This window comes from Podarcis bocagei (assembly GCF_964188305.1).
Source record: "Podarcis bocagei genome assembly, chromosome: W".
In the NCBI taxonomy this organism is placed as follows: Eukaryota; Metazoa; Chordata; class Lepidosauria; order Squamata; family Lacertidae; genus Podarcis; species Podarcis bocagei.
In genome coordinates this window covers 17,771,097-18,059,454 of record NC_138131.1, presented here as the reverse complement: position 1 = coordinate 18,059,454, position 288,358 = coordinate 17,771,097, and the positions used below count along the sequence as shown (strand labels likewise).

At 46.7% G+C, this 288,358-nt stretch overlaps 1 protein-coding gene and 1 pseudogene across 3 annotated transcripts; one reads left to right on the top strand and one right to left on the bottom strand.

The window, feature by feature from the left end:
• Nucleotides 1–92,170: 92,170 nt before the first annotated feature.
• LOC308577824 (UDP-N-acetylglucosamine--peptide N-acetylglucosaminyltransferase 110 kDa subunit-like) lies at nucleotides 92,171–243,056 on the top strand. 2 transcript variants are annotated; one of them, XM_081178207.1, is made up of 22 exons: nucleotides 92,171–92,278; nucleotides 97,307–97,457; nucleotides 120,617–120,860; nucleotides 123,955–124,023; nucleotides 128,000–128,116; nucleotides 158,327–158,406; nucleotides 170,797–170,992; nucleotides 175,124–175,264; nucleotides 176,637–176,737; nucleotides 182,783–182,936; nucleotides 200,208–200,309; nucleotides 201,264–201,443; nucleotides 201,779–201,937; nucleotides 204,932–205,021; nucleotides 213,179–213,304; nucleotides 217,540–217,710; nucleotides 217,830–217,946; nucleotides 226,064–226,225; nucleotides 228,946–229,098; nucleotides 231,453–231,705; nucleotides 232,367–232,490; nucleotides 240,975–243,056. In XM_081178207.1, the coding sequence occupies exons 1-22, from the start codon at nucleotides 92,242–92,244 to the stop codon at nucleotides 241,165–241,167; spliced, it is 3,120 nt and encodes a 1,039-aa protein (XP_081034333.1). In that variant the 5' UTR covers nucleotides 92,171–92,241; the 3' UTR covers nucleotides 241,168–243,056. The 2 variants fall into 2 exon arrangements, with proteins under 2 accessions (XP_081034333.1, XP_081034332.1); XM_081178206.1 differs by having other exon boundaries at nucleotides 92,193–92,278; nucleotides 97,277–97,457.
• Nucleotides 172,269–173,011, bottom strand: LOC308577851 (U6 snRNA-associated Sm-like protein LSm5 pseudogene; annotated as a pseudogene). The gene has a single exon. The product of its transcript is annotated as a U6 snRNA-associated Sm-like protein LSm5 pseudogene (transcript).
• Nucleotides 243,057–288,358: the final 45,302 nt, after the last annotated feature.

Sequence of the window (288,358 nt, the reverse complement as noted above, 5' to 3'; positions counted from 1 at the left end):
CGCTCGCTGTACTGGCTGCCGCTTGTGCGGCATCCGTGTGGGCTGCCGCTCTTGCGGCAACTGTACAGGCAGCCCCTCTCGCAGCGACTGTGTGGGCCATACGGGCAGCTGCTCTCGCGGCGACTGTACAGGCTGCTGCTCACGTAGCATCAGAACAGGCAGCTCCTCTCACGGTGGCCGTACAGGCTGTATGGGCAGCCGCTCCCCTGGCGACCATAAGGGCTGCCGCACACGCGGCATCCGTACAGTCTGCCATGCATGCACAGTCCGTACAGGACATTGTGTGCGCGCCCATCATCCAGGACTTGTTACCATATTATAGCTGCCACAAAATCTATCGGCATGCCACCAGAACCAGGGAAGCCTTGCCAGTTGCAGCTCACAGAGTTGAAGCGAAATAAAAGACAGCAGAGTAGATTGGGAAGAAAGTTCCCCAGACTGCAGGAAAAGGTAACAGTAGCTTCAGCATCTGATTCAGTGCAGGCTGCTGAGGGGTTGGACTCCTTAAGATCACCAGCTGACTATGAAACACCTGGAAAGCACTCAACCTCAGATGACCTCCACTCAAAAAAGTGGGAAAGAGGATTTGACAGTGACCAATATTGATTCTTTTGATAGCAGCCCCATATTCTCAACACGAAGTGAGAAGTGTTTGGACAAATCACTGATTTGTACATCAGTTCCCCCATGGCACAACTGTACATTCCCCACACTCAGTCTACAAACCATGGGACTTGTGGGTTCAGTTGGCAACATCTGTGTGTATGACTATGACATAAACACACTGAAAGGATCAAACTGGATAAATGACCGCATAATAAATGCCTTTCTTGCCTCCAGGGTGATCATGGCCAAAGAGCTAGGTCACGATGGAACAATTTTCCCACTTAATTGCCACTTCATGCAGATGTGTCAAAGATTGCCAGTGCAAGCTCTGAAGAACTGTTTGAGATTTGGAGTGCTAAAGAAAGATGTTTTGATTATTCCAGTAAATGACAGAGAAGTCCACTGGAAACTGATAGTAATCATTTTTAAAAGGAAGACCATGCTCTATCTAGATTCCGAACATGGATTGAACCACTCTGTGATTGATGCAATAACATCCTTCTTAGCATGTCTGTATGAGATGGATTCAAAATATCCCTATAGTTTTGCGGACTGGTCATTTTTTGCACCAACTGATATACCCAGGCAAGGTACCGTAATTCCAGTGACTACGGTCCTTTCACATGTACCATTGCCCATCTGATTGCTTCTGCTGCCCAATTACAGTTCATACAAAAGGATTTGGCTGCCATTAGACCCTGGATTGCAAAAGAAATAATACAGTACAGTGGGAAAACCTATTTTGAAGGACAAGACAAATATTTTCAAGTGGAAATTGATGCTGTTCCTCCCAAGAAGAGACAAATCTTGAACGAGAGTTACATTACTGTGTCTTGATCATGCCCAGAGGGATGGAAGGATACACTAACCTATTGCTCAGATATCCTTGTTTGAAGGCTGCTGGTCACTATGTTTCTTGAAGGAAGGGTGCAGGAGGCCCAGTGGTGACCTAACTATGGCTTACTGTGAAGGAAACTGCAAGGACTGGTACCACTGCTTTCGCATAGGCATTGATTCAAAAGATCTTCCAGAGGTTTTTGTGTGTCCAGACTGTCAATCCACTGTGGCCAAATAGATTTTGAAACTGCGAACTGTCATATTCCACAGGTTGGTATAATACAGCAAAATCCAAACATATAGTTTTCATCATCATGGCAGGGATGGTCCTTTTCCATAGAATTCTTATTTATGGAGTTAGTTTTTATATCCTGCTTTTCTCTACTTGAAGGAGTCTCAAAGTGGCTAAAAATCTCCTTTCCCTTCCACCCCCACAACAGACACCTTGTGAGGTAGGTGGGGCTGAGAGAGTTCAGAGAGAAGTGTGACTGGCCCAAGGTCACCCAGCAGCTGCAGGTGGAGGAGCGGGGAAGCGAACCCAGCTCACCAGATTAGAGTCCACCGCTCTTAACTACTACACCACAGAAACGTATCTCTTAAAACTCTGGAGCAAGCTGTTCAGTTCAGCCTCATAGTGATACTGATTTGTGGAGGGAAGGTTGGTGATGAGCAAGATCTGTTCCCATTTCCCAACACAGAGACCATAGAGCAGTTTCTTTTGGGGGCTGAACCTGCAGAGTGTTTCTGTTCAGAATTTCCGTGGCAGAAATTGGCTAAGTGCCTTTATAAACATTCAGCTTCTCAAATCGAACCCCATCATGAAACTTTCAGGTGTAGCTGTTGGAGGTGGAGGCAGAGAAGGTGCTAGTCCTTACCTCCCTCCTCCCAGCCTATCATTGCCCAATGGACTGAATTTCAGGGCTTTTGCATGTAAAGGGCAAGCTTGTTCTTTACTTGTTTAGACTCTTTAAACTTGGAAACAGATATTTGGCTCCATGACCAAAATGACCAAAAGGGTCAGCTTCTAGAGGACTGGAAAGATCATAATTGTACTTCCCCTACCCTCAGCCCTAACTCCGTTGAGTATTTTTTGTTATGAGACTGAGTGTTTGGGGCTGATGCTGTAGCATTCTTGTCTGGGGGCTTGATGGAAAAACAGAAAAGTGACCCTCACCTAACTCTCCAATGCCCTTCAACAAGAATGCTGTAGGAAATATTGCTAAGCCCAAAGGGAGGCAAGAATTTGCTTCAGCTCACCTTGTTAATGGCAGAGCAAAAGCTATGCGTGTGTCATTCTCAATCAGTCTACTTTCAGGACTGATTTTAGAACCCTCTTATATCAGGCCACATGGTCACTGGAGGTGGCCCCATCATGCAAACATGACTATCCACACAGGGACCATCTATTTTTGTTTTTTCCCCTGATACTGGATTTTAAGTTACAGTTACATCTTTTAAAACAGCTGTCAGTATATCACACTTTATTCCACTTGCCTTCCAAAGGAACACGTGGCTCTCCCCACATAGCGGGTTAGGTTGAGACTGCTGATCCAAAGTAATCAGTAATTTTTACGGTAATTACAATCCTGCTTTCCCTTGTACCAGCTTACCTTGACTTCAGTAAGGCCTTTGAAAAGGTCCCCCATGATATTATTGCAAAACAACTAGTAAAATGTGGGCTAGACAAAACTACTGTTAGGTGGATTTGTAATTGGTTGATGGGCCGAACCCAAAGAGTGCTCATCAGTGGCTCATCTTCATCCTGGAAAAAAATGACTATTGGGGTTCCACAAGGTTCTGTCCTGGGCCTGGTGCTATTCAATATTTTTATAAATGATTTGGATGATGGAATAGAGGGTGTGCTAATCAAATTTGCAAATGACTGCAAACTGGGAGGGGTTGCTAATACACCAGAGGACAGGGTCAGAATTCAAAATGACCTGAATAGGCTAGAGAGCTGGGCCAAACCAACAATATGAAGTTCAATAGGGAGAAATGTAAGGTACTACACTTGGGTAGAAAAAATGAAATGCACAGGTGGGGGACACTTGGCTTGACAACAGTACCAGTGAAAGGGATCTGGGAGTCTTAGTCGACCACAAGCTGAACATGAGTCAACAGTGTGATGTGGCAGCTAAGAACGCCAATGCGATTCTGGGCTGCATCAATAGGAGTATATTGTCTAGATCAAGCGAAGGAATGCTACCACACTATTCTGGTTGGTCAGACCACACCTGAAATACTGTGTCCAGTTCTGGGCACCACAGTTGAAGAAGGATATTGTCAAGCTGGAGCATGTCCAGAGGAGGGTGACCAAAATGTAAAAGGTCTGGAATCCAAGCCCTATGTGGCGAGATTTAGGGAGCTGGATTTGTTTAATCTAGAGAAGAGAAGATTAAGGGGTGACATGATAGGCATGTTTAAATATTTGAAGGGATATCATGTTGAAGAGGGAGCAAACTTGTTTTCTGCTGTTCTATTTTTTTTAAAAAAAATAATTTTTATTAGATTTTCCACAGTGATAACACAAACCGCAAAGCAAAATGATACACAAAAACAGAAAAAGAAAAAGAAGAAAGAGGGGAAAAGGGGGGGGGACAATAAACAGATAAACAATAACAACACACTTAATTATTCACAAATCCAACCTTTTAAACATCTTGGTTGACTTCCTCAAATCCCTCCCTTCTGAGTTTCCTTGTAATTAAAAGTAACAGCTTTCCAATATCATTATTAAACTAAAACAATTTCCAGTTATAGTCCATTTTATTCACTTTTCTTAACATTCTAAATTCCATTTATTTAATTATAACTTAACTTATCCTAGGCCTATTTGTTTCTTTCAAGTAATTTCTAATTTTTTATATTACAATATTTATTCAAATAGTCTTTGAATTTCCTCCAGTCCTCTTGAAACTCCTCTTCTTTCTGGTCGCGGATTCTTCCAGTCAGATCAGCTAGCTCCGAAAAGTCCATCATCTTCATCTGCCAATCTTCCACTGTTGGTAGTTCTTGTGTTTTCCAATTTTTAGCAAGTAATATTTTGGTGGCCGTTGTGGCATACAAAAATAATTTAACATCTTTCTTGGGCAATTCTAAACCTGTTATTCCAAGAAGAAAGGCCTCTGGTTTCTTAATAAATGTATATTTCAACATTTTTTTTTTCAGTTATGGGGTACCGCGTCGCTCTAGCGGTTTCCCCGACCATCAAAGCACCGGTGCTCTTTCAAGCAAAAGAGCTCCCTTCCAGCAGAACGGGCAGCCAATCCAGAAGTCTCTGTTTTCTGCTGTTCTAGAGAATAGGATGCAGAATAATGGATTCAAACTATGGGAAAAGAGATTCCACCTAAACATTAAGAAGAACTTCCTGACAGTAAGGGCTGTTGGACAGTGGAACATGTCACCTTGGAGAGTAGTGGAGTCTCCTCCTTTGGAGGTTTTTAAGTGGAGGCTGGCTGGCCATCTGTCAGGAGTGCTTTGCTTGTGTGTTTCAGCATGGCAGGGGCTTGGACTAGATGGCACTTGCAGTCTCTTCCAGCTCTATGATTTTATGATTCTATGACACTAGCTAGTACACTGCACTGTTCCATTAGATAGATATTGTTGCTATTTTTTAAGCTAAAGGTTATGTATAGCTGTCATCTATTATGGTAGTCTTTGAGCCAGTGTGGTGTAGTGGTTAAGAGTGGTGGACTCGTAATCTGGTGAGCTGGATTCGCTTCCCCACTCCTCCACATGCAGCTCCTCACAGGGTGTCTGTTGTGGGGAAGGAAGGGAAAGGAGATTGTTAGCTGCTTTGAGACTCCTTAAGGGGAGTGAAAGGCGGAATATCAAGTCCAAACTCTTCTTCCAAACTCTTTGTAATAGTGACATTTCCCATAAATATGCTGAGACACAACCGAATAATGTTATAGATTTCAATAGGATTCATGGAAGGGCCAAGTTTATTGAGCAGTTTAAATGAATGGGGCATGGAAGTGCTTAACTGGTTCTTGAGCAGGGCCAAAACCTGGGGGAAGGAATCTTCCGTCTCTGTAGCAAACAGCAGGCACAACAACATTTTGTATGGAATGCAGAGCCAGTTCTTCTCATAAGCAAGCAAGGGGAGCCCCTGAGGTGCTGGCGGCATGGTGTGAGTACCAAGGTTGGTTTTGCTCTCTGCATATTTCCTGAAGTTGTTGAGCTGTTAAAATCATGTCCACTGTCCCCCTAGAAGGCTGAAAACCATTTTGGGATTCAGGAAGGGTCACCTCGGATAATGTTAAGAGACGGTTTGCTAAGATCCTTGCAAGAATTTTGCCGGCCACAGCTAATAGAGAGATGCCTCAATAGTTTCCGCAATCAGTTCTGTCACCTTTTAAAAAAGAGATTGATAATTTTGGCATCCCTGAAGTCTGCTGGGATCGCTTCTCTCTCCCAGATTTTTTTGATGAGCTTGTGAAGTTGTTGTCTAAGTTCAATTCCACCCGCTTGGAAGATTTCAGCAGGTATCCCATCAGGTCCACTGGCTTTGTTGTTTTTCACTTGGTTAATAGCTGTACACAACTCTCCCAGATTTGGAGATACTGCAAGCTCATCTCTAATTTGTTTTTGCGGGATTTGTGAGAGGACTTCAGCAGCTTATGGGGGAGTTGTGGTTAAAGAGATGTTGGTAGTGTCCTTTCCAGCACAGTGCAATAGCTTCTTTATCTTTAGAAGTGTGGTACCATCTGCTGAGCTTAGGGGGCATATGCCATGATTTATTGGTCCATAGATGGTCTTTGTGGCTTTAAAGAAACTGTGCATCATGAATGTCGGCTAAGTGCTGGATCTCTTGAGCTTTTTTTTATCCACCAGGTGTTTTTTAGTTCTCTGGTTCTTAGCATTGGCATAGGGTTTTTTCTTAGTGGCACAGTTTCTATCTCTTTGCCAGATCTGAAATGCCTTCCTTTTCTTCTCAATCATGCATTCAATCTCACTGTCATTCTCATCAAACCAGTCCTGGTGTTTCCTGGTTTGGTATCCAATAGTTTGTTCACAGACTGCAATAATGGATGTTTTTAGCTTGGTCCAGTGTTCCTCGATGTTATCAGGGAATTCTGAAAGCAGATGGTCCTTAAGAGTCGTTTGGAAGCAATCCCGCTTAATGGGAACTTGAAGGGCTTGAGTGTTCATTTTGCGGCAAACTGATTGGCTTGCAGGAAAAGACCAATCAGGCTCCAGGAGGGAAGCAGAATCAGCCAATCAGACAGGACTCGTTGTGTAAATAGTGTATATAAAAGCCTGAGGTTTGGGGGGGAAATCAGTCACTGTTTTACAAGCTGCAATAAAGAGCATGAAATCACTACAGGACTCTGAGCATATTTCATTTTCTTTGACATTACTGCCTTGGGTGACCCTGCTGAGAGTACGAGATTCCTGATGGATTCGCTCACAAGGGTCATAGAAATGTGCAAGCCCACTCACCATGACAAGTGAGGGAACTGAAATAGAGTGCACTGAGCCCTGGTCTCATTAGACAAAGCATTCGACCAAAATGGCTCTGATTCTGGTTGAGGACAGCTGGATATGTTTTGGGCCAGGGAACACCAGTAGGTTGCTGTTAGATCAGTGTTTCCCAACCTTTTTTGGGCAACGGCACACCTGTTTAATGAAAAAAATCTCGCGGCACACCACCATTACAGCCCCGTGACGTCAGCGCGCAGCGTCACGCCGGGAGGGACGCACGAAAGTGAAAGTTTTTAATTTTTTTTCCTCCCCCTTGCCGGGGAACCTCCAAGCTTTGGGGGTGGGGGGGGAGGAGGCAGCAGAGCGAGGGACTGAGGGACGGCGGCAGCTGAGGCGGCGGCGGCTGTTGTGGTGGTGGCGGCGATAGCGGGCGGAGGAGGGGGCGGCGGCGGGAGTTGCTGCTGCTGTTGTTGCTGCTGCTGCCCGGACATGCCGGCCTCCTCCTCCTCCGCTGTCTCGCGCTCCTCCCTTTTGCACGCGCTGCCCCGCCGCTCGGCACCACCACCGCGGAGCCGCCCCTGGCTCGACGCGGATCCTCGCCGCCGCCGCCTCTCACCGCCCGACTCGCCCGCCTCCCTCCCACGGCACACCAGCCGACGTCTCACGGCACACTAGTGTGCCGCGGAACACCGGTTGGGAAACACTGTGTTAGATGAGCATCACACTCATGGGGGGGTGTATTGGAAGATAATTCCCACAGATAAGAAAGGTCACAGACTGTATAGGGCTTTAAAGATTAGCACCAAAACCTTGACTCTGATTCAATACTCCACCTGGAGCCAATCCAGCTGATGAGCAACCAACTGAATGTGGGCTCTCCACAAAGTCCAAGTAAGAACTCATGTATCTGCATTTTAGACCATTTGGAGTTTCTGGAGCAGTCTCAAGGGTAGCCCTGCATATCTCTCTCTCTCTATCACATTTATACCCTGCCCTCCCCGGCTCAGGTGTAGAGCAAGTTAAAGTAGTCTAGTCTGCAGGTGACTGCTGCATAGATCACCATGGCTAGGCTGGAAAGGGACAGGTACAGTACCAATCGCCTAACCTGACATAGATTTAAAAATGCCAGTTTGGCTACATTTGTGACCAGTGCCTCCATAGAGACAGAAGCATCCAGGATCACACCGGAACTCCTGTTGGCAGCTACAGCTTACTATTGTGCCCCATGAAGAGCTGGGAGCTGGCAAACAGAACCGAAATCATTCTGGCCCAGCCACTGGACCCCCATCTTTAATGGAAAGAGATTCAACCGTTTCCTCCATCCCAGACACCCACCTAAAAATTGGCCAATATATCCAGGGTAGCATCCGGCCAGGGCCACGAAGCAGGAGATCAATTATGTTTGTGGTCAAATCTGTGGTTATGTACAAGATAATTGAATAACGGGTGAATTTGGGGTTCCTCAATGCGAAAAGCGTGGGGATCCATGAGGATCCGTGCTTCAGAACCACGTTTTTGGGACATGAACTGGTCAGGAAGCCGTGGATCCGTGATTTTTGTGGTGCAGGCTGTGCCCCTGGACATGATGAGTGATTTGACGGTTAGTTAAGGGTGGCCCAATGCAAAGAGCATGAGGATCCATGCTTCAAAACCAGTTTTTTGGGCCATGGAGTTGCCAGGAATCCGTGGATCTGAGTTTTTGTGGTGCTGGCTGTGCCCATGGGCATGATGTGTGCTTTGACGATGGGTTTAGGGTAGCCCAATTCCAAAAGCGTGGGGATCCATGAGGATCCGTGCTTCAAAACCAGGTTTTTGGGCCATGGAGTGGCCAGGAAGCCGGTGATCCAAGTTTTTTTTGGTGCAGGCTGTGCCCATGGGCATGATGTGTGATTTGATGATGGGTTTAGGGTGGCCCAATTCCAAAAGCGTGGGGATCCATGAGGATCCATGCTTCAGAATCATTTTTCTGGGCCATGGTAGGGCCAGGAAGCCGTGGATCTGAGTTTTATGTGGTGCAGGCTGTGCCCATGGGCATTGTCAGGGGTTCAGGAGCAGAGGCACAGGAAAGGGAGGAAACAGAGAGCGAGGGGGAGGAATCCGAAGGTAATATGAGCGATGACAGCGGCCCGAGATCTCCGAGTCTTTCCAGTGAGTCGGAAGATTCACAGAAAGGGGCGCCAGTGGTCAGAGCAAGGGGGGCGCCTAAGGGGACACCCCAGGTAGAAGGGACCAGAAGGGACTCAGAGAGCAGCAGTTGAAAATCGGGACCAGCTTCCCCACCAGAGCGCAGTAGGGGGGAGGGGTCCCAGGTATCGGGATCTGGTGGCTCGCCGCAAGCGGGAGGGCAGGAATTAGGATTGGCCACACCTCCATCGGGGAGCGAGGAAACGGTCAAGAGGAAGGTTGAAGGCTGCGCGCGCGCGCCAAGTTCAAATGCACAGGAAGGCGGCACAGTAAGCAGCCCGGATAGGGAGCCAGGTCCTAAAGCCCGCCGCAAGGAGGGAGAAGAGTCGGGGGGGTCAGCGTCAGAAGAGTCCAGGAAGGAAGAGACCACGGGGGGTAGAGGGACCCAGAGGAGAAAGGAAAGACGGAAGAGGTGGAGTAAGGCTAGAGTATTAAGTTGGTGTACAGGAGGCGGAGACTCAGACGGAGCTTCGCCGGTCTAGCTTCTAAGACGTAGAGCTGCGCGCTGCGGCTTGAAAATGGAAACTGTAACTCAATAAAGAAGTTTGTACAATACTGCCGGCTAGCGTGGTCCTCTGTGAGCTGGGACCTGGAAGCGGCTCTGACAGTAAGCTCCGTCTGACAGATTTTGCACCAAAAGCCTCGCAGCGTGAGTGGGCGCAGCGAGGGGTGGAGATTGGTGCTTCGCAAGCTCACGAAAGTCAGGAGAGATGAATACTGAACAGCAGATAGCAGCCCTGCAAAATGCAGTGTCACATCTGAACACCGAGATACTAGCCTCCAGGAAGAGGGAGGAGGAAGCGGCTGCCGCCTACAAGGATCTCCAAGTCAGGTTGGAAGTGCTTACTAAGCAGGGGCAACCGGGACCCAAATCGGAGGGAATTGGGCTGGGGAGAAGAGGAGGCAGCCTTGTATCTCATTTCGATGGGAATTTACAGCAGTACCCCAACTTCCGAGCAGATGTGCAGTTTGCGCTGCAACTGCTGGATAAAGACTTTAGAGATGCGCAAGAGAAGGTGGGGTTTATTTTATCCCATCTGCATGGAGACGCTAAAGCGTGGCTGCGCAATCTATGGAGAGATAAGGATCCAGCGCTCCGAAGTGCGGATGCCTTCATTAAAGCGATGGATTCGTGTTTTCTATCAAATATAGACGTTGATATCGCCAGAAAAGAGATACATGGGCTGAAACAAGGGAGGGCCAGTGTGAGGCAGTATCATTCCCGCTTTTTTGCACTGGTCAGTGCCCTGGAATGGGACAAAGATTCAGCTCCAGTCAGAGACCTGTTCTGGGAAGGGTTGAACAGTGCGGTAAAAGACGAAATTGCGAGGGGGGAGAGGCCCCGGAGCACTCAGGAGATCGTTCAGAGGGCGCTGACGATTGGAGTGCGTCTAGAAGAACGTCCATGGAGCAGAGATGAAGGGCGTGGAGGACGCGAGTCGGCGAGAGCGCCTTCCTTCTTTCCCAGGGATGCAGCGCGTGCGCACTCCACGCCTCCGCCAGGAGGAGGAGGGGAACCTATGGAGGTTGGAGGTGCCAGGGCTCAGTCAGCAACCAGAGCCCTAGCACCGGGAGCAGTCAAGGCGAAGCCTCCTAGAGGGAACAGGAAGTGCTACCTCTGTGACAGTCCTCAGCACATGGCGAAAGAGTGTCCCCAGAGGCTCCACAAGCACACTGCAGCCTCCGCGACGGTAACAGAAGCAACTCAGCAGAGAGAACCACAGCAGGGAAACGACGGAGTCTGGCTGGAAACAGAGGCACTGGGGCCCAGCCAGACGAGTCAGTGAAGCAGTCCCCAGGGATGTTGCAGCCCACAGACCCCCTCCCGCCCAAACCAGTAGTGCAGCTCACCGCATCGCTCCAGCTACCCAACGGACTTACAATGGAAGTGCCAATTACCATTGACTCTGGTAGCAACGCGGATTTTATAGGGCAGGATTTCATCGAGCAGCACAAGATAACGCTACTGCCAGCCACGCTGCCCCTGAAGGTTGTCACGGTGGATGGCAGAGAATTGCTAGGGGGGCAAGTGGTGAAGCAAACGCCACCGATGGTGATGCAAATTGGAAATCACAGGGAAGTCATCAGCTTTAATGTCACCCAACTGTCGGACACGCCTGTAGTATTGGGCATGAGTTGGCTGGACAGGCACAGTCCGACGTTGGCTTGGTACCAGCGGCAACTAACTTTCGGCTCCTCTTACTGTGCAGAACACTGCATCCTACCCAGACTGGAGGGAGAAGAAGAGGAAGCACAGCTGCACTTAGGCACACTGCAAGCAGTGCCCCACAAGTACGCAGAATTTTTGGAGGTTTTCTGCGAGAAGGAAGCGGACAAGCTACCTCCACACAGGCCCTATGACTGCAAGATTGACCTTCTGCCAGGGGCGACGCTGCCGACAGGGAACCTGTATTCCATGTCTGAAGATGAACTACAGGAACTCAGGGAGTTCATAGATCATAATTTGAAGCGCGGGTTCATCCGGGAGTCCCAGGCAGTGGGGGGCAGTCCCGTATTCTTTGTGAAGAAGAAGGACACGCCCCAAAAAAGGCTGGTGGTGGACTATCGCATTTTGAACTCGAAAACCAAGCCCACGGCTTTCCCCATGCCCAAGATCGACGACCTCCTCGCGACGGTGCGCAAAGGACGCGTGTTCATCAAGTTGGATCTGCGAGGGGCGTACAATCTTATTCGCATACGGGAGGGCGACGAGTGGAAGACGGCCATGTTCACGCCCCTGGGCACCTACGAATACAGAGTTATGCCCTTTGGATTACAAAATGGCTCCCACTGTTTTCAAGCTTTCATGCATCACGTGTTAGCGGGGCTCCTCTATAAGAAGTGTGTCTGCTTCCTGGACGACATCCTGATATTTTCAGAATCGCAGGAGGTTCACGACAGAGACGTCAAGGAAGTTCTGCAAAGGCTACAGGAGCATAGACTGTACGCCAAGCTGGAGAAGTGCCAGTTCGACATGACGGAGGTGGATTTCCTGGGCTACAAATTGTCGGACAAGGGGCTCGCCATGGACAGCGCCAAGGTTCGCGCAGTGTTGGACTGGAAGAGCCCGCACAACCGGAAGGAGGTCCAGCGGTTTGTCGGCTTTGCTAACTTCTATCGAAAGTTCATCAAGGGGTTCGCGATGCAGACGGCGGCCATTACCGACACGCTCAGCTCCAAGAAGAAGAAGTTCATCTGGACGGAGCAGGCGGAGCAGTCCTTTCAGAAACTCAAGCGTCTCTTCTCGTCCGAAGAGCAGCTACTGCATGTAAATCCTAGCAAACCGATGAGGGTTGAGACAGACGCCTCAGACAGGGCCGTGGGAGCAGTCCTGTTGCAGCAAGACCCGCATGGGGATTGGAGGCCGTGCGCCTTCTACTCCAGGAAGCTCAGCAAGTCGGAGCAGAACTACACCATCTGGGACAGGGAGTTGCTTGCCATTCATGCAGCATTCAAGGCTTGGAGGCACTTCCTGATCGGAGCCAAACAGACGGTGCAGGTCCGCACGGACCATAAGAATCTGGAGTACTGGCGCACGGCGAGGTTCCTGAACCAGAGGCACTTACGTTGGGCGGAGTTCTTTGCGGACTTCAACTTCCGGATAGAGTACGTCCCAGGTGACACCAACATCATGGCGGATGCACTGTCCAGGAAGCCGCAATACCTCGAGGAGGCAACGCCAGCGGCGGCCAAGCACATTTTCGCACCAGAAGCGTGGGCGTGCGCTTCGGCAACCGTCGACCTGGATGCGGTACGTCGCGCGCTGCAGGACAACGCTTTCGCACGAGCGAAGATGGAGGAGGTGCACAGGGGCACGGCGAAGGGCGACGAGTTCCAGATACGCGAAGGGTTGCTCATGCGCAAAGGGGCCCTCTACGTGCCGGGAGACGAACTCCGCGCTAAGGTACTGCAGCAGTTGCACGACGCACCCACCGCCGGGCACTTTGGCACAGAGAAGACGATAGAATTAGTCGCCAGAGACTTCTGGTGGCCCAAGATGCGGGGGGAAGTCGCAGATTACGTCTCGAGGTGCGACACCTGCCAGAGGGCTAAGCCAGTGCACAAACCGCCGGCGCGACTGCTGGAACCGCTGCAAACTCCACTCGAACCGTGGGAGAGAGTGGCCCTGGACTTTGTCACGGATCTGCCCAGCTCGAGGGGCAAGACGGCAGTGCTAGTGGTGGTGGACTTGTTAACCAAAATGGCACATTTCATTCCATGTGCGAAGGTGGCCACGGCGGAACAGACAGCCAAACTGTTCATAGATCACGTGTTCAAGGTTCACGGTCTGCCACGGTCCATACTGTCCGACCGGGGGCGACAGTTCATCTCTAACTTCTGGCAGAAGCTGATGGGCATCCTGAACGTCAAGATCAACCTAGCGTCGGCGAGACACCCGCAGACCAACGGACAAGCGGAGCAGGTCAATGCCATCATGCAGCAGTACCTGAGATGTTACGCAAATCAGCAGCCTGCAAAGTGGGTGGACTACCTGCCGCTCGCCGAGTTCGCCTACAACAGCACGAAGCACGTGTCCACGGGGGTGACGCCGTTCTTTGCCAACAATGGGAGGCATCCCAGAACCTTCCCGGGATTAGAGAGAGTGGGGGAGGGGGAGCCACAGACAGCGGACGCCTTCGCGTCAGAGTTGCAGGAGGTCCACGAACAGCTTCGAAGGCAGTTAGAGCTAGCTAAGCACGCATACAAACTGCAGGCTGACAGACACAGGAGGGTTGGGGAAGAAATACAGGTGGGAGACTGGGTTTGGTTGGCAGCCCAGGCAGTGCCGGCCAGATCGTTAGCGAAAAAGAAGCTCGGCCATAAGCAGCTAGGGCCCTACCAAGTCGAGGCACAGGTCAACCTGGTGGCTTTCCGGCTGACACTTCCGGAGGGATCCAGGATGCATCCGGTTTTCCATAGATCAGTGCTCACTCCCTACAAGGCACCGCACAGATTTCAGGAGCCAGGGATGGCACCAAGCCCGCTCAGGGAAAGGACCACGCAGGGGGGGTCACCAGAGGGGGAGCCCATCAACGAGGTCACAGAGATTTTAGACTCAAGATGGGGGGAAGACGGAGTGGAATACCTTCTCGCCAGAGAAGGCACCCCAGTCAGTGCCAACAGCTGGGTGCCGGGCTACGCTTTGGAAGAACCTCTGCTAAAAGACGAGTTTCATGCCCTCTTCCCACACAGGCCCATGCCAGCCGAGTTTTTCGACGACTGGCTTTTCACACCCACGCTTTCAGACAGCACGTTCCAGGGGTTCGACTCGGACGAGGAACCGACACTGAACACACGTTCCCCGGAGGGGTCACCCTCGGGATCTGCCTCAGAACCCTCGTATTGGTGGGATGACCGACCAGAGGAGCAGTGGCGCAGGAAGTGGCTGGAGGGTCCCGGGCGAGCAACGTCCCCAGAAGGGACCGAGGGAGAGACGGACATGGATGTGTTCGGGGAGGACCTTGGGTTCGAGCACGGTGGCACAGAGATGGAAGCAGAGGAGATCGACATCGGCGAGTGCAAGGAGGAAGAGCCGGACTTATCCAGTTGGATGTACGCCACGGGGAATGAACTGTATCCGGCACTCACCCCCATATCAACGGAGCACCCAGCACCCACGCCTGAAGGAGGGGAGGGGGGAAGGGGGGGCTTCGAGGGGGGATGGATGTCAGGGGTTCAGGAGCAGAGGCACAGGAAAGGGAGGAAACAGAGAGCGAGGGGGAGGAATCCGAAGGTAATATGAGCGATGACAGCGGCCCGAGATCTCCGAGTCTTTCCAGTGAGTCGGAAGATTCACAGAAAGGGGCGCCAGTGGTCAGAGCAAGGGGGCGCCTAAGGGGACACCCCAGGTAGAAGGGACCAGAGGGGACTCAGAGAGCAGCAGTTGGAAATCGGGACCAGCTTCCCCACCAGAGCGCAGTAGGGGGGAGGGGTCCCAGGTATCGGGATCTGGTGGCTCGCCGCAAGCGGGAGGGCAGGAGTTAGGATTGGCCACACCTCCATCGGGGAGCGAGGAAACGGTCAAGAGGAAGGTTGAAGGCTGCGCGCGCGCGCCAAGTTCAAATGCACAGGAAGGCGGCACAGTAAGCAGCCCGGATAGGGAGCCAGGTCCTAAAGCCCGCCGCAAGGAGGGAGAAGAGTCGGGGGGGTCAGCGTCAGAAGAGTCCAGGAAGGAAGAGACCACGGGGGGTAGAGGAACCCAGAGGAGAAAGGAAAGACGGAAGAGGTGGAGTAAGGCTAGAGTTGGTGTACAGGAGGCGGAGACTCAGACGGAGCTTCGCCGGTCTAGCTTCTAAGACGTAGAGCTGCGCGCTGCGGCTTGAAAATGGAAACTGTAACTCAATAAAGAAGTTTGTACAATACTGCCGGCTAGCGTGGTCCTCTGTGAGCTGGGACCTGGAAGCGGCTCTGACAGGCATGATGTGTGATTTGATGGTGAGTTTGGGGTGGCCCAATGCAAAAAGCGTGGGGATCCATGAGGATCTGGGCTTCAGTACTGCATTTTTGGGCCACGGTATGGCCAGGAATCCTTGGATCTGAGTTTTTTGTGGTTCAGGCTGTGCCCATGGGCATGATGTGTGATTTGACGGTGAATTTGGGGTGGCCCAATGCAAAGAGCGTGAGGATCCATGAGGATCCGTGCTTCAAAACCAGTTTTTTGGGCCATGGAGTGGCCAGGAAGCCGTGGATGCGTTCTTTTTGCGGTGCAGGCTGTGCCCATGGGCATGATGTGTGTTCTGACAGTGAGTTTTAGGTGGTGGCCCAATGCAAAAAGCATGAGGATCCATGCTTCAGAACCACGTTTTTGGACCACGGTAGGGCCAGGAAGCCGTGGATGTGAGTTTTTGTGGTGCAGAGCACGAGGATCCATGAGGATCCGTGATTTTTATGGTGCAGGCTGTGCCCCGGGCTATGACGTGTGATTTGACAGTGAGTTTGGGTTGTTCCAATGCAAAGAGCATGAGGATCCACGAGGATCCGTGCTTCAAAACCAGGTTTTTGCGCCATGGAGTTGCCAGGAAGCCGTGGATCTGACTTTTTTGTGATGCAGGCTGTGCCCTTGGACATGATGTGTGATTTGATGGTGAGTTTGGGTGGCCCAATGCAAAAAGGATGAGGATCCATGAGGATCTGTGCTTCAGAACCACGTTTTTGGGCCACGTTACAGCCAGGAAGCCGTGGAACTGAGTTTTTTGTGGTGCAGGCTGTGCCCCTGGACTTGATGCGTGATTTGACGCTGAGTTTGGGGAGGCCCAAGGCGAAAAGCGTAGGATCCATGAGGATCCGTGCTTCAAAGCCACGATTTTGAGCCACGGTATGACGAGGAAGCCGTGGATCTGAGTTTTCTGTGGTGCACGCTGTGCCCATGGGCATGATGTGTGATTTGATAGTGAATTTCGGGTGGCCCAATGCAAAAAGCGTGGGGATCCGTGAGGATCCGTGCTTCAGAAGTACATTTTTGGGCCACGGTATGGCCAGGAATCCTTGGATCCGTAATTTTTGTGGTGCAGGCTGTGCCCCTGGCTCTGACGTGTGATTTGACAGTGAGTTTGGGTTGTTGCAATGCAAAGACCGTGAGGATCCATGAGGATCCGTGCTTCAAAACCAGGTTTTTGGGCCATGGAGCGACCAGCAAGCTGTGGATCTGTGGTTTTTGTGGTGCAGGCTGTGCCCCTGGACATGATGCATGATTTGATGATGTGTTTGGGGTGGCCCAATACAACATTTCTGAGCACATTGTCCTTCAAGGTCACCACTCAATTCCCACGGGTTATACTGTAGCGGCTGGAAATTCCCTAGTTACAGTTTCACTATCCCCCCCCTAGAGGGAAAACTTCTGTTGCAAATTACAAATCCAGCCCCAAAGTTTCTTTTACTTTTAGATACTTTGTCTATTGTTGTTATTTTTAAGTTGCAAAAAAAAGACAGTGGAATTCCAGTTTTTTCCCTTCTTTTAGTTATCTGTCAAACAGCTTCTGTCCTGGTCAATGAGCTTCAAACGTCAATCCTGACACCCCGCTCCCTGGGTCAAGACGGTGGAAAATTACTTTATTTTAAACTTACTTCTGCAGGTTAAAACAGTTCAAAGAAAGCACCCCCTTCTCCTCCTGCTGCCGAAGCTCAGCTATTTTAGGCAATGAAATCCGCTCCTTTAAAATGATTTTCAAGACTCCAGTTTACTTTGTCTTTGCTTTGTTCCGACTACAGAAAAACGGAAGGTTGACTTCCTGTTAGACCTTCCATTTCAGTGCCGAATTGTAATGAATTTTGAGCCCGATTCCTTTCTTTCCCAATTCCTTAAATTGTGAATCGATTTTCCAAGGTTTAGGTACTCACGATGGTTTGTTTTTTTTAGAATCCAAATTGTCCAGGAAGAAGGCAGCGCTCCCCGGCAGCGGCTGTGCGGCTTCGCTCCACGGAAATAGCGATAGACTCTCAGCACCACGCCACTTCCCCCTCTTCGCTTCGGAGCCCGTTATTGGGTTCCTTTGCGGGTTGGGGGGGCGCTAAGGGTGCCCGCCGAGTCCCAAGGTCACAGGCTTCATCCGCCTGTGATTTCTAAAGGGTCCCCGCTTCGCCGTAGCGGGAAAGACCCGTTTCTCGTGGAGCTTGTCCCTCCGTTTCAGAGGGAGTCCGCCATTGCCGGTGGCGCCACCCCGGAAGTCCGATTTGACAGTGAATTTGGTTTGTCCCAATGCAAAAAGCATGAGGATCCATGAGAATCCGTGCTTGAAAATCAGGTTTTTGGGCCATGGAGTGTCCAGGAAGCCGTGGATCTGTGATTTTTGTGGTGCGGGCTGTGCCCCTGGCTGTGACGTGTGATCTGACGGTGAGTGTGGGGTGGCCCAATGCAAAAAGCATGAGGATCCATGAGGATCCGTGCTTCAAAACCAGGTTTTTGCACCATGGAGTGGCCAGGAATCCTTGAATCTGAGTTTCTTGTGGCGCAGGCTGTGCCCTTGGACATGATGTATGATTTGACGGTGAGTTTGGGGTAGCCCAATGCGAAAAGCGTGAGGATTCATGAGGATCCGTGCTTCAAAGCCACGTTTTTGAGCCACGCTATGACCAGGAAGCCGTGGATTCGAATTTTCTGTGGTGCAGGCTGTGCCCCTGGACCTGGTGTGTCATTTGACGGTGAGTTTAGGGTAGTCCAATGCAATAAGCGTGAGGATCCATGAGGATCCGTGCTTCAAATCCAGGAATTTGGGCCATGGAGTGGCCAGGAAGCCGTGGATCCATCATTTTTGTGGTGCAGGCTGTGCCCCTGGCTCTGACATGTGATTTGACAGTGAGTTTGGGTTGTCCCAATGCAAACAGCATGAAGATTCATGAGGATCTGTGCTTCAAAACCATGTTTTTGCGCCATGGAGTGGCCAGGAAGCCGTGGATCCGTCATTTTTGTGGTGCAGGCTGTGCCCCTGGCTCTGACGTGCGATTTGACAGTGAATTTGGTTTGGCCCAATGCAAAAAGCATGAGGATCCATGAGGATCCGCGCTTCAGAACCACGTTTTTGGGCCATGGAGTGGCTAGGAATCCTTGAATCTGAGTTTTAGAGCCACGGTATGACAAGGTGGTGGTGCAGGCTGTTTGTGGTGCAGGCTGTGCCCATGGAGTGGCCAGGAAGCCGTTCATCAGTGATTTTTGTGGTGCAGGCTGTGTCCCTCGCTGTGACGTGTGATTTGACAGTGAGTTTGTGGTGGCCCAATGCAAAAAGCATGAGGATCCATGAGGATTCGTGCTTCAAAACCAGGTTTTTGGGCCATGGAGTGGCCAGGAAGCCGTGGATCCGTCATTTTTGTGGTGCAGGCTGTGCCCATGGGCATGATGTGTGATTTGACGGTGAGTTTGGGGTGGCCCAATGCAAAAAGCGTGAGGATCCATAAGGATCTGTGCTTCAAAACCATATTTTTGGGCCATGAAGTGGCCAGGCCCAATGCGAAAAGCGTGAGGATCCATGAGGATTCGTCCTTCAAAACTAGGTTTTTGGGACATGGAGTGACCAGGAAGCCATGGATTTGAATTTTCTGTGGTGCAGGCTGTGCCCCTGGACCTGATGCGTAATTTGACGGTAAATTTGGGGTAGCCCAATGCGAAAAGCGTGAGGATCCATGAGGATCCATGCTTCAAAGCCACGTTTTTGAGCCACGGTATGACCAGGAAGCCTTGGATCTGAGTTTTTTCTGGTGCAGGCTGTGTCCATGGGCATGATGTGTGATTTAACAGTGAGTTTGTGGTGGCCCAATTCAAAAAGCGTGAGGATCCATGAGGATCCGTGCTTCAGAACCATGTTTTTGGGTGATGGTAGGGCCAGGAAGCCGTGGATCTGAGTTTTTTGTGGTCCAGGCTGTGCCCCTGGACATGATGCATGATTTGACGGTGAGTTTGGGGTCGCCCAATGCAAAAAGCATGAGGATCCATGTGAATCCGTGTTTCAAAGCCACGTTTTTGAAACACGGTATTACCAGGACTTCCGATTTGGATCGCAAGCAGCGGGGAGCGCGGAGAAGCCGCTGAATTGCTTTTCCGAGCTACATGGGGGCTTGGGGGCTACGCAAAGGCACTGCGACCCCCAAAATCTCAAGGGGGACACCCTTGAGGGATAAGCTACCCAGCAGTGTTGGAGCGGTTCCAACGTTTTTTCGGGTTGTTTTTTTTAAAGGGACTTGAGAACGACGGGACGGAGAAACACGAACGGTAAGCACCGCTGACTCCGTTTTGCGATGCCTCTAGCTCCCACTGGAAAAGCGACAAACCTCCGTAACTTTAAGAACAGAACCCTTAGTGTTTACGGAATATTTTTTGGCTAAAAAATTGGATAATACACTAAGTGAGCTCTGGATGCAGAAGGATTTAAGTGAGGAGCCCGACCCAATTTTCGGAGTGATAATGGCACAGGATACAAAATTGCAAGAGCAAAGAAAGGAAGTGACCATTCACCCGCTGTAGGAACAGAAAAGTGAAAGTCCTCAGCAATTTTAGAGCGAGGCAAAGGAAACTAAATAAAACAAAAGTAACGAAAAAGACCTTTAGAGACTTTGTTTTCTTTCTGGGGAGAGTATTAAAAAAATAATAGAAAGAACTGAACAGAGTGGTCATAAAGAGAGAAATATTCTTTTATTCAAAATCCTTTATTAGGCATAGCACACCACACATTAACAAACAAACATCATATACAGACTGTATAAAATACGGGCTCAGCGAACACAAATTATCCCAGACCTATTCTTAACTCCAGGACATAAATCAATGTACATAGATAATATAATACAACACAGCAACATCACCTACCATTACAAACCACTAAGTCTCTTTATCATGGCCCATTCTCTCTTCATGGACAGCATTTAAAAATTCAGCCGCTATTAAAGTAATTTGGTCATCGCTGTCCGCCAGCAGGTCCTGAACAGTTGGTTGTGTAAAAATCTGTCTATTCAATTTTAGGGCCTCAAATAATTATTTTCTGGCATGACTGCCAAAATCACAGGAAAAGAATATATGCTCTAGAGTATCGGGTTCCTGTTTTCTGCATTTGTAGAGACGCTCTGATTCTGGGATAGCTAAGTTTCTTCCTCTCACTACCACCGAGGGAAACATGTTAAATCTGGCCAACATAAACAGCCTACGCGATTCATGTTTCTTCAGATTTGTCATGTATCCCTTTTGGAAATATCTACACAAAGGGAGATTTAAGTGGATAGGAGAGCAGGTGCTGTGCTTTGCAACCTCAAGCATGGCGAGAACACTTTTTTCTGTGAGAGTCTTCCTGATAATTTTCCATGTTTCTTTGGGATCAGAGATTTCAAAGTCAATTAGAGTGAGCCCTAGCGAATCCAGTTTTCTCCTACAAATCAATGATAGATTGTAGATTACACTATCACTTAATAGATTGTAAAGTAGAGAATTAGGGCATAGGGCTCTATAATGGAGGAAGATTCAATATTTCAAGGTCCTCAGCCATGCTCTTACTGATAAAGGCAATATTCCCAGCTCACAACATATTGTTTCATATTTTACAGAGTTTGCAAGTCCTAATAATGACCTCAGAAGGGATGCGTGAAATTTATCCAACCTCTTGAGGTCACCTGAAATCCACACTGGTGTGCCATATAGAAGTTGGGCACAAATTTTCATGTCAATCACTTGCAATACAGCTGGAATAAATCTGTTTCCTACTGGAGAAAAAAAATAGGATTTGATATGGTGGGCTATCACTTTGGCCTTAACTATTGCAGCACATATATGTGTATTCCAATTCATATTATTTTTGAATGTAATTCCCAGGTAATTGAAGTGCTTTACTTCCTGTATTAAATGTCCATTAATTATACAGCCTTTTGGGTTCCCTCTCTTTCTGAATTGCATAATCTTTGTCTTATCATAATTAATTTTAAGATTATTGAGAGAGCAGTAGTTTGAGAAACTCTTAAATAATTTTTTTTAAACCCAAAACAGAGAGTGAAATAATTACAGCATCATCTGCATAGAGTAATAAAAAGAGTGGGCTATTGTTTAAATAAGGAGTATGAGTGGTTGCGTTTTGAAGAAATAATGGTAGGTCAGACAAAAATAGATTAAATAGGGTAGGGGCCAAGATACAGCCTTGCCTAACTCCTCGATTATTCAGAATAGGACCTGCAAGTCTACCATCTTTTGATACTTTAACATATATTTGGTTATTTGAATGTAAACTTTGAATCAGTGTAAGTAGATATGGGTCGATACCAAGGTGTTCTAGTTTAGTCCATAGTTTGTTGCAGTCAACCGAATCAAAGGCACTTTTTAAATCCACAAATACCACAAAGAGTTTTCGTTTATTTCTCATGACATATTTATCCACAAGATGACTTAACACTAGACACTGGTCAAGAGTTGACGAGCCTGCCTTAAAACCAGCCTGCTCTTTACCAGGTAGACCTTTCGTCAGCATCCATTCTTCCAATTTAATAAGCAGAGATTTGGCATAGATTTTACTTATGCATGGTAACAAACTTATAGGCCTGTAATTCTCTTGGCAATTCCTATCACCTTTTTTAAAGATCGGTACCCCTATTGAGTTGTTCCACGACTTAGGTACAAGGGCTGATTGATAGATAGAATTAAAAAGCGGCACAAGTTTTATGGCCCAGCAATCTACATCTAATCTCAACAGGTCTATTGGGATGCCATCCATACCAGGTGATTTCCCTTGCTTAAACGAAATAATTATCTTTTTCATCTCCAGAGAGAAATATTTTGCATCCTTAAACTTTAAACTGGAATACAAGGAAGAAGGAGGGGAGAAGAGAAAAGATGAAATAATAACATAAAGGCTTTAGAACAACTACTAAACTACAATCTCTCCTCACCATCTTCTCTATTTAAATCCTGAACCTCTTATATTACAACTTAGGCAACCGAACAAGTAAGAATTTAAATTTGATTTTTTTTTTTTTTTTTAAACCAACCTTAACTTCAGACTTTAACTTCTCTGTTTTGAAGACTTTGGATTCTTAATTTCTTCTTCTCTCTTTTTTTTTTTTTTTTTAGTTATTTGGAATCCTATATGAACTGAGTTTACAGGGATATACATATATGTTTATTTGGACATTTAACCCTTCTCATCTGACCGATTGGATTTAATTTTGAATCTCCTAGATTTTGATATTTTTGGAGCTTTTTGGAATCATACATGAACTGAGTTATAGAGGTATACACTTATGATTACTGGGGTATCTATTCCCCTCCATTATATGGACTGGATTTAATTTTGGATCTCTGGATCTTCCCTCAACCCAACCCAATATTGGATTAAGCCAGCAAGTGGCTGAAGACCATAGAGTTTAAAATAAATAAATAAAAATTGGGACCCTCTTTTTTCCTTTTTTGGATCGTGGTGGACGTTGGAGGATTAGCTGTTTAGAATTTATCTGACTGTATATTAGAGACTGCGTTTACTTTTTTTTCCATTGACTGCCTTAGTGCTTTTTTGGACATAGAGGCAACTTAGATTTCTAAATATCTGTCACCTTATCCTGACGAAATATTTGAGTTGGATTAAGCTAACCAAGTGGCTGAAGATTGGACAGAAGGAAAAGAAAGAACGAACAGGGAGCTCCTATTTATAACAAAAGTTGGATATATGTTAAACTTATGATCTCTCTGATGGTTTTTTCAAACAAAGGCTTTCTTGTAAGGTCATTATTTCATTAACGGCCTTTTTATAAGGCCATTATCTTTACATAACTAACGATTTTCTCACAAGGCTATTATTGAATTAACTTGAACTAACTTGAGTTAATTGTAAATTAATTTCGGACTTTAATTTAATTCTGAGTTTATTGATTGCAAGTTTATTAATTGGGATTTTGAATTGGGAAATTAATTGATATTTGGGGTTTGGTTTTGGATTTGGAAACTCCTCAGGTTAAATTTGAATGAAGAACATTTTAGTGTCTCTGGAAGAACTTAAAGAGACTGGGAATAATTTGATTTGCTATATTCGTTACAAAAATACCCCATATGTGTTTTGATTTTATTTGGTGAGAAACATGGAATTAGATTGCACAAGAAAGGGAAAACTTAAGTACTGTTGAATATATTGATTGATAATTGATTAAAATTGGTCAAGATTGTGCACCCTATAGGGGAGAGAATAAATATTACAAGAGTTTAAATTTTTAAAAAAAGTGGAAAGGGAGAAAATGTCTGGGGGAAAATGGAAAAAAGATAGAAGGAACACCATCAGATAGGAAAGCATCCAGACAAGAAGAAATTAAGGACCTAGATATTTTACGGCTAAAAATAAAGGAGGAATTCAAACAGAGTGAAATACATATGGAGAAAAAGCTAGGAGAGATGCATGAGTCGATAGACAAGAAAATAGAGGGAGTAGTAGGAGAACTCTCTAATAAGACTAAAGATTTAACAGTTTGATCAAAGACTATGGAAGAAACAAACAAAAAGATACAGAAAGAAATGAAAGAACAAAGGAAGGAGACAGAAAAGATAAAAGATGAAATAGGAGAATTGAATAAAACTCAAGATCAAGTTTTGGACAATTTAGCAATGATTGAAATGAAACAGAAACAGCTAAACCTAAAGTTTAGAGGAGTAGGAGAAGAAGCAAATGAGAACATTAAAGAAAAAATGACTAAAGAATTAGCGAAATGGTTGGAATTGAAAGAAGAGGTCGCCTATACAATGGAAAATGCTTTTAGAATAAAAGTGAGGACTTAACAAGTAAAATAAAAAAAAGTTCCAGGAGACTGTTTAGTAATATTTAATTCGATAGAGATGAAAAATATAATATTAAAAACAAGCTATAAAAAAATTAATAATTGAAGGTAGGCCAATTATCATTTTAAAAGAAATACCAACCAGACTCCTACGCAAAAGAGAAGGCTATAAACAGATAGTAAGTGTTCTGAAAAGAAACGGCATACAACACAGATGGGAGTTCGCAGAAGGGATCTCCTTCTTTTATAAAGATAAAAGATTCAGGATTACCAAGACCCAAGAAGTGAAGAAATTTCTGCGGAGATATGAGAAAGATCTTGGAAAAGTAGAGGCGAGATATGGAGGAAGAAATGGAGATTTAGAGGTGAGAAGAAGAAGGAGAGAGAAAGAAAAAGAACAAGAAGATAAAAGAAGGAAAGATGAAGTAGAAGAAGAGGAAGAAGAAGAAGGAGCAGTGGGAGAAGAAGAAGAAGAAGAGGAAGAGGACACAGAAAACAAAACCACTCAAATGTAAATTATTAGTTGGTTGTAGATTGGAAAGAAGGCATAACAATGAATCTGAAAATTTTGTCATGGAATGTGAACGGTTTAAATGAAAAAACCAAAAGGAATAAAATTGAGAATGTTTTGAAAAGAAAGAATTTTGATTAAATCTGTATACAGGAGACACATGTGACCAAAAAGCATAAACATATTTTGACAAACAAAAAAATGGGGGTTGAGTTTATTAACTCTATCGCAAAAAAAAGAGGGGTAGTGATATATGTCAAAGAAAAATGGGAACCCAAATTAATTTGCAAAGACGATGAAGGAAGGATTTTGGGGGGTACAAATTAACTTCCAGGGTGAAAAATTTAATGTGATAAACATCTACGCCCCGAACTTGAATAAAATGGAATTTTTCAAGAAGTTGGAACAAATATTGTTAGAGTTAGAGTGTAACAAGACGATATTACTGGGAGACTTTAATGGAGTGCCGGCACCAGAAATAGACAGACAGTCAGAAAAGAAAAAACGTAACCAAGGGAAACTGCCAAGATCCTTTAACAACCTGGAAGAAAACTTAGATTTAATAGACATCTGGAGACATAAGCATCCAATAGAGAAACAATTCATCTTTTTTTCAAATCCACATAAAGAGTTGGGGCAGAATCGATCAAATCTGGGTCTCAAGAGAATTAACATTAAGAACCTCGAAATGTGAAATCTAACCTAGAACTCTCTCCGATCACAACTCAATAGTTTTAGAAATAAAAGGTGTATCACAAGGTGGGTTCAGGTGGACAATTAATGAATATTTACTGGATAATGAAGAGGTTATTGAAAAGGCTAAAGTTACCTTAAAAGACTATTTTAGTATGAATCTTCATAAAGAAACAAGTATAGATGTAGTCTGGGACGCCAGCAAGGCGGTTCTAAGAGGTTTTCTTATCCAACAAAACAGCTATAAGAGGAAAGTAAGAGAACAAAAGAAAGAGGAAATCCTCATGCAGTTAAGAGAATGTGAGAAAAAAATAATAGTAAATCCTAAAGACGAACAAAACACACAAGTAATAAAAATATTACAAACACAGTACTCAATGCTAACAAGTCAAGAAGTTGAATGGAAAATTAAGTCAATGAAACAAAAATACTTTGAATCAGCTAACAAAACAGGAAAATTATTAGCTTGGCAATTGCGAAGAAGGCAAAAACAAAATGTGATAAATAAGATAAAAATAGTGGAGCAATTGATAGAAGACCCAAAAGAAATAAAGGAAAACTTCCTCAAATTTTATGAAAAAATTATATAAAAAAAAGATGAAGAGATAATCAAAATAGAAAAATATTTAGAAGACTATAGTGGGAAAACTATAACAGAGGAAGAAAGAACTCAATTAAATAAACCCATAAAGATACAAGAGATCCAAGATGTGATAAAGAAGATGAAACCAGGAAAAGCCCCAGGACCGGATGGATTGTCAGCTAAATATTATAAAGTATTAGAAAACCAACTAACGCCAGTGCTATGTGATATCATGAATAACATCTTAAGAGGAGGAAAGTTACCAGAGACATGGAAGGAGGCCCACATTACGATGATACCTAAACCTGATACTGACAAATTAAACATAAAAAATTATAGGCCCATATCATTATTAAATAACGATTACAAAATCTTTGCAGAGGTGATGGCAAGTAGACTTTAAAAATGTCTAACAAATTTAATACACAAAGATCAAGCAGGATTCCTTCCGAATAGGTTACTCAAGGATAATGTAAGGCACATTATAAATATCATTGACTATCTGGAGTGTAAGAATGAAATAACTGTGGCGCTAATCTTTATCGCTGCTGAGAAGGCATTCGATAATGTCTCATGGCAGTTCCTACTAAAAAGTATGGAGAAAGTAGAGCTAGAGGGCAAATTCATGGAAGGAATAAGAGCGATTTATTCGAACCAATCTGCCAAACTGATTATTAATAACAATTTAACAAATTCATTTAAAATTGAAAATAGGAACAAGACAGGGATGCCATCTATCCCCTCTTTTATTCATTATGGTTTTGGAGGTAATCGCGAACAAAATAAGAGCAACACAAGAGATACGAGGGATTAAAGTAGGCACGAAGGAATACAAACTAAAAGCGTACGCAGACGATTTGATGTTATCCTTAGAAGAGCCGCAAGAAAGTGTTCGTAAGGCTTTGGAAATATTAGAAGAGTATGGTAAACTATCCGGTTTTAAGTTAAATAAATTAAATACAAAAATGTTGACCAAAAATTTGGAAAAAGATGTAAGAGAAAAATTAGAGATACAGAATGGAATTAAGGTGGCTAAAAAAATAAAATATTTGGGAATTTGGTTAACCATGAAAAATATAAATTTAATCCAGGACAACTACTCTACAACATGGAAGGAAATTAAAAAAGATTTAGAAACGTGGAATAGAGTAAAACGTTCGTGGTCGGGAAGGATGGCGGCAATAAAAATGAATATACGCCCAAAAATGTTATTTTTTTTCCAGAATATTCCAGTGATCAGAGGATCTTCAATGTTTAAAGATTGGCAAAAAAACTCTTTCGAAATTTATATGGCAGGGGAAAAGACTGAGAATCAGATTTAAATTACCGGTACTCACAGATCGGAAAGAAAGAGGGGGATTCTCGGTTCCAAACCTGAAACTATACTTCGAAGCCTCCTGTCTTTGCTGGATCAAGGATTGGATTAATTTGAAAAAGACAGACTTGTTAGACCTAGAAGGTTTCAACAACAGATTCGGATGGCACGCTTATTTGTGGCTAAATAAAGAAAAGGTGCATAAAGGTTTTTCTAACCATATTATCAGAGGGCCATTATATGAAGTTTGGGAGAAAAATAAAAAACTTTTGGAATGGAAAACACCCTGGTGGTTATCACCAATTGACATCCTAACAACCAAAAAAGCAAACATGGAAGGAGAAAGACTGACCTATGAAGACCTACTGATAAGAACGGAAAGTGGTTGGAAATTGAGAACATATGAAGAGTTGAAAGATAAATTAACAGGCTGGTTGCAATTTCATCAAATAAATGCAGTATGGAAGGAAGATAAAAAAATTGGGATAAATGAGAAAAAATCTAAATTTTAGATAGAAATAATAGAAGGTAAAACCAAGTTATTATCTAAAATGTATAGTATATTGTTAGAATGGGACACTAAAGATGAAGAAATAAAGGAGGTTATGATAAAATGGGCAATGGACTTGGGATACAACATAGAATACGATAATTGGGCGAAATTATGGAGCAGAGGAATGAAATTCACGGCCTGTGTTACGCTTAGAGAAAATTTGGAAAAAATTATGTATAGGTGGTACATTACACCGGCAAAATTAGGAAAAATGTACAAAACAGGAAATAAGGCTTGCTGGAAGTGTAAAATCAAAGAAGGCAATTTCTACCATATGTGGTGGACTTGCGAAAAAAAGGAAGAAGTTTTGGGAACTTGTTTATAATGAATTTAAAAAAATATTTAAATACACCTTTCCTAAAAAACCGGAAGCCTTCCTACTAGGAATAATTGGGGATGCAATTAAAAAAGAAGATCAGACACTATTCCAATATGCAACAGTAGCGGCTAGAATATTAATAGCACAAAATTGGAAAAACCCAAACATCCCAACTATTAGAGATTGGCAAACAAAATTATTTGAATATGTTGAATTAGCAAAAATGACGCAAAAAATTAGAAACCAAAAAGATACAAAGTTTATTAGTGATTGGAATAAATTTATAGTATACATTGAAGGAAATTATAGAAACTTAAAAACCACAGCACGTTTGACATAAAACTTATGATGCGCAAACCATTAACAATGAAGCTGCAGAAAAAAGAAAGAAGTTTTATTAAGAAGCCCGAAATCGGGAGGGAAGGAGGTCAATAAGTACGTAGAGGAAAGATTTAAAGAAAGAGACAAGGAATTGTAATGAAAATTTATTTTACTTTTATGTTGTGTATGGATGTTTTTTGATATTGTTGATTTGTTTTCTTTTGGTTATTTAAATGAAAATTAATAAAAAGAATTTAAAAAGAAAGAAAGAAACACAGTATTACCAGGAAGCCGTGGATGTGAATTTTCTGTGGCGCAGGCTGTGCCCCTGGACATGATGCATGATTTCACGATGAGTTTGGAGTTGCCCAATGCAAAAAGCGTGAGGATCCATGAGGTTCCGTGATTCAGAACCACGTTTTTGGGCCATGGAGTGGCCAGGAAGCCATATATCCGTGATTTTTGTGGTGCAGACTGTGCCCATGGGCATGATGTGTGATTTGACGGTGAGTTTGGGGTGGCCCAATTCAAAAAGCGTGAGGATCCATGAGGATACGTGATTCAAAACCAGGTTTTTGGACCATGGAGTGGCCAGGAAGCCATGGATCTGTGATTTTTGTGGTGCAGTCTGTGCCCCTGGCTCTGATGTGTGATTTGACAGCGGGTTTTGGTTGTTCCAATGCAAAGAGCATAAGGATACTGTGAGGAGAACCTGAGCTTACAGGGTTAAACAGCTCAGAGTGTACGCCCTGCCTACTATTTGGGAGGGGGGAGATTCTGTGTCATATCCGAGAGTCTAAACCCTTTGTCTTTCTCTACTTTCGCTTTTGAGGAGAGAGGACGTGTTTTCACGATGCTGTTTGCTGTGATAGATAATCAATCAATCAATCAATCATTTTTTATTTACGGCTATTAGCCCATAAACTGTGATAGATAATGGATAGTCTGCTGTAAATAAAAAACTGCTTCTAGCTGCTAATATCCTGAGTGGACTTTATTTAAGCACACTGAAGAAAGCACTGAAGTTTGCAGCTTTCTCTTACCGCTGCTGATCTCTGCTTTTGCACAGAGCATCGGAATGTGGACTTTGGAATGCAAAGGAAGGGGTGTTGTACTATAGGGGGGCCATGTATGTACCAGGGGGAGCTCTAAGAGAAAGGGTACTCAAACAACTCCACGACAACCCCACAGCGGGGCACTTTGGACAGCATAAAACGATGATGTTGGTCACCAGACAGTTCTGGTGGCCACAGGTGAGGGAGGATGTACGGGAATATGTACGAGGGTGCAACCGCTGCCAAAGGGCTAAAGGGGAGCGAACGGTACCAGCAGGTTTACTGGAACCCTTACCCACACCGAGCAAACCCTGGGAGGTGGTGTCCATTGATTTTATGACTGATTTGCCCAAATCACAGGGGAAAACCGCGGTCATGGTAGTAGTCGACTTACTGACCAAAATGTGCCATTTTATAGCCTGCTCACATGCGGTGATGGCGGAAGAGACAGCACGATTGTTCGTAGAGCACATTTTCAGGTTGCATGGCGCCCCCTTGAGGGTTATCTCCGACCGCGGAAAACAATTTACTTCCCGGTTCTGGCGGAAGCTCATGAGCTTGCTGCAAGTAGAGGTGGGGTTCTCGACAGCAAGGCACCCAGAGACCAATGGGCAAGCGGAAAGGGCAAACAGTATACTTCAACAATACTTACGCTGCTACGTCAGCGAGAGGCAGAATGATTGGGTAGAGAAACTAGCGCTGGCGGAATTTGCGTACAATAACACTGAACACGTGTCGACGGGAATGAGTCCGTTTATGGCCAATTATGGGTGCCATCCCAGAGCTTTCCCGGGGAGTGAGGAGCAAAGCTGGAGTGTACCCGCGGCGGAGCAGTTCATGGAAGAAATGGAGGCCCTACACCAGCAACTTAAGATGAACTTAGAGAGGGCTAAGGCGACTTACAAGAAGCAAGCAGACAAGCACCGCAGGGAAGGGGAAACCATACAGGTGGGGGACCGGGTGTGGCTGTCCACTCAAGGGTTACCTTTTAAGGGAGGGTCTAAGAAGTTGCAGCCCCGACGGCTGGGGCCATTTGAGGGAACACAACAGGTAAACCCCGTAGCATTCAAGCTCAAGTTGCCCGACAGTATGAAGATACACCCTGTGTTCCACAGGTCCTTGCTCTCACCACACAGGGAGGGGCGGGAATTCCCGGGGCGGGAGGTAGGAGTCATCCCACAACCGCCGGTAGAAGAAAGGGAACACCAGAGCTCGGCCACGGAAAAAATTGATTTGAGGTGGCGAGGTCGTCAGGTGGAGTACTTGGTGGCTTGGGAAGGGGAGCCCAGGTCAGAAAACACGTGGGTCCATCGTCGGTTCCCAGACAAGCCCAAACCCTTTGAGAGATTCTGGGAGGAACAATTTGGAACCACAGATGACGAAGAGAGTTTCGAGGGGTTTTCAGAATCCGAGGAAGAATCGGACTGGGAGGGTCACCCCGTGGGTGGGAACCAAAGCAGGTGGACAGAGGTTTTCGAATCCACTGAGGAGGGTGACGGTTCCTTCAGGGGTTTCCCCGTCTAGTCGGCCGAGGAAGAGAGAGAAATCGATTCCACAGGTCGAGCGGGGGTTGGGGGGGTCCTGGAGGGGAGGTGGATGTCAGGAAACTGACATCAGAGCAACAGGCGAAGGAGAGGCTCTCTGATTCTGCAGGGGAAGGAACAAGCACTCACTAGGGGGAGATGCAGCTTGATGGAGGGGGAAGGAAATCAGCGTAACACCAAGGAGCCAGGAGAGCAAATGGGAGAAGAGGTGGAAGGGCTCTGGGATTCTTCCTTGGAAGTCAGTGAGGAGAGCCCTGGTCCTCCACTACCCACGCCCTCCTTGCGCAGGAGACTGCCGCACAATGAGAGGCGGAGACGATTGGGAGTCAAACAACTCTTATGCTGGCAACGGTTTAAGAAACGCCCACAGACAGACTCTGCGAGCGACTGAGGCAGCCACGCTGAGATGGGCTGTGCAGTCAGGACGGTTTAACCCAGGCAGCCAAGCTCCAAAAGGGGACATTTTACACACGGGTAACTCCAAACCACTACACAAACAATAAAATATCTATTGGTCTTAACACTAAAGACCCAACCTCCCGTCAATTCCATACTTCAAATTCATATTACTTATTGCCAATACACATTTTTTTTCATAATTAAACTTATTCTCATTAAATCTAATTTCTTATATCTACCTTGCAACTATTACTGAAGTTCCTCGAATGCTGCAACAGAATTTAAACTACTATATTTATTTTTCAGATATTCTTTAAAAACCTCCCATTTAGAAACAAATTCCTGTTTTGATTTATTCTTTATTTTTTTCTGATAAACCATCTAATTCAGCATATTCTGTCAGCTTTTGGATCCAATCTTGAATAGAGGGGATTTCATTACTCTTACATTTTGCTGCGATCAAAACTCTTGCTGCCGCCATCGCATATAAAAAGATACCCTTCCTCTTTTGTGGAATATCCAAATCTGTTATTCCCAGGAGGTAGGTCTCTGGTTTTTTATTGAAAGAGATCTTTAGCATTTTTTGCAGTTCTGCATGTATACTCTCCCAGAATACCTGTATTTTCCTACATATCCACCACATATGGTAGAATGTTCCTGAGTCTCCACATCTCCAACAATTACTTGATACATTTTTATACATTTTTGAAAGCTTCCATGGTGTTAGATACCATCGATGTTGCATTTTTTGAAAGTTCTCTCTAATCGTGTAACAATTTGTGAATTTCCAATTGATCTTCCATAAATTTTCCCATTGGGCCATGGTTATTGAGTGGCCAAAATCCTGGGACCACCTCACCATTGCCACTGTTACCTCCTCCTCCTTGACTGTCCAGTCAAGGAGGAGTCGGTAAGTTTTGGAAAGAGTTTTTCTTTTAGAATTTACAAGATCAGATTCGAATCGGGAAATTTCTGTTGAGAACCCCTTTTGTTTGTCAGATTTAAATTTTTCAAATAACTGATGGTATTGGAACCATTCTGAAATGTGGTCTCTTATTTCCTCAAAGTTTTTTAATTTTATTTGGTTATCTTCATTTTTTAGAAGTATTTTATATGTTGGCCAGCTTTCCTGAGTATTTTTTCGTTTTACTGCTATGGCTTCTACTGGAGAAGTCCACCACGGGACTTTAGGCTCCATCAGGTCTTTATATTTTTCCCATACAGCAAAGAGTGACTTTCTTATTATATGGTTAGTTTTTATGAATTTTCGCTTTTCCATATATTAGGTAGGCGTGCCATCCCCAACGGTTGTCAAAACCTTCCAGGTCCAGGAGGTCCGAATCCTGCAACGTGCACCAATCTTTTAGCCAGGTGAAACAGGCTGCCTCGTAGTAAAGTTTTAGGTCGGGTAGGGAAAAGCCTCCTCTCTCTTTTATGTCTATTAAGATCAGGTGTTTAATCCTAGGTTTCTTCCCTTCCCACAGGAATTTGGAAATTTCTCTTTGCCATATCTTGAGACAACCTGCTTCGCCCAGTACTGGAATCATTTGAAATAAAAAGATTAATTTTGGAAGCACATTCATCTTTATAATGGAAATCTTACCCAGAAATGTTAATTTTAGTTTACTCCAGGTTACAGTTTTTTCTAATCTCTAACCAAGTTTTGGTGTAATTATCCTGAAATAAGTTTATGTTCTTGGGGGTGATCCAAATACCCAGGTATTTCGCTTTTGAGGAGATTTTCAGGCCCAATATTTTTTCTAAATCGTCCTTTTCTTCTGTGGTTACATTTTTAACAAGCATTTTTGTTTTTGTTATATTCAGCTTGAAGCCTGCCACTTCTCGAAATTCTTTAATCAATCCCAGCACTCTTTTCAGACTTTCTTTAAGGTTTTCAGTCATAACAAGTAAATCGTCCGCAAAAGCTTTAATTTTATATGTTTTGTTTCCCAGAGTGATGCCTTTAACAATCTGATCCTTATCTGATAGTTCAAGACTTCCATCACCAAGATAAATATCAGTGGTGACAGTGGGCAGCCCTGTCTGGTTCCCTTGTTTATTTTGCACTCCTCAGTAATTCTTCCGTTGATGATCAATTTTGCATATTGTTCCGAATAGATGGCATTTATTCCTTTACAAATATTTTCTCCCAGTCCGATTTCTCCCATTAATTTTTTCATGAACTTCCAGGATCTGAGTTTTTTGTGGTGCTGGCTGTGCCCATGGGCATTATGTGTGATTTGCCGGTGAGTATCGGGTGGCCCAATGCGAAAAGCGTGAGGATCCATGAGGATCCGTGCTTCAAAGCCACGTTTTTGAGCCACGGTATGACCAGGAAGCCGTGGATCTGATTTTTTTGTGGTGCAGGCTGTGCCCCTGGACATGATGCATGATTTGACGGTGAGTTTGGGGTCGCCCAAAGCAAAAAGCATGAGGATCCGTGCATCAAAGCCACGTTTTTGAGCCACGGTATGACCAGGAAGCCATGGATCTGAGTTTTTTGTGGTGCAGGCTGTGCCCCTGGACATGATGTGTGATTTGACGGTGAGTTTGGGGTCGCCCAATGCAAAAAGCGTGAGGATCCATGAGGATCCATGCTTCAAAGCCAAGTTTTTGAGCCACGGTGTCGCCAAGAGGCCGTGGATCCGTGATTTTTGTGGTGCAGGCTATGCCCATGGGCAGCATATGTGATTTGACATGAGTTTGGATTGGCCCAATGCAAAAAGTGTGAGGATCCATGAGGATCCGTGCTTCAAAACCAGGTTTTTGAACCATGGAATGGCCAGGAAGCCGTGGATCCGTGATTTTTGTGGTGCAGGCTGTGGCCATGGGCATGATGTGTGATTTGACAGTGAGTTTGGGGTGGCTCAATTCATAAAGCATGAAGATTCGTGCTTCAAAACCACATCTTTGGACCATGGAGTGGCCAGGAAGCCATGGATCCGTGCTTTCTGTGGTGCAGGCTGTGCCCCTGGCTCTGACATGTGATTTGACAGTGATTTTTGGTTGTTCCAATGCAAAGAGCATGGCGGATCCATGAGGATCCATGCTTCAAAACCAGGTTTTTGAACCATGGAATGGCCAGGAAGCCATGGATCCGTGATTTTTGTGGTGCAGGCTGTGGCCATGGGCATGATGTGTGATTTGACAGTGAGTTTGGGGTGGCCCAATTCATAAAGCATAGAATCATAGAATCATAGAGTTGGAAGAGACCACAAGGGCCATCGAGTCCAACCCCCTGCCAAGCAGGAAACACCATCAGAGCACTCCTGACATATGGTTGTCAAGCCTCTGCTTAAAGACCTCCAAAGAAGGAGACTCCACCACACTCCTTGGCAGCAAATTCCACTGTCGAACAGCTCTTACTGTCAGGAAGTTCTTCCTAATGTTTAGGTGGAATCTTCTTTCTTGTAGTTTGGATCCATTGCTCCATGTCCGCTTCTCTGGAGCAGCAGAAAACAACCTTTCTCCCTCCTCTATATGACATCCTTTTATATATTTGAACATGGCTATCATATCACCCCTTAACCTCCTCTTCTCCAGGCTAAACATGCCCAGCTCCCTTAGCCGTTCCTCATAAGGCATCGTTTCCAGGCCTTTGACCATTTTGGTTGCCCTCCTCTGGACACGTTCCAGTTTGTCAGTGTCCTTCTTGAACTGTGGTGCCCAGAACTGGACACAGTACTCCAGGTGAGGTCTGACCAGAGCAGAATACAGTGGCACTATTACTTCCCTTGATCTAGATGCTATACTCCTATTGATGCAGCCCAGAATTGCATTGGCTTTTTTAGCTGCCGCGTCACACTGTTGGCTCATGTCAAGTTTGTGGTCAACCAAGACTCCTAGATCATTTTCACATGTACTGCTCTCAAGCCAGGTGTCACCCATCTTGTATTTGTGCCTCTCATTTGTTTTGCCCAAGTGCAATACTTTACATTTCTCCCTGTTAAAGTTCATCTTGTTTGTTTTGGCCCAGTTCTCTAATCTGTCAAGGTTGTTTTGAAGTGTGATCCTGTCCTCTGGGGTGTTAGCCACCCCTCCCAGTTTGGTGTCATCTGCAAATTTGATCAGGATGCCCTTGAGTCCATCATCCAAGTCGTTGATAAAGATGTTGAATAAGACCGGGCCCAAGACAGAACCCTGTGGCACCCCACTAGTCACTCTTCTCCAGGATAAAGAGGAACCATTGATGAGCACCCTTTGGGTTCGGTCAGTCAGCCAGTTACAAATCCACTGAGTGGTAGCATAGTCAAGACCGCATTTTACCAGCTTCTTTACAAGAATATCATGGGGCACCTTGTCGAATGCCTTGCTGAAATCAAGGTAGGCTACATCCACTGCATTCCCTTCATCTACCAGGCTTGTAATTCTGTCAAAAAACGAGATCAGGTTAGTCTGACATGACTTATTTTTCAGAAATCCATGCTGAATATTGGTGATCACAGCATTCCTTTCTAGGTGCTCACAGACTGTTTGCTTAATGATCTGCTCCAGAATCTTCCCTGGTATTGATGTCAGACTGACTGGGCGATAATTATTTGGGTCCTCTCTTTTCCCCTTTTTGAAAATAGGGGCAACATTTGCCCTCCTCCAGTCTGCCGGGACATCACCTGTTCTCCAGGAATTCTCAAAGATGACTGCCCGTGGTTCGGACATCACATCTGCCAGTTCTTTTAATACTCTTGGATGCAGTTCATCTGGCCCTGGAGACTTGAATACAACTATACTAGCCAAGTATTCTTGTACTATATCCTTAGTTATTCTGGGCTGTGTTTCCTCTGCTGAATCATTTGCTCCAAATTTTTCAGGTCGGGCATTGTTTTCTTTATCGGAGAAGACTGAGGCAAAGAAGGCATTGAGGAGTTCAGCCCTTTCTGTGTCCCCTGTTTGCATTTCACCATCTTCTCCTCTGAGTGACCCCACTGTTTCTTTGTTCTTCCTTTTGCTACGGACATACCCATAAAAGCCTTTTTTGTTGCTTTTAACCTCTCTAGCAAGCCTGAGTTCATTCTGTGCTTTAGCTTTTCTGACTTTGTGTCTACACGTGCTGGCTATTTGTTTGAATTCCTCTTTGGTGGTTTCCCCCCTTTTCCATTTTTTGTACACATCCTTTTTTTAATCTTAACTCAGTTAAAAGTTCTTTAGATAGCCACCCTGGCTTCTTTAGGCACCTTCCATGTTTCCGTCTCATTGGTATTGCCTGACGTTGTGCTTTTACTATCTCCCTCTTAACAAACTCCCAGCCATCATGAACCCCCTTTCCTTTTAGTATTACTGTCCATGGGATCTCACCCAGCACTTCCCTAAGTTTTATGAAGTCGGCTTTCTTAAAGTCAAGAAATTGAGTCCTAGTATGCTTGGCTGCTCCTTCCCGCTGTATACTAAACTTCAGAAGAGCATGATCACTCGGGCCTAATGATCCTTCCACTTCTACCCCACTAACCAGGTCATCAACATTGGTTAGGACCAGATCTAAAATGGCTGTTCCTCTTGTTGCTTTTCCCACTTTCTGGACAATGAAGTTGTCTGCAAGGCCAGTGAGGAATCTGTTTGACCTTATGCTCTTGGCTGAGTTTGACGTCCAACAAATATCCGGGTAATTGAAGTCCCCCATTACTACTATCTCCCTTCCTTTTGCATGCTTGGCCATCTGTTCCAGGAAGGCATCATCTATGTCCTCCGTTTGGCTTGGGGATCTATAGTAAACTCCCAGAATGAGGTCTCTGTTATTCTTCTCTCCCTTAATTTTGACCCAAATGCTCTCACTTTGGCTTTGAGGTTCTAAATCTTGGATCTCTTCACAGGTATACACATCCCTGACATATAACGCCACTCCTCCTCCTTTCTTGTCTGGTCTGTTTCTCCGAAATAGATTGTATCCCTCCATTATTACATTCCAATTGTGGGACTTATTCACCAGGTTTCAGTGATGCCTATTATGTCATATTTAGTTTGCTGTACCAAGATCTCAAGCTCATCTTGTTTATTTCCCATGCTTTGCGCATTAGTGTACAGACATTGAAGTCCATTAATCATTAATCATTAAGCATGAAGATTCATGCTTCAAAATCACGTTTTTGGACCATGGAGTTGCCAGGAAGCCGTGGATCCGAATTTTCTGTGGTGCAGGCTGTGCCCCTGGCTGTGATGTGTAATCTGATGATGGGTTTGGGTTGGCCCAATGCAAAAAGCATGAGGAACCATGCTTGAAAACCACGTTTTGGGGCCATGGAGTGGCCAGGAAGCCATGGATCCTAGTTTTTGGTGGTGCAGGCTGTGCCCCTGGCTGTGACGTGTGATCTGACGGTGACTTTGGGCTGATCTAGTGTAAAAATCATGAGGATCAATGAGGATCCATGCTTCAGAACCACGTTTTTGGGCCATGGAGTCTCCAGGAAGCCGTGGATCCGTGATTTTTGTGGTGCAGGGCAGGCTGTGCCCCTGGCTCTGACGTGTGATTCGACAGTGAATTTGGTTTGGCCCAATGCGAAAAACGTGAGCATCCATGAGGATCTGTGCTTCAAAGCCACGTTTTTGAGCCATGGTATGACCAGGAAGCCATGGATCTGAGTTAATTGGGGTGCAGGCTGTGCCCCTGGCTCTGACGTGTGATTTGACAGTGAGTTTGGGTTGTTCCAATGCAAAGGGCATGAGGATCCATGAGGATTTGTGATTCAAAACCAGGTTTTTGGGCCATGGAGTGGCCAGGAAGCCGTGGATCCGTGAATTTTGTGGTGCAGGCTGTGCCCCTGGCTCTGACATGTGATTTGACAGTGAATTTGGTTTGGCTTAATGCGAAAAGCATGAGGATCCATGAGGATCCGTGCTTCAGAACCACGTTTTTGGGCCACGGTATGGCCAGGAAGCCGTGGATCTGAGTTTTTTGTGGTGCAGGAGGTGCCCTTGGACATGATGTGTGATTTGAGGATGAGTTTGGGGTGGCCCAATGCAAAAAGCGTGAGGATCCATGAGGATCCATGCTTCAAAGCCACGTTTTTGAGTCATGGTATGAGAAGGAAGCCGTGAATTCGAGTTTTTTGTGGTGCAAGCTGTGCCCATGGGCATGATGTATGATTTGACGGTGAGTTTTGGTTGTTCCAATGAAAAGAGCATGAGGATCCATGAGGATCCGTACTTCAAAAACAGGTTTTTGGGCCATGGAGTTGCCAGGAAGCCGTGGATGTGAATTTTCTGTGGTGCAGGCTGTGCCCCTGGACATGATGTGTGATTTGACGGTGAATTTGGGGTCGCCCAATGCAAAAAACATGAGGATCCATGAGAATCTGTGCTTCAAAGCTACGTTTTTGAGCCATGGTATGACCAGGAAGCCGTCGATCCATGGTTTTTGTGGTGCAGGCTGTGCCCCTGGACATGATGCGCGATTTGACGGTGAGCTTGGGGTCACCCAATGCAAAAAGCGTGATGATGCATGAGGATCCATGCTTCAAAGCCATGTTTTTGAGCCATGGTATGATCAAGAAGCCATGGATTCGAATTTTCTGTGGTGCAGGCTGTGCCCTTGGAAATGATGTGTGATTTTACGGTGAGTTTGGGGTGGCCCAATACGGAAAACGTGAGGATCCATGAGAATCCATGCTTTAAAACCATGTTTTTGGGCCACGGTGTTGCCCAGAAGCCGTGGATCCGTGATTTTTGTGGTGCAGGCTATGCCCATGGGCAACATATGTGATTTGACATGAGTTTGGATTGGCCCAATGCAAAAAGCGTGAGGATCCATGAGGATGTCGGATCTTTAGCCTCAGTCAGAGGTAACTGGCCACTCTCCAGGCACTCGACTTGAGATCCTGTTGACCTCCCCGTCTGCGTCTCCCGGCAGGATACAGGCTAGGTCACTATCGGCGATCCCACTCAGCGTGAGAGGGACACACCACTCCTCCCTCCTCCCTGCCTCCCCAGGGAAGGGGAAAGAGACAGACAGAATTCTATTTACATGTCTTTATTTCTGTCTTTCCAGCAGTACAGAGAAACGCGTCTGTACTCTCTAGTCTCCAACAGTAGAGAGAACAAACTCCACCCCTGTACTTCCAGTACAGGTCAGATGACACTCTGAGCTAACATCCGGTGCTCAGAACAGTGAATAGACTGCCCCTTCATTCCCATGGTACAGTCCCAAACATCAACATCCTGTTTTGCTTTCCAGACACCTGCAGCTCGCTCTTACATTGCTGCTTTTTCCTGACAGAGGATCCGTGCTTCAAAACCACGTTTTTGGGCCATGGAGTGGACAGGAAGCCATGGATCCGTGATTTTTTGTGTTGCAGGCTGTGCCCCTGGCTTTGACGTGAGATTTGACAGTGAATTTGGTTTGGCCCAATGCGAAAAGCGTGAGGATCCATGAGGATCCGTGCTTCAAAACCAGGTTTTGGGGCCATGGAGTGGCCAGGAAGCCATGGATTCGAATTTTCTGTGGTGCTGCCTGTGCCCATGGGCATTATGTGTGATTTTCCGGTGAGTATCGGGTGGCCCAATGCGAAAAGCGTGAGGATCCATGAGGATCCGTGCTTCAAAGCCAAGTTTTTGAGCCACGGTATGACCAGGAAGCCGTGGATTCGAATTTTCTGTGGTGCAGGCTGTGCCCCTAGACCTGATGCGTAATTTGATGGTGAGTTTGGGGTAGCCCAGTACAAAAAGCGTGAGGATTCATGAGGATCCGTGCTTCAGAACCACGTTTTTGAGCCACGGTATGACCAGGAAGCCGTGGATCTGAGTTTTTTGTGGTGCAGGCTGTGCCCCTGGACATGATGTGTGATTTGACGGTGAGTTTGGGGTCGCCCAATGCAAAAAGCGTGAGGATCCATGAGGATCCATGCTTCAAAGCCAAGTTTTTGAGCCACGGTGTCGCCAAGAGGCCGTGGATCCGTGATTTTTGTGGTGCAGGCTATGCCCATGGGCAGCATATGTGATTTGACATGAGTTTGGATTGGCCCAATGCAAAAAGTGTGAGGATCCATGAGGATCCGTGCTTCAAAACCAGGTTTTTGAACCATGGAATGGCCAGGAAGCCATGGATCCGTGATTTTTGTGGTGCAGGCTGTGCCCCTGCCTGTGACGTGCCATCTGACGGTGACTTTGGGCTGATCTAGTGCAAAAATCATGAGGATCAATGAGGATCTGTGCTTGAGAACCAGGTTTTTGGGCCATGGAGTCTCCAGAAAGCCGTGGATCCGTGAATTTTGTGTTGCAGGCTGTGCCCTTGGAAATGATGTGTGATTTGACGGTGAGTTTGGGGTGGCCCAGTGCAAAAAGCATGAGTGACACTAAGCACCACAAGATCAAACAACAAGAAAACAACGACAACCTTAGAAAAGAAAAAAGGTTACACAAGGGAACTTCGCAGTGTGCCATTCGACAGAAGAGATTTACGCTTCCTAATTACTAAAGTGCAAAATTTAGCCACCTCATATGATATTGAGCTTGAGGAATCTTCCGGGAGGTATTTTCGAAGAATTTCGGGGGAGGATTCCAAATAATGTTGAGGGGGTATAAATTTTGATAGAAGCGGTAAAATAAGTTGAACTCGTTCTTCGCTATAAAATTCGCAAAATAGAAGAATGTGTGTGACAGATTCTACCTTATTAGACATACAAGAGCAGAGACGCGCATGCATTGGAACCCACGTGAATTTGCCGTACAGCATTGCTGAGGGCATTGTCTCAAAGCGGGCTCTAGAGAAAGCCCATCTATAGGCTTCGTTAGTGATGTTAGTTAAGTAAGGGGCAGCTGCAAAATTAGGCCAAGCTTTTAAACATCTATACGTCTCTGAGAGTAGGGCGCCTTCTTGTTGTAATTTGATATCGTAAAGTCTCTGAGTGATAGTTGCTTTTGCCTTGCTCAGACATCTGGGACGAACTGGAAGACTGCATTCTCCTTGTCTCAAACAAGTTTCCCTCTGCCTCCTTAATTATTGGTGGGGATTTTAATGCAAGGCTAGGCCACTCAGATGAACAGTTAATCAACGAAAGTGGAATGGGTCCCCTAAATGCTAATGACGAACATTGGCCCCTATTCAGGTGCCACTCACTTGACCCAGTTACCAATTTTGCTGGTACATGTCTTTTTTTAATGGCACTTAGATTAAACCTTGTTATTCTAAACGGCCTTTCCTTGGGAGACTGCCCTGGCCAATTTACTTACTGGTCAGGCTTAAGGCATTCTGTTATTGACTACATCCTTGTCTCCCAATAACTCTTTGACGAACATATTGAATTTACTATAGATATAAGAACCGAAAGTGACCATTTACCCCATAATCTTAAAAGGACTGAATTTTGGGAATTTTTGGGAACCCTCTAGATGTGGGCTTGCCCCACAGACTCCTGATCCTAATGCTTTACAACAAATAGGCAGATCCAGAATAAAATGGTCCCCTTATGTTAATAACAATTTTAGTATTTGGACACATTCAATGGAAGGCCAACTCCTTTGGGCTGATCTGACTTCTAACGACACTGAAGAGACCTCCCCAATTGACCATTATAGTTTTCATAGACCTAAAGGCCGCCTTCGACAGTATCCCAATAAACTGTCTATGGAAGAAATTAGAGAGATGGGGCATAGATAGAAGGCTATTATGGCTTATAACTCAATTACACCACGGGTCGTCAGCTAGAGTGAGACTCACACCGGCGGGAAACCTATCCAACGAGGTCCCAATAAATAGAGGTGTGCGCCAAGGCTGCATTTTGGCCCCACTCCTCTTTAACTTGTTTATTAGCGATATGAGGCTGTTTCTGAATGAGTCTCAAGCCAACATCCATGCCCCCCGCCTAGCTGATTTTCACTGCCCTCTGCTTCTATATGCCGACAATGCAGCGCTCCTTTCTTACTCTAGAGTCGGTCTATGCAGAGCTCTAAAGATTTTTGCGGCTTACTGCAAACTTAACCATCTGACTATTAATCATGGGAAATCTAAAGTCCTGGTCTTTACCAGGTCTCGGAAAACTTACAGCTGGAAGTTAGATGGAGTCCAACTAGAACAGGTTTCAAATTTAAATACCTAGGAGTCTTATTTCACTACAACCTAAGCTGGAAGCCACAGATTGAGTATCTACTAAACAAAGGGAAAACAATACTCTATTCTCTGCTCCAATTTTTTGCGGCCGATGGAGCCTCCCACATCCCTTCTGCTTTGAAGGTATACCACACAAAAGTGGTTTCCACCCTCTGTTATGCTGCCCCGCTCTGGGCCCCAGGGTCCAATTTAACATCGCTTGGGACACTGCAGAATCAGTTTCTCCGTCGCCTCCTGAAACTCCCCATGTGTGTGAGCAACGCAGCCATACGTCTGGAGTTAAGGATTGCATCATTGGAGACCGTCATCTGGAAACGAGTCTTTGGCTACTGGCTGTCCAGCTGGCATAGGCTTCCCGACCATTACCTTTTTCAGTGCCTCTGGCGAGACGACTTTGTCAATCCGTGGGTAGGAAAAATCCATGCCAAACTCCTGAGCATCGGAATTTCCCCAGCGGACTCCCTAAAGATGAACTTATGCTCAGCCAAAAGCCTTATAGAGCAAAGATTAGCAGACATTGAAAATCAACACAACCTCGCTTGGGGTGGGGGTGTTTGCTCCCCCAGGTATCACGGAATAACCCCACCACTTGGCCTTCCATCATACATGTCATCTCTTTCATCTGTACCACACCGACTTGCATTTATTCGTGCAAGGTTCAATGTCCTTCCATCGAACCTGCTGAGCCACAGATTTTCTAAGGGTTTGGTGTCTCCGTTATGCGTGTGTGACGGGAAAACTGTTGAATCTCTTCCACATATAATGTTCAACTGCCCCCTACATAGCACAGCCAGGACTAAATTCCTAGGTCCTGCTTTACTGCGCTTGGTGGGCCGGCCTGTTGAGTCACACGCCGCACTACTTTTGCAGGATACAGATCCTTTGGTAACTCTGCAGGTGGCGAGATTCCTGAACACGGTTATCTCACACACAAAAACAACCAAAAAACAACAACAACACCAAAACTAATCGGACAGTTACGATGAGAGTGCATGTCGGACCTCGTCTTCAGCTTTTCTTTTTCTGTGATCCGTCCCTTGGAGCTCTCTGGGCCCCAAGCTGTTATTTGGCTGTGCTCATTGACCCACCCTAGTACCGTGATGTTCACCCTTTGGTGTCGAATATATCGGTCCTTATGCCTCTGTGCTTTTATGTTTGTACATATTTTATGGGCTAATAGCCGTAAATAAATAAATAAATAAATAAAATAAAGACCATTATAGCACATTAATTCGAAAACTCCAACCGTTATTGTCAAGGTCCAGGAGATCTAACCAAAATGAGTCCCCTACCAACAAAAAATGGTTTGACCACGAATGCACTCAGGCAAAACTTTCACTCAGGGAATGCTTTAAGGCCTTCCAGCAAAATCCTAACCCCATCACTAAATTAGAGTTACAACTAAAAAAAAAAGAACTACAAAGAGTTATTAAAAACCAAAAAAAGAACCGCAGACTCTCTCTCTCTTTTTTTTTTTTGAATTTTATAATTTTATTGAATTCCAACTCATTATACATTTTATCCATTATACAACAAATCATATCCATTTTAGACTTCCTTCAACGTCACTGACATTCTTTCGTAGTTATCCCTTTGGTACACATTCCATTCTTACATATTGCCATTTGTCCCTCCCTTCCCTCATTATTTCTACTAAACAATATTTATAAATTCTTTACAGAGCCTCTTTGAACCCCACTAGCGTTGTATTTACACCATAGTTATTTTCCAGATAACGCACAAATTTCTCCCAGTCCTTTATAAATTTTTGATCTTTAGTGTATCTGATTTTCCCTGTTAATTTATCCAATTCTGCATATTCTATCAGTTTTGCTCTCCACTCTTCTACCCTTGGGATTTCCTCCTGCTTCCACTTCTGAGCCAATACGATTCTGGCAGCTGTTACAGCATACTGGAAAAGTTTGCAGTCTTTTCTTCTGATATCCTTCCCTACAACACCTAATAGAAAAGCCTCTGGCCTTTTCACAAAGGTATATCTTAACATCTTTTTCATCTCATTATAAATCTCATCCCAAAAGCTTTTAACTTTCTTACACCCCCACCATTGATGGAAGAATGTCCCTTCTTTATGTTTGCATTTCCAGCATTTGTTATCTACCTTATACACCTTTGCCAATTTTACGGGTGACAAGTACCATCTGTAGAGCATTTTCATCATATTTTCCCTCAATAATGTGTAAGCCGTAAATTTTATATTCTCTTTCCACAACCTTTCCCAATCCTCGAGTTGGATATTGTATCCTAAGTCCCTTGCCCACTGTACCATCACCGACTTCACCTCCTCATCCTTCGTGTACCACTCCAACATTATTTTATACATCTTTGATAGATTTTTGAATTCATTATTTATTATCTCCTTTTGGAAGGTTGATTCTTTTTCTGCGTAACCCCTTTCCTTCAACTCTTTTTTAAACATTTCGTTTACCTGAAAGTAGTGCAGCCAATCATATGTTAATGCTTTAACTTGATCGTATGGTTTAATTTTCCACTTCCCTCCTTCGTTAATAACCATTTCTCCGTATGTTCCCCACTTTCCTCTCATGTTAATTGTCTTAACACACATTATTTCTAACGGGGATAACCAATGTGGGACTTTTGGTTCTAGTATGTTTTTATATCTGTCCCAAACCTCTATTAGTGCTCCTCTGAAGATGTGGTTTCCAAATCCCTTGTGTACCCTCTTTTTGTCACACCATAGGTACGCGTGCCACCCAAATTTGTTATTGAACCCTTCCAGATCTAATAATTCCTTATTTTCCAATTTTACCCATTCTTTTAACCAGCACAGGCATGCTGCCTCATAGTACAGTCTCATGTCTGGTAGGGCGAAGCCTCCTCTTTCTTTTGCGTCTGTTAATAACTTGAATTTAATTCTAGGCTTCTTCCCTTCCCAGACATATCTTGAAATCACCTTTTGCCATTCTTTAAAAAATTTTGTGCCTTTTAGTATGGGTATAGTTTGAAATAAAAATAACAACTTAGGAAGCACCATCATTTTTACCATTGATATTCTTCCCCAGAATGATAGTTTCAATCTATTCCAAACCTCTAAATCCCTCTTTATTTCTTTCCACATGGGGATATAATTGTATTGGTATAAATCTATATTCTTATCAGAGAGCCAAATTCCCAAATATTTAACCTTTTTTACTACCTCAATCTCCGTTCGTTGTTGTAATAAATCAATCTTATCTTGGTCCATATTTTTAACTATCATTTTGGTCTTTCTCTTATTCAATCTAAATCCTGCTAGTTTTCCAAATTGTTCCATCTCATCCAAAATTTCCTTTGTACTTTCTATAGGTTCTTCCACAGTCACAACCACATCGTCTGCGAAAGCTTTAACTTTATATTCATTTGCTCCTAATGTCACCCCTTTAATTTGCTTATTTTGTCTAATTGCATTTAGTAGAACTTCCAGGACCACTATAAACAGCAATGGCGAAAGCGGGCAACCCTGCCTTGTTCCTTTAGATATTTTTATATCTTCCGTGATGATGTTGTTTACAATCAGCCTTGCTTTCTGTTCTGTATAAATTGCCTCAATACCATTAAAGAATTCATGACCCACCTCCATAACCTCCAAATTTTTCAACATAAATTCCCAGATCACATTATCAAAAGCTTTCTCCGCATCTACGAATATTAAGCTTGCTGGTTTATCACACCTATCAGACAAGTATTCAATAACATTAACTATATTTCTTATATTGTTTCTTAGTTGTCTGCCCGGTAGGAAACCTTCTTGGTCTTTATGTATAATTTTTACTAATATCTTTTTTAGTCTCTTAGCTAAAATTCCTGCAAAGATCTTATAATCTGTGTTCAGTAGCGAGATAGGTCTATAGTTCTTAACTTGGGTCAGGTCCGAATCTTGTTTTGGTATTATTGTAATAAATGCCTCTTTCCATGTTCCTGGAATGTCCTTTTCTTTTAAGATGTTGTTCATTACTTTAATCAACGGGGCCATCAACGTATCTCTCATCTCTTTATAATAGCTAGATGTAAACCCATCCGGGCCCGGTGCTTTCCCCCTTTTTAGTTCTTTTATGACTTCTTCTACTTCCTCTTTACATATTGGGGCATTCAACTGTTCTTTTTGATCTATCGGGATCTTTCTCACCATCTTCTCTTTCAAGTATCTTTCTATTTTCTTCTTGTTATTCCTTTCTTTATTCCTATATAATTGCTTATAAAAATCTACAAATCCTTTCCTGATTTCTTTCGGGTCTGTTGTTTCTTCTCCATTTACCTCAATTTTACTGATTGTATTTTGTTCTTTCCTTTTCTTAACCTGCCATGCCAGCCATTTTCCTGATTTATTGGCAAACTCAAAATTTTTTTGTCTTAACCTTTTAATGTTCCATTCAACCTCTTTATTTATTAACATCGCAAATTGAGTTTGAAGAATCTTTATTTCCTGTATTATCTTCTCATTGTTGGGTTTTTTAAACCGCAGACTCTCTCATCTGGCAGGCCCTTATAAAAGCGTCAATAGAAAAAGATAATTCCAACTTCTGGAAAATTATCTCCAGTCAAACCAAAGCTTCTAATGAGGGCACAATAATCCCTGCAAACTCATGGGAAGAGCACTATAAAGTGCTGTTTAGGGAACATCGTCCTTCTGTGCTGCTTAACATCCCCTTAGATAATGATACACCATGGCCCCCAAAATCTGAAACTGAAATCACTTCGTTAATTCTACTACTACTACTACTACTACTAATAAATAATAATAATAATAATAATAATAATAATAATAATAATAATAATAATAATAATAATAATAATAATAATTTATTATTTATACCCTGCCCATCTGGCTGGGCCTCCCCAGCCACTCTGGGCGGCTTCCATAAAAACCAAAAATACAGTAAAATATCACATGTTAAAAACTTCCCTGAACAGGGCTGCCTTAAGATGTCTTCTGAATGTCAGGTAGTTGTTTATCGCTTTGACATCTGCTGGAAGGGCGTTCCAAAGGGCGGGCGCCACTACCGAGAAGGCCCTCTGCCTGGTTCCCTGTAGCTTTGCTTCTCGCAATGAGGGAACCGCCAGAAGGCCCTCGGCGCTGGACCTCAGCGTCCGGGCAGAATGATGGGGGTGGATGTGACATGTGATTGATTTATTGCTCAGATAAATCAGATAAATCTTGGCGTCCAGCCCGCTTCGGCTGCGCTCCTGGCCAGGCTTCGGACTTCAAAGGCCACATTCCGATGTTCTGAGCAAAACGCAGAGATCAGCAGCGGTAAGAGAAAGCCCCAAAAACTCAGTGCCTGCTTCAGTGTGCTCAAACAAAGTCCACTCAGGATCTTAGCAGCTAAAAGCAGTTTTATTTACAGCAGACTATCCATTGTCGAACAGCATCGTGAAAACACGTCCACTCTCCTCAAAAGCGAAAGTAGAGAGTCAGAACAAAGACTTGAGAGACTCGGAAATGACGTGGAGTCTCCCCCCTCCCAACAGTAGGCAGGGCGTACACTCTGAGCTGTTTAACCCTGTAAGCTCAGGTTCCCTTCACACCCCCTCTCGTCCTGCGCTACTGTGGGGAAAGTATGTACAGAACTTACCCCCAACTCCAAACCACCACAAAACTCCCCATGACGCTGGAAGCTTAAAGGTTTGGTAAAGCCATCGGCCAAGTTATTGTGACTGGCACAATACTTCAGCCGTATCAAACCTGACTGAACACTCTGACACACATTTTGGAAACGTATGTCCAGATGCTTGGTTCTGGCCTTAAATTGCGCAGATTCAGCCAATTTCAAACAAGGTTGATTGTCTTCCCAAACCGTGATGGGCAAGCTACAATCTCCATAGATCTCTTGCACCAAGCATCTATAGAACTCTAGTTCCCGGCACAAATCTGACAGTGCACTGAATTCAGCCTCAGTAGAAGACAGCGCAATGAGACTTTGCTTCCGGGACTTCCACCCAATTAGTGACTTCCCAAACTTTACCACCAACCCAGACACAGACTTGCGGTCCTGCAAATTCGCCCAGTCACTGTCCGCATAGCATGTGAGCTTCGCTTCACCTTCAGCTGGCAGCTTAAGACAGAAGTCTTTGGTATGCTGCAGGTAGCGCAGTACCCGCTTGATACCGTGCCAAGCACTCACACTGGGCTTTGACGCTTCCCTACTTAGCAGGTTGGTAGCAAAGGCAATGTCTGGTCTGCTCCATTGGGATAGATACAACAGACTACCTAGAGCTGACTGAAAGAGCTCAGCATTCTCGAACTCTGCACTTTCTGCTTGCTGGCTCTCTTTCACGAAGTTCGTCTCCATGGGTGTCCGAACTCCTGCACAATCGGACATTCTGAACTTCTCAAGCAACTGCTCAATCTTGCCTTTCTGACTGAGCAAGAAGCTACCATCCTCAGTTCTCGCTATCTGGACGCCTAGGTAGATCTTTACTGCACCCAGGTTCTTGAGCTGAAACTGTTTCCCAAGCTCTTTGGCAAACTTCTGCACCTGTTTGTCTGCCTTTCCAATATGGATGATGTCATCAACATAAAACAAGACCAGTTCCTGTGAGTCTCCTGATCCTCTTAGGAACAGGCAACTGTCAGCAAGACTCTTCCTGAAACCTAGCTTCTCCAAAGCTTCATTCAGGCACAAGTTCCAATTCCTGGCCGACTGCTTCAGGCCGTAAATTGACTTGTGAAGTTTCCACACAGTACCTTGCTCAATGCCCTCAAACCCTGGAGGAGGAAGCATGTACAGATCCTCCTGGAGGTCTGAGTTCAAGTAAGCAACGTCCACATCAAAGTGATGCACCAGCAACCCTCTTTGTGCAGCGATGGCCAAGAGCAAACGTAGAGATTCACTCCTACAGGTGGGAGCATAAACTTCCGTATAATGCAACCCCCTGCGCTGTGTGAATCCTCTCGCCACTAATCTGGCCTTATACTGCGGTTCTCCTGTCGCTGTGGGCTTAAGTCGGTAAACCCAGCGGCTACCCACGGCCTTTTTGCCCACCGGCAACTTCGTGAGAGAGAACACACCTAAAGACTCCATTGAGTTCATTTCCTTCTGCATCGCCTCATGCCATTTTCTGGCTTCTTCCTGAGGCAGTTTCTGAACATCCTCAAAACTCTCGGGTTCACACTGTGCCATTCCGACCCACACGCTAGTGACGGCAAACCTATCAGGAGGTTTCCCCTTGGTCGTCCGAGCTGATCGACGCAGCACTACTTCAGGAACCCCCTCTGACCCACTAGGGCCAGCCAGAACGTCCTTGGCATCAGAGAGCTCCCCCTCTGACTTACTGCGCCTTCTGGACTTCTCAGCCGAACCTGTGGGGGAAGATGGAGCACTGCGTTGCTCAATCTTCACAGCCTTGGGAGAAGTTCTCCCCTCTGCCTGCACTGGGTCTGGACTCTGAGCCACAGTAGCAGGTTCAACCTCTTCCTCTTCTTCATCAGCAGAGTCAAGCAGACTCTCTGACAGGATGTCAGGGTTCCCATGTATCCTTGCCCAGCCACTCACAGAAATCAGCACTGTTGCTGAGCAGAATCCTCGACTGATTCCCTGACGGATACGCAAACCTCCACCCCTTGGTCCCTGGCTCATACCCACAAAAAATCATCTTTTGGGACTTGGGTTCACCTTTCTTGCGTTTGGCTTTTGGTATCAAAACCCACGCTTCACAACCGAATACACGAAAGTAGTGTATTTTCGGTTTCTTTCCATGCAGCAAAAAGTACGGGGTGTCACCTACCACTGAATTGAACGACCTGTTCAGTATAAAGTTGGCCGTTCGCCAAGCCTCCCCCCAAAAGCGCTGTGGGAGCCCGGCATCAAACAAAAGAGCTGCGGACATCTCCCCTAGAGTCCTGTTCCGTCTTTCCGCAATCCCATTCTGTTGGGGACTGTGCGGAGAAGTCAACCTGTGTTGAATCCCCTTTTTGCGGAAGAAACTTTGCAGTGCAGACCCGGTGAACTCCCCACCGCGATCGCTCTGAAAGTTTTGCACTCGTGTGGAAAACTGCAGTTCCACAGCCGCAACCCAGTCTTTGATTAGCGGTGCAGCTTCACTTTTGTGTCGGATCGTGAAGGTCCAGGAGTTGCGCGTATGGTCATCAATCAGAACCAGCGCATATTTGGCTCCTCCCATACTGGTCACAGACATCGGCCCACACAAATCTGCATGAATTAACTGAAAAGCCCTAGTGGTCACCCTCTCAGACCTAGGGTATGTGCACGTTTTCACCTTTGCGGACTTGCAAGCTCTGCAATCTAGAAACTTAGCACATGATTTCATTTTGCACCCTTGCGTATACTCTGGGATCTTTTTCACTGACCCCCAGGACACGTGTGCCATGCGTCTGTGCCAGAGGTGAGCACACGCATCATGAACTGGAACGTTGGCACACTGTGCTTGAGCCTCCTCCGTGTCACCTGGACCTGCAAAAGAAGCATTCAATACAAACAACCTGTCTTTACATTCAACATTGACTAGGTGCTGTCCATTCTTAGAAATAGAGCACTTATTGTCTTCAAAACACACTCTGTAGTTCTCAGCAAGAAGTGCGCTGACAGACAGCAACGCGCAAGACAGTCCTGGAACAACATAAGCCTGGATTGAATCCTGTAAGAAAGAACAAAACAGTGAGCCAGTCTGTGTGAGTGGGTGTCTAGTCCCATCTGCTAAACAGACAGTCTTCCCAGAAGTTACAGAGGTGCAGTTCTCCAGAACTCCTGCAGATGGCACGAGATGATGGGAAGCTCCACTGTCTATGACAAAAGTCAGCACAGCATCCTGTTGACAACTCTTGACTGTAGCCATAGATGCTGCCAAATGTTTATGTTCAGTGTCTCTGCCAGCTGCCTTCGGCTTGCCTTTCCCACGCTTTGAAGAAGAGCCCTTTATCTGGTTGCTACGGGAGACGGCCTTCGGCTGTTCCTGTGCCTCCACTGGACATTCTCTCACCAGATGGGAGGGGGAGCCACAGCGATAACAGCGGCGACGCGTAGCAACAGCTCTCACAGCTCCCTCTTCAGCCATTTCTGCGTTCCCAGCACCCCCACCTTTGGGTGCACAGCCTGGGCCTGCACGCTCCCCAGCACTCTGGTTGCGGGCCACAACATCACACGGCCCCTCGGAGACAAAGCAGCTACTCCCAGCTGTAACGTCAGGAACATGGCCAGCAGCCCCCTCTGGGTTCTCAGCTTCCTCCCTGCTCTCGGCTTCCTCCCGGCCCTGGGCTCCTGCTGAGCTATCACACAGACTCCTCAGCACCTGCCAGGCGGCCTGAGCCGACTCAACGCCCTCCAGGTGGGGCAACAGCAAAGCGTCCACGCTGGCTTTCAACATGCAGAGCTCTCTTTGCATTCTCTGCTCTCTATCTTCCAGCAAAGCAGCCTCCAGGTCTGCTGCGCCATCTTCAGCAGCAACTGGCATGGGTGGGGCCGGCTCCGTCTGGGCTATACTCCAGAGCCCTGTGGCCAAAAACCACCCCCTTACTCTTCTAACCCAGATATCCCAGGACTGGGCTGTGAGCTTTTCAAATGGGACATCATAAAAGTCCTGGAGCTCAGCCATCTCCTCCCCCAGTACTCCCATTGGGGCTTTTGAAGTACTCACGCGTACCAGCCAGCTTCAGTGGAGAGGCTTCCAGTGGCTCCTTGCAGCACACAGCATTTCAGCCAGCCTCCTGCTTTCTCCCAGGCAGAGCCTCAAAGCAGGGCTTTTTCCTCCGGCAGCAAAAACACAGCTTCTCAGTTTCACAGCCTTTACACACAGCACTTCAAAGCTTTCTCTAATTGCGGTTACTAACGTCCATAACCTGTGACATGTGATTGATTTATTGCTCAGATAAATCAGATAAATCTTGGCGTCCAGCCCGCTTCGGCTGCGCTCCTGGCCAGGCTTCGGACTTCAAAGGCCACATTCCGATGTTCTGAGCAAAACGCAGAGATCAGCAGCGGTAAGAGAAAGCCCCAAAAACTCAGTGCCTGCTTCAGTGTGCTCAAACAAAGTCCACTCAGGATCTTAGCAGCTAAAAGCAGTTTTATTTACAGCAGACTATCCATTGTCGAACAGCATCGTGAAAACACGTCCACTCTCCTCAAAAGCGAAAGTAGAGAGTCAGAACAAAGACTTGAGAGACTCGGAAATGACGTGGAGTCTCCCCTCTCCCAACAGTAGGCAGGGCGTACACTCTGAGCTGTTTAACCCTGTAAGCTCAGGTTCCCTTCACAGTGGAGACGCTCCTTCAGGTATACTGGACCGAGGCCGTTTAGGGCTTTAAAGGTCAGCACCAACACTTTGAATTGTGCTAGGAAACGTACTGGGAGCCAATGTAGGTCTTTCAAGACGGGTGTTATATGTTCTCGGCGGCCGTCCCCAGTCACCAGTCTAGCTGCCGCATTCTGGATTAGTTGTAGTTTCTGAGTCACCTTCAAAGGTAGCCCCACGTAGAGTGCATTGCAGTAGTCCAAGCGGGAGATAAACAGAGCATGCACCACTCTGGCGAGACAGTCCGCAGGCAGGTAGGGTCTCAGCCTACGTACCAGATGGAGCTGGTAAACAGCTGCCCTGGACACAGATTTGACCTGTGCCTCCATGGACAGCTGTGAGTCCAAAATGAGTCCCAGGGCTGCGCACCTGGTCCTTCAGGGGCACAGTTACCCCATTCAGGACCAGGGAATCCTCCACACCTGCCCGCCTCCTGTCCCCCAAAAACAGTACTTCTGTCTTATCAGGATTCAACCTCAATCTGTTAGCCGCCATCCATCCTCCAACCGCCTCCAGGCACTCACACAGGACCTTCACCGCCTTCACTGAAATGAAATCTGGCAAAGCCCCAGGAAGTGATTTCATTGTCGCTGAACTTCTGAAAGCGCAAATAAACTGGTGGGCCCCGGTCCTTGCAAATCTATTCTAATATATAGATAAGACAACTGAAATCCCTAAAGATTGGGGACTAGCTATAATTGTTCCTATATTTAAAAAGGGCAACCCCTCTGATCCATCTAATTATAGACCAATTAGTCTCCTGAATGTGATCTGTAAACTTTATACAAAACATCTATGCCTAAAATTATGTGAATGGTTAGATCATAATAACTTGCTAGAAATTGAACAAGCAGGGTTTACATCTGGACGTTCCACCATTGATCACTGCTTAGTGTTAGATTACTTTGTCTATAAGTATGTGAAACATTGGAAAAAGTCATTGTATGCGGCCTTTGTGGACCTAAAGGCAGCATTTGATTCTGTATCCAGGAGTAGGATCTGGGCCAAATTGGCCAATATGGGTATTAACAGAAGGCTATTACTTCTGATGATTAAGCTTCATGAGAACAATACCCTCCAGATAAAACTTGCACAGGACGGCAGACTCTCTAGAGAAATCCCAGTCCAAAGAGGAGTTAGACAAGGATGCCTATTAGCCCCATTCCTATTTAACATCTATGTTAACTCCCTGGTCACATGCTGCCGTGAAATTGAAACCCACCCCCCTGTGTTCTCCAACGGCAGAAAAGTACCAGTTTTAATGTATGCGGATGACGCTGTTCTTCTCTCTCAAACCAGAGTGGGTCTGAAACGTGCCTTAGGAAAGTTTAATGACCAATGCAACACTGAACTGTTAACAATTAACTTTGCCAAAACTAAAATTGTACATTTTAACCGCTCCTTCAGGAAAGATAATTGGAGTGTAAACGGAAACGCCATTGAACAGACTAAGACCTTCCAATATTTAGGCATTACTTTCTCTTATAATGCCAAATTGTCCATACACTTGACCACATCAGCTATATCAGCAGGAAGAAGTGCAAATGCTATCCTTAGATTATTCAGGAGGAAAGGAGCTGGCTTCCTTCCGATGGCCCTAACAGCCTTTCAAGCAAAATCTTTAGCCCAACTCCTATATGGCTCGCAAATTAGCCCCACTGCCTGTTGGTTTCTGCTTTCTTCACTGTGCAGCGAAGTGCTTGTCACGAGACAATGTTTTGCATTCCACAGTCAGAGTACTGTTGGGTTTCCCACGGGAATGGGAGACTGGATGTGACGTACACTGGTTTCCTGTTTTTCACTCTCTCGGTGTTCTTTGTTCCGAGGAGAAGGACGGTTGCTTCTCTGCTCCCGCAGAGGCAAGATGCATGTTTGTAATCTCTCAACATTGAAGTGAAAGTAAGGCAAAGTTAAGCATGTGGCATGTACTGCTCATCCTTCCGCTGTGTACAGGACTCTGCAAATACAACATTTTTGGTTCCGGGCCCAGAAAAACGCAATCAAACTGAAGGATGGACTCCAGCAGCCGAGTCGGAATGCCGGCAGAGGAACAGAGAAATGGATCGGCGTTATCTGCTCTGCGCGTCGAGGTGATTGATGAGAGGTATGTGCTCATGCTCCGGGCAGCCTGCCAGCTTCTAGTTCATGGCTTTATGGCTGGACTTTGAACTTTTAAAGCTGTTTTGCCGCGGTACAGGCAAAGGCTCTGAGGCACAAGCTCACAGGCTTGGGAGGCTTGAAAACCGAAAGTACCTTTGAACGTGCTTTTGGAATGAGGTTTGAAGCAGCAGTGACGCAGCTTGAATAAACGCCGCGAAGATGGCAAATGCAAAGCTGGCTGATGCTTTTGGGATTCCTAAGCTCAATAAGAAAAACTATGCGGACTGGGTTCTCTATGCAGAGGCTATTCTGCGGAAAGAGGGTCTGTACAAAGTTATTACAGACAACCCCCCAGCTCCAATTACAGACAAATGGAAAGCTAAGGATTCCAAAGCGATGGGAACTCTTACATTGATATTATCCCCAGAAGAGCTCTGTCTGTTGCGTGATAAGACCACAGCCAGAGAAATTTGGGACACTTTAAGAGAGGCTCACTTGAGGACAGAAGCTGGTTCCTCAATGTACTACTATGCCAAGCTGCATGGTATGGCTCTTGCTGAAGGAGGAGATGTGCGTACACATCTGATGGAGATGCAGAATCTGAGACATGAGCTGCAACAGAGAGGACTCACCTTTCCCGAGGCTGTGTATTCCTTCATGATACTACATTCTTTGGGTCCAAGTTGGGAGTCCGTTGCCACTCAGATTGCTGTTCAGCCAACTGCTCAGCTCACAGTAGCCTATGTTACTGCCGTGATTCTGAATGAAGCAGACCGCCGGGGTGCTAGCTGCATGGGTAAGGGGGAGTCTTCACAGACGTCATCCCAGAATGCAGTGGAACCACCAGATGGCGCCAAAGCTTTGAAGGCAGTGAAATGCTACTCGTGTGGACGTCTAGGCCATATGAAGAGGGAATGCAGATATCCCAGGGCCAAGACAGAGCAGCGCAGCGGAAGCTCATCGCATGGAAAAGGCCAAAGCAAAGGCAAAGGTCCAGTGTCCAGGACAACGCAGCACAAGGCAATGGTCTCACGCTTCACTCCAAAGGTCGCAAAGGTCCAGAAGACGTCTAGATCTTTCTTCGTTGTTGATTCAGCAGCTACCCACCACATGTGCAACGATAAGCGACTGTTCGTGTCTTTTACACCACAGGAAGGTGCGATTCACCAGGCGGATGACCACACGATCTGTGCTGGTCCCGGGGGGGAAAGGTACTAATACCGTATCCGAAGTTCAGTCCAGAGTCCCTAGCAGGGTAGACGATCACTAGATGAGACGCGAGGTCCGAAACAGGGAGCCGGGCGTGGGAGCAGGAACGCTGGTAGGGCAGCAGCAGGAAGCCAGGCGGGTAACAGGAACACTGGTAGAGCAAAAGCAGGGAGCCAGGCGGGGAACAGGAACACTGGTGGGTCAGCAGCGGGCAGCCGGGCGAGGAACAGGAACACCGGACAGTCAGGAGCAGGAAGCCGGGCGAGGAACAGGCACACCAGGAGTGCAGATCTAGGTCTGGGTAAAGCAGGTACTCCACAACGACGTTGCTCCCGCAACCTGGGACCGGGCTGCCTGACCTTTATCTTCTTCTAAGGCTGGGGGCGGTCCCGGCCCCCAGGAGCCCCGCCTCTCCTGGCCTTAAGGCGAGCACACCTCCTGGGAGAGACCAGTTCCCTTCGCCTCTCTGCCCTAAGCCTCTGCAGTTCAGGAGAGGCCGAAGGGTTACTGGGCCCCGGGGGAGGCTCACCTGTAGCCACTGAGTCTTCCAGCACCTCTGGGGCCAGAATGGTCTCACCTGGTGCCTGCCCCTGAGGATCTGGTACAGGTGCAGGCTCCTCAGCATCTAGGCCTTGCCCCAGTTCAGCCGGCCCTGGAGGCGGGGACTCCTGTGCCGGCTGGGATTCCTCCGGTTCACTCTCAGACTCGGAATCCCAGGCCATCACACGATCCCCCCTCCCAGGCCCCCCCCCTCAACTGAGGGTCCGGGCCCGGTTTGTTGGGGTATGCCGCATGAAACTCTCGGAGGCAGGCAGGCGCGTGGACGTTGGCCGCTGGTTCCCAGGAACGGACCTCCGGCCCATACCCCTTCCAGTCTATGAGATACTGCAGCTTTCCCCTGCGGTATCGGGAGTCCAGAATGCGTTCCACCTCGTACTCAGGCTCTCCCTGAACCAAAACTGGCTGCGGTCGGGGACAGTTCGGGTGGAACTCGTCGGGTGGGGCCACCGGACTCAGAAGGGACCTGTGGAATACCGGGTGAACCTTCAGGGTTGCTGGCAACCGGAGACGGAATGCCACCGGCGAGACCTGGTACACGATGGGGAACGGGCCGGTGAAACGGGCGTCCAGCTTCCGCGAAGGTCAAGAAGGGTGGAGGTGGCGAGTGGAGAGCCATACCAGGTCACCGACATGGAGTTCTGGCCCCACCTGGCGGTGGCGGTCGGCCTGGACCTTGTACGCCTCCTTGGCCTGGCGCAGCTGCTCCATCAACAGCTGTTGCTGGGACTGGAGCTCCTGAAGCCACTCTGTCACCGCAGGGACCGCAGATGCCGGCAGCACATCCGGAAACAACCGTGGATGAAAACCGTAACTGGCCTGGAACGGGGTCTGCTGGGTGGACGCATTCACCGCGTTGTTATAAGCGAACTCCGCCAAGGCTAGGTGGTCGACCCAGTCATCCTGCTGGTAGCTGCAGTAACACCGGAGATACTGCTCCAGCACCGCGTTCGCCCGTTCCGTCTGGCCATCGGTCTGTGGGTGGTAGGCTGATGAGAGACAGACCTCTGTTCCGAGTGCCTGGTGCAAAGCTCGCCAAAACCGGGACGTGAACTGAACGCCCCGGTCGGACACCACACGCTCAGGTAGGCCATGCAGGCGGAAGACATGCTGAAGGTACAGCTGGGCGGTTTCCTTAGCTGAGGGTACGGATGGGCAGGGGGCACAGTGCACCATCTTCGTGAAATGGTCGGAGAAAACTAGGAGGCAGGTACAGCCCCGAGACGGGGGGAACTCCACTACAAAGTCCAGAGAAACTGTGTGCCAAGGACGTGGTGGAACTGGCAACGGCTGAAGAAGGCCGGGGGGTCGCCCGGTCGGCCCCTTGGCCCGCCTGCAGACATCACAACCAGCGACGTAGCGAGCCACGTCAGCCTTCAGACGGGGCCACCAAAACTCACGGCTTACCAGATGGGTGGTCCGATACCGCCCAAAGTGCCCCGCTGCTGGAGCATCATGGGTCATCCGGAGAACCTCAGCCCGCAGCGGCCCTGGTGGGATGTACAGACGCCCGTGGTGCAGCAGAAGACCCTGATGCAAGACCAGCCTTGGATACTGAGGGCATGACCCTTCGGCCAGTTCCCGGAGTCGTTCCTGGGCCCAAGCATCGACCCGCTGCTGTTCCCGCACCCGAGCCTGCAGTGGCTCAACCTCCTGGGTGGCCAGGAATGCAGCTGGTGGTAGAATCGTGGTGGGTACTGCTTGCTGTACCGTATCTGCGTTGTCTTCAGGTTTCTGGGACAGGGCATCCGCCTTCTGGTTTTGGAAGCTAGGGATGTAGCGGATCCGGAACTGGAACCGGGAAAAGAACAGCGCCCACCGGATCTGCCTTTGGTTCAGCTTGCGGGTGGTCTGGAGGTACTCCAGGTTCCGGTGGTCGGTTCTCACCTCCACCGGGTGTCGAGCCCCCTCAAGATGGTGGCGCCAAACCTCAAAGGCCACCTTGATGGCCAGTAGTTCCCGCTCCCACACGGTATAGTTACGCTCCGCTGGGAGGAGCTGGCGGGAATAGTAGGCGCAGGGTAAGAGTGGCGCTTCCGGTCCGCACTGCTGAGACAAGACGGCACCGAGAGCCGAACTGGAGGCGTCAGTCTCTACCACAAAGGGTCGAGAGGGATCCGGATGTTGCAAGATCGGCGCTCTCTGGAAACAGGGTTTCAACCCCTGAAATACCTCCTCTGCCTCTTTGTCCCAGGAAAACGGCGTCTTGGGGCGCAGTAGCCGGGTTAACGGGGTGGTGCGATGAGCATAATCTGCAATGAAGGTCCGGTAATAGTTGGCGAACCCCAGGAAACGCTGTAGGTCCTTGCGGTTCCGAGGTGCCGCCCATTCTCGAACCGCTGCCACCTTCCCAGGATCCATCTGCACCCCACCTGGTGAGAGTCGGTGACCCAGGAAGTCCACTGACCGCTGATGGAACTGGCACTTGCTGAGCTTTGCATACAGACGGTGCTCGCGCAGGCGCTGCAGCACGGTCCGGACATGACCCTCGTGGCGCGCCGGGTCACGGGAGTAAACCAGAATGTCATCCAAGTACACCACCACGTACTTGTATAGCAAGTCCTGGAACACGTGGTTGATGTACCGTTGGAACACAGCAGGCGCGTTGCACAAACCAAAGGGCATGACTAGGTATTCAAACTGCCCGTACCGGGTCCCGAGTGCTGTCTTCCACTCATCCCCGGCTCGGATCCGAACAAAATGTAGGCACCTCGGAGGTCTAGCTTGGTGAACACCTGCGCCCCTTGCACCCGCTCTAGTAACTCCGAAATAAGGGGCAAGGGGTGGTAATTTTATTCAGGGCCCGGTAATCATGGCAAAGGCGAAGCTCCCCACATTTCTTCTTAACGAAGAGTACTGGCGCAGCGGTGGGCGAGGTAGAAGGCCTAATGAACCCACGCTCCAGGTTCTTGCGCAAGAAGTCCTGCAAAGCCTCGCGCTCTGGCTCTGTTAAAGAGTATAAGCGACTCACCGGTAGGGGCGCTCCGGACTGGAGGTCTATGCCGCAGTCAAAGGACCGATGCGGCGGCAGCTGGTCTGCCCCCCGTTCCTCGAACACGTCGTGATAGTCCCGGAACTCAGCAGGGAGCGTTGCAACAGCCTCCTCAGTGGGCGCAGCTGCTAGCATCTCAGTCTCAGCAGAAGAACTTGGGTCTGGGAAGTGTACAGTCCGTTTGACCCAGTCAATCTGCACATTGTGAGCCTCCAGCCAGTCCATCCCAAGCACCAGGGGGAACCGGGGCATGGAGGCAATATCCAAAGTTCGCATCTCACGGTGCTGCTGGAGGCACAGGACCAGGGGCTGGGTCTCCTGAGTAACGGCACCCGAACGCAGGAGCCGTCCATCAATTGCCTCCACCTGTACCGGTTCTGGCTTGTTCTGAAGTGGCACCTGATGATGGGCAGCAAAAGTAGCGTCCATATAGGAGCGGGTTGCCCCCGAATCCACTAGAGCATGGGTAAGAATCCAGGGTCCACCTGGAGGGTATAGACGTATCGGAACCATAAGGTGTTGTAGTTCAATTGGTGCGGCCCCATTCTGTGCTGTTTGGGACCCCAGGTAGCCAGAGCCATCAGCTACTGGGGTTGGCGGTTTCCCCTGTGTCTGGCGTTTCTCAGGACAGGACCGGGCATAGTGTCCGCTTCCGCCACAATAGAGACATAGATTCCCCTCCCGACGCCGTGACTTCTCTGCGGGGGAGAGGCGTGGCCGCACTGCCCCAAGCTGCATAGGTTCCTCCAATGACTCAGCTGTGCCTGTGGGGCTGTTGGTAGAAACTGGTGCCGAGAACTGGAAGTGCCGGCGGCCCCCAGCCTGACGACGATCCTCTACCCGATCGTCTATCTGTAGACTCCGTTGAATGAGGGTGTCTAGTGTGGTGGGGCGTTCCATAGTGGCCAGCTGGTCCAGTATCTCGTCTGAAAGCCCCTCGAGATACTAGTCCCGAAGAGCAGAGTCATTCCAGGTCAAGTCCTGTGCCAGCAGCCGGAATTCCATGGTGTATGCGGCCACCGTGGACTTGCCCTGTTTCAACTGCCGAATCGCCCGGTTGGCTTGACTCCCCTTCTGGGGGTTGCCGAACGCGGCCTCCAACAGATTGCAAAACCCCACATAGTCCGCCAGCAAAGGGGAGTCCTGCCTGAGCAGCGGCAACGCCCACTTGGCCGCCTGGTCTTTTAACAAACTAATCAAAAAGTGCACCTTGGTGCGGTCGTCAGGGAAGTTCCGGGCGCGCCCCTGAATGTACAGCTTGGCCTGGGCAAGAAACATGGGAAAGCTGGCCGGGGCCCCATCAAATTTCTCAGGCAAGGCCACTGGGTACTTGCCAGGAGCCGGGCGTCGGCCCCAGGAGCCGGGAGGGCGTCCAACCGCTGCTGAAGTGCCGTAACCGCGTTACTGAGCTGCTGCACGGTGTGCGTCAAGGCCTGGTTCTCCTGGGCTATTGCCAACAGTCTAGCCGCTTGGTCGGCCATGGCCTCTGACTCTTCCCGAACGCACCCCAACAAAGGGGGAGTGCGGGTGTGGCGGGAGCAAACTGTGCTGGTCCCGGGGGGAAAGGTACTAATACCGTATCCGAAGTTCAGTCCAGAGTCCCTAGCAGGGTAGACGATCAATAGATGAGACGCGAGGTCTGAAACAGGGAGCCGGGCGGGGGAGCAGGAACGCTGGTAGGGCAGCAGCAGGAAGACAGGCGGGTAACAGGAACACTGGTAGAACAGAAGCAGGGAGCCAGGCGGGGAACAGGAACACTGGTGGGTCAGCAGCGGGCAGCCGGGCGAGGAACAGGAACACCGGAGAGTCAGGAGCAGGAAGCCGGGCGAGGAACAGGCACACCAGGAGTGCAGATCTAGGTCTGGGTAAAGCAGGTACTCCACAACGACGTTGCTCCCGCAACCTGGGACCGGGCTGCCTGACCTTTATCTTCTTCTAAGGCCGGGGGCGGTCCCGGCCCCCAGGAGCCCCGCCTCTCCTGGCCTTAAGGCGAGCACTCCTCCTGGGAGAGACCAGTTCCCTTCGCCTCTCTGCCCTAAGCCTCTGCAGTTCAGGAGAGGCCGAAGGGTTACTGGGCCCCGGGGGAGGCTCACCTGTAGCCACTGAGTCTTCCAGCACCTCTGGGGCCAGAATGGTCTCACCTGGTGCCTGCCCCTGAGGATCTGGTACAGGTGCAGGCTCCTCAGCATCTAGGCCTTGCCCCAGTTCAGCCGGCCCTGGAGGCGGGGACTCCTGTGCCGGCTGGGATTCCTCCGGTTCACTCTCAGACTCGGAATCCCAGGCCATCACACGATCCCCAGTAAAGGCTACGGAACTGTTGTTCTTCACAGTTTGGACTTATCGATACAAGATGTGCTTTACGTACCAGATGCCACACACAATCTACTCAGTGTTATGCAGCTGAATGAACGGAACATTGACATTTCCTTCAAGAAGAAGAAATGCACCATCACAAAGAAAAACGATTATGTATTGCATGCTGAATGTGTTGATCGTTTGTTTGTTTTGTATTATGATGATGTTGTGCAGAATGAAACTTGTTGCATTGCAGGTTCTAACAAATGTTTGCAGGCAGGATGTATTCACGATTTTCACAGGAAATTTGGTCATTTGCATTTTGAGGCAGTATCTAAAATGCCTGCCTTAGTTGAAAGTATGACTATTAAACCCTGCAGGTACCACATGAAGTGCATGGCATGCGCAGCAAACAAGGTGAAAATGGCTGCGAAAGGTAAGGTTTCTAGTAGGCAAGCTACAGAACCATACCAGGTTGTTCATGCTGATTTAGTTGGTCCACTATCACCCTCTTTGGGTGGAAATAGGTACTTCATGGTTCTCATTGATGCATTTTCCAGGTATATTTATGTGTACAATTTCAAGCAGAAATCAGAGGCTTTTCCAAGGTTCAAGGAATTCTGTGCTTGGTTGGAAAATGTGCATGGTAAGAAGATAAAGACTCTTTTCACTGATCGCGGGGGAGAATTCACTTCTCAGCAGTTTGAAGCTTTTCTGACTGAGAAAGGAATTCAACACGATTTGTCCAGTCCTCGCTCGCCATGGCAGAATGGACTTTGCGAAAGGGCAAATCAGACATTGCTTCAAGGGTTAAAAACCTTGCTGCATGATGCCAATCTTCCAGAGAGTTATTGGGCCGAATCTCTCTCGTGTTTTGTTTACAGTTACAATCGCAGGTTATCTTCAGCGATTGGTTGTACCCCGTATGAGAAGATGTTTGGCAAGAAACCGTACATCAAACACATGAGAATTTTTGGTTCTGACATGTGGGTTCACACACCACAAAGCTCCAAGTTAGGCAAGCGTGGATTGCATGGTATCTTTCTAGGTTATCAGAAAGGTTCTTACAGAATAATGATGACTGACTCTAAGACAATTAAGCTCACAAGAAGTGTTGAGTACAATGCCAAGTGGTGGGAGAATGTGGGAATTTTCCAATGTTATCCTGATGACAGTGATGAGACTGAGGATAAGCAACAGCAAAAGCAGCCGCAACAACCCACACCCACTAATGAAGGTTCTGATTCTGAGTCTGAAACGGAATCGGATGATTCAGAGGATTTCAAGAGTGTGAAAGCCTCTATGCGACCCTCTGAAAGCTCTGATCAAGAATTGGAAGAACCATTGTTCACAATAGGCCACTTTTCTCCTAAGAAGGAAGAGGAAAGTGTTGAGGACTTAAGGCTAATTCGCAGGTCACAAAGAGCCACAAAAGGCAGACCTCCAAAGAGATTTGCTGATGAATATGCTAAGACAGCAGTAGCAGCTGTTAAAAGCTCCAAGAAGGTATTTGAACCTTCAAGTTTCCAAGAAATCCAGGATTTGGATTCTAAGGAAGCTGAGCCATGGTTAAATGCCATGAAGGCTGAGCTTGATTCCTTAGAAAGGAACAAAACATGGGAGCTAGTTCCAGTAGTTCCAGGAATGAAACTGCTTGGAAGCAAATGGGTCTTCAAAGCGAAGACTGATCAAAATGGCAAGATAGTCAGACACAAAGCCAGATTGGTAGCCAGAGGTTTTGCACAGGTACCAGGTGAAGACTATCACGATACCTACTCACCCACCGTGAGATATGAGAGCATTAGGCTTATGCTCAAGCTAGCTGCAGAGGAGAAGCTAGACATTAGTCACCACGATGTGAATACAGCATTTTTGTACGCATCTCTAGGTGAATCACTTTATATGCTTCCACCTGATGGCGTACAGGTAAAACAGGGATTTGTTTGTGCTCTGAAGAAGTCCCTTTATGGTCTCAAACAAAGTGCACGGTGTTGGCACACAAAACTCACTGAAGCATTGTTTTCTCTAGGTTTTCAGCAAGGGAAAGCTGATCCATGTGTGTTTGTCAAAGAGGAGGGGCAAAAGAAGCTGTATTGCTTGTTTTATGTTGATGATATTTTATTCTTTTGGAAAGATGTCACAATGTACAATAACGCCCTAGCTCAACTGAAAGAGCACTTTGACATGAAAGATCTTGGTGAGGTAAACAACTACCTATCTGTGATGGCCTGGGATTCCGATTCTGAGAGTGAACCGGAGGAATCCCAGCCGGCACAGGAGTCCCCGCCTCCAGGGCCGGCTGAACTGGGGCAAGGCCTAGATTCTGAGGAGCCTGCACCTGTGCCAGATCCTCGGGAGCAGGCACCAGGTGAAACCATTCTGGCCCCAGAGGTGCTTGAGGACTCAGTGTCTACAGGTGAGCCTTCCCCGGGGCCCAATAACCCTTCGGCCTCTCCTGAACTGCAGAGGCTTAGGGCAGAGAGGCGAAGGGAACTGGTTTCTCCCAGGAGGAGTGCTCGCCTTAAGGCCAGGAGAGGCGGGACTTCTGGGGGCCGGGACCGCCCCTGGCCTTAGAGAAGATAAAGGTCAGTCAGTCCGGTCCCAGGTTGCGGGAGCAACGTCGTTGTGGAGTATCAGCTTTTACCCGGACCTAGACCTGTACTACCAGCGTTCCTGTTCCCGCCCGGCTCCCTGTTTCGGACCTTCCAGTGTTCCTATTTCCTGCCCGGCTTCCTGCTTCTGATCTTCGAGTGTTCCTGACCCCGTCCGGCTCCCTGTTTCGGACCTCGCGTCTCAGCTTGTGAGCTACTACCAGGCTAGTGACTCAGGACTGAACTTTGGCTACGGTAATAGTACCTTCCCCCCCCCCCGGGACCAGCACAGTTTGCTCCTGCCACACCCGCACTCCCTCTTTGTTGGGGTGCGTTCGGGAAGAGCCACAGGCCATGGCCGACCAAGCGGCTACGCTGTTGGCAATAGCCCAGGAGAACCAGGCCTTGACTCACACCGTGCAGCAGCTCAGCAACGCAGTTACGGCACTTCAGCAGCGGTTGGACGCCCTACCGGCTCCTGGGGCCGACGCCCCGGCTCCTGGCAACTACCCAGTGGCCTTGCCTGAGATTTTTTTTTTTAAAAAAAAAATATTTTTATTACATTTTTCAGATACAAAGTCAGATATATACAGAATATAAGAAATATAAGAAAGAAATAAAAGAAAAGAAAAAAGAAGAAAGAAGAAATCCAACTTTCCAAAGCATTTTTATACAACCAACTGGACTTCCCCACATCTCCCTCACCCTGCGTTCTTTACAATAAAAATATCAGCAAATTATTACCTTGTTTCATGCCTTACTTTGTACCTTTCAGATATTGTATTTCTGAATTTAAAATACCTTTTATCAATTACTTGTACCTTAAATTAGACATAATATTACTTTAAATTTCAACCTTTTCTTACTTATAACTTAATTTCCTGTTTCACCAAATCTAATTGCTGAAGCTAAAATTTCCAAATCGTGCAAATTCTTAACATTCATACAACTTATAGTATTTTTGTAAATAGTCCTTAAATTTTTTCCAGTCCTCTTCCATTGTTTCTTCTCCCAAATCTCGGATTCTGCCAGTCATTTCAGCCAGTTCCATGTAGTCCATCAATTGCGTCTGCCACTCTTCCAGTGTGGGTAAATCTTTTGTCTTCCAATATTTTGCGATGAGTATTCTTGCTGCTGTAGTTGCATACATAAAAAAAGTTCTATCCTTCTTTAACACTTTCTGGCCAACAATGCCCAAGAGGAAGGCCTCTGGTTTCTTGGAAAAGGTATACTTAAAGCCTTGCCTGAGAAATTTGATGGGGCTCCGGCCAGCTTTCCCATGTTTCTTGCCCAGGCCAAGCTGTACATTCAGGGGCGCGCCCGGAACTTCCCTGACGACCGCACCAAGGTGCACTTTTTGATTAGTTTGTTAAAGGACCAGGCAGCCAAGTGGGCGTTGCCGCTGCTCAGGCAAGACTCCCCCTTGCTGGCAGACTATATGGGGTTTTGCAATCTTTTGGAGGCCGCGTTCGGCAACCCCCAGAAGGGGAGTCAAGCCAACCGGGTGATTCGGCAGTTGAAACAGGGCAAGTCCACGGTGGCCGCATACACCATGGAATTCCGGCTGCTGGCACAGGACTTGACCTGGAATGACTCTGCTCTTCGGGACTAGTATCTCAAGGGGCTTTCAGACGAGATACTGGACCAGCTGGCCACAATGGAACGCCCCACCACGCTAGACACCCTCATTCAACAGAGTCTACAGATAGACGATCGGCTAGAGGACCGTCGTCAGGCTCGGGGTCGCCGGCACTTCCAGTTCTCGGCACCAGTTTCTACCAGCAGCTCCACGGGCACAGCCGAGTCATCGGAGGAACCTATGCAGCTTGGGGCAGTGCGGCCACACCTCTCACCCGCGGAGAAGTCGCGGCGTCGGGAGGGGAATCTATGTCTCTATTGTGGCGGAAGCGGACACTATGCCCGGTCCTGTCCTGAGAAGTGCCAGCCACAGGGGAAACCACCAACCCCAGTAGCTGATGGCCCTGGCTACCTGGGGTCCCAAACAGCACAGAATGGGGCCGCACCAGTTGAATTGCAACACCTTATGGTTCCGGTACGTTTATACCCTCCAGGTGGGCCCTGGATCCACACCCATGCTCTGGTGGATTCGGGGGCAACCCGCTCCTATATGGACGCTACTTTTGCTGCCCATCATCGGGTGCCACTTCGGAACAAGCCAGAACCGGTACAGGTGGAGGCAATCGACGGACGGCTCCTGCGTTCGGGTGCCGTCACTCAGGAGACCCAGCCCTTGGTCCTGTGCCTCCAGCAGCACCGTGAGATGCGAACTCTGGATATTGCCTCCATGCCCCGGTTCCCCCTGGTGCTTGGGATGGACTGGCTGGAGGCTCACAATGTGCAGATTGACTGGGTCAAACGGACTGTACACTTCCCAGACCCAAGTTCTTCTGCTGAGACTGAGATGCTAGCAGCTGCGCCCACTGAGGAGGCTGCTGCAACGCTCCCCGCTGAGTACCGGGACTATCACGACGTGTTCGAGGAACGGGGGGCAGACCAGCTGCCGCCGCATCGGTCTTTTGATTGTGGCATAGACCTTCAGCCCGGAGCGCCCCTACCAGTGAGTCGCTTATACTCTCTATCAGAGCCAGAGCGCGAGGCTTTGCAGGACTTCTTGTGCAAGAACCTGGAGCGTGGTTTCATTAGGCCTTCTACCTCGCCCACTGCTGCGCCAGTGCTCTTTGTTAAGAAGAAATGTGGGGAGCTCCGCCTGTGCCATGATTACAGGGCCCTGAACAAAATTACCACCCCAGACCGGTACCCCTTGCCCCTTATTTCGGAGTTGCTGGAGCGGGTGCAAGGGGCGCAGGTGTTCACCAAGCTAGACCTTCGGGGGGCCTACAATTTGATTCGGATTCGAGCCGGGGATGAGTGGAAGACAGCATTCAGGACCCGGTACGGGCAGTTCGAATACCTAGTCATGCCCTTCGGTTTGTGCAACGCGCCTGCTGTGTTCCAACGGTACATCAACCACGTGTTCCAGGACTTGCTAGACAAGTACGTGGTGGTGTACCTGAATGACATTCTGGTTTACTCCCGTGACCCGGCGCGCCACGAGGGTCATGTCCGGACCGTGCTGCAGCGCTTGCGCAAGCACCGTCTATATGCAAAGCTCAGCAAGTGCGAGTTCCATCAGCGGTCAATGGACTTCCTGGGTCACCGACTCTCACCAGGTGGGGTGCAGATGGATCCTGGGAAGCTGGCAGCGGTTCGAGAATGGGCGGCACCTCGGAACCGCAAGGAACTACAGCGTTTCCTGGGGTTCGCCAACTATTACCGGACCTTCAATGCAGATTATGCTCATCGCACCACCCCGTTGACCTGGCTATTGCGCCCCAAGACACCGTTTTCCTGGGACAAGGAGGCAGAGGAGGCATTTCAGGGATTGAAGGCCTGTTTCCAGAGAGCGCCAATCTTGCAACATCCGGATCCCTCTCGACCCTTTGTGGTAGAGACCGACGCCTCCGGTACGGCTCTCGGTACCGTTTTTTCTCAGCAGTGCGGACCGGAAGCGCCACTCTTACCCTGCGCCTACTATTCCCGCCAGCTCCTCCCAGCGGAGCGTAACTATACCGTGTGGGAGCGGGAACTACTGGCCATCAAGGTGGCCTTTGAGGTTTGGCGCCACCATCTTGAGGGGGCTCGACACCCGGTGGAGGTGAGAACCGACCACTGGAACCTGGAGTACCTCCAGACCACCCGCAAGCTGAACCAAAGGCAGATCCGGTGGGCGTTGTTCTTTTCCCGGTTCCAGTTCCGGATCCGCTACATCCCTAGCTCCCAAAACCAGAAGGCGGATGCCCTGTCCCGGAAACCTGAAGACAACGCAGACACGGTACAGCAAGCAGTACCCACCACAATTCTACCACCAGCTGCATTCCTGGCCACCCAGGAGGCGCAGCCACTGCAGGCTCGGGTGCGGGAACAGCAGCAGGTCGTCGCTTGGGCCCAGGAACGCCTCCGGGAACTGGCCGAAGGGTCATGCCCTCAGTATCCAGGGCTGGTCTTGCATCAGGGTCTTCTGCTGCACCACGGGCGTCTGTACATCCCACCAGGGCCGCTGCGGGCTGAGGTTCTCCGGATGACCCATGATGCTCCAGCAGCGGGGCACTTTGGGCGGTATTGGACCCCCCATCTGGTAAGCCGTGAGTTTTGGTGGCCCTGTCTGAAGGCTGACGTGGCTCGCTACGTCGCTGGTTGTGATGTCTGCAGGCGGGCCAAGGGGCCGACCGGGCGACCCCCCGGCCTTCTTCAGCCGTTGCCAGTTCCACCACGTCCTTGGCACACAGTTTCTCTGGACTTTGTAGTGGAGCTACCCCCGTCTCGTGGCTGCACCTGCCTTCTAGTTTTCTCCGACCATTTCACAAAGATGGTGCACTGTGCCCCCTGCCCATCCGTACCCTCAGCTAAGGAAACTGCTCAGCTGTACCTTCAGCATGTCTTCCGCCTGCATGGCCTACCTGAGCGTGTGGTGTCCGACCAGGGCGTTCAGTTCACGTCCCGGTTTTGGCGAGCTTTGCACCAGGCACTCGGAACAGAGGTCTGTCTCTCATCAGCCTACCACCCACAGACCGATGGCCAGACGGAACGGGCGAATGCGGTGCTGGAGCAGTATCTCCGGTATTACTGCAGCTACCAGCAGGATGACTGGGTCGACCACCTAGCATTGGCGGAGTTCGCTTACAACAACGCGGTGAATGCGTCCACCCAGCAGACCCCGTTCCAGGCCAGTTACGGTTTTCATCCACGGTTGTTTCCAGATGTGCTGCCGGCATCTGCGGTCCCTGCGGTGACAGAGTGGCTTCAGGAGCTCCAGTCCCAGCAACAGCTGTTGATGGAGCAGCTGCGCCAGGCCAATAATAATAATAATAATAATAATAATAATAATAATAATAATAATAAATTTTATTTATATCCCGCCCTCCCCAGCCGAAGCCGGGCTCAGGGCAGCTAACAACACTAAAATAGTGCAACATTATAAAAACATCAAAGAATTAATTAAAATCAAAATTGATGGCAACCATAAACTAAAGTATTGTAAAGATTGCCAAAGGAGGGAGTCAGGCTGCGCCCTGACCAAAGGCCTGGTGGAACAGCTCTGTCTTGCAGGGCCTGCGGAAAGATGTCAAGTCCTGGAGGGCCCTTGTCTCTTGTGACAGAGCGTTCCACCAGGTTGGAGCCGCAGCCGAAAAAGCCCTGGCTCTAGTTGAGGCCAACCTAACCTCTCTGAGGCCTGGGACCTTCAAGATGTTTTTATTTGAAGACCGTAAGTTCCTCTGTGGGGCATACCAGGAGAGGCGGTCCCGTACATACGAGGGTCCTAGGCCGTATAGGGCTTTGAAGGTTAAAACCAGCACCTTAAACCTGATCCTGTACTCCACCGGGAGCCAGTGCAGCTGGTATAGCACCGGATGAATGTGATCCCGCAGCGAAGACCCCGTAAGGAGTCTCACTGCGGCATTCTGCACCCGCTGGAGTTTCTGGGTCAATCTCGAGGGCAGCCCCACGTAGAGCGAGTTACAATGATCCAGTCTGGAGGTGACCGTCGCGTGGATCACAGTGGCTAGGTCAGGGCGAGAGAGGTAAGGAGCCAACTGCTTAGCTTGGCGGAGATGGAAAAATGTCGCCTTTGTTATAGCTGCAATCTGCTCCTCCATGGAGAGGGAGGTATCGAAGATTACACCCAAACTCTTCACGGACGGTGCTGGCACTAATTGCACCCCCGCAAGAGATGGGAGTTGCCCCCTCAATCCCATATCGTCCCGCCCCAGCCAGAGGACCTCTGTCTTCGAAGGATTTAACTTCAACCGGCTCCCACGTAACCATCCAGCCACAGCTTCCAAGCATCTGATCAGTGTGTCTGGGGCCGAGTCAGGATGGCCATCCATCAACAGATAGAGTTGGGTGTCATCAGCATACTGATGGCAACCCAGCCCAAAACTCCGGACAAGCTGGGCGAGGGGGCGCATAAAGATGTTAAAAAGCATCGGGGAGAGTATCGCACCCTGGGGCACTCCACACACCAAGGAGTGGCGGGATGACAGTTCCCCCCAAGCGCCACCCTCTGTCCCCAACCAGAGAGAAACGAGCGCAGCCATTGAAGGACTGTGCCCTGGATCCCCACGTCGGCAAGGCGGTGGTCCAGGAGTTCGTGATCAACCATGTCGAAGGCTGCTGACAGGTCTAGAAGAATCAGCAGCCCCAACCCGCCTCGATCCAGCTGCCTGCGGAGATCATCTGTTAGGGCGACCAGAGCCGTCTCGGTCCCATGACCAGCGCGGAAGCCGGACTGGAATGGATCCAGAGCCGATGTTTCATCCAGAAACCTACCAAGCTGTTCAGCAACCGCTCTCTCAATCACCTTACCCAGGAATGGAAGATTCGAAACTGGGCGGTAATTGGATAGATCTAAGGGGTCTAATGATGTTTTCTTTAAGAGCGGACGCACCACTGCCTCCTTCAGTTCCCCTGGGAATGTCCCGGTGCCAAGGGACAGATTGATGATATCCCCCAGGGGGGCCCGCACCTCGTCTGGACACTCTCTAATCAGCCATGACGGGCACGGGTCGAGAGGACAAGTGGTGGGCTTTCCAGCTCGGAGGAGTCTGTCCACATTGGCTGGGGATATCCAGTCAAAGTGGTCCAATACTGGACCCGAGGACAGTCGAGGGGCCTCCAGTTCCTTTATTGTATCCAAATTGGCAGGGAGGTCATGGCGGAGCGACAGGACCTTCTCCGCAAAAAAGCTCGCAAATGCCTCACAGCTGTGTGTCAAATTATTATTTAAATTTGGCTGTCCTTCGAGGGACGTTAAAGACCGAATTACACTAAATAATTGTGCCGGGCGAGAGCTAGCGGATGCAATGGAGGCCGAGAAGTAGGACTTCTTAGCGGCCTTCACTGCCATCTCGTAGGTTTTCATAAAAACCCTATAAGATGTTCTTGAGGCTCCGTCACGGGCACCCCGCCATACTCGCTCTAGCCGTCTGAGGTCCCGCTTCATTTTCCGGAGCTCCTCAGTAAACCAGGGAGCCGGGTTTCTGCGGGGTCGCAGAGGGCGCTTAGGTGCGATCTCATTGATGGCTGCCAGGAGCTGGGTATTCCAGCCCTCAACAAGCTCAGTCAATGAGTCGCCAGGGGGAGAAAGGTCCCGCAAGGCTTGACGGAACCTATCAGGGTCCATCAGCCTCCGCGGGCGAGCCCAAATCGGCTCGCCACCTAAGCAGGGTGGGGGTGGAACATCAATCCTGGCTTTCAGAGCATAGTGATCATACCATGGCACCTTGATCGAAGGAAACATGATCACATCTATACCGACACCAAAGATCAAATCCAGCGTGTAGCCTGCTTGATGTGTGGGGCCCGAAACAAACTGGGAGAGCCCTAGTGTCGCCATGGAAGACACCAGGTCCAGAGCCTGTGAGGAGGGAGTGGCATCGGCATGGATGTTGAAGTCCCCCAATACCAATAGGTTAGGGAACTCCAAGGCCCAGCCGGCCACCGCCTCCAGCAGGCCTGACAGGGTGGCTGCTGGTGCGCTAGGTGGCCGGTACACCAGCCAGACAGCCAAGCTCACCTCGGAGCCCCACACTAGGCCAACACATTCAATGCCCGGGAATCGATGGCGGTGGTAGAGCCCTGAAAGAACAATCTTCCCGGATTAATAATGCCACCCCTCCCCCCCGGCCCGCAGTCCGTGACTGGTGGAGGACGGAAAAACCCGGGGGCGCCATCTCTCGTAAGGTAACAGTATCCCCTTCGCGCACCCAGGTCTCCGTCACACAAGCCAGGTCGACCCCCTGCGAGATGATGAAATCTCGCAGGGTGGCGGTTTTGTTGCCTATAGACCTGGCATTGCACAACACCAGTGACGGAGGTGAGTAATCCTTGCTCACCCTACCCTCGTCTCTCGGGATGGGGCGCAGATTGGAAGGGGTACGAGCATATCCGTATCTCGATCCCCTTCGCCTATGACATCTGCCCCCACCGCCATACCTCCCTCGCACCTCCACAGTAGGAATCCCAAGCCTCATACTCGCCTCCATTTACAAAATATAAAAACGCCAAGGAGGCGTACAAAGTCCAGGCCGACCGCCACCGCCAGGTGGGGCCGGAACTCCACGTCGGTGACCTGGTATGGCTCTCCACTCGCCACCTCCACCCTTCTCGACCTTCTCGGAAGCTGGACGCCCGTTTCACCGGCCCGTTCACTATCGTGAACCAGGTCTCGCCTGTGGCATTCCGTCTCCGGTTGCCTGCAACCCTGAAGGTTCACCCGGTATTCCACAGGTCCCTTCTGAGTCCGGTGGCCCCACCCGACGAGTTCCACCCGAACTGTCCCCGACCGCAGCCAGTTTTGGTTCAGGGAGAGCCTGAGTACGAGGTGGCACGCATTCTGGACTCCCGATACCGCAGGGGAAAGCTGCAGTGTGCTGGTCCCGGGGGTAAGGTACCGTGAGTGTAGCAGAGTCCACACGAAGAGGGGCGAGGTCCGATGCAGAGAGCCGGGCGGGGAACAGGAACGCTGGAACAGAAGGCTGAGCAGGTAACAGGAACACCGGATGGTCGGGAACAGGAGGCCGAGCAGGGATCAAGAACACAGGAAGGTCCGAAGCCAACAACGACGTTGCTCCCGCAACCTGGGGCCGGGTTGACTGGGCTTTTATCCTCTTCTAAGGCCAGGGGCGGTCCCGGCCCCCAGGAGCCCCGCCTCCTCTGGCCTTAAGGCGAGCACTCCTCCTGGGGGCAACCAGTTCCCTTCGCCTCTCTGCCCTAAGCCTCTGCAGATCAGGAGAGGCCGAAGGGTTACTGGGCCCTGGAGGAGGCTCACCTGTGGCCACTGAGTCATCAAGCCCCTCTGGGGCCAGAAGGGCTTCACCTGGGGCCAGCTCCTGATGCACTGCCACAGGTGCAGGCTCTTCAGCATCTAGGCCTTGCCCCAGTTCAGCCGGCCCTGGAGGCGGGGACTCCTGTGCAGGCTGGGATTCCTCTGTTTCATCCTCCAAATCGGAATCCCAGGCCATCACACCATCCCCCCTCCCAGGCCCCCCCCTCAACCGAGGGTCCGGACCCGGCTTGCCGGGGTACGTCGCATGGAACTCTCGGAGGCAGGCAGGTGCGTGGACGTTGGCCGCTGGTTCCCAGGAACGGTCCTCCGGTCCGTACCCCTTCCAGTCAATGAGATACTGCAGCTTTCCCCTGCGGTATCGGGAGTCCAGGATGCGTTCCACCTCGTACTCAGGCTCTCCCCGAACCAACACCGGCTGCGGTCGGGGACGGTTCGGGTGGAACTCGTCGGGTGGGGCCACCGGACTCAAAAGGGACCTGTGGAAGACCGGGTGAACCTTCAGGGTTGCGGGTAACCGGAGACGGAATGCCACAGGAGAGACTTGGTCTACGATAGGGAACGGGCCGGTGAAGCGGGCGTCCAACTTCCGCGAAGGTCGAGAGGGGTGGAGGTGGCGAGTGGAGAGCCAAACCAGGTCACCGACACGAAGTTCCGGCCCCACCTGGCGGTGGCGGTCGGCCTGGGCTTTGTACGCCTCCTTGGCCTGGTGCAGTTGCTCCACCAAAAGCTGTTGCTGGGACTGGAGCTCTTGAAGCCACTCCGTCACCGCCGGGACCGCGGATGCCGGCAGCACCTCTGGAAACAGCCGTGGATGATAACCATAACTGGCCTGGAACGGGGTCTGCTAGGTGGACGCATTCACCGCGTTGTTATAGGCGAACTCCGCCAATGCCAGGTGGTCGACCCAGTCATCCTGCTGGTAGCTGCAGTAACACCGGAGGTACTGCTCCAGCACCGCGTTCGCCCGTTCCGTCTGGCCATCGGTCTGTGGGTGGTAGGCTGACGAGAGGCAGACCTCTGTCCCGAGGGTCTGGTGTAATGCTCGCCAGAACCGGGATGTGAACTGAACGCCCCGGTCGGACACCACGCGCTCAGGTAGTCCATGCAGGCGGAAGACATGCTGAAGGTACAGCTGAGCAGTTTCCTTGGCTGTGGGTACAGATGGACAGGGAGCGCAGTGCACCATCTTGGTGAAATGGTCAGAGAAAACCAGAAGGCAGGTACAGCCACGAGACGAGGGTAAGTCCACTACAAAGTCCAACGAAACCGTGTGCCAAGGGCGCGGTGGGACTGGCAATGGCTGAAGTAGGCCGGGGGGTCGCCCGGTAGGTCCCTTGGCGCGCCGGCAGACATCACAACCAGCAACGTAGCGAGCCACGTCAGCCTTCAGGCGGGGCCACCAAAACTCACGACTGACCAGATGGGTGGTCCGATACCGTCCAAAGTGCCCCGCTGCTGGGGCATCATGGGCCATCCGGAGAACCTCCAGCCGTAGTGGCCCTGGCGGGATGTACAGACGACCGTGGTGCAGCAGGAGGACCTGATGCAGGACCAGCCCCGGATACTGTGGGCTGGACCCTTCAGCCAGTTCCCGGAGTCGTTCCTGGGCCCAAGCGTCGACCCGCTGCTGTTCCCGCACCCGAACCTGCAGTGGCTACGCCTCCTGGGTGGCCAGGAATGCAGCCGGAGGTAGGATCGTGGTGGGTTCTGCTTGCTGTACCGTGTCTGCGTTGTCTTCAGGTTTCCGGGACAGGGCATCCGCCTTCTGATTCTGAGAGCTAGGGATGTAGCGGATCCGAAACTGGAACCGGGAAAAGAACAACGCCCACCGGATCTGTCTTTGGTTCAGCTTGCGGGTGGTCTGGAGGTACTCCAGGTTCCGGTGGTCGGTTCTCACCTCCACCGGATGTCGTGCCCCCTCAAGATGGTGGCGCCAGACCTCAAAGGCTACCTTGATGGCCAGTAGTTCCTGCTCCCACACAGTATAGTTACGCTCCGCTGGTAGGAGCTGGCGGGAATAGAAGGCACAGGGTAAGAGTGGCGCTTCAGGACCAACCTGTTGAGACAAGACGGCACCGAGAGCCGTACTGGAGGCGTCGGTCTCCACCACAAAGGGTCGAGAGGGGTCAGGATGTTGTAAGATTGGTGCCCTCTGGAAACAGGCCTTCAACCCCTGAAACGCCTCCTCTGCCTCCTTGTCCCAGGAAAACGGCGTCTTTGGGCGCAGTAGCCGGGTCAACGGGGTGGTGCGATGAGCATAATCAGCGATGAAGGTCCGGTAGTAATTGGCGAACCCCAGGAAACGTTGTAGGTCCTTGCAGTTCCGGGGTGCCGCCCATTCTTGAACCGCTGTCACCTTCCCCGGGTCCATTTGCACCCCATCCGGAGAGAGCCGGTGACCAAGGAAGTCCACAGTCCGCTGATGGAACTCGCACTTGCTGAGCTTTGCGTACAAACGGTGCTCACGCAAGCGTTGCAGCACGGTCCGGACATGTCCCTCATGGCGAGCCGGGTCACGGGAGTAAATCAGTATGTCATCCAAATACACCACCACGTACTTGTCTAACAAGTCCTGAAACACGTGGTTGATGTAGCGTTGGAACACAGCAGGCGCGTTGCACAAACCGAAAGGCATAACCAAATATTCGAACTGCCCGTACCGGGTCCCAAACGCTGTCTTCCACTCATCCCCGGCTCGGATCTGAATCAAGTTGTAGGCCCCCCGGAGGTCCAGCTTGGTGAACACCTGTGCCCCTTGCACCCGCTCCAGCAGCTCCGAGATAAGGGGCAAGGGGTACCGGTCTGGGACGGTAATTTTGTTCAGGGCTCGGTAATCATGGCAAGGGCGGAGTTCCCCACATTTCTTCTTAACGAAAAGCACTGGTGCCGCGGTAGGCGAGGTGGAAGGCCTAATGAACCCACGCTCCAGGTTCTTGCGCAAAAAGTCCTGCAAAGCCTCGCGCTCTGGCTCTGTTAGAGAATATAAGCGACTCACTGGTAAAGGCGCTCCGGGTTGGAGGTCTATGCCGCAGTCAAAAGGCCGATGCGGCGGCAGCTGGTCTGCCCCCCCGTTCCTCGAACACGTCCTGGTAGTCCTGATACACGGCTGGGAGCGTGGGTGCTGCCTCCTCTGAGGGCGCGGCCGCCAGCGTCCCGGATTGAGCATGGGAACATGGGTCTGGGAAGTGCACGGTCCGTTTGACCCAGTCAATCTGAACGTTGTGGGCTTCCAGCCAGTCCATCCCGAGCACCAGGGGGAAGCGGGGCATAGAGGCAATGTCCAAAGTTCGCAACTCCCGGTGCTGCTGGAAACACAGGACCAGGGGCTGGGTCTCCTGAGTAACGGCACCTGAACACAGAAGTCGTCCGTCAATCGCTTCCACCTGGACCGGTACTGGCTTGTTCCGAAGTGGCACCTGATGATGGGCGGCAAAAGCAGCGTCCATATAGGAGCGGGTTGCCCCTGAATCTACCAAAGCATGGGTGTGGATCCAGAGCCCACCTGGAGGGTATAAACGTACCGAAACCATAAGATGTTGCAAGTCCATTGGTGCAGGCCCATTCTGCGCGGTTTGGGACCCCCGGTAGCTAGGGCCATCAGCTACTGGGGTTGGCGGTTTCCCTGCGGCTGGCGTTTCTCAGGGCAAGACCGAGCGAAGTGTCCACTTCCGCCACAGTAAAGACAGAGATTTCCCTCCCGACGCCGCGCCTTCTCTGCGGGGGAAAGGCGTGGCCGCACTGCCCCGAGCTGCATAGGCTCCTCCGTTAAATCAGTTGTGACCGTGGGGCTGCCGGAAAAAGCTGGTGCCGTGAACTGGAAGTGTCGGCGACCCCGGGCCTGACGACGATCCTCCAACCGGTCGTCTATTTGTAGACTCCGTTGAATGAGAGTGTCTAGCGTGGTGGGGCGTTCCATTGTGGCCAACTGGTCCAGTACCTCGTCCGAAAGCCCTTCGAGATACTGGTCCCGCAGTGCCGAATCATTCCAGGTCAAGTCCTGTGCCAACAGCCGAAACTCCGTGGTATATGCGGCCACCGTGGACTTGCCCTGTTTCAAACGCCGAATCGCCCGGTTGGCTTGACTCCCTTTCTGGGGGTTGCCGAACGCGACCTCCAAACGATTGCAAAACCCCGTATAGTCTGCCAGCAAGGGGGAGTCTTTCTCAGGCAAAGCCACTGGGTACTTGCCAGGAGCCGGGGCGTCGGCCCCAGGAGCCGGTAGGGCTTCCAAGCGTTGCTGAAGTGCCACAACCGCGTCACTGAGCTGCTGTGAGTCAAGGCCTGGTTCTCCTGGGCCAAAGTCACCAGTGCAGCCGCCTGGTCAGCCATGGCCTCTGGCTCTTCCCGAACGCACCCCTACGAAGGGGGAGTGCGGGTGTGGCGGGAGCAAACTGTGCTGGTCCCGGGGGTAAGGTACCGTGAGTGTAGCAGAGTCCACACGAAGAGGGGCGAGGTCCGATGCAGAGAGCCGGGCGGGGAACAGGAACGCTGGAACAGAAGGCTGAGCAGGTAACAGGAACACCGGATGGTCGGGAACAGGAGGCCGAGCAGGGAACAGGAGTACTGGATAGTCAGGAACAGGAAGCCGAGCAGGGAACAGGAGTACCGGATAGTCAGGAACAGGAGGCCGAGCAGGGATCAAGAACACAGGAAGGTCCGAAGCCACGGCTTCCTGGCAACTCCATGGCCCAAAAACGTGGTTTTGAAGCACGGATCCTCATGGATCCTCACGTTTTTTGCACTAGATCAGCCCAAACTCACCATCAAATCACACATCATTCCCAGGGGCACAGCCTGCACCACAAAAAACTCGGATCCACAGCTTCCTGGCCACTCCATGGCCCAAAAACGTGGTTCCGAAGCACGGATCCTCATGGATCCTCATGATTTTTGCACTAGATCAACCCAAACTCACCATCAAATCACACATCATGGCCAGGGGCACAACCTGCACCACAAAAAACTCGGATCCATGGCTTCCTGGCGACACCGTAGCCCAAAAATGTAGTTTTGAAGCACGGATCCTCGTGGATCCTCACACTTTTTGCACTGGGCCACCCCTAAATCACTGTCAAATCACACTTCATGCCATGGGACACAGCCTGCACCACAAAAAACTTGGATCCACGGCTTCCTGGCCAATCCAAGGACCAAAAACGTGGTTTTGAAGCACGCATCCTCATGGATCCTCACGCTTTTTGTATTGGGCCAACCCAAACTCACCCTTTATTCAAATATCTTGTACATAACCACAGATCTGACCACAAACATCATGGATCTACTGCCAGATGCTACCCTGGATATATTGGCCAATTTTTAGGTGGGTGTGCTGGGATGGAGGAAACTGAGTCGGCTGAATCTCTATCCATCTATCCATTAAAGATGGGCGTCCAATGGCTGGGCCAGAATAATTTCAGTTTGGTTTGCCAGCTCCCAGCTCTTAATGGGGTGCAATAGTCACCTGTAGCCGTCTTCAGGAGTCCCGGTGTGATCCTGGATGCTTATGTCTCTATGGAGGCATTGGTCACAAATGTAGCCAAACTGGAATTTTTGAATCTATATCAGGTTAGGAGATCGGTACCGTACCTGTCCCTTTCCAACCTAGCCATGGTGATCCATGCAGTAGTCACCTGCAGACTAGACTACTTTAACTTGCTGTACACCTGAGCCGGGGAGTGCAGGGTATAAATGTGATAGAGAGAGAGAGAGAGAGAGAGAGAGAGAGAGAGAGAGAGAGAGAGAGAGAGAGAGATGCAGGGCTACCCTTGAGACTGCTCCAGAAACTCCAAATGGTCTAAAATGCAGATGCATGAGTTCTTACTTGGACTTTGTGGAGAGCCCACATTCAGCTGGTTGTTCATCAGCTGGATTGGCTCCAGGTGGAGTATCAAATCAGGTTCAATGTTTTGGTGCTAATCTTTAAAGCCCTAAACAGTCTGTGACCTTTCTTATCTGTGGGAATTATCTTCCAATTAACCCCCATGAGTGTGGCGCTCATCTAACAGCAACCTACTGGTGGTCCCTGGCCCAAAACATATCCAGCTGTCCTCAACCAGAGCCAGAGCCTTTTTGGTGGAACACTTTGTCTAATGAGAACCAGGGCTCAGTGCAATCTATCTCAGTTCTCTCACTTGTCATGGTGAGTGGGCTTGCACATTCCTATGACCCTTGTGAGTGAAGCCATTGGGAATCTCGTACTCTCAGCAGGGTCACCCAAGGTGGTAAGGTCAAAGAAAATTAAATATGCTCAGAGTCCTGTAGTGATTTCATGCTCTTTATTGCAGCTTGTAAAACAGTGATTGAATATCCCCCCAAACCTCAGGCTTTTATATACAGTGGTACCTCGCAAGACGAACGCCTCGCAAGACGGAAAACCCGCTAGACGAAAGGGTTTTCCATTTTGGAGGCGCTTCGCAAGACGAATTTCCCTATGGGCTTGCTTCACAAGACGACAGCCCATAGGGAAATATCCGGGACAGAGGGGAAGCGCAGCGCGTCTTCCCCACTGTCCTCGGACCTCCTCCGAAGCCGGGCGGTGGGGCGGGAACGCCTCCTCCCGCCGCCGCCGGGCTTCGGAACGATGCTCCGAAGCCAGGCGGCGGGGCGGGAACACCTTCTGAAGGCGGGCGGGGGGCGAAAGTCTTTGTCCCCCCTGCCTGCCTTCCCAGGGGCTTTTAAATCGCCCCGGACAGCGGAGAAGTCCTCCGCTGTCCCGGGGCGATTTTAAAATGCCTCCCGCCAGCATTTTAAGATCGCCCGGACAGCGGAGAAGTCCTCCGCTGTCCCGGGGTTTTTTAAAATGCTGGGGGTGGGAAGAAAAGCCCTTGTCCCCCCCCCCCAGCCTTCAGAAGAGGTCCGGGGACAGACTGTCCCCGGACCTGGTCTGAAGGCGGTTTCCCTAGGAACGCATTAATTGATTTTCAATGCATTCCTATGGGAAACCGTGCATCGCAAGACGAAAAACTCGCAAGATGAAGAGACCTGCGGAACGAATTAATTTCGTCTTGCGAGGCACCACTGTACATTATTTACACAATGAGTCCCGTCTGACTAGCTGATTCTGCTTCCCTCCTGGAGCCTGATTGGTCTTTTCCTGCAAGCCAATCAGTTCTTGCATTCTAGGATCCTACTTGCCTATTGTTCTAGGATCCAAGCTTAGTACATAACAGGGAAGGAGTTAGACAAAGAATGATCCAAGAAGTCCTCAACGGCAGAACAGGCGGGTGATAACAAGCAGTGTGTTACAACGGCTCTGAAGGCGGATGAAGGCTGCAGCAGATAGGATCCACCAGTTTGTCGTGACTACTCATGCCATCAGAACAGAGCCCTACTGCGAAGACTGTGCGTTGGTCAGCGTGCACTGATCTACACACATAAAACAAATTCACGCACAGGCGTCTTCCAAAAACCAAACCCAACCTCCCCAAACCCTCCCCCCATGGCCATCACTAAATGGCTACTGTGGCAGGAATGTGAAGCCCCTAGTCATGAACCGACACATGGGCGGTCAGTCGTTCTGACTCAAGGAATGAGGCCGTTGAGCAGCTCAGCAGCTGTATCCATGACTGAGCAGCCCTTTTTAGAATCCACTATGCTCACCCCGAAAAGGGGAAGGGGCTGGAAACGGTGCCCTAAACATAGTATGCCTCCCTTTTTCCCTGACTGGATTACCACGCCCAGGTGGAATCTCTTTTCCCATAGTTTGAATCCATTATTCTGCATCCTAGTCTCTAGAACAGCAGAAAACAAGCTTGCTCCCTCTTCAACATGACATCCCTTCAAATATTTAAACATGGCTATCATGTCACTCCTTAATCTTCTCTTCTCTAGATTAAACAAATCCAGCTCCCTAAGTCTCTCCTCATAGGGCTTGAATTCCAGACCTTTTACATTTTGGTCACCCTCCTCTGGACATGCTCCAACTTGACAATATCCTTCTTCAACTGGACACAGTACTTCAGGTGTGGTCTGACCAACCAACCAGAATAGTGTGGTAGCATTCCTTCACTTGATCTAGACACTATACAGTACTCCTATTGATGCAGCCCAGAATTGCATTGGCATTCTTAGCTGCCACATCATACCGTTGACTCATATTCAGCTTGTGGTCGACTAAGACTCCCAGATCCCTTTCACAGGTACTGTTGTCAAGCCAAGTGTCCCCCACCTGTGCATTTCATTTTTTCTATCCAGGTGCAGTACCTTACATTTCTCCCTACTGAACTCCATATTGTTGATTTTGGCCCAGCTCTCTAGGCTATTCAGGTCATTTTGAATTCTGACCCTGTCCTCTGGTGTATTAGCAACCCCTCCCAGTTTGCAGTCATTTGCAAATTTGATTAGCACACCCTCTATTCCATCATCCAAATCATTTATAAAAATATTGAATAGCACCAGGCCCAGGACAGAACCTTGTGGAACCCCAGTAGTCATTTTTTCCCAGGATGAAGGTGAGCCACTGATGAGCACTCTTTGGGTTCAGCCCATCAACCAATTACAAATCCACCTAACAGTAGCTTTGTCTAGCCCACATTTTACTAGTTGTTTTGCAATAATATCATGGGGGACCTTTTCAAAGGCCTTACTGAAGTCAAGGTAAGCTGGTACAAGGGAAAGCAGGATTGTAATTACCGTAAAAATTACTGATTACTTTGGATCAGCAGTCTCAACCTAACCCGCTATGTGGGGAGAGCCACGTGTTCCTTTGGAAGGCAAGTGGAATAAAGTGTGATATACTGACAGCTGTTTTAAAAGATGTAACTGTAACTTAAAATCCAGTATCAGGGAAAAAAACAAAAATAGATGGTCCCTGTGTGGATAGTCAAGTTTGCATGATGGGGCCACCTCCAGTGACCATGTGGCCTGATATAAGAGGGTTCTAAAATCAGTCCTGAAAGTAGACTGATTGAGAATGACACACGCATAGCTTTTGCTCTGCCATTAACAAGGTGAGCTGAAGCAAATTCTTGCCTCCCTTTGGGCTTAGCAATATTTCCTACAGCATTCTTGTTGAAGGGCATTGGAGAGTTAGGTGAGGGTCACTTTTCTGTTTTTCCATCAAGCCCCCAGACAAGAATGCTACAGCATCAGCCCCAAACACTCAGTCTCATAACAAAAAATACTCAACGGAGTTAGGGCTGAGGATAGGGGAAGTACAATTATGATCTTTCCAGTCCTCTAGAAGCTGACCCTTTTGGTCATTTTGGTCATGGAGCCAAATATCTGTTTCCAAGTTTAAAGAGTCTAAACAAGTAAAGAACAAGCTTGCCCTTTACATGCAAAAGCCCTGAAATTCAGTCCATTGGGCAATGATAGGCTGGGAGGAGGGAGGTAAGGACTAGCACCTTCTCTGCCTCCACCTCCAACAGCTACACCTGAAAGTTTCATGATGGGGTTCGATTTGAGAAGCTGAATGTTTATAAAGGCACTTAGCCAATTTCTGCCACGGAAATTCTGAACAGAAACACTCTGCAGGTTCAGCCCCCAAAAGAAACTGCTCTATGGTCTCTGTGTTGGGAAATGGGAACAGATCTTGCTCATCACCAACCTTCCCTCCACAAATCAGTATCACTATGAGGCTGAACTGAACAGCTTGCTCCAGAGTTTTAAGAGATACGTTTCTGTGGTGTAGTAGTTAAGAGCGGTGGACTCTAATCTGGTGAGCTGGGTTCGCTTCCCCGCTCCTCCACCTGCAGCTGCTGGGTGACCTTGGGCCAGTCACACTTCTCTCTGAACTCTCTCAGCCCCACCTACCTCACAAGGTGTCTGTTGTGGGGGTGGAAGGGAAAGGAGATTTTTAGCCACTTTGAGACTCCTTCAAGTAGAGAAAAGCAGGATATAAAAACTAACTCCATAAATAAGAATTCTATGGAAAAGGACCATCCCTGCCATGATGATGAAAACTATATGTTTGGATTTTGCTGTATTATACCAACCTGTGGAATATGACAGTTCGCAGTTTCAAAATCTATTTGGCCACAGTGGATTGACAGTCTGGACACATAAAAACCTCTGGAAGATCTTTTGAATCAATGCCTATGCGAAAGCAGTGGTACCAGTCCTTGCAGTTTCCTTCACAGTAAGCCATAGTTAGGTCACCACTGGGCCTCCTGCACCCTTCCTTCAAGAAACATAGTGACCAGCAGCCTTCAAACAAGGATATCTGAGCAATAGGTTAGTGTATCCTTCCATCCCTCTGGGCATGATCGAGACACAGTAATATAAATCTCGTTCAAGATTTGTCTCTTCTTGGGAGGAACAGCATCAATTTCCACTTGAAAATATTTGTCTTGTCCTTCAAAATAGGTTTTCCCACAGTACTGTATTATTTCTTTTGCAATCCAGGGTCTAATGGCAGCCATATCCTTTTGTATGAACTGTAATTGGGCAGCAGAAGCAATCAGATGGGCAATGGTACATGTGAAAGGACCATAGTCACTGGAATTACGGTACCTTGCCTGGGTATATCAGTTGGTGCAAAAAATGATCAGCCGCAAAACTATAGGGATATTTTGAATCCATCTCATATAGACATGCTAAGAAGGATGTTATTGCATCAATCACAGAGTGGTTCAATCCATGTTTGGAATCTAGATAGAGCATGGTCTTCCTTTTAAAAATGGTTACTATCAGTTTCCAGTGGACTTCTCTGTCATTTACTGGAATAATCAAAACATCTTTCTTTAGCACTCCAAATCTCAAACAGTTCTTCAGAGCTTGCACTGGCAATCTTTGACATATCTGCATGAAGTGGCAAGTACGGTAAGTGGGAAAATTGTTCCATTGTGACCTAGCTCTTTGGCCATGATCACCCTGGAGGCAATAAAGGCATCTATTATGCGATCATTTATCCAGTTTGATCCTTTCAGTGCGTTTATGTCATAGTCATACACACAGATGTTGCCAACTGAACCCAAGTCCCATGGTTTGTAGACTGAGTGTGGGGAAGGTACAGTTGTGCCATGGGGGAACTGATGTACAAATCAGTGATTTGTCCAAACACTTCTCACTTTGTGTTGAGAATATGGGGCTGCTATCAAAATAATCAATATTGGTCACTGTCAAATCCTCTTTCCCACCTTTTGGAGTGGAGGTCATCTGAGGCTGAGTGCTTTCCAGGTGTCTCATAGTCAGTTGGTGATCTTAAGGAGTCAAACCCCTCAGCAGCCTGCACTGAATCAGCTGCTAGAGCTACTGTTATCTTTTCCTGCAGTCTGGGGAACTTTCTTTCCGATCTACTCTTTTATTTCACTTCAACTGTGTGAGCTGCAACTGGCAAGGCTTCCCTGGTTCTGGTGGCATGCCGATAGATTTTGTGGCAGCTATAATATGGTAACAAGTCCTGGATGATGTCCTGTACGGACTGTGCATGCATGGCTGCCCGTATGGTCACCAGGAGAGCAGCTGCCCATACAGCCTGTACGGCCGCCGTGAGAGAGGCTGCGTGTATAGATAAGAAATTTAAAAGACCTATAAAGATTATCAAATCCTACAAAGTACTACTACTACTACTACAAATATATATATATATATATTTGTACCCTGCCCATCTGGCTGGGTTTCCCCAGCCACTCTGGGTGGCTTCCCAAAAAATGAAATAAAAATACATTAAAAAGTCACACATTAAAAACGTCCCTAAACAGGGCTGTCGTCAGATGTCTTCTAAATGTCAGGTAGTTGTTTATCTCTTTGACATCTAATGGGAGGACATTCCACAGGGCGGGCGCCACAACCAAGAAGGCCCTCTGCCTGGTTCCTTGTCACTTTGCTTCTCACAGTGAGGGAACCACCAGAAGGCCCTTGGTGCTGGACATCAGTGTCTGGGCAGAATGATGGGCGTGGAGATGCTCCTTCAGGTATACTGCATCGAGGCCGTTTAGGGCTCTAAAGGTCAGCACCAACACTTTGAATTGTGCTCAGAAATGTACTGGGAGCCAATGTAAGTCTTTCAGGACATGTGTTATATGGTCTTGGTGGCCACTCCCAGTCACCAGACTAGCTGCTGCGTTCTGGATTAGTTGTAGTTTCTGGGTCACCTTCAAAGGTAGCCCCACGTAGAGGACATTGCAGTAGTCCAAGCGGAAGATAACAAGAGCATGCACCACTCTCGTGAGGCAGTCTCCGGGCAGGTAGGGTCTCAGCCTGCGTACCAGATGGAGCTGGTAGACAGCTGCCCTGGATACAGAATTGACCTGTGCGTCCATGGACAGCTGTGAGTCCAAAATGACTCCCAGGCTGTGCACCTGGCCCTTCAGGGGCACAGTTACCCCATTCTGGACCAGGGAGTCCTTCACACCAGCCCACCCCCTGTCCCCCAAGAACAGAACTTCATTATTGTCAGGATTCAACCTCAATCCACTAGCTGCCATCCATCCTCCAACCGCCTCCAAGCACTCACACAGGACCTTCACCACCTTCACTGGTTCTGAGTTGAAAGAGAGGTAGAGCTGGGTATCATCCGCATATTGATGGACACCAAGCCCAAACCCCCTGATGATCTCTCCCAGCAGCTTCTTGTAGATGTTAAAAAGCATGGAGGGGAGGACGGAACCCTGAGGCACCCCACAAGTAAGTCTGAACACTCATCCCCCACCACCACTTTCTGGACACAGCCCAGGAGGAAGGAGCAGAACCACTGTATAACAGTGCCCTCAGCTCCCAGCTCCTCTAGACGGTCCAGAAGGATGTTATGATCGATTGTCGCGACCAAGGCAGTTTCAGTCCCATGAGGAGACCTGAATCCCGATTGGAAGGGATCCAAATGGTCCGCTTCTTTCAGGCGTGCCTGGAGTTGTTCAGCAACCACCCGCTCAATCACCTTGCCCAAGAATGGAAGATTTGAGGCTGGGCGATAGTTGGCCATACTGGCCGGGTCTGAAGATGTTTTTTTAAGAAGCGGTTTAATGACCGCCTCTTTCAGCGGGTCTGGGAATGCCCCCTCACAGAGGGAAGCATTCACCACCCCGCAGAGCCCATTGCCCAGCCCTTCCCGGCTTGCTTTTATTAGCCAGGATGGGCAAGGATCAAGGAGACAGGTGGTTGGTTTCACGCATCCAAGCAACCTGTCCACATTCTCGGGGGTAACGGATTGAAATTGATTCCATGCAACTTGACCAGACAGAGCTCTAGCACTCTCTCGCCCCGACCCTGCTCCCACAGTGTTGTCTACCTCCTTCCGAATATGAGCAACTTTATCTGCATAAAAAATTGAAAAATCGTTGCAGGAGGTCTTGGGGTCTTTACAAGGCCCCGGTGGTAAAGGTGGTTCCGTTAAATTGCAAACCACCAGAAAGAGTCTCCTGCTACTATTTTCTGCAGATGCAATAGAGGCGGTGAAGAAAGTCTTCTTTGCTGTTGCTATCGCCACTTGGTAGGCTCGACATTGAGCTCTAACCTGTGTCCGGTCCAATTCAGAATGAGTTTTCTGCCACCGGCACTCTAGCCGTCTCAGCGATTGTTTCCTCACCCGCAGCTCCAAAGAAAACCACGGGGCTGTCAGGGCTCCATGCATTCAGAGAGGGCGCTTCGGAGCCAGACAGTCGATAGCCCTGGTCAACTCCACATTCCAGCGGGCCACCAGGGAATCAGCTGAAAGGCCATCAACATGGGATAAAACATCCCCTACCACTCACTGGAAACCATTTGGATCCATTAAGTGGCGGGGGCGGACCATCCGCATTGGTCCCACCTCCCTGCAGAGGAGAAGGGTCACGGAGAAGTCCAGTTGCACCAGGAAGTGATCTGACCATGGCACTTCTTTTGTTTCACTTTTACCTAGTGTCATATCACCCATGTCACTATTGGTGAACACTAGGTCTAAGGCATGTCCGTGACTATGAGTTGGGCCAAACTTATTCAGGGACAGCCCCATGGAGGCCATGCTTTCCACGAAGTCCCAAGCAGCCCCTTGTAAGGTCATGTTGGCATGGATGTTAAAATCCCCTAGGACAACCAAACTAGGTATCTCCAGGAGAACATCCGCGATGACCTGAAGCAGCTCGGGCAGGGAATCCTTGGTGCAGCGGGGAGGTCAGTACACCAAAAGGAATCCTGTACTGCCCCTATTGCCCAGCTTCCAGAACATGCACTCAGAGAACTGGGTCTTTCATATGCGCAGAAGCGCCAAATTGCACCAGTGCCTGTGCAGACGTGGCGCTTCAGGATGCGAACGCTGTGGGTTGCGGACGTGCCTCAGTCACGGGTTATGTCTGCAACCTGAGGTTCCACTGTACCAATTTTGTTTTAGGGCTTAATTTGCAGTAAATTTTATTCCTTTATTCATAACTGTTCTCACTGTTCTACTGTGAACTGCTCTTAAAATTTTTGAATCCATTTTGTCATATAAGGTTTTGCTTGTTCGGGCTTGGTGTCATATTTGAGTAATAGTTTATAAATTTTACCCAGAAGGTAGAACTCTGTTATGATGGACTCAAATTCTATCTTTTCACTGATTTTCACTGTATGTTTGCCATACAGTCTTTCTTGAATCTGGATATTAGTTGACAGTATGTAAGCAGTTTCATATTTTTTCTCCTCTTTAATACTTTGGCATGTATTTGAACCATATCTTGGTACAATGTATACCATATTTTTCACTCTATAGGACGCACCGGACCATAGGACGCACCGAACCATAGGAGGGGGAGAGCAAGGAGAAAAAAAATCTCCCCCTCTCCGCTCAGCGCCCCTTCAGCGAAGCGGGATGAGAAACGGAGCCCCTTCCATTTCTCCTCCAGCTTCACTGAAGGGGCGCTGCACAGAGAGGAAACGTTGTGCAGTGCCTCTCCAGTGAAGCAAAGCCTGGAGAGCAAGAGGGATCGGTGCGCACCGACCCCTCTCGCTCTCCAGGCTTCAGCGAAAGCAACGCGTAGCCTCTGGAGCGTGGAGGGAGCGCTCCCTCTGCGCTTCGGAGGCTTCGTGTTGCTATCGCTGAAGCCAAGGAGCCTGCATTCGCTCCATAGGACGCACACACATTTCCCCTTAATTTTTGGAGGGTAAAAAGTGTGTCCTATAGAGCGAAAAATACGGTAGTCATATATTCTCCTATCGGCTCTAATAATAATATTGCAGTGGTGACATTAACAGTGCAGGTAAGGGGATTTTTGTGATTTTTGTAGTGCAACTCATGATTTGTGAGTTGTGCCCCTGGGAATGATGTGTGATTTGACGGTGAGTTTGGGGTGGCCCAATGCAAAAAGTGTAAGGATCCATGAGGATCCGTGCTTCAAAACCAAGTTTTTGAGCCATGGAATTGCCAGGAAGCAGTGGATCCGAGTTTTTTGTGGTGCAGGCAGTGCCCCTGGACATGATGTGTGATTTGACAGTGAGTTTGGGGTGGTCCAATCCAAAAGGAGTCAGGATCCATGAGGATCCGTGCTTCAAAACCACGTTTTTGGGCCATGGAGTGGCCAGGAAGCCGTGGATCCGAGTTTTTTGTGGTGTAAACTGTGCCCCTGGGAAAGATGTGTGATTTGACGGTGAGTTTGGGGTGGCCCAATGCAAAAAGCATGAGGATCCATGAGGATCCGTGCTTCAAAACCACGTTTTTGGGCCTTGGAGTGGCCAGGAGCCGTGGATCCAAGTTTTTTGTGGTGCAGGCTGTGCCCCTGGGAATGATGTGTGATTTGACGGTGAGTTTGGGGTCGCCCAATGCAAAAAGCGTGAGGATCCAAGAGGATCCGTGCTTCGGAACCACATTTTTGGGCCATGGAGTGGCCAGGAAGCCGTGGATCCACGTTTTTTGTGGTGCAGGCTGTGCCCCTGGACATGATGTGTGATTTGATGGTGAGTTTGGGTTGGCCCAATGCAAAAGGAGTCAGGATCCATGAGGATCCGTGCTTCGGAACCACGTTTTTGGGCCATGGAGTGGGCAGGAAGCCGTGGATCCGAGTTTTTTGTGGTGCAGGCAGTGCCCCTGGACATGATGTGTGATTTGACGGTGAGTTTGGGTTGGCCCAATGCAAAAAGCGTGAGGATCCATGAGGATCCGTGCTTCGGAACCACGTTTTTGGGCCATGGAGTGGCCAGGAAGCCGTGGATCCACGTTTTTTGTGGTACAGGCTGTGCCCCTGGGAATGATGTGTGATTTGACAGTGAGTTTGGGGTCGCCCAATGCAAAAAGCGTGAGGATCCAAGAGGATCCGTGCTTCGGAACCATGTTTTTGGGCCATGGAGTGGCCAGGAAGCCGTGGATCCGAGTTTTTTGTGGTGCAGGCTGTGCCCCTGGACATGATGTGTGATTTGGCAGTGAGTTTGGGCTGATCTAGTGCAAAAAGCGTGAGGATCCATGAGGATCCGTGCTTCGGAACGACGTTTTTGGGCCATGGAGTGGGCAGGAAGCCGTGGATCCGAGTTTTTTGTGGTGCAGGCAGTGCCCCTGGACATGATGTGTGATTTGATGGTGAGTTTGGGTTGGGCCAATGCAAAAAGCGTGAGGATCCATGAGGATCTGTGCTTCAAAACCACGTTTTTGGGCCATGGCATTGCCAGGAAGCAGTGGGTCCGAGTTTTTTGTGGTGCAGGCTGTGCCCCTGGACATGATATGTGATTTGATGGTGAGTTTGGGTTGGCCCAATGCAAAAGGAGTCAGGATCCATGAGGATCTGTGCTTCAAAACCATGTTTTTGGGCCATGGAGTGGCCAGGAAGCCGTGGATCCGAGTTTTTTGTGGTGTAAGCTGTGCCCCTGGGAATGATGTGTGATTTGACGGTGAGTTTGGGTTGGCCCAATGCAAAAAGCGTGAGGATCCATGAGGATCCGTGCTTCAAAACCATGTTTTTGGGCCATGGAGTGACCAGGAAGCCATGGATCCGAGTTTTCTGTGGAGCAGGCTGTGCCCCTGGGAATGATGTGTGATTTGATGGTGAGTTTGGGCTGATCTAGTGCAAAAAGAGTGAGGATCCATGAGGATCCGTGCTTCAAAACGACGTTTTTGGGCCTTGGATTGGACAGGAAGCCGTGGATCCAAGTTTTTTGTGGTGCAGGCTGTGCCCCTGGGAATGATGTGTGATTTGACGGTGAGTTTGGGGTGGCCCAATGCAAAAAGCGTGAGGATCCATGAGGATCCGTTCTTGAAAACCACGTTTTGGGGCCACGGTTTCGCCAGGAAGCTGTGGATCCGTGATTTTTGTGGTGGATGCTGTGGCCATGGCCATGATGTTTGATCTGATGGTGACTTTGGGTTGATCTAGTGCAAAAATCATGAGGATTCATGAGGATCCGTGCTTCGGAACCACGTTTTTGGGCCAGGGCGTGGCCAGGCAGGCGTGGATCCGAGTTTTCTGTGGTGCAGGCAGTGCCCCTGGGAATGATGTGTGATTTGACGGTGAGTTTGGGTTGGTCCACTGCAAAAAGTGTGAGGATTCATGAGGATTTGTACTTGAAAACCACGTTTTTGGGCCATGGTATGGCCAGGAAGCCATGGATCCGTGATTTCTGTGGTGGATGTTGTGCCCCTGGACATGATGTGTAATTTGAAAGTGAGTTTGGGCTGATCTAGTGCAAAAATCATGAGGATTCATGAGGATCCGTGTTTTTTAACCATGTTTTTGCGCCATTACGGCACCACGAAACAGTGGATGCGTGATTTTTTTGGTTCCTCCTACAGACTAAGATGTGGTCTACAGTAGCATGGTGTTTTTATTTTGTTTCAATATAAAAATCATATGAATTCATGAGGATCCGTGCCTCGGATCCATGTTTTTATGGTACTGCAGCGCGGCAAAGTGTTGGATCCACGTTTTTTATAGTCCAGTTTGTAGGCGTGCCTTCTAGGTGTGATTTGACACTGCATTTGTTGGAATTATTTTTTAAAAAGTGGAGGATCCATGAGGATCCGTGTAGATCCGCCTTTTATGCAGACCCGCCATGATGTTTTATCTGATGTTGACTTTGGGCTGATCTAGTTCAAAAATCACGAGGATTCATGAGGATCCGTGTTTTTTAACCATGTTTTTGCGCCCCTGTGGCCCCACGAAACAGTGGATGCATGTTTTTTTGATGCTGTCTACAGAGTAAGACATAGTCTACAGTATCATGGTGGTTTTATTTAATTTGAATGAAAAAGTCATATGAATTCTTGAGGATCCGTGCCTCGGATCCATGTTTTTGTGGTGCTGCAGCGTGGCAAATTGTTGGATCCACGTTTTTTATAGCCCAGTTTGTAGCCGTGCCTTCTAGGTGTGATTTGACACTGAATTTGTTGGAGTTATTTTTTTAAAAAGTGTAGGATCCATGAGGATCCGCCTTTTACCCAGACCCAAATAAAACCATCCCTCACCACTGGTCTTGTTAGCTAGGGATGATGGGAGTTGCCCTCGGCCATCTTTCCCGCTCTCTCCCCCCCCCCCTTGCGTGACACGCCTCAGCCTTACTTTCGCTGAGGCGAGGCGAGCGTTCCCCGAAGCGCGCACATTTCTTTGGCTTAGGCGAGGCGACTGTCCTGCATGGCGCAAGCGCGCCTCATCAAATTACCGCAGTGTATCGGCTTTCGCGCGGCGGAGGGATACACGCGAACGTTTTCCTCCCTCGGCGGCCGTTTCGGCTCCTCCAGCCCAGGCTATTTCGGCGTCCCGCCTCCCTTCTTCTTTCCGACTTCTCCGGCGGCAGGGAAGCGCGTCGCCCCACCCCGAGGCGCGGAAAGGGAGGGACTACTTTGTCAAAAGAAGATCCGGCCGCGGCTAGCGTCCCCCTCCGCGCGCGTCCCCGACCGCCATTTCGTGAGTCGTCGCTGCCCCCGGCGGACGTGGAGCCGAGCCTTGTCGCCGGAGCCATGGCGACCTCCGTGGGCAACGTCTCCGACAGCACAGGTACTGGCGGCGGCGAAGGAAGCGCTTCGCCCCTCAGGAGGGAACCGCGAGGAGCGCGCGAGTCCCCGGGCGCTGGGAGGCGAGGGAGCCTCTCCTTCGGTGTCGGACTGAGGAGGAGGAGGCGGGGGGGGGGTCCCCAGGCCTGGCTCCCGACGGTGAGAGGGCCGGTCCGCGGTGGGGGGGTCTCCGCCTTGGATACCTCAGAGGTTTTGAGACTACAACTCCCATCATTCCTAGCTAACAACACCAGTGGTCTGGGATGATGGGAATTGTAGTCTGAAAACATCTGGAGGGCCGAGGTTGCCTATGCCTGGTCTAGTGACAACAACTGGTGATGATTATTAATTTATTATTTATACCCCGCCCATCTTTTTAAAAATATCTTTTATTCATTTTACATATAGTCGCATTGCATGACAACATGTCTTCATACGAAATCTCTTTAGCTCTGCTGAGCCTCCCTCCCGCCCAATGGTTTTTTACAAACTTCAATTTTGCTTCCATGCATTTCACGTCCTTTCCTGTTCTTGTGATGTCATTCCGGAAGTTAATTACATTATTCATCCTGAATTTGGTTGCCTTTCTTCTGGCAAATCTTCAGATCACCCTGCTACTGATGTTAATTACTTACAGTTGTCTTTCAAATGTAAATTTATTCTAGTCTTTGTGGAAGGCTTGATCTCGCTGGTTCTGGATTCTTCACCCAGTGATGGCAAAACTTGGCCCTCCAGCTGTTTTGGGACTACAATTCCCATCATCCCTGACCACTGGTCCTGTTAGCTAGGGATGATGGGAGTTGTAGTCCCAAAATAGTTGGAGGGCTGAGTTTGGGGGGTGCCTGACATATACCCTGCCCATCTGGCTGGGTTTCTCCAGCCAGTCTGGGTGGCTCCCACCAAAATGTTAAAATACACCTTTTGTCCGGCTGTAAATCTTCATGTTTAGGGGAGCTTCTTCTTTACACTAAGCCAAATAAATAGGAGCCGGAGGGAGAGCTGAAATTGAGGTGCTCTTGCTTCTTTTCCCTCTCTTATTGTTTGCTCTCTCTTTTGCTCTTGTTTCGATGCGGGTGATGCACAAGGAGAGCCTGTGTTGAGTTCACTTTGCCTATAGAGCCTATTCACAGTAGGCTCTCCCGCAGGCCTTCTGGCGCTTCCCTCCCTGCGAGAAGCAAGGTTGCAGGGAGCCAGGCAGAGGGCCTTCTCGGTGGTGGTGCCCGCCCTGTGGAACGCCCTCCCATCAGATGTCGAGGAAATCAAGAATTAAAGAAATTGGGGGAAAATACAGTCTCATACACGGAAAAATACAGTCACTAGGCAGGGCAGCAGCTGTTTGCTGGGATGGGCGGGCAAACTCTGTGCCTTTCGGCAGCCTTGAAACCCAGCTTGACCAAACTGCCCCCTGGGGCAAATAAGTAAGTGGATTTACACTTCTTAGATCTGCTCATCTTGAGTTGCTGGTTCACTCCCCCCCCCCCCAAATATGCCTCTGGTCTGAATATCCTGAATTACCTGTGCGTCTTTGGCTGAAGACTTGGTTTATTGAGGAAAGACACTCGCACAATCTAGTACTGTACAGGGGTCAGCAAACTTTCAGCAGGGGGCCAGTCCACTGTCCCTCGGGCCGGATTATTTTGGGAAAAAATAATAATGAACACATTCCTATGAACCCAGAGATGCACTGTTTCATTCAGAATTTCATTCAGAATATTTTTTTTCTTGTTTTCCTCTTATGGAGCGAAAAATATGGTGATGGGTATCTAAAGCTACTTTCACATCACAAATGGGATTTCTCTCTTTCTGCAGCACACATTATGGGGTTCAAGTCTCACCTGGTTTTTCTGCCACGGGTGGGCAGGATGTTGGCTCAGCTTTGGGCAACACCCAGTTACAGGGGTCAGCAGACTTTTTCAGCAGGGGGCTGGTCCACCGTCCCTCAGACCTTGTGTTGGGCTGGACTATATTTTGAAGGGGGAAAAAAGAACAAATTCCTATGCCCCACAAATAACCCAGAGATGCATTTTAAATAAAAGCACACATTCTACTCATATCAAAACATGCTGCTTCCCAGACCGTCTGTGGACCGGATTTAGAAGGCAATGGGGCCAGATCCAGACCCTGGGCCTTGGGTTGCCTACCCCTGCTCTTAATATTGACAAGTGGAGGAAGGTTTTCTTTTTGGAATGATAAAATCCTTTTTTAACAGAAAGGTTCAACCTTGCTGGCATCCTCTTATTATTGACAACTGGAAGGAAGGCTTCCTTTTTTGAATCATCAATTTTCAGAGTCGTTTTTACAGTTATATCAAAAATGACTGATTTGGTTCTACTATTAGAAATACATAGACCGATAATTATGAAATGATGGTGAGGTTTAATAAGTTAACAGTTTCTATTTGGACAACTTTTCTGCTGTACTTGATTTGAAGGAGAAAAAGAATCATTTCCTTCATCACAATTTAAACAATTAATTTAACTGAAACAATAACATGAGCATATGTATCCATGTTGGTTAACTGATGTGGTTGAACAATTTTTTAATAAAAAAACCCTTAAGACATTTAGCACACATGAAAAACTTAAAACAAATCCTTATTTCCTGATGAATAGCCTTTGGACTATAACTTAAATAGAAAACTTTCTTTAGAATAAATTTTCCTCCAAAAGCATTTTATTTTAAAAATCCAATTTAAATTTAAAAAATCTGATTTAATTAAAAAAAATCCAATTTAAATAAAAAAAATCCGATTTGAATAAAAAAGTCTGATTTTTTAATTTAAAAAGTTAATTAAAAAAACCATTGATTTTTATCCACCCTGAGCAGGAGCAGTCGTCCTTAAGAAAAAGAGGCCAGAATGGGTCAGTATAGATGGCTTTTCTTCTTTCAGTTCTCAAAGATCTTAACCTCACTCAAGGTTGTCATCTGAACTGTTGTTGTTTAGTCGTGTCCGACTCTTCGTGACCCCATGGACCAGAGCACGCCAGGCACTTCTGTCTTCCACTGCCTCCCGCAGTTTGGTCAGACTCATGTTTGTAGCATTGAGAACACTGTCCAACCATCTCGTCCTCTGTCGTCCCCTTCTTCTTGTGCCCTCCATCTTTCCCAACATCAGGGTCTTTTCCAGGGAGTCTTCTCTTCTCATGAGGTGGCCAAAGTATTGGAGCCTCAGCTTCACGATCTGTCCTTCCAGTGAGCACTCAGGGCTGATTTCCTTAAGAATGGATACGTCTGATCTTATTTCAGTCCATGGGACTCTCAAGAGTCTCCTCCAGCACCATAGTTCAAAAGCATCAATTCTTCGGCGATCAGCCTTCTTTATGGTCCAGCTCTCACTTCCATACATCACTACTGGGAAAACCATGGCTTTAACTATACGGACCTTTGTTGGCAAGGTGATGTCTCTGCTTTTTAAGATGCTGTCTAGGTTTGCCATCGCCTTTCTCCCAAGGAGCAGGCGCCTTTTAATTTCGTGACTGCTGTCGCCATCTGCAGTGATCAGGGAGCCCAAGAAAGTAAAATCTCTCACTGCCTCCATTTCTTCCCCTTCCATTTGCCAGGAGGTGATGGGCCCAGTGGCCATGATCTTCGTTTTTTTGATGTTGAGCTTCAGACCATATTTTGCGCTCTCCTCTTTCACCCTCATTAAAAGGTTCTTTAATTCCTCTTCACTTTCTGCCATCAAGGTTGTGTCATCTGCATATCTGAGGTTGTTGATATTTCTTCCGGCAATCTTAATTCCGGTTTGGGAATCATCCAGCCCAGCCTTTCGCATGATGAATTCTGCATATAAGTTAAATAAGCAGGGAGACAATATACAGCCTTGCCGTACTCCTTTCCCAATTTGGAACCAATCAGTTGTTCCATATCCAGTTCTAACTGTAGCTTCTTGTCACACATAGAGATTTCTCAGGAGACAGATGAGGTGATCAGGCACTCCCATTTCTTTAAGAACTTGCCATAGTTTGCTGTGGTTGATGCAGTCAAAGGCTTTTGCATAGTCAATGAAGCAGAAGTAGATGTCTTTCTGGAGTTCTCTAGCTTTCTCCATAATCTAGCGCATGTTTGCAATTTGGTCTCTGGTTCCTCTGCCTCTTCTAAATCCAGCTTGCACTTCTGGGAGTTCTCGGTCCACATACTGCTTAAGCCTGCCTTGCAGAATTTTAAGCATAACTTTGCTAGCATGTGAAATGAGTGCAATTGTGTGGTAGTTGGAGCATTCTTTGGCACTTCCCTTCTTTGGGATTGGGATGTAGACTGATCTTCTCCAATCCTCTGGCCACTGCTGAGTTTTCCAAATTTGCTGGCATATTGAGTGTAGCACCTTAACAGCATCATCTTTTAAAATTTTAAATAGTTCAGCTGGAATATCATCACTTCCACTGGCCTTGTTATTAGCAGTGCTTTCTAAGGCCCATTTGACTTCACTCTCCAGGATGTCTGGCTCAAGGTCAGCAACCACACTACCTGGGGTATACGAGACATCCATTTCTTTCTGGTATAGTTCCTCTGTGTATTCTTGCCACCTCTTCTTGATGTCTTCTGCTTCTGTTAGGTCTTTTCCACTTTTGTCTTTTATTATGGTAATCTTTGTACAAAATGAACTAGCCAGATGTTGAGCTCAGAATCAATCACACTTGTTCCATTATTTGAAAAATAAGACTTTGGAGCCTTTTTGCCCCCAAATGACAACTAGATATTCCGTTTTGGCGACTGCAACCTTGGTCTAAGGCAGGCATCCCCAACCTGCGGCCCTCCAGATGTTTTGGCCTACAACACCCATGATCCCTAGCTAACAGGACCAGTGGTCAGGGATGTTGGGAATTGTAGTTTGACGTTTAGCTGATCTGTTTGCATTCGCCCTACAGACCCCCTTGGGGTTTTGCATCACGCCAGACATTGCGCCTTTTTATTTGCACACCGCTGTCTGTCGGCTTTTGGCTCCCCTCTTCTAACTTTTTGTTTACCCCCCCCCCATCCGAATGTCTTGGTGATCCTTCAGAACCAACAAAACGTCTGCTTTCCTTCCAAGGGCTGGCAGAGTTGGCTCACCGGGAGTACCAGGCGGGAGACTTCGAAGCTGCTGAGAGGCACTGCATGCAACTGTGGAGACAGGAGCCCGACAACACCGGCGTCCTGTTGCTGCTCTCATCCATTCACTTCCAGTGTCGCAGGCTGGACAGGTAGGAGGCTGGGGCCTTTCTTTCTTTTTCTTTTTAAAATATTATCAGTTTTTCCATGTATACATCCTCTAACAATATTTCTCTAACAATTTTCCATATTCCCCCCCTCCTCCCCTGGACTGCCCTCATATTCCCATTTTGTTTTATTTCCATATTACTGACCCTGTGTGTTGTTTCCCAAAATTTCCCCCATACGTATAATCTTACTTTTTGTTATATACAATTGTTTTTGTTTATTCAAACCCTGCCAGTGAGTCCAATTGTGTTGCTTCTTCATATATTCCGTAAATGGTTCCCATTCTCTTTTAAAGTCGTTATCCTTTTCATGTAATTTATCTGTTAATTTTGCCAGTTCTGCATATTCCAGAAGTTTCTCTTGCCATTATTCTTTCGTTGGTATTTCTTCTGTCTTCCAAGCTTGTGCTAATATAATTCTTGCAGCTGTTGTTGCATACATACCGTATTTTTCGCTCTATAACACGCACCTGACCATAACACGCACATCGTTTTTAGAGGAGGAAAACAAGGGAAAAAATATTCTGAATGAAACAGTGGACGTATCATTTTTGTGCTTCATGCTGTGGCCACAGACATGTGATCTGATGGTGAATTTGGGGTGACCCAATGCAAAAATCCTGAGAATCCCTGTGGATCCATGCTTTGTACCACTTTTTTGCACCATTGCAGCCCCAGGCAACAGTGGATGCGTGATTTTGGGGGGGCAGGCTGTAGCCATGGACATGCTATGTGCTCTGATGGTGAATTTTGGCTGACCCAATGCAAAGATCCTGAGGATCCATGTGGATCCATGCTTTGTAACCACGTTTTTGCACCATTGCAGCCCCAGGCAACAGTGGGTGCGTGATTTGGGGGGGGGCAGGCTGTAGCCATGGACATGCTGTGTGCTCTGATGGTGAATTTGGGGTGACCCAATGCAAAGATCCTGAGGATCCATGTGGATCCATGCTTTGTAACCACATTTTAAGTGGGGAGGGAAGGAAAAACACAGAAGGCTAAGAATGCAGGAGAGGGCTATAACGTGAGGAAAGGAAGGCAAAAGTTCCCACCCACCCACCCACACAAGCCAGCCAGCGCTCTCTCTCTCTCTCCCTCCCTCCCATCTGCATGTTTTCCGGCTGCCTGATATTTATTTTTTTTAATTGCCTTGACAGAAGAAAGCATTTTAACTGCATTAAGAACTATTTAGCAGCGAAACCTAAGCTTTGCCATCCCTTAAGAGGTACAGACACTGTAATCTTCCAGATCGCATGAATTTACAGGCAAAACACTGTTTAAGGATTTCATCCTTTTAAATGGAAGAAAGCATATTTGAATGCTGTGTGTCCCCAAAAACAAAAAGCAGGAAGTCAAATCAGAATTTTAAACTGAACCTGTAATCTCTCTCCCTTCACAAACATTGTTCCCTCCGGAGCATGGAGAGGAATTAGAGGGACGCTCTGCTTTCCTCTCTTCTTGCCTGGAGGGGAGGGGCTTTCCCTGCTCTTTGTTCCGTTTCAGCAAACACAGCAACGAAACAGAGCGGGAGGGCAGTAAGACCCTGAGGCAGAATGCAGGAAAGCAACCACTTCCTCTTCTTGCCTGGAGGGGAGGGGCTTTCCCTGCTCTTTGTTCCGTTCAGCAATTGTGAAGCCCGATTTGATTTTTGTCTGATTTTTCGGCTCCAGGGACCACACATTCGCTCCATAACACGCACAGACATTTCCCCTTCCTTTTCAGGAGAAAAAATCTGCGTGTTATAGAGCGAAAAATACGGTAAATAATTTCCTTTTTTAAAAAAATCTTGATCTAAAATTCCTAGGAGGAATGCTTCTGGTTTCTTTACAAAAGTCTTTTTAAGCACCCCCCCAATTCATTATATATCATTTCCCCATAATTTCTAACCCTTTTGCATTCCCACCACATATGATAAAATGTACCATATTTTTCTTTACATTTCCAACAGGTTTTAGATCCCTTTTTATACATTTTTGCCACTTTCTCTGGCGTAATATACCATCTATACATCATTTTCATATAATTCTCTTTCAATAAGATACAATCTGTAAATTTTAAATTCACCTTTCACATCTTTTCCCAATCTTCCAGTTGTATATTATGACCTAAATCCTGAGTCCACTTTATTTGTGCTGACCTTACCATTTCATCCAGCATTTCCCCATATAACGGGAGATTACCGTATTTTTCGCCCCATAAGACGCACTTTTCCCCCTCCAAAAATGAAGGGGAAATGTGCCTGCGTCTTATGGGGCGAATGCAGGCTTTCGCTGAAGCCTGGAGAGCGAGGGGGGTCGGTGCGCACCGACCCCTCTCGCTCTCCAGGCTTCAGGAAGCTCTGCGCAACCCTCGGGAGACCGGCTCCGAGGGTTGTGCAGAGCTGCCTGCAATCCCGGGACCAGCGCAGCTCTGCCCGGCCACCGGGAGCCGGGGGCGAAGCTCCGCCCCGCTCCCGGTGGCCGTGCAGAGCTGCCTGCAGTCCCGGGACCAGCGCAGCTCTGCCCGGCCCCCGGGAGCCGGGGGAGAAGCTCCGCCCCGCTCCCGGTGGCCGTGCAGAGCTGCCTGCGGTCCCGGGACCAGCGCAGCTCTGCCCGGCCCCCGGGAGCTGGGGGAGAAGCTCCGCCCCGCTCCCGGTGGCCGTGCAGAGCTGCCTGCGGTCCCGGGACCAGCGCAGCTCTGCCCGGCCACCGGGAGCCGGGGGAGAAGCTCCGCCCCGCTCCCGGTGGCCGTGCAGAGCTGCCTGCGGTCCTGGGACCAGCGCAGCTCTGCGCCGCCATCCCGAGCGGTGCGCTAAGTCCCGCCCCGCTCGGGATGGCGGCACAGAGCTGCCTGCCGTCGCGGGACTGCAGGCGGGTCTACGCCGCCATCCCGAGCGGTGCGCTAAGTCCCGCCCCGCTCGGGATGGCGGCACAGAGCTGCCTGCCGTCCCGGGACTGCAGGCGGGTCTACGCCGCCATCCCGAGCGGTGCGCTAAGTCCCGCCCCGCTCGGGATGGCGGCACAGAGCTGCCTGCCGTCGCGGGACTGCAGGCGGGTCTACGCCGCCATCCCGAGCGGTGCGCTAAGTCCCGCCCCGCTCGGGATGGCGGCACAGAGCTGCCTGCCGTCCCGGGACTGCAGGCGGGTCTACGCCGCCATCCCGAGCGGTGCGCTAAGTCCCGCCCCGCTCGGGATGGCGGCACAGAGCTGCCTGCCGTCCCGGGACTGCAGGCGGGTCTACGCCGCCATCCCGAGTGGGGCGCTAAGTCCTGCCCCGCTCGGGATGGCGGGGCAGAGCTGCCTGCCCTCCCGGGACTGGTGCACTTCTCCCCATCGCCAGCCCCACAAGCTCGGGGGACAGCGGGGAGGCAGAGCGTGCCTTCCCACTGTTCCCCGACCTGGTTCTTCCAGCCCCGCACCTGGGGGGGGGGGGGAAATAAATTTTTTTTTCTTTATTTCCCCCCCAAAAAACTAGGTGCGTCTTATGGGCCGGAGCGTCTTATGGGGCGCAAAATACGGTATACATTTTTTTTAGTAATTTCATATCACTCTCAATTAGCTCTTCTTGAAAGTTTGACACTGTGTAGCTGAAACCTTTTTTATTGTCTTCCTTAAACTGTTCGTTCAATTGTCTATGATGTAACCAACTTTGCAATGTAGTCTTTAGTTCCTCATATTCTTTCATCTTTAACCCTTTTAAAGCCTCTATTAATAATTCTCTGTACGTCAGCCATTTCTCTCTCTTACAAAGAGGCTTTAATGCTAATACTTCCACTGGCGAGAGCCACCATGGAGTTTTGGGTTCTAAAAAATATTTATATTTATTCCATACTTTTATAAGCATTTTTCTTATTATATGATTATTAAAACCTTTGTGTTTTTTATCTTTCCCATACCATAAATATGAATGCCAACCAAATCTATTATCATGTCCTTCCAAATCTAATATTTCATCGCTCTCTAATTTTATCCAGTCCCAAATCCACGTGATGCAAACAGCTTCATAATACAATTTTAGGTCTGGAAGGGAGAAGCCTCCTCTATCTTTAGTATCTATAAGTATTTTGTATTTTATTCTAGGCTTTTTCCCATTCCAGACAAACTTAGAAATATAGTTTTGCCAGTTTTTGATGCAGACAGAGTTACTTATGAGGCTGGGTCCTTTCAATGTAATAATAATGAAACCATAATACATTTCATTTGTATCTCGCCTTCCCCTGCCAAAGCTGTGCTCAGAGCGGCTAACATAGGCTTCCTCAACCTCAGCCCTCCAGATGTTTTTGGCCTACAACTCCCATGATCCCTAGCTACCAGGACCAGTGGTCAGGGATGCTGGGAACTAAAACAGCAGAGGGCCGAGGTTGAGGCAGCCTGGGCTAACATCATAGAAATAACAAAAGAAAAAAAAATGGTCCAGTAGCACCTTAGAGACCAACTCAGTTTGTTCTGGGTCTAAGCTGTCGTGTGCAGTTGCCCTTCTTCAGATACATGGAAACCAAAGTCTGTATAAGAACTAGTATGAAAAAAGAGGTCTCCCAGCATTCTCCCAGGCCCATATAAGAACAGCGTAAACAGTTGGGCCTGATGAGCGTTTACTGTTCCCAACCCTAATCCTGCGGTAAGCCATCTAACTAGGTTTTAATTTGATCCTGACTTGTTTTCAGGAGGCAATTTCATTATTGTTTGATTTTATACCAATGTTAACTCTTAACACAGCATTTGTAAGAACCAATCAGATTTCTTCTGAGCATTTCAAAAACATCCCCATGTGGGACAAAGTCAGATCAGAGGAATTCTTTTTAACTACAAAGAACTAAATTGAGCATGCATACATGTTTTAGGGTAAATAAAACAGGAATCAAGGAGGAATGCATTTAGCAAACCCCAGAGGTCATAAACAGGCAGTAAACAGGAGAGGAAGGACGGCAAGGAAAGATAGGCATTTTTATCACCTCCTTGTCCTTTTTTAAATGGCAAGGAAAGATAGGCATTTTTATCATCTCCTGGCCCTTAAGATCTACCTAAACTAACAAAAGCTACATCAAAGCTATCTCCTATCTTTATGGCCCAGGATGCCTGGTGAACAACTGGTCTGTGGAAAATGCTCTATACGTGACTGTCAGGCAGAGAGAGAAGAAAATGGCAGAAGTGCAGAGGCTTGTGGGATTCGATCAGGAATCATGTCAAAATGGCTCAAGCCCAGTCAAAGGAATGCATTCATTGCTGACACAATGGCTTGCTACATTTTTCATAATTCCTCATAGCAATCCCATGTGACCACCACATCTCACCGTTTTTCATTTATTTTATTTTTTTAAAAAAATTGTTTAGTTTTTTGTAAGAAGAGCTTAAGATAGTAGAGGTTAAGGTAGTAGAGGTATTGTATCCTCTCCATTGTCCTGCATGTGTTCATGTATCACGTAAAGCTCTCCAGCAGACATTCCTGAAGTAGAGCTTGACATCCTCTGCCTATTCTTTTTTTAAATTGAGCGACTAGGCATGACCAACGTCAGTCTGCTGAGGCAGCACTGAGCATCACATAAATTGGCGGGAATGTAATTATAACTTCTTTGATTACACGTGAAGAACCAGCCATCTGGTAAGTGCACATGAGCATAGTTAAAAGTAATCTGTTGAACACGTGAACTGTTAGGATATTTCCGTTCCACCTTAAAAGGGAGCAGGCTTTGTGAGTCACAGAGTCTGCGTATTTCCTGTTCACAGGAAGTTTATATTTTGTCTATTGCTTTCGTTTCTCTCTCTGTGCCTGAGACATCGAAGCAGGCAGTCATGTTTTTTCCTTTGTTCTGACCAACACTGAATAAAGTTGTAAATATGTTCTCCTGAGTGCATCTTTCGTTGTGCAAACTCTGCTGATAGAGCGTGCACTAGAGCTCTGGAATGTGGCAAGCTATTTCTGAGGCTTCGTGTCGGTAATTGACTGATACTGTATCTACGGGAGATCGATGGATCGCAACGGAGACGACGTGGAGGCATGATGAACTTTGTCTTCCTGGCAGTATCCCAACATGAACAATTCCAAGTTGGCCTTCCTGTTTCCAAACAGTGAGTTGCTTTCTCACTGCAATTCACAATCTGAGCCAAGAGGTGTCTGGCAGTGCTGCAACTCTAGGTGTGTATAATGATATTGCATCCAGAGGTAACTTTTGTGTCACTGTTCCCCAATCATGGAGATTGGTATAACCAATGACACCTTCAGGAATCCATTCAAGAAAACCACTTTCACATGTCTTGTGTCGTGTCATATTAAAATGTTGTGTACAAACTGGGATCATATAATCTCCTAAGGCAGTGTGCATATCATATGTTTCACTCAGACAAAAATGAGAGACATTAGTGTTAGGACTGGTCGTTGTCCTCTTCAGATCACCACACAAACGCTTCTTGTTATTTTATAACTTTTTATTGCGTATTAACAAACAATCTTATTAACGGTTCTTATCTTTAAATGTTATTCATCAAAGTCACTTATTTCAGATACCTTCTGAGCTCTGCTTCTCCGTGACCAGCCACTCTCAAAATGGCGAAGGAGGTGCTCCTTTTGCTTTCCCGCTCTTTTTTCTAACCTCCTGGCTAGAGCTGGCTTGTATCTCCCCTCCTGAGCTAGAACTTAACCATTGCCGTCCCTGTGAATATCCTGTCCCTCCCTGTTGTTCCTGTTGCTCTCTTCTATTAGATTCACTGCTCTCCTCCCCCCCCCCCCTTGTGGAAAACTTTCTCCCTCTGGGAAACTGGAAACTTCTAACTCTAAGTTTTCCCTGACAATTAGTAATTTCAGCTAAACACATCCTCAAATTATAGGTATGACTAGAAGAAGTGTCAGGGGGAAGATAGATACATTGAGTACTAGGTATCAAGAAAAAAAATAATATACATGTTAAAATCAGCATAGAGTTCATATTTAGCTGAGTAATCAAGGCTACCTAAAAAGTCTCTGGTTCTGCTGGAACATCATGATGCTGAAGTTGTGTCCTGGCATCAAAGGTCAGGGTCTTCAGCATTCCCCATGTCACCTTTGGGCATCCCTCAGCCTTTTGAGGATGAGGACAGGCACGACGGACTTTCACACAGGGCTGCTGAACCTGTAGAGGCGGAGTCAGGGTCATGGTCCTTGCAAAGTTCGGAATGGGTTTCTGCAGGTCTTGGTGCCAGCGCATGTCTTGGCCGATAGGGATGGATACAGCGACATGGAATCCACAAAGGACCTGAGGAAGTAAGAACAGTAGGGCATCCCTGCCCCCAGGTAATCAAAGGAACAGGTCCCTCTCACTGCAGGTTGGGGAGCTGCTGGTACGTCACTAGAGGGTGTTCCAGAGGTACCTCTTTCCTACAATGGCGTTCCATAGGAGAAAATTTATTAGGAAAGGAAACAGTTAATGAAGGACACCCACCAATAATATCCTTAGCTTGTGTCAGAGGAATGGAAAATTGTTTATGCAGCTGCTTGGCTCCCTGGTGAAAAAATGCATGGCTGTCAATTGCATTAGAAAATAACGGACATAAATATTTCAGAGCAGAATCAGCATGTTGATTACCTTCTGAAATGGCATTCGTGAATCCGGTGTGAGAGCGAAAGTGAGCAGCATAGAAAGGCACAGTTCTATTTGTCAAGAGATTTTTCAGTGTCAAAAACAGAGAGAGTAGATTAAAATCTAGCATAGGAGAAAGATAGGAATTAGCCAAATGTGATAAAAAGATTAAACACATATTGAGTATCCACAGTGATCTCTGTGCACTCATCTGATTAGCTGTAAAAAAAAAAGCCAGTTATTTTCAGAGTCCTTATATGTTAAAACACCTCTAGAGGGAGCTCCATCCTTAGAAAGTGTAAGTGCGTTTTGTACAGGAACCAATTTCCTTGACACCTGTTGAATCAAAACCAGGCATGGACCTTTAGGAGGGTTAAAATGAACTGTCCCAATATAATCAGTAAATGTAATCTGACAGGGAAGTGAAGAACTCATTAGGGACTCGTGCTCCTGTTTAGAAAAAATGCAAATAACAAGCAGCAATATTTCGAGGCGGTGTATTAGGCAAAGGTAGCCACTCTAAAATCGCTATTCTGTCAGCAGTGGCTGGGGGAAAAAGGAGTCCTGTAAGTGAAGACATTGTATTAAGGAGAATCACGTGTATGAAGTGACCCCAAAACTCTGCAACTGCTGTAAAGTAAACTCATTAGGAATTTTCAGTTCAGGGAGGAAAGGAGAAAAAACAGTCTGTAATAGGCAATGAAGAATGAGTCTCACTGTCTGAGGTGGAATCGGACCTGTATGCTATGTCTTAATTTTATAAACCACCATAGGGAACTGAAAATTAGCAAGTTCTGCTGTCACTAGGTCGAAACCAGCACTGCCTTTAGTGGCATGGCTCAGATCTGCCACAGGAGACAGTGTGTTAAAAGCAATTGGCTCTGCTGTTGTGACTTTGGTAGAAGACTGACAATCAGCTGGCACAACTGTCTTTGTTCTCCCATTTAAACCCAGGCTGGAAGGCCACCTGTGGTGGCATTGCCTGTCTTTAGCAGAATGAACTGAAGGAGACAAAGCTGCTGCTAGGAGGGCAGATTTGTGAGTCTCAGTGCCAATATTCTGGCAAGGCTTAATCATTTGAGCACTATCTGTTTCTGGCTTCTGATAAATCGCTTTAATAGCAGTCTTGCATTCAGCATTTTCATAAGCCAATTGCTTCATTAAAACTTCGGAGGCCTCAAGGTTTGGAATTAATGTACTGGCTCCTCTTAGCTCATCAAGAAGGTCAGTAGTAAACATGCTATGCAAGTCATTTTCTGTCACACTTCGCTTCAATTTTTTAAAAACTGCGAAGGGCAATGATTCGTGGGCTCTCTGTCCCTGTGCATTCTGAACAACAGGACAGATAGCAATCCCACGTGACCACCACAATTAGTCCTGCAGGAAAAAGCAAGGGATGGTACGCCGATGACTAAAAATAGCTTTAGCATATGCAATGAGACAAGAATTCAATATCTCTATTCAGACCAGGTCTCTCCATAGTTTTCAGTTTAATAATAAGTTGTAATTCAGCAAGTTGTAAACTCCATAGTTTGCAAACTCCATAGTTTGCAGTTTAGTAGTAAGTTGAGTTATCACTCAACTGCAACTATGGAGAGACCTGGTCTTAATAGAGATATTGAATTCCTATCTCATTACATATGCTAATCATCTGCATACTGTCCCTTGCATTTTCCTGTAGGACTAATTGCAGTCGTTCACACTTGCCAAGAGGTTGACCATACCCATTGAGTCCTACTACCATCCTGAGAAAAACCCCACCCCACCCTCCCACTATATATAAGGGTCTGGGGACTTCTGTTTCTGTGTATCTGAAGAAGCGTGCATGCACACGAAAGCTTATACCAAGAACAAACTGAGTTGGTCTCTAAGGTGCTACTGGACAATTATTTTTTTAAAAAATATATTTCGACTGTGTCAGACCAACACGGCTGCCTACCTGAATCTAGAATCATATAAAGAATACAATATGCATAAAAACAAGCAATCAAACTGTCAGGGAACTGCCATCAGCTCAGAGGCGAGAGGTGGAAGGGCAGTTAGGTTACAGGGAGCCTCCAAAGATCGTGAGAAGCAGCACTTCCTTCGTGGAGGAGGAAAGCCACGCCTCCAGTGGGGAAGGGATGCAGGGCTCAGAGTATGCAAGGGAGAGACACAGCACCGAACATGAACAAAGGGGGAGGAGGCAGGTCCCCCTCTGCCCACGCCCTTTTTGCGCAGTTGGTTTACACGCAGAGTGGGGAGGCGTAGGGTGGGGGTCAAAAGACTACAGTGGTACCTCGGGTTAAGTACTTAATTCGTTCCGGAGGTCCATTCTTAACCTGAAACTGTTCTTAACCTGAAGCACCCCTTTTAGCTAATGGGGCCTCCCGCTGCTGCTGTGCCACCGGAGCACGATTTCTGTTCTTATCCTGAAGCAAAGTTCTTAACCTGAAGCGCTATTTCGGGGTTAGCGGAGTCTGTAACCTGAAGCGTATGTAACCTGAGGTACCACTGTACTCTGCTGGGGAAGGTTTAAGGACCGCCCACTCCCAGATTCTGCTAGCGAGTGAGCAGACATGGAATTGAGTCGATCTGCATTGTGAACGTTTTGGACAGATAATAAAGCCTTGAAAAGACCAACGGGGAGTCTTGCCTGTTTGCTCTCGAGCAACCACGCCGGCATACATAACACAAACGATTAAAATGCATCCTAAAATTAATTCAAATAAATTGGAATTAAGATTAGACTGGACAAACGACAATCCTCAGGTTAAAATTGAATGCGGTTAGTACTCGCCAGGACCAACTGTTTCCACTGATATTATAAGGACCTGTGAGCAGGCTGGGAAACCTCCTTCATGCTTGTTCTTATACAAAGAGAAAATGAGTCAGGGTGAACCCTGGTCAAAGGCCTGGCAGAACAGCTCTGTCTTGCAGGCCCTGCGAAAAGATCATAGATTCATAGAGTTGGAAGAGACCACAAGGGCCATCGAGTCCAACCCCCTGCCAAGCAGGAAACACCATCAGAGCACTCCTGACATATGGTTGTCAAGCCTCTGCTTAAAGACCTCCAAAGAAGGAGACTCCACCACACGGGATCTTCAGGGTGTTGTTATTTGTAAACCGTAAAGTCCTCCGTGGGGCATACCAGGAGAGGCAGTCCTGTAGGTACGAGGGTTCTAGGCCGTATAGTAAAAGTAAAAAGTAAACTAAAAGCCTATTGGGATATGATCTATAACAGGGATGTCCAGCAGGTCGATTGTGATCTACTGTTAGGAGGAGAGGCTAAGATGGCGGCTGTAACAAGTTCTCCTTCGTGAACCCTCCGGACTACAAACCTTTTATAGCCTTTTATAGCCTTCTACAGCCGTCTTTATAGCTGTTTTTATTAGACTTTTAAATTATTTTACCTCTGTTAGAAGTTTTTAATTGTTTTACTCCCACGGCTGGCCTGTTGGGGCCAACAAGCATCAACAAGGATACTCAAACCTTCTGCCCGCAGCTGATTAGTAACGCCGCCTTGAAGGCTGGATTATGTTGAGTAGTGGAGGAGGAGGAGTAGAGACGTTGTGCCCACAAAAGATAAGTTTTCTTCTATCTCTGTTTATCTCTACTTTGAACCTCCGTAGTTAGTGAGACAGCGACAAATGGGTCATGGCAAGCGACCAAGATCTGCTGAGAAAGATTGCTCACCTCCAAGAGTAAAGCAGTCGAAGCTTGAATCTCCCCCACCATCTACTAATAATTGCAAAACAGAGCAAGTAATTGTTTCTGCGGTCGAAACATACAACCGCTTTTGGCCTCTGTATGATCAAGGAGAGTTGGAAAAGCTAGCTGATTCAGTGGGGGATGGAAGCCATAGGGAAGCCCTCCTCCCAGACACCTCAATCACATCTCCGCCATTGAAACGGGACACATTAGGGCAAACTGCCCATGAATTAGTACCTGATCAAATACAACTGGTAATCAGGACTTTAAGCTTCATTTTCAAGGAATTGGAGGGGATTTCTTTGTCATTGAATAAACTTTCACGGGCCCTTCTGGCCCATTTACCTTCCTCAAATGAGCTATCTAATTTGCATCAATCTCCTGTGCAGCTTGTAAGTGCCTTAAAGAGACAACCTGTTCAGAAAACTCATCCTAAGAGCTCAAGACGCTGGCTGCCACTGCCCCAAAGGAATAAGCAATCCTTGATTTTTCAACCTAATAAAATATGTCTATCCATTTTTTCCCGTGACGCCCCCAGACTTAGGTGGAATAACCTGAGGATGGCTAGAGGGTACCTACGTGATTTGCTAAATATTCCTTTCTTCCAGATAGATCTTATATCTGTAGTACCCCTAAATGCCATGCCCTGGCCAAGGAAATTTATGCTCTCCTTCCAGTCTGCAAGGATCCCACATCTTCTTGCAAGACAGAAAGATCGGCTGGCACCCTGGGAGATTGTAACAACAAGAGTCTTTAAGGACACGAGTGTTAAACCTCTTTTTGCCAACATCTCAACCGGCAATGGACGCTCGTTTCCTCCTTCTGTTCCTATATCAAAGGGAAAAACACCTAGCCGGGTACCCCCTGGTCCATCTGCGTTCTCAAGTGCCCATCTAGCTACGTTGAGGAATGATTCAATTGCAAGCGGAGATTGGAATATCCCTGAAGAGAGAAATCTTATCTTCTCTTATCAAAAAATCCCTTCAGAAGAACAGCAGGTTATTCTTGATAGATTGGATCTACTCAAACAAAGACTCCTATCGCAAGGGGACCCCTCTATTCCGATGAGTGGGGAGAGCAGGCGCTCCACGTCCCACAAGGTGTCTCCATCAAATGCCTTGATAATCTCTCAACCTGCTACCTTGTTACCCCCTACTGACCTGAATCAGCAGTCACCTGTTGACCAACAGCACCATTCCTCCGTGGAGGATGTCGATAAACTTAATACTCCCGTCTTAGACCTTAAGTCTAATCAAAATAGGGAAGCTGAGGATTCCTTTGCCTCAATGCCTGAGCTAGAATCTACCCTGTCTGAAGATCACCAGGAAATGACTATGTATGTACCATCCCCACGTTCACGTTCTTCTATACATCTGCGTGACAATTCTTCTCCATCTGCGCAGCAACTACAAGTGATGGCTGGAACACCTCTTAGCGCTACCCTGGTTAAGACTGACAACTCTGACGGATCTACTAGTATAGCCCATCAAAGACTTGCTACTACTCACCTTAATGAACAGCACCCGACCTCACCAACTTTGTCTAATTCTTCCTCCTCGGCAAAGCCCTTCCTGCCTGTTAATGTTACCAAATCATCGATCCAATCAACACAGAAGAAGACTTTACCCGCACAAACTAAAATTACTGATTTCCTTATGGGTCCTCGCTCTACCCCCAAGAACCCATTAAACAACCCAAAGTGACAATTACCGGGACAGCATAAGGACCCGACATTATCAATACTTAGCTGGAACATTGCTGGTTGGAGATCCAAAAAATCAGACCCCGAATTCAGGAAGTACATAAATTCATTTAACATCATACTATTCCAAGAAACATGGGATGAGGAAGAGATTACCATAGACGGCTTCGATCTTCTAACACTTCCGGCCTCCCCTTCCTTGAAAGGTGGTCGCCCCAAAGGGGGTCTTCTGATTGGGATCTCACTCCAACTTCGCGCCAAATTCACTCTGGTACGGGCTTCCCCACCTTTTGCTCTATTTGGACTGATCGTAGAAGGGAAGTCCTCATTACTAATTACTAATGTTTACCTCCCCCCTGAAGGCTCAACACCCGATCTTGAATGGAGATGGGAATCATTTGAAAATCACCTATTGTCATGTCATACCAAATGCCCAAACTCGTACTCCTTAATTGGGGGTGACTTTAATGCTCGAATTGCCACAAATTGGGACCTACTAACCAAGTCCAAATGGTGGACTCCCCCATGTTTGGACAACTTTGACTTGGAACATACTAGAATTAGAACTTCAAAGGACAACAGAGTAAACAAAGCTGGAGTGACCCTTTATCAAATGGCCATTCGCCTGAATTTAGTATTCTTGAACGGCACCTTCCCCCCCCGATATACCAGGGGAGTTCACTCACCTGGGACCAGCATCTAACAGTGTTATCGATTACTTCTTGATCTCCGCAAATTTGGCCGTCAGTGTACTTTCCTTCCAAGTCGAAAACCAACATTTCAGTGATCACCTCCCAATAGTGACCACTTTGTCATTGTTCCGGTGCCAGAAGGACTATAAACACTCAGTCCTTCTGGAAACTTCATCAGCGATCAAAATAAGAGGGATCAAATGGTCCGAGGCTGTGGCCCAAAAATACCAGGTTTCTTTCCATAGGGAAATCACTGCCTATCTACCTCAAATAACTACTGATTTACAAGATTCCAGATCGGTTTTGAAACTTTTTAACCTTCTTATAACAAACCTCACCACTTTTTTTACATCACCTCCTCAGAAGGCGAAAGTGGCGCATTGCACTGCTGGGACCCCTTGGTTTAACACCTCTTGCAAGCTAGCAAGATCCCTTCTTCGCTCCATCTATAATGAATATAAAAACTCAAATGCCCAGGCTTTACCATCCTCCTATTTACAAGCCAAAAGAGCATACAGACTTTAAAGCTGGCCAAACGTGAGTGGTATCTAAAGCGTTGGCGAGCCTTGATTGCGGCCTCTAGATCCCGCAGACCACAGGAATTTTGGGCCTTGATAAACAAAAGAGGAAGGAAGTACCCACTGACGATTATCCCTGCGCCCACATGGGAACAATTCTTGAGTAAATATTTCTCCTTGGCAGAGGAATCCAACTCATCCACGGAATTCCGAGCCGACCATCTACCTTTGTGGCCCTCTACCGACCCAGACCTGATAATGAACTTGATATTAGATCTGAAAACGGGCTAAGCCCCCGGGCCGGATCTAGTCCCTGCTGAGGCTATTGTTGCGCAACCGAGGTGGTGGGCTGAAATCCTGGCCAAAGTCTTTGATGCGATTAATTCTACGGGGCTTATCCCTAGGTCATGGAAGAAGGCCGTGATCGTGCCAGTCCATAAAAAAGGTCCCCCTGCTGACCCGGAGAACTATCGGAACATCAGCCTTTTGTCTATCATCGGGAAAATCTATGCAAAATTTTTGCTGTCTAAGCTGTCCCATTGGGCAAACGACTCAAATTTGATTGGCCATGAGCAAGCGGGCTTTAGGAACAATTATTCGACCACTGACCATATGGTAATTATGTATCATCTTGCCAGAAAATATTCTGCCCCAAGTCGGGGGCGCCTATGTGTCGCTTTCATAGACCTAAAGGCCGCCTTCGACAGTATCCCAAGAAACTGTCTATGGAAGAAATTAGAGAGATGGGGCATAGATAGAAGGCTGTTATGGCTTATAACTCAATTACACCACGGGTCGTCAGCTAGAGTGAGACTCACACCGGCGGGAAACCTATCCAACGAGGTCCCAATAAATAGAGGTGTGCGCCAAGGCTGCATTTTGGCCCCACTCCTCTTTAACTTGTTTATTAGCGATATGAGGCTCTTTCTGAATGAGTCTCAAGCCAACATCCATGCCCCCCGCCTAGCTGATTTTCGCTGCCCTCTGCTTCTATATGCCGACGATGCAGCGCTCCTTTCCTACTCTAGAGTCGGTCTATGCAGAGCTCTAAAGATTTTTGCGGCTTACTGCAAACTTAACCATCTGACTATTAATCATGGGAAATCTAAAGTCCTGGTCTTTACCAGGTCTCGGAAAACTTACAGCTGGAAGTTAGATGGAGTTCAACTAGAACAGGTTTTCAAATTTAAATACCTAGGAGTCTTTTTTCACTACAACCTAAGCTGGAAGCCACAGATTCAGTATCTACTAAACAAAGGGAAAACAATACTCTATTCTCTGCTCCAATTTTTTGCGGCCGACGGAGCCTCCCACATCCCTTCTGCTTTGAAGGTATACCACGCAAAAGTGGTTTCCACCCTCTGTTATGCTGCCCCGCTCTGGGCCCCAGGGTCCAATTTAACATCGCTTGGGACATTGCAGAATCAGTTTCTCCGTCGCCTCCTGAAACTCCCCATGTGTGTGAGCAACGCAGCCATACGTCTGGAGTTAAGGATTGCATCATTGGAGACCGTCATCTGGAAGCGAGTCTTTGGCTACTGGCTGTCCAGCTGGCATAGGCTTCCCGACCATTACCTTTTTCAGTGCCTCTGGCGAGACGACTTTGTCAATCCGTGGGTAGGAAAAATCCATGCCAAACTCCTGAGCATCGGAATTTCCCCAGCGGACTCCCTAAAGATGAACTTATGCTCAGCCAAAAGCCTTATAGAGCAAAGATTAGCAGACATTGAAAATCAACACAACCTCGCCTGGGGTGGGGGTGTTTGCTCCCCCAGGTATCACGGAATAACCCCACCACTTGGCCTTCCATCTTACATGTCATCTCTTTCATCTGTATCACACCGACTTGCATTTATTCGTGCAAGGTTCAATGTCCTTCCATCGAACCTGCTGAGCCACAGATTTTCTAAGGGTTTGGTGTCTCCGTTATGCGTGTGTGACGGGAAAACTGTTGAATTTCTTCCACATATAATGTTCAACTGCCCCCTACATAGCATAGCCAGGACTAAATTCCTAGGTCCTGCTTTACTGCGCTTGGTGGGCCGGCCTGTTGAGTCACACGCCGCACTACTTTTGCAGGATACAGATCCTTCGGTAGCTCTGCAGGTGGCGAGATTCCTGAACGCGGTTATCTCTCACACAAAAACAACCAAAAAACAACAACAACACCAAAACTAATCGGACAGTTACGATGAGAGTGCATGTCGGACCTCGTCTTCAGTTTTTCTTTTTCTGTGATCCGTCCCTTGGAGCTCTCTGGGCCCCAAGCTGTTATTTGGCTGTACTCATTGACCCACCCTAGTACCGTGATGTTCACCCTTTGGTGTCGAATATATCGGTCCTTATGCCTCTGTGCTTTTATGTTTGTACATATTTTATGGGCTAATAGCCGTAAATAAATATTTGATTTGGTTTGATCTACTGTTAGACCCCTGGGAGGGTTTGGTCGATCGCGGTCGATCGCTGGGTCCCTTTCCAATGGTAAATTAGAATCCAGCCCCGACCCCTCAGACTGCCCTCTGCAGAATGGAAGATGGAGTTTACTGAGTGAGGCTGTCTGTTTCCTCTGCAATCTGTTGGCGAGTGGCCATTCCCCTTCCTCCCTAACAAAAGCTCAACAACTTTGCCCTGTATTCCCCCAAAATAGGGCTTTCTTCCTCCCTAAAAAGGCGGTAGATCACTGGCAGTTTTTAATTATGTGAGTCGATCGCAGTCTCTTGGGAGTTGGCCACCCCTGATATAGAACAAGTTCAAGAAAATGTGTAAAAAGACATTTACCAAAAAACCAGAAGCATCTTTGTCAGGAAGAATAGGTGGTGAGATTCCGAAAATGGACCATAGCCTTTTCAGGTGTGCGACTACAGCAGCAAGGATTTTACTAGCTCATAAACGGAAGCCACAGGATATGCCAATGGCACGAGAATGGCAGTCGAAGATGAACTGGCAAAGCGGGCAGGGAAATTCTGAAACCAGCAAGATCAAATGTTTCCAAAAGGCTGGAGCAGATTTATACAAGATAGGAAAGCCCATTGTACGCAAACTGTCCGGACTCGAAGAAGACGACTTATCATATATATCTTTTTATTGATTGGTTATATTTTAAGAAGACGAGATAGAAAGTCAGGAGGAAGGCGTACGCATGCGATGAGATAAAAAATATTTAAGGGAACCATGAGGTGGGGAGGGAAGGAGGGCGTCATTTTATTTCAGGGATGTCCAAAGAGGGCCAGAAGTGAACATGCGTGAGGGCCGATCAAAGTTGTTGAGCTTTTTTGAGATTTTACCCCAAAGTTGTTGAGTTCTTTTAGGATTTCACCCCAAAGTTGTTGAGCTTTTTTGGGGGGGATTTTACCTTGGGGGGGGCGGATTAAATTGACCCGGCGGCCCAGATTATGCCCCCAAAACTGACTTTGGACATTCCTTCTTTATTTGAAGATTGTGGAAAATGTGATTGCATTTTATTAATATAACTGCAGGCGGAACGATTGTCCTTGTGCAAATAACCCCAAAATGTTTTAAATGGCCATGCATTTCTTAAACCTAGTTGTGAAAGAATATTCGAAAAAGGAGTGCAGAACAGGTGAAAAGCAATGACCTTTTTGTCATTTATTCACATGGTATTTCCATTAATGATGATTGTAGTAGTACTGCACAGAGCGTTATTAATGTTACGGAAAAGCAGCAATGCGAAAGCGAGCTGCAGGTGGCTGGAAAGCAAAACAGGATGTGAATGTTTGGGACTGTACCGTGGGAACGAAGGGACAGTCTATTCACTGTACTGAGCACCAGATGTTAGCTCAGAGTGTCATTTGACCTGTACTGGAAGTACAGGGATGGAGTTTAACTCTCTGCTGTTGGAGTTTGGAGAGTGCAGACGCGTTTCTCTGTACTGCTGCAAAGACAGAAATAAAGCGATGTAAATACATTTCTGTCTAACTCTTTCCCCTCCCTGGGGGAGGCAGGGAGGGCAGGGAAGAGTGGTGTGTTCTTCTCATGCTTGAGGAGGATCGCCGATAGTGACCTAGCCTGTATCCTGCCGGGAGACGCAGACAGGGAGGTCAACAAGGAGATTAAGCCGAGTGCCTGGAGCATGGTCATTTCCTCTGATCAGGCTTAATATCCGACAATTAATGCAGGAGAAATAACAAACAGCATCCCTTGTTTTAGACGTAGTTACAATGTGTGGTTGGTGTTTATTACCATACTAGTTTTTTTCCTAAAAAATAATGTCAAAAATTAGGGGGCATCTTATACTCTGGGCCAGGCATAGGCAAACTTGGCCCTCCAGCTGTTTTGGAACTACAACTCCAATCATCCCTGACCATTGGTCCTGTGACCGGATGGATACTAGAATCAGCAAGGGATACCCACATGACCTGAAGGTGCTGCTGTGCAATGCCAGGTCAATGATTCATAAGACCACTGCCATCCATGACTTGATCATGGATGGAGGATTTGACCTGGCATGTGTGACAGAGACTTGGTTGGATGAAGCAGATGGGCCTGTCCTTGCCGCTGCTTGTCCACCAGGTTTCTCTTACGCACAGCAACCCAGGTCATGTGGGCGGGGAGGGGGGGTTGCAGTGATTTTTAGGAAGTCATTAGTGTGCACCAGGCGTCCTATTGGGAAGACCCAGTTTTCTGAGTGCATGTTCTGGAAGTTGGGCAATAGGGGCAGTACAGGATTCCTTTTGGTGTACCGACCTCCCCGCTGCACCAAGGATTCCCTGCCCGAGCTGCTTCAGGTCGTGGCGGATGTTCTCCTGGAGACACCTAGCTTGGTCGTCCTAGGGGATTTTAACATCCATGCCGACACAACCTTACAAGGGGCCGCTCGGGACTTCGTGGAAAGCATGGCCTCCATGGGGCTGTCCCTGAATAAGTCTGGCCCAACCCATAGCCGTGGACATGCCTTGGACCTGGTGTTTACCTCTATGGATGTTGGTGATCTGACACTAAGTAAAAGCGAAACGAAAGAAGTGCCATGGTCAGATCACTTCCTGGTGCAACTGGACTTCTCTGCGACCCATCCCCTCTGCAGGGAGGTGGGACCAATTCGGATGGTCCGCCCCCGCCACTTAATGGATCCAAATGGTTTCCAGAGAGTGGTAGGGGATGCTTTATCCCCTGTTGATGGCCTTTCAGCTGATTCCCTGGTGGCCCGCTGGAATGTGGAGTTAACCAGGGCTATTGACTGTTTGGCTCCGAAGCGCCCTCTCCGATTGCATGGAGCCCGGACAGCCCCGTGGTTTTCCACGGATCTGAGGGCGATGAAACAATCGTTGAGACGGCTAGAGCGCCGGTGGCGGATAACTCATTCCGAATCTGACCGGACACAGGTTAGAGCTCAACGTCGAGCCTACCAAGTGGCGATAGCGACGGCGAAGAAGAATTTCTTCACCGCCTCTATTGCATCTGCAGAAAACAGCAGCAGGAGACTTTTTCAGGTGGTTCACAATTTAGCGGAACCACCTGCAACATCGGGGCCCAGTACGGGCCACATGTTCTCCTGCAATGATTTTGCAAAGTTTTTTGCAGATAAAATCGCTCAGATTCGGGAAGAAGTAGACTCCACCGTGGGAGCAGGGCCGGGGCGGGAGAGTGCTATAGTTCTGTCTAGTCAAGTTGAGTGGGATCAATTCCAATCTGTTACCTCCGAGGATGTGGACAGGCTGCTGGGGTGAGTGAAACCAACCACCTGTCTCCTGGATCCTTGCCCATCCTGGCTTATAAAAGCTAGCCGGGAAGGACTGGGCGATGGGCTTCGTGGGGTGGTGAATGCTTCCCTCCGTGAGGGAGCCTTCCCAGACCCGCTGAAAGAGGCGGTTATTAAACCGCTTCTTAAAAAACCATCTTTAGATGCGGCCACGATGGCCAACTATCGCCCAGTCTCAAATCTTCCATTCCTGGGCAAGGTGATTGAGCGAGCGGTTGCTGAACAACTCCAGGCACGCCTGGAAGAAGCGGACCATTTGGATCCCTTCCAGTCAGGATTCAGGCCTCATCATGGGACTGAAACTGCCTTGGTCGCACTGGTTGATGATCTCCGGCGGGCTAGGGACAAAGGTGAGAGCTGTTTCCTAGTTCTGCTGGATCTCTCAGCGGCGTTTGATACCATCGACCATAGCATCCTTCTGGACCGTCTTGAGGGGCTGGGAGCTGGGGGCACTGTCATACCGCTCGCTTTAAAGCCCTAAACGGCCTCGGTCCAGTATACCTGAAGGAGCGTCTCCACCCCCATCATTCTGCCCGGACGCTGAGGTCCAGCGCCGAGGGCCTTCTGGCGGTCCCCTCATTGTGAGAAGCAAAGCTACAGGGAACCAGGCAGAGGGCCTTCTCGGTAGTGGCGCCCTCCCTGTGGAACGCCCTTCCAGCAGATGTCAAAGCGATAAACAACTACCTGACATTCAGAAGACATCTTAAGGCAGCCCTGTTCAGGGAAGTTTTTAACGTTTGATATTTTATTGTATTTTTGTTTTCTGTGGAAGCCGCCCAGAGTGGCTGGGGAGGCCCAGCCAGATGGGCGGGGTATAAATAATAAATTATTATTATTATTATTATTATTATTATTATTATTATTATTATTATTATTATTATTATTATTAATATTATTAATATTATTAATATTATTAATATTATTATTATGGGAGTTGTAGTCCCAAAAGATCTGGAGGGCCAAGTTGGGCCACGCCTGATCTAGAGCAGTGGTGGCCCAACTCGGCCCTCGAGCTCTTTTGGAACTACAATTCCCATCATCCCTGACCTACTGGTCCTGTGAGATAGGGATCATGGGAGTTGTAGGCCAAAGACATTTAGAGGGCCAAGTTTGCCTATGCCTGCTCTAGGCCACCCCCCCCAATTTTCTTAAATCTTTGAGTCCCCCAAAATAGGGAGCTTCTTGTACAGTGGTACCTCTGGTTACGAACGCCTCTGGCTGCGAACACTTCAGGTTATGAGCTTCACTAACCCAAAAGTAGCAGCTCCTGGTTGCAAACTTTGTGCAGCAGGAGACCCCATTAGCAAAAGCGGGCCTCAGGATAAGAATGGTTTCAACTGAAGAACGGACCTCCAGAACGAATTAAGTTCGTAACCAGAGGTACCATTGTACATGGGGGCATCTTATAGATGGAAAAATATGGTATATCTTAATTCAGAAGGTTTTTTACTTAAAAAAACCTTCAGTTTTTCAGTTTAACATCTTACGATTGATTATCCAACAACCAACATGAAAACAAGATTCCAAAGAATCTCCTGGACTTGCCTCCTCCCCATTGTGGGTCCTTTTGTTTACCATTTCCTCTGGCATGTTTTATAATAATCCACATCTTTTACATCTCTGTTAGGTCCAGAATTCAACATTAATCTACAAGTGTCATAATCATCCGGAGTCAGCAGACTTTTTCAGCAGGGGGCCGTTCCACTGTCCCTCAGACCTTGGGGGGGACGACTATATTTTGGGAGGAAAATGAACAAATTCCTATGCCCCACAAATAACCCAGAGATGCATTTTAAATAAAAGGACACATTCTACTCATGTAAAAACATGCTGATTCCCGGACTGTCCATGGACCGGATTGAGAAGGCAATTGGGCCGGATCCGGCCCCCGGGCCTTAGTTTGCCTACCCATGATTCTAGCTGTCTACAATGGTTTTTAAGATAAATTATATATTTCCCCCATTCCTTACTGAAATTTTGGTCTTCCTGATTTCTGATTCTTTCGGTCATTTTTGCCAATTTGGCAAAATTTGGAACTCCTAATGGGCCCAGATGAAAAGAGTGGGCATCTTGTCAGGTTGCACAAAATGCAAGTTACTTTTCCCACCACTCAAGCAGAATTTGTTTGCCTCAAGCCAGGAATAATGGTTTTGTGTTGAAGTTCTGTACATTTCTGTACACCATCAAATAATGTGATGGTACCAAAGCGGGTTGAAAGTACCTATTAGATAAGGCACTTTTTATCGTATGTGGTGGGAATGTAAAATAGTTAAAAACTTTTGGGAAATGATATATAATGTATTGAAAAAAAATGTTCAAAATGACATTTGTTAAAAAGCCAGAAGCTTTTTTGCTAGGCATTTCAGCTCATGAACTACCAAAAAAATAAATGGAAAATATTCATGTATGCTACAAGAGCGGCAAGAATTTTATTAGCTCAAGGTTGGAAGACTGAAGAAGTACCGACGAAAGATCAGTGGCAAGAAAAACTGATGAACTATGCAGAATTAGCAAAGTTAACAGATAAATTGCATGAAAAAGACAATAGAGACTTTAAAAATGAATGGGAATCTTTAACAACCTATTTACAAAAACAACATAAAGAAATGGACTCTGGCAGGTTTTGAATAAACATTCACAATTTTATTTAATTAAAATATGGAGGAAGATAAGGTAGCAATATTTAAAGTACATCAACATGCAGAAAACAATGTTTGTAACAAACCAGAAAGGGAAGATGAGGGAAGTCGCCGGGGGGGGGGGATGTAAAATTGAATCACTGTTGATTGTAATTTGTTATAAAAGAGGAAATATTATATATATATATGTATATATATACATAGATAGATAGTTAGATAGTTAGATAGATGGGGATGCGGGTGGCGCTGTGGGTTAAACCACAGAGCCTAGGACTTGCCGATCAGAAGGTCAGCTGTTCAAATCCGCAGGGGTGAGCTCCTCTTGCTCGGTCCCTGCTCCTGCCAGCCTAGCAGTTTGAAAGCACATCAAAGTGCAAGTAGATAAATAGGCACCGCTCCGGCAGGAAGGTAAATGGTGTTTCCGTGTGCTGCTCTGGTTCGCCAGAAGCGACTTAGTCATGCTGGCCACATGACCCGGAAGCTGTATGCCGGCTCCCATGGCCAATAAAGCGAGATGTGCACCGCAACCCCAGAGTCGGTCATGACTGGACCTAATGGTCAGGGGTCCCCTTTTACCTTTAGATAGATAGCTAGATAGTAAGTAAGTAAGTACCTATTAGATTAAATGCCAGACAATCTTGCGTTTTCCCCCTCCCCAGGTCTGCTCACTTCAGCACTTTGGCAATCAAGCAGAACCCACTGCTGGCCGAAGCCTACTCAAATCTGGGGAACGTGTACAAGGAACGGGGCCAACTGCAGGAGGCAATTGAGCACTATCGGCACGCCCTGCGCCTCAAGCCGGACTTCATTGACGGATACATCAACCTCGCCGCTGCTTTAGTTGCCGCAGGCGACATGGAAGGAGCGGTGCAGGCCTATGTCTCTGCCCTGCAGTACAACCCTGTAAGTTGAATTCCGCCGGGAGAAGGCAGCGTTCTCTGCGAAACCTAAGTCGTGGCTTTGAACCGGCGCGATTCCGAAAGCAATTCCGTTTTCAGATTCGAAAGCTTTGCAGCTGGCTCTTCGTATTCCGAAATGTCCAAGTCTCCTCGGAAGTGGGACACGGGTGGCACTGTGGTGCAAACCACTGAGCCTCTTGGGCTTGCCAGTCGGAAGGTCGGCGGTCCGAATCCCCGCTACAGGGCGAGCGCCTGTTGTTCGGTCCCAGCTCCTGCTGACCTAGCAGTTCGAAAGCATGTCCGAGTGCAAGGAGATAAATAGTCGCTGCTCTGGCGGGAAGGCAAACAGCGTTTCTGTGCACTGCTCCGGTTTTGCCAGAAGCGGCTTAGTTGTGCTGGCCACATGACCCTGGAAAAAACTGGACAAACGCCGGCTCCCTCGGCCAGTAAAGTGATATGAGTGCCGCAACCCCAGAGTTGTTAGTGACTGGACTTTACTGTCGGGGTCCTCTACATTTATCTTTTAAGTCTCTTAGTTATTCTCGAGGCTGTAGTGGTACTGCAGTATAGTGGTACTGTGCCTGTGTCTCAAGGCTTTGATTCCCCTCAGTAGTTTCCTAGTCTTTTTTTGAAGTTGGTTTGCTAATGCATAGAAGTACAGGATCGCTTTTGCTCTGACCATTTGAAAGACCGTTTTTAAACACTCTTAAACAAGTGCCCAGGTGATGGCTTACACTGCCCATCTATCATAATAAATAACAAGATGAAAAAAAATCTTTTAAAATAATTCCTTTGGTACCTTAAAGATCAACTAAATATAAGCTTTCAAGGTATGAGCTTGCATGTGTAATACACACTTCATCAGATACTCAGTTTTTATTTATTTATTTCGACTATTAGATGAGTTACTGGTTGTAAGAGGGCCCTGTGCCCAGTTTGCACCGGAAGGGTGTCAAAAGCGGTCAGTTGAAGTCTCAAAAAATTGCAAAAGGTAGGTTGCCAGAATACATTTCCCTAATACGCGGTCATTTTCATTCACGACTCAGGCAACCCCTGTTTGCCCTGAGGAAGAGTATTCTGCCTTAAAAGAGGCCATAGCATTTTCTTTCAGCGAACTGCAAGCTGTCAAATTAATCCCCTCTTTCCATAACCATTCCCCATCTTCTAATTGTGTATCAGGGACGGCCAACTCCCAACAGACTGCAATCTACTTACAAAATAAAAAAGTGACAGTGATCTACCTGCGTTTTGGGGGGGTTCAGGTCAAAGCTCATACACTGAAAGCTTATATTTAGTTGATCTTTAAGGTGCCACTGGAGTTATTAAAAAACATTTGTTCATCTTTCAACTTGTTAATTCTTATAACTATCACAGATCAACATGGCTATGCACCTGAAACTGCCCATCTATGCCACTCTCCTTTCATTGCTTGTGTCTCCCCCGTTGTTGGTACCAGTCCAGGAAGAGCAGAGAACATACAGCCACATATATTAATCTGGGGCAGCACTTTGGGGGGGGGGGTCTTAAGTGGGGCTGACTTTGTCCCCATGTTGAATCTGCTGTGTTATTCTTGGTGGTGTTTTCAAGACAGACCTGTCCGTTTCCGCAAGATTCTGATGTTTAAAGGAACCAAGCATACAAAGGATGAAGATAATGAGAGACTGTACAATCTCTATATACAGTGGTCCCTTGGTTCTCAAACTGAATCCGTTCCAGAAGTCCGTTCCAAAACCAAAGTGTTCCAAAACCAAGGCTTTCCCATAGAAAGTGATGCAAAACAGATTAATCCATTCTAGACTTATAAAAACAACCCCTAAAACAGCCATTTAACATGAATTTTATTATCTAATGAGACCATTGATCCCTAAAATGAAAGCATTCATCAATGTTCTGTACTATAAAAGAAATAAGACAGTACCATAGATGATAATTTTTTTTAAAAAAAAATTCCTGACCTTCACTGATGATAGTCATTGTTTGGATAGGGGGCTTTGATCCATTTCTGCAGTCATACAATCAATCAACCATAAAACGCAAAATGAGCCACAGTCAGGAAAATGAAAAAGCCACACAAACAAAAATGCAAAAAATAGCAAAAACAAAAGCAGCAAATATTGCCTCAGAACACTGCAATCAGAAATGGAAGGCTTCAATTACGATGGCGTGGGGGGGGGGGCTTAAATTAGCTGCTCAAGGATGCAAACGGGATGGGGGAAAACTTACCGTATTTTTGAGACTATTGGACGCACCGACCCATAGGACACACCGGACCATAGGAGGTGAAGAATAGGAAAAAAAATTATTTTTCTTGTTTTCCCCCTCAAAAACAAGGTGCGTTTAAGGTGTGTTCAAGAGCAGGCCTTGCCGCTGCCCCCCGAGCTTGTGGGGCTGGCGGTGGGGGGAAGCGCTGCTTTCCCCCACCGCCAGCCTTAAAGATTCCTGAAGCCTTTGGAGCGCAGCTGCACTCCAAAGGCTTGAGGCTTCGGGGACATCCTCTGTAGCCTCCACAGGGCGGCGGGGTGCCTTCACCCCGCCGCCCCGTGGAAGCTTTGCGCAGCCCTCCCGAAGCCGGAACAGCGAGACGGAGGGCTGCGCAGCGCCCCGTCTCGCTGTTTTGGCTTCGAGGACAGCAGGCTGCTATCCACAAGCCTTGGGAACTCCCGCCGGGCTCCGCAGGCTTGCGGAGAGCTGCCCAAAGCCCGAGGTGCACAGCGCCACGCTCCCCGGGCTTTGGGCTGCAGGCAGCTGTCCGCAAGCCTGTGGAGCCTGGTGGGAGTTCCCGCCGGGCTCCGCAGGCTTGCGGATAGCTTCCTCAAGCCTGGAACGCGAGAGGGGTTGGTGCGCACTGGATGAAAAAACCCTTGATTATGATGGGGGGACTAAAATTTTCTGTGCAACAGTAAAAATGGAAGCTCAGGAGTTCATTCGGCTTCCGAGGCAAAGTTAAAAAACCAGAACACCTCCTTCCGGCTTTGCAGCGTTCGAGTTCTAAGTTGTTCAGGAAGTAAGCTGCTCGAGAACCAAGGCCCCACTGTATATAATCTTTTGATGTCGCTATTGCCTCTTTTGGGGACTGACCCGATGCATTTAATTTCCAGGACTTGTACTGCGTGCGTAGTGACCTGGGGAATCTGCTCAAAGCCCTGGGTCGCTTGGAAGAAGCCAAGGTAGGTGTTCTGTAGAATGAGTTTTAAAACATCAGTCTTTTGAGAATGTGAACGCTTGCGCCAAGTCTTCGATGCTCCGCTGATCTGCGAGACTCACGAGAAATGGCTGAGAAGCCGAAGGCCTTGAATTCCCCCAGCGTAGTTGTGGGGCCAGATCTGGCAAGCCCCCATTAATACTTGTTTTAAGACGTTGAGTCTTGCCGCAGAACGAGACTACCCACTATTGTGATGTGACTCAGGGGCGCCACCATTCTTTGATCTGGAAAGAAACATTCCTTCCAAACTGAGGCTTGCCTGCTGACTTAGTCCGCGGTTCCTGTGAGAAGCAGGCACTCTTCTAAAGTCCTTTGCGGCTTGTAAGTGGAGAAGAACCTTATCGAATGTTTCCTTTTGAATATGGCATTGAAAAAAAGATGATTCTTTAACCTTTTCCCGCCCCCGTCTCCATAGTGGAAGAAAGGCTGGCAGACAGTCCTGGTCCTGGTTTGCTTTTTTCGAACAATCTGTCTTTGTCCAAAGGGTTGAGTGACGTGGCTGGTTTGCTCGGGAGATGAGCTGATCAAAGAAAAATGTGCGGCCGAGAGTGGGAAGGTGGCTTCTAGCAGTCCGGTTTGCAGCCGAGAATTTGAACCCCAAAACGGCTCTCTGCCAAGCGGGGGCTTTCAAACGGGACCCGAAATTGCCTTGTTACAAGCCACCTTACAAAGCTGTGCTGCTGGGGCACGGAGGAACGAGAAGGAGCGCCAGAGGTCCTTCCCTTCCAGCCCCACGCACCTGCTTCTGAGTGGGGTGCGTCAACAGTGTAGCTTCCGACTGGTTGCCGTTCAGGGCGGGGGGTGGGTGGGGAGAGGAGAAAGCCTGATTTTGGGAGAATCCGCTTTCAGGTTCTGGGAACGGACAAAGTCCAAGCACCGATTGGGCAGGCAGCCGCTCCGGCCAGCCCCATTGCGTCAACTCTGAATGGGGTGGGGGCATCCAAACGCCTTCTCCAAAGCACCAGGCGGACAGCTAACTCGAATCGCACACCACCGCGGCTTCTAGCGTGATTGGTCACCAGCCGAGACATCGCGCCTGCCTTAGGTTGCTGACTTCTTTGTTTCAGAGCTCTGGAGAGACACGCCTAGCTTGAAAGTGTTATTCCATTTTTTGCAAGAACTCCATTAAACCGGGGGGGGGGGATTACATCTATATATATTCTGGACAAACAGCAATGTATTTCTTTGGCCATCAGTGCATTTGCAAGACCAAACCAGCACAATCTTTACCACCTGAATTGAAATACAATTGTTGCAGGAGTTTCGGAGCCTTTCTTCCAGTTTGCTGTTGCCCCCCCCCATTAACCCCTTTCCCTTCTGCATGCCCCCCTCCCCCGTTACAGACCAACCGCCCTCCACCCCCCTGTGTTAAGACATACCCAGAGATTATTGATTGCTTTGTTGGAACTTTTTACTAATGATCTTGTTTTATTTTCTCTCTCGTTTTTGGTTTTCCAACACTGATATTACATTTAGAAGGTTTCAGGTGGGGGAAACCTTTTCCATGCGTAAGGAGAGGGAGCTCGAGGGCTGGATCTAAAGCAGAGACTCTCCTCCTCCTCCTCTTCTTCCAGGAAGGAACGCACCGAAAACTCACATGAGAAATATGGTAACGGGTTTGTAACTGCCACGACAAAAAACATTTGCTCCGTGCCTGAATATTCTGTCCTGTGGCTTTGGAAACTGCTTAAATGTTTTCTGTACGAGCGAGTAACGTTAGAGAGCAATTGATAGTCCTAGCCACGTTTCTTTCCGAGAAATAAACGTAAAAAAAGTACCTTAAGATTTAAGAGAGATAATTGGGAAAGGACTTAATTAAAGCATCTAACTCTTCCTGGTGGTTCATTTTTTTATCCTTTTTTTCCTTCTTTGTTTGGATTGCAGCGTTCTGCTCTGCCGCTGACGCGCTGTGGTCCTGTGGTAGCGCAAAGGCGGCGCAGCGGAAACGCGCACTGCGTGTGATGGGGCCCTTGTGAATGGTGGACTAGATGATTCATCTCCACCCGGGCGGCTCCTCTAGGCCTCTTGACGAAATTGGGTTGTGATGCATCAAGGTTTCCGGCACAAATTTAAGACCCCCGCCTCCGCCCCCAGTTTTCATGCAGGCCTGTCCAGGAGATGAATCGGTCTGGTTGGCCTCTCACAGCACCCATGGGCGTTGCAGCAAAGCGCGGCGGTTGGCAGCGAGGGTGCGAGCGGTGTGCTGTTAGGGGGCGCTGGCGACTTCTCGCGCTCGCATTACAGGGACCGGGACCTTTGTACAAAGCTTTCATTTGAGGTTGTGAAGGTAACATTCAGGTGTGCGTCCTGGACAGGTGAGTTCAGGCTCAGAGAGCCAAGTTTTTGTTCTTTGAAAAGAGAGAGAGAGACCGTGTCTTTCGTGCAGTACCCTGGATCTTCTAATTTATTTTCTACTTGCAGTGGTGCCTTGGTTCTCAAACTAAGTCCCTTCTGAAACCAAAGCATTCCGAAACCAAGGACGCCAGCAAGGCGTAAAAGGGGTACCACGGTTCTCAAACTGAATCTGTTCCGAAACCCAGACGTTCTTTCCCATGGAAAGGAATGCAAAACGGAGCCATCTGTTCCAGGCTTTTAAAAACAACCCCTAAAACAGCCATTGAACACGGATTTTGCTATCTAACTAGACCATTGATCCATGAATTGAAAGCAATAATGTACTGTATTATACAATAAATAAAACAGTATTGTAGATGATAAAAATTAAAATTAATTTTTTTCCTTACCTGTACTGATGATAGTCATTGTTTGGATGGGGGGGGGGGGCTTTTATCCCTTTCCGCAGTCACACAATCCATCCATCCATCCATCCATCCATCCATCCATCAATCAATCAATCCATGCATCGGTAGTAAAGTCATTGTTTGGATGGGGGCTTTGATCCCTTTCCGCAGGCAAACAATCAGTCCATCAGTATATGAACTGGGTTCCACACAGTCACAAAAACAAAGTAATTGAAAAAGCCTCCAAAACAAAATCACAAAATAAATTACAAAAACAAAAGCACCAAACTTAATCCATTCCAGAAGTCCGTGGCACTTCCGAAACGTTCGGAAAGCAATGTGTTTGAGTAGCAGGAATTTTATGATTCTCAAAAGGAAACCTGCCCTTGTCCATTAGGGCAGTTTATAAAAAACTGCTCCAAAGGTCTTATCTTACTACACTAGGGATTATATAGCTGTTTCTGAAATGTCATGCATATCAGTTAATATATTGACCCTCCTCCACGAAAAGAGCTGTTTACTTGGCTGTTTTCCTATGTCATGAAGGCTGAAATTTCAATTCAGTGGAGCAGGGTCAAGATATTAACTGATATGCATGAAATTGGATTATATATAATCCCTAGTGTAGTAAGATAAGACCTATGGAGCAGGCATTTTCAATAAAAAAGTTTTGTATTGTCCATATAAAGAGGATGCCAGCAAGGTTGAACGTTTCTGTAAAATAATAATTGTAACACTTTCTTCCGGGTTTTCGGCGTTTGAGAACCAAGGCACCATTGCAATTTTCACTTAACTGGACAATATTTGGGAGAGACAGGCCCACAGGTCATCTGAAGAGCTACTAGACCTCAGTCGGGATGCTATCCAAACTGCGTCGCAATCCAAACGGTGGCGTATCGCAAGCCAGTTGCGAATCCGAAAGCAACTTCCCTGGACTTGGCTGAGGAATTGCTCGCAAGGAAAGAATTGCTATATATTGAAGGATCAGCGTAACTGATAATGGTGGATTTGCACTTGGGTCCTGGTTTGCGCCAGCGCAGCTCCATCCGCCAGCAGGCTAGTTTTGGCGCGAGCGAGCCTCTACTGCAGGATCACTTTTGGCCGGTCAGAGGAGGGGGACTAATGGGAATTTTTTTCTTGCTTTTCTTTTGTGCAAATATCCCGTTCCCCCTGTACCTACTGCCCCTCGACTCTCCCAAGGCCTGCTACCTGAAAGCCATCGAGACCCAGCCCAACTTTGCAGTGGCGTGGAGTAACCTCGGCTGCGTGTTCAACGCGCAAGGGGAAATCTGGCTGGCGATTCATCATTTTGAGAAGGTAACTGTCCCGGGGGTTCTGGGCTCTGTAGACATGGGAAGGCCTGGAAAAATAATAATAATTATAACGATGATGATGATAATCCACTATAAGCCCCATTAATTGGGCTAGTAGTGTTCTCTCTCTCTTTGAAATATAATTTTTTTATTTTTTTCATTCATAACAATCCAATCTAAGCCACTTTAATTGGGCAAGTAGCATTCTCTTTTTAAATCATTTTTTATTAATTTTTTCATCAATAATCCAATCTAAGCCTCATTTGCTGCGGAGACTAATGGCGGTGAGCTCTGTGTCGTCTGCTTAAGGGATGACACGGTCCAGGCAATTAGAGCATTAGGGGTGACCGCCAGGGCTTGGCGCACCCCCGAAAACCCCATGGTGGAGTGGGGGTCGTAGGGGTCCAGCAGAGCGCAATAATTCGTCCCCCCCCAAATCCCCCAGCTGTCGTTTTGTGCACGGGGGCAAAGGAGGAGGCTTGAGTCCACTCACGGCTCCAACGCACTCTTCTACTGAAGCAACATACCGCCACAGAAGCAGCGGATTTTCCAATTAGAGGTAAAAGCCAAATAAAGCTTTAAAAAAGAAGAATTAGGGTTAAATTGACTGATTTGGTAAAACGGAAGCCAAAAAGAAAGTCAGCTTCCTATTTCTGCAGACAGGCTCTGCAAGGGACTTTTTTGTGAATGGGAGACAGAGAGGCATTTACAGCCATGGAGATTTTGTAAGAGTTTGACTTGGACTTTTGAGACTGCTTCCTTCTTTTGGATATACTTTAGAAACAGTTGTGTCAGGTTACCCGGGGGGGGGGGGAGGATACAAATTAACAGCTGGAGAGAACTTGACAGATTGATACCTTTGGCAGAGTAGGAAGCAAAAAGACGGGGGGGGGGGGAGGCTGTGGAAATACGAGCTTTAATCCCAGCCCTGGAACTTGGAGGCATTAAATTGGGGCTAAGCAGGAGAACTCTCTACCTTATTGAGGGAGAAATTCCTAAAGGAGGAAGGAGAACCTGGAATAGCTTTGGAATTAACATCAGTGCCCTTAGAAGACCAGGGGTTTTAAGAAATACTACCTGTCAAAAAAGACTTGAACACTCCAGCATATATGGGACTTATATATAAAGCCAAAGAGTTGGAAAAATTTGGATTACAAAATACTAAAGAACAGTTTACATGGACGTGGAATTGGACATGGACTTTTAGTTTGAAAGTACAGCCTGGATTTATAAAAAGTTGGACTATTATTTCCCACCATCTTCTGGAAAATGAAAGGACAGGACTGAAGAGAAGTATATGATTTTATATTAATTTTATATGTCGCCTGGATTGGGACTGGTCTTGTTTGTTTGATTGAGTTGATTTGACTTGGAACTGTTTTTTCTTTCTGTTTTTTAAGAGCTTGGGTATAAGAACTGCTACTTTCTGTATTTTATACAGTGAGATATTATTTTATATCCTTCCTTTGTCTGTTCTTGGGCTATTTTATGTTTTTTTTTGTCTGTTTTTGGTTTACTGTCTTGAGGGATTGCTAGGAGAGGGAAGGTTGCTTAAAGGGAAATAAAACTTTCATGGTTCAGTCTGGGAGTGGGAAAGTATTTACACTTCTGAGCTGAGCCAGGAAGCGCAGGTGTGGCCTTGAAGAGTTCAAAACAAGAGTGCCGAACTGTGGGAAAGACTGCTGGCCTAGATATGGTGGGTAAGCAACAGGCAGGAGCGGTTACTAGGAAATCTGCTATGGACAAAAGACGAGCAAGTGTGCAGAAAGAGACATTAGAAAAGTAGGGAAAGCAGAACATACTGATTTCCTTACACAACAGTTTATGGAATTCAAGAAAGAGATGGTTCAGTCAATGAAAAGTTTTACTCAACAAGTGCATATGGTTATGGAGGAATCTAATAAATTGTTGACAGAACAAGTGCATAGGGATATGGAGAACTCCCAACAAGTTACTGACAGAACAATTTGGAAAATTAGGTGAAAAGGTCAATAATTTAGAAACCAAAGTGGATAAATTGGAAAAAAAAAACTACTGAGGAGTTAGGGCGCTTGAAGGAGGAACAAAAAGCAGTCATTGGGACAGTGAAAAGACTACAAGAGAAGCAAAATGAGTCGGAAGATCAAATCCTCCTTTTACAGCTAAGAGAGAGACAGGACAGTAAGAATAAGAGGCCTACCGGAATCAGAGACAGAACAGAATTTAGATCCATATGTTACACAGACTATTGCAGATTGGAGAGCTGTTTCAGAGTAAAGACGAGAGAAAGTAGACAGAAAGTGGCCAGGAGATGTCCTATTAACACTAGTTTCAAAAAAAAATTGAAGGATGCAATCCTTCAAAAAAGTTTTGAGGACAGTCTGCTGGTTGCTGAACAGAAAGTTGACATTTTTCGGGAAATTCCACTGAAATTGAGACTTAGGAGGCATATGTACGGTTTTTAGCAACAGCATTGAAGAGGGTGGACATCAGGTATAAATGGGAATATCCAGAAGGGATTTCATTCACATTTTTGAAAAAAAGATACAGGTTGACAACAGAATACCAGGCCAAAGAATTTTTTGGAAAACATAGGAGAGACTTAGACCCTGGACATGACATGAGAACAGACCCAATAGCAGAACAAAGAGCTGCTTTGGAGCGGCTGTCGTTGGAATGAGCAACAGGTGGAAAAACAGATACCGTAACTGACTCTGATAATGGCCAATCTTAAAATATTGAGCTGGAATGTGAACGGTTTGATCTGCAAAGCTAAACGTAACAGGATTCAACTGTAATTTTAAAACAAAAGCTAGATATAATTTGTCTTCAAGAAACACACATTGCAAGAAAGCATAAAAGAGTTTTAAATAATAAAATATTAGGATTGGACTTTATCTTGGCGGATAAAGCAAAAAAGAGAGGAGTAATTTTTTACATTATTCCTGCATTAGAACCCAAATTGATTCAGAAGGATGAGAAAGGTAGGTGTCAGGGGGAATTGGGGTTGCTTGTGTGTAAACCTCCAGCTGTTCCAAACTGCTTATGGGGTGGTTGTGTCTTCCCCTAACTGAGCAGCCCTTGGCGCAGCTGCTCAGTCGCTAGCAGAATCCGTGAGTGGACGTCTCCTAAATTTCCTCCAGTATAAGAATTCCTTAACAGACAACCTCCGCCTCGCCTCTCTGCGCGGAAGCCTTCTGCGCAGAGTGGGCGTGCCGAGTGGTGGTTCTCCACCCTCCTCACTGACTTCACTGGAAGAGTCTCGGAGCCTCAACTCCGAGATGCTCTCTCCCTCACCCTTCTTCCTGGTGTCACCTGGACTTCCTTCCCCAGATGACGTTCTCTCTCTTCCCTTACTCGTTCCCTCTCCTGCAGAATCTGGGAGCCTCGCCTCTCCCCTCTGCTCTGATGTCAGTTCCCTGACATCCACCTCCCTCCCAGGGCCCTCCACCCCCCCCCGTCCTTTCCTCGGACGGTGATGCAGGAAACCCCCGGAAGGAACTCTCTCCTCCATCTGATGATTCAAACACCCCTCTCCATTTGCTGTTGTCTCTTCTCTCTCCCCAATCTCCCCAGTCGGATTCTTCTTTGGACAATTCCCCTTCCTCCTCTTCGGAGGCGGGAAAACCCGCAAACTCTTCCTCGTCATCGGTGGTGCCAAATTGCTCCCCCCAGAACCTCTCTGGTGGTTTGGGCTTTCTCGGATACCTGCTATGAAACTCCTCCTGCAGATACTCATCCCTAATCTCTTCTCCTGGGACCCATGCGTTTTCTTCTTCTGGCTCCCCCTCCCACGCCACCAAATATTCCACTTGCCCCCCTCTCCACCTGGAATCGAGAATTTCAGCTGCATGGCCACTGAGTTCCCTTTCCTCCATCTGTGGATGCAAGGGTGTTTCACTTTGCTGACCCAGACATTCCCTCCCTTCCCTGAACGGTGAAAGTAAGGACCTGTGAAACACAGGGTGCAGCTTCATGTGAGATGGCAATTTGAGCCTAAAGGCCACCGGATTAACTTGCTGGGCTACTTCGAAAGGTCCCAGCCTCTTTGGCCGTAGCTTCTTGCACCCTCCTTTGAACGGTAACCCTTTGGTGGACAACCACACCTGGTCCCCCACTCTTATGTTTTATCCCTCCTTGCGGTGCCGGTCTGCCTGCCTCTTGTACTCTTCCTTGGCTCTCTCCAGGTTTAACTTAAGCTGTTGGTGTAAAGCCTGCATCTCTTCCACAAACTTTTCCGCTGCGGGAACACTCCAACTTCCCTCCCCTTCCCCGGGGAAAGCCCTGGGGTGACACCCGTAATTTGCCATAAACGGGCTCATCCCTGTGGACACATGTTCTGTGTTATTGTATGCAAACTCAGCCAGCGCTAGTTTGTCCACCCAATCATTCTCCCTCTCGTTGACGTAGCAGCGTAGATATTGTTGCAGCACACTGTTCGCTCTCTCTGCCTGTCCGTTGGTCTCCGGATGCCTGGCCGTTGAGAAACTAACCTTGACGTCCAGCAGACTCATAAGCTTCCTCCAGAATCTGGACGTGAATTGCCGGCCTCTGTCGGATAAAATCCTCAAGGGGGCGCCATGCAACCTGAAAACATGCTCTACAAACAGCTTTGCTGTTTCTTCCGCAGTCACCGCATGCGAGCACGCAATAAAATGGCACATTTTTGTCATCAAATCAACTACCACCATTACTGCCGTTTCCCCCCTGGCTTTGGGTAAATCCGTCATAAAATCAATTGATACCACCTCCCATGGCCTCTCTGGTGTCGGTAAGGGCTCCAGTAACCCCGCAGGTGCTGTCCTCTCCCCCTTCGCTTTATTCCTTTACATCTTCCCTCACCCGTGGCCACCAAAACTGCCTGGTGACCAGTAGCATTGTCTTATGTTGGCCAAAATGTCCTGCCGTGGGGTTGTCATGCAGTTGTTTGAGTATTCTGCTCCTCAAATTCCCCTCAGGTATGTACAATGCACCCTTATAGTACAATGCCCCGTCCTTTACTTCAACCCCCCCCCCTGAGTTTACCCAGTAATACCAGTTTCCCTGATCTTGGTTTGTGCATACTGATCATCCCTCGTCAAACCGGCCAGCTCTTGCCTCCCTACGAACACTCCCCCACACACCCATTTGTCCTCGGGTATGACATAACACGCTTCTGGCCCTCCCTCCCCTTCCTCGTATTCGGGCTTGCGGGAGAGGGCGTCTGCTCTTGACATTTTCCTTCCCAGGCACGTACCTAATCTCAAAATTAAACTTGGAAAACTCCTGAGCCCACCGCACCTGTCGTTGGTTCAGCACTCTCGCCGTTCTCCAATATTCCAGGTTCTTGTGGTCAGTACACACCAGGACTTTGTGCTGTGCGCCTATGAGAAAATGTCTCCATCGTCGAAAGGCCTCGTGAATTGCCAGCAGTTCCCAATCGTACACTGTATAGTTTTGCTCTGACTTGTTCAGCTTCCTGGAAAAGAAGGCACACGGCTTCCACTCTCCCCCCTTTCCCTCCTGGAGCAATATGCCTCCTACAGCTCTGTCTGACGCGTCCGTCTCTAGCCTCATCGGCTTCCGCAGATCCACATGTAGGAGCTGCTCTTCCAACCCGAAAGCCCTCTTAAGCTTTTCAAAGGAACGCTGGGCCTCTTCCGTCCATTCGAACTTCTTCTTACTGCCGAGACAATCCGTTATGGGTGCCGTTAGATGGGCGAAGTTCTTGATGAACTTCCTGTAGAAATTTGCAAACCCCAAGAACCTCTGCACGTCCTTCCTGTTCTTGGGAGGCTTCCATTCTAGCACGGCCTGCACCTTGCCTGGGTCCATTGCCAGACCTTTGTCTGACAACCTGTAGCCCAGGAACTCCACCTCTCGGGCATGGAATTGGCATTTCTCCAGTTTGACCCACAGCTGGTGCGCCTGCAGCCTTTTCAGCACTTCCCTGACGTCTTTCACATGCTGCTCCTCGTTCTCAGAGTAGATAAGCACGTCGTCCAGGAAGGCCACACAATTCTTGTACAGCAGGGACCCCAGCACGTGGTGCATGAATGCTTGAAATGTGCTGGATCCCGATTGTAATCCGAAGGGCATCACGAGGTACTCAAAGGCCCCCAGAGGGGTGAACATCGTGGTTTTCCATTCATCCCCCTCCCTCATCCTTATCAAGTTGTATGCCCCTCGAAGGTCCAACTTAGTAAAAACCTTCCCTTTCCTTACCCTGGCCAAAATGTCATCAATCCTGGGCATTGGGAAGGTCACCGGTTCTGACACCCGGTTGACTGACCTATAATCTACGATTAAGCGGGGTTCCTTGGAGTCTCTTTGGTCCACAAAGAACACTGGACTACCCCCCACCGCCCTTGATTCACGTATAAAGCCCCTCTTCAGATTCTTGTCAATGAACTTCGGCAACTCCTGCATCTCCCTGTCTGACATGGCATACAGCTTACCCACTGGTAACTGAGCCCCTGGGAGTAGGTTGATCTGACAGTCAAAGGGCCGGTGAGGGGGTAGTCTATCCGCCTCTCTCTCGCTGAAGACTTCTTGTAGATCTGCATACTGAGGTGGTACTCTCCCCTTTTCCCCCACCGCCATCCCTGCCACCCTGGCTACTGCCATCCTTGGGGTTTCCCCTTCGTGGCAGTGCTCTACGCAATGAGCTGACCCAAAGGTGACTGTCCGCTGGTGCCACCCTACTACTGGGTCGTGCAGTGCCAGCCAACTCATTCCCAGTATGATAGGTGGTCCAGCTAAGGTGGCTACGTGAAAGGCAATGGTCTCAGTGTGTCTAGAAACTGTCATTTTCATGGGCGGGGTCTGGTGGGTCACTTCCCCTCCCAAAAGTTCTCCCATCAATAGTGGTTACTTGCAGGGGATGTTCTAGAGGCACCACCTGTAGCTGGTGTTCTAGCGCAAAATCCTTGCTAAAGAAGTTGCACGAGCTGCCTGAATCCAGCAGCGCCTTCACTTTGATGGGGTGTCCGTTTGGGAGTTCTAGCACCACCTCTATGGCGATGGCTGCTCGGGGAGGGTCTGGTTTGGGCACTACTACTGGTTGCTCGCCTGGCTGCTGTGCCCTCTTTCCTGCAGCCAAGCCTTGCCGTTTCCCGGCTCCTCCTTCTTTTCCTCCTCACTCTCCACTGCCCCCACCATTCCTTGCCACGCCTTCTTCTGAGGGCATGCTCTGGCAAAATGTCCTGGCTGCTGGCATAGGAAACACCTCTTACTGGTTTTCCCCTCCTTCTTACGCACCTCGCTGGAGTTTGAAAACCCGCGCGCGCTCACTCCTCCAATCTCCATTGGCTCCTCGGGTGGCACAGTAGACGCTGGCATGTCTGGAATGCGGTTGTCATGCCAACGCTCTGCTCTCCCTTCCCGCCTTTCCAGAGCAGCTTGGTAGGTTTCTGGATGAAACATCTGCTCTCGATCCATTCCAGTCCGGCTTCCGCGCTGGTCATGGGACCGAGACGGCTCTGGTCGCCCTAACAGATGATCTCCGCAGGCAGCTGGATCGAGGCGGGTCGGGGCTGCTGATTCTTCTAGCCCTGTCAGCAGCCTTTGACATGGTTGATCACGAACTACTGGACCGCCGCCTTGCCGACGTGGGGATCCAGGGCACAGTCCTTCAATGGCTGCGCTCGTTTCTCTCGGGGACAGAGGGTGGCGCTTGGGGGGGAATTGTCATCGCGCCACTCCTTGGTGTGTGGAGTGCCTCAGGGTGCGATTCTCTCCCCGATGCTTTTTAACATCTTTATGCGCTCCCTCGCACAGCTTGTCCGGAGTTTTGGGCTGGGTTGCCATCAGTATGCTGATGACACCCAACTCTATCTGTTGATGGATGGCCATCCTGACTCGGCCCCAGATACACTGACCAGATGTCTGGAAGCTGTGGCTGGATGGTTACATGGGAGCTGGTTGAAGTTAAACCCTTCGAAGACAGAGGTCCTCTGGCTGGGACGGAGCGATATGGGATTGAGGGGGCAACTCCCGTCTCTTGCGGGGGTGCAATTAGTGCCAGCATCGTCCGTGAAGAGTTTGGGTGTAATCTTCGATACCTCCCTCTCTATGGAGGCGCAGATTACAGCTATAACAAAGGCGGCATTTTTTCATCTCCGCCAAGCTAAGCAGTTGGCTCCTTATCTCTCTCGCCCTGACCTAGCCACTGGGATCCATGCGACGGTCACCTCCAGACTGGATTATTGTAACTCGCTCTACGTGGGGCTGCCCTTGAGACTGACCCAGAAACTCCAGCGGGTGCAGAATGCCGCGGCGAGACTCCTTACGGGGTCTTCGCTGCGAGATCATATCCATCCGGTGCTGTACTAGCTGCACTGGCTCCCGGTGGAGTACAGGATCAGGTTTAAGGTGCTGGTTTTAACCTTTAAAGCCCTATACAGCCTAGGACCCTCGTACCTACGGGACCGCCTCTCCTGGTATGTCCCACAGAGAAATTTACGGTCTGCAAATAAAAACACCCTAAAGAACCCAGGCCTCAGAGAGGTTAGGCTGGCCTCAACTAGAGCCAGGGCCTTCTCGGCCGCGGCTCCAACCTGGTGGAACGCTCTGTCACAAGAGACTAGGGCCCTGCAAGACCTGACATCCTTCCGCAGGGCCTGCAAGACAGAGCTGTTCCACCAGGCCTTTTGTCAGGGCGCAGCCTGACCCCCTCCTCTGGCAATCTGCACAAAATTTTGCTTGATGGTTGCCATTAATTTGATTTTAATTTGATTTAATTTTATAATGAACTTTTTAGAATGTTGAACTATTTTGATGGTTGTTAGCCGCCCTGAGCCCAGCTTCAGCTGGGGAGGGCGGGATATAAATAAAAATTATTATTATTATTATTATTATTATCTTGTCACACTCCTACAACGAGCGCCAACTTGGTCAGCTGGTCCATCGATTCCGGGCGGGGTGAGCGGGAAAGTTCGTCTCTCACCCAAGAGGATAAGCCCTCCTCAAATAACATTTGTACTGGTTCAGAACTCAGATCCCACCCAAGTTTATGGATCAGCATAGCAAATCTCGACCAGTACTCTCTCACTGACTGGTTTCCTTGTTTGCACCCCATCAGTTCTTTGCGAGTCACGCTCTGTTCAACATCGCTCGAGAACATGTGATCCATCGCGCTAAAAAACTTTCTCAGGTCCTTCAAAGCCGCGTTCGCCGCCGCCATTAAGGGTCGAACCCAGTAACTGGCCTGCCCCTCCAGGTGCCCCACCACGAAAGCGACTCTTCCCCCATCGTCGGCAAAGTCATCGTACTGCAGATCCAGCGCATACTGCACTGTCTTAAAAGCGTTATAATCTCTGGGGTTGCCCCCAAACTTCTGCACAAGTCCCGGTACCTTTCTTGCGATGTGGGTAATCTTCCCCTGGGCATCATGTGTCCTCCTTTCATCCAGCCGTGCCGCTAGTAGAGCCAGTTGCTGCTCCAAGTCTCGATTTCTCTTCTCCAGACTCTGTCCGCCTTTGGCCCCTTCTCCTGCGCCGGCTCCTCCGGTTTGACTCATGAGTGTACCCCGGTTCTCTTGCACACAAGCAACGTAAGTGACTCACGGATTGCTGTCGGGGAATTGGGGTTGCTTGTGTGTAAACCTCCAGCTGTTCCAAACTGCTTATGGGGTGGTTGTGTCTTCCCCTAACTGAGCAGCCCTTGGCGCAGCTGCTCAGTCGCTAGCAGAATCCGTGAGTGGGCGTCTCCTAAATTTCCTCCAGCATAAGAATTCCTTAACAGACAACCTCCGCCTCGCCTCTCTGCGCGGAAGCCTTCTGCGCAGAGTGGGCGTGCCAAGTGGTGGTCCTCCACCCTCCTCACTGACTTCACTGGAAGAGTCTTGGAGCCTCACCTCCGAGATGCTCTCTGCCTCTTCCTTCTCCCTAGTGTCACCTAGACTTCCTTCCCCAGATGACGTTCTCTCTCTTCCCTTACTCGTTCCCTCTCCTGCAGAATCTGGGAGCCTCGCCTCTCCCCTCTGCTCTGATGTCAGTTCCCTGACAGTAGGACTTTAATAGTACAAATAAAAATTCAGGGAGAGAAGGTGATCTTGGTGGGAATTTATGCCCCCAATGAGAAAAAAGCAGGTTTTTTTAAAACAAAAAATGGAAACTTGAATTTGCAGACCAAAAGATGATTTTAATGGGTGATTTACTGGTGAAACTCGGAAAATTAGAAACTCATGGAAAAGTTCATTTATTTCAGTAATTCAACTTAAAAGGTGAAACTAATATATGAGATAGACTCATGGCATGCAAGGCGAGATATGTCAAGCCTTTATTTGTTATAATTGTTATAATTGTGATGAAAACCTCAAATTAACAATCTCAGAAAATTAGAATATTAAATGAAATCAGCAAAACAAGGACTGCAAATAGAGCTATATTGGACCTCTGAGAAGTAGACGCATGCATATGTACTCAGTGCTTGGTTTGGGCCCCTTTTGCATCAATTACTGCCTCAATGAGGTGTGGCATGGATGCTATCAGCCTGTGGCACTGCTGAGGTGTTATGGAAGATCAGGATGCTTCAATAGCAGCCTTCAGCTCTTCTGCATTGCTCGGTCTCATGTCTCTCTTCTTTCTCTTGGCAATGCTCCATAGATTCTCTATGGGGTTCAGGTCAGACGAGTTTGCTGGCCAATCAAGCACAGTAATACCATGGGCATTGAACCAGGTTTTGATACTTTGGGCAGTGTGGGCAGGTGCCAAAGTCCTGCTGGAAAATGAAGTCAGCATCCCCATAAAGCTCGTCTGCGGAAGGAAACATGAAGTGCTCCAAAATCTCCTGGTAGACGGCTGCGTTGACCCTGGACTTAATGAAGCACAGTGGACCAACACCAGCCGATGACATGGCTCCCCAAATCTCTTTTCTGATGAGAGCAGCTTTTGCATCTCATTTGGAAACCAAGGACCCAGAGTCTGGAGGAAGAATGGGGAGGCACACAATGCCAGATGCTTGAAGTCCAGTGTGAAGTTTCCAGTCTGTTGATTATTAGATGATCAAAAATTTATGGAAAGAGTTAAGAACTGAGTGATTATTTTGAAATAAACATTCAGAGACAGACAAAATTGCAGATGATCTGGGACACAAGGCAGTAATGAGGGGACTGCTTATACAACAAAACTCATTTAAAAAAATTTGAAAGAATAAAGGCAGAAAGAGATTTTGGATGAAATTGTGGATAAGGAGAAACAATTGTCAAAGAAAGCAAATAAAGAGTCAGTTAAACAGGCAATTAGAACATTACAAACTCAATACACTATGATAGTTAATGAGGAAATTAGCTGGAAAATAAAAAGAATGAAACAAAAATATTTTGAGCATGCCAATAAATCAGGAAAACTGCTAGCGTGGCAGTTGAAGAAAAGTGAACAAAGAAACTCCATAAACAAAACATAAATGGAAAGATCACAGATAAGATGAAGGAAATAAGAGCAGCATTTGTAAAATATTTCTCAGAATTGTAAAGGAAAGGGAAGGATTTTTTTTTTAATTGAGGAATATATTAAAAGTAGTAATCTGCCAAAAATAAAAGAGGAACAAATGGTGATCTTAAATACTCAAATAACAGTTCAAGACATGTTAGAAGCAATAAAGTGGACAAAAAATGGCAAATCTCCAGGTCCAGATGGATTAACAGCAAAGTATTATAAAAAATAAGTGAACAATTGGTAAACCCATTGAAAGATGTCATGAATGAGATTTTAAATACAGGTGAAATTCCAGAAACATATGGAAAGAAGCCTACATCACAGTAATTCCAAAACAAGATTCAGATTTGCTGCAAATTAAAAATTACAGGCCTATCTCATTGTTAAATAATGATTATAAATTATTTGCAAACGTTTTAGCTAATAGAATGAAAAAAATATTAAATGAGTACATATATCAAGATCAGGCAGGATTCCATCCAGGTAGACAAATGAAAGAGAATATAAGAGAGGTTCTGAATGTAATAGAATACCTGGAGGTCAAAAATGAAAAGAAAGCAGCAATGATGTTTATAGATGCCGAAAAAGCCTTTAACAACATCTCTTGGAATTTCATTACAAATTACTTGAAGAAATTAATTGTGGAATTAAATTTTTAAAGGGAATACAAGCAATATATTCAGAACAAAAAGCTAAATTAATTGTAAATCAGGTGATAGCGGATGATTGTAAAATAAATAAAGGAACTAGACAAGGATGTCCACTATCACCACTCTTGTTTATTCTGGTCCTGGAAGTACAGTGGTACCTCGGGTTAAGAACTTAATTCGTTCTGTTCTTAACCTGAAGCACCACTTTAGCTAATGGGGCTCCTGCTGCCGCCGCGCCGCCACAATGCGATTTCTGTTCTCATCCTGAAGCAAAGTTCTTAACCCAAGGTACTATTTCTGGGTTAGCGGAGTCTGTAACCTGAAGCGTCTGTAACCCAAGGTACCACTGTACTTGCTAGAAGTATAAGAGCAGACAAAGAGATCACTGGGATAAAAACTGGGAAAAATGAGTTTAAATTGAAAGCATATGCTGATGATTTAGTGATTACAGTGGAAGACCCAAAAAATTCTCTCCCTAGAATCATAGAAAAAATTCAAAAATTTGGGGAAGTGGCAGGATTTAAATTAAATAGAAATAAAACTAAGTTATTAATAAAAAAATTGAAGGAAGTAGAGGAAAAAGAGTTGTAGCAAAGCATTGAGATAGAAGTCCATAAAAAAGTAAAATATTTAGGGATTTGGTTAACTGCAAAAAATATAAACATTTATAAAGATAATTATGAAAAAATTGGCTTGAGATAAAAAGAAATTTAGAAATATGGAGCAGAATGAACCTTTCCCTACTCGGAAAAATAGCAGCGGTAAAAATGAGTGTTTTGCCAAAAATGCTCTTTGTTTTTCAGACGTTCCCATTAATGGTAAAAGATGATTGCCTCAAAAGATGGCAGAAGGAAATTTCCAAGTTTATCTGGGGATGCAGAAGGCCAAGGATTAAACATAAGATACTTACAGATACAAAAGAAAGAGGTGGCATTGCCCTCCCAGACCTGAAATTGTATTATGAGGCTGCATGTTTGGTATGAATTAGGGACTGGTTTTGTTGCTCAAACCACTTGGCAAGAAAGGGAAGTGGCTTACATATTGTGATTTATTAAACGATCAAAAAGGAAAATGGAAATTAAAAAAGAGTAAAGGGAGATAAAAGCTCATTTTCAGAGCTGGTTACATTACAGGCAATTACATGATATATACAAAGAAGATAACAAGAAAGGATTTAGTTATACCACTTCTAGATTTCAAAAGGAAGTTATAGAAGGAAAAATAAAGTTGCTGAAGGGTGCATATAGTATTCTGTTAGAATGGGAAACAAAAGATGAGGAGGTAAAATCAGTCATGATCAAATGGGCACAAGATATAGGACATAATATACAATTTGAGGATTGGGAAAAACTGGAAAACAGATTTAAAATTTACAGACTGTTCTCTCTTGAAAGAAAACTATATGAAAATGATGTACAGATGGTATACAACATCAGTACAGATAGCAAAAATGTACAAAACCGGGTCAACCATATGTTGGAAATGCAAAGAAAAAGAAGGGACCTTTTATCATATGTGGTGGGAATGTAGAGAAATTAATTTTTTGGGGGAAATGATATATAATGAATTGAAGAAAATGTTCAAAATGACATTTTTTAAAAAACCAGAAGCATTTTTGTTAGGGATTGTAGGACAAGACCTGCCAAGGAAAACAAAGAATTTATTTATATATGTTACAACAGTGGCAAGAGGCTTGATAGCACAAAGATGGAAGAATCAGGAAACCCCGGCAAAGGAACAGTGGCAAGAGAAATTTACTGACATACAAAATGTGAGATGAGGACAACTGTGACTTCAAAGAAGACTGGGAACTTTTTACAAATTACTAAAAAACAAACAAACACCAAAATGAATTGGACTCCCTGGCAGGTTTTGAATAAACATACACAAATTTATTGATTGTTAACATAGTAAATAGATAATATAAGGATTTATACAATTTTACAGTATGCAGATAATAATACATGTTGAGAAATCAGAAAGAGGAGCTGAGGGAAGTCTCGGGGGGAGGGAGGTGGGGGGAGAGTGAATATGATATGTTTTGATACTGTGTTAAGTTGAAATTGTTAATATTTTTTTTTTAAAAAAAGCCCCATTAATTGGGCAAGTAGCATTCTCTTTTTAAATATTTTTATTTTTTTTTCATTAATAATCCAATATAAGCCACATTAATTGGGCAAGTAGCATTCTTTCATCTTATTTTAAATAATTTTTTATTAATTTTTTCATTCATAACAATCCAGTCTAAGCCCCATTGGGTTAATAGCATTCTCTCTGCCGTCGTTGCATACATAAAAAGTCTTTTCTCTTGGAAACTCTTTGCCTATTATAAAAAGTATTTTCTCTTGGAAACTCTTTGCCTATTATACCTAGTAAGAAGGCTTCTGGCTTTTTGACAAATGTATTTTTAAACAATTTCTTTAACTCATCATATATCATTTCCCAGAAAGCCTTGACCAATGTACATGTCCACAATATAAGGAATAATAATAATAATAATAATAATAATAATAATAATAATAATAATAATTTATTATGTATACCCTGTCCATCTGGCTGGGTTTCGCCAGCCACTCTGGGCGGCTTCCAACAAAAGATGAAAAAGATATTAAAACATCAGTCATTCAAAACTTCCCTAAACCGGGAAAATTGAAGAAAACAGTCGTCCCCCCGTTTCCCCCCGGGAAATTTGAAAAAAACCACACGTGTGTGGAATATTCAATCTATATCAAACTGTTTTTTTCCAATTTTTCCCCCAGAAAAAAAAAACGGCTTTGGAAAAATAGGGGAGGAAACTGGTTTTTTTGCCCAATTTTTCCGGGTTTTTTCTCCATGCCTTCCCATCTCTAGTTTTGTGGTGTATCTATGTCAAAAACACTTCCGAGTTTGTGACGGTCATCGTACTGCTTACCAAGTCACATAATAACAGCTGCATATTAGTATATCACTATTTCATTTAGTGGTGCATTTGAAAACACAAGATGTTACAGGGCTGATTGCAATAAAACGGTCAAAATTGGATCCATTTCACATATATATATATATATATATATATATATATATATATATATATATATATATATATGCAGGTTTTGGTGTCTTCGGGTATCTTCCCGTGTAAGAGTTGGGGTGTCTAGGCGACGTTTCGACGAGGTCTCACTCGTCATCTTCAGGCTGGTGCTTTCGGCTTCTTGTTACTAGAACAGAGCAGGATCTCAGTGTTTGAGTTCCTATAAATACTGTTGAGGGGGTGTGGTGTATAGCCTCCAACGTTCTGGGCAGAGAGGAAGTTCCCAGGTTATTGTGCCTTTTCTTCTTTTGTTCATTAATTACTTGAGGGATATCTTGAGTGATTTCTTGAGTGATATTCTGAGTACCACTTAGGAGGGTCATTAGGTGTGGATTAGTTGCTAAAGCTTTCGTGTCTTGACCTCTTGAGCTAGTGAAGAGTTTTTCTGAGAAGATGGCTGTACTGCACTTAGTTGTGCTCTGGCTTGGCTTCGTGTATAGGGGCGAGCTGTGGTTTTGTGCCCTGTGCCAGCCAGATCTGTGTAGGGATTGCAGGGGGGTGCAGCATCCGGAGGTGCCACTATGGTTTGGCTACTGGATGGTGTCTGTAATTTATCTGTGGAGAGGGTCTGGGTTTGGGTCTGGTGTGGTTGATTGGAGATGGCGTTCTGTGTGCCTCTGGTTCTGGTGTCGGTTTTTGTGGGGAGGGCTAATTTCCAGATGTCTGGCAGGCGGGACGTGTCGTCACGCTTGTTCATGTTGTGAGGGTGTTTCTCTATCTCGATGGCTTCCATGATTATTCTCTTGTGGTGATGTTCCATGTTAAAGAGCAATTTGGAATCTGCAAAATTAATTTCGTGTCCTGTTTCTTTCATGTGTTGGTAAAGAGAGGAAGTTTTTTCTTCTTTTTTGACGGCATTCTTGTGTTCTGCGATACGTGCATTTATTCGTCTGTTTGTTTGTCCAATGTACGTGGCTGGGCAGACTTTGCAGGGTATTTCATAGACCCCTTGGTTTTCTAACTGGATTTTATCTTTTGGGTTTCTGAGGATATTGGCTATTTTTTGGTTGGTGCAAAAGGCTGTTTTGATATTGTGTTTATGGAGGATTTTGCTAATTTTATCTGTGGTGCCCTTGATATAAGGAAGGAGGGCCATGCCATTGTTTTCTTCTGTGTCTTGGTTTTTGGGGGGTGTTTCTTTTTGGATTAGCTTCGTAACCCTGTTTTGCTGGTATCCGTTGGCGATTAACACATTTGAGAGATTCTGTAACTCAGTTGTCAAGTGGTCTTCGTCAGCCAGGCGTTTGGTTCTGGAGATGAGAGTCTTGGCTACGGAGTTTATTTGTGCAGGGTGGTGGTGTGATTGTGCATGTAAGTAGCGGTTGGTGTGTGTTTTTTTCCGGTAGATAGTGTGTCCTAGGGAGCCATCAGGTTTTTTGTAGATTAGGACGTCAAGGAAGGGAAGTTGGTTGTTGGCTTCTATTTCCATAGTGAATTGTATTTTGGGGTGTAGGCTGTTGAGATGTGTGAGGAAGCTATCTAGTTTTTCCTTCCCGTGTGGCCAAATTACAAAGGTGTCGTCAACATATCTGAGCCAAAGTTTGGGTTTGTGTTCTGACTTGTCTAAAGCATTGGTTTCAAAGTGTTCCATGTACAGATTTGCGATGACCGGTGAGAGGGGTGATCCCATAGGTGCTCCTTCTATCTGTTTGTATCTTTGTCCATTGTGGATGAAGTACGTGTTGGTTAGGCAGTGGTTGGTCAGGTCCAGGATGTATTCGGGGGGATTGTATTTGTTTTGAATGGCTGTCAAGGCTTCATTAATGGGCACTTGTGTGAAGAGAGATACAACATCGAAGCTCACAAGTAGGTCATCGGGATGTAGGTTTTGCTTCTTTATTGTTTCTATGAACTGGAAGGAGTTTGTAACGTGTGAAGCGATAGATTCTGCATAGGGCTGAAGTTGCTTAGCGAGAAATTTAGCGAGATTTTGTAGAGGTGAGCCTATGGAGCTGACTATTGGTCTGAGTGGTGTTCCTTCTTTGTGTATCTTGGGGAGACCGTAGAGTTTGGGGCATCTGGATGATTTTTCTCTGGGGATGATTCTTAGCTGGATTTCTTCACTGATAGGAGAGGCTTTTATTTTGGATTTGGTGGTTTTTTCCAGATAGGTGGTGGGATCTGTTTTTATAGGTTGGTAGGTAGGGTCTTGGAGTAGATTTGATAGTTTTGCTTGGTAGTCCGATGTGTTCATCACAACAGTGGCATTACCTTTGTCTGCTGGGAGAATGATTATGTTGTTGTCTTTCTTCAGGTTGGTGAGTGCTTTCTGTTCTTCTTTGTGTAAATTGCTTCTGGGTGGTTTGCTGGAGCAAAGGATGTTGGTGACTTCGAGTCTGATTTTATTGGCTTCATCTGGGTTGATTTTGGTTAGGCTAGCTTCGACTCCGCATATGATGTTTTCCGTGGGGATGCGTCTCGGGGCGACTGCAAAGTTGAAGCCTTTGGTTTCAGTTGAGGTGAGGATCCTGTCTGATATGTTATGTACTGTTTGTTTCATGGGTTGTTGTGGAGGGTGGCTGGGCTTCTGGCGTTTCTCTAGTTTGTGGAGTTTGTTGGTGTGTGTGTCTGTCTTATGTGAGGACTCTGTTTCAGCTCTCCAAACGGCTAGTTGTTTGCATTTGTCCCAGAGTGCAGGGTGGATTTTGTTACAGAGTTTGAGGTGAAGAGTGAGCAGATCTTTGTTGGTTTGGTTTAGTAGGTATCTTTTCTTATGTAGTTCGTTTCTGATTAGGGATAGTTCAGTTCGTTTCAGGATCCTTTCGGTAGCTGGGGTTTTAGAGTGGAATTTAAGTTGGAAGCATGTGGGAATTAAGTTGTTGTCTCGGCAGTTGCGTAGGAACAAGAGATCACATAAGATGGTGGCTCTTCGGATTTCTAGTTTCTCGTAGGTTCTTGTCAGCTGGAAGGTTTCCTCCCCGTAGAGGTGAGATATTTGCTTTCGTAGATTTTCACGGGTACAGGAATGCAGGTTTTGGTGTTTTCGGGTATCTTCCCGTGTAAGAGTTGGGGTGTCTAGGCGACGTTTCGACGAGGTCTCACTCGTCATCTTCAGGCTGGTGCTTTCGGCTTCTTGTTACTAGAACAGAGCAGGATCTCAGTGTTTGAGTTCCTATAAATACTGTTGAGGGGGTGTGGTGTATAGCCTCCAACGTTCTGGGCAGAGAGGAAGTTCCCAGGTTATTGTGCCTTTTCTTCTTTTGTTCATTAATTACTTGAGGGATATCTTGAGTGATTTCTTGAGTGATATTCTGAGTACCACTTAGGAGGGTCATTAGGTGTGGATTAGTTGCTAAAGCTTTCGTGTCTTGACCTCTTGAGCTTGTGAAGAGTTTTTCTGAGTTTTTCTGAGAAGAGTTTTTCTGAGAAGATGGCTGTACTGCACTTAGTTGTGCTCTGGCTTGGCTTCGTGTATAGGGGCGAGCTGTGGTTTTGTGCCCTGTGCCAGCCAGATCTGTGTAGGGATTGCAGGGGGGTGCAGCATCCGGAGGTGCCACTATGGTTTGGCTACTGGATGGTGTCTGTAATTTATCTGTGGAGAGGGTCTGGGTTTGGGTCTGGTGTGGTTGATTGGAGATGGCGTTCTGTGTGCCTCTGGTTCTGGTGTCGGTTTTTGTGGGGAGGGCTAATTTCCAGATGTCTGGCAGGCGGGACGTGTCGTCACGCTTGTTCATGTTGTGAGGGTGTTTCTCTATCTCGATGGCTTCCATGATTATTCTCTTGTGGTGATGTTCCATGTTAAAGAGCAATTTGGAATCTGCAAAATTAATTTCGTGTCCTGTTTCTTTCATGTGTTGGTAAAGAGAGGAAGTTTTTTCTTCTTTTTTGACGGCATTCTTGTGTTCTGCGATACGTGCATTTATTCGTCTGTTTGTTTGTCCAATGTACGTGGCTGGGCAGACTTTGCAGGGTATTTCATAGACCCCTTGGTTTTCTAACTGGATTTTATCTTTTGGGTTTCTGAGGATATTGGCTATTTTTTGGTTGGTGCAAAAGGCTGTTTTGATATTGTGTTTATGGAGGATTTTGCTAATTTTATCTGTGGTGCCCTTGATATAAGGAAGGAGGGCCATGCCATTGTTTTCTTCTGTGTCTTGGTTTTTGGGGGGTGTTTCTTTTTGGATTAGCTTCGTAACCCTGTTTTGCTGGTATCCGTTGGCGATTAACACATTTGAGAGATTCTGTAACTCAGTTGTCAAGTGGTCTTCGTCAGCCAGGCGTTTGGTTCTGGAGATGAGAGTCTTGGCTACGGAGTTTATTTGTGCAGGGTGGTGGTGTGATTGTGCATGTAAGTAGCGGTTGGTGTGTGTTTTTTTCCGGTAGATAGTGTGTCCTAGGGAGCCATCAGGTTTTTTGTAGATTAGGACGTCAAGGAAGGGAAGTTGGTTGTTGGCTTCTATTTCCATAGTGAATTGTATTTTGGGGTGTAGGCTGTTGAGATGTGTGAGGAAGCTATCTAGTTTTTCCTTCCCGTGTGGCCAAATTACAAAGGTGTCGTCAACATATCTGAGCCAAAGTTTGGGTTTGTGTTCTGACTTGTCTAAAGCATTGGTTTCAAAGTGTTCCATGTACAGATTTGCGATGACCGGTGAGAGGGGTGATCCCATAGGTGCTCCTTCTATCTGTTTGTATCTTTGTCCATTGTGGATGAAGTACGTGTTGGTTAGGCAGTGGTTGGTCAGGTCCAGGATGTATTCGGGGGGATTGTATTTGTTTTGAATGGCTGTCAAGGCTTCATTAATGGGCACTTGTGTGAAGAGAGATACAACATCGAAGCTCACAAGTAGGTCATCGGGATGTAGGTTTTGCTTCTTTATTGTTTCTATGAACTGGAAGGAGTTTGTAACGTGTGAAGCGATAGATTCTGCATAGGGCTGAAGTTGCTTAGCGAGAAATTTAGCGAGATTTTGTAGAGGTGAGCCTATGGAGCTGACTATTGGTCTGAGTGGTGTTCCTTCTTTGTGTATCTTGGGGAGACCGTAGAGTTTGGGGCATCTGGATGATTTTTCTCTGGGGATGATTCTTAGCTGGATTTCTTCACTGATAGGAGAGGCTTTTATTTTGGATTTGGTGGTTTTTTCCAGATAGGTGGTGGGATCTGTTTTTATAGGTTGGTAGGTAGGGTCTTGGAGTAGATTTGATAGTTTTGCTTGGTAGTCCGATGTGTTCATCACAACAGTGGCATTACCTTTGTCTGCTGGGAGAATGATTATGTTGTTGTCTTTCTTCAGGTTGGTGAGTGCTTTCTGTTCTTCTTTGTGTAAATTGCTTCTGGGTGGTTTGCTGGAGCAAAGGATGTTGGTGACTTCGAGTCTGATTTTATTGGCTTCATCTGGGTTGATTTTGGTTAGGCTAGCTTCGACTCCGCATATGATGTTTTCCGTGGGGATGCGTCTCGGGGCGACTGCAAAGTTGAAGCCTTTGGAGAGTACTTTGGTTTCAGTTGAGGTGAGGATCCTGTCTGATATGTTATGTACTGTTTGTTTCATGGGTTGTTGTGGAGGGTGGCTGGGCTTCTGGCGTTTCTCTAGTTTGTGGAGTTTGTTGGTGTGTGTGTCTGTCTTATGTGAGGACTCTGTTTCAGCTCTCCAAACGGCTAGTTGTTTGCATTTGTCCCAGAGTGCAGGGTGGATTTTGTTACAGAGTTTGAGGTGAAGAGTGAGCAGATCTTTGTTGGTTTGGTTTAGTAGGTATCTTTTCTTATGTAGTTCGTTTCTGATTAGGGATAGTTCAGTTCGTTTCAGGATCCTTTCGGTAGCTGGGGTTTTAGAGTGGAATTTAAGTTGGAAGCATGTGGGAATTAAGTTGTTGTCTCGGCAGTTGCGTAGGAACAAGAGATCACATAAGATGGTGGCTCTTCGGATTTCTAGTTTCTCGTAGGTTCTTGTCAGCTGGAAGGTTTCCTCCCCGTAGAGGTGAGATATTTGCTTTCGTAGATTTTCACGGGTACAGGAATGCAGGTTTTGGTGTTTTCGGGTATCTTCCCGTGTAAGAGTTGGGGTGTCTAGGCGACGTTTCGACGAGGTCTCACTCGTCATCTTCAGGCTGGTGCTTTCGGCTTCTTGTTACTAGAACAGAGCAGGATCTCAGTGTTTGAGTTCCTATAAATACTGTTGAGGGGGTGTGGTGTATAGCCTCCAACGTTCTGGGCAGAGAGGAAGTTCCCAGGTTATTGTGCCTTTTCTTCTTTTGTTCATTAATTACTTGAGGGATATCTTGAGTGATTTCTTGAGTGATATTCTGAGTACCACTTAGGAGGGTCATTAGGTGTGGATTAGTTGCTAAAGCTTTCGTGTCTTGACCTCTTGAGCTTGTGAAGAGTTTTTCTGAGTTTTTCTGAGAAGAGTTTTTCTGAGAAGATGGCTGTACTGCACTTAGTTGTGCTCTGGCTTGGCTTCGTGTATAGGGGCGAGCTGTGGTTTTGTGCCCTGTGCCAGCCAGATCTGTGTAGGGATTGCAGGGGGGTGCAGCATCCGGAGGTGCCACTATGGTTTGGCTACTGGATGGTATCTGTAATTTATCTGTGGAGAGGGTCTGGGTTTGGGTCTGGTGTGGTTGATTGGAGATGGCGTTCTGTGTGCCTCTGGTTCTGGTGTCGGTTTTTGTGGGGAGGGCTAATTTCCAGATGTCTGGCAGGCGGGACGTGTCGTCACGCTTGTTCATGTTGTGAGGGTGTTTCTCTATCTCGATGGCTTCCATGATTATTCTCTTGTGGTGATGTTCCATGTTAAAGAGCAATTTGGAATCTGCAAAATTAATTTCGTGTCCTGTTTCTTTCATGTGTTGGTAAAGAGAGGAAGTTTTTTCTTCTTTTTTGACGGCATTCTTGTGTTCTGCGATACGTGCATTTATTCGTCTGTTTGTTTGTCCAATGTACGTGGCTGGGCAGACTTTGCAGGGTATTTCATAGACCCCTTGGTTTTCTAACTGGATTTTATCTTTTGGGTTTCTGAGGATATTGGCTATTTTTTGGTTGGTGCAAAAGGCTGTTTTGATATTGTGTTTATGGAGGATTTTGCTAATTTTATCTGTGGTGCCCTTGATATACGGAAGGAGGGCCATGCCATTGTTTTCTTCTGTGTCTTGGTTTTTGGGGGGTGTTTCTTTTTGGATTAGCTTCGTAACCCTGTTTTGCTGGTATCCGTTGGCGATTAACACATTTGAGAGATTCTGTAACTCAGTTGTCAAGTGGTCTTCGTCAGCCAGGCGTTTGGTTCTGGAGATGAGAGTCTTGGCTACGGAGTTTATTTGTGCAGGGTGGTGGTGTGATTGTGCATGTAAGTAGCGGTTGGTGTGTGTTTTTTTCTCCGGTAGATAGTGTGTCCTAGGGAGCCATCAGGTTTTTTGTAGATTAGGACGTCAAGGAAGGGAAGTTGGTTGTTGGCTTCTATTTCCATAGTGAATTGTATTTTGGGGTGTAGGCTGTTGAGATGTGTGAGGAAGCTATCTAGTTTTTCCTTCCCGTGTGGCCAAATTACAAAGGTGTCGTCAACATATCTGAGCCAAAGTTTGGGTTTGTGTTCTGACTTGTCTAAAGCATTGGTTTCAAAGTGTTCCATGTACAGATTTGCGATGACCGGTGAGAGGGGTGATCCCATAGGTGCTCCTTCTATCTGTTTGTATCTTTGTCCATTGTGGATGAAGTACGTGTTGGTTAGGCAGTGGTTGGTCAGGTCCAGGATGTATTCGGGGGGATTGTATTTGTTTTGAATGGCTGTCAAGGCTTCATTAATGGGCACTTGTGTGAAGAGAGATACAACATCGAAGCTCACAAGTAGGTCATCGGGATGTAGGTTTTGCTTCTTTATTGTTTCTATGAACTGGAAGGAGTTTGTAACGTGTGAAGCGATAGATTCTGCATAGGGCTGAAGTTGCTTAGCGAGAAATTTAGCGAGATTTTGTAGAGGTGAGCCTATGGAGCTGACTATTGGTCTGAGTGGTGTTCCTTCTTTGTGTATCTTGGGGAGACCGTAGAGTTTGGGGCATCTGGATGATTTTTCTCTGGGGATGATTCTTAGCTGGATTTCTTCACTGATAGGAGAGGCTTTTATTTTGGATTTGGTGGTTTTTTCCAGATAGGTGGTGGGATCTGTTTTTATAGGTTGGTAGGTAGGGTCTTGGAGTAGATTTGATAGTTTTGCTTGGTAGTCCGATGTGTTCATCACAACAGTGGCATTACCTTTGTCTGCTGGGAGAATGATTATGTTGTTGTCTTTCTTCAGGTTGGTGAGTGCTTTCTGTTCTTCTTTGTGTAAATTGCTTCTGGGTGGTTTGCTGGAGCAAAGGATGTTGGTGACTTCGAGTCTGATTTTATTGGCTTCATCTGGGTTGATTTTGGTTAGGCTAGCTTCGACTCCGCATATGATGTTTTCCGTGGGGATGCGTCTCGGGGCGACTGCAAAGTTGAAGCCTTTGGAGAGTACTTTGGTTTCAGTTGAGGTGAGGATCCTGTCTGATATGTTATGTACTGTTTGTTTCATGGGTTGTTGTGGAGGGTGGCTGGGCTTCTGGCGTTTCTCTAGTTTGTGGAGTTTGTTGGTGTGTGTGTCTGTCTTATGTGAGGACTCTGTTTCAGCTCTCCAAACGGCTAGTTGTTTGCATTTGTCCCAGAGTGCAGGGTGGATTTTGTTACAGAGTTTGAGGTGAAGAGTGAGCAGATCTTTGTTGGTTTGGTTTAGTAGGTATCTTTTCTTATGTAGTTCGTTTCTGATTAGGGATAGTTCAGTTCGTTTCAGGATCCTTTCGGTAGCTGGGGTTTTAGAGTGGAATTTAAGTTGGAAGCATGTGGGAATTAAGTTGTTGTCTCGGCAGTTGCGTAGGAACAAGAGATCACATAAGATGGTGGCTCTTCGGATTTCTAGTTTCTCGTAGGTTCTTGTCAGCTGGAAGGTTTCCTCCCCGTAGAGGTGAGATATTTGCTTTCGTAGATTTTCACGGGTACAGGAATGCAGGTTTTGGTGTTTTCGGGTATCTTCCCGTGTAAGAGTTGGGGTGTCTAGGCGACGTTTCGACGAGGTCTCACTCGTCATCTTCAGGCTGGTGCTTTCGGCTTCTTGTTACTAGAACAGAGCAGGATCTCAGTGTTTGAGTTCCTATAAATACTGTTGAGGGGGTGTGGTGTATAGCCTCCAACGTTCTGGGCAGAGAGGAAGTTCCCAGGTTATTGTGCCTTTTCTTCTTTTGTTCATTAATTACTTGAGGGATATCTTGAGTGATTTCTTGAGTGATATTCTGAGTACCACTTAGGAGGGTCATTAGGTGTGGATTAGTTGCTAAAGCTTTCGTGTCTTGACCTCTTGAGCTTGTGAAGAGTTTTTCTGAGTTTTTCTGAGAAGAGTTTTTCTGAGAAGATGGCTGTACTGCACTTAGTTGTGCTCTGGCTTGGCTTCGTGTATAGGGGCGAGCTGTGGTTTTGTGCCCTGTGCCAGCCAGATCTGTGTAGGGATTGCAGGGGGGTGCAGCATCCGGAGGTGCCACTATGGTTTGGCTACTGGATGGTATCTGTAATTTATCTGTGGAGAGGGTCTGGGTTTGGGTCTGGTGTGGTTGATTGGAGATGGCGTTCTGTGTGCCTCTGGTTCTGGTGTCGGTTTTTGTGGGGAGGGCTAATTTCCAGATGTCTGGCAGGCGGGACGTGTCGTCACGCTTGTTCATGTTGTGAGGGTGTTTCTCTATCTCGATGGCTTCCATGATTATTCTCTTGTGGTGATGTTCCATGTTAAAGAGCAATTTGGAATCTGCAAAATTAATTTCGTGTCCTGTTTCTTTCATGTGTTGGTAAAGAGAGGAAGTTTTTTCTTCTTTTTTGACGGCATTCTTGTGTTCTGCGATACGTGCATTTATTCGTCTGTTTGTTTGTCCAATGTACGTGGCTGGGCAGACTTTGCAGGGTATTTCATAGACCCCTTGGTTTTCTAACTGGATTTTATCTTTTGGGTTTCTGAGGATATTGGCTATTTTTTGGTTGGTGCAAAAGGCTGTTTTGATATTGTGTTTATGGAGGATTTTGCTAATTTTATCTGTGGTGCCCTTGATATAAGGAAGGAGGGCCATGCCATTGTTTTCTTCTGTGTCTTGGTTTTTGGGGGGTGTTTCTTTTTGGATTAGCTTCGTAACCCTGTTTTGCTGGTATCCGTTGGCGATTAACACATTTGAGAGATTCTGTAACTCAGTTGTCAAGTGGTCTTCGTCAGCCAGGCGTTTGGTTCTGGAGATGAGAGTCTTGGCTACGGAGTTTATTTGTGCAGGGTGGTGGTGTGATTGTGCATGTAAGTAGCGGTTGGTGTGTGTTTTTTTCCGGTAGATAGTGTGTCCTAGGGAGCCATCAGGTTTTTTGTAGATTAGGACGTCAAGGAAGGGAAGTTGGTTGTTGGCTTCTATTTCCATAGTGAATTGTATTTTGGGGTGTAGGCTGTTGAGATGTGTGAGGAAGCTATCTAGTTTTTCCTTCCCGTGTGGCCAAATTACAAAGGTGTCGTCAACATATCTGAGCCAAAGTTTGGGTTTGTGTTCTGACTTGTCTAAAGCATTGGTTTCAAAGTGTTCCATGTACAGATTTGCGATGACCGGTGAGAGGGGTGATCCCATAGGTGCTCCTTCTATCTGTTTGTATCTCAACAGTATTTATAGGAACTCAAACACTGAGATCCTGCTCTGTTCTAGTAACAAGAAGCCGAAAGCACCAGCCTGAAGATGACGAGTGAGACCTCGTCGAAACGTCGCCTAGACACCCCAACTCTTACACGGGAAGATACCCGAAAACACCAAAACCTGCATTCCTGTACCCGTGAAAATCTACGAAAGCAAATATCTCACCTCTACGGGGAGGAAACCTTCCAGCTGACAAGAACCTACGAGAAACTAGAAATCCGAAGAGCCACCATCTTATGTGATCTCTTGTTCCTACGCAACTGCCGAGACAACAACTTAATTCCCACATGCTTCCAACTTAAATTCCACTCTAAAACCCCAGCTACCGAAAGGATCCTGAAACGAACTGAACTATCCCTAATCAGAAACGAACTACATAAGAAAAGATACCTACTAAACCAAACCAACAAAGATCTGCTCACTCTTCACCTCAAACTCTGTAACAAAATCCACCCTGCACTCTGGGACAAATGCAAACAACTAGCCGTTTGGAGAGCTGAAACAGAGTCCTCACATAAGACAGACACACACACCAACAAACTCCACAAACTAGAGAAACGCCAGAAGCCCAGCCACCCTCCACAACAACCCATGAAACAAACAGTACATAACATATCAGACAGGATCCTCACCTCAACTGAAACCAAAGTACTCTCCAAAGGCTTCAACTTTGCAGTCGCCCCGAGACGCATCCCCACGGAAAACATCATATGCGGAGTCGAAGCTAGCCTAACCAAAATCAACCCAGATGAAGCCAATAAAATCAGACTCGAAGTCACCAACATCCTTTGCTCCAGCAAACCACCCAGAAGCAATTTACACAAAGAAGAACAGAAAGCACTCACCAACCTGAAGAAAGACAACAACATAATCATTCTCCCAGCAGACAAAGGTAATGCCACTGTTGTGATGAACACATCGGACTACCAAGCAAAACTATCAAATCTACTCCAAGACCCTACCTACCAACCTATAAAAACAGATCCCACCACCTATCTGGAAAAAACCACCAAATCCAAAATAAAAGCCTCTCCTATCAGTGAAGAAATCCAGCTAAGAATCATCCCCAGAGAAAAATCATCCAGATGCCCCAAACTCTACGGTCTCCCCAAGATACACAAAGAAGGAACACCACTCAGACCAATAGTCAGCTCCATAGGCTCACCTCTACAAAATCTCGCTAAATTTCTCGCTAAGCAACTTCAGCCCTATGCAGAATCTATCGCTTCACACGTTACAAACTCCTTCCAGTTCATAGAAACAATAAAGAAGCAAAACCTACATCCCGATGACCTACTTGTGAGCTTCGATGTTGTATCTCTCTTCACACAAGTGCCCATTAATGAAGCCTTGACAGCCATTCAAAACAAATACAATCCCCCCGAATACATCCTGGACCTGACCAACCACTGCCTAACCAACACGTACTTCATCCACAATGGACAAAGATACAAACAGATAGAAGGAGCACCTATGGGATCACCCCTCTCACCGGTCATCGCAAATCTGTACATGGAACACTTTGAAACCAATGCTTTAGACAAGTCAGAACACAAACCCAAACTTTGGCTCAGATATGTTGACGACACCTTTGTAATTTGGCCACACGGGAAGGAAAAACTAGATAGCTTCCTCACACATCTCAACAGCCTACACCCCAAAATACAATTCACTATGGAAATAGAAGCCAACAACCAACTTCCCTTCCTTGACGTCCTAATCTACAAAAAACCTGATGGCTCCCTAGGACACACTATCTACCGGAAAAAAACACACACCAACCGCTACTTACATGCACAATCACACCACCACCCTGCACAAATAAACTCCGTAGCCAAGACTCTCATCTCCAGAACCAAACGCCTGGCTGACGAAGACCACTTGACAACTGAGTTACAGAATCTCTCAAATGTGTTAATCGCCAACGGATACCAGCAAAACAGGGTTACGAAGCTAATCCAAAAAGAAACACCCCCCAAAAACCAAGACACAGAAGAAAACAATGGCATGGCCCTCCTTCCTTATATCAAGGGCACCACAGATAAAATTAGCAAAATCCTCCATAAACACAATATCAAAACAGCCTTTTGCACCAACCAAAAAATAGCCAATATCCTCAGAAACCCAAAAGATAAAATCCAGTTAGAAAACCAAGGGGTCTATGAAATACCCTGCAAAGTCTGCCCAGCCACGTACATTGGACAAACAAACAGACGAATAAATGCACGTATCGCAGAACACAAGAATGCCGTCAAAAAAGAAGAAAAAACTTCCTCTCTTTACCAACACATGAAAGAAACAGGACACGAAATTAATTTTGCAGATTCCAAATTGCTCTTTAACATGGAACATCACCACAAGAGAATAATCATGGAAGCCATCGAGATAGAGAAACACCCTCACAACATGAACAAGCGTGACGACACGTCCCGCCTGCCAGACATCTGGAAATTAGCCCTCCCCACAAAAACCGACACCAGAACCAGAGGCACACAGAACGCCATCTCCAATCAACCACACCAGACCCAAACCCAGACCCTCTCCACAGATAAATTACAGATACCATCCAGTAGCCAAACCATAGTGGCACCTCCGGATGCTGCACCCCCCTGCAATCCCTACACAGATCTGGCTGGCACAGGGCACAAAACCACAGCTCGCCCCTATACACGAAGCCAAGCCAGAGCACAACTAAGTGCAGTACAGCCATCTTCTCAGAAAAACTCTTCTCAGAAAAACTCAGAAAAACTCTTCACAAGCTCAAGAGGTCAAGACACGAAAGCTTTAGCAACTAATCCACACCTAATGACCCTCCTAAGTGGTACTCAGAATATCACTCAAGAAATCACTCAAGATATCCCTCAAGTAATTAATGAACAAAAGAAGAAAAGGCACAATAACCTGGGAACTTCCTCTCTGCCCAGAACGTTGGAGGCTATACACCACACCCCCTCAACAGTATTTATAGGAACTCAAACACTGAGATCCTGCTCTGTTCTAGTAACAAGAAGCCGAAAGCACCAGCCTGAAGATGACGAGTGAGACCTCGTCGAAACGTCGCCTAGACACCCCAACTCTTACACGGGAAGATACCCGAAAACACCAAAACCTGCATTCCTGTACCCGTGAAAATCTACGAAAGCATATATATATATATATATATTTCACAAGAAACCAAATCATTACATTAAAGTGTTGTTTTTTTAAATTGTCTATACAATTAATGTTAATCCCACATTATGGGATTATTTGACTTCCCTACCCTTCCTCCCCTGATTCCTTTGAATTATCTTCATTCATGCATGTCAATTTAATCTTCATGTCTAATTACCTCCAAATTTAATCATTGCCTATAACATTACAGCTGGTTTTTTAAAAAAATCCTGCTAATGTATTAACTTGTGTACACTGCTTTTGTCAATATGCAATAAACATTTCCCATTCTTTTTTGTATTAAAATTGGAGGCATTTCTTCTACTGCAATGGGCCTCCAGCGTCCTGTTGGTACCATTAGTGATTTCTCATACAGTTGATATTCCCTACATAGATAGGTTAGATAGATGATAGGTAGGTAGGTAGGTAGAATAGGTAGATAGATTAGATAGGGTAGGTAGGTAGATTAGATAGGTAGGTACATGGATAGATTAGGTAGATAGATTAGATAGGTAGATTGGGTAGGTAGGTAGATTCAGGCATGGCCAAACTCAGCCCTCCAGGTGTTTTGGGACTACAATTCCCATCATCCCTGACCACTAGGGATCAGGGATGTTAGCTAGGGATGATGGGAGTTGTAGACTCCAAACAGCTGGAGGGCCAAGTTTGGCCATGCCTGGATTAGATGGTAGGTAGGTAGATAAGGTAGGTAGGGTAGGTAGAGTAGATTGGTAGATAGATTAGGTAGCTAGGTAGGTAAATAGGAAGGTAGGTAGATAGGTCAGTAGGTTTAATGGTAGGTAGATTAGATTAGGTAGGTAGGTAAAGGTACCCCTGCCCGAACGGGCCAGTCTTGACAGACTCTAGGGTTTGTGCGCCCATCTCACATCTATAGGCCGGGGGCCAGCGCTGTCCGGAGACACTTCCGGGTCACGTGGCCAGCGTGACAAAGCTGCATCTGGCGAGCCAGCGCAGCACACGGAACGCCGTTTACCTTCCCGCTGGTAAGCGGTACCTATTTATCTACTTGCACCTGGGGGTGCTTTTGAACTGCTAGGTTGGCAGGCGCTGGGACCGAGCAGCGGGAGCGCACCCCGCCGCGGGGATTCGAACCGCCAACCTTTCGATCGGCAAGCCCTAGGCGCTGAGGCTTTTACCTACAGCGCCACCCGCGTCCCCGAGGTAGGTAGGTAGATTAGGTAAATTAATGTAGGTAGGTAGGATTGACCCACTTATTTAAAAGTAACCATGCTGTTACATTAGTAACAAAAATTAATTGTCTTAAATATTCTCAGGCGGTGACCCTGGATCCCAACTTCCTGGACGCTTACATTAATCTGGGGAACGTCTTGAAGGAGGCGCGTATATTTGACAGGTAAGCAAATAGGCGTATAGCTTATATTCTCTCTTTTTTTATATAAATGGTTTTTATTGGTTTTATGTATAATCACATTACGTATTATATTTTCAGTTTAGTGGTTGCACCCATACCCAAACTAACTCCCATTGCCAGTGGGGATATGTGTTCAATCCCTTGTTGCCTTAGAGGGTGGATTTGATTTAAATCAAATTGATTTAACTCACAATTTTAATCCCTAATCCGTAAGACTTGTTTTAAATCCTCTTTTTGCAGAAAGGTTCAACCTTGCTGGCATCCTCTTAATATGGACAAGCAGAGGAAGGTTTCCTTTTTGGTTCTACTCTTAGAAATACATAGGCAGATAATGATGAAATGATGGTGAGGTTTAATAAGTGAACAGTTTCTGTTTGGACAACTTTTCTGCTGCACTTGATTGGAAGTCCTTTCCTTCATAACAATTTGAACAATTTAACATCTTTCTTGGGCAATTCTAAACCTGTTATTCCAAGAAGAAAGGCCTCTGGTTTCTTAATAAATGTATATTTCAACATTTTTTTCAGTTCGTTATAAATCTTCTCCCAGAAGTCTTTCACCTTGGGACAAGTTCACCACATATGGAAAAAAGTACCTTCTTTTTCTTTACATTTCCAACAAAGGTTATCACTTTTGTGATAAATCTTTGCTAGTTTTACAGAGGTCATGTACCATCTATACATCATCTTCATAATGTTTTCCTTTAACAAAGTACATGCAGTGAACTTCACCCCTTTCCTCCATAGCTTCTCCCAATCCTCCATTATTATGTTATGTCCCACATCCCTTGCCCAGTCAATCATAACCAATTTAACTTGTTCATCCTTTGTGTGCCACTCCAACAACAAGCTGTACATTTTAGACACATTCTTATCATTAGTATCTAACAACTCCGCTTCCAATTTGGTTTTTTCTGTTGCAAAACCATTTCTCTTATATCCATCTTATATAATTCGTTAATTTGATAATATTGTAACCAATTCACTTTATCTTTCATTTGTTCAAATGGTTTTAATTTAAAACCTTCCTGATTCTCTAACAACAAATCTGAATACCTCAACCATTTGTTTTCCATATTTAACTTTTTTTGGGCCTGTGCTTCCATTGGTGAAATCCATTTTGGTGTTTTTCTTACTAAGAGATCTTTGTATCTAGTCCATACACTGTATAATGACTTTCTAATTAACATGATTCTTAAAACCACTGTGGGCCTTTACCTTGTCATACCATAGATACGCATGCCATCCAAAACGATTATCCAATCCCTCCAAGTCTAGCGCATCATCATTCTCTAATTGAATCCAATCCTTGATCCAGCAGAATGCGGCAGCTTCAAAGTGTATCTTCAAATCTGGTAGGGAAAAGCCCCCTCTCTCTTTTATATCTGTAAGTAATTTATATTTAATTCTAGGTTTTTCCCCCTGCCAGATAAATTTAGACAATGCCTTCTGCCATTCTTTAAAACATTTAACATTATCAATGATTGGTAAAACTTCAAAAAAAAAAACAACAAACCAGCATCTTCGGCAATACATTCATCTTAACCACCGATATTCGGCCCATCAATGAAAGTTTTAGGTTTGACTATATCTCAAGATCTCTCTTGATTTCATTCCATAATTTTTCATAGTTATCTTTATAAAGATTCAAATTCCAAATATTTAACTTTTTTCACAGAAACAAGGCCTGTCCTTTCAAAAAGGTTTTTTCTTTCCTCATTATCTAAGTTTTTTTCTAAAACTTTGGTTTTGCTCTTGTTTAATTTAAATCCTGCTATCTGCCCAAACTCTTGAATCAGCTCCAGTGCTATGAGGGTTTGATTAGCTGCTTGTGCGTGAAAACGCGCTCCCTCAGAGTTTGTGCGGCCCCACAAACCTCCGTGTGTGACGGAGCTCCTCAGACATGTCTGCTCTAGTCACTAGTAGAGTCCGACAGTGGCTGCCTGCGGAAGCGTTTCCAGCAAAGAAGTTCCTTAACGGAAACGCGTCTCCTGGACTCACGGCGTGACAGTTTCCTGCGAGGTATGGGTCTCCCTATGGGAGACTCCGATACCTCCCCACTGTTCTCGCTGGAAGCCTCCCTGAGCCCTCCCTCCTGCTCGCATTCCCTCAGAGACCCACTCCTCCCCCTGCTGGTCCCTGCTTCAGCAGTTGAGTCTCTTTCATCCTGCCTGAGTCCCTCCACCACCTGATGCTCTGATGGCAGTTCCCTGACATCCACTTCCCCTCCAGGGCCCCCCTCACCCCCTCCCAATTCCTCCCCCCTGGGAGGTGAAGGGCTAAAACCCCGAAACGAATCTTCCTCATCTTCTGACGTCTCGAACAATTCTCTCCATCGATCGTCGTCCTGGCCAGCTGAATCCTCCTCCTCTTCAGAATCTGGGAACCCCTCCAACTCCTCTTCCTCGTCGGTGGTGGCAAAGTATTCCCTTCGGAACCTCGCTACAGGCTGAGGTTTACGTGGGAACCTCTGATGAAAAGTCTCTATTAAAACCTCGTCATTGACATCTTCTGCCCTAACCCAGGTGTTTTCCGACTCCGGTTCCCCTTCCCACATTACCAAATACTCTACTTGATCTCCCTTCCACCTGGAATCGAGGATCTCCGCTACCTGGTAGCTGTGTTCCTTCTCCTCCATTGCTGGTCCCCGAGTGACCCTCCCCTCACTGTCTCCTCTATACGGTGACAGCAACGACCTGTGAAAAACTGGGTGCAGCTTCATGTGGTTCGGTAACCGGAGCCTGAAAGCCACTGGATTGACCTGCTGTATGACTTCAAACGGACCCAGCCTTTTGGGTCTTAATTTCTTACAACCTCCTTTGAATGGCAACCCTTGGGTTGACAGCCACACCTGGTCCCCCACCCTGATGCTTTCACCTTCCCTTCTGTTTTTGTCTGCTTGCCTCTTATATTCCTCCTTAGCCCTGTTTAAGTTGAGTTGGAGCTGGCGATGGATCGCTTCCATTTCTTCCACGAACTGCTCTGCAGCTGGAACGCTCCAGTTCTCCCCCTCCCCCCCTGGGAAGGCTCTGGGATGGCACCCGTGATTAGCCAAAAAGGGGCTCATCCCCGTGGACACGTTCTCTGCATTGTTGTAGGCAAATTCTGCCAACGCCAGCTTCTCCACCCAATCATTCTCTCTGTCATTAACATAACACCTCAAATATTGTTGGAGAACCCCATTTGCTCTTTCCGCCTGCCCGTTGGTTTCAGGATGACGGGCCGTCGAGAAATTAACCTCTACATGCAGTAAGCTCATGAGCTTCCTCCAGAACCTGGAAGTAAATTGTTTCCCTCGGTCTGAAACCACCCTCAAGGGGGCGCCATGCAACCTAAACACATTCTCTACAAACAATTTGGCGGTTTCTTCTGCTGTAACCGCATGTGAGCAGGCTATGAAGTGGGCCATCTTAGTTAACAGGTCTACTACAACCATGATGGCTGTTTTCCCTCTAGACCTTGGCAGATCAGTCATGAAATCTATTGCCACTGCTTCCCACGGTCTCTCAGGTGTGGGCAGTGGTTCTAATAAACCAGCCGGCGCCTGCCTCTCCCCCTTGGCTCTTTGGCATTGTTCACACCCTCTCACATACTCCCGCACATCTTCCCTGACCTTGGGCCACCAAAATTCCCTGGTAACCAGCCACATGGTTTTGTGTTGCCCAAAGTGCCCTGCTGTGGGGCTATCGTGCAGCTGCTTGAGTACTTTCTCCCTCAATTCCCCTTCAGGTATATATAACGCTCCCTTATAATACAATGCCCCATTTCTCTCCTCAAAACCACCGGGTTTGTCTTCCTCCCCTCTGAGATCCCTGAGTTTCCCCTGGGCGTATGCATCCTGCACCGTACCCTCTACCAATTCCCTTTGCCCCACCAAAGTCGCCCCACACACCCAGCGGTCCTCTGGAATGATATGGGTTTCTTCGGGTGCTCCCTCCCCCTCCAAATATTCAGGTTTGCGTGAGAGAGCGTCCGCCCTAACATTCTCTGGGCCTGGCACATAACAAATCTCAAAGTTAAATTTGGAGAACTCTTGGGCCCATCTCAACTGCCTTTGGTTGAGCACTCGCGCCGTTCTCCAGTACTCTAGATTTTTATGGTCCGTGCACACTTGCACTTTATGTTGTGCACCAACTAGCAGATGCCTCCATCTCCGGAACGCCTCATGAATAGCAAGCAGTTCTCGGTCGTACACCGTGTAGTTCCTCTCGGATTTGTTCAGCTTCCGCGAGAAGAAGGCACACGGACGCCACTCCGACTCCTCCTTCCCCGGCTGCAGAAGAAGCACCGCCCCTATGGCTCTGTCAGATGCGTCTGTTTCAACCCTTAGCTTCTTTCGTAAATCCACATGCAGAAGTTGTTCTTCAGAGGCGAAGGCCCTTTTCAGTTCCTCAAACGCTCGCTCCGCCTCCGCCGTCCATACAAACTTCTTCTTACTGCTGAGACAGTCAGTGATGGGCGCCGTCAGATGGGCGAAGTTGCGGATGAACTTACGATAAAAGTTTCCAAACCCTAGGAACCTCTGCACATCCTTCTTGGTTTTGGGTGTTTTCCATTCCAGCACTGCCTGTACCTTGCCGGGATCCATGGCCAATCCCTTGTCTGACAGGCGGTACCCCAGGAATTCCACCTCCTTGGTATGGAACCGACACTTCTCCAGTTTGACCCACAGCCTGTTGGCTTGCAGTCTGCTCAACACTTCTCTGACGTCTCTCACATGTTGCTCCTCATTCTCAGAATACACCAACACATCATCTAGAAAGGCAACGCAATTCTTGTAGAGCAAAGGGCCCAGCACGTGGTTCATAAAAGATTGAAAACACGCGGAGCCTGCTTGTAATCCAAATGGCATAACGAGGTATTCAAACGCCCCCAAAGGGGTAAACATGGTGGTTTTCCATTCATCCCCTTTCCTTATGCGTATCAGGTTGTACGCCCCCCTTAGATCCAGCTTTGTGAAAATCTTTCCCTTCCTCACCATGGTCAAAATATCATCAATTCTGGGCATAGGGAACGCCACCGGTTCAGTCACTGCATTCAGCCGCCTAAAATCACATACAAGTCTCGGCTTGTCCGCATTTTTTTTGTCCACAAAGAACACTGGGCTCCCCCCTGCTGCTTTGGACTCTCTGATGAAGCCTCTCTTCAGGTTCTTGTCAATGAACCCTCGCAACTCCTGCATTTCCCTGTCTGACATGGCATACAACTTGCCCACGGGAAGCTGTGCTCCAGGGAGTAAATTGATCTGACAATCAAAGGGTCTATGAGGTGGTAGTTGGTCAGCTTCCTTCTCACTGAACACGTCGCTGAGATCTGCATACTGTGGTGGTACCTTCACCTTCCCCATTACTTCAGTCCCTGCTAGGGTGGCTTGGGCCCCTACTGAACCCTTCTCCCCTTTGCAGTGTTCTAGGCAATGTGCTGAACCAAAGGACACCACTCTTTGATGCCAGCCAACCAGCGGATCATGTAGAGCTAGCCAGCTCATTCCCAAAATAATGGGAGCGCCCCCCAGGGTGGCCACATTAAACGCTATCAGTTCTGTGTGCCTTGCCACCCTCATTATCATTGGGACAGTCTGCAAGCGGACTCCTCCTCCCAACAACTCCCTGCCATCAATCGTGGTCACCTGCAGGGGGTTGCTTAAAGGGATGGTCTGTATCTGGTGTTCAGCAGCAAACTCCTTGCTCATAAAATTGCAGGAGCTGCCTGAGTCCAATAGCGCCTTTATTTTTAGGGGGTGCCCATTCTGCAGCTCTAGCGACACTTCAATCACTAGAGCAGGTCGAGGAGCTTCTGGCACGGGCACTTTCACTGCTCTTTGGCCTGGCTGCAGTGCCCCAATTGTGGCAACCAGGCGTTGGCTTTTACCTGCTCCGCTCCCCCTTCTTCTCCCCCCTCAACAGCTCCCACCATCCCTTGCCATTCCTTCCTCTGGGGGCAGACTCTGGCAAAGTGGCCTGGCTGTTGGCAGAGATAGCATTTCCGGGGGCCCTTTCCCTCCTTCTTAGCTCCCTCGCTGGTTTTTGAAAATGCGCGCGCGCGCGCTGTTCCGATTTCCATCGGCTCTGCCGGCGGGAAAGCTGGCTCAGGAATGTCTGGAATGCGGAACTCCTTCCAACGTTCCCCTCTCCCTTCCCGCCTCTCCAAGGCTCTTGCCTCCTGCCGCGCTCCTATGGTCAGCGCAGATTTGGTCAGCTGATCCATAGACTCCGCCCTGGGGCTCCGTGCCAGCTCGTCTTTCACCCCCGAAGAAAGACCTTCTTCAAATAGCATTTGAACGGGTGCCGCCGATAAATCCCAACTCAGTCTGTGAATCAGCATGGTAAACTCAGTCCAATATTCACGGACAGATCGACTCCCCTGCTTACAAGCCATTAGCTGTCTGCGCACCACCCCTTCCTCAATATCGCTGGAAAACATGATATCCATTGCACGAAAGAACTTCATTGTGTCCTTTAGTATGTCATTGTGCGTTGCCATTAGGGGTCGAACCCAGTCTCTAGCCCCTTTCTCAAGATGCCCAATTACAAAAGCAACTCGCGATTCCTCATCAGGGAACTCATCGAACTGCACATTAAGGGCATATTGCATCTCTGTCCTAAAAGCATGGTAGTCCTTGGGGTCCCCCCCAAATTTCTGCACCAATCCTGGTACCTTTCTGGGGAATTGAGTGGCTCTCCCCTTCTTGTCTGCATCCTGAGCCCTTCTCTCCTCCAGCCTCGCCGTCTGCAGGGCCAGTTGAACCTCCAACGCTCGGTATCTATCTTCCAAGCTTGGACCAGCTCCAGCCCCTGCTCCTCCGGTTCCGGTTGGTTCGCTCATGATGCCTTCTCTTGCACAGGCAGCGTACAAAGACTGTCGGACTGCTATGAGGGTTTGATTAGCTGCTTGTGCGTGAAAACGCGCTCCCTCAGAGTTTGTGCGGCCCCACAAACCTCCGTGTGTGACGGAGCTCCTCAGACATGTCTGCTCTAGTCACTAGTAGAGTCCGACAGTGGCTGCCTGCGGAAGCGTTTCCAGCAAAGAAGTTCCTTAACGGAAACGCGTCTCCTGGACTCACGGCGTGACAGTTTCCTGCGAGGTATGGGTCTCCCTATGGGAGACTCCGATACCTCCCCACTGTTCTCGCTGGAAGCCTCCCTGAGCCCTCCCTCCTGCTCGCATTCCCTCAGAGACCCACTCCTCCCCCTGCTGGTCCCTGCTTCAGCAGTTGAGTCTCTTTCATCCTGCCTGAGTCCCTCCACCACCTGATGCTCTGATGGCAGTTCCCTGACAAGTGCTTTTAACTGCACTGGTTTCTGGATCTTGTAAAGTTAAAAGCAAGTCATCAGCAAAGGCTTTTAATTTATATTGCTTGGATCCCACTACAATGCCTTTAACCTCCTCTTTCCTCAACATGTTTAGCAAAACCTCCAGAACAGAAATAAATAGCAGAGGGGAAAGCGGGCACCCTTGCCTGGTTCATTTCTCAATTCTGATTTCCTCTGAGACCACATTATTAACTATGATTTTTGCTTTTTGTTCAAAATAGATTGCATTGATACCATTTAAAAATTCCTGGCCAGCCTCAATTCTTTCTAGGTTTTTCATCATAAATAACCAAGAAACATGATCAAAGGCCTTTTCAGCATCAATAAACATTAACATTGCTTTACAATTTCTTTTCGCTTCCAACCTTTCTATTATATCAATTATATTTCTAATGTTACCTTTCATATGTCTCCCAGGCAGAAATCCTGCCTGGTCCTTATGTATATAATTTGATAGAACCTTTTTTAATCTATTGGCCAAAATGTTTGCGAAGATTTTATAGTCCACATTAAGTAATGAGATTGGTGTATAATTTTTTACATCAGATCTATCTTGATCTATTTTTGGAATCAGAGTGATAAATGCATCTTTCCAGGTTTCGGGAGATTTGTCCCCTCTTAAAATCTTATTACACACATCTGCCAATGGTTGAATTAGCCAATCTTTCAATATTTTATAATATTTTGCAGAAAGACCATCCGGTCCCGGGGCTTTGCCTAACTGCATCTTATTTATTGCCATCTCAACCTCCTGTCTTGTAATCATGCCATTTAGTAGGAACCTTTTATCCTCGGGAATTTTCTGCATTTCATTCACCGCAAGAAATTGCTCAATTTTATCCTTATCTTCTTTACCTTTTTTATACAGCTGTTTAAAGTATTTCTGAAAACATTTCCTTATATCTGCAGGGTTTTCCATAGATTTTCCATCAGATACAATGTTTGTAATAGTACTTTGCTTCTGTCTCTTTTTTAATTGCCAAGCCAACAATTTCCCACATTTATTCGCAGATTCAAAGTTTCTCTGTTTCATCATTTTAATTTTCCATTCTATTTCCTGGTTAATAATTTGAGAAAATTGAATCTGCAATGCTTTAATTTCTTTTGGAATCTGTTGACTCTTTGGCATTAATCTTAAACTCTTCTCTTTGTCTTTTATTTGAGACAGAATTTTATCTTTTTTCTCATTCTGTATCTTTTTCCTTATCGAGTTCTGTTGTATGAGGAAACCTCTCATTACTGCCTTGCTTGCATCCCAAATGACTCTTGTTTCAACCTCTGTGTTCATATTCAGTTCAAAATAATCTTTTAGAGTCTTTTGGGTCTTACTAATTATCTGTTCATTCCTCAACAACTCATCATTCATCCTCCATCTAAAGGAACCCTGCAGGTATAATTTCATCTCCAAAACCACTGCATTATGATCTGAGCAAGTCTTAGGGCAAATTTCTGTTTTAGTAACCTTAGGAACCAAATCTCTGGATATCCATAAATAGTCGATTCTCGAGAAAGATTGATTTGAATTTGAGAAAAAAGTGAAATCTCTCTCCATTGGATTTTGTAGCCTCCATATGTCCGACAAATCATATTTATCAGTCACATCGAAAGAAAATCTTTGGTAGTCTGCCGGAACTTGGATTTTTCCAGCAGAAGAAATTTATCGCCTTGTGCCGTAATTTCAACTGCAATGTACCTCCCTTCCTCATCTTTAAACAACAATTTGGGGTTCCATTTTTCTTTAACATAAAAAAACACACCTCTTTTTTTCACTTTGTCGGATGAAATAAATTCCTGCCCAAGTTTCTTATTTTGGAGAATTTTCCTATGAAGTCTTGTAACATGTGTTTCTTGTAGACAAATTCTGTCCAAATTCTGTCTTGCCAGTACGTGATAAACTTGATTCCTCTTAAATCGCGAATTTAGACCATTCACATTCCAGGAGTAGATTTTCAAAGACATCCTGATTTGTTAGGGGCCCACTGCCCCTGCCCCTAATGAAGGAGAACTTTCCAGTCCAAGCTCTTTTGCGTTTTTCTCCAAAAATCTTTCTTTCTCTCTGACAGTTGTTATTCTTTGTTTCCTTCATTGAAATTTAAAAGATAATCTTTCTGGGAACTCCCACCTGAAGAAAATGTTCTTTCTTAGGGCACTGGCCAAATCCGTATAGTTATTTCTCAGGGCCAAAAAGTATGTTGGAACGTCTTTAAACAGAATTATTCCCTTCTCATCTATCTTTAAACTTTTTTTGTAATGGTGGCCTAAAATAATATCTCTCTGCTCTTTGGTTTTTAAAATCACCATACAGTCATGTGTGATCTTAGTATCTTTTTTAGGTCCAAATCTGTAGGCTTTATCAATCCAGGAATTTAATTCTTCTTTTGAGAGGCCCCAATACGCTGCAACTTCTTCAGTTAACCAATCCTTCAAATTATCCCGCTCTTTCTGGGGTATGCCCCTCAATCTCAGATTACATTCCTTCTGTTTTAGCTCGAGAGACGCAATTGAAATTTGAGATTGTCGCTGAATTGCCTCTAAATCAGCAATTCTCACAGTTTCCAAACGCGCCAGTCTTGACTCATGTGCTGATACATCTGAATTAACTTGCGTCAAATCTTGTCTTAATTGAGCAAAGTCACTTTTTAATTCCTATATAGACTTTTGATTTCCTCTTACTTCTGTTTTACCGTATTTTTCGCTCTATAACACGCACCCGACCATAACACGCACATAGTTTTTAGAGGAGGAAAACAAGAAAAAAAAAACATTCTAAACGAAACAGTGGATGTATGATTTTTGTAGTTCATGCTGTGGCCACAGACATGTGATCTGACAGTGAATTTGAAGTAGCCCAATGCAAAAATCCTGAGGATCCATGCTTTGTAACCACGTTTTAAGTGGGGAGGGAAGGAAAAGCACTCAAGAGACAAGGAGCACGCGTGGGGTGGGTGGAGAAGGATGCTGCTAATAATGCAGAAGAGGCGTTTAAGGGGAGAAGGCTCCTCTCCTCTCCCGCTTTGCTCCTTTAAAGCATACAAGCTTTGCTTTTCTTCCTCCTCCCCGCTCATCCCTGGCTTAGCAAGCTGAAAAACTTTGCTGCTATGTAGCGAGCTGAGTGGGGAGGAGAGGGGGACAGAGAGCCTGCTTGCTTTAAAGGAACCAACCGGACAGGAGCCGCTTACACTCGTGTAAGCGGCTCCTCTCCTCTCCTGCTTTGCTCCTTTAAAGAAGCAGGCTCTCTGTCCCTCTCTCCTCCCCACTCAGCGGCTCTTCTCCCGCTTTGCTGTTTCAAAGCGAGCCACGGAGGAGGGAAGGAAGGGGAACCATGGATCCTCTGCTCACGACTGCAGCAGATCCCCCCCCCCTCGCCACCCGTAGGCATTCCCTCCATAACACGCACAGACATTTCCCCTTACTTTCTAGGAGGAAAAAAGTGAGTGTTATGGTGCAAAAAATACGGTAATTTCCTGAAGCAATTGCAACACAGACTCCTCAAAAGCTGGTGACTTAGAGTCCCTTCTTGGTTCAGTTTTTGCTTTCTTTGTCCTCTCTCTCCTTTCTCTCCCCCATCCATAACTTGCAATTCTTTTGTTCAAGGTCAGTCTCAAACAAAGGGGAGATAAGGAGACAGACAGTTTCTCTTCTCAAGCCTCTTCACCAGTCTTAATATAAAAGTCAACAGTCTCTCTAACTTTTAATCCTTTCTTAATTCCCCAGAAGTTAATAACACAGTCCCAATTTACAATTTATATTTGGGGGTAGGGGTACTGTTTAAAAGAGAAAGGGAAAAGAAAAACCTTTGAGTTCGGGCAGCTGCAGTTACTTTTTTCCCCCCAAGTAGGAAAACGAAAGTTGAAAGTGTCATTTTCTTTACAACGTCATAATGAAGTCTAGTCTTCCCGACCGGGTAGTCCGCTTCCACAAAGAAAATACCTCGTAAATCCAAACTGTCTGCAAGGATTAAAAGAGTCTGAAAAGTATATCCCCCTTCCCCCTGCTAGTAGGAGGGATACAGAGATTAACTTGAAAGTCTTTAGAAAGTCGTAAATTTTAGATCGCGGCTTCGGCTGATGTAGCTGTTTTGTCTCTTAATCAGAGGAAGGGACTGACCTCCATTTTTTTTAAGCCCCTGTCCTTTCCAAATAAATATCCAAATTTTTAATTCATTACTCTTTTCCAATCAAAGTTGCTTGGAGAAATTGGCCACTCACGATCGCCAGACTCGGAGCTTCATGCGATGAAGGAAGCGAGTCTATTCCCAAGTGGCTCCGTCTCCAACCCCACCCGCTCTCAGAGCCCTTATCAAGAGCTTACCGGGGGGGTGAGGGAGTCGTTCCAGGCACCCGCAGGAACACCAAGTCCTCGGAATGTTCAATCCAAGGTTTTTAAGAGGTACCACGTCGCTCTAGCGGGTTCCCCAACCTTCAAAGCACCGGTGCTCTTTCAAGTGAAAGAGCTCACCCTTCCAGCAGAACGGGCAGCCAACACGGAACTGATGGTGAGGTTTAATAAGTGAACAGTTTCTGTTTGGACAACTTTTCTGCTGCACTTGATTGAAAGTCCTTTCCTTCATAACAATTTGAACAATTTATTTAACTAATAAAGGAAGGCTTCCTTATCGGAATAATCAAATCCCTTTTTTACAGAATGGTTCAGCCTTGCTGGCATCCTCTTAATATGGACAAGCAGAGGAAGGTTTCCTTTTTGGAGTAACGAGTTTTCAGAAATGCATAGACTTATTAGAAATGTATAGACCAGTACTGATGAAATGACGGTGAGGTTTAATAAGTTAACTCTGTTTGGACCACTTTTCTGCTGTACTTGACTGGAAGGAGAAAAAGAATCATTTCCTTCAGAACCATTTAAACAATTTATTTCACTAAAGGAATAACAATATGGCACAATGTTTTTACCGTTCTGTCAAAAACAAAGGTTCCCGTCTTTTTTACAGAAAGGTTCAGCCTCGCTGGCATCCTCTTAATAGCCCTCCCAAAGCATTTTTTTTTGGATTTTTATCCACCCTGATGATAATGAAACTGAACCACTCCTTGCTCTCATTTCAGAGCCGTGGCAGCCTATCTACGGGCCCTGAGCCTGAGCCCCAACCACGCCGTCGTCCATGGCAACCTGGCCTGTGTGTATTACGAACAGGGGCTGATCGACCTGGCAATCGATACCTACAAGCGGGCCATTGAGCTCCAGCCCCACTTCCCCGACGCCTACTGCAACCTGGCCAACGCACTCAAAGAAAAAGGCAGCGTAAGAAACCCTTCTGCTTTCTGTATGTCGGAGGGTTTGCTGAATAAACCCTTACGGAGGATGGTGATCTCAAAATTGGGCTTTGGGGGGAGGGACTTGGGGAACAGTACTTAAAAGAAGTCCTCTTTTATTTTTTTAATATAATTTTGATTCAGTTTTCCTATCTTCCCTTTGTCACGTTCATATCAAATCATATAATCACATACAACTTTGCTCATACCGAGTGTCTACTTCCTCACCCCGTTCCCACTCCCTGGTTTACTTAAGCAATCACAATCCTCTTAGCGCAGGCATGTCCAAAGTCCGTGGGGGGCTAATCCGGCCCGCCAGTCAGTTTAATCCAGCCCCTGTGGCAGTTTATTTCCTAGGGTAAAATCCTAAAAACACCTCAACAAGTTCAACCCTTTAAAAATCTCAACTTCAACCCTAAAGAAAAGCTCAACAATTTGGGGTAAAACCATAATAAAACCTCAACAACTTCAATCCCCCAAAAAAGGTTAACAACTTTGGTTGGCCCTTACGGCCCTTCACTTCATCAAATCTGGCCAACTTTGAAAAAAGTTTGGACACCACTGTTTTAGAGATCGAGCGCCCAAACCACAACCCAAAACCCACTGATTGATTGAAGTGCCAACATGTCAATTGAACCTGTATACCTCGTTTTTTCTGTGGGTTTCACATTTCTTCTTTATGACTGCTGTCGTCATCAATAACCCTTCATCAAAGTTACTGCGCTAACCTTCTTCATTAGATTATCTTTCCATTGATATATAATTTTATGGTATAACTTGTTATTGGTTTCAGAACTCACAGGGTTAAGGAGTTCTGGTGACGTCTCTTTCCTGAGGCGTGGTTAGAAACACATACGGGAGTGGCTTGACGCCAAGTGTTTCAGTCTGGTTTCGCTTTTGCGGAGGGAGGACGCAAGATGTGTGCGTTGTCACCCGGAGAGATTTAAGATCTGGTTTACTTCATGATTAAAGGCTACCAAGATAAGGAACGCCTTTGTGTCTGCTCTGAATTTATTACCCACATGCTGCAATTGCTTCACCGGTGTGTTTACTCTGCTACCGGCAAGAGGCAGAGGCAGGAAGGATCTTTGGATCAGCACGGACAGTCTGTAAGCTGCGCAAGGGGAAGCGTGCTGGACTCCATGTTTGTTTTTCTTGGAGCTCATGGCAACTTTGGCCTCTCCGTTGCCATATAACTCAGCGCTTTTTTCTTTAAAAAAATGTTTAGGCTCCGGGGGGGGGGGGGGATAAATACAGTTCCAGTCGGTTCAAATTGGAAAAGAAATTTCCTGAAATGGAAATTTGCCTTTATATAAATGTAAAAAAATAAAAATTAAAAACGCATCAAGTTTCATCAGCATATTCCTATGGAAGATTTAACAGGAAGTCTTCAATGATGGCATATGACTTTATTTACACTTCTGGTCCTTCTCCGCGAACCAGCATTGTTATGTTATTTCCATTTAGCAAAATCTGGTCTAGCTTTGTAATTCTTCATCCTTGGGTATGATCTCAAATTTTGTAACATCTTTCAATACCATGTTGACAAAGTCCTCAAATGCTAGGAGTGTGCCAACAATTTATCACTTTTCATCATGATGTGAATTCGTGAGCCTATGCACTTGTCCCCCAGCTCAAGAGGCAGAAGCTGAGACGGGTTGGTAGTCGCGTTGGCTGCCATTTTGCCCCAAATCCGGACTAATTGAGTCCGCCATTCTCTTAAGTTTTCAAACAGCTTAGTTCTTGAACTACTTGGAACCCGGATACTTCAAAGCCTGAAAGGAGTGTTCCGGTTTTGGAACTTTTTCCAGAAGCAGAACGTGCTCTGTTCTCAGCATTACTTCCGTTTTGAGTGCCACAGAGGGAGGGAAGGCAGGCCAGGCGGCAAGCGAGCAGCAAGGGATGTCACTGCCACCCCCCCATCCACCTCCTGCTTGCAGGCAAGTAGGAGTGAGATTGGGCTGCTCTGTTGGCAGCGTTGCTGCTTGCATGGGAACAGGAGCTGGATCGGGGCAGCTCAGCTGGGGCGATGAGGGGGTTGTGGCTGTGCTCCCCTCAAGGGGGAGGTTTAAAGGAGCCCCCACATACGCACCAGAGCCCTTGCAAGGCAGCCAGGCTGAATAGTTGCTGAGGGTGTGGTAGGTGGAAGCTGCATCAGAGAGCCCCTGCACCACCCAAAGGCAGCCAGGCGCTCCCCAGCTGAGCTGCCCAACCCTGCTCCTACTTGAGAGCCAGCAGGAGCGGAGGCAGGGATCTCTGAGGAGCAGAGTGGAGGCTCCGCACTCCCCAGCTGATCGTAGGACACTTAACTCTTGGCTCTGCCTAAACCAGGCATGACCCAACTTGTCCCTCCAGCTGTTTGGGGACTACAAGGCCCACCATCCCTGACCACTGGTCCTGTGAGCTGGGGATGGTGGGAGTTGTAGTCCCCAAACAGCTGGAGGGCCAGGTGGTGGAATGACAGAACAGCTGAGGCTGCTTACAGAACCCCCTCTAACAGTGGACCAGGCACCCCAAGAAGCAACGGAGGAAAAGCAGTCGTGGCAATTCGCACCTGAGACATACAAGCAGCGCTCTTTACAAAAGAAATCCCCTTTCGCCACTCAAGCCCTTGGGTTTACATTCCCCCATTTTCGTGACACCTCCTCCTAAGGCACCCACTTTTTGCCGGCACAATAGACACCAATTGCATCTCCTTGGCTAAACAGACTCTTGTGCGGGCATAGGCAAACTTGGCCCTCCAGCTGTTGGGGGACTACAATGCCCATCATCCCTGACCACTGGCTCTGTTAGCTAGGGATGATGGACGTTGTAGTCCCAAAACAGCTGGAGGACCAAGTTTGGCCACACCTGATCTTGAGCATTGGTTGCCAAACTTGGCCCTCCGGCTGTTTTGGGACTACAGCGCCCATCATCCCTGACCACTGGTCCTCTGAGCTAGGGATGGTGGGCATTGTAGTCCCAGAACAGCTGGAGGATTGTCCCAAGAGCGCCTGGACTCAAATCGTCTATTGAAAACCTCCCTCTGGTGGTTTATCACCACCACAGCTACTCACTTTGGGTGTCAGTAAAGCAAATGGTCTAATTTGCCGGCGCCTCAATGGTATCAAGCGTCGGAACAACTTGGCCACAATCAGGAAATTTTGCCTGCGGTATGACTTTGTTTCCTCTTCCCATTTCAAGACTCTGGCACCCTATCGGCGTAATCTAGCAATCCCAAAATACAGACGCGCTTTCACTCTTGCAAGATTGAATGTATCGCCCTGGGCTGAACTCGAAGGACGATGCCAACAGATTCCACCCGAAAAATGCTCCGGTCCCTGCGGACGCAGCCAGACCGAATTGGCGGTGCATGCCCTTTATAAAAAGGAATTAGATTATCACCCCTCTTTTTTTGTCCATTCCAGGTCGCCCAACCGCTGCCAGATTGGCAGATCAAAAGGAGCAGGTGACAGCAGAGGTGGCAAGGTTTTAAGCCGGGGCAATCAGAATAAGATCCACTATTTGACTTTTGATTCAAAACCCCAAAATGTATTTTACACCATGGACTTTTTATCTCTATTCTTTGTATATCGCAGGGGTGCCCAAACTTTTTCCAAAGAAGGTCAGATTTGATGAAGTGAACATGCGTGAGGGCAACCTGGACAGTTGTTGAGCTGTTTTTTGGGGGTTTTTTAAGGATTTGTTGAATATTTTTTTTTTTAAATTAGGCCCCCGAAACTGACTTTGGACGTGCCTGGTATATCATATTGTTGTTTTATTGCTGTGGCCGATGGCTGACGCAAAGAACGATTCCTTCACGCATTCCCCAGCTGCCCGTTCCTACTTGCAATCCCGTTCCTACTTGTGAGCAAGCGGGAGCCGGCTGGGGATCTCTCGGAGGCTTTGTGCTTCTCAGCTGAGCCATAGGTTCGCCACCGCTGCCTGAAACATAAATCCAGCCGTAGAGGCTGGCACATGAATCGGGGTCATCGCAGCGCAGCCTTTTGGGCGCCTGTGAACCACGTCCTAATATTTGCGTAAAAACTCAGTTTTGTGTTTCGAAGGCTGCTGAAGTCGAGGAATGCTACAACACGGCCTGCAAACAATTCGCGTACATACTCTGTTTTATGTTTTAAAGGTTGCCGAAGCCGAGGAATGCTACAACACGGCTCTCCGTCTATGCCCAACTCACGCGGATTCTCTTAATAACCTGGCCAACATCAAGCGAGAGCAAGGGAATATCGAGGAGGCTGTCCGCCTCTACCGGAAAGCTCTTGAGGTACCTGCGTGGAGAATTACAACAATAATAATTATTATAATTGACACACAAGGGTTAGGCATGCATACCCTGGATGCCTGGTTTGGGGCTTTTTACAAATCGCCAATCAGATTTTTTGTGATCAATAACGGAAATAATGGTGACGAACTGAAAGTGAAATAGCATTTTAAGGTTCGACAAAGCATGGTGTTCATTTGGCCCGATAAGTCACTTTGGGAAAGAAAAGGGTCTGTGCCTGTTTTTATAGTCATGGGCCTCCTATAATGATTGAAAATCTGCTTTTTCATCAGAAAAACAAAGCAAGGCGATGAAATTGAAATAAAAGCTGGACACTTGCCACTCCTTGTCAGCTGAGCTTGATCATCTGATAGTCTTATTTTCTAACAGTATTTCCTGTGCATGCTAAAAAGGCAGTCCATAGGCCCCTAATTATTATTGTTATCATTATTATTATTGTTAATTTTTACAAGTTATTCCAAATGGCGATTTGTTTTGCGGCTGGCCGGCCCCCGACATGTTTGAGCATAAAAGAGGGGCTCTTTAAAATACGGCATTGATCATTTGACAGTTTGATCTCCTAACAGTATTTCCTATGCACGCTAAAAAGGCAGTCCATTAGGTCCCTAATTATTATTATTGTTTATTATATAATAATAATAATAATAATTTTTACAAGTTAATTCCAAATGGTGATTAATTTCAAGCTCGGCCCCCGCAACCTTTGGGCCTAAAAGAGGGGCTTTTTAAAATACGGCATTGATCATTTGATAGTCTGATTTCCTATGCATGCTAAAAAGGCAGTCCATAGGCCTATTATTATTATTATTACTACAAGTCATTCCAAATGAGAATTTGTTTCGTGGCCAGCCCCCACCACGTTTCAGCCTAAAAGTGGGACTTTTTAAAATATGGCATTGATCATTTGACAGTCTGATCTCCGAACAGTATTTCCTCTGCATGCTAAAAAGGCAGTCCATAGGTCACTAATTATTATTAATAATTTTTACAAGTCATTTGAAAGGTGGATTTATTTCGCACCCGTAACCTTTGAGCCTCAAAGAGCGGCCTCCGTCTCTTTAGAATACAGTCATACCTTGGGTTACAGATGCTTCAGGTTGCATTTTTTCGGGTTGCGGACTGCCGAAACCCGGAAGTACCGGAACAGGTTACTTCCGGGTTTCGGCAGTCACGCATGCTCAGAAGCTCTAAATTGTGCATTGCGCATGCGCAGATGCGTCAAATCGCAACCTGCACATGTGCAGACGCACCGCTGCGGGTTGCGAACGTGCATCCCACACAGATCACGTTCCCAACCCGAGCATCCACTGTACAGCCTTCTTGGGGGAACTAAGAGTGATCTTCTTCCCTGCAGGTCTTCCCAGAATTTGCGGCTGCGCATTCGAATTTAGCCAGTGTTTTGCAACAGCAAGGAAAGCTCCAGGAGGCTCTTATGCACTACAAGGAGGCCATCAGGTGAGCTTCCAAAGCCATGGGAAAATTAGATTGAAAGAGCTCCTCCTTATTGTATTTTAATTTTGCTGGAAGCAGCCCAGACTGGCTGGGTATAAATAATAAATTACAGCTCGGCTTTTAATACCATCCTCCCAGATATTCTTATTAAGAGGCTGACGGATCTGGACCTTTCTTCTACCATCTGTGACTGGATTAAAGGCTTTTTGAGGGATTGGACACAAACAGTGAGGATTGGGACTGTTACAGCTACCGCCCTGAAGCTTAGCACTGGCACCCCACAGGGATGTGTGCTAAATCCCTACCTGTACTCATTGTACACATATGACTGCATATCATCTGATCCATGCACAGTAATTATTAAGTTTGCAGATGATACTACCATAATGGGCCTAATTGTAGGCGGAGATGAAACAGCGCATGGGGGAGGTTCAAAAAGTATTTACTTGGTGCTCAGAGAATAACTTGCACCTAAATAGTAGTAAGACAAAGGAGATGGTGTTGGACTTCTGGAGGAAGAGAGGGGAACCTGCCCCGTTGTATATCGGGGGGGGGGAGGCTGTGTGGAGAGAGTGTCATCCTTTAAATTCCTGGGAGTTTACTTTAGTGAGGACCTCACTTGGAAAATCAACATAATTCAGGTGGTCAGAAAGGCCCAACAGAGACTCCATTTCCTCAGGGTTTTACAAAAGAATAATGTTAAACAACTGATGAACTCCTTCTACCGGTCCACAATAGAAAGTGTCCTTTCATATTGTATCACAGTGTGGTATGCTGCCTGACAGCCACGGACAGAAAGTCTCTATGGAGGGTGGTGAATACAGCACATGATATCATGGGCTGTCCCTTGAGTCCGCTAGATGACATTGCAAGGGATCGTTGCCTTAGAATAGTGAGAAAAATTCTCAGGGATGACTCACACCCTGGCCAGCACCTCTTTAATCTTCTACCCTCGGGCAGGAGATAAGAAGCATAATCAGCCGTACCAACAGGCTAAAAAATAGCTTCTATCCGTGGGCTGTTAGGCTGTTGAACAGAAAATAACATTGCGAAATTGACTTGCGAGGTGGTGCATTGTTCGATAAGAGACTGAGTGGGGGGTGGAGGGAGGCTCATTTAATTTCATTGTACACAGGATGTGCAATGACAATAAAGGTATTATTATTATTATTATTGTCAGGGGACTGCCATCAGAACAGGGGAGGGAGGCAGGGACACCGTTGGGATACAGGGAGCCGCAGAAACTTCTAAGGAGTAGTTCCTCGTCCAGCGGTGGGGAAAGCCACACCTCCAGTGGAGAAGAGAGGGAAGGGGCCAGCCAAGCGAGGAGAGGGCTCGAAGATGCTGCTGAGAGCCCAAGCGGAGGTGCACACGCCACTTCCGTCGCCCAACTTGCGCAGAGGGGTGAAACGCAAGGAGGGGAGGTGGAGAATTGGGGCGTCTTAAGTTCTTACGTTGGGGGAGAAGCCGGGAGGGGCCACTCCCAGATTCTGCAAGTGACTAAGACGGACATGAACCTTGTGTATCTGCACTGTAAATAGTTGGCACAATAAAACCTGTAAAAGACAGGTCAGAGTCCTGCCTGATTACTCACTGAGCTGATAAGGCTCATTTTCTTACGAGCCCTCCCAGCAGAGCATCAAAACAACACAGCAGAAGGATGAGATAGGTATGAGCTACATTTTTATGCTTTATTACTAAGCTATGCAGAGAGCAAAGAAATATACATCTCCCTGTGAGGGCAGAGAGCAACTGAACAAAGGAAACAACTGAACAAAGGAAACAGGAAACCAGTAACGTCACATCCCGTCTCCCTTTCCCCTGAGACTCCAATAGTATCTGGACTCTTTGGAATGTAAACACAGTCCTGTGACTGCAAGCAGCTGCACAGTGAGGAAACAGAAACTAACAAAAGGTACCGGGGCTGGTGAGCAAATTTAGCGGGAACCCTCAAGAGTACCTTGCCTTTAAGATCGAGTTTAAATACGCTGGACTTGCAAAAGAAAGAGTTTGACAATGATGAGGAGAGGGTGGCATTCATAGTTGCCCACTTAGAAGGAGCAGCCCGGGAATGGGTGAGAGCCCTGATAGCGGCGGGAAACGATGCCCTCCAGGACTTGAGGAAATTTTATGAGGCGATGGTCGCAATGTTTATCAGGCGCACAGTAGAAGGGCCCCATCCGTGCCCTCCCAAGGCGGGCATAGTAGTCAAGGTGGTGCTGGAGCTCCCTAATGGCCACCTGGTGGAAGTGCAGGCCTTGGTCGATTCAGGAGCCAGTGCAAATTTCTTCATCAGAGACTGCCTTGGAGCACCAGTTGCACCTGCTCCCGCTAGACTTTCCCTTGCAAGTCACCACCATTGATGGGAGAGTTGCTGGGGGGGGGGAGTGACACCCCCCCATGAGAATGAGGGTCTCCAAACACTCCAGGACCATTGCTTTTCATGTGACCACCTTGGCAGGACCTCCTATCATTCTGGGAATGAGCTGGCTGGCTCTCCATGATCCGGTGGTGTTGTGGCACCAGCGATCCCTCACCTGCAGGTTGGCACACTGTGTGGAACACGGTCTGGGAGGGGAGGAGCCATGGGAGAGGAAGGCAAAAGTCACTATGGCGAGTCTGGGGGAGAAGATAATTCCTCAGCAGTATGCGGATTTTGAGGAAGTTTTCAGCGAGCGGGAGGCTGACAAGTTACCCCCACACAGGCCGTATGATTGTCAGCTCAATTTAGTCCCAGGGGCCAGACCGCTGGCGGGTAAGCTGCACTCAGTGTCAGACCAAGAGATACAGGATCTGAAGGAGTTTAATTACAAGAACTTGAGAAGAGGTTTCATCGGAGAATCTAAGGTGGTGGTGGGGAGTCCAGTGTTGTTTGTGGACAAAAAGGGGACAAAAGTGCGTCGCCTAGTGGTGGATTTCAGAATTGTCAACTCCTTGAACCCCTCGCTTTCCCCATGCCTTACATCGATGACGTATTGGTTAGAGTACGCCAGGGCAGAATTTTTTACCAAACTTGACCTCAGAGGAGCTTACAACCTGATCAGGGTGTGGGAGGGAGACGAATGGAAGACGACCATGTTTACACCGTTAGGGGCATTTGAGGATCTCATTATGCCCTTTGGACTACAAGGCAGAAGTCCCTGTTTCCAGGCCTTCATGCATCACGTGCTGGGTTCCCTCCTGTACTGTGTCTGTTTCTTGGATGACCTCTTGGTCTTTTCAGAGAATGAGAAACAGCATGTGGAGGACGTTCTGCAACTGTTGGAGAAGCTCAAGGAGCATCAGTTGTGGGTCAAACAGGAGAAATGCCAGTTTCATGCTTGTGAGGTCGAGTTCCTGGGGGTACCGGCTGTCGGATAGGGGACTTGCCATGGATCAGGAAAAGGTGAAGGCTGTGTTAGACTGGGAAAGCCCCAAGATGAAGAAGGATGTGCAGGGATTCCTGGGCTTTAGCAACTTCTACTGAAAGTTTATCAATAACTTTGCACATTTGTTGGCGCCCATAACTGGTTGTCTCAGTGGGAAGAGAAAGTTTCTGTGGACTAAGGAGGTGCAGCAGGCCTCTGAAAGCTTAAAGAAGGTCTTTGCATCAGAGGAGCAGTTCTTGCACGTGGATCCTGACAAACCCTTGTGGGTGGAAACGGACGCTTCAGAGTGGGCCATTGGCGCAGTCCTGTTACAACAAGATGCAGGGGGAGATTGGAGGCCTTGTGCCTTTTTCTCCCGGAAGCTGAACAAATTGGAGCAAAATTACACAATTTATGACAAAGAATTGCTGGCCATTTATGCGGCTTTTAAGCAGTGGAGACACTTTCTGATGGGGTGCAGCAGCAGATCCAGGTTTGGACAGGCCACAAGAACTTGGAATATTGGCACACCGTGTGTGCTTTTTCAGAGGCCGATCCGTTGGGCAGAGTTTTTTGCCAATTTTAACTTTAAGATCCAATACGTCCCTGGAGAACAGAACGTGAGAGCAGACACGCTATCCAGGAAGCCTGAGTATATGGAAGATGAAGGGCCACCCGTGGCCAGACATAGACTCCAGGAGGACAAATGGACCTGTGGGGGAGCACTGGCAGGGGAGGCAGAACTGGTGAGACTCACCAAAGACGATGACTTTGCTCAAAGGAAATTAGGCGAGCTCAAGGAGGGGCTGGGAGCAGATGGGGGCTTTGAGGAGAAAGGGGGGCTGTTATTCTACAAAGGGGCACTGCCGTATTTTTTGCTCCATAAGGCGCACCTGACCATAAGGCTGGGGGGGGGACCGGGCTTTCCCCTCCAGCCCCAACAAGTTATGGGAGAAGCGGCCTGCACGCAGCCTGTCCGCAGCTATTTGGGGCCACACGTGCAGCCTGTCCGCTTCTCCCATATCTTCTCAGGGCTGGAGGGGGAAGCCCGGCCTCCCCCAGCCCCGACTGGGAGTATTCCCCACCTCCCTTTAAAGAGCGCACAGCTTTTGCGGGAGGTGGGGGAATTCCCCCACGTCCCACAAAAGCCCACAGGAGCCGTGCACCCTTTAAGGAGCACACGGCTCCTGTGAGCTTTTCTACGAGGAGGGAGAAGGGACTGACTGGCCGCGTCAATCCCTTCTCCCTCCTGGGGAAAAGCCCACAAGAGCCGCAGGGAGCTTGTGTGTGGCTCTTGGGGGCTTTTCCTGCCTGCCTCCCCCCTGCATTCGCGTCATAAGACGCACACACATTTTCCCTTTTTAGGAGGGAAAAAGTGCGTCTTATGGAGCGAAAAATACGGTATGTACCGGGAGAGCCTTTGAGGGTCAGAGTCCTCAAGCAGCTCCATGACAACCCTACAGCTGGGCATTTTGGGCAACACAAGACCATGTTGTTAGTTACGCAGGATTTCTGGTGGCCCAAGGTAAGGGAGGATGTGCGGGAATATGTACGAGGATGCGACACGTTTCAGAGAGCAAAGAGGGAAAGGGTGGCTCCGGCGGGGCTTACCCACACCGGGGAGACCATGGGAGGCAGTGTCCATAGACTTCATGACGGACCTGCCCATGTCCTGAGGTAAGACGGCTGTCATGGTGGTGGTGGACCTGCTGACCAAGATGTGTCACTTTGTGGCATGCTCCCATGCGGTGACAGCTGAGGAAACTGCCAAGTTCCTGGATCACATCTTTTGGCTGCATGGGGTCCCTTCTAGGGTAATTTCAGACCGTGGAAGACAGTTCACCTTGTGTTTCTGGCGCAAGCTCATGAATTTGTTGGAGGTAGAGGTGAGCTTCTCCACAGCCAGGCACCCACAGACTAATGGACAGGTGGAGAGAGCGAATGCCATTTTGCAGCAGTACTTGCGCTGCTATGTCAATCAGCGGCAGAATGATTGGGTGGAGAAGCTAGCACTGGCAGAGTTTGCGTACAATAATGCTGAACACGTGTCCACAGGGATGAGTCCCTTTCTTTCCAATTACGGGTGTCATCCCAGGGCCTTTCCTCCTCCACAAAAATAGCTGTTTACTTGGCCGTTTTCCTATGCTGTGAAGGCTGAAATTTCAATTCAGCGGAGCAGGGTCAAGATATTAACTGATATGCATGAAATTTCAGGTATAGCTGTATAATTCCTAATGTAGTAAGATAAGACCTTTGGAGCAGGCATTTTTTTTAAAAAAGAGTTTTTTATGAACCGCCCTACTGAACACCCAATGCTTTTCAGTGGAGCAGGGTCAAGATATTAACTCAGGCATGGCCAAACGTGGCCCTCCAGCTGCTTTTGGATTACAATGCCCATCATCCCTGACCACTGGTCCTGTGAGCTTGGGATGACGGGAGTTGTAGTCCCAAAACAGCTGGAGGGCCAAGTTGGGCCATGCCTGTATTAACTGATATGCATGAAATTTCAGATATAGCTATATAATCCTACTGTAGTAAGATAAGACCTTTGGAGTAGGCATTTTCAAAAAAGAGTTTTTTATGAACTGCCCTAATGACCACTGCATGGGGTAGAAAGAGCCCTCTCGACCCTTTTTTTCCTGCGTAACTTCGATGTGTTTTTGTACCAAAAATATGCTTTTTATCTCGCCCTCCGCGTCAGAATCAGCCCCAGTTTTGCAGACGCCTATTCCAACATGGGGAACACCTTGAAGGAAATGCAAGACGTCCAAGGAGCTCTGCAATGCTACACAAGAGCCATACAAATAAATCCTGCATTTGCTGATGCCCACAGCAACCTCGCTTCCATCCATAAGGTGAGCTTTGCGTCTCTGCTAAATCTCTTTTTTTCCAGGGGGGGGGGGTGACGACGACGGGGAAATCCATTAGTTTTTACAAAGGAAAACAATTGGCGAAAGCCATCCCAAATCGAGACATGTCGCAAAAAGAAAAAGGGAAAATCAGAATTTATGCTGGAAGTGCGAGGAGGCACACCGATACATTTATGGTGGGGTTGTGGAATAGTTCAAAAATTCTTGAGGAAATAAAAAAGATTCTCAGAATTAATTTAGAGAAAAAACCAGAGGCATATTTACTGAGTATAAGATGTAAACAAATACCACAAGATCGAAATATATTATTCTTATATGCAAGAGCCGCAGCAAGGCTACTCCTTGCACAAAACTGGAAAGGGAAATATATACCCACAAAGGATGACTAGATAAAGAAATTGCATTTATAGAATTGGCAAGGTTAACTGCAGTAATAAGGTACCAATCAAACCAGAAAATAGAAATACAATGGAAATGGTTTGAGGATTACATGTCCAAGTACTGCTCAAAAACTAACATGTTGATACGTTTGGATTAATGTTTGTAAAGCTGGTGAAAAAAACCAGCAAGTTAAAAGAGTTAAGAAATACAAATTTAGATTAAAATTGCAATGTGAATGTGAGTGAAGGAAGTCACATGGGTATTTGGGTAAATAGTGAGTTGGGTATAGGGTTTAGGGTTAGATGTGGGGAATCCGTGTATATAGTATTATATATGTGGAACGCCCTCGCATCAGATGTCAAAGCAATAAATAACTACCTGACATTTAGAAGACATCTTAAGGCAGCCCTGTTCAGGGAAGTTTTTAATCTGTGATATTTTACTGTATTTTTGGTTTCTATGGAAGCCGCTCAGAGTGGCTGGGGAAACCCAGCCAGATGGGCGGGGTACAAATAATAAATTATTATTATAATTATTATATGTAATGTATAGTGTTGAAAATGTACGGCAACTAACATGTAAAATGAAATCAATAATAAATAGGGGGGAAATGTAATGTGTAATATAATATATAGGAGGGTGAGGGACAGTCGAGGGAAGTCGCAAGGGTGTTTTAATGTCTGTAATTTATGGTGGTAGGGTAATATAATTTTTGTATTATTGTGTTTATGTGTTTGTAAATAAAATTTAAAAAAAGGAAAAAGGGGAAAAATTGTACTTTTCAGTGTCAGGCGCGGTTTTATTACTCCAAAATAAAGTAAAAAATGGGGGGGTCGTCTTATATGGGCGATTGGGTGGGCGGCGCCATCGGTTAATGGTGGATTTCCCTCCGAGCTCCGGAGGGAGTCTGCTTTGCGAGTTCGGGTCCTGCCGCTACGGCGAAGCGGGGACCCTCAAAAATTACAGGCGCGGAAGCCTGTAAACAAGGAGACTCGGTGGGCACCATTGTGCCCCCCCGAAATCGCAAGGGAGCCTTTCTAAAGACTCCGGAACGGCAGCGGGGGTGAAGTGCGGTGCTGAGAGTCGTCACCCAGCTCGTGAAGCGAAGCCGCATCGCCATAGCCGAAGAGCGCCGATTCCTTCCTGAAATTTGGATTACAAATTAAAACCTGTGAGTAGGACTGAAAACTAATTTGGGATTTACAATTACTGTAAAGAATTTTGGCTGAAAACGGGACTGGCTTTAAAGCAAGGAAGTCAGCCTTTCCCAGACTGCAAAAAGCATACAGCAAAGAAGGTTAAAAGCTGCAACCTTTGAAAGAGCTTAAAGAACTAAGTGAACTAGACATTGGCTTTGAAAATTCCCCCTTTTGGCTGGCAGGAGCAAAAGGGGGTTGAATTTGTGATTAAAACCTGCTGGAAAAGGAGTTTAAAAACTTTTACCGCTGTGTCAAATACCCCTGAAACGGACTGCCTAAGTGAGGATGCCCGAAAGAGAACTGTCAGTGAGTTAAATGGCTACTTGGAAAGCTACTTTGTTTCAAAGTTATTGGGCTCAGGAGAGTTACTAAAATTACTGGTCTGCTAAACTCTGAAAATACAGGAAACTGTTGCAATTGACTATTGGAAAACTCTAGGGGGATTGACTATAAGACATTTTGTTTTAGAAGCTTTGGAAACTTCCCCCCCCCCCTAGAGGACATTTTGGTAATTGTTGCAATTTGGATTGTAACTATCAAGGCAGTGGAAATTTCCTTTTAAAAACAACTTACAGGCGTGAGAGTGACCTTGGCTAGGCAATGAGTGGTGCACCAGAAGAGACAACAACTAGATCTGGTAGACCATACAAGACAAAATCTTTACAACAGCGTAGAGTTTCAGCTTCAGGCATCCCAGCGGCACCAGCTGCAACTGGCCAGATAAAAACAACAATGACATCAGATGCTGTAACACAAGCTCTAGTTAAGATAAATGAGTCTTTGGAATCTCTGACAAAGCAGGGAGTGGAAAACAGCAAAAAACTGACAGAACTCTCAATAAAACTTGATCAGAACACACAAAGCGTGAATGAATTAGGGAAAAGAGTGACGTCTAATACAGAATCTATTAATAAAATCTTAGAGGACTCTGCCAACACACGTAAAATTGCAGAAGAAGCTAAAGTCTCTGCTGAGGAGGCCAAAGTCTCTGCAGATGCTACACAGGAAAAAATAGTACCAGTTTGCAAAAAGCTAGAAGATCATACATTAGCCCTGTCTATGCTCGAATTGCAGAGGAAGGAAAGGAATTTAAGATTGAGAGCAGTTCCTGAAAGTGAGGGAGACAATTTGGCGGACTTCCTTTCTAAAGAATTTTCGGATTTTTGGCAACAGGAGCTGGAGAAGGAAGAAATTAAGATAGTGACTGCCTTCAGATTGGGCAGAGCGCAAGGCAGGAAAAAGCCAAGGGATTGCCTGATAACCTTAAGATCAAAAGAGGAAAGAGATAAAATATTGAATTTGCATTACCAAAGAACCCTCGAGATTGAAAATTCTTTTGTGGAGATTTTTAAAGATATACCAAAAGAGATTCTGGACGCAAGAACACTATATAAAGAATTGGTTGGTCTGCTGAAGAAGAACGAAATACTTTTCAGGTGGGAATTCCCTCAAGGCCTATCTTTCAAATTTAAAGGTAGGAAAATCAGGATAAGATCAGTTCAAGACCGAGACCAATTTTTGAACGACTACGGGGAAGACCTCCTGAAAGGAACAGTGGGAGTGGAATTAACATCAGAGACAAAAGAAGTAACAGACATCTTAAATTTGACGTTTGGACTTAAATCACCGACAGAAGAAGAACAGCTACTCGGAGCGACAGGAGGCAAATAGTTTCAATATGGCTCTGCAACTTTTAAGCTGGAATTGTAATGGTCTTAACCTCCCTCGAAAGAGAAGAAATGTATTTCACTTATTGAAAAAAGAACATTTGGACTTGATTTGTCTACAGGAAACCCATGTGACAAGATTGCATAGGAAACTACTCATCAACAAGAGATTAGGTCAAGAATTTATTTCATCAGATAAAGTTAAGAAAAGAGGAGTGGTAATCTATGCAAAGGAAAAACTTTCCCCAAAATTTATGTTTAAAGATGAACAAGGGAGATATTTGGCAATTGAAATTCAAGTCCAAGGTGAAAATTTTTTGATATTAGGGATTTACGCACCTAATGAAGGGAAGTCAGAATTTTTTAAGAAGTTGCATGAGACATTATTGGACTATTTGGATTACAATCTAATTATGATGGGAGATATGAATGGAGTAGTATCTACAAATATGGACAAAGCACAAAGACAGGTAATCTCCAAAGATGGGAGATTACCAAAGACTTTTTTTGAAATGACTGAAAATATGGACTTGATCGATATTTGGAGAACAAGGAACCCTCTCGAGAGAGAGGGAACTTTCTTTTCTGAAGCTATGATGACCTGGACTAGAATTGACCAAATTTGGATTACTAGTGGGATGGCTCCAAAGATTAAGAAAGTGGAAATCTGCCCAAAAACTTGCTCCGACCACAACGCCATAAAGATGGAGATGAAATTTACAACAGCTGGTTCATTTAGATGGAGGATGAATGACACCCTATTTCGAGATGAGGAGATCCACAAAAAGGCCCAAAAAAACCTAAAGGACTATTTTGAAATAAATCTAAAAACAGATGTGGAAAAAAGAGTAATCTGGGACGCAAGCAAAGCTGTGATGCGAGGATTCTTAATACAACAAAATTCAATAAAAAAGAGAAACCAAAATGAAAAGAAGGATACGATTTTGGAAAAGATAAAAGAAGGAGAGAAGAAATTGAGATCTAAACCAAAGTCCCAGGAGATCCTGAGAGAGATCAAGCTACATCAGACACAATACATGGAATTGACGAACCAAGAGATTGAATGGAAGATTAAACAAATGAGACAAAAGACATTCAAATCTGCAGACAAATGTGGAAAACTTCTGGCCTGGCAAATGAAGAAAAAGACAGAAATTGAATACGGTTACAAGCCTAGAAGTTGATGGAAAGAATATATATGTCAGGGAACTGCCATTGGAGGAACAGGTGGTGGAGGGGCTCAGGGAGGAAGGAAGAGACTCAACAGCCGAAGCAGGAACCAGCAGGGGGAGGAGTGGATCTCTGAGGGAATGCGAGCAGGAGGGAGGGCTCAGAGACGCTTCCAGCGAGAACAGTGGGGAGGTATCTGAAGCTCCCATAGGGAGACCCACGCCTCGCCGGAAACTGTCACGCCGTGAGTCCAGAAGGCGGGTTTCCGTTAAGGAGCTCTTATGCTGGAGACGATTCCGAAAACAACCACTGTCGGAATCTACAAGTGATTAGGGCAGACATGTTTGAGGAGCTCTGTCACACACAGAGGTTTGTGGAGTTGCACAAACTCTGAGGGACCACGATTTTACGCACAAGCAGCTAATCATCCCATCACAGCATTCCGACAGTCTCTGTACGCTGCCTGTGCAGGAGAAGGCATCATGAGCGACCCAGCCGGAACCGAAGGAGCAGGGGTTGGAGCTGGTCCAAGCTTGGAAGAAAGGTACCGAGCGTTGGAAATCCAACTTGCGCTGCAGACGGCGAGGCTTGAGGAGAGAAGGGCTCAGGATGCAGACAAGAAGGGGAGAGCCACCCAGTTCACCAGAAAGGTACCAGGATTGGTGCAGAAGTTTGGGGGGGACCCCAAGGACTACCATGCCTTTAGGACAGAGATGCAATATGCCCTTAATGTGCAGTTTGATGAATTCCCTGATGAGGAATCGCGAGTTGCTTTCGTGATTGGGCATCTTGAGAGGGGGGCGAGGGACTGGGTTAGACCCCTGATGGCAACGCATAATGACGTCCTAAAGGACACCATGAAGTTCTTTCGTGCAATGGATATCATGTTTTCCAGCGATATTGAGGAGGGAGTGGTGCGCAGACAGCTAATGGCTTGCAAGCAGGGGAGCCGATCTGTCCGTGAGTACTGGACTGAGTTTACCATGCTGGTTCACAGATTGGGGTGGGACTTATCGGCGGCACCAATTGAGATGCTATTTGAAGAAGGTCTTTCTTCGGCTGTGAAAGACGAACTGTCCCGGAGCCCCAGGGCGGTGTCTATGGATCAGCTGACCAAATCTGCGCTGACCATAGGAGCGCGCCAGGAGGCGAGAGCCTTGGAGAGGCGGGAAGGTAAAGGGGAACGTTGGAAGGAGTTCCGCATTCCAGACATTCCTGAGCCAGCTTTCCCGCCGGCAGAGCCGATGGAAATCGGAACAGCGCGCGCTGCGCGCAGTTTCAAAGCCCAGCGAAGGGGGAGGAAGGAGGGAAAAGGCGCCCGGAAATGCTATCTCTGCCAACAGCCAGGTCACTTTGCCAGAGTCTGCCCCCAGAGGAAGGAATGGCAAGGAATGGTGGGAGCTGTTGAGGGAGGAGTGGAAGAGATATCGGAGCAAGTAAAAGCCAACGCCTGGCTGCCACCGTCAGGGCACAGCAGCCAGGCCAAAGAGCAGTGAAAGTGCCCACGCCAGAACCTCCCAAACCTGCCCTAGTGATAGAGGTGTCACTAGAGTTGCAAAACGGATACCCTCTGAAGATTAAGGCGCTGTTGGACTCAGGCAGCTCCTGCAATTTCATGAGCAAGGAGTTTGCAGCTGAACACCAGATACAGACGATCCCTTTAAGCAACCCCCTACAGGTGACCACGATCGATGGCAGGGAGCTGTTGGGAGGGGAAGTCAGCTTGCAGACCGTCCCAATGACAATGAAGGTGGCAAGGCACACGGAACTGATAGCGTTTAATGTGGCTACCTTGGGAGGGGCTCCCATTATTTTGGGGATGAGCTGGCTGGCGTTACATGATCCACTGGTGGGCTGGCATCAGAGAGTGGTTTCCTTTGGTTCCGCACATTGCTTAGAACACTGCAGGGAGGGAAAGGGTTCAGCAGGAGCCCAAGCTACCCTAGCAGGGACGGAAGTAACGGAGAAGGTGAAGGTACCACGACAATATGCAGATCTCAGCGATGTGTTCAGCGAAAGGGAAGCTGACCAACTACCCCCGCATAGACCCTTTGATTGTCAAATCAATTTACTGCCTGGGGCGCAGCTCCCCGCAGGCAAGTTGTATGCCATGTCAGACAGAGAAATGCAGGAGTTACGAGAATTCATTGACAAGAACCTGAAGAGGGGTTTCATCAGAGAGTCAAGGGCAGTGGGAGGTAGCCCAGTGTTTTTTGTGGATAAAAAAAACACGGACAAGCCGAGACTTGTGTGTGACTTTAGGGCCTTAAACGCAGTGTCAGAACCATTGGCCTTTCCCATGCCTAGAATAGATGACATTTTGAACAGGGTGCGGAAGGGAAAGATTTTTACCAAGCTGGACCTAAGGGGGGCGTACAATCTGATACGTATAAGGAAAGGGGATGAATGGAAAACCACCATGTTCACCCCTTTGGGGGCATTTGAATATCTCGTTATGCCATTTGGATTACAAGCAGGCTCAGCGTGCTTTCAATCGCTGATGAACCACGTACTAGGGCCTTTGCTTTACAAGAATTGTGTGGCCTTCCTGGATGACGTGTTGGTGTATTCTGAGAATGAGGAGCAGCATGTGAGAGACGTCAGAGAAGTGTTGCGCAGGCTGCTAGACAACCGGCTGTGGGTGAAACTGGAGAAGTGTCAGTTTCATACCAAGGAGGTAGAGTTCCTGGGGTACCGCCTGTCAGACAAGGGATTGGCTATGGATCCCGGCAAGGTCCAGGCAGTGCTGGAATGGAAAACTCCCAAAACAAAGAAGGATGTGCAGAGGTTCCTAGGGTTTGGGAACTTTTACCGTAAGTTCATCCGAAACTTTGCCCACCTGACGGCGCCCATAACGGACTGTCTCAGCAGTAAGAAGAAATTTGTTTGGACTGAGGAGGCGGAGCGAGCTTTTGAGGAGCTAAAAAGGGCCTTCGCCTCTGAAGAACAACTTCTGCATGTGGATTTACAAAAAAAGATGAGAGTCGAAACAGACGCATCAGACAGAGCCATTGGGGCGGTGCTTCTCCTGCAGCCAGGGGGGGAGGAGTCAGAGTGGAGACCGTGTGCTTTTTTTTCGCGAAAACTGAACAAATCCGAGAGGAACTACACGGTGTACGATCGAGAACTTCTTGCTATCCATGAGGCTTTTCGGAGATGGAGGCACCTGCTAATTGGCGCGCAACATAAGGTGCAAGTGTGCACTGACCACAAGAACCTAGAGTATTGGAGAACGGCACGAGTGCTCAACCAACGGCAGTTGAGATGGGCCCAGGAGTTCTCCAGATTTAACTTTGAGATTTGTTATGTGCCAGGCCCAGAGAACGTTAGGGCGGACGCTCTCTCACGTAAACCTGAATATTTGGAGGGGGAGGGAGCACCCGAAGAGAGACATGTCATTCCAGAGGACCGCTGGGTGTGTGGGGGCGGCATTGGTGGGGCAAAGAGAACTGGTAGAGGGAACGGAGAACGATGAATACGCACAGGACAAACTCAGGGGACTCAGGAGGGAGGGAGATAAACCCGGAGGTTTTGAGGAGAGAAACGGGGCGTTGTACTACAAGGGAGCGTTATATATACCTGAAGGAGAGTTGAGGGGGAAGGTACTCAAGCAGCTGCACGATAGCCCCACAGCGGGGCATTTTGGGCAACACAGAACCATGTGGCTGGTGACCAGGGAATTTTGGTGGCCTAAGGTCAGGGAAGACGTGCGGGAGTATGTGAGGAGTTGTGACCAATGCCAGCGAGCCAAAGGGGAAAGGCGGGCGCCGGCAGGGTTATTAGAACCGCTACCCACACCAGAAAGACCATGGGAAGCAGTGGCTATAGATTTCATGACTGATCTGCCAAGGTCCAGAGGGAAAACAGCCATCATGGTTGTGGTAGACCTGTTAACCAAAATGGCACACTTTATAGCCTGCTCGCATGCGGTCACGGCAGAAGAAACCGCTAAATTGTTTGTAGAAAATGTGTTTAGGTTGCATGGCGCCCCCTTGAGGGTGGTTTCAGACCGGGGGAAACAATTTACTTCCAGGTTCTGGAGGAAGCTCATGAGCTTACTGCATGTAGAGGTAAATTTCTCGACTGCCCGGCATCCTGAAACCAATGGGCAGGCGGAAAGAGCCAATGGCATCCTCCAACAATATTTGAGGTGTTACGTCAATGACAGAGAGAATGATTGGGTGGAGAAGTTGGCATTGGCGGAATTTGCCTACAACAATGCGGAGAATGTGTCCACGGGGATGAGCCCCTTTTTGGCAAATTACGGGTGCCATCCCAGGGCTTTCCCAGGGGGGGAAGGGGAGAGATGGAGCGTTCCAGCTGCCGAACAGTTCGTAGAAGAAATGGAAGCTATCCATCGCCAGCTCCAACTTAACTTAGACAGGGCCAAGGAGGAATATAAGAGGCAGGCAGACAAACACAGGAGAGAAGGTGAAACCATTAGGGTGGGGGACCAAGTGTGGCTGTCAACCCAAGGGTTACCCTTCAAAGGGGGTTGTAAGAAGTTAAGACCCAAAAGACTGGGCCCATTTGAAATCACACAACAGGTCAATCCAGTGGCTTTCAGACTCCGGTTACCGAACCACATGAAGCTGTGATGGGATGATTAGCTGCTTGTGCGTAAAATCGTGGTCCCTCAGAGTTTGTGCAACTCCACAAACCTCTGTGTGTGACAGAGCTCCTCAAACATGTCTGCCCTAATCACTTGTAGATTCCGACAGTGGTTGTTTTCGGAATCGTCTCCAGCATAAGAGCTCCTTAACGGAAACCCGCCTTCTGGACTCACGGCGTGACAGTTTCCGGCGAGGCGTGGGTCTCCCTATGGGAGCTTCAGATACCTCCCCACTGTTCTCGCTGGAAGCGTCTCTGAGCCCTCCCTCCTGCTCGCATTCCCTCAGAGATCCACTCCTCCCCCTGCTGGTTCCTGCTTCGGCTGTTGAGTCTCTTCCTTCCTCCCTGAGCCCCTCCACCACCTGTTCCTCCGATGGCAGTTCCCTGACATCCACCTCCCCTCCAGGGCCCCCCTCACCCCCTCCCATTTCCTCTCCTCTGGGAGGTGAAGAGGTAAAACCCCGAAAAGAATCTTCTTCATCTTCAGACGTCTCAAACAATTCCCTCCATCGATCGCCGTCCTGGCTCGCTGAATCCTCCTCCTCCTCGGAATCTGTGAACCCCTCCAACTCCTCTTCTTCGTCGGTGGTGGCAAAGTATTCCCTCCGGAACCTCGCTACAGGCTGAGGTTTACGTGGGAACCTCTGATGAAAAGTTTCTATTAAAACTTCGTCATTGACATCCTCTGCCCTAACCCAGGTGTTTTCCGACTCCGGTTCCCCTTCCCACATTACCAAATACTCTACTTGATCTCCCTTCCACCTGGAATCGAGGATCTCCGCTACATTGTAGCTTTGTTCCCTTTCCTCCATTGCTGGTCCCCGAGTGACCCTCCCTTCTCTGTCCCCTTTATACAGTGACAGCAATGACCTGTGGAAAACTGGGTGCAGCTTCATGTGGTTCGGTAACCGGAGTCTGAAAGCCACTGGATTGACCTGTTGTGTGATTTCAAATGGGCCCAGTCTTTTGGGTCTTAACTTCTTACAACCCCCTTTGAAGGGTAACCCTTGGGTTGACAGCCACACTTGGTCCCCCACCCTAATGGTTTCACCTTCTCTCCTGTGTTTGTCTGCCTGCCTCTTATATTCCTCCTTGGCCCTGTCTAAGTTAAGTTGGAGCTGGCGATGGATAGCTTCCATTTCTTCTACGAACTGTTCGGCAGCTGGAACGCTCCATCTCTCCCCTTCCCCCCCTGGGAAAGCCCTGGGATGGCACCCGTAATTTGCCAAAAAGGGGCTCATCCCCGTGGACACGTTCTCCGCATTGTTGTAGGCAAATTCCGCCAATGCCAACTTCTCCACCCAATCATTCTCTCTGTCATTGACGTAACACCTCAAATATTGTTGGAGGATGCCATTGGCTCTTTCCGCCTGCCCATTGGTTTCAGGATGCCGGGCAGTCGAGAAATTTACCTCTACATGCAGTAAGCTCATGAGCTTCCTCCAGAACCTGGAAGTAAATTGTTTCCCCCGGTCTGAAACCACCCTCAAGGGGGCGCCATGCAACCTAAACACATTTTCTACAAACAATTTAGCGGTTTCTTCTGCCGTGACCGCATGCGAGCAGGCTATAAAGTGTGCCATTTTGGTTAACAGGTCTACCACAACCATGATGGCTGTTTTCCCTCTGGACCTTGGCAGATCAGTCATGAAATCTATAGCCACTGCTTCCCATGGTCTTTCTGGTGTGGGTAGCGGTTCTAATAACCCTGCCGGCGCCCGCCTTTCCCCTTTGGCTCGCTGGCATTGGTCACAACTCCTCACATACTCCCGCACGTCTTCCCTGACCTTAGGCCACCAAAATTCCCTGGTCACCAGCCACATGGTTCTGTGTTGCCCAAAATGCCCCGCTGTGGGGCTATCGTGCAGCTGCTTGAGTACCTTCCCCCTCAACTCTCCTTCAGGTATATATAACGCTCCCTTGTAGTACAACGCCCCGTTTCTCTCCTCAAAACCTCCGGGTTTATCTCCCTCCCTCCTGAGTCCCCTGAGTTTGTCCTGTGCGTATTCATCGTTCTCCGTTCCCTCTACCAGTTCTCTTTGCCCCACCAATGCCGCCCCCACACACCCAGCGGTCCTCTGGAATGACATGTCTCTCTTCGGGTGCTCCCTCCCCCTCCAAATATTCAGGTTTACGTGAGAGAGCGTCCGCCCTAACGTTCTCTGGGCCTGGCACATAACAAATCTCAAAGTTAAATCTGGAGAACTCCTGGGCCCATCTCAACTGCCGTTGGTTGAGCACTCGTGCCGTTCTCCAATACTCTAGGTTCTTGTGGTCAGTGCACACTTGCACCTTATGTTGCGCGCCAATTAGCAGGTGCCTCCATCTCCGAAAAGCCTCATGGATAGCAAGAAGTTCTCGATCGTACACCGTGTAGTTCCTCTCGGATTTGTTCAGTTTTCGCGAAAAAAAAGCACACGGTCTCCACTCTGACTCCTCCCCCCCTGGCTGCAGGAGAAGCACCGCCCCAATGGCTCTGTCTGATGCGTCTGTTTCGACTCTCATCTTTTTTTGTAAATCCACATGCAGAAGTTGTTCTTCAGAGGCGAAGGCCCTTTTTAGCTCCTCAAAAGCTCGCTCCGCCTCCTCAGTCCAAACAAATTTCTTCTTACTGCTGAGACAGTCCGTTATGGGCGCCGTCAGGTGGGCAAAGTTTCGGATGAACTTACGGTAAAAGTTCCCAAACCCTAGGAACCTCTGCACATCCTTCTTTGTTTTGGGAGTTTTCCATTCCAGCACTGCCTGGACCTTGCCGGGATCCATAGCCAATCCCTTGTCTGACAGGCGGTACCCCAGGAACTCTACCTCCTTGGTATGAAACTGACACTTCTCCAGTTTCACCCACAGCCGGTTGTCTAGCAGCCTGCGCAACACTTCTCTGACGTCTCTCACATGCTGCTCCTCATTCTCAGAATACACCAACACGTCATCCAGGAAGGCCACACAATTCTTGTAAAGCAAAGGCCCTAGTACGTGGTTCATCAGCGATTGAAAGCACGCTGAGCCTGCTTGTAATCCAAATGGCATAACGAGATATTCAAATGCCCCCAAAGGGGTGAACATGGTGGTTTTCCATTCATCCCCTTTCCTTATACGTATCAGATTGTACGCCCCCCTTAGGTCCAGCTTGGTAAAAATCTTTCCCTTCCGCACCCTGTTCAAAATGTCATCTATTCTAGGCATGGGAAAGGCCAATGGTTCTGACACTGCGTTTAAGGCCCTAAAGTCACACACAAGTCTCGGCTTGTCCGTGTTTTTTTTATCCACAAAAAACACTGGGCTACCTCCCACTGCCCTTGACTCTCTGATGAAACCCCTCTTCAGGTTCTTGTCAATGAATTCTCGTAACTCCTGCATTTCTCTGTCTGACATGGCATACAACTTGCCTGCGGGGAGCTGCGCCCCAGGCAGTAAATTGATTTGACAATCAAAGGGTCTATGCGGGGGTAGTTGGTCAGCTTCCCTTTCGCTGAACACATCGCTGAGATCTGCATATTGTCGTGGTACCTTCACCTTCTCCGTTACTTCCGTCCCTGCTAGGGTAGCTTGGGCTCCTGCTGAACCCTTTCCCTCCCTGCAGTGTTCTAAGCAATGTGCGGAACCAAAGGAAACCACTCTCTGATGCCAGCCCACCAGTGGATCATGTAACGCCAGCCAGCTCATCCCCAAAATAATGGGAGCCCCTCCCAAGGTAGCCACATTAAACGCTATCAGTTCCGTGTGCCTTGCCACCTTCATTGTCATTGGGACGGTCTGCAAGCTGACTTCCCCTCCCAACAGCTCCCTGCCATCGATCGTGGTCACCTGTAGGGGGTTGCTTAAAGGGATCGTCTGTATCTGGTGTTCAGCTGCAAACTCCTTGCTCATGAAATTGCAGGAGCTGCCTGAGTCCAACAGCGCCTTAATCTTCAGAGGGTATCCGTTTTGCAACTCTAGTGACACCTCTATCACTAGGGCAGGTTTGGGAGGTTCTGGCGTGGGCACTTTCACTGCTCTTTGGCCTGGCTGCTGTGCCCTGACGGTGGCAGCCAGGCGTTGGCTTTTACTTGCTCCGATATCTCTTCCACTCCTCCCTCAACAGCTCCCACCATTCCTTGCCATTCCTTCCTCTGGGGGCAGACTCTGGCAAAGTGACCTGGCTGTTGGCAGAGATAGCATTTCCGGGCGCCTTTTCCCTCCTTCCTCCCCCCTTCGCTGGGCTTTGAAACTGCGCGCGCGCGCGCTGTTCCGATTTCCATCGGCTCTGCCGGCGGGAAAGCTGGCTCAGGAATGTCTGGAATGCGGAACTCCTTCCAACGTTCCCCTTTACCTTCCCGCCTCTCCAAGGCTCTCGCCTCCTGGCGCGCTCCTATGGTCAGCGCAGATTTGGTCAGCTGATCCATAGACACCGCCCTGGGGCTCCGGGACAGTTCGTCTTTCACAGCCGAAGAAAGACCTTCTTCAAATAGCATCTCAATTGGTGCCGCCGATAAGTCCCACCCCAATCTGTGAACCAGCATGGTAAACTCAGTCCAGTACTCACGGACAGATCGGCTCCCCTGCTTGCAAGCCATTAGCTGTCTGCGCACCACTCCCTCCTCAATATCGCTGGAAAACATGATATCCATTGCACGAAAGAACTTCATGGTGTCCTTTAGGACGTCATTATGCGTTGCCATCAGGGGTCTAACCCAGTCCCTCGCCCCCCTCTCAAGATGCCCAATCACGAAAGCAACTCGCGATTCCTCATCAGGGAATTCATCAAACTGCACATTAAGGGCATATTGCATCTCTGTCCTAAAGGCATGGTAGTCCTTGGGGTCCCCCCCAAACTTCTGCACCAATCCTGGTACCTTTCTGGTGAACTGGGTGGCTCTCCCCTTCTTGTCTGCATCCTGAGCCCTTCTCTCCTCAAGCCTCGCCGTCTGCAGCGCAAGTTGGATTTCCAACGCTCGGTACCTTTCTTCCAAGCTTGGACCAGCTCCAACCCCTGCTCCTTCGGTTCCGGCTGGGTCGCTCATGATGCCTTCTCCTGCACAGGCAGCGTACAGAGACTGTCGGAATGCTGTGATGGGATGATTAGCTGCTTGTGCGTAAAATCGTGGTCCCTCAGAGTTTGTGCAACTCCACAAACCTCTGTGTGTGACAGAGCTCCTCAAACATGTCTGCCCTAATCACTTGTAGATTCCGACAGTGGTTGTTTTCGGAATCGTCTCCAGCATAAGAGCTCCTTAACGGAAACCCGCCTTCTGGACTCACGGCGTGACAGTTTCCGGCGAGGCGTGGGTCTCCCTATGGGAGCTTCAGATACCTCCCCACTGTTCTCGCTGGAAGCGTCTCTGAGCCCTCCCTCCTGCTCGCATTCCCTCAGAGATCCACTCCTCCCCCTGCTGGTTCCTGCTTCGGCTGTTGAGTCTCTTCCTTCCTCCCTGAGCCCCTCCACCACCTGTTCCTCCGATGGCAGTTCCCTGACAGATATATAATGAAATGAAAAAGGTACTTAAATGTACTTTCCCTAAGAAACCAGAGGCATTTCTCTTGGGCATTGTCGGCCAATTGGTGTCAAAGAAAGACAGAACTTTCTTTATGTATGCTACTACAGCAGCAAGAATACTCATCGCAAAGCATTGGAAGACTCAAGATCTACCCACCCTGGAAGAATGGCAGATGAAGGTGATAGACTATATGACATTGGCTGAAATGACCGGCAGAATCCGTGATCAGGGGAAAGAGACGGCGGATGAAGACTGGAAGAAATTTAAAATCTATCTCAAGAAATATTACAAAATTGATGAATGCTAAAATGTTGAGGTTTTTAGAAAGAAAAGGAGATTACAGCGACAAAAGATTAAGTAAAAGAAAAGAATAAATAAGGGACAAATTTGATAAAATTAAGTTTAGGATTTGCTGAAATAATTTTGGAAATTGGGATGTAGAAAGGGGAGGTTTGGGGGAGTCAGAGAAGTGAGGTTTATGAAAAAAGGATATGAAATTATACATGTTTGTTTATTTGTATTGTCTATAAAAAATTTTGTAAAACCAATAAAAAATATAAAAAAACAAAACATAAGGTGAGCTTTGCGTCTCTGCTAAATCTCTTTTTTCCAGGGGGGGGGGGGACGGCGACGGGGATATCCATTAGTTTTTACAAAGGAAAACCATTGGCGAAAGCCATCCCAAATCGAGGCATGTCGCAAAAAGAAAAAGGGAAAATCAGAATTTATGCTGGAAGTGCGAGGAGGCACACCGATACATTTATGGTGGGGTTGTGGAATAGTTCAAAAATTCTTGAGGAAATAAAAAAGATTCTCAGAATTAATTTAGAGAAAAAACCAGAGGCATATTTACTGAGTATAAGATGTAAACAAATACCACAAGATCGAAATATAATATTCTTATATGCAAGAGCCGCAGCAAGGCTACTCCTTGCACAAAACTGGAAAGGGAAATATATACCCACAAAGGATGACTAGATAAAGAAATTGCATTTATAGAATTGGCAAGGTTAACTGCAGTAATAAGGTACCAATCAAACCAGAAAATAGAAATACAGTGGAAATGGTTTGAGGATTACATGTCCAAGTACTGCTCAAAAACTAACATGTTGATATGTTTGGATTAATGTTTGTAAAGCTGGTGAAAAAAACCAGCAAGTTAAAAGAGTTAAGAAATATAAATTTAGATTAAAATTGCAATGTGAATGTGAGTGAAGGAAGTCACATGGGTATTTGGGTAAATAGTGAGTTGGTTTAGGGTTAGATGTGGGGAATCCGTGTATATAGTATTATATATGTGGAACGCCCTCGCATCAGATGTCAAAGCAATAAATAACTACCTGACATTTAGAAGACATCTTAAGGCAGCCCTGTTCAGAGAAGTTTTTAATCTGTGATATTTTACTGTATTTTTGGTTTCTGTGGAAGCCGCTCAGAGTGGCTGGGGAAACCCAGCCAGATGGGCGGGGTACAAATAATAAATTATTATTATAATTATTATATGTAATGTATAGTGTTGAAAATGTACGGCAACTAACATGTAAAATGAAATCAATAATAAATAGGGGGAAATGTAATGTGTAATATAATATATAGGAGGGTGAGGGACAGTCGAGGGAAGTCGCAAGGGTGTTTTAATGTCTGTAATTTATGGTGGTAGGGTAATATAATTTTTGTATTATTGTGTTTATGTGTTTGTAAATAAAATTTAAAAAAAGGAAAAAGGGGAAAAATTGTACTTTTCAGTGTCAGGCGGGGTTTTATTACTCCAAAATAAAGTAAAAAATGGGGGGTCGTCTTATACGGGCGATTGGGTGGGTGAATGGCTTGTTTTCTTAAATTTGAGCCCCCCGAAATAGAGGGCGTCTTATACAGGCGTGAAAGCATGGCAGATTCCTACACCCAAAAATCACATTGTGACTTCCGTTCACCCCAATGCAATCCCTATGTCATGTTTCCGACGGTGCCCTTTTGTCCTATTTCCTGCTGTCCTTCGTCAATCCACACCCGCCGAAGAATTTAAATTTTTCAAGCCTTCTTTTAGACCAGGCATGTCGCAAACCTTGCCCAGGGGCCTAATCCAGTTTACTTACTGGGGCAAAGCTCAACAACTTCGGGGTAAAATTGCCCCCAAAAGGTCAACAACGCAGTATATGCCCTGGGCTAAAAATCTAAAAAAAAAAAAAGCTTAACAAGTTTGGGATTAAATCCTAAAGAAATCTCAACAACTTCAATCCTAGAAAAAAAAGCTCATCATCTTTGGGGTTAAATCTTGCCGGTTGATTTAATCTGGCTTCCTGGGGTAAAATCCTAAAAGAAGCTAATCAAATCTGGCCCCCTTTGGGAAAAATTTGGGCACCCCTGTTTTAGACAATACTCTGCAAGTGTCCTGTTCGCTATGAAATGTTTGTTCTGAAACCTCTCATAATTCTGCCTGTAGGGCAGCTGGAGGGCTGAGTTCGCCTATGGCAGGCACCCCAAAACTGGGGCCTCCAGATGTTTTGGACTACAATTCCCATCTTCCCTGACCACTGGTCCTGCTAGCTAGGGATCATGGGAGTTGTAGGACAAAACATATGGGGGATGCCTGTCTTGAGCTCATTAGGTATGCTATCCCTAAATTCTCTTTATTTTTTTTACATGTCCACCCGGCGTGGATCATTGTACCGTTCGTCTCTGCTTCATCTTTGGTTTTACTGGTTGAGACAAAAAGCAGGTGGCAATTGCTAAAATATCTCTCCCCTCCCTTTCTAGGATTCTGGAAATATCCCAGAGGCAATTGCTTCGTATCACACCGCCCTGAAACTGAGGCCGGACTTTCCCGATGCTTACTGCAACTTGGCACACTGTTTGCAGGTGAGGAGGGCTTTTTCACCAATATAAGGGCTAACACTTCTGGGGTTTCCAGCGTTTGGGAACCGAAGCGTTTAAGTCCCAAGGTACCACAGTAGTGGTAAGGAATTGTCCAGTAGCACCTTAGAGACCAACTCGGTTTGTTCTGGGTTAAAGATTTTGTGTGCAGGCACTCTTCCTCAGGTACACAGAAACAGAAGTCACAGGAGGGTGGAGTCAGGTATTTCTCAGAAGGGTAGGAGGAGATGCCTTGTGGGGGTCAGGTGGGATTGCTATGAGGAATTATGAAAAATGAAGCAAGCCATTGTGTCGGCAATGAAAGCATTTCGTTGACTGGGTTTGAGTCATTGACAATAATTTCTGATCAAATCCCATAAGCCTCTGCATCTCTGCCCATCTTCTTTACTGTTCATTTTCTACACCTGACAGGCATGTATAAGCATTCTAAAACACAGGCCAGTTGCTTCACCAGGCATCCTGGGTCATAAAGATAGAATATATATCAGGGTCTGGGGACTTCTGTTTCAGTGTATCTGAAGAAGTCTGCCTGCGCACGACAGCCAAGTGTTATTATCATTAAATACAAGGATTAAGAAGGTGTCAATCATGGAGGCACAGGTCTGTAATCCTTTTTTTACCGAAGGGTTCAGCCTTGCTGGCATCCTCTCAATATGGACAAGCAGAGGAAGGTTTCCTTTTGGGAACAGTAAAATCACCCGTCTCCTACTACCCTTCTGAGAAATACCCCACCCCATCCTCCCACCTATATATAAGGGTCTGGTGACTTCTGTTTCAGTGTATCTGAAGAAGTATGCATGCACACAAAAACTTATACCAAGAACAGACTGAGTTGGTCTCTAAGGTGCTACTGGACATTTTTAATTTTTTTTAATATATTTCGACTGTCAGACGAACACGGCTAGAACGTAATTCAGGGTTTTCTTTGCCTCCTCTCAGATTGTTTGCGATTGGACCGATTATGACGAGAGAATGAAGAAGCTTGTCAGTATTGTGGCTGATCAGCTGGAGAAGAACCGACTCCCTTCGGTGCACCCCCATCACAGCATGCTTTATCCACTATCTCACGGCTTCCGAAAGGCTATCGCTGAGAGACATGGGAACCTCTGCCTGGACAAGGTGGGTCTGTGCCAGGCATGGCCCAACTTGGCCCTCCAGCTGTTTTGGGACTGCAGTGCCCATCATCCCTGACCACTGGTGCTGTGAGCTACGGATGGTGGGAGTTGCAGTCCCAAAAGAGCTGGAGGGCCAAGTTGGGCCATGCCTGATCTAGAGCAGTGGTGGCCAAACTTGGCCCTCTAGCTGTTTGGGGACTACAATTCCCATCATCCCTGACTGCTGGTCCTGTTAGGTAGGGCCTCCCACATCTTTGAAGAATAATATTCAAAGGAAAAAAAAGTTATTATTATTACATGCCGTTTCTGTAACATGGCTTCCTTGAATCCCCCTGCCAGATCAACGTCCTCCACAAGCCGCCCTACGAACACTCCAAGGACTTGAAAGCCAGCGAGGGCCGGCTCCGCGTGGGCTACGTCAGTTCTGACTTCGGCAACCACCCCACCTCCCATCTCATGCAGTCCATCCCAGGCATGCACAATTCGGACAAATTTGAGGTGAGGTGCACAAGAGGGTGGCCGTGCAAGTAGCTCAGGCAGCAGAGCGCCGAGACTCTGAATCTCAGGGTCGCAGGTTCGAGCCCCATGTTGGGCCAAACGAACAAACAAATCTTCATCTGTGTCAGCTCTCGGCTGTAGCAATAAAACAAGACGATCTGCAAAGAATAGAACTAAAAAGTCAACGATATCAAATACATTTGAGGGTTTTGAATCGAGAGTGGGTTTTATTCTGACTGCCCTAGCTCAAAACCTGGCCACCTTTGTAAGTACCGTATTTTTCGCTCTATAAGACGCACCAGACCACAAGATGCACCTAGTCTTTAGAGGAGGAAAACAAGAAAAAAATACTCTGAATCTCAGAAGCCAGAACAGCAAGAGGGATCGCTACACAGTGAAAGCAGCAATCCCTCTTGCTGTTCTGGCTTCTGGGATAGCTGTGCAGCCTGCATTCGCTCCATAAGACGCACACACATTTTCCCTTACTTTTTAGGAGGGAAAAAGTGCGTCTTATGGAGCGAAAAATACGGTATGTACCGGGAGAGCCTTTGAGGGTCAGAGTCCTCAAGCAGCTCCATGACAACCCTACAGCTGGGCATTTTGGGCAACACAAGACCATGTTGTTAGTTACGCAGGATTTCTGGTGGCCCAAGGTAAGGGAGGATGTGCGGGAATATGTACGAGGATGCGACATGTGTCAGAGAGCAAAGAGGGAAAGGGCGGCTCTGGCGGGGCTTACCCACACTGGGGAGACCATGGGAGGCAGTGTCCATAGACTTCATGACGGACCTGCCCATGTCCCGAGGTAAGACGGCTGTCATGGTGGTGGTGGACCTGCTGACCAAGATGTGTCACTTTGTGGCATGCTCCCATGCGGTGACAGCTGAGGAAACTGCCATTTTCCTGGATCACATCTTTTGGCTGCATGAAAAGGCCTTGGCCCTGGTTGAGGCCAGTTGAACATCCCCAAGGCTTGGGACCTCCAAGATATTATTATTTGCGGACCGTAAGGTCCTCCGCGGGTCATGCCAGGAGAGGCAGTCCTGCAGGTACGAGGGGCCTTGGCTATATAGGGCTTTAAAGGTTAAAACCAGTTCCTTGAATCTGACCCTGTACTACACTGGGAGCCAGTGCCGCTGGTATAGCATTGGACAAATGTGATCCCGCGGTGAGGACCCCGTAAGGAGTCTCGCTACGGCATTCTGCACCTGCTGGAGTTTCTGGGTCAGCTTCAAGGGCAGCCCCACGTAGAGCAAGTTACAATAATCGAGCCAGGAGGTGACCACCACATGGATCACCATGGTGAGATCAGGGCAAGAGAAGGCAGGGACCAGCTGCTTAGAGCAGCAAAGGTGGGAAAATACCGCCTTTGCTGTAGCTGTAACCTGTGTCTCCATAGAGAGGGAGGCGTCGAAGGTTACACTCAAACTCCTGACGGAAGGCGCTGGCACTAATTGCGCCCCTGCAAGAGATGGGAATTGGCCCCCCAGCCCCATGTTGTTCCAGCCCAACCAAAGGACCTCTGTTTTCGAAGGATTTCACTTCAACCGGCTCCCGCACAAGCATCCGGCCACAGCTTTCAAGCCTCTGGTCAGTGTGTCCGGGGCCGAGTCAGGATGGCCATCCATCAACGGATGAAGCTGGGTGTCATCAGCATATTGATGTCAGCCCTGCCCAAAATTCCAGACATGCTGGGCAAGGGGCGCATAAAAATGTTTAAAAGCATTGGGGAGAGGATTGTGCCCTGCGGAACTCCACACACCAAGGGGTGCTGTGACAACTCCTCCCCTAGTGCAATCCACTGTCCCCGACCTGAAAGGAAAGAGTGCAGCCATTGTAAGACTGTGACCTGAATCTCCACGTCCTTTGCTGTCACCTGCTCCTCTTGATCTGCCAAGAGAGAGGACGCTGGGGCAGTGGTTGGGCGACCTGGAATGGGCAATAAAAGAGGGGTGATAATCTCACTCCTCAAGTCTTTTTATAAAGGGCATGTGCCACTGATTTGGTGCTGCCATCTCTGCAGGGACATGAGCGTTTTTTGGGTGGAATCTGTTGGAATCGTCCCTCGAGTCCAGCCAAGGGCGAGACATTTTAATCTTGCGACGGTCAAAGCACGTCTACATTTTGGGATCGCTCGGTTATGCAGATCGTGTGCCGGAGAGTTGAAATGGGAAGGGGGGAGAGAGTCATACCACGGGCGAAATTTCCTGATGGCAGCCAAGTTGTTCTGACGCTTGAGATCATTTAGGCACTGACAGATTAGACCAGGCACCCCCAACCTTTGGCCCTCCAGATGTTTTGGACTATAGTTCCCATCATTCCTGACCACTGGTCCTGTCAGCTAGGGATCATGGGAGTTGTAAGCCAAAGCATCTGGAGAGCTGCAGGTTGGGGATGCCTGGATTAGACTGCTTGACTGTTTTAAGATGTATTTTAATTAATTGATTGCCTGTTTCTATGTTCTTTGTATACTGTGTTAGTTTTATTATGTTAGCTGCCCTGAGCCCAGCTCCGGCCAGGGAGGGTGGGGTACAAATATGAAATTATTATTATTATTAAAACCCAAAGTCAGTAGCTGTTGTGGGGATAAGCCACAAGAGGGAAGCTTTTGGGCAAAAGATTCCCGCATTGCAGGGGGTCATACTAGATGAACCTCATTGCCCTTTCCAACTCCCCAGTTCTACTATTCTCTGTCAGCGATTGCTTCATCTTGGAGGAAAGCTGTGATGGTTTATGCGCTTCGTAAATTCTGGCGTTTTCCTGCAGCGTTTGGGAAAAATGGGCTTTGTCCGATGTCCCCCCCCCCCTGTGTTTTGTCGCTTCTCGCGTGCTCCCTGCTCAAATGACCCTCAAATGTATTTTATACAATGGACTTTTAATTTCCATTCTTTGTATATCGTATTGTTTTATTGCAATTGCCAACGCAAATAAAGATTAATTCATTCATTAAGTGACTGGTCAGCCTCAGTTCTAAGCATCTCCTCTCTTTCCCAGGTCTTCTGCTATGCCCTCAGCCCTGACGACGGCACAAACTTCCGGGTCAAGGTGATGGCTGAAGCAAATCACTTTATTGACTTATCTCAGGTGAGAGCTCTTTCCCCCCTATATATCCTAAATAACGCTCTTGCCCGGGCAACCTTTTCCAGAAGATACTTGTCATTTCGAGGAGTTTAGCGATCTTTAATAATAATAATAATAATAATAATAATAATAATAATAATAATAATAATAAATTTTTATTTATACCCTGCCCTCCCCTGCCGAGACCGGGCTCAAGGCGGCTAACATCAATTATCAAATACATTAAAACACAAAATCAAACAATTCTAAAATACAATTCTAATCACATTTAAAATCAAAATAAAACTCAGAGATACGGCAATCTCTTCCTGCCTCTGTTTACTTCCCTCATGCTAAAGCTCTTTGATGGCCGAGAACAGGCTTTTAATAATCTGGCAGAAGGAAGAAGCGCTAATGTTGTGTACTTTCTGTTCTTGGATGCTAGACGTTGTTAGGAGGAATGTGCGGTATCGGAAGAGGGGGCTAAATAATGAATAATCGGCACTAGCAGATTCTTCAGGTATCTGAAGAAGTGTGCATGCACACGAAAGCTTATACCAAGAACAAACTTAGTTGTTCTCTAAGGTGCTACTGGATAATTAATATATTTCGACTGCACTAGCTAGTGAGGCAAACCATCCAGGCTAGCGATCAATAATCTATAAATCAGATTTTGGGGCAGAGCTTGGAAACTCATGTCTGAACTCATGGCTGAAGGGTCGTGCAACATGGGGTAGTGTGGGGTGGTGGTGGTCACTTTGCCGCTTCTCGGGAGCTTTCCAGTGGCTGGTTGAAGTTCTTGCTTGGTAATATATATATAACAGGGTAGATATGATTTAAATCAAATAGATTTAAATCATGATTTAAATCACTAGTCGGTGTCCAAACTTTTTCCAAAGAGGGCCAGATTTGATGATGTGAACATGCGTGAGGGCTGGCCAAAGTTCTTGAGCTTTTTTTAGGATTGAAGATGGACTTTGGACGTGCCTGGCCTTAACCCGAACCCCAACTCTCACTCTAGCCCTTGCCTTTGCCCTAGCTGTAAACCCTAAACCTCTAAACCCTAAGTCTAACAGTAATTCTTATCCTAGCCCTAGCTCCAGCCCTAGCCCTTAGCCTTTGCCCTAGCCCTTTCCCCTAAACCCCTAACCCTAAACTACATTTCATATGATTCCTGGATGCTCTCAAGTCATGGGTGCAGAGTAGTGCTTCAGATACCCTGCCCAGTTTTGTCTCCTGAGCTATGGCAATCTGACCAAAACATCGCACTTTCCTGCAGTGCAGGATTTTGCAAAAGCAACGGCAAGTGCACTGTATGAGGGAAAGAAGCTCAGAAGGACAATTTGAGGGCTGTGACATCGTCGCCGGGTTGTCGAGTCAACCTGAAAGATGCCTTAGCAGATGTAGTAGTAGTGTCGGATGCTGGTGTGGTTGCTCGAGAGTAAACAGGCAAGACTCCGACCTGTCTTTTCCAGACTTTATTCTTGGTGCAAACTATTTACAGTGAAGAGCGTCGTAAGTTCATGTCTGGCTCAATCGCTATCAGAATCTGGGAGTGGTCGGTTGTTGGGTTGGAATAAACGACAGACGAGTAGCAAGTGTCATCTGGGAGGCATCTCCCGAGCAAGTCTCGGGGAGTCCCTTTTATTGCATATTACAGCAATTGCCACGTATGTGATTATTGCTGATTGGTTAACACAAGTACAAAGCAAAGGTTACATATAGGCATTAATCACCAATAGATTAAAGGCTGGGAAAGGGAGCACAGAACTAGACAGGCATGAAAACCTCCTAATTAAATTATAACTAGTGATTGATATAGCAAGACTTAAACAATTACATTCCGATAGATGTGGTCAACTATGCATTAAGAACAGGTCAGAGTATAATGTTTTCATGAACTCAATGTGAACTGAACATTCTGGGATGATGAGGGAATGTCTTAGTATTAGAACGGTTTGTGCAGCATGTGCAGAAGAAAAGCTTAGAAGCAAAACTTCCCATCATGCCACAGTCATGTGCAGAAGCAAGGCTTCCCATCATGCCACAGTCATGTGCAGAAGCAAAGCTTCCCTTCATCTCCCCCTTTCGTTTTTGATTTAAAGGTGAGTGGGACAAAAATACTTCGGGATACGTGGTTTGCCAGCGCATGCCCGAAATAAGTCCGTCCACATCTCCCCTAATGTTTACTGTTGGTGCTGCCATTTCTCAAAGTAGGCAGCAATGATTTTGTTGGGTGGCTGAGGAGGAGAAAAACACTGAAACCAAAGGCGTATGAGACCAGGAATGCATTGGATGAAGCAACATAGCAAAATTAATATACATATTATGACAATGGCGTATTGAAAGAGATTACGAAACCAATTCAGGTTTGGCAACCACCCGGTGAGCCACTGGGTGAATGAATCCCAGAGGCCAGATAATCCAACGTCCTGTTTGATGTGGTGTGTAAGATTTTGCAAATGAGAGATTTGCTTTTGAATGGCTTTAGAATTATCAGTAATATTAAAACAACACGTCATCCACTTGTTCACAGCCATAATGATGAAGCATCAGTAAATAATCTATAGCAGCACGATTTTGCAAAAGTCCATGTTGGAGTTCACTCTGCTCTTTATTCAAAAGGTGAAGAGCTTGTGAAGTAAAATTTAAAGCCTTTGCTGCGGAGCAGGCTAAAGAGTTAATGTTCCTACTATTCCGTACAGCCAATCCAGGGACTCCTAAGAGAGAAACAGCTAAAGAAATATATTCAGATCTACTGGGAAGAGAAACAGAATCGTCACAATCATTAGTCAATTCTATAGAGCGGCGATATCTAGAGCAGGACAGATGATGCTTGTTGGGTAATATGATGGACAAACAGCTTAAACAACAAAGCGTGCCATTGCCAATGTTTGCTGGAATATAATTGAATGTACAGTGGTGCCCCGCAGGACGAACGCCTCGCGAGACGAAAAACTCGCAAAACGAAAGGTTTTTTCGTTTTCGAGTTGCCTCGCAAGACGAATTTCCCTATGGGCTTGCTTCGCAAAACGAAGCTTGCCCCGCAAGCTCTGGGGACAGTGGGAAGCGCAGTGCATCTTCCCCGCTGTCCCCGGACCTCTTTTGAAGCAAGGGGCGGCGGGGAGAAGCGATCTTCTCCCCGCAGCCCCAGGTCCTGGGACAGCGGGAAGCGCAGCGCATCTTCCCCACTGTCCCCGGACCTCTTTTGAAGCAAGGGGCGGCGGGGAGAAGCGATCTTCTCCCCGCAGCCCCTTGCTTCAAAAGAGGGGACAGAGCGGCGCTTCCCCTCTGTCCCCGGACGGTCTCCATAGGAACGCATTGATTGATTTTCAATGCATTCCTGTGGGAAACCGTGCTTCGCAAGACGAAAAACTCGCAAGAAGAAAAAACTTGTGGAATGAATTAATTTCGTCTTGCGAGGCACCACTGTATAGCCTGGACACGACCAGAACCAGCCTTCAGGCAGCTCTGTATATTTATATACATAAGAAATATTTACATAATTAGAGCAATTAAAATTATCTTTGCCCAATTTCACACAGTTGGTTTTTGTGCAATTGACCATACGGGCGCAAGTGACATTAAAAGAAGCCACGTATGGGGTCAACAAATCAATGGCCAAAGGTGGGCGTCGGCGCACTTGGTTACCCCAGTTGTGGTAACCGGAATAACCAAGGGTGCGGAGAGAATCATTTTGGGGTAGGGATGAATAAAACCAGGTATCATTTTGCATATCAAGAGGGTCATGGCAAACAGGGATAAGGCAAGCAAAGACATCGCATGGCTCTGGCTGCCAACATCTGCACAGGCTTGAATCATATCGGCCAGGTCATATTTAAGGCGATGTATGATTGACTGCAATGCTTTCTTGCAATTGGTGTTTGCGTTTTCAAAGGCCAATTTTTTCATCAATTCATTCTGAGCTGTAGTGTTATCAATCTGCCTAGTGACTGATTCTTTCAATCTATCTATAAATTGATGGTAGGGCTCCGAATGCTGTTGCTTAATATTAACAAAGGAGCTCAGCGGTTGCCCTGAGACAGGGACTTTCCGAAAGGCGCTTTGTATTTTTTTTTTTAAATATTTATTAAAATTTTCAAAATGTTACAAAAAGAGAAAACAGAGAAAATAGCAACAAAAGAAAATACAAAGAATCCCCTTCCCACCGTGTAAGGAAGAAAGAAGAAAATTCCAAATAAAAAACAAAATTGCAAAAAACCCAAACTTTAAAAAGAAAAAAAAATTAAAAACAAGTTCATTATTTTCAGACCCTTAACTGTCATTACCTTCTTTCTTAGACCTCCTCCTCCTCCCTTCCTTTGTATCCTAGTTGTTAATTATCCCAGCAAATCCTTTCCTTTCCATGTTTCATAAAATTCTATCATTACATTACCCTAGACTATTTTAATCCTATTTTTTCTATAATAAGATAAACCTTAAAAATTTAAAGCTTAAGTCTTAACCTTGTCAGCTTCTTATAATCATAATATTCTTTCATAATTCTTTGAGCAGCTTTGCTAAAGCCAGGTGATTTCTTCCAACATTTTTCTATCATTCATCAACTTTATAAAACATTCTGATAATGATAAAGAAAAGAAAAAAAGAAAGGTATAAACAAGTCCAATCTTTATCCAACGCCCCTTCCTCCTGGTTCCGGGATTTGTCAGTCCTTATTCCCATCAGTCTAGCCCGGTAACCTTATGTCCAAGGCCCTCAAGTCACTTCCATGGCCCTTCCGCGGCTCTTCTTCATATTTGTAGTTGTAATTTCCCTTATCTCCTGCTCGTGGTAACTCCAGCTTAACAATATCTCTTGCTCGTGGTAGCTCCAACTTAGCAATGTTTTTAACTCTTCGCGACAGATCAGACCCTTTTCCGTGTTCATCGCTGCATTCCATGTGGTAATTAAAAGCATAATTCAAGGGCCCTCCAAAGTTGAGAGCCCCGACAGTCCCAAACATTTCGCAGCCCATTACCATATTTGAAGAGTCCAGACATCCCAACATAGGGGTGGTCAATCCAGCCCCCCATTTCCAAACCACACCAAACTTTTCCTTTCCAAATCTGGCTTTTTCTAAATTCATTTGTCCAATCCAAAAGATCATACTCCTGTTGGGTCGGTTCTGTCAAAACACACTCCTGATTAAATGCCACAAACTCCTGTTCTGTCAAAACACACTCCTGGTTTGAATCCTGAGTATGCTCCACATATTTTCCTGCTGTCTGGTCAAAACATTCCACTGCCTGTTTAAGATTTCTAGTCGAAATGACCATCCAGTTCACCTTTTCGTGTAATTCTTCCAGTAGAGCATTTGCTTTGTAAAAGGAACACACCAAGGCTTCTGGATACATTGTCCTACAAGGTCAAATACTTTCCCACGATTATTCTGTAGCAGCTGGCAGTTCCCTGGAGTTAGTTACAGTTTCACAAGCTCCCCCTAGGGGGAAGACTTCTGTTTATTCTTGCTACAGAGTTTCCTTTTTTAAAAAAATGCTTTAGATACTTTGTCCATATATTTTCCTTTAAAATGCGAAAGGGAACAGTAGAATTGCAAAGTTTCTCTTCTTTTAGCTATCTATCAAAAAGCAATTGTCTTGTTGAACTTCCACGTTAGTCCTGACACCCCGCTCCAGGATGAGGACGGAGGAAAGTTACTTCCCTTTAAAGTCACTTCAAACAGTAAAAAAAAAAAGGTTCACAATTTAAAATGTTGAAATCCAATCTTTTAAAGACAATTTCCTGAGCTCTAGTATAAATTGCCTTTGCTTTATTCTGTTTACAAAAGAACGGAAGGGTGACTTCCTGTTTAGCCCTTCCCGCTCCGTACCCAATTTGATAGATTTTTTTAAAGTCTGATTCTGTCCTTCTCACAAAATCTTTGTTTAATATCCAATTGTTCAAATTCTAAGTGCTCACGGGTGCTTATTTTTAGAGTCCAAATTGTCCCAGGAAAAAGGCAGCGCTCTCCGGCAACAGCTGTGCGGCTTTGCTCCATGGAAATAGCGATTGACTCACAGCACCGCGCCACTTCCCCCTCCTCACTTCGGAGCCCTTTGGTGGGTTCCTTAGCGGATTGGGGGGGGCGCTAAAGGTGCCCGCCAAGTCCCACGGTCACAGGCTTCATCCACCTGTGATTTTAAAAGGGTCCCCGCTTCGCTGTAGCGGAGAAGACCCTGTTTACCGCGGAGCCAGTCCCTCCAGTTCAGAGGGAGTCCGCCATTGCCGGTGGCGCCACCCTGGAAGTCCGAAAGGCGCGTTGTACACAGGTGCGACTGAAATGTAAAGGTGTCAACGTCGCCTGGGCTGTTATATTATCATCCTGACCAGCGCCATAAAGTTGATTGGCTGAATGCTGTGGATCAGCCATGGCTGATGCGCTATGTTTAAATTCACTTTCAAAAACTACATATTGAGCCGGGGATAAAAGCATTCGCATCAAATCTTTCCAATCTTGGGGTAGCATAGTGTAGCCATTCGCTATCCCCTCCAGCATCCCTATCACATAAGAGGATTTTAGGCCAGAATCAGTAATGGCTTTCCTTAATTCTCTCAGAACAGAATAAGGAAGTGCCTTGTACATCACCTGCTGTTGAGCAGTTCCTGGGTTTGTATAGGTGATAGGGAAAGCAGATGGCATTTCACCAGCCCATTCAGTCTTTTCCTCTAAGGACAGGAGCCCTTTCTGCCTAGCCAGAGAAAGCGTGGCGCGCACAGCTCCTGTAGGAGAGCACGCAGGGGCTGTGGGAGGCGAAGGAGGGATGGGGGGGAGGATGTGGGTTGAGGCGTAGGGAGGGGTTGACAGGGTTGCGAAGGAGGCAAAAGCTTTGGGTAAGGTGGAGGATTGTCTGCAATGGCTAGAAGGGCAGGGGCCGACGGAGATGCCTGAGGTCCTAATTTAGCGACGGCATCTGCACATTTCTGCCAAATGAGCAGACAATGAATCGGAGCCCTCGGTTCTGCGAAGAGGGTTTTTCTGATCTTTTGCCAAGCCTCTATCCCCAAGGAGCCTGCCTCAGGGTACCGGGGCATTGGCAAGCAATCTCACATAACAATCGTTCAATTTCTTTTAAAGAAATATGAGCACCCGTCACCCACTGTCTAACGAGATGGAGCAGCTCCTTGGCATGCTCCTTTTGGAATTTAGTCAATTCCCCCTCCCATACTCACGAAGTAGCATGCTGAGACTTTTCCAGTCGAGTGAAGTACAGGGGCCGGCTGCGTAAGGGATCTGGCAATCACATCGGGGTCACCAGATGTTGGGTTGGAATAAGCGACAGACGAGTAGCAAGTGTCATCTGGGAGGCATCTCCCGAGCAAGTCTTGGGGAGTCCCTTTTATTGAATATTACAGCAATTGCCACGTATGTGCTTATTGCTGATTGGTTAACACAAGTACAAAGCAAAGGTTACATATAGGCATTAATCACCAATAGATTAAAGGCTGGGAAAGGGAGCACAGAACTAGACAGGCATGAAAACCTCCTAATTAAATTATAACTAGTGATTGATATAGCAAGACTTAAACAATTACATTCCGATAGATGTGGTCAACTATGCATTAAGAACAGGTCAGAGTATAATGTTTTCATGAACTCAATGAGGGAATGTCTTAGTATTAGAACGGTTTGTGCAGCATGTGCAGAAGAAAAGCTTAGAAGCAAAACTTCCCATCATGCCACAGTCATGTGCAGAAGCAAAGCTTCCCTTCAGTCGGTCTTTGTACCTGCCCCAGCATAAAAGTCACGTCACCCCCAGCCTTTTCCGCCCCTCCCTGCGCTGAAGCCTACTGCGCAGAATGGGCGCTGGCAAGGGCGTACTTCACGCCTCTCCGGTTTGCTCAGGCTCGATGTTGAGGCTCTCCCTAGCATCCCCTGGTCCCTGCACCTCTTCTCTACTGGAGGTGGGCTTTCCTCCTCCCTGGAAGAGGAACTGCTTCGCAAGATTTTTGGAGGCTCCCTATAACACAACTGCCCTTCCATCTCTCGCCTCTGAGCTGATGGCAGTTCCCTGACAAGTAGTAGTAGTAGTAGTAATAATAATAAATTTATTACTTATACCCCGATTATCTGGCTGGGTTTTCCCATGCACTCTGGGTGGCTTCCAACAAGAGATTAAAAAGACATTAAAACATCAGTTGTTAAAAACTTCCTTAAACGTGCTTCTAATGTTTGCGTTTCAGGTCCCGTGCAATGGCAAGGCGGCCGACCGCATTCACCAAGACGGCATCCATATCCTCATTAACATGAATGGCTACACCAAAGGAGCCCGCAACGAGCTGTTTGCTCTCCGGCCGGCCCCAATCCAGGTAAAGGAAGTCACAGTGAAAAATGTTGATCATACAGTGGTCCCTTGGTTCTCAAACTTCATCCCTTCCAGAAGTTAGTTCCGAAACCAAAGCGTTCCCAAACCGAGGCGCGCTTTCCCATAGAAAGGAATGCAAAACGGATTAATCAGTTCCAGGCTTTGAAAAACAACCCCTGAAACAGCCATTTAACATCAATTTTACTCTCTAACGAGACCATTGATCCCTAAAATGAAAGCAATCATCAATGTACTGTACCATAAAATAAATAAGACAGTATTGTAGATGATAATTAAAAAATATATATACTGCCTGCACTGATGATAGGGATGGGGAGCTTCAATCCATTTCTGCAGTCACACCATCCATCCGTAGCTAAAGTCATTGTTTGGATCGGGGGCTTCTATCCATTTCCGCAGTCACACAATCCATCCATCCGTCCATCCATCAGTAGCTAAAGTCACTGTTTGGATGGGGGGCTTTTATCTCTATCCGCCATTACACAGTCAATCCATCCATCCATCCGTCATGCAATCCATCAATCAGTAGCTGAACTGGGCTCCACACAGTCACAAAAACAAGTTAACCAAAAAAGCCTCAAAAACAGAAACGCAAAATAGCAAAAACAAAAGCGCCAAATTTAATTCATTTCGGAAGTCCGCCTGACTTCCAGAATGTTTGAAAACTGAGGCATGGCTTTCGATTGGTGCAGGCACCCTGGAAACAATTGCCGACAGCCGTGTTGGACGTCCAGCTTCCGAAAAACGTCCGGACACCAGAACACTTTCTTCCGGGTTTTTGGAGTTTGAGAACCCATGGTACTACTGTGTGCCCAAAATATTCCTTACTGTAGTCATAAGATGTTAATGCTGTGATGTTAAAAAATGTCATTAAGACCGACCGCTCTGGGAAGTAAAAAAAAAAGCCTCCTGGGTCCTTAATTGTGTGATAAATCTTGCTTTATGTGGCCTTTTTGTAGCGCTTGCCTCTTTAAGAAGCTCTTAGGTTTGTTTGTTTGTTTGCAAACTTCAGACCAGGGCGGATTTGATTTAAATCAAATCGATTTAAATCACGATATAAATCACAATTTAAATCACTAGTCAGGCTTGATTTAATTAAAAACAACAACAACAACAACAACAGAAAGGCATTCCTGCTGGTATAATCTTTAATATTTACAACCAGATAAAGGTTTCGGTTTTGGAATCATAAATTTTCAGAGTAGTTTTGACAGTCCTATCAAAAAAGAAATACATAGACCGATCATGATGAAATGATGGCGAGGTTTAATAAGTGAACTGTTTCTATTTGAACAACTTTTCTGCTGTACTTGATTGGAAGGAGAAAAAGAATCATCTTTTTCATAACAATTTAAACCATTTATTTAACTAAAACAATAACATGACAGCATATGTATCCATGTTGGTTAACTGATGTGGTTAAACATTTTTTTTTAAAAAAAAACAGGCTGAGTTTCTGCACACATGAAAAACTTAAAACAAATTCTTATTTCCCGATGGCCTTTGATGTAACTTAAACAGAAAATCTTTAGAAAGATTTTCCTCCAAAAGCGTTTTATGATTTAAATCGAAACAATCCGATTTAATTTGTTAAAAAATCCTGAAGTACAGTCCCTGGGGGTTTAAGCTCAGACTTCAAAAATATTCTCATCATGGTGTTTAGATAACGGAGGTGTTTGGTATTTTTTTCTTCTTCTCTACTTAACATTTACAATTGGTTTTCAATGCCAAGCCTCATTAAGAACTTAATTTTTTTAAAAAAGAGGACAGATGGATTTCTGTTTATAATTAGGCATTTAATTGTGCAGCCTTACATAAGACTTGAAAGACTTGATAAAGATGGAAGAGGAGGCAAGATGGCTCTCGCTAATATGAAGCAGCATGAAAAAATATATTCCTCCCTTTCTTTGAGGCGAGTAGGCGTTATGCGCTGACTGATTTTGCAATGATTTGAGATAACAACTTGGAACAATATACAGTGCATTATGAGCGAGAGAGAAGGCTAAGTGGTGTCTAGCAGCGCCCCCCTTTAGGGCCCAGAGGGGGGAGAGTTTCAGTCTCCAAATGACTGATATTTGTGGAATACAGTTTCATTGTAATATTGCAAACAGTTTTGCCTAACAGTTTAACTGGGAAGGTTCTGGTTCAATAAAGGTCAAAAGGAAGATTTGGACAATTAATGAGTTGCCGCGCCATTAAACTTCAGATAACAGATTTGGACAATTTCCCGGATTGGAATGGAGTCAGAGGAAGCTGCGCGGATAAAAAGACTGTTGGAAAAATGTATACTAATAAAGCTGTATTCGACGGATGAAAGTTTATTATGTTTGACATGATTGAGAATCATGGACTCAGGGACAAAGAATTATAAAGCGTCAAAATGGAAATGTGGAAAATATGGAAACAACGAGGAGAGGCAAGACTGAGATGTGGAGATATGTGTCAGGACTGGTCGTTGTCCTCTTCAGATCACCACACAAACGCTTCTTGTTCTTTTATAAAACTTTTTATTGCGTATGAACAAAACATTCTTATAAACGGTTCTTAACTATTATTCCTCAGAGTCACTTCTTTCAGCTACCTTCTGAGCTCTGCTTCTCCGTGACCAGCCACTCTCAAAATGGCGAAGGTGCCCTTCGCTTTCCCGCTCTTTTTCCTCCCCTCCTGGCTAGAGCTGGCCTGTATCTCCCCTCCTCCCCATCTGAGCTAGAACTGAAGCCTTGCCTTTCCTGGGAACAGCCAGTCCCTCCCTCTTGTTCCTCTTGCTCTCTTCTATTAGATTCACTGCTCTCCTTCCCCCCTTGGGGAATGCTTTCTCCCTCTGAGAAACTGGAAACTTCTAACTCTTCCCTGACATCATGCTTCAGAGATCCAGATCGTGGGGAGCTCCGAAAAATTTATAATTATAATTTGAACTATAATTTGGTCTTTTGTATTGTAGTTTTTTATTTTAATTGGAGTATTATGATTGGATATATTAACTGGATGTTTTTATTGGAAAATCAATAATTCTTAATTATGTGATCGACTATCTTGCTTTCTGTGGCCTTTTTTGTAGCTCTTGCCAGAAGACACGGTCTTCTTTAAGAAGCTCTTAGGTTTTTTGTTGTTGTTTTTTTGCAAACTCTGGATATCTTGCCAGAGGTATTTTAGGTAAGGATATTTCAAAAAAAATGAGTGAAATTTTTCTATATGCCACTGCTGCGGCCAGTACATTTGTAGCAATGAATTGGAAAGGGGAACCAGTCCCGATGCTATCAGATTGGAAATTCAAATTACAGGAATACATGGAAATGGCGCAAATAACCAAGAGATTGAGAGGCAATACAAAACAATAATTTAGTCAAAAATGGGAAATGTGTAAGATTTACTTATAGAAATATAATAGTGGTATAATATCGATGGCAGCGTTCAAATGACCCTTGTTTAAAGGTATAGCGGAGAAATAAGGTAAAGGGTACAAACTGTTGTAAGAACGTATTGGAAAATACAGAAAGAATAAGGTAACAATGAAGTACATTAATAATAATAATAATTATATATATATATATATATCTCCCGCCCATTTGGCTGGGTTTCAACACTAGAAAGGAACTTTGCATCGGGTAATGATAGGAAGTCTGCTTAACATTAGGAAAAGGATCGGAAAAAGGAGACTGCACAAATTTAACCCAAGCTTAATTTTTGCCAATTCATAGAAGGAAGATTTGTACATGGATACTTACTTTTTTTGTTGAATTAGGAGTGTGTATATTATTTATTCAGGTAGGTAGCCGTGTTGGTCTGATGCAGTTGATATATATATATATTTTAAAAATGTCCAGTAGCACCTTAGAGACCAACTAAGTTTCTTCTTTATATTATTTACATTATTATATTTATATTATATTATATTTATATTGTTTATATTATTATTCAGTGTATCCGAAAAAGTGTGCATGCAAACGAAAGCTTGTACTGAGAACAAACTGAGTTGGTCTCTAAGGTGCTACTGGACCATATATATGTGTGTGTGTGTGTGTGTGTGTGTGTGTGTGTGTTCATTCATGAATTTCAATAAAGTTAAAAAATAAAAAGCTTTGGATATCTTGTTTCGCTGCCTTACTGTATTTTAATATTTTGTTGGGAGCCGCCCAGAGTGGCTGGGGAAACCCAGCCAGATGGGCGGGGTATAAATAAATTATTATTATTATTAACCCTCATTTGTTTGCCTTCCAGGCGATGTGGCTGGGCTACCCGGGAACCAGCGGGGCTTTATTCATGGATTATATTATCACCGACCAAGAAACGTCCCCGGTGGAAGTGGCGGAGCAGTATTCCGAAAAACTGGCTTACATGCCCAATACCTTCTTCATTGGCGATCATGCGAATATGTTCCCACACCTGAAGGTATTTGAGAAGAGGGCAAGCGGGAACAGTCTGCTTTTTACTACCATCTTTTTTCTTGGAAAAAGGCCCAAATCCAAATTGTCGCGTTTTTTCAGACACGTTGTACATATTTCTTTCAGAAAAAAGCCGTCGTTGACTTCAAATCGAATGGGCATATCTATGACAACCGAATTGTTTTGAACGGCATCGACCTGAAAGCATTCCTCGACAGCCTGCCTGATGTGAAAATAGTGAAGGTCAGGAAAATTTGGGCGTGTGTAGGTGGTTTTGGAGTCTAGCTCCTAATAATAATAATAATAATAATAATAATAATAATAATAATAATATTTGTATCCCGCCCTCCCTGGCCGAAACCTGGCTCAGGGCAGCTAGTAACAAATATATCACATTAGTATAAATTCAAACAATTATTATTATATTTTTACTGCGAAGTAAATACATCAAAACAAAACCATACATAAAGAATAATATCCAATAAAAGAGAAAGAAGGAAAAAGTAAATGAGAAAAAGGAAAAAATGCAAAGAAAAGTAGACAGTCAAAGAATAAAGAAAAGTATTGTATTTCAATACAACAAACACTATTTTACAAAATAATAATAATAAAAATAGACTGCATATCCCTTCTGCCCTTAAGGTCTTCAACGCCAAAATTACAGCTCAGTTGCTCTATGGTATTCCAGTCTGGCTGCCAGGGTTTACCCAGTTGGTTGAACAACTACAGACAGCTTTTCTCTTCAAGATTTTCACTATCCCACGCTGTGTACCCTATGCGGCCCTGTGTCTAGAGGGAGGTCAACACAAGGTAGAGACTGTCACCTGGGCGAGATTTCTTCTATGCTGGTTAAACATCTGCCTTACATCAGATAAAGATCCTCTCCTCAGCAAAGTTTTGTTAGACCCCTTTCTTTCCCCAGGGCTACAACAGTTTAACAAGAAGGTATAGCAACTTGGGCTGTCAGTGGAACTTTTGCGATTGATGTCCCTACCATCTGCTAAGGCTATAATAAAAACTAGATTGTGGGATATGGAATGCCAAGAACTAACAGTAGCAGCAGAGAAAATGTGTTCCCCTCTTTATTTTCAACTTTCTTGGGCACATGAAATTAACCATAATTACCTTGAATTAATTACCTTGCTTAACCCTCAAGAAAGAAGGGCATTTTCACTGGCCAGGTTTAATTCAAATCCATCCAACCTCCTTTGGAGAAGGTTCTCAGGCAGGGTGGAAGGAGAAAGAACTTGCCCATGTGAAGCCCACCTGGTGGAAACCCTTACACATATGGTTCTTAATTGTAAACTATATGCTGATCTCCGTCAGCAATTTCTAGATCAACTCTGTATCCCCAAATGGAAACCAGAGTTGGAGGTCATACATTTTCTATTACTGGGGAATGATTAGGAGCTCACCAAGTTAGTGGCTAAATATCTCTCTTTGGTTTTTTGTCGTCGAAATACACTGCATCTCCCTGGAGACCTAGAGATGTGACGATAGACTACTCTACCTCCTTTCTTTTAGCAAATGTTTTGTGCCACTGGGGAAGTGGTAATTCTGTATTGATTTGTTTTGGATGTTTGTATGTGAAGCCAATAAAAGGTTTGATGATGATGAAATACTTTTTCCCTTCACTGTATATATGGAAAATGTTTGCAGTGTATGGAAAAAAAGAAAAAACTGAAAAGAAAAAACTTAAAGAAAAAAGAGAAAGCACATTATCCACAAGAGAAGAGCTTTCCCACAGGCATCGGACCAGCACATGAGTAGTAGTAGTAGTAGTAGTAGTAGTAGTAAAAATCATTTATACCCTGCCCATCTGGCTGGGTTTCCCCAGCCACTCTGGGCGGCTTCCAGCAAAAGATTAAAATACAATAAAGAGCAGCTTTTTCAATCTATTTCCCCCCCCCCCATGGCTTTTAAAATCGTGGCCCAATGCAAGATGGTTCTTTTAAAATCACAGTGGTCCCTTGGTTCTCAAACTGAATCTGTTCCGGAAGTCCGTTCCGAAACCAAGGCATTCCACAACCGAGGCGCGCTTTCCCATGGAAAGTCACGCAAAACGGATTAATCCGTTCCAGACTTTGAAAAGCAACCCCTAAAACAGCAATTTAACATGAATTTTACTATTGTATTGTGTTTTTAATATTCGATTGGGAGCCACCCAGAGTGGCTGGGGAAACCCAGCCAGATGGGCGGGGTATAAATAATAAATTATTATTATTATTCTCTAACAAGACCATTGATTCATAAAATGAAAGCAATACTCCATGTACTGTACTCTAAAATAAATAAGACAGTATTGTAGGTGATGAAAATTTAATAATTTGTTTTCTGACCTGCTTTGATGATAGTCATTGTTTGGAGGGGGGCTTTGATCCATTTCCGCAGTCACAGTCCATCCATCCGTAGCTAAAGTCATTGCTTGGAGGGGGGGGGGGCTTTGATCCACTTGCCTATGCTTGGTCAGGGGTGTGCAAGTTGCAATCCAGCAACATCCAAATGATGTTGTTGATCAGGCATCCCCAACCTTCGGCCCTCTAGATGTTTCCGACTACAATTCCCATCATCCCTGACCACTAGTCCTGTTAGCTAGGGATCATGGGAGTTGTAGGCCAAAACATCGGGATGGCCAAAGGTTGGGGATGCCTGTTGTTGTTGATGATGTTCATTGTAATGATGCAGCTTCCTTCCTCCCCCCCCCCCCAAGCTATACATATACAGTGGTCCCTTGGCTCTCAAACTTGATCCGTTCCGGACATCCCTTCCAAAACCAAAGCGTTCCAAAACCGAGGTGTGCTTTCCCATGGAAAGTCACGCAAAACGGATTAATCCGTTCCAAACTTTTAAAAGCAACCCCCTAAAATAGCAATTAAACATGAATTTTACTCTTGAATGAGACCATGGATCCATCAAATGAAAGCAATCAGCAACGTACGGCAGTCGCACAATTGGTAGCCGAACCGGGTTCCACCCAGTCGCAAAAACAAAAGCGCCGCCCAAACAAAAATGCAAAAGACGGCAAAAACAGACCTCAGCAGAACACTCAAATCTAAAGCATCGCGCTCAAATCGGAGCATGTTCTGCTTCCGGAAAAAATTTCCAAACCGCAGTACTTCCTTCCAAGTTTGCAGCGCTTGGCTTCCAAGTTGTTTGAGTCCCAAGGTGTTTGGGAACCGAGGTGCCACTGTGGTACAAATGGGCCAGCACCCAGTTGCTTCCCCCCCTTTAATTATTATTTTTTAAAAAATAATTGTTACTGATTTTCTTTCTTGCCCGTTTCCCAACTCCTGTATGCAGCAAATGTCTGGCATAATGGGGACCTGCCAAAGCTGGATGGCTTTCAGGCAAGATTTATACGATCTCTGCTGCAGGTACCTAACTGCGTCCCCAACTCCGTACTTCTGTTGGAAGCTGATGAATGCCCAATTTCAGCTAGAGCGTGGTGGGCTGTCCTAAAACATTGGCTCAGGATTTCAGTATTTAATCTAGGGAAGGGTCTGTACCAACATTTGACCAATGAGGAATTTGTCAGCAAATGGCAGAAAACCATGGCTAAAAAAGCCACCTCTATTGGTCTGTCTCCCCCCCCCCAACTGTATTACCTGGGTTATGAAGACACCCAGAAGTTTTTAAAGCAAAGATTATGGGACAATGCACACAGTGACTTGCGATCTCGATCACACGCAGTCTGTAGTCCGCTGGCAGCAAGAGTTCAATATGGGTATGTCTTTGAGTTAACATCTTACATCAAAAACCTGACAGTACCTAACTATCGAAGGCTTTTCACCAAAGCCAGACTAAATGTCTTCCCCTCTGCAGTGCTGGATGGTAGGTTGAGAGGCGTTCCCTACCAGGACAGACTTTGCTCGTGTGCTCAAGACATCGATTCCATAAATCATATTTTGTTGCATTGTGCGAAGTATGTGCAGGCCAGGGCTGAACTGATACTACCCTTGCTGGTACCTTTCCCGGGAAAATCAGAGGCTCACTATGTCAGGTTCCTACTGGAAGACCGGATAAAAGCTAGAACGTTGGCAGTGGCAAAGTTTTTATCCGTGGTTGCAAGAACAAATGAGCCCTATATTCTAAACAAAATGCTTGATTAACCTGGAGGTACGCAGTATGAACCGTGTATTGATTTGTAATGTTTTGTTGGGTCTCTGGACCGTAATAAAGATTGATGATGATTTTCTTTCCTCCTAACAAATATTCAGCATCCTCACTTAGCATTCGTTTTCCCATTTCCCTCCTCCCTGTCAACGTCCCCCAACTTCCATTTCTGGTTTGTTACACCAAATCAGGCATCCCCAACCTTCGGCCCGCCAGATGTTTGGACTACAATTCCCACCATCCCTGACCACTGGTCCTCCTAGCTAGGGATCATGGGAGTTGTAGGACAAAACATCAGGAGGTCTGCAGGTTGGGGATGCCTGCACCAAATGTTACATTCTGCTGTTTATGTTAGGATATTTCCGTTCCACCTTAAAAGGGAGCAGGCTTTGTAAGTCACAGAGTCTGCGCATGTCCTAGTCACAGGATGTTTATGTTCTGCTATTGTTCCTTTCGGTTTTGCCAGTCGGTCAGAGACGCTGACTGAGAATGGACGTGTTTTCTTTTGTTCTGTTCAACACTAAATAAAGTCTGTAAATTATGCTCTTCTGCGGTGCAAGTTTTCGGCTGTGTTTCTGCTGATAAACAGTGTGCACAACCCTGGAATGTGGCTAGGAATTTCCAGAGGCTTCGTGCCGCTAACTGCTGGATCTGCCTGTCTACGGGAGATCGATGGACGCCCAGAACTCCGGCTTGGGCCATGATGGACTATATCTCCCTGGCAGTTTCCCAACAGTTTATACATAATGTTCTTTGATCCCATTATACCGTATTTTTCGCTCTATAAGATGCACCTGACCATAAGACACACCTAGTTTTTAGAGGAGGAAAACAAGAAAAAAATATTCTGAATCAAATGTTGTACTAAACTATTTAATAAACATAGGGGCGATGGGAGTTGTAGTTCAACAACATCTGGGGACCCACAGGTTGAGAAAGGCTGAATTATGGTATGTGAGGTGGGGCTTACCTGCCCCCCCTCCATATTTTATTCAAGTTGGAAGAGGGAAGGAAGGAACAGAGAGGGAGAGCTCACATTTGTGCGTGCCTGTGGCGGGCAGCTGCCTCCGAGGTGACGCCGGAACTGGAGCAAAAAGAGGAGGAGGAGACGCCGGGACAGGAGCCGTGTCAGCTGGGAGGAGGGGCGGAAGGGGCTGCCATCTGTCCCTCCTTCTGGCTCCTGTCCGCTTTGCTGCTTTAAAGCTAGCCACGGAGGAGGGAAGGAAGGGTAGCCATGGCTCCCATCCGTCCCTCCTCCACGGCATTCGCTTCATAGGACGCACAGACATTTCCCCTTACTTTTTATGAGGAAAAAAGTGCGTCTTATGGAGCGAAAAATACGGTATTTCTTGTTCTCTGGAAATGAAGTTGTAAATGTTTTCTTTAAATCCTGCCAGTGAGTCCATGGTTTTCGGTTTTTTTTCCTGCAAGTAAGTTGTAAAAGGCTCCCATTCTTTTTCAAAGTCCCTCTTGCCCATTTCACGCAGTTTGTCTACTGACTTTCTTAGCTCTGCGTAATTCACCAGTTTTTCTTGCCACTGTTCACTCGATGGTCTTTCTCCTGTCTTCCAGTTTTGTGCTATTGGGATTCTTGCTGCTTTCGTGGGGTGCATAAATAACGTCCAATTTTTCTCCGGCAATTCTCGTCCTAAAATACCTAATGAAGAAGCTTCTGTTTTTTTCACAAAAGATTGCAAGATGATTTTAAAAATTTGGGAAATGATATATAATGAACTGGAAATAACATTATTATTTTTTTTAAAAAAGATATTTATTAAGAATTTTAAAATTACAGGAAAAACAAAAAAGAAAAAGAAAGAGAAAAAAAAACAAAAGAAAAACAAACCACAATCAAACAATACAAATTAGTAAAAATCAAAGTCAAAAAATATCAACAAAACAGAGCACAATCAAAAAAACAAAAATAAGCCACAGAAATTTAAAAACAAATCCAATATTCTCAAATTCTTAACTGTCATTACCTTCTTTCATTGACCTCCTCACTCCTCCTTTTTTTTGTATCCTAGTTGTTAATTATCACAGCAAATCCTTTCCATTTTTCCTAATATTCTGTCATTTCATTACCTTAGTCTATTTTAACCTTATCTTACTATAAAAAACCCTAAAACTTAAAACTTACATCTTATACCAATTTCTCATAACCATAACATATTCTTACATAATTCTTTTAACATTTTTACTAAAGCCAAATAATTTCGTTCCAACATTTTTCTAACATTCATCAATTTTGTAAAACAATCCTAATAATATTTTTTTTCCAAATTTTCTTCCAATCTTCATCCAGCGTCTCTTCCTCCTGGTCCCGGGTTTTGTCAGTCCTTTCTATCCCATCAATCTGGCGCATTAACCTGGTAATCTTATGTCCAAGGCCCTTAAGTCTCTTCCATGTCTTCTTCATATTTATACCTGTACTTTACTTTGTCTCCTGCTCCTTTCACTCGTGGGAACTCCAGCTTGACAATGTTTTTGACCCTTCTTGACAAATCAGCCCCTTTTCCATAGTCCACACTAAACTCCATGTGGTATTTAGGAACATGTTTCAAAGTCCCTCCAGAATTAAGAGCCCTCACAACCCCAAACATCTCGCGGCCCATTGCCAGACTTGGAAAGTCAAAACATCCCTGCATAGGGGGTCTATCCAACCCCCCATTTCCAAACCAAACAAAACTTTATCTCTCCAAATCTGGCTTTTTTAAAGTTCATTTATCAAATCCAACAACTCATGTTCCTGCTGGGCCACAACTCCCTCCACCTCTGGCATCCGAGGTTCAGCAACATCTTCTTCCCTCATCTGATCTGTCAGAGCACACTCCTGATTTGATTCCTGGGTGGGCTCTATATAGTTACCCACTACCTGTCCAAAATTTCCGATCGCAACAGTCATCAAGTCCGTCTTCTCATGTAGCTGATCCAATAGGGCACTTGTTTTACAGAGAGCACGCACCAGAGCTTCTGAATACATTGTTCTGCAAGGTCAGAAGTCTGTTCCCACGATCGTAATCTGTTGCAGCTGCAGAGCTCCCCGTTTCAAATTTAGTAACAGTTTCACAGGCTCCCTCTAGGGGAAGAACTTCTATTTGTTCTTTTCTTTTAAAGGCAGCTCTAACAACAAAGTTTCCTTTTTCAGATATTTTGTCAATATTTGTTCCTTTAAAATGCAAAAGAGAACAATGGAATCACTATGTTTCTCTTCTTTTAACTATCTGTCAAAGACGTTTGTCTATGGTCAATGAGCTTCCCAAAAAAGTCAGTCCTGAGACCCGGCTCCCAGGTTCAAGACGGTGGAAAATTACTTTTCTTTGCACTCTCTTCTGCAGGTTTAAACAGTCCGGAAAAAATCCCCCCTCTTCTCCTGCTCCCGAAGGGGGTTCAACAATTTTAAATGATGAAAGTTGATCCTTTACAAACTATTTTCTGAACTCTAGTTTGCCATGTCTTTGCTTTAATCTATCTACAAGAAACGGAAGTCTGACTTCCTGTTTAGACCTTCCCGTTTCAGTGCCAAATTAAGAAGAATTTCTTAGTCCAATTTTCCTTTCTACTCGCAGGTTGTTATTTAAAGTCCAATTGTCCAAAATTAAGTTACTCACGGGTAATTGTTTTAAAAGCCAAATTGTCCCAGGAAAAAGGCAGCGCTCTCCGGCAACGGCTGTGCGGCTTCGCTCCATGGAAGAAGCAGTTGACTCTCAGCACTGCGCCACTTGCCCCTCTTCGCTCCAGAGCCCGTAACAGGGTTCCTTTACAAGTTGGGGGGGCGCGAAAGGTGCCCGCCGAGTCCCATGGTCACAGGCTTCATCCGCCTGTGATTTTTGAAAGGGTCCCCGCTTCGCCGTAGCGGGAAGACCCGTTTTCCGCGGAGCTAGTCCCTCCGGATCAGAGGGAGTCCGTCATTACCGATGGTGCCACCCCGGAAGTACTGGAAATAACATTTTTTCCCAGTTCATTATATACCGTTTCCCTTTTTAAAAAATCATCTTGCAATCCCACCGCGTACAATAGCCCCCCCCTAAAATGCCTGAAACGCAGACAAAATAAAGCCACAAGAGGGGTTGCCGCGTCAGAAAACCAGATTGTAACCGACTTGAGCGGCTGTCTGCTAAATCCTTTTCACTTTCTGTGCTATGCTTCTAATGGACAGGAGTGGCAGTGAGGCAGTTAATATGCAGCCAAATGGGCGGGGTTTCAATGATAAATTATCATTATTATTGTATTATCTTGGCTTCCAGATGAAATGTCCTGACGGCGGGGATGACGGTGCCACCGGGCTCAGCATGCCCATTATTCCCATGAACACCATTGCCGAAGCCGTGATTGACATGATCAATCGCGGGCAGATTCAGATCACCATCAATGGATTCAACATCAGCAACGGGCTGGCGACGACTCAGGTGAGAGGGTTGGGAGAACAGTAATAATAACTAATAATAATAATAATAAATTTATACCCCGCCCATCTGGCTGGGTTTTGGGACTGAAGGGAATTTCTTTTCTTTTTTAAAAATATTTTTACTGGTTTTTCCACGTATACATCCTCGAACAATATTTCTCTTAACAATTTTCCATATTTCTCCCCCTCCTCCGCTGGACTTCCCTCATATTCCCATTTTGTTTTATTTCCATATTACTCACCCTGTGTGGTGTTTCCCCAAAAAATCCCCCATACTGTACATATAGTCTTGCTTTTCGTTATATACAATTGTGTTTGTTTATTCCAGGCATCCCCAACCTTTGGCCCACTAGATGTTTTGGACTACAATTCCCATCATCCCTGACCACTGGTCCTGTTAGCTAGGGATCATGGGAGTTGTAGGCCAAAACATCTGGAGGGCCAAAGGTTGGGGATGCCTGGTTTATTCAAACGTTGCCAATGAGTCCAATTCTTTATGTTGTCTCTTCATATATGTTGTAAATGGTTCTCATTCTCTTTTAAAGTCTTGGTTATCCTTTTTATGTAATTTATCTGTTAATTTTGCCAGTTCTGCATATTCCATAAATTTCCCTTGCCATTGTTCTTTCATTGGTATTTCTTCTGTCTTCCAAGCTTGTGCTAATATAATTCTTGCCGCTGTTGTTGCATGCATAAATCATTTCCAATTTTCTTTTTTTAAATCTTGATCTAAAATTCCTAGGAGGAATGCTTCTGGTTTCTTAGCAAAAGTCTTTTTAAACAGGGGTTTTTTCCAATTTATTATATATCATTTCCCAGTAATTTCTAACCCTTTTGCATTCCCACCACATATGATAAAATGTACTGGACGGAAGGGACTTTTGAGGAGTCACGGGGCTGGGACTGCCCAGAAGCAGAATCCACCTGCAATTCAACGAGATGATGATGATGTTGATAATTGATTAAGGAATGATTGAAATAAGAATTTATTATGATTTATACCCAGCCCATCCGGCTTGTACAGCCCTGAGCCTCTGTTTCCAAAAAGCAAGCTGGACCTTCTGAGAGAGTCCTGGTAGATTTGGCCCCCTAAAAAAAGCTAAACAGCTTTGGCCCCCTATTATAGTAATAATAATAATAATAATAATAATAATAATTTTTATTTGTACCCCCGTCCTCCCCGGCCGGAGCAGGGCTTGGAGCGGCTGTAATCATATCAATAATACAATATACATAAAAAGAAGCAATCAATTAAAATGCACCCCAAAATTAATTCAGATAAATTAAAATTAAAACGGGACAAATGGCAAACCTCAGGTTAAATTGGAAAGCAGTTAATACTCTCCAGGACCAGCTGTTTACACTGATATTATAAGGATCTGGGAAACCTCCTTGCTCTTATACAAAGAGAAAATGAGACTAAAAAAAAGCTCCACAACTTTGGTCAATCCAATGGGCAGTTGTTGCTTTTTTATAGTGGGAATAGATTGCAGTCTCTTGGAAGTTGGACATGCCCGCTTTAAATCATTTACTTTTCAAGAGTTCAGTGCAATCTATAGCAACTTGGATGCAAATTGAATATAAAATGTCACCATTCGCAAATAACGAAAATGCAGGAGGCTTGAAAAAGCCGAGTGTTGTTATTCAGTGTTCCTCTTTTTATTTCTAGACCGTTTTGTTTTTAAGGGGAAAAAACCCAAAGCAGTTGACGTTAATACGTCAAATAAAGCAATCCAAGATGACACAGCATAGAATAAAGTCAGGTGTAAAGTATACCAGCCTTCTCAGTGGTGGCGCCTGCCCCGTGGAACGCCCTCCCGTTAGATGTCAAGGAAATAAGCAACTGTCTGACTTTTAGAAGACATCTGACGTTTTTCATGTTTGATGTTTTATTCTGTTTTCAGTGTTCAGTTGAGAGTCGCCCAGTGGCTGGGGAAACCCAGCCAAATGGGCAGGGTAGAAATAATAATAAATTACTACTACAACTACTATTACTGCTACTATTAAGGCGGGGTAGAAATAGTAAAATATTATTACTATTATTACTACAGTGGTTCCTCTGGATGCGAACGGGATCTGTTCTGTAGCCCCGTTCACATCCAGAGCAGAACGCAGCCCGCGACTAAGCATCTGCGCGGGCCGCAATTTGCCGCTTCCATGCATGCGTGTGACGTCATTTTGAGTGTCTGCGCATGCACGAGCAGCGTGGGGCCTGCCTGGTGTTTTGACATTAGTAGAATGTGTGCCCTTTTATTGAAAATGCATCTCTGTGTTATTTGTGGGGCATAGGAATTCGTTCATTTTTTCTCTCTTCAAAATCTAGTCCGACCCCCCACAAGGTCTGAGGGAGAGTGGACTGCCCCCTGCTGAAACAGTTTGCTGACCCCTGGTCAATATGGTCAATAAAGAAAAGCTCTTGCCTGTTTATTTGGTTCTTGTCCAGTCATTCTAAGGCAGGTTTCCTCAACCTCAGCCCTCCCGATGTTTTGAGACTACAATTCTCATCATCCCTCACCACTGGCCCTGTTAACTAGGGATGTTGGGAGTTGTAGACCCAAAACATCTGGAGGGCTGAGGTTGAGGAAGCCTGTTCAAAGGCAAAAGTTGCTCAAGTATAATCGTTTGCTTTGCCAACCTTCTGATCTGACGCTACATAGCACTGAGTCGAAGCTCTGCCCCTTGAGCTTCCTTCCAATCTTCCCTCTCCGTCTTCTCCTTCAGATCAACAACAAGGCGGCGACTGGCGAGGAGGTCCCACGAACCATCATCGTCACCACCCGCTCCCAGTACGGGCTGCCGGAGGACTCTGTGGTCTACTGCAACTTCAACCAGCTTTACAAGATTGACCCAGCCACTCTGCAGATGTGGGCCAACGTGAGTAGCTCCCTGTGGCGAATCGGAAGTCGCTGGTTTGCACCTATTGGGCGCCCTCTTGGAAAGTGTGTGTTCCGGAAGCTGGGCAATAGGTGCAGTGCAGGATTCCTTTCCTCTCCGCTGCACCAAGGATTCCCTGTCTGTTCTCCTGGAGACCCCTAGCTTGGTTGTCCTAGGGCAGGCATGTCCAAAGTCTCTTTCGGGTGCCTAATCTGGTCAGTTTAATCTGGTGCTGATTATGGGGTAAAAAAGCTCACCAACTCCAATCCTAAAAAAAGAAGCTCAACAACTTTGGGGTTAAATCCTGCCAGTCCAGCCCCTATATGCCCTGGGGTAAAATCCCAAAAAAGCCAACTACAATAAAACCAAGCACAACAACTACTTCACTTCCTAAAAAAAGGTCAACAACTTTGGTTGGCCCTTATGCATGTTTACTTTATAAAATCTGGCCCTCTTTGAAAAAAGTTTGGACACCCTGGATTTTAACATCCACGCTGACGCGACCTTCCAAGGGGCCGCTCAGGATTTCGTAGAAAGCATGGCCTCCGTGGGGCTGTCCCTGAATGAGTTTGGCCCAATTTATAGCCGCGAACATGCCTTGGACCTGGGGTTCACCTCTATGGACGGGGGCGATCTGACACTGAAGCGAAACAAAAGAAGTGCCGTGGCCGAATCACTTGGACTTCTCCACAACCCTTCCCCACTGCAGGGAGGCGGGACCAATTCGAATAGGCTGCACCCGCCACTGAATGGATCCAAATGGTTTCCAGAGAGTGGTAGGGGATGCTTTATCCCATATTGATGGCCTTTCAGCTGATTCCCTGGTGGCCCACTGGGATGTGGAGTTAACCACGGCTATCGACCACCTGGCTCTGAAGCGCCCTCTCAGATTGCATGGAGCCCAGACAGCCCCACGGTTTCCCCCGGAGCTGAGGGTGATGAAACAATCGCAGAGACAGCTAGAGCACTGGTGGCAGAAAACTCATTCTGAATCGGACCAGTTAGAGCTCAACGTCGAGCCTGCCGAATGGCGATGGTGACAGCGAAGAGGGCTTTCTTTGCCGCCTCTATTGCATCTGCAGGAAACAGCAGCAGGAGACTCTTTCAGGTGGTTCGCAATTTCATGGAACCACCTTTGCCACCGGGGTCTGGTAAAGACCCCAAGGTCTCCTGCAAGGATTTTGCAAAGCTTGGAGCAGGCTTCCTCAACCTCGGCCATCCTCAACCTCAGCCCTCCAGATGTTTTGAGAATACAGTTCCCATCATCCCTGACCACTGGTCCTGCTAGCTAGGGATCATGGGAGTTGTAGGCCAAAAACATCGGGAGGGCCGAGGTTGAGGAAGTCTGGGTTGGAGGATGGATGGTGGCTAACAGGTGGAGGTTGAATCCTGACAACATTTTTGGGGGACAGGAGGCGGGTGGGTTTGGGGGACTCCCTGTTCCTGAATAGGGCAACTGTGCCCCCAAAGGACCAGCTGAGCAGCCCGGGAGTCATTTTGGACTCCCTGCTGCCCATGGAGGAGCAGGTCCATTCTGTCAGGATTCTCAGCCGCAGTCAGAGGTAACTGACCTCACTCCAGGCAATCGGCTTGAGATCCTTGTTGACCTTCCCGTCTGTGTCTCCCGGCAGGATACAGACAAGGTCACAAATCAGCGATCCTCCTCAAACGTGAGAAGAACACACCTCTCCTCCCTCCTCCCTGCTTTCCCCCAGGGATGGGAAAAGAGACAGACAGGAGTCTATTTACATGTCTTTATTTCTGTCATTCCAGCAGTACAGAGAAACGCGTCTGCTCTCTCCAAACTCCAACAGCAGAGAGAGATAAACTCCACCCCTGTACTTCCAGTACAGGTCAGATGACACTCTGAGCTAACATCCGGTGCTCAGAACAATGAATAGACTGCCCCTTTGTCCCAATAGTACAGTGCCAGACATCAACATCCTGTTTTGCATTCCAGCCACCTGCAGCTGGCTTTTGCATTGCTGCTTTTTCCTGACACATTCTGTGTCTGGGGCAGCTCCATCTGGGACACAGGATGAGACCCCACCTAAAGGAGCACCTCCACCCCGGACGCCAGGGTCCCTCTCCCGAGGGCCTTGTGCCGGTTCCCTCATTACGAGATGTGAAGCTACAGGGAACCAGGCAGAGGGTCTTCTCAGTGGTGGCTCCCTGTCCCATCAGATGCCAAGGAAATAAACAACTATCAGACTTTTAGGAGGCATCTGAAGGCAGCCCTGTTTCGGGAAGTTTTGAATGACTGATGTTTTAATGTATTTCTAACTTTTTGTTGGAAGCCGCCCAGAGTGGCTGGGTAGAAATAATAAAATTATTATTATTATCATTATTTGCAGATTCTGAAACGTGTCCCGAACAGCGTTCTGTGGCTGCTGCGTTTCCCGGCTGTGGGGGAACCAAACATCCAGCAGTACGCGCAGAACATGGGCCTCCCCCAGAACCGGATCATCTTCTCTCCTGTTGCCCCCAAAGAGGAGCATGTGAGGAGGGGGCAGCTGGCCGACGTCTGCCTGGACACCCCTCTTTGCAATGGCCACACCACCGGGATGGATGTGCTCTGGGCCGGAACCCCCATGGTGACCATGCCAGGTGAGATGGCGGCGTGAGTCAGTATAATTATGATGATGATGATGATGGATATTGTTCTGGTATTGGGTGCCGACACACATTGCATTGAGTTGGACCTGGGATTCCCACTGGGGGGTGGGGGATGGTTGAGAGGTTGGCCTGTGTATCCCAAGAGTTCAGTTGTGAGCCAGGTGGTTATGCTAGTGGGAGGGAAGGAAGACACGGGGGGGGGGGGTTATCCAGTTTGGGCGATGGGCCCTTCTACTTGGGCCGTTCCCTTAATCCACCAAGATGTTCCTCTACAACAGGGGTCTGCAAACTTTTTCAGCAGGGGGCCGGTCCACCGTCCCTCAGACCTTGTGGGGGGCTGGACTAGATTTTGAAAAAAATAATGAACGAATTCCTATGCCCCACAAATCACCCAGAGGTGCGTTTTCAATAAAAGCACACATTCTACTCATGTCAAAACAACAGGCAGGCCCCACTCATAACCCAGAGATGCATTTTCAATAAAAAGACACATTCTACTCATGTCAAAACACATGTCCACGGGCTGGATTGAGAAGGCAATTGGGTTGGATCTGGCCCCTGGCACTTAGTTTGCCGACCCATACTTAACAAGATGAGGACAGACCATGCTTGCGACGGAGCTTTGTATGACCTGCCGCCCTCTGTTTTGCAGGAGAGACCCTTGCCTCGCGCGTCGCCGCCTCGCAGCTCACTTGCCTCGGGTGCCCTGAGCTCATCGCGAAGAGCCGGCAGGAATACGAAGACGTCGCCGTGAAACTAGGGACAGATCCAGAATTGTAAGTAGACGCGCAACTGGGGGGTGGGAGAGACCACAGCGTTGGTTGCACAGCTCACGAAGCCCAATGGGAGCATTCAGCATCCCATTTCTTTGGAGAAAAACCTTCCTGGAATACAGTGGCGCCTTGGTTCCCAAACGCCTTGGCACTCAAACAACTCGGAAGCCAAACACTGCAAACCAGGAAGGAAGTGTTCCGGTTGGCAGACTTTTCCTGGTAGCCAAACGTGCTCCGTTTTGAGTGTGACGCTTCCGATTTGAGTGCCATGCTTCTGATTTGAGTGCCACACTTCCTTTTTTTGTGCCGCAATTCCATTTTGAGTGCCACACTTTTTTTTCTAGTGTTACGCTTCCGTTTTGAGTGTTTCACTGAGGTCTGTCTGTTTTTGCTGTGTTTTTTGCATTTTTGTGGGTCTTTTTCTTTTGTTTTTGTGACTGTGGGGAGCCCAATTCAGCAACTGATGGATTGATTGTGCGACTGCGGTACATTAGTTAATTGCTTTCATTTTATGGATCAATGGTCTCATTAGAGAGTAAAATTCATGTTCAACGGCTGTTTGAGGGGTTGTTTTCAAAAGTCTGGAACGGATTAATCTGTTTTGCATTACTCTCCTTGGGAAAGTGCACCTTGGTTTTAGAACGCTTTGGTTTTGGAACAGACTTCCAGAACGGGTTAAGTTTGAGAACAATGGTACCTGTTTTACAGAAAGGTTCGTCCTTGCTGGCATCCTCGGTTTTGGAACACTATGGAGGCCGGGGGGTGGCATCACACAAATTAGAAAGAGTAGATTCACGGCAAAGCTCTCCTCATAGTCGTACCTTGGAATCCGTTCCAAAAGTCTGTTTTACTTTCGAAACGTTTGGAACCCAAGCACTGCTTCTGATAGGCTACAGGAAGCTCCTGCAGCCAATCGGAGGCCCCGTCGGATGTTTGGGTTCCCAAAGAACACATGCAAAGCGGAACAGTCACTTCCGGGTTTGCGGCATCCGGGAGCTGAAAGGTCCTGAGTTCCAGGGCGCTCGAAAGCCACTGCTAAGAAATGCTTCACCTGTTGAATCTTTGCCTGTTGTACAGCTGTTAAAGGCCCAAGAGCCCTGCTTTTTGCAAAGAGCATGTCTGCTACTCTGCAGGTGCTAAAGACAGGCACTCATTGAGAATTCACTATACAGTTAACTATACGATACACATATCTACTGACAGATAAGTTCCTTTGTGTTGAATGGGGTTTACTCCCAGGTAAGTGGGTACCGGAGGGCAGCCTAGGCCTTTGGTTGAGGGTTGGCACTGAGGAAAAGCAGGGCTCTTGGGCCTTGAACAGCTGTGTGACTTTGTCATAAGATGAAGAAGGATTTAAAATTGGTTAAGTATACAGTGGTGCCTCGCAAGACGAAATTAATTCGTTCCGCAAGTTTTTTCTTCTTGCGAGTTTTTCGTCTTGCGATGCACGGTTTCCCATAGGAATGCATTGAAAATCAATTAATGCGTTCCTATGGAAACCGCCTTCAGACCAGGCCCGGGGACAGTCTGTCCCCCGACCTCTTCTGAAGGCTGGGGGGGGACAAGGGCTTTTCTTCGCACCCCCAGCATTTTAAAAAACCCCGGGACAGCGGAGGACTTCTCCGCTGTCCGGGGCGATCTTAAAATGCTGGCGGGCGGCATTTTAAAATCGCCCGGGACAGCGGAGGACTTCTCCGCTGTCCGGGGCGATGTAAAAGCCCCTGGGAAGGCAGGCAGGGGGGACAAAGACTTTTGCCCCCTGCCCGCCTTCAGAAGAGGTCCTGGACCTCTTCTGAAGGCGGGCGGGGGCGAAAGTCTTTGCCCCCCCCGCCTTCAAAAGCCGTCCGGGACAGCGGAGAAACGCGCTGCCTTTCTCCGCTCTCCCGGGATAGCGCTTCCCTGCTATCCCGGACTGCTTTTAAAATGCTGGCGGTGGGGAGCAAAGCCTTTCGGCCCCCGCCGGCCTTCCTGGACCTCTTCTGAAGGCCGGGGGGGGGGAAGGCTTTGCTCCCCACCACCAGCATTTAAAAGAGGTCCCCGGAGATTTCCCTATGGGCTTTCTTCTTGCGAAGCAAGCCCATAGGGAAATTCGTCTTGCGAAGCGCCTCCAAAACAGAAAACCCTTTCATCTTGGGGTTTTCCGTCTTGCGAGGCATTCGTCTTGCGAGGTACCACTGTATAAGATTACATGGACGCGCATGAACAAGTATATTAGAACGGAACAAAGATGCGGATTCCCTTTTGAAACCATAAAATCCCTTTTTACAGAAAGGTTCAGCCTTGCTGGCATCCTAATAATATTGCCAACCAGAGGAAGGTTTCCTTTTCGGAATAATAAATTTTCAGTGTCGTTTTTACAGTTATATAAAAAAATGACTGATATGGTTCTAATATTAGAAATACACAGACTGATAACTATGAAATTATATTGCAATGATAAACATATAAAGTTTTATGGACATGTGTGAGCAAGTATATCAGAATGGAACCGAGACTGGGATTCTGTTTTGGAATCCTAAAATCCTTGTTTTACAGAAAGTGTCACGGGAATTGGGGTTGCTTGTGTGTAAACCTCTAGCTGTTCCAAACTGCTTAGGGGTTGGTTGTGTCTTTCCCTGACTGAGCAGCCTGGGTGCTGCTGCTGCTCAGTCGCTCGACGAATCCGTGAGTGGGTGTCTCCTAAATTTCCTCCAGCATAAAAGCTCCTTGACAGACAACCTTCGCCTCGCCTCTCTGCGCGTAACCCTTCTGCGCAGAGTGGGCGTGCCCAGAGGTGCCCCTCCACTCTCTTCACTGCCTTCAGTACCAGAGTCTCGGAGCCTATCCTCCGAGATGCTTTCTCCCTCTTCCTTCTTCCTGGTGTCACCTGGACATTCTTCCCCAGATGACATTCTCTCTCTACCCTTACTCGTTCCTTCTTCTGCAGAATAGGGAAGCCCCGCCTCTCCCCTCTGCTCCGATGTCAGTTCCCTGACATCCACCTCCCTCCCAGGGCCCTCCCCTCCCCCCGTCCTTCCCTCTGACAGTGACGCAGGAAACCCTCAGAAAGAACTCTCCCCTCCATCTGATGATTCAAACACCCCTCTCCATTTGCTGCTGTCTCTCCCCTCTTCCCAATCTTCCCAGTCGGATTCTTCTTCGGGCCAACCCCCTCCCTCCTCTTCGGAGGCGGGAAAACCCCCAAACTCTTCCTCCTCATCGGTGGTGCCAAATTGCTCCCTCCAGAATCTCTCTGGTGGTTTGGGCTTTCTCGGGTACCTGCTATGAAACTCCTCCTGCAGGTACTCATCCCTCATTTCTTCTGCTGGGACCCATGCGTTTTCCTCAGCTGGCTCCCCCTCCCATGCCACCAAATACTCCCCCCTCCCCCCTTTCCACCTGGAATCGAGAATCTCAGCTGCATGGCCACTGAGTTCCCTTTCCTCCATCTGTAGATGCAAGGGTGTTTCACTTTGCTGACCCAGAAATTCCCTCCCCTCCCTGAACGGTGAGAGTAAGGACCTGTGGATCACGGGGTGCAGCTTCATGTGAGATGGCAATTTGAGCCTAAAGGCCACCGGATTAACTTGCTGGGCTACTTCGAAAGGTCCCAATCTCTTTGGCCGTAACTTCTTGCACCCTCCTTTGAACGGTAACCCTTTGGTGGACAACCACACCTGGTCCCCCACTCTTATGTTTTCTCCCTCCTTGCGGTGCCGGTCTGCCTGCCTCTTGTACTCTTCCTTGGCTCTCTCCAGGTTTAACTTAAGCTGTTGGTGTAAAGCCTGCATCTCTTCCACAAACTTTTCCGCTGCGGGAACACTCCAACTTCCCTCCCCTTCCCCAGGGAAAGCCCTGGGGTGACACCCATAATTTGCCATAAACGGGCTCATCCCTGTGGACACATGTTCTGTGTTATTGTATGCAAACTCAGCCAGCGCTAGTTTGTCCACCCAATCATTCTCCCTCTCGTTGACGTAGCAGCGTAGATATTGTTGCAGCACACTGTTCGCTCTCTCTGCCTGTCCGTTGGTCTCCGGATGCCTGGCCGTTGAGAACACCACCTCCACGTCCAGCAGACTCATAAGCTTCCTCCAGAATCTGGACGTGAATTGCCGGCCTCTGTCGGATAAAATCCTCAAGGGGGCGCCATGCAACCTGAAAACATGCTCTACAAACAACTTGGCCGTTTCTTCTGCAGTCACCGCATGCGAGCACGCAATAAAATGGCACATTTTTGTCATCAAATCAACTACCACCATTACTGCCGTTTTCCCCCTGGCTTTGGGTAAATCAGTCATAAAGTCAATTGATATCACCTCCCATGGTCTCTCTGGTGTGGGTAAGGGTTCCAGTAACCCCGCAGGTGCCGACCTCTCCCCCTTCGCTCTCTGGCAGACCTGGCACCCTCGTACATACTGCTTCACATCCTCTCTCACCCGTGGCCACCAAAACTGCCTGGTGACCAGTAGCATAGTTTTATGTTGTCCAAAATGTCCTGCCGTGGGGTTGTCATGCATCTGTTTGAGTATTCTGCTTCTCAATTCCCCCTCAGGTATGTACAATGCCCCCCTATAGTACAATGCTCCGTCCTTAAATTCAACCCCCCCCTTGAGTTTCCCCAGAGATACCAATTTCTCGCATTTTGGTTTGTGCATATTGATCATCCCTCGTCAACCCGGCCAGCTCTTGCCTCCCTATGAACACTCCCCCACACACCCATTTGTCCTCGGAAATGACATGACGTGCTTCTGGCCCTCCCTCCCCTTCCTCATATTCGGGCTTGCGGGAGAGGGCGTCCGCTCTGACATTTTCCTTCCCAGGCACGTACCTAATTTCAAAATTAAACTTGGAAAACTCCTGAGCCCACCGCACCTGTCGTTGGTTGAGCACTCTTGCCGTTCTCCAATATTCCAGGTTCTTGTGGTCAGTACACACCTGGACCTTGTGCTGTGCGCCTATGAGAAAATGTCGCCAGCGTCGAAAAGCCTCGTGAATTGCCAGCAGTTCTCAATCGTACACTGTGTAGTTTTGCTCTGACTTGTTAAGCTTCCTGGAAAAGAAGGCACACGGTTTCCACTCCCCATTTGCCTGCTGGAGCAATATCCCCCCTACCGCTCTGTCTGATGCGTCCGTCTCTAGCCTTATCGGCTTCCGCAGATCCACGTGTAGGAGCTGCTCTTCCGACGCAAACGCCTTCTTAAGCTCTTCAAAGGAACCTTGGGCCTCCTCCGTCCATACGAACTTCTTCTTGCTGCTGAGACAATCCGTTATGGGTGCTGTTAAATGGGCGAAGTTCTTGATAAACTTCCTGTAGAAATTTGCAAACCCCAAGAACCTCTGCACATCCTTCCGGTTCTTGGGAGGCTGCCATTCTAGCACGGCCTGCACCTTGCCTGGATCCATTGCCAGACCCTTGGCTGACAACCTGTAGCCCAGGAACTCCACCTCTCGTGCATGGAATTGGCATTTCTCCAGTTTGACCCACAGCTGATGCTCCTGCAGTCTTTTCAGCACTTCTCTGACGTCTTTCACATGCTGCTCCTCATTCTCTGAATAGATGAGTACGTCGTCCAGGAAAGCCACACAATTCTTGTACAGCAAAGACCCCAGCACGTGGTGCATGAAAGCTTGAAAGGTGCTCGATCCTGATTGTAATCCGAAGGGCATAACTAAGTACTCAAAGGCTCCCAGAGGGGTGAACATGGTGGTTTTCCATTCATCCCCCTCCCTCATCCTTATCAAGTTGTACGCCCCCCGAAGGTCCAGCTTAGTAAAAATCTTCCCCTTCCTCACCCTGGCCAAAATGTCATCAATCCTGGGCATAGGGAAGGTCACAGGTTCTGAGACACGGTTTACGGACCTGTAATCTACGATCAAGCGTAATTCTTTGGAGTCTCTTTTGTCCACAAAGAACACTGGACTGCCCCCCACCGCCCTTGATTCTCGTATAAAGCCCCTCTTCAGATTCTTGTCAATGAACTTCGGCAACTCCTGCATCTCCCTGTCTGACATGGCATACAGCTTACCCACTGGTAACTGAGCCCCTGGGAGTAGGTTGATTTGACAGTCTAAGGGCCGGTGAGGGGGTAGTCTATCCGCCTCTGTCTCGCTGAAGACTTCTTGTAGGTCTGCATACTGAGGTGGTACTCTCCCCTTTTCCCCCACCACCATCCCTGCCACCCTGGCTACTGCCATCCTCGAGGTTCCCCCTCCGTGGCAATGCTCTACGCAGTGAGCTGACCCAAAGGTGACTGTCCGCTGGTGCCACCCTACTACTGGGTCATGCAGTGCCAGCCAACTCATTCCCAGTATGATAGGTGGTCCAGCTAAGGTGGCTACGTGAAAGGCAATGGTCTCAGTGTGTCTAGAAACTGTCATTTTCATGGGCGGGGTCTGGTGGGTCACTTCCCCTCCCAAAAGTTCTCCCATCAATAGTGGTTACTTGCAGGGGATGTTCTAGAGGCACCACCTGTAGCTGGTGTTCTAGCGCAAAATCCTTGCTAAAGAAGTTGCAAGAGCTGCCTGAATCCAGCAGCGCCTTCACTTTGATGGGGAGTTCTAGCACCACCTCTATGGCGATGGCTGCTCGGGGAGGGTCTGGTTTGGGCACTACTACTGGTTGCTCGCCTGGCTGCTGTGCCCTCTTTCCTGCAGCCAAGCCTTGCTGTTTCCCGGCTCCTCCTTTTCCTCCTCACTCCCCACTGCCCCCACCATTCCTTGCCACGCCTTCTTCTGAGGGCATGCTCTGGCAAAATGTCCCGGCTGCTGGCATAGGAAACACCTCTTGTTGGTTTTCCCCTCCTCCTTACGCACCTCGCTGGAGTTTGAAAATCCGCGCGCGCTCACTCCTCCAATCTCCATTGGCTCCTCGGGCGGCACTGCCGACGCTGGCATGTCTGGAATCCGGTTGTCATGCCAACGCTCAGCTCTCCCTTCCCGCCTTTCCAGAGCGCGCGTCTCTTGTCTGACTCCCACAGCGAGCGCCAACTTGGTCAGCTGGTCCATCGATTGAGGGCGGGGCGAGCGGGAAAGTTCGTCTCTCACCCAGGGGGATAAGCCCTCCTCAAACAACATTTGAATAGGTTCCGAACTCAGATCCCACCCAAGTTTATGGATCAGCATAGCAAATCTCGACCAGTACTCTCTCACTGACTGGTTCCCTTGTTTGCACCCCATCAGTTCTTTGCGCGTCACACTCAGTTCCACATCGCTCGAGAACATGTGGTCCATCGCGGAAAAGAACTTTCTCAGGTCCTTTAAGGCAGCGTTCTCCACTGCCATTAAGGGTCGAACCCAATCTCTGGCGCCGCCCCTCCAGGTGCCCCACCACGAAAGCAACTCTTCCCCCATCGTCGGCAAAGTCATCGTACTGCAGCTCCAACGCATACTGCACTTCTGTCTTAAAAGCGTTATAATCTCTGGGGTTGCCCCCAAACCTCTGCACAAGTCCCGGTACCTTTCTTGCGATGGGGGTAATCTTCCCCTGGGCGTCATGTGTCCTCCTTTCATCCAGCCGCGCCGCTAGTAGAGCCAGTTGCTTCTCCAGATCTCGGTTTCTCTCCTCAAGACTCTGTCCGCCTCTGGCTCCCTCTCCTGCGCCTGCTCCTTCTGTTTGACTCATGACTGTTCCCCAGTGCTCTTGCACACAAGCAACGTAAGGGACTCACGGATTGCTGTCACGGGAATTGGGGTTGCTTCTGTGTAAACCTCTAGCTGTTCCAAACTGCTTAGGGGTTGGTTGTGTCTTTCCCTGACTGAGCAGCCTGGGTGCTTCTGCTGCTCAGTCGCTCGACGAATCCTTGAGTGGGTGTCTCCTAAATTTCCTCCAGCATAAAAGCTCTTTGACAGACAACCTTCGCCTCGCCTCTCTGCGCGTAACCCTTCTGCGCAGAGTGGGCGTGCCCAGAGGTGCCCCTCCACTCTCTTCACTGCCTTCAGTACCAGAGTCTCGGAGCCTATCCTCCGAGATGCTTTCTCCCTCTTCCTTCTTCCTGGTGTCACCTGGACATTCTTCCCCAGATGACATTCTCTCTCTACCCTTACTCATTCCTTCTTCTGCAGAATCGGGAAGCCCCGCCTCTCCCCTCTGCTCCGATGTCAGTTCCCTGACAGAAAGGTTCCACCTTGCTGGCGCCCTCTGAATACAGACAACCTGGGGAAGCTTTTCTTTTTGCAATAACAAGGATATAAGGTTTTATGGACAAGTATATTTGAATGGAACCAAGAGGGGGATTTCTTTTTGGAATCGTAAAATCCTTGTTTTACAGAAAGCTTCAACCTTGCTGGTATCCTCTTAATATGGACAACTGGAGGAAGGTTTACTTTTTACAACATATAAGGTTTTATGGATGTGGAACCAAGAGGGGGAGTGGAGGGAGGTCGACCCAAAATTACCATTTAATTTGATTGTGATCCCCCCTTTTTTTCTTTTCCTTTCGAGAAAATAAATGAAATGTTGATTAATAAATGAATTAATAATTAATAACGAATGCTTTTCTCCCGTAGCCTGAAGAACATCCGCGGCAAGGTGTGGAAGCAGAGGGTATCCAGCCCCCTCTTCAACACCAAGCAGTACACACTGGAACTGGAGCAGCTCTACCTCCTGATGTGGGACCACTTCTCCGCCGGCCACAAACCGGACCACATCCTCAAGCCCGGCGAATCGGCCTCGAGATCCGGAGCTGTGCGAGAGACATGAATCCTTCAGGATGCATACCTCCTTCCGGAGCAGAGGGAAGCGGGAGTCAAGGATGCGATTTGTGTGGCGACCGGAGGCTCACTCTTGCATGACGGGGAGGCCAGCAATTTCTGACACCCCCCCGAACCCCACCTTTTCCAGATCTTCTTGCCATGGGAAGGCACAAAGGGATTGGCAGTCGATTCCGATTTCCCGTGAACGAATCTCTTTTTTTCCCCTTCTCCCTACGCGAATCTGGAGCTTTTCGAGAGAACTTTTTTAGGAATTCCTCTTGTTCCGTCGGTGGCTCTCTTTTTATGGCATTTTAAGTCCGCATCCTTCTCCCAAGGACGGCGGGAGGGAAAATTTGGCGCCAGCAGCAGCGAAGCTTTTACGGGTTTTATAAACCACTCAAACCAACATCTGCTTTCTTAACGTTGGACTTCTCTCCGGGGCTGCACTTGGTTTTGGTTTTTTCGGCTTCAATTCATGCTGGGTCGACTGCGTCAAAAAAGCAAACGCGATTTAAGACGTAAAGATTTGGTTTTCTCAGCTTCAATTCATGCCGGGTCAACTGGGCCGAAAAAGCAAAAGACCTAAACTTTTGGCTTTTTCAGCTTTAATTCATGCCAGGGTGATTGCGCCAAAAAAGCAAATGCAATTTAAGGCGTAAAGTGGGGGGAAATAGCAACCCGGTGCCAAACTGAGCGTCCTTCCAGGGCAGTGTCAAATTATGTACAGAGGTGCAGGCCTGTGCACTGCCGCCAATGCTGAAAATGAAATAAAAGAGCGTTGGTTTTTGCTCAGGTTGGCGCATTCAGATGTGCGCTTTGCGGTTGATGGAACAATTATGTGCCAGGCCACTGGTGTTTTGACTTTGTCAAATGCAGCTCTTCCAGGTAAGTATGGGTTTCCGCCTCAACTTCGACGAGCTTTTTGGAAAGATCACGGTCGAGTGTAAACCTCCTTTTTCACATCCGAAGCGTCGCAAGCCCACAAAAATGATTGACCGGAGGGCAAAACGTGCATCCGATGGGTTGCATCCAAAGTTATTTTCCAAATCGCTTCCCTGCCTGACACCGAAAAGATTCAGAGCGGTGCATTTTCTGTTCTTTTGGTGGTGCCGCACATGGATCCATGCCAATAATTGCTGTCTGTGCCCCTTTCCTTATATTCCGAATTTGACCCTCAGGTATGTAGCCCTGAGCTGTGCTTAAACCTTTGCAGTTCTCTTCGTTTTGGCTTAATATGGGCTGGATTATATTGATTATCTATATATAGATAATATTGGCAAGAAGCATTTAGTCGTCCAAGCCCTGAGGTTAAATCTTCCATCTTTGCGGTGCCAGTTCCCTTCGTTTGGGCTTAATATGGGCTGGATTATATTAATCTATATATAGATAATATTGGAAGAAAGATTGGTTCCGAGCCCTGAGGTTAAATCTTCAATCTTTGCAGCACCAGTTCTCTTTGTTTGGGCTTATTATGTATTATGGGCTGGATTATATTGATTATCTATATATAGATAATAAAATAGGCGAGAATCATTTAGTCGCCCCCGAGCCCAGCGCTTTCTTTTCGCGGTGAAGAATTCTGAATTTCGCTGCTGGCAGAGAAGCGGCAGCTGGCTATGCATCTACTTGGGAGTAAACTAGGGAGTCAAGCTTTCACTTTCTGTTCAGAGATTGGGGAGTCGAGCTTTTGCTTTCGGTCTGAAGATTGGGGAGTCGAGCTGAGCTTTCGCTTTCCACCAGAAGATGATTTCCTGGGAAGGTTAACCACTGTGTGTAGTTTTTTAAATGGCGAGGGAAGAATGGGTCTTTCCTCCCATTGTGTTTCTTTCTGCTTACTCATTGTAATGGCTTTTGTTTCCAGATATGTGTTGGAGAAATAAAAATGAAAATCACTGACTTGGAACGTTTCCTCTCTTTTTTTGGCAATAGGTTTCATTGAGTTTGCTTATTAGGACGGTTATTTGATTCATTCTTCAAAACGAGAGGCGGCTTGGCAAAGGAACCAGCCCCAGGACCAGCCCATAATAATTCACCACCATAACAACAACAACAACAACAACAATACTAGTTATAGGTAGGTAGCCATGTGGGGTCTGCCATAGTAAAAATAAAAAAAAAATCCTTCCAGTAGCACCTTAGAGACCAGCTAAGTTTGTTATTGGTATGAGCTTTCGTGTGCATGCACACTTCTTCAGATAGGTATCTGAAGGTATAGGCATCTGAAGAAGTGTGCATGCACACGGAAGCTCGTACCAATAACAAACTTACTTGGTCTCTAAGGTGCTAATGGAAGGAATTTTTTTAAAATTTTGTTTCAACAACAATAATATAATAATAATTTATTTATACCCCACCCATCTGGTTGGGTTTCCCCAGCCACTCTGGACGGCTTCCAACAAAGATTTAAAATACATTAAAACGTCAGTCATTAAAAACTTCCCTGAACGGGGCTGCCTTAAGATATTACTATTACCAGGGCTTTTTTTCTTCTTTAAGAAAAGGTTAAGGGGTACTTTCATTTTGATTCAAGAAAATCACCATTTTATAGGTCAAATGGGGGGAAATAAGTACAGTAAGTGAACAAAAGTACAAAGATTTACAAAATGTTAGGGGTATGCGTACGTACCTCTGTGTCCCCCCAGAAAAACAGCACTGATGATGATAATAATAATCATCAGTGCTTTTTTTTTCCTTAAAAAATGTTTAGGGGTATAGTGGTTAAGAGCGGTAGATTTGTAATCTGGTGAACTGTGTTTGCATATCCTCTCCACATGCAGCTGCTGGGTGACCTTGGGCTAGTCACACTTCTCTGAAGTCTCTCAGCCCCACTCACCTCACAGAGTATTGTTGTGGGGGAGGAAGGGAAAGGAGAATGTTAGCCGCTGTTAGACTCCTTCGGGTAGTGATAAAGCGGGATATCAAATCCAAACCATTCTCTCATTTTATACAGTTGTGCCTCGCAAGACGAAAATAATCCGTTCCGCGAGTCTCTTCGTCTAGCGGTTTTTTCGTCTTGCAAAGTAACCCGATTAGCGCTATTAGCGGTTTAGCGGCTATTAAAGGCTTAGCGGCTTAGCGGCTAAAAGGCTATTAGCGGCTTAGAAAAAGGGGGGAAGCGAAAAAAGCACAAGACTTGCAAGACGTTTTCGTCTTGCGAAGCAAGCCCATAGGGAAATTCGTCTTGCGAAGCGCATCAAAAAACGGAAAACCCTTTCGTCTAGCGGGTTTTTCGTCTTGCGAGGCATTCGTCTTGCGGGGCACCACTGTAGTTCAATTTGGGGGTAAATAAATACAGTAAATGGACAAAAACACAAAGATTCTAGTTATCTCCCGCTTAGACTACTGCAACGTGCTCTACATGGGGCTACCTTTGAAGATGACCCGGAAACTGCAATTAATCCAGAATGCGGGAGCTAGACTGGGCACTGGGAGTGACTGCCGGGACCACATAACACCAGTCCTGAGAGATCTGCATTGGCTCCCAGTACATTTCCGGGCACAATTCAAAGTGTCGGTGCTGACCTTGAAAGCCCTCAATGTCCTTGGTCCAGTATATCCGCAGGAGCATCTCCACCTCTATTGTTCTGCCCAGACGCTGAGATCCAGCGCCGAGGGCCTTCTGGCGGTTCCCTCATTGCGAGAAGTGAGGTTACAAGGAACCAGACAGAGGGCCTTCTTGGTGGTGGCGCCTGCCCTGTGGAACACCCTCCTGTCAGATGTCAAGGAAATAAGCAGCTATCCTATTTTTAAAAGGCATCTGAAGGCAGCCCTGTTTAGGGAAGTTTTTAATATTTAATGCTGTATTGTTTTTTAAACTCTGTTGGGAGCCACCCAGAGTGGCTGGGGAAACTCAGCCAGATGGGCGGGGGAATAAATTATTATTATTAATATTCACAAAACGTTGCAGTGGTCCAAATGGAGATGGCGTTGATAAGTGTTCCATGTTTCACAAGCGTACAGTAAGTTAGTAGTACACCAGTGCCGGATTGTCATAGAAGCTCAACAAGCTCTTGCTTAGGGCCCCGCTCTCTTGGGGGCTCCATAAAAATTTAAAGGGGGAAAAAACTGGATGTACCTTTCCAAAATATAAGATAAAAAAATTAAAAAACAACCTACATGCAGCAACAGTGTTTTGTGTTGTGTCGGCTCCTATTTGTGATGTGCAAATGGCTTTAGATACATATGAGGTCCATCAATTACCATATATAGCATATATTCAACACACACAAAAGTGACAATTTGTTGTGGACAAAGGACAGCTGGACATATTGAGGGACCCATTACCTTCAGTAGCTTAGGGCCTCATCAAACCTCAATCTGCCCCTGAGTGGGGAATATATTATTCTTATTCTTATTCTTATTAATATTATTAGCTGATGGCCTGATCAAACCTAAATCCCGTCCTGGGTGGGGTATAAATTAATAATAATTATTGACTTCCGGTCGGTGCCAGCGCTTAATGGCGGTCCGAGCTCCGGAGAAGGACTGCTTCGCAAGTTCGGGTCTTACCCGCTACGGCAAGCGGGGGACCCCTAAAATCCCAGGCGCTGAAGCCTGAGAACAAGGAGACTCGGTGGGCACCTTCGCGCCCCCCGGTACCGTGAAAGAGCCTTTTTAAAGGCTACGGATCGACATCGGGAGTGAGCGCGGTGCTGAGAGTCGCTACCCAGCCTGCGAAGTGAAGCCGCGTCGCCATAAGCGGAGAGCGCCGATTCCTTCCTGAAAAGAAATTCGGACTGATTCCCCGTGAGTAAGAACTGAAAAATAACCGGGACTTTTTCAATTTTAAAAATTGGGCTAAAAACGGGGGAGATTTAAACAAAGGAAGTCTGCCTCCCCCCGACTGCATGAAAGTGAAAGCAACGGAGCTCTAAACCTGCATCCGTTTAAATCCGTCCTTTGATCAGCTAAACCGGACATTTAAACCTTTGATCTCCCCTCTAGCAAGCAGGGCAGAGGGGAGGCGAATCTGACCATTAACTGCATGACTTATTTGGAGGAAAAAAACCTCTGCTGTCTCATTTGCTTGAAAGTACGAAACGGTCTGCCTTCTTAGTACACTGAACTGACTTTTCCCTGTGAAGTGATACTTTGATACAAAGTTTCCACACTGCCTGACTATTGCATATTATAAGAAGAAACAGTATAAATTGGGCAACTGTGGCAATTTGAAGTTACAAGTATTTAGTAACATTGACTTTGACTGTGTTAATCTCCCTTTTTCTCACTTTTTGGATTGTCTCCTTTGTTTTGGTACTTGGAAATTTCGCTCTATGGCCATTTTGATTTGCTCCCTCTAGAGGATAAAGTAAAGTTTGGCACGGCTTAAGACAGTGGAATTTTCCAAGGGAGAACAAATCCCGTGGGAATTGACCTTGACATGAGTGGCCCACAAGAAGAGATAGTCACAAGAGCCAAGATCAAGCAACAACAGCAACAACAACAGTTGCAGCTGCAACAGGCAAAGAAAAGAGGCTCAATCTCAGGCGCAACAGCCGGATCAGCAGGAACAACAGGTCAAGACAAAGGAGCAGCCGTTTCTATGGAAGCTGTGACAGAGGCCCTGCTCAAGATAAACCAAACCCTGGAGTCTTTGACAAAACAGACTTCAGAGAACACACAAAAATTAACAGAAATATCAGCAAGATTAAACCAGAATACAGAATCTATAAATAGATTGGTAGAGGAGAACGCCACCACGCGCCAAATTGCCGAGGAGGCCAAAGCCACTGCCGGAGAGACACAGGAGAAGCTAGAGCCGCTTGCCAAGAAGGTCTACGAGCATGATGCAACTTTGGCCTTGTGGGAGTTACAGAGGAAAGAGAGAAATTTAAAATTAAGACTGATTCCGGAGAACGAAAGAGACAGCCTTGTGGAATACTTGACACGGGAGTTTGCGGATTGTTGGGACCTTGAGGAAGACGAATTTAAAATTACGACTGCCTTCAGATTGGGTAAAAAGCAAGATAGAAAGACACCGAGAGACTGCTTGATTACACTCAGATCCAAGGAGGAAAGAGACAAAATATTAGGATTACACTTTGAAAAGGCCCTGCAAATTGGAAATTCAGCTGTACAGATCTTTAAAGACATCCCAAAATACATTTTGGATTTAAGAAACTTTTACAAGGACTTGGTTCTCTTGCTAAAGAAGAACACTATTCGATTTAGGTGGGAGTTTCCACAAGGACTGTCATTTGACTTCAAGGCAAAGAAAGTGAAAATAAAGACAATTCAAGATAAAGACAAATTTTTGGCAAGATACCAGGAGGATTTACAGAAGGGGACTGTGGACGTACTTGCAGAACAGAGGAGAGCACTGGACATCCTGAATCTCTCGTTTGGACAAAAACCACCACCATCAGAAGAAGAGCAACAACTTGGAGCTGTTGGAGGAGCCTTAAGAAAATAACAAGATGGCTCTGCAATTCCTTAGTTGGAATTGTAATGGGCTCAATGGGCCTTTGAAGAGAAGACAAGTATTTCATATATTGAATAAAGAACAATTGGACTTGATATGCTTACAAGAAACTCACATAACCAGAGCCCACAGGAGATTACTTTCAAATAAAAGGCTAGGACAAGAATTTATTTCATCAGACAAAGTCAAGAAGAGAGGAGTTGTAATATATGTGAAGGAGAAATGGGCTCCAAAAATGATATTCAAAGATGAACAAGGGAGATATCTGGCTGTGGAGATACAAGTACAAGGAGAAAAATTCTTAGTTGTTGGAATTTATGCACCAAATGAAGGCAAATCTGACTTCTTTAAGAGACTTCATGAAACTTTGACGGAATATTTGGATTATAATATGATAATCATGGGAGACATGAATGGCGTGGTCTCCACTAATATGGACAAGGCACAAAGACTAACAGTCACTAAAGAAGGGAGACTCCCTAAGACTTTTTTCGAAATGACAGAAAACATGGACTTGATAGACATCTGGAGAACAAGGAACCCTCTGGAGAGAGAGGGAACCTTTTTCTCCCAAGCAATGATGACCTGGACCAGAATTGACCAAATCTGGGTTACTAGTGGACTGGCTCCAAAGATTAAGAAAGTGGAAATCTGCCCAAAAACTTGCTCCGACCATAACGCCGTGAAGATGGAGATGAAACTCACAATAACTGGTCAATTTAGATGGAGAATGAATGACACCCTCTTTCGAGATAAGGAGATTCTCACGAAGGCCCAAAAGACCCTAAAAGACTATTTTGAAATAAATTTGAGGACCGACGTGGAGAAAAGAGTGATCTGGGATGCAAGTAAAGCGGTTATGAGAGGATTTTTGATTCAACAAAATTCAATAAAGAGGAAAAAACAAAATGAGAAAAAAGAGAAGATCTTGGAAATGATAAAGGAAGGAGAGAGGAAATTAAGAACAAAACCAAAGTCTCAGGACATTTTAAGAGAGATCAAGTTATATCAAACTCAATATATGGAATTGATGAACCAAGAGATTGAATGGAAGATAAAGCAAATGAAGCAAAAAACTTTTGAATCAGCAAATAAATGTGGTAAACTTTTGGCATGGCAATTGAAGAAAAGGCAGAAACTAAATACAGTTACAAGCCTAGAGGTGGATGGAAAGAACATATCTAAACCCAATGAAATCAGAAATTGCTTTTTAAGTTATTTCAAAAAACTCTACACTCAAGGCCCGCAAAATGAAGAAGATATAGACAAATTCCTTGGAAGATATGGATTACAAAACATCTCTCAGCAAAGTAAGATGGACCTGAACCAGAGAATCTCAGAACAAGAGATAGAGGCTGCCATTCAGAATATGCAACTGGGTAAATCTCCGGGACCAGATGGACTGACTTCTAGATACTACAAATCGCTGAAGGAATGGTTGATTCAACCATTAAGAGAAGTTTGTAATGAGATCCTTGAAGGAAAAAGGGCACCTGAATCGTGGAAAGAGGCATATATTTCACTCATACCAAAGTCAGAGACTGAAAAGACCCAACTCAAGAACTACCGCCCAATATCATTGCTCAATGTGGATTACAAAATTTTTGCAGACATTTTGGCAAAAAGACTCAAAAGAGTTTTGATGGAGATGATTCATAAGGACCAAGCAGGCTTTCTCCCTAAAAGACACCTGGCAGACAATGTAAGGAATGTTATAGACATTCTGGAAAAGCTAGAGGTGAATATAAACACTAAAGCAGTATTGATCTTTGTGGACGCGGAGAAAGCCTTCGACAATATTTCTTGGAGTTTTATGAAGAAGAACCTTCATAGGATGGGGGTAGGCCGGGGTTTTGAGAATGGTATGGCTGCAATATACTCTGAACAAAAAGCCAAACTGATTGTAAATAATGTTGTGACTGAGGAACTTAAGATAGAAAAAGGAACACGACAGGGGTGCCCGATTTCCCCATTACTCTTTATTTCAGTTCTGGAGGTGTTGCTGAATATGATAAGAAATGACCAGCAGGTTAAAGGTGTGCAGGTCGGAGCTAAACATTACAAGTTAAGAGCGTTCGCAGATGACTTAGTATTGACTTTGCAAGAGCCAAACACTAGCACGAAAAAGGTATTAGAAATAATACAACAGTTTGGCCAGGTAGCTGGATTTAAGTTGAACAAGCTAAAAACCAAAGTTTTAGGGAAAAACCTAACAGATATGGAAAAGGAGAAATTTCAAGAGGAAACAGGTTTGACTGTGGTCAAGAAGGTCAAATATCTAGGGGTTTATCTAACATCCAAGAATCAGAATTTGTATAAGGACAATTATGAAAAATGTTGGTCAGAAATTAAAAAAGATTTAGAAATATGGTCAAATTTGAAACTGTCAATGCTAGGCCGAATTGCAGTAATTAAAATGAATGTATTGCCTAGAATGCTATTTTTGTTTCAGACCTTGCAGATTATTGATAAGATGGAATGTTTTAAGAGGTGGCACAAAGATATTTCGAAATTTGTCTGGCAGGGCAAAAAGCCCCGAATTAAATTTAAAATATTGACAGATGCTAAAGAAAGAGGGGGCTTTGCCCTGCCGGACCTAAAATTGTATTATGAGGCAGCAGCTTTTTGCTGGCTCAAAGAATGGATGCTCCTCGAGAATACAGACATCTTGGATCTGGAAGGTTTCAATAACGCTTTTGGTTGGCATGCATATCTTTGGTATGATAAAGTTAACAGTGTCTTCAAAAATCACATTGTCAGAAAAGCATTGTTTAATGTTTGGATAAGATATAAAGATCTATTGGAAAACAAAACCCCTAGATGGGTGTCACCAGTGGAGGCTAATGCAGTGAAAAAACTCAATATGGAGGTCGGATGGCCGAAGTATTGGGAAATTTTAGAACAGGATGGAGATAAGTTCAAATTACAAAGTCAGGAGAAATTGAAGCATAAAGTGGAAAATTGGTTCCAATATCGTCAAATAATGGAATTTTTTAAACAGGACAGGAAAGTCGGCTTCCAGGTGGAAAAATCAAAATTAGAAACCGAATTGTTAGAACCCAATACTAAGAATTTATCTAGAATGTACAACTTGTTGTTGAAATGGAACACACAGGATGAAACAGTTAAATCGGCTATGATTAAGTGGGCTCAGGATGTTGGACATAACATTATGTCAGCTGACTGGGAATGGTTATGGAACACCGGTATAAAATTTACGGCATGTAATGCCTTAAAGGAAAACATTATGAAAATGGTATACAGGTGGTACATGACCCCAGTCAAGCTGGCAAAAATCTATCATTTGCCCGATAACAAATGTTGGAAGTGTAAAGAGACTGAAGGTACTTTTTATCACCTTTGGTGGACATGCCCGAAGATTAAGGCCTTCTGGGAAATGATCTATAATGAAATGAAAAAGGTGCTTAAATGTACCTTTGCTAAAAAACCAGAGGCCTTCCTCTTGGGCATTGTCGGCCAATTGGTGACAAAGAAAGATAGAGCTTTTTTCATGTATGCCATAACAGCAGCAAGAATACTCATCGCAAAGTATTGGAAGACACAGGACCTACCCACTTTGGAAGAATGGCAGATGAAAGTGATGGACTACATGACATTGGCCGAGATGACAGGCAGAATCCGTGACCAACGAAAAGAGACGGTAGAAGAAGAATGGAGAAAATTTAAAAGCTATCTTAAGGACTACTATAAACTTAATGAATGTTAAAATGTCGTAGTTTCCAGAAACAAAGGGGTACAGGGACATAAGGTCAGAGTGTAAGAGAGGACTAAGATGATAGAGATTGGAAAGTAATAACTGGGAGTTGCTAGTTGAATTATGGACATTGGGATGCAGAGAGGGGGGGTATGGGGAAGTCCTAGAAAGGAGGTTTATGAAAATATGTTTGAAACTATACGTGTATGTTTGTCATTTTTAATGTTTGTCTGTTTTTCTCAAAAATGTTGTAAAACCAATAAAAATTTTATAAAAAAAAATAAAATAAATAAATTAATAATAATTATTATTAATTTATACCCCACCCAGGGACCAGTCAAGGTTTGAACAGGCCGTCAGCTAATAATAAAAATAATACAGTCATACCTCGGGATAAATACGCTTCAGGTTGAGCACTTTCGGGTCGAGAAGTAACGGAGTACTCAAAATGATGTCATGCATGTGCGGAAGCAGCGAAACGCGGCAGACGCGCTGTCGCGGCTTATGTTCCGTCCCGTTCACATCCCGAGGTACCACTGTAATAATAGAGTCCCATGGATTGCAAGAAGATCCAGCCTCTCCATTCTGAAGGAAATCAGCCCTGAGTGCTCACTCATCAAACTTCAATCTGGCCCTGGGTGTAGCGCGCAAAGGAGTAAACTACAGTTCCCAGGAGCCCCAAAGGGGAAGCTGTGAGCTTTGCATGTGAGGATGATGTGACATGTACACTCACGGGTCCGCCTCCTTCAGGGGGCAAAGAAGTGACGCGCGACTCGCTTCGTAACGGGACGCGGCCTTTTTTCGGTTTTCAATTTCACGGGTCTGAGGTGAATTTTGGCAGGAAAATGGGATTTGAACCCGCCACTCCGGGGGGGCGGGGCGAGCGAGCGCGGCGCTGAGGGGGAATGCGCGTTCCCGCTCGCTCCATCCCTTGAGGGGCCGCTCGAAGGCCGTAAGGGGGAGCACATGCACGGCGCTCAATCCCTGCCTCCCTTAAGGCGCTGCCAGGGGCGGAGTCAGTCGCTCATGCCGCCTGCCTGACGCACGGGGAACGCTGAAGGTGGCCTCCCTCTTTCTCTCCCCTGCGCCTCCAGTCAGTCCGCAGCAGTCGGCGTGGTACATTTTGGCGGGAAACGGGGGCCTCGCGCCGCTCCAAGGGGCGGGTCTCGAGTGTGCGCCGCTCCCTCCCTCCCTTGAGGCGCTGCCAGGGGCGGAGTCCGGCACGCGAGGGAGCGTGCATGCGCGATCCGTTTGACGGACGGAGGATGCTCAAGAGTGCATACGCCGCGCCTCCAGTCAGTCCGACGAAGTTGGCTCGTTACGCTTGGCGGCCCGAGTGGGAGTCTGGGAGGAACGGAGCGTGCGCCTGCGAGTGGGGCTTCCGCCCTCCCACCCCGACACCGCCGCCGCCTCGGGTCCGAAGATGGTGGAAGGCAACCGCGCCGCCGCGGGCCCCAAATTCCTTGCCTCCGCCGCCCCTGAGGGGGCTTCGAGAGAAGATGGGTGAGAGGGGCAAGGAGAGGGAGGGGGCAGAGAGAGGGAGAGGAAGGGGTAGGGCCGGCTGCTCCTCCCCTTCTCACCCCCCTCGCAATGGCACTCCACAACCCCCCCAACAGTGACACCCCTCCTCCAACTCCTCTCACCCCCTCGCAAGGGCACCTCGTGACACCCCCCCCACTTCAGGGGTCGCCTTTGACGGCGCCCCCCCCCATGTTGACATTGGCATTTCGCTTAAGTCCTTTCCTGCCTGCCCATGCCAGCCTGGTCCTTAGTGTCATGGGGGGCGGAGTTCCTGTTCTCCCCTCATTTTTTCTCTTAATGGGCACGCAAGGTTAATAAAAATCAATGTTTTTATGAAAAAAACAAAAGAAATGAGATTTTTGAAAAATTTAAATTGGATTTTTTGGATTGAAATTGGATTTTTTAAATTTAAATCAATTTTTTGGGATTGAAATTGGATTTTTTTATATTTAAATTGGATTTTTAAAATGAAATGCTTTGGGATGGAAAATCTTTTTCAGTTGCATTACAGCCATCAGGAAAGAAGGATTTGTTTTCAGTTTTCCATGTGTGCTGAAACTCAGTCTAAGGTGGGTTTTTGTTTTTTTTAAAATCGTTTTGTAGCCTTATTAGACTTTACCAATTGGTAGGGTGAGCGTTGCTCCCAGAACAGGGAGGAAGGAGTCAAATGACACCGAGGTTTGGTTCAGAGAAAGAGTTTATTCTGCTCTCCGGATAGCAGAAGGCACTGCGTGAATCGGTTCACAGCAAGCACAAAAGCAAGAGAAATTGTATACGGTATACCGTATTTTTCGCCCTATAGGACGCACTTTTCCCCCTCCAAAAATGAAGGGGAAATGTGTGTGCGTCCTATGGGGCGAATGCAGGCTTTCGCTGAAGCCTGGAGAGCGAGAAGGGTCGGTGCGCACCGACCCCTCTCGCTCTCCAGGCTTCAGGAGAGCCCCAGCGCCAGCCCCACAAGGTCAGGGGACAGAGGGAGGCGGAACGGCGCCATCCCGCTGTCTCCCAAAGTGGTTTGGAGGCTGACGGTGGGGACACTTCTCCCCGCTGCCTGCCCCGCAAGCTCCGGGGACAGCTGGGATGCGCAGCGCATCTTCCTGCTGTCCCCGGACCTGATCTGAAGGTGGGCGGCGGGGAGAAGAGCGCTTCTCCCCACTGCCTGCCCCGCAAGCTCCAGGGACAGCTGGGAGGTGCAGCGCGTCTTCCCGCTGTCCCCAGACCTGATCTGAAGGCGGGCGGCGGGGAAAAGAACGCTTCGCCCCGCTGCCTGCCCCGCAAGCTCCGGGGACGGCTGGGAGGTGCAGCTGTCCCCGGACCTGGTCTGAAGGCGGGCTGTGGGGAGAAGAGCGATTCTCCCCGCTGCCGGCCCCACAAGCGCCTGGGGGGAAAATAATTTTTTCCCTTTGTTTCCCCCCAAAAAAACTTGGTGCGTCCTTGTAGTGCTACCTGCTGTATGGCTGAATTTTCTTATAAGAAAACATCTGATAACAGTTTAAAAGGGTGTTCCTATTAAACAGGAGGAATTGAAGCAAGTGAAATTAAGTGGTGCCCACTTAAATGAAACAAAGGATTGACAGACGCAGCAATTTGGAGAAAATGAAGGTGAAGTTTATTGCTGAGCAATAATGGACCCAGTTTGAATCCTTTCCAAAAGACTGGGCCCCCAAAGCATACAAGTTCTGAGGTTAAATACATGTACACATCACAGATCATGAGACAATCACGAACGCCAGCGAAAATTAACCAATGAGCGCACTTTCTGCCATGCTCCTGGCCGTGCACAGAGTTCACTCCCAACTTCTGCTTTCCTGTACAGTAACGTACAGTCTGACCTTTTCTCTAGTTTGATGGAACAGGGAAACAAGACTTCAGGGAGGGGATCTCTTGGTGCATCTGCTCATGTAGGGAGTTTTTGTGGTTTGGCCCTTCCTGTTTCGTGGACCATTTTAGTCTGGATCTGAGGGGGAGTTTTGTACCAGCGCCTTCTGATTTATGGCTTCCCCTTTTCTCTAGGGTGTAAAATGTACTGGGGGAAAGGTCGGTGTCTGGACTTGCGGTTTCAAGCAGTTTTGCAGTTAAGCTAGGCAAAGCTTTCCTTGATTCAAATGGATTATAAAAATCACTGTAAGCCCTGATTATGTGTCAGCATATGTGAATATATTGATTACTGATAACTGATTATATGAATCAGGGTAGCCCTCCTTTTCTTGCTTTAGAATAAGCAACTAATGCGCTTTAGAATAAGCAACTAATGCTGACTTTCAGATAAGTGACATCAGAACTCAAAGAAACAGCAAAGAAAGAGCGCACACTGTATTCAGAATGTTTAAGAACCCACAGTAGACACTGACTTGATGACCATGCTGAGTAAGTATAAACTCATTTCTGCATCTGAATGGCACACAGAAGGAGACAGAATGCAACTCAACTTTTAACACCAACTTTTTACATATCTATTTAATTTAAGCATATGTAGAGCAGATGGGGGGGGGGCTGAGAGAGCAGGTACCAAGACACCATTTAGGGGAAAGGTTCCTGCTTGTTCCTTTTCATAATGTGAAACTAAATATCTGACCTGAGCACTAGGTCTGAAGACAGATCCTGGAAAACATGTGACCTTATGTCATGGGCAGTAAATTGGGACATAATCCAACCAAATGCGTGCACTTTGAAGTCCCACAGGAAGCATGATGCCAGCACATACAATAATAAGTTGCACCTGGCACCACAACTGGGTGCAGGTGGACGTCAACTCAGGCCCAATATTTTCTTGGCAGCCCCAAGTCCCGTATCATGTTTCTCTCTGCCCTAAGGGTAGATTGTCTTTGCATGTATATTTTTAAAGCTTTGCTTTCGAAACTGTAGACATTATATATATATATTTTTAAATGATATTTATTAAGGTTTCAAAGAAAAAAATTACATAGATAAAAAGAAAAGAAAAAAAAGACAAAAATAAGAATAAAAGAAAAATACAAAATACAAAAAAGATAAAAAAACACTTTAAAAAATACATCAATCTTTCCACCTTACATTCATTTCCTTGCTTCCCTGACCTCCTCACACCTCCCTTTTTTGTATTCCAATTCAGTTAGTTAATTCAGCAATTTCTTTCCCTCTTTGTTTTTATCTTAATCCTTTAACTTAGTATATTATAACTTTGGATTCTCACCTGTTAATAATCCATTTTTACATACACCTTTATAACATTGCTGCTTAAACCACTTAACTTCATTCTGACATCATTCTAACATTCATTAATTTTGCAATATTTCTGTAAATAATCTTTAAATTTCTTTCAATCTTCTTCCACCGACTCTTCTCCCTGGTCTCGGATTCTGCCAGTCATTTCCGCCAATTCCATGTAGTCCATCACCTTCATCTGCCATTCTTCCAGAGTGGGTAGATCTTGTGTCTTCCAATACTTTGCAATAAGTATTCTTGCTGCTGTTGTGGCATACATAAAAAAAGTTCTGTCCTTCTTTGGCACCAATTGGCCAACTATGCCCAGGAGAAAGGCCTCTGGTTTCTTCAGAAAGGTATACTTAAATACCCTTTTCATTTCATTATAAATAATCTCCCAGAAAGCCTTAATCCTTGGGCACGTCCACCAAAGGTGAAAGAATGTACCTTCAGTCTCTTTACATTTCCACCATATATTATCGGGCAAATGATAGATTTTTGCAAGCTTGACTGGTGTCATGTACCACCTGTATACGAAACTGTAGACATTATAAACACACAAATATTGGGTAAGATTTACCCACTGGTTCTCTTATTTTAATGGCTGCAGACTACTCCTGAACCATTAGGGCCCAACTGAATGCTTTGGTAAATGTGTGGCAGATTTCTTTTATTTCTGTCAGTGCCCTCGGCTGATGAACAAAACAATAAAAGGCACATTTTTCCAAGCGAATATATGTCTTGGAGTTGCACATAATCCCCACCAGGTGTCAGCAACTGGCAGATATTACTCAGAAATTTCAAATTAATGCCCAATAGTTCAAAGGGAAAGGGGAATGGTTGTTGCTCACGATTCCTAAAGTTACTCCAAACCTAATATCTCCCCCCCCCCCGGGTGGCCGCAAATATAAACTTGAAAGTCTTTTGATACATTCATGTAAAGGTTCGAATTGCACCCGTTTCTTTGATTTCATTTACACCTTACATACTTCAGATAAAAATAGTTCTGGGAAAAATGCAGTTCCAGTCAAAACACAAAATTCTTCCTCTTCCAATTATTCACCATGGTACAGCAGCATACAGAATCCTAGCCAGTTTTTCAAAACTTGTATAGTTTAAATACAGAAACCAAACCAGAGATAGCTCGAGTTTCTCACAGTGCAAAGCTACTTTCCCTCCTAGCCTAAAAAAAAAAAGGATTTTCTTTCTTCCTTGAGGTTTTAAATAAAACCAGGAAAACGGCACTATTTTGCCTCTTTCATTCAAAGGTACAAAATTTTGTGGTGAGATCAAGGCAACTGCACCTTTCAGCATTGCAGCAGCTGTGGATTAATTCTTTAAAAACTGTTTTTACTCATGAAAACCTCAACCAAGAAGCTGAGCAAGACTGTGACTAAGTGTGTTGCTGGTCACGCACAGCCTCTATGCAATTCAGCTTTTACTGAATTTAGTAAATTCTCTTTCAATAATAGCATCTGAATATATTAATTTCATTAATACTAATCAGCATAAACACTCAACCGTCTTTACAATGCCCCTTCCTATCGTCAGGAGGAGGGGGGGTTGCGGGATCACGACACCATCCACACTCGCCCTCGCGAGGCTGGTGCCAGCCTCGCGGGAGGCCGCCAGGATTCCCCCAATTAACATCCCCTTGGCGCCAGCCAATCGGCTGGCGGCAGGGGCGGGCCTTAGAAAGGCCACTTAAGGTTGGGGCAGCCCTCGGCTCGCCCCTTTTCGCCTGGGAGACGACGCGGTTTGTTGTTGTGATCCTTCCGCTCGCTGGAATCCTCGGAGCCTCGTGGAACCTGGAGCTTTTTACCTAGCCTTGTGGAGCACCAGCAAGCTTAGCCGTTCGGAACGTCCTTTTGCCGCTTGCCTTTTATTTACTTGAGCTGAAATCACTACAGGAAAAATTTTCCTCCTGCGCTTTGCAAGGGCATTGGGCAGAAATCGCTCAGGTTCCTCGGGGGGGGCTTATTCTCTTAGGTTGCTTCAGCAGCGTGACTCACCACCAGCTGTTCCATCGCTGGGCAAAAAACCCCATACAGCAGCCAGCCAGCTGATCGAGCCCGGCAGCCTCCCTCCTGTGCCTTCTCCGCTCCTTCAGTTCAACAACCCTCCTCACGTGGCTTTTCTGTGTTTCCTCCAAGCGGAGTCTTCGTATCTTCCAGCAGGTCGTATCTTATTTTATTGCTTGTGAATTTAGCTGGTTTTCCTGTAGTCCCCCTGGTGGTGCAGCAATAAAACTGCTAGCACATTTGTAAAGCTAAGCAGGGTCTGATGTGGTTTCAAATTGGAAGGGAGACCGGGTGTTAAAAGTGCAACATCAGATTATAAGAAGAAGGCGCTGCTGCTGCGGGGGCTTTGCTGAGTGTTTTGCTGTGTGGGTATTTTGCAATTTAATTTAATCGGGTTACTTGTGTGCTATCCGCTGCTGCGGGGGTTTTGCTGGACATTTGCTGCTTTTAAACAGTCTCCATTCTGCCCCTTTGTTTCTCCCCCTCTCCCCTTTGTTTCTCCCCCTCTCCCCTTTGTTTCTCCCCCTCTCCCCTTTGTTTCTCCCCTCTTCCCACGTGGTTTGACTGCTCTTTAAACAGTTGATGTTGAACAGTCTCCGCTTCTCCTTCTGTTTGTGGACATTGTGATTGCTCCCATTCCCTGTTAACCCCCCCCCCCAGCTTGTTTTTAAAGTGGGTATTTTTACTTCCGTGTCTGCCTGGGTGTGTGCTGGCCGGCAGGTCAATTCACAGCTAACGAGTGATAATTAGGGGCATTGTCTTCAGAGGCTGACCTGCTATACGCTGTTGCATAGTGCTGAGTAGGTTCCTTGTTCCCCTGCCGGTCACCATTTTGGGAGGCCACGTGTGAGGCTGGGGCAGCCATTTTGTTTAAGGGAAAGGGCCTGGCAACCGCATTTAAAATTTTAAATATTCTTGCCTTTGATTTGTTTTGAGTTTATATATATTTCCCGTGGTTCTAGGCTCTGATACACTCAGGTCTGCTATCAGCGCGCCTCTAAGCCACCAGCAGGGGAGCCCCTGCCAGGGCAGTTCGCTGGGATTGGGGCTTTAACCTTTAAAAAATAAATAAATAAGTAAATAAGTAAGTAAATAAATAAAGAGACAGATAAATAAATAAAAAAAATAATAAAAAGCCTCATACTTACGCTCCTAACTACTAATCAGTAAAAATCTAGAAGACAATACTAATATATATCACATCTGCATTTGGCAGCTGCTGTTTATTTAGCGTTTTGGTGAACAACAAATTTCTATTTTAAGTTACGTTGGTTCCCGTCTTCGGCAGTGGGTTTAAGCAAATTCCTGGCGAACACTGCCATCTAGCGGCAAGAAGTATAATTGCAGCAATTTTGTGAAGTGCATTTCAGATCCCTTATTTACAGCAACAGCCAGTGTGTGTGGGCAGATCAGGTTGCCTGTTTCCCATTGCGGTTGTTGAATATAAACAAGAATTTTATATATATATATATATATATATATATATATATATATATATATATATGCAGGTTTTGGTGTTTTCGGGTATCTTCCCGTGTAAGAGTTGGGGTGTCTAGGCGACGTTTCGACGAGGTCTCACTCGTCATCTTCAGGCTGGTGCTTTCGGCTTCTTGTTACTAGAACAGAGCAGGATCTCAGTGTTTGAGTTCCTATAAATACTGTTGAGGGGGTGTGGTGTATAGCCTCCAACGTTCTGGGCAGAGAGGAGGTTCCCAGGTTATTGTGCCTTTTCTTCTTTTGTTCATTAATTACTTGAGGGATATCTTGAGTGATTTCTTGAGTGATATTCTGAGTACCACTTAGGAGGGTCATTAGGTGTGGATTAGTTGCTAAAGCTTTCGTGTCTTGACCTCTTGAGCTTGTGAAGAGTTTTTCTGAGTTTTTCTGAGAAGAGTTTTTCTGAGAAGATGGCTGTACTGCACTTAGTTGTGCTCTGGCTTGGCTTCGTGTATAGGGGCGAGCTGTGGTTTTGTGCCCTGTGCCAGCCAGATCTGTGTAGGGATTGCAGGGGGGTGCAGCATCCGGAGGTGCCACTATGGTTTGGCTACTGGATGGTATCTGTAATTTATCTGTGGAGAGGGTCTGGGTTTGGGTCTGGTGTGGTTGATTGGAGATGGCGTTCTGTGTGCCTCTGGTTCTGGTGTCGGTTTTTGTGGGGAGGGCTAATTTCCAGATGTCTGGCAGGCGGGACGTGTCGTCACGCTTGTTCATGTTGTGAGGGTGTTTCTCTATCTCGATGGCTTCCATGATTATTCTCTTGTGGTGATGTTCCATGTTAAAGAGCAATTTGGAATCTGCAAAATTAATTTCGTGTCCTGTTTCTTTCATGTGTTGGTAAAGAGAGGAAGTTTTTTCTTCTTTTTTGACGGCATTCTTGTGTTCTGCGATACGTGCATTTATTCGTCTGTTTGTTTGTCCAATGTACGTGGCTGGGCAGACTTTGCAGGGTATTTCATAGACCCCTTGGTTTTCTAACTGGATTTTATCTTTTGGGTTTCTGAGGATATTGGCTATTTTTTGGTTGGTGCAAAAGGCTGTTTTGATATTGTGTTTATGGAGGATTTTGCTAATTTTATCTGTGGTGCCCTTGATATAAGGAAGGAGGGCCATGCCATTGTTTTCTTCTGTGTCTTGGTTTTTGGGGGGTGTTTCTTTTTGGATTAGCTTCGTAACCCTGTTTTGCTGGTATCCGTTGGCGATTAACACATTTGAGAGATTCTGTAACTCAGTTGTCAAGTGGTCTTTGTCAGCCAGGCGTTTGGTTCTGGAGATGAGAGTCTTGGCTACGGAGTTTATTTGTGCAGGGTGGTGGTGTGATTGTGCATGTAAGTAGCGGTTGGTGTGTGTTTTTTTCCGGTAGATAGTGTGTCCTAGGGAGCCATCAGGTTTTTTGTAGATTAGGACGTCAAGGAAGGGAAGTTGGTTGTTGGCTTCTATTTCCATAGTGAATTGTATTTTGGGGTGTAGGCTGTTGAGATGTGTGAGGAAGCTATCTAGTTTTTCCTTCCCGTGTGGCCAAATTACAAAGGTGTCGTCAACATATCTGAGCCAAAGTTTGGGTTTGTGTTCTGACTTGTCTAAAGCATTGGTTTCAAAGTGTTCCATGTACAGATTTGCGATGACCGGTGAGAGGGGTGATCCCATAGGTGCTCCTTCTATCTGTTTGTATCTTTGTCCATTGTGGATGAAGTACGTGTTGGTTAGGCAGTGGTTGGTCAGGTCCAGGATGTATTCGGGGGGATTGTATTTGTTTTGAATGGCTGTCAAGGCTTCATTAATGGGCACTTGTGTGAAGAGAGATACAACATCGAAGCTCACAAGTAGGTCATCGGGATGTAGGTTTTGCTTCTTTATTGTTTCTATGAACTGGAAGGAACTCAAACACTGAGTTCCTGCTCTATTTATAGGAACTCAAACACTGAGTTTATAGGAACTCAAACACTCTATTTATAGGAACTCAAACACTCTATTTATAGGAACTCAAACACTGAGATCCTGCTCTGTTCTAGTAACAAGAAGCCGAAAGCACCAGCCTGAAGATGACGAGTGAGACCTCGTCGAAACGTCGCCTAGACACCCCAACTCTTACACGGGAAGACACCCGAAGACACCAAAACCTACATTCCTGTACCCGTGAAAATCTACGAAAGCAAATATATATATATATATATATATATATATATATATATATATATATATATATAAGATAGATAAATATAATAAATAAATAAATAAATAAATAAATAAATTTTTAAAAAAATTGTTGTTTTTTTTTAAAAAAAGAGATAGGTAGAAACAATAAATAAACAATAAATAAATAAATTCCCGATTTGCATAAAACTTGACTGCCCCCCCCCAAGTCGCTGCTTTCGGCTTGGTCATGGAGAGCAACAGCAACCCCCAACAACCTCAGCTTGGCAATGCCTTACTGCCAACAGGCCCAGGTAACCCACAGGTCGTGGCGCAGCTCTTTTCCGCGCTGCAAGCATTCTACGCGCAGTGCAGAGCACCTATCACTCCCTCACCGAACATTGTCGAGTTGACACAAGATTGCATACCAGACACCCCCCCCAGCCAGCAGGGTCAGGATGGTCCCTCCACTAGTGCAGCTAGCGTGGTGGAGCAGGCCCCCAGCAGGCCACGGACGCGCTTGCAAGCTGCCAAAACTCAAAAATCTAAGGCAGGTCCACCAAAAGGCAAGGCACCAGCTAAAAAACCTAGGTCGAACGCACAAAAGGCCAGGCCAGCGGGGGCCTCTACATCAGCCCCGCGCCAAGAGGTGATTGACGTTCCCAGTGTTTTCCAGGATAACCCTAGTCAACCAAGCACCTCGGAGGAGTCATCTTCCGAGGAGGAGCTGCCCCCTCAGCAGGTGGCCGCTGCCAGCGACCCGGCCCCCCATGACGACGCTCCACGGGGCGGAAAGCGGAAGGCGAAGAAGAAGCATCGGTCGAAGAAAAGCAAAAAGAGGGATACTTCGGACTCCGAGGAGGAAACAGGTACCTCTTCTTCAGATGGGGATAGTGACGCACCAATGGAAACTTATTGGGGGGAGGGCGAGGAAGTGGGAGCTCCCCAGTGGGTGCATGAACGAAGGGCCAACTCACACAGGAAGGCATTTAATGGCACGCTTGATTGGAAGGATGGGGCTTTGGTCCCAGACGTTAAAGTCTCAACCAACGCTGCCACTGACTTTATTCTGGGGAATCACCTCTCTAAGAGGAAGAGGAACAAGATATTGAATGGCAATTACGTGGATATGTTTTCCCTGCTGCCCCCAGCCCAGGTAAAGGGAAAAGGGGAGAAAATTAAGTACTATGGGAAAAGGAGGTACAGGGTGCCCCGGGTGGAGCGATCTTTTGAGAACTGGCTTAATGGCTATCAAGTGTTTATGGCTGTGGTGTCAAGTTGTTATCCTAAGAGGGGCGCGCATCTCGTGTCCTACCTGGCTCACGTCAGGAGGGCACGGGAGCAGGCAGGTGATGAGGCCGCTTTGGCGTATGATGAAGACTTTCGGAGGAATGCCTCGCTGCTGTCTTCAACTCGCTGGGACCAAAAGGACAACAACTGCTGGTTTGAACATGTGGGGCCCAATATCGAGAGGAAAACCACTCAACAGCCAAAAGCTGGTAAGGTGGAGACCCAGCGCCGTAGACAGTGCTGGGACTTCAACAAGGGTACCTGTCAGCGCGTTACCTGTAAGTACCTACACGAATGCGAGAGGTGCTTAGGCAGCCACCCTGCGGTCAACTGCTTCAAAGGGAGGCAGCAGCCCTTTCGGGGGGGCAGGGGTCACCTCTCCCGGGGAAACAGGGGTGGCTCCGCCGGACCTGCAGCCCCCGCCCAAGGGCCAGCCGGGGCTCGATACTAACATCTCCCTAGGCCTCGCGTGCTCTCCGATAAAATTGGAGCCCTTGAGAGCACTCTTGAAGTTCTATCCAAATAGACGTGCGGCTCACCTACTTGAGGAAGGGTTTTCTGAAGGTTTTAGAATTCCGATTGCTTTTACACCCAATTCCAGTTGCCCACCTAACCAGAAATCAGTGTTAGAAAGACCCGACATCGCGCTTAAAAAGATACAGAAGGAAATTACAGCTGGCAGGGTAGCTGGTCCATTCACAACTCCGCCTATTGAGGGGCTTCATATCTCCCCGCTGGGTATTGTCCCAAAGAAGGCCCCCGGTGAATTTAGAATGATACACAACCTGTCCTATCCCAAAGGAACTTCGGTTAATGACGCAATTCCCCAAGAGATGTGCACGGTGAAGTACTCTTCATTCGATCAAGCTGTGCGGTTGGTGCGGAGCTTTGGCAGGGGCGCCTTTTTGGCAAAATGCGACATTGAGTCAGCATTTCGCTTACTCCCGGTTCATCCGGAGGACCACCGCTGGTTGGGTTTCAAATTCCAGGGAGCATACTTCATTGACAAAGCTATGCCCATGGGTTGTTCTATTGCCTGTGCAGCGTTCGAGACCTTCAGCACCTTCTTGGAATGGGCCCTAAAGTTTAGAACTGGCTCTCTAGGGGTGGGTCATTATCTCGATGATTTTATTTTAGTGGCGAGCGACGCAGGGGAGTGTAGGTCCCTCCTCCTGGCCTTCGAATCCTTAGCTGGGGAACTGGGCGTCCCTCTGGCAAGTGAGAAGACCGAGGGTCCGGTCACTACTATGACCTACCTGGGCATTGAACTCGACACCGTAGCCCAAACCTCGCGCTTACCGGCTGAAAAGTTGGCTGCCTTAAGAGAGCTTATCAGCCAAATGCTGCCCCTAAAGAAGGTCACCTTGAGACAAATTCAATCCCTCCTGGGGCACCTCAACTTTGCCTGCCGTGTGATCTCCCCCGGTCGTCCTTTCTGCGGCCGCCTAGCAAAGCTGTCCATGGGCTTACGGTCACCCCATCATAGGGTACGCCTTTCTAAGGCGGTAAAGGCGGACCTCCTCATTTGGTTACAATTCCTGGAAGGGTTCAACGGCATATCGCTGTGGCAGGATAGCTTGGCGCTGCAGTCCGATTTCCAAGTACATTCGGATGCGGCCGGGTCTCTTGGTTTTGGGGTATACTTCAGGGGCCAGTGGTGTGCCCAGCACTGGCCCCCCTCCTGGCAAGGTAAACCTATACTACGCGACTTGACATTCTTAGAATTCTTTCCCATCGTAGTTGCAATTCACTTATGGGAGGACCAGTTCAAAAACCATAGGGTCTGTTTCTGGACGGACAATCTAGCGGTGGTGTCAGTTTTGAATAAACAAACGTCACGCTCACCCAGAGTAGCGTCCCTTTTAAGGTACTTTGTCCTTTCCTGCCTGCGGTTGAACCTTCACGCTTCAGCCAAGTTTGTCCCTGGTATTGATAATAACATCGCGGATGCTCTATCCCGTTTCCAGATGGAACGCTTTCGCTCATTGGCGCCGGATGCGCAGCAGCAGCCGCAACCATTCCCGGAGCACCTCTGGAATATTGGCAGCGAGAAGCAATAAAGGGAGTATTGTCTGCGCTAGCGCCTTCTACCCTGAGATCGTATAATAAGGCATGGCTAGACTTCACATCCTTCCGCATCAGAAAGGGACGGCCCAAGCCAGGCAGGCCACCGTCCAAGTCCGAAGTCATAGAGTATTTGGTCCACCTTAGAGATCTTGGCCGGGCCCCCAAAACCCTCAATATCCATTCAGCGGCTATATCCTTCTTTTCTAAAACTCTATTTTCCGTGGATCCCTGTTCGCATTTCGTAGTGCGTAAGATGCTTGAGGGCTGGCGCAGGTCCAGGCCTCACGGCAGGGACAGGAGAAGACCAATAACTTTAGATATACTCACCCAAATTCGTAGGAAGTTGAGGGCCCTGTGTTGGTCAAGATATGAGGCAAGACTATTTTCAGCAGCATTTTCTTTCGCATTCTTTGGCGCGCTACGCATAGGTGAAGTGGTATGTGAGAACCGCACAGCCTCTAAGGGGCTACTGCTTGAGGACGTGACGGTGGGCAGTTCGCATGTAATGTTAAAAATCCGTAGTTCAAAGACTGATCAGCTTGGCAGGGGAGCCTTGGTATGCCTCCAGGCGACTCAAAAGGCGGGCCCTTGCCCGGTAAAGGATGCTAGAAAATACCTGTGTGTGAGACCAAAATCCAGTGGCCCCTTTTTCTTGCATTCTGACGGTTCCTCCCTCTCAAAGCAGCAGTTCACGAGGGTTATGCGCAAAGCAATTGCCGCCATCGGGCTTCCCCAGGAGGAGTACGCCGCGCACTCTTTTCGCATCGGGGCGGCGACTACCGCCGCCCATATGGGCTTACCGGCTGAAAGAATCATGGACATGGGGCGCTGGAAATCCAATGCATTCCAGGGTTATATCCGTTAGCCCTTCAAATTTCCCCCAGCTCTCCCCTAGGGCACTCCTCCTGATTCGGTTCTCCAATTCTCTCTTTTCAGGTACTGGTGTGGTTCGACTGTGGATCCTCGGCCACAGCATCGTTTATTGGGCAAAGCGGCGCGCCGAACGAAGGGGCTGGGTTAAAGAGCTACAGCTACCCAGCAGGGTCAAATTATCTTGGATCGCTAGGCGGGGTATGCGTTGGGAAGAGTTTTTCCCAGTTGTATCCAAAAGAATCGCTGCCGAGGGCCCTCCCGATGCCTTGGTCATCCAGCTGGGCGAGAATGACTTGGCATATAGGAAAGGGGTAAACTTGATGTGGAACATTATCAATGACTTGGAACTGTTGAGGGCATCCCATGAAAGCATTACAATCATTTGGTCATCTTTGCTGGAAAGGCGATGCTGGCGGGACGCAGAGAAGCCCGTGGCGGTGAATAAGGCTAGAAGGATTGTGGAGCGCACGGTGGCGCGCAGAGTGGTTGCACTGGGAGGTCGGGTCATTCAGCACCCAGGTATACGGTTTGACAAGGAAATGCTTTATCGCTGGGATGGCGTGCATCTATCTGATGCGGGAAATGATATTTGGTTGGCGGATATTTTTCAAGGTGTGAGGGATTGGTTACAGGTCTAAGGGTATTGGCGGCGAGCCGGCTTGCGGCTCGGTGGCGGTAGGCATTGGCCGGGGTATTGTCATGCAGATGAGGTTGGGGGGGAGGAACGCCATCACCTCCCCCAATGCTTGAAGGGTAGTTCGTTAAAGGACTCCGAGGGGCGACGCCTCGTCCGAAACCTACGGAGGCTAGGGCCTAAAGCGCGCCCCCGAGCGGTAACCCCTCGGGGAGCGCCTAGGGATACGCATCTCGGGTGGCTCCCCCTGTTGGTGTTTAACCCTTCCCGGTTAGACCGGATAGTCGGTTAGGGGCCAATGCCTAAAGCCAATACCCTTCTTTCCTGTAATCAATAAAGTTGTGGCCAATTTCGCCCATTAAACCTAAATCGCTGTGTCCGTTGTCTTTATTTATTCCACCTGTGGGGGGGGGGGGAATAGCCACGCAACACACTAACCAACTTTTTTCCTGTTCTAACATTCTCACTTCTCTCCTGATCTGCATGAACATCCGATTTAAACCCCCAATCATGGGTTCTTAAACCCCCAATCATCTCCCTTTGTGGCGTCCTTCCAATTATCATCCAGAAAACACACACACACTGCAAGGGGGTCGATTTACTGCTTGTACCCCCCATGATTTGGGACACTCCGACCACCTAGTATTATTTTTCACTCAGTCACCTTTCTCTGCGTCCTGTTAGTGGCCTAGACAGACTTGTGTTGCCAGGAACCGCACTTCAAGGACCACACTTCGCTTTGCCAGTGGCTCTGAGCCCCAACGTCTCATGCACTCAAACATTCACTGGAGTGTCCCCATACACATTAAAAAAAGCCTTATTAGTCTTTACCGATTGGTAGGGTGAGCGTTGCTCCCAGAACAGGGAGGAAGGAGTCAAATGACACCGAGGTTTGGTTCAGAGAAAGAGTTTATTCTGCTCTCTGGATAGCAGAAGGCACTGCATGAATCGGTTCACAGCAAGCACAAAAGCAAGAGAAATTGCATACAGTATATATATCCTCCAGGCACCCTCTCCCCCTTTCCCCAGGAATCCAGACACGTAAGCTTATACACGTAAGTTGACATCACAGATGTTCCTGCTCCTGTACTCTTAACCATTGCTGACACAGATGGCTTACTCTATATTTGTTATAATTCCTCATAGCAATCCCACCTGATCACTGCATCTCACCGTTTTTTATTTATTTAAATTTTATTTATTTAATTTTTAATTTTTTTTTGTAAGAAGAGTTGAAGATGTTGCAACAAATTTTAATGGGTACCAGTGATCAATTCAGATAGTTCAAGAATTGACAGACGCAGCAATTGGAGAAAAAGAAAGTGAGGCTTATTGCTGAGCAATAATTGACCCAGTGGAATCTTTTCCAAAAGACTGGGTCCCGGTCTTCCTGACTTCCGGAGGCGGCGCGAAACAAGCAATGGCGGTCCTCTTCAGTCTCTGAAGAGGGGCTCTGCAGGAAAGGACCGTTCGCTACGGCACAGCGACGATCCATTAAGAAAAACCACGGGCAGAGTGAGCCCGTGGCCGTGGGACTCGGCGGGCACCTGGAGCGACCCCCAAAACGAAGAAGGGACCCCGTAAGGGGCTCCGGAAGCGTGGAGGGGAAGCGGTGCTGTGAGTTCATCGCTCTTTCTGCGGGAGCGAAGCCGCGCGGCTGCTGCTGATGAGCGCTGACCTTTCTTCCTTAAACATTGGATTCTAAATCATCTACTCGTGAGTAAGAACTACTCTATTTGGAACTACAAATTCTGAATTTGGCTGAAAGCGGGAGACGAAAAAAAGGAAGTCCGTCTTCCGGTAATGCTTAAAGATCAAAGGCAAAAAAACTGACAAGCTGGAAGCAGTTGAAAGGGATTACAAACTTGGAAGTATCGTGCGTTTGGCAAGATTGGAAATTGAAAGGAAAGGCAAGTTCTTTTTCTGCTTTATGTTATTGTGTTGATCTAAACTGGGAACCTTCTCCTTTTGCGGGCTTTAAAAACTTTGGAACCCAACTTCGGGCTGACAGAAGGGAAAAGAGTTGTCTTTGCGGATACAATATATAAAACTGAAATAGTTACATAGAGGCACTATTGGAAGATACAATTAAGTAACTGTTGCTTGCACCTTTGGATGTGAATTTTGTGGCAATTTAAGAAGGGCTCTGCAAGTGGAAAAAGTTTTAAGGACTATTGTTAAATTATTTACTTGCAGGAACTTTAATGGCGACTGAACTTTTTTCCTTCTTTCCTGAACTGTAATAACACTCCCTCTAGTGGAGCTTGGGAATTACAAACTCCTGGGAACTAACTTTGTTTTGACTCTCTGCTGTTTTGTTATCTACATTGAGGACTGTCTTTCCCATGGAACAATAGACAATCTGACCTTGATTCATAGACAGGTGTGGAATGAGTGGCCCTCCGAAAACAAGATCTGCAAAAGCGAAAGCAGGGAAAGGCCAACTTGTGCAAACAACTCTGACTTCTCAGTCGCGTAGATCATCAGTCCCTGCTGTATTAAAGGGAGTTGAACTCCCAATAACAGCTGTAATAAAGGAAGCTGAACAGCCAACAACAGAGGATATGGCTGCAGGGGGATCTGATACTCTTCTAAATGAAATGTTACAACAATTTGCAATCTTAAACAAGAAGGTTGATGATCAAACAGCAAAAATTGATTTAGCCACATCCTCTATTACAAAACTATCTGAACAAGTGGCACAACATTCACAAGCAATTGGGAACCTAAAAGACGCCACTTCTGAGAATCGGAAACTGGCTGAGGCTGCAAATTTAAAAGCTGACCAAGCGAACCAGAAAGTGGACGAATTGAAAGGAGAGGTAAAGCCACTACATAAGCACATTAGTGACCAGCAGGCCTACCTGTCTATGGCGGAATTGAGAAATCGGGAAAATAACTTAAGATTACGATCTATCCCAGAGCTCGAGAAAGAAGATTTGACCGGCTACCTGACAGCAGAATTTTCTAAGTTCTGGGGTATAGAAGAAGACAAAGACTTTAAAATAACAACTGCGTTTAGATTGGGAAGAGCAGCAAAGAAGGACAGGCCTAGAGACTGTCTGATCATCTTGAGGACTAAACAGGAGAGAGACAAAATACTTGACCTTCATTTCAACAAATCACTTGAGATCCAGGACAGAAAAGCGGAGATTTACAAGGATATACCAAAACAACTCTTGGATCTCAGATCTACATATACTGATCTAGCAAGACTTTTGAGAAGCAACGGGATACCATACAGGTGGGAGTTTCCACAAGGTTTATCATTTAACTACAAAGGAAAGAAGGTTAGAATCAAAACAAAAGAGGATAATCAGAAGTTCCTGCACGACCACGGAGAGGATCTGCAGAAGGGAATAGCAGTCCCTTGGCCTACGCCACAGCCTGGAACAGAACCAACACCTTCTTCCTCGGAACCGGACAAAAAAGAGGACACCCCATAAAGAGTAACAACAGATTGATACAGGATGTCTCTGCAGCTGTACAGTTGGAATATTAATGGAGCAAATTCCCCGGAAAAACGAAAAAGGATTTTCCATATTTTGAAAAAAGAACATCTGGATATAATTTGTTTGCAAGAAACACATGTGACTAGGCTCCACAGGAAAGTGCTAATTAACAAAAGACTAGGCCAAGAATTTATCTCATCAGATAGAGTCAAAAAGAGAGGCGTGGTGATCTACGCAAAGGAGAACCTAGCACCGAAATTTTTGTTTAAAGATGAACAAGGAAGAATCCTGGCAATTGAAATACAAACTCAAGGAGAAAAAGTTTTGATATTAGGAATCTACGCACCAAATGAGGGGAAATCGGAATTTTACAAGAAGCTGCATGAGACATTATTGGACTATCTGGACTATTCGAACATCATTATGATGGGAGATATGAATGGGGTGGTCTCTACTTTTATGGATAAGTCACAAAATCAAAATTTAACCAAGGATGGCAGACTACCGAAAACCTTTTTTGAACTGGCAGACAATATGGACTTGATTGATATTTGGCGGACAAGGAACCCCCTAGGTAAAGAAGGAACTTTCTTTTCTGAGGCCCACTTGTCATGGACAAGAATCGACCAAATTTGGACAACTAGAGGGCTGGCACCAAAGACTACAAGAGTGGAAATCTGCCCAAAGACTTGCTCCGACCACAATGCCCTGAAAAAGGAAGTGAGATTTACTCCAGCCGGCTCCTTTAGATGGAAAATGAATGACAGCCTGTTTAGAGATCAAGAGATTGTAAAGAAGGCCCAAAAAGCTTTAAAGGACTATTTTGAAATTAACTTGAACACTTCGGTGGAAAAAAGAACGATCTGGGACGCAAGTAAAGCTGTAATGAGAGGGTTTCTGATACAACAAAATACGATTAAGAAAAAACTCTGGAATGGAAAAAAGGATAAAATATTAGAGAAGATAAGAGACGGAGAGAAAAGATTGAGATCTAACCCAAAATCAAAAGAGATTCTACGAGAAATTAAATTCCACCAGTCACAATATTTGAAACTGATAAACCAAGAAGTGGAATGGAAAATTAAACAAATGAAACAAAGATCTTTTGAGTCAGCGAATAAATGTGGGAAACTGCTGGCATGGCAGTTGAAAAAAAGACAAAAATTGAACTATGTTACCAATCTAGAGGTGGAAGGGAAAAATATCCAGAAACCAGGCGAAATTAGAAAGTGTTTCCAGAAATACTTTAAAAAGTTGTATACACAAGGGCCTGAGGAAGTGTCTGAGATGGATCAGTTTTTGAAACTCAACGGTTTACCAGAATTATCTCAGGAGAAGAGATCAATCTTGAACTATAAAATAACACAACAGGAAATTGAGGACGCCATTCAGAATATGCAGCTGGGCAAGTCTCCAGGACCAGATGGACTTACCTCCAAGTACTACAGGACGTTGAAAGACTATTTGATACAACCACTAATGGAGGTGTGTAACCAGATTATGGGGGGAGGAAGGGCACCGGAAACGTGGAAAGAAGCTTTCATCACATTGATACCCAAAGTGGAAACTGAAAAGACTCAACTTAGGAACTACCGTCCCATCTCATTCCTAAATGTGGATTACAAAATATTTGCAGACATTTTGGCAAGTAGACTCAAAAAGGTTTTAAATGAAGTAATTCACAAGGACCAAGCAGGCTTTCTCCCTGGTAGGCATTTGTGTGACAACACTAGGAATATCATAGATATTCTGGAACTTTTGCAAACAAACATTAACACTAAAGCAGTGTTAATTTTTATTGACGCAGAGAAGGCCTTTGATAACATTTCTTGGAAGTTTATGAAGAAAAACTTGGAAGGGATGGGAGTGGGACGGGGTTTGAAAATGGCATTGAAGCAATCTATTCAGAACAAAAAGCTAAGTTGATAGTGAACAATGTGGTGACAGAGGAGTTCCATATTGAAAAAGGAACACGCCAGGGGTGCCCCCTATCCCCCCTATTATTTATCTCAGTCCTGGAGGTGCTGTTGAATATGATTAGGAGGGACCGGCAAATACAAGGGATACGGGTCGGAGTGAAACAATATAAACTGAAAGCATTTGCAGATGACTTAGTTTTAACACTACAGGAGCCAGAATCTAGCACAAAAAGAGTTTTAGAATTGATTCAAGAATTTGGTCGGGTGGCAGGATTTAAGTTGAATAAACAAAAAACTAAAGTTTTGGGGAAAAACTTGACACCTTCAGAAACAGAGGGGTTTCAGAAGGAAACAGAGTTAAATGTGGTTAAAAAAGTGAAATACCTGGGGGTAAACTTGTCGTCTAAAAATTTGAATTTGTTTAAAGACAACTATGAAAAATGTTGGTTAGAAGTTAAGAAAGATCTAGAAATTTGGTCAAGATTAAAGCTTTCCTTGCTGGGCCGAATTGCTGCTATAAAAATGAACGTCTTGCCAAAGATGTTGTTTCTATTTCAAACCTTGCAGATCGTGGACAGAGTGGAATGTTTTGGAAAGTGGCAGAAGGACATTTCAAAGTTTGTTTGGCAGGGCAAAAAGCCCCGAATAAAGTTTAAAATACTAACTGACGCAAAAGAAAGAGGGGGGTTTGCCCTGCCAGACTTAAGGCTATATTACGAAGCTGCAGCCTTCTGCTGGATGAAAGATTGGATTTTATTAGAGAACACAGATGTCCTAGACCTGGAAGGTTTTAACAACTCGTTAGGATGGCATGCGTATTTGTGGTATGGCAAGGTAAAAGCACACGGAATGTTCAAAAACCATATTGTCAGAAAAGCAATTTTTATGGTCTGGATAAAATACAAAGACTTACTTGAAAGTAAGACTCCGAGGTGGCTATCACCAATAGAGGCCAAGGCTCGGAAAAAACCCAATATGGAGGCCGGCTGGCCGAAATATTGGGAAATAATAGAAAACATTGGCGATAATTGGAGGTTGCAGAGCTACGAAAAATTAAAGGATAAGGTGCAAGATTGGTTTCATTATGCCCAAATTAACGAGGTTGTTAAGTTGGATAAAAAAACAGGATTCCAGGTGGAAAAATCGAAACTTGAGACAGAGCTGTTAGAACCAAAGACCAAGGTATTATCGAGAATGTACAACTTGCTGCTTAAATGGAACACTCAGGATGAGACAGTTAAATCAGCCATGATAAAGTGGGCTCAAGACATTGGGTACAATATCATGTTTGAAGACTGGGAAAGGTTATGGACCACCGGTATGAAATTTACGGCATGTAATGCTTTGAAAGAAAACATTATGAAAATGATATACAGGTGGTACATGACCCCAGTCAAGCTTGCTAAGATATACCATTTGTCTGATAACAAATGTTGGAAGTGTAAGGAAGCTGAAGGAACATTCTTTCACCTTTGGTGGACCTGTCCAAGAGTGAAGGCCTTCTGGGAAATGATTTACAATGAGTTAAAAAAGGTGTTTAAGTACACCTTTCCTAAGAAACCGGAGGCCTTCCTCTTGGGCATTGTGGGCCAAAAGGTGTTAAAGAAGGACAGAACGCTTTTTATGTACGCAACCACAGCAGCAAGAATTCTTATCGCCAAATACTGGAAGACTCAAGATTTGCCCACACTGGAAGAGTGGCAAACGCAATTGATGGACTACATGGAGTTGGCTGAGATGACTGTCAGGATTCGAGATTTGGGAGAAGAAGCAATGGAGGAGGACTGGAAGAAATTTAAGGACTATTTGCAAAAACTTTATAAGTTATATGAATTATAGGATTTCGCATGATTTGGAAGGATAGCCCCAGCAATGAGAGTGGAATATATATGAAATTAGATAATATTAATGAAAGGACCAATGTTTAAATGTTCAAAAAGGATAATATATGTGTTTATTGAGTAATTCGATAATAAGTAATTTAAACTTAAAATGCAATTGAAAGTACAAAAGAAACACACGAAACAAGGTTATAACTTGCTGACAAATTTATTATTAAGATTGCATTGTGCGGGAGATGTGGGGAAGTTCGATGGAGGATTGAAACAAGTTTTGGAAATAATCTGTCTTTTTTCTTTTCTTTTCTTGTTTTCTTTGTTTTTCTGTGCTGTTTATCTCTATCTGGAAAAAATGTAATAAAAAATATTTTTTAAAAAAAACAAAAGACTGGGTCCCGAGCTCTGTCGCCCAGGGGTTTTTATACCTGAGTACATACATCACAGATCATGACATAATCAAATACAATTGCGAATGGAAGCAAAATAAGCTAATGAGTGCATACAAGCCTTGCTCCTGACCGTACAAAGAGTTCTCTCCCAACTTCTGCTTTTTAGTTTGAACATGCAGTCTTGGGGCAGCCTTGATCTTTCTCCTAGATTTATTGCAAGAATAGAAACTTAAGGCAAGAAGGAACTTTAACTGTTACTCCCAGGCGGCCATCTGTTTATAAGGGACATTTTGCGGTTAGCACCTTCCTGTTTCACTGCATAGACTTTGTCTGGACAAGGGGGGAAAGTGCCAGCACACCAGATTTATCGCTTCCCTTCTTGTAGAGAGAGAACAGGGAGGTACTGGGACAAAGTTCATTTAAACTTTGCAGATTTAAGCAATTTGCTGTTAAGCTAAGCAGAAGCTTTCATGATTCAAACATGGATTATAAAATCATTATAAAAATATCTGGTTATACATGGATATATATGAATATATTGATAACTGATAACTGATTATATGGATAACTGATTATATGAAAAGCATAAGGGTAAAATTCCTCCAGGTCCTGCGTCAAAGATAGTTTTTTGTCAGAAGAGTTTTAAGATAGTAGAGGTTAAGGTAGCAGGGGTACTGTGTTCTCTTCATGTTCATGTATGTGTTCTTGTATCACAGAAAGATGTCTAGTAGACATTTCTAAAGGAGAGCGCAACAACCTTTGCCTATTCTTTTCTAAAACTGAGCAACTAGGCAGGACCCATGTCAGTCTGCGAGGGCAGCATTGAGCATCAGATAAATTTGCGGGAACGTAGTTTGATTACACATGAAAAACCAGCTATCTGGTAACAGCACATGAGCATAATTAAAAGTAAGCTGTTGAACACATGTGTCAGAGCTGCCCTAGGTCCCAGCTCACAAAGGACCAACGCCAGTCCGTTGTTATATACAAAAGTCTTTATTGAAGTTCAGTTTGTCTTTCACATCAGCAGCGTGCAGCTCTACGTCTGAAACTCTAGACCGCCGAAGCTCCGTCTGAGTCTCCTCCCCCCAGACACCAGTTTAAGACCCTAGCCTTGCTCCACCTCTTCCTCTGCTCTTTCCTCCTCTGGGTCCGCCTGTCAGCTGGGTTTTCGCCCTTCCTAGACTCTTCTGACGCTGAGTCCCCTGAGTCTTCCCCCTGCCTCCAGCGGGCTTTAGGACCTGGTTCCCGATCCGAGCTTTCTGCTGTCCCGCGTGCCTGTACATTTGAACTTGGCGCGCGCGCCCAGCCGGCAACCTTCCTCCTGACCGTTTCACTGCTCCTGTCACTGCTTCCTCCTTCGGGGAGGCTAGCTGGACCTGACACCTGGGACTCTTCCCCCCCACTCTGCTCTGGTGGGGAAGCTGGTCCTGATCTCCAGCTGCTGCTTTGGGAGTCCCCGCTGGCCCCCTGTCTCTGGTGTGTCCCCCCTGGGACCCCCCTTGCCCTGACCATCGGCGCCTCCTTCTGGGAATCTTCTGATTCGCTGGAGAAGCTCATGGAATCTCTCGGGTCACTGTCATACTCCCCTATGCTGCCCTCAGATCCTTCCCCTTCGCTCTCCATCTCCTCTCTCCCCTGTGCCTCTGTCCCTGAGCCCCTGACAACATGAACAAGTCCAAGTTGGCCTTCCTGTGTCAGTGAAAGACAGCGAGTTGCTTTCTTACTGCAGTTCACAATCTGAACACGAGGTGTCTGGCGTGGCTGCAACTGTAGGTGTGTATAACGAGATTGCATTGAGGGGTAACTTTTGTGTCACTGTTCCCCAATCATGGAGATTGGTATAACCAATGATACCTTCAAGAATCCATTTAGAAAACCACTTTCCCATGTGTGTGGCATGTGCCATATGAAAGGCTGTGTACAAACAGGAATCATACAATTTTCTAAGGCAGTGTGCATATCACATGTTTCACTCAGACAAAAATGAGAGACAGTAGGAAATTTAGCTAAATGCATCCACACATTATAGCTATGACTAGAAGAAGTGTCAGGAGGAAGATAGATACATTGAGTAAAAGGTAAAGGTACCCCTGCCCGTACGGGCCAGTCGTGTCCGACGCTAGGGCTGTGCGCCCATCTCACTTAAGAGGCCGGGGGCCAGCGCTGTCCGGAGACACTTCCGGGTCACGTGGCCAGCGTGACGAAGCTGCTTTGGCGAGCCAGCACCAGCGCAGCACACGGAAACGCCATTTACCTTCCCGCTATAAAGCGGTACCTATTTATCTACTTGCACTTAAGGGTGCTTTCGAACTGCTAGGTGGGCAGGAGCTGGGACCGAACGACGGGAGCTCACCCCGCCATGGGGATTTGAACCACCGACCATGCGATCGGCAAGCCCTAGGCGCTGAGGTTTTACCCACAGCGCCACCCGCGTCCCTTGATACATTGAATACTAGGTATCAACCCCCCCCCAAACCAAATAATATACATGTTAAAAGCAGCATAGAGTTCATATGTAGCTCAGTAATTAGAGCTACTAAAAAGGTCTCTGGTGCTTCTGGAACATCATAATGCTGAAATCGTGTCCTGGCATCAGAGTCCAAGGTCTTCAGCATTCCCCATGTCACCTTCGGGCATCCCTCAGCCTTTCGAGGATGAGGATGGGTGCAATGGACTTTCGCACAGGGCTGCTGAGCCTGTAGATGCAGAATCAGGGTCATGGTCCTTGCAAAGTCTGGAATGGGATTCTGCAGGCCTTGGTGCAAGCGCATGTCTTGGCCTATAGGGATGGATACAGCGACTTGGAATCCACAAAGGACCTGAGGAAGTAAGAACAGTAGGGCATCCCTGCCCCCAGGTAATCAAAGGAACAGGTCCCTCTCACTGCAGGTTGGGGAGCTGCTGGTACGTCACTAGAGGGCATTCCAGAGGTTGTTCCAGAGATACCTCTTCTCTTCCCTACAATGGCATTTCATAGGAGAAAATTTATTAGGAGAGGAAAAAATTGATTTAAGGTAAAGTTAACAGGAGCTAAAGTGCAGGAAGGACATCCATCAACAATATCCTTAGCTTGTGTCAGAGGAATGAAAAATTATGTTATCAGCTGCTCAGTTCCCTGGTGAAAAAATGCATGGCTGTCAATTGCATTAGAAAATAACGGACAGAAAGATTTCAAAGCAGAATCAGCATGTTGATTTCCTGCTGAAATTATATTCTTGAATTCTGTATGGGAGCAAAATGTGAGCATCAGAAAGGCATAGTTCTATTTATCAAGAGATTTTTCAGTGTCAAGAACAAAGAGTAGATTAAAATCTAGCATAGGAGAAAGATCGGAATTAGCCAAATGTGATAAAAAGATATCCCACTTCACACAAAAAGCACAAAATGCAGTGGAAGTGTGGGCTGGTCTCTGTCAGTTTCCTGATTAGCTACAAAAAAATATGCCAGTTATTTTCAGAATCCTTATACGTTAAAACACTCGAGGTGTTGAATAGGAACCTGTTTTTGGACAGAAACCAATTTTCAGGGTACCTGTTGAATTAAAACTAGGTGTGAATCTTTAGGAGGGTTAAAATAAACTACCCCAAGTTAATCAGTAAATGCAATCTAATAGGAAAAAGAAGAACTCATTAAGCACTTGTGAAGGGAAGTTCTGTCTGTCTCTGCACATGAATGTGGCATTATGGGAAGTCTTGCTTCTAAGTTTTTCTCTGCTTCTGTACATACTGTACAACCTGTTCTAAATGCCAAGACATTCCCTCATTTCTCTAGGATGTTCAGTTCATCTTAAGTTCATGAAAACATTATACTCTGACTGACCTGTTCTTAATGCATAGTTGACCACATCTACGGAACACGATTATTATATTCTTTCATGTTATGATCAATCATTAGTAATTGTTTTAGTCATGTTATATCAATCATTAGTTATAATTTAATTAGGAGGTTTCATGCCTGTCTAGTTCTGTGCTCCCTTTCCCAGCCTTTAATCTATTGGTGATTAATGCCTATATGTAACCCTTGCCTTGTACTTGTGTTAACCAATCAGCAACAAGTTGCTTTGTGTTTGTATCAACCAATCAGCAACGCGCGCACCTGTGGCAATGTTGTAATATTCAATAAAAGAGTCTTCTCGGGGCTTGCTCCAGAGATGCCTCTCACATGACACTTGCTACTCGTCTGTCATTATTCCAACCCAACAGACTTGTGTTCCTGTTTTAGAAAAAAGCAAATAACAAACAGCAATATCAAATCCAGTGTCAGGCAAATCAGAGTGTAGCCACTCTAAAATCACTATTCTGTCAGCAGTTTCTGGGGGGAAAAGGAGTCCTGTAGGTGAAAACATTGTATTAAGAAGAATCACGTATATGAAGTGACCCAAAAACTGCAACTCCTGTAAAGTAAATTCATTAGGAATTTTAAGTTCAGGGAGGAAATGTTATTGGTTTCAGAACTCACAGGGTTAAAGAGTTCAGTGTGACGTCTCTTACCTGAGGCGTGGTTAGAAACTTCTACGGGAGTGGCTTGACTCCGAGAGTTTCTGTCTGGTTTCGTTTTTGCGAAGAGAGGATGCAAGATGGGTGAGCTTTCACCAGGTTTGAAGCTATGCTGTTAAATTCATGATTAAAGGCTAAGAAGATAAGAAACGCCTGTGTGTCTGGATTTATTACCCACATGCTGCATTTGCTTCACCGCTGTGTTTACTCTGCTAACGGCAAGAGGCAGAGGCCGGAAGGACTTTTGTATCAGACGGACAGGCAGCAGAGCTGCGCAGGGAAACGTGCCAGGCTCCATGTTTGTTTTTCTTGGCACTCAAGGCACTATTGGCCTCTGCGTTGCCATAGGTTATGGGCAGTTTGCCAAGGCTTTGAAGCATTGCAGGAACGTCCCACGTGTGGGGAGGCCAGCAGGAAGGTTGCTGGGCCAGCTGGAGCTCTGGAGCTGTCTTTGAAGCTGGAAGGAGCTCGCTGGAAAGAAGCGGTCTGCCTGAGCCGATCTGCCGGAGGAAGCTGATGCTGTCGTGAGTACGCTTACCCCGGGGGAGGAGGAGATGGCTCAGTCCCAGGAACATGGCTTTGAGCTTAAGCTGCCATGTGAAAAGTTAACCACTAAGACGTGGCTGGAGTGGAGTTATTTAGCAGAGTTGTCCCTAGTTGGAGCCAAGCTCTGGGAATTGGTCACACCGATGTCTACGTCAGCTGGGGCTGTTGCAAGCCAAGCTGAGGAGCGTGTGATGGCGTTTTTGGCTGACAACGTAAGTGCTGATTTGAGGCCTATAGTTCTGGATGCAAGGAAACCTGCGGTCGCTTGGCTAGCTCTACAGGAAGTGTGCAACACTGAGGGCGGAAGCAAGGGCCGGGAGATGGCTGCATCAGAACAGGGGAGGCCAGAGGGCACTGATCACCTTCGTGGAAGCCGGTGCACAGCTGGGAAAGGCTGTGGGACCCCAGAGGGGGGCAAAGAAACTTTCACTACTGCTGCTGTTGCTGCCAGTTTTGCAGGGTCTAAAAGCTGTGTGGGTGATGCAACGTGTCTGCGTGAGGAGCTTGGAGAGAGGCAAGCTGCTGGGGGCCCTTTACCTACCACTGGGGGTGCAGGAAAGCGTCCTGGGAGCCCTGTAAGCAGTGGGGGGCGGTGAGCGGTAAAAGCTCAGAAAAGCCTCTTTTTCCAAAGGCTGCCAAGAGTTGTTTGCGTCGAAAGTCGAAGCCTGGGAAACAGAACAGAGCTGGAGACTTCAAGGTCAGCCATCTGCTGCAGAGGGAGATAAGGCCTGCAGAGTTGTCTGGGAGCTCTGAGATAAGTCCAGTCTTCAGAGCAACGCAGGATGTTGCGGTTTCAGAGGCTGCCAAGGACAGGTGCAGCGGGACGTTTGTTGCTGCCATGGCAACTTTGAAAAACAATACCAGCAGGGACACAGCTGTGAAGTGGATTGTTGATTCAGGAGCGAGTCATCACCTGATAACGCCATCTGCTGGGGAGCTGCGGAATTGCAGGGCTGTTTCAAGTGGAATGACTGTTACATTAGCTGATGGAACACAAAAATCAGTGTGTAATGCTGGAATTGTATATATTCCTTTTTTGCAGGCGCAGCTGGAGGTCTACGTTGTGCCGGGGATGCAGTGTTGCCTGTTATCGATACCTGCTTTAGCGAAGCAGGGGTACAAAATTTGTTTTGAAAATAACACCTGTTCTATTTCCAGAGGGGGGAAGCTGCTTATCGACGTGGAGGGCAAGGACAATCTCTTTGTTCTGGAGACACCTCTGGAGGGTGGTGGGAATGCAGGAAAAGCAAAGGCGCAGTGTGCTAGTGTTCCCAGCCATGATTCATGCAGCAAGGTTCAAAGGGGCAGGTTTCCCGGGGTAAAGAGGGTAACCACAAAACCTTTTGAGTTAGTTCACACAGACCTTACAGGGCCAATGAAGTGTGAGAGTCTGGGTGGGGCCAGGTTTCTGCTAACGATGGCAGATGATTTTTCTCAGAATTTATGGTGTTTTTCTCTCAGGTCGCAGAGAGAGGCGGCGCAACTGATCCAGGATTGGGTTGCGGAGGTGGAACTAAGGTTCTCCACCAAGGTGCAAGAGTTCAGGAGCGACCGTGGGTCACAGTTCACTGGGTCTGCTCTGAAGGAGTTCTTCAAGGAAAAGGGAATTCGTCACCAGGTGACGGGTGCAAAGTCTCCTCAAGAGAGAGGCTTGGCAGAGCACAGGAGTGAAGCACTGGCTGGAGTTGTCAGGGTTTTGCTGTGTGACTCTGGGCTGCCTCAGAGCTTTTGGAGTGAGGCTTGGAAATTTGCCAGCTTTGTTTTTAACAGGTCCTACAATCACGATGTAGGTGACACACCGTATTTTCTGTTGCACAAGCAAAAGCCACAGGTGCATTTCTTCCGTTCGTTCGGTTCCAGGGCTTCAGTGCCAATACCAACAGCGCAACGGAAGGAGGGTGGTCCTAGGTGTCAGGACATGATCTTCTGTGGGTATGATCCTGCAACAAATGGGTGGAAGTTTGCATACCCAGAGGGTGATCAGACCAAGCTGCTGGTCAGCAAGCATGCTGAGTTCTTTGAGCAGGGTGGTTGGTCACAGCCTAGGTATGGTCCTAATTTTCTCTCAGAATGCTTGTCCGATTCTGAGGAGGAGGAAAGGGAGGAAGAAAGGGAGGAAGGAGAGGCAGAGGCGGAGCCTGTTGCTGAAGACCAGGATGCTGATGATGGTCAAGCACAGGGGTGGGTTTCTCCACAGGTTAAGAGAGAACCCAAAAGCGAGCCTTCATCTCCTGTTAGCCAAGTGCAGAAGGTCCGAAGACGCAGCAAGTCAGAGGGGGAGTCTGAGCTTGCTGGAGACACACTTGCTGACCCCAGTGGGTCAGGAGGAGCGCCCGAGGTTGTGCTCCGGCGGTCAACTCGGACCACAAAGGGGGTTCCACCGGAGAGGTTTCAGGTCACCAGTGCATGGGTTGGTTTCGCACAGTGTGATTCTGGGAGTGTGGAAGGGATTCAACAATTGCCTGGGATAGATGCCAGTGGGAGGCAAAAGGCAATGGGAGGCGAGTTGAACTCAAAGAAGTCTGTAAACAGGGGTTCACAGTTTCCCTCAGGGTTCGAGACGAGAGGGGGTGTTATTGGTTTCAGAACTCACAGGGTTAAAGAGTTCAGTGTGACGTCTCTTACCTGAGGCGTGGTTAGAAACTTCTACGGGAGTGGCTTGACTCCGAGAGTTTCTGTCTGGTTTCGTTTTTGCGAAGAGAGGATGCAAGATGGGTGAGCTTTCACCAGGTTTGAAGCTATGCTGTTAAATTCATGATTAAAGGCTAAGAAGATAAGAAACGCCTGTGTGTCTGGATTTATTACCCACATGCTGCATTTGCTTCACCGCTGTGTTTACTCTGCTAACGGCAAGAGGCAGAGGCCGGAAGGACTTTTGTATCAGACGGACAGGCAGCAGAGCTGCGCAGGGAAACGTGCCAGGCTCCATGTTTGTTTTCCTTGGCACTCAAGGCACTATTGGCCTCTGCGTTGCCATAGGAAAAGAGAAAAAAATAGTCTGCAAAAAGCGATGAAGAATGAGTCTCACTGTCTGAGGTGGAATCAGACCTGTATGTTATGTCTTAATTTTATAAACCACCATAGGGAACTGGAACTGAAAAGTAGCAAGTTCTGCTGTCATTAGAGTCAAACCAGCACTGCCCTTAGTGGCATGGCACAGATTTGTTACAGGAGACTGTGTGTTAAAAGCAACAGTAAAATCCTGACAATCAGCTGGCACAAGAGTCTTTGTTCTCCCATTTAAACTCAGGCTGGAAGGCCACCTCTCCTGGCACTGCCTGTCTTTAGCAGGAGGCACTGAAGGAGACAAAGCTGCTGCTAGGAGGGCAGATTTGTGAGTCTCGGTGTCAATATTCTGGCAAGGCTTAATCATTTGAGCAATCTTTGTTTCTGGGTTCTGATAGCTTACTTTAAGAACAGTCTTGCAATCAGCATTTTCATAAGCCAATTGTTTCATTAAAATTTCAGAGGCTTCAAGGTTTGGAATTAAAGTACTGGCTCCTCTTAACCCATCAAAAAATACCATGCAAGCCATTTTCTGTCACACTTCGCTTCAGTTGTTAAAAAACTGCTCTCTGTCCCTGTGCATTCTGAACAACAAGATAGACTGCTAATAATTGTAAGGTGTCAGCTGTTTTTTCTTCACTGCTTCCTTCTGCCATATTTTGAATAACCAATTTTTGCACTGTGGTCTGAGGCCCTTGCGGGCATTGGTCCACCACAGAAGGTGGCATAGAATTTACATTCGACCCAGGCAAATCTTTGGCAAAGGAAGGTGCCAATGGAATTACCTTTGGCATGACCTCAGAGAGAGGCTGGAAATCTAGAGGTTGAGATGGAGGGAACAATATTACAGCATTTTTAAAGGCAGCTAGGGGTTGCAACAATGTGGGAGCATTCATAGAGACAACTGGTGGTTGGAGCAAAGGGTTAGAGAGCTTTCCAATTGCGTCTCTACACAAATGTCAGGTGTGCAAGACTTGTGCAGATGCCTCAGGATGTCTATGGAGTGCATCTCCCAGCTCATTTCATTTCTTAATGTCATACGTACCCCCCTCTGGAAACCAGGGGCACTGTCTAGCAATCTCTAACAACAATTTTTCTACTGGGGTGCTAAATGCTTATCGTGCCCTGCCTGAGCTAGCAAAAATAACAAATTATTCCTATGCGTTTCCTGCACTTGTGAAAGCGTGCTTCCCATGATCTTACCTGAAGGGTAATAGGCGCGCGTCTTTGGGGCTCGTTCTGAGCGAATGAGATCCTAAGTCCGGGAATTGTTTTGCAGGAGATGATCCACCGCGACCGAGGGACAGCAGGTTGCTAGCTCCGAGGGGAGTACAATCCTGGGGGTTTCCTTTTGCTGAGGTTTCCTTTTAGCTTTGCCTCACACACCCAAGCCTCACACGGTTCCCTTTTAGGTTTGCCCCACACGTTTCTTTTTAGCTTAGCCTCACATAGTTTCCTTTTTAAGTTTGCCTCACACGGGGCACCACTTGAGGCGTTCCCAAAGTAAAGGAAGGATTGAACTCTGATTAATAAGAATACACACAGAGGCTTGAATCAGCAAGACTCTGGGAAGGGTGCGTATAATAATATCTCTCCGTGTCTCCCCAGCCCCTGGCCCAGATCATTTTATTCACAAAAGAACTTTTTACAGAGTGTTTGAAAGAACCAATCAGATTTCTTCTGAGCATTTCAACAAACCCCATGTGGCAACAAAGTTAAACTACCAAAACTAATTAAGCACACATATTTCTGGGGTGAACAAAGAAAAGAACTACAAAGGATTACATTTGGCAACCCCTGAGGTCATAAACAAGCAATATACATGATAAGGAGGATGGCCAGGAGGACAGCGATCATTATCACCTTTATGTGAGATCTGTTTCCTAGCCCTAAGATTAACATCCTGGGATTAACATATCAGAAAGTCTACTTCAAAGAAGCTGCCCACTGTCTTTGATGACCCAGGAGCCTGCCTGGCGAAGAAACTGGCAGTGTACGTGACTTGTCAAGAAAGAGAAATGGAACAGGGATGCAGAGGTGTGGATTGATCAAGAATCATATCAAAATAGTTTAAACCCAGTCAACGCAATGCTTTCATCGCTGACACAGATGGCTTACTCTATATTTGTTATAATTCCTCATAGCAATCCCACCTGATCACTACACTTTTAAACTTCTCCAGAGTGTGTACTGTCCAAAAAGAGACACAATTCTGTGTCTAGCTAGAATCAGGCAAGACGTTTGTGAACAGTTACAGTAGGGAATTAATTCAGGGCAAGCTGACAGCTGTAGGTGATGGTTTAGAGTAACTGGATTGAGTGTTGCAACCAGCATTTATCATTTAAATACTTTGAGGTGATTGTTTTTGGTGCAGCCTTGGGGGGATTGTTGCCATCACAGAACGGTTGTCATGGAGAGGAGAAATGCTTTTCCTTCTTCCTTCTTCCCTCCATTCCGCAGTGCTGAGTTCGATTGAGGACCGAAATCAGGGACAAGGAGGCCGGCTGCCTTGTTTTGTTTGCAGAATTCTTAGTGTCAATTGTAGAAACGTAATTTATTTTGATCAGCTGCTGTAGAAGCATCTTTCCCTATGAAACCAGGAGCTATTAATACTACTACTACTGCTACTACTACTACTACTAATAATAATTTATTTGTACCCCGCTCATCTGGCTGGGTGCTCACCCAAGATTTGACGATACATGGTCCCATCCATCATCCCTTCAATGCGGTGAAGGTGTCCTGTCCCTTTAGCAGAAAAGCACCTCCAAAGCATAATATGCCCCCTTCCATGTTTGACGGTGGGGATGGTGTTATTGGGATCATAGTCAGCATTCCTCCTCCTCCAAACATGGCGAGTTGAGTTGATGCCAAAGAGCTCGATTTTGGTCTCACCTGACCACAATACTTTCACCCCTTTCTGTAGGAATGAAAAATCACAGGAGACGAGAGAGGCAGGTGTAACATGAGGCGTCTGTCGGGGCGGGCCCTGGGAGCCTCTTTTATTGAATATTGCAAGCATTGCCACAGGTGGGCCTGTGGCTGATTGGTTGATACATACACAAAGAAACTTGTGATTGGTTAACATAAGTACAAGGCGGGGATTACATGTGAGAGGTGGGATTTACATATGATCATTTATCACTGATACATTAAAGGCTGAGAATCGGAGCTAGAACTAGACAGGCATGAAGCCTCCTAATTAAATTGTAACTAGAGATTGATATGGCAGAAACAATTACTAATGATTGATCATAACATGAAACAATATAACAATCAAGTTCTGTAGATGTGGTCAGCTAGGCATGAAGAGCAGGTCATGTTGTTTTCCATGAGCTTAGGATGACTGAACAAGGAAAGGAATGTCTTGGTGTTTGGAACAGTTTTGTACAGTTTGTGCAGAAGCAGATTATAAGCAAGACTTCCCAGAATGCAAGAGAAAAGGAGCAAGGCTTCCCCATAATGCAGCAGTTATGGGCAGAAGGAGAACTAACAGTTATGTGCAGAAAGAGGACTTCCCTTTAGTTAGTCAATTTCACAGAGCGGCGATATCGAGAGCGAGTGGGCTGAGGCACAGCTCCTGTAGGAGCTGACGCAGGAGGGGGGGAAGGGGGGATGGATGGGGTGGAAGCAGGCGAAGGAGGGAGGGATTGACAGGGCTGTGAAGGAGGCAAAAGTTTGGGGTAAGGAGGGGGATTGTCTGCAATAGCAAGAAGCGCAGGAGCCGAGGGAGACGCCTGAGGGGCCAGGGGCCCTAATTTCGCAACGGCATCTGCACACTTCTGCCAAGTAAGCAGACAATGAATCGGAGCCCTCGGTTCTGCGAAGAGGGTCTTTCCGATCTTTTGCCAAGTCTCTATTCCCAAGGACCCTTTTTCAGGATACCAGGGGCATTGGCAAGAAATCTCACATAACAATCTTTCAATTTCTTTTAAAGAAACATGAGCACCCACTACTCTCTGTCTGACTAAATGAAACAGTTCTTTAGCATGCTCTTTTTGGAATTTAGTCAATTCCCCTCCCATACTCACGAAGTAGCGCGCTGAGACTTTTCCAGTCGAGTGAAGTATGAGGCTGCGTGAAGGGATCTGGCACGTCGGGGTCACCAGATGTAGGAATGAAAAATCACGGGAGACGAGAGAGGCAGGTGTAACATGAGGCGTCTGTCAGGGCGGGCCCTGGGAGCCTCTTTTATTGAATATTGCAAGCATTGCCACAGGTGGGCCTGTGGCTGATTGGTTGATACAGTGGTACCTCGCAAGACGAACGCCTCGCAAGACGGAAAACCCGCTAGACAAAAGGGTTTTCCGTTTTGGAGGCGCTTCGCAAGACAAATTTCCCTATGGGCTTGCTTCGCAAGATGACAGCCCATAGGGAAATATCGGGGACAGCGGGGAAGCGCAGCGCGTCTTCCCCACTGTCCTCGGACCTCCTCCGAAGCTGGGTGGTGGGGCGGGAACGCCTCCTCCCGCCGCTGCCGGGCTTCGGAACGATGCTCCGAAGCCGGGCGGCGGGGAGGGAACACCTGCCCCCGCCGCCCGGCTTCGGAACGATGCTCCGAAGCCGGGCGGCGGGGCGGGAACACCTTCTGAAGGCGGGCGGGGGGGCGAAAGTCTTTGTTCCCCCCTGCCTGCCTTCCCGGGAGAGCGGAGAAACACAGCGCGTTTCTCCGCTGTCCTGGAGGGCTTTTGAAGGCAGGCGGGGGGAGCAAAGACTTTCGCCCCCCGCCCGCCTTCAGAAGAGGTCCAGGACCTCTTCTGAAGGCTGGAGGGGGCCAAAAGTCTTTGTCCCCCCTGCCTGCCTTCCCAGGGGCTTTTAAATCACCCCGGACAGCGGAGAAGTCCTCCACTGTCCCGGGGCGATTTTAAAATGCCGCCCGCCAGCATTTTAAGATCGCCCGGACAGCGGAGAAGTCCTCCGCTGTCCTGGGGTTTTTTAAAATGCTGGGGGTGGGAAGAAAAGCCCTTGTCCCCCCCCCCCAGCCTTCAGAAGAGGTCCGGGGACAGACTGTCCCCGGACCTGGTCTGAAGGCGGTTTCCCTAGGAACACATTAATTGATTTTCAATGCATTCCTATGGGAAACCGTGCATCGCAAGACGAAAAACTCGCAAGACGAAGAGACTTGCGGAACGAATTAATTTCGTCTTGCGAGGCACCACTGTACATACACAAAGAAACTTGTGATTGGTTAACATAAGTACAAGACGGGGATTACATGTGAGAGGTGGGATTTACATATGATCATTTATCACTGATACATTAAAGGCTGAGAATCGGAGCTAGAACTAGACAGGCATGAAGCCTCCTAATTAAATTGTAACTAGAGATTGATATGGCAGAAACAATTACTAATGATTGATCATAACATGAAACAATATAACAATCAAGTTCTGTAGATGTGGTCAGCTAGGCATGAAGAGCAGGTCATGTTGTTTTCCATGAGCTTAGGATGACTGAACAAGGAAAGGAATGTCTTGGTGTTTGGAACAGTTTTGTACAGTTTGTGCAGAAGCAGATTATAAGCAAGACTTCCCAGAATGCAAGAGAAAAGGAGCAAGGCTTCCCCATAATGCAGCAGTTATGGGCAGAAGGAGAACTAACAGTTATGTGCAGAAAGAGGACTTCCCTTTACCTTTCTCCTCTAGGTCATTCAGATGTGCACTGGCAAACTGCAGATGAGCCTGTACATGTGCTGTCTTGAGCAAGGGGACCTTGCGGGCTCTGCAAGATCTCAGTCCTTCACGGCGTAGTGTGTTACCAACCATTTTCATGGTGATCAGCTGCCCTGAGATCATTGACAAGTTCCCCCCCCCCCGTGTAGTTTTGGGCTGCTTCATCACCGTTCTCCTGATCATTGCAACTCCACGAGATGAGATCTTGCATGGAGCCCCAGACAGAGGGAGGTTGACAGTTATTTTGTTTTTCTCCCATTTGCGAATTATTGCACCAACTGTTGTCACCTTCTCACCAAGCTGCTTGACAATAGCCTTGTAGCCCAGTCCAGCCTTGTGCGGGTCTACAATCTTGTCCTCGACATCCTTGGACAGCTCTTTGGTCTTGGTCATGGTGGCTACTTTGGAATCTGCTGGATTGATTGCTTCTGTCGACAGGTGTCTTTTGTACAGGTACTGTAAAGAGCTGGGATTACAGGTAACACCTCTCCCTTACAGCAGGTGCTTCTAATCTCAGCTCGT

Coding starts and splice junctions, on each gene's coding strand:
- LOC308577824 (XM_081178206.1), top strand. CDS start 92,242: ATGGCGACCTCCGTGGGCAACGTCTCCGACAGCACAG. Junction 97,458..120,616: donor CAGTGTCGCAGGCTGGACAG/GTAGGAGGCTGG, acceptor CCCCCTCCCCAG/GTCTGCTCACTTCAGCACTT. Junction 182,937..200,207: donor ACCTCGCTTCCATCCATAAG/GTGAGCTTTGCG, acceptor CTCCCTTTCTAG/GATTCTGGAAATATCCCAGA.